General features: G+C 38.2%; 4 protein-coding genes across 5 annotated transcripts; 2 read left to right on the forward strand and 2 right to left on the reverse strand.

The window, feature by feature from the left end:
- Window positions 1-313: 313 nt before the first annotated feature.
- On the reverse strand, window positions 314-50,196 carry TMEM200A (transmembrane protein 200A). Of its 2 annotated transcripts, none has more exons than XM_050316469.1 (2): window positions 49,906-50,196; window positions 314-3,836 (listed from the first exon to the last, which is right to left on the reverse strand). In XM_050316469.1, exon 2 carries the CDS (start codon window positions 3,818-3,820, stop codon window positions 2,345-2,347), a length of 1,476 nt encoding a protein of 491 aa, XP_050172426.1. In that variant the 5' UTR covers window positions 3,821-3,836; window positions 49,906-50,196; the 3' UTR covers window positions 314-2,344. The 2 variants fall into 2 exon arrangements, with proteins under 2 accessions (XP_050172426.1, XP_050172427.1); XM_050316470.1 differs by lacking the exon at window positions 49,906-50,196 and adding an exon at window positions 48,122-48,188.
- A 34,921-nt stretch (window positions 50,197-85,117) lies between these two features.
- SAMD3 (sterile alpha motif domain containing 3) lies at window positions 85,118-123,278 on the forward strand. Its single transcript, XM_050314735.1, has 11 exons — window positions 85,118-85,166; window positions 85,646-85,751; window positions 86,469-86,658; window positions 90,550-90,660; window positions 100,227-100,412; window positions 100,716-100,800; window positions 107,776-107,943; window positions 120,075-120,278; window positions 120,659-120,830; window positions 122,522-122,604; window positions 122,848-123,278. Exons 2-11 carry the CDS (start codon window positions 85,673-85,675, stop codon window positions 123,163-123,165), a joined length of 1,596 nt encoding a protein of 531 aa, XP_050170692.1. The 5' UTR covers window positions 85,118-85,166; window positions 85,646-85,672; the 3' UTR covers window positions 123,166-123,278.
- A 1,807-nt stretch (window positions 123,279-125,085) lies between these two features.
- Window positions 125,086-201,836, reverse strand: L3MBTL3 (L3MBTL histone methyl-lysine binding protein 3). The gene is given in 23 exon segments (XM_050314731.1): window positions 125,086-126,973; window positions 129,522-129,584; window positions 130,452-130,615; window positions 135,473-135,564; window positions 139,903-139,967; window positions 139,969-140,068; window positions 141,470-141,616; window positions 148,969-149,071; window positions 152,306-152,420; window positions 154,047-154,157; window positions 157,845-157,930; window positions 159,300-159,376; window positions 168,118-168,269; window positions 168,805-168,896; window positions 170,372-170,507; window positions 172,040-172,144; window positions 175,725-175,816; window positions 177,976-178,060; window positions 179,382-179,523; window positions 180,504-180,663; window positions 182,861-182,972; window positions 193,948-194,059; window positions 201,681-201,836. Coding segments are annotated over 23 exon segments (2,574 nt in total). The 5' UTR covers window positions 201,800-201,836; the 3' UTR covers window positions 125,086-126,829.
- A 26,928-nt stretch (window positions 201,837-228,764) lies between these two features.
- Window positions 228,765-239,588, forward strand: TMEM244 (transmembrane protein 244). Its single transcript, XM_050314736.1, has 6 exons — window positions 228,765-228,797; window positions 232,614-232,699; window positions 233,243-233,316; window positions 236,699-236,824; window positions 238,590-238,634; window positions 239,494-239,588. Exons 1-6 carry the CDS (start codon window positions 228,765-228,767, stop codon window positions 239,586-239,588), a joined length of 459 nt encoding a protein of 152 aa, XP_050170693.1.
- Window positions 239,589-243,012: the final 3,424 nt, after the last annotated feature.

A 243,012-nucleotide genomic window follows, 5' to 3' on the forward strand; every position in this document is an offset into this window, starting at 1 on the left:
CTTAAGCAGGAGGGTTGGACAAGACGACCTCCAGAGGTCCTTTTCAACCTCAACAGTCCTGTGATTTTCTGAATGAAAACCTACATTTTAGGGTAATTTGGGAATATTTTTGTACTTGGTCTGTCAACCACAGAGTTTCTTTGCATGCTGCTATTTTGACTCCCTGTTTAAGTTGGTAGCTTTACCTTGGTAAATTTTTTAATTTTAAATTTTTTAATTGGTACATTTTTCACTGTTATCTATGTTACAATTAACAGCTCATGCCCTGCAACATTCCAAAGGGACCACCATTCTCACATATGATAGTATGTGAAAAAAAGTATTTTAAGCTATCATTTAATGTAGCTATTAAGGAAATAAAAAGCTTGCGTCATTAATGTCTTTGATAGTGTTTTCCATTTTTAGATGAATACTTGCTGCCAAACTAAAAAGAATAGGATGTTCTTTTTATACAAAAATTCCCTTTATCAAAACCACTTTGAATATATTTCACATTACATGGGTAAAGAAACCATTCAGCCTTTACATGTGTAGGCATGTTCCTGAAATTAGTCATGACAAAATAAGAAGTGGCAGACTAATAAATTAAGCACAACGGTATATACAATGTTATGATACCTCATTATACTTTGATATGTAAGATTTGAGATCATAGAGGAAAAAATAGGTCTTAGAACAGATATGTGTAGATAGACATTTTATTGCAAAAAATAGCAAATGTCTTAAGAACACAAACCAGAAAGTTATTAAAAGCTTCATAGCAAAATATTTAGCCAACTCTCTTACAATATATAGGCTTGAGTTTCTAACAGTTAACACTATGCCTCAACTCACTGAGAAAGTAATGCTCCTGATACACAAACATTGCACAGTTGAAATATGGAGCGGAATATTTAAAAAAAAAAAAGAGAGGGCATTTTTGTCTTTGATCTTTTATAACCAAAGTAATTGAGGAACAACGACATTTTAAAAAGCTTGATTCTTTTTGGGAAAAGCCATTAAAAATAATTCCTGAGTATTTAGGTTAAGTGAACATATCAAATTCAACCAAGTAAGACCAACATCCTGTTAGGTGAGCCTAGCAGCTTGAAGTGACATTCTCTAGTGTGGTGTCGTGGCAGGGTCATGGCCTAAATACCTTAATGAAATACATGAAAACCTTCTGATATTGCACATTCAAATTCTCCTTCTCTTTAGCAATAGCCTACAACTGTCAACTGTGAAGCTTGCTTTGCTGAGAAAAACACTGTTTTAAATGTCACTTCCTTTTGGAAAATCTTGTAATGCAAATTGCCACAGCAAAGCCTTCAGTGAACCATTACACCAACATTTATGTGAAATATATAAATCAAAATTTAGGCAAGGGGCTTTCTTACTATATTACTACATGAATTGTATGCTTTGTGTCAGTATTTTGAACATGGAGATCTAGTTACTTAGCTTCTTGCTACTGTAATGAAAGGCAATACATTAATTTTCCATTATTGTCTTCAGATGCATGCCTCATCTTATTATACATCATGTTTCTAAAATCCAGTTAGTCTTCATCATGTTCCTATGATTTTAATTGAATCTTTCTATTCTGATTTTAAAACTGCTGCCAATCAAAGTGATGTAGAGAACTGAATTTTCAGATTTCTTACTTTATATATGCTTTTCCAGAATAACATGATTAAGTTACAATGGATGTAGAAAGATTATTGTATGAAGCATAGTTAATAATTCACAACACCGGTATTCAGCTTGATCAAGTACAATGAATTCACAAAAAATTGTTTTAATTATACCCACTCTTTTCTATCCACCCACCCCAATATGTAAACAACTTTCTCACAATGACAATGGCAAGACTGCAGTTCAAGATGTACTGCATATGAAAGACAACACCTAGGAATAAAGGCCTGGATTTGACAATTCCAGTATGTGCTCCTGGTCACTTCCCATTCTAGACCGCAAGCTCTGTTTTCAGACTCTTGAAGCCTTTAAATAAAGACAACTTGCAAGTAAATTGAACTTTTTTTCCTAATGCAGTCTCCTGGAGTCAAAGTGATAAAAAGTAACATGCTTATATAGAACAAAAGAAATAATGACTTGGGGATAATTGGAATCAGTGGTAACAAAAGTGTCTGAGCAATGATAATGTACAGTATTGCAGCTGTGTGTTACTACAACAAGAAACCCGGCATTACAAAGGTGAAGATTTCTGTTTGAGCAAGCCAATTTTAATGGGCTATTAAGCATTTGGTTAAAAACAGGCTGGTACAGTCTCACTGAAAAGGAAACACTTGTCAAAATGCTTTTTTAAAAAATACTGTATGACATCTTCTAAATTGCAATTTAAATATTAAAATCTTGTTTCAGAAGTTCCTCGCTTCAGGTTGTTACTCAAAAACTCATCATGTTCAAAACTCAAATTATTATGAGATCTTGATATCATAAGAAGCTTTTCCTTATTAGTAAAGTCTTTCTTGACTGCTGCTTGTGGCACAAGTAACCTATCCATTGGATCCTCTTTGTTTTCTAGTTTCATATATCCTTTACTGTTGCTCCGATCCAGTCTGGGCCAGCTGGGGTGTTTCCTTTGTTCAGCTTGGACAGTGAGCATAGACGGACCCCTGTCCAAGTCCAAGGACTTAGAATGTGAAGATAGAAGATGCAAAGATGTGTTGGAACCGAACTGTTTCCTGGCAGCACCTGGAGATAAAAGCTTTCCTGTGCTTGGTCCAAGAGTCATAGAAGATTTGAACTGATCAGATGGAGTGTCCACAAATGAATTGTGTCGTGGCAGCATGGCAACGGCTGGTCTGTAGGATTCATTGGTATCAGTCAGTGGAATTGCCAGAGAATCCATTGACAAATTTCTAGACTGATTCCTAGTGATCTCTGAGTCCTCAGTTATGTTGTCTATACTGGGCTCATCGATAACACAGTTATTCAGTTTAATTACTGGCAGCGTGAAAGCACTAATAGAAGATGATACAATGGATTTTGTTTCACACTTTATAGAATTAGTGTTTTTGTCATCTGAAGCCTTGCTAGAGTGAGGGTAAAGTCCAAAGATTGAACTGGATTGTTCAGTCAGCAGAGGTGGCAGGAGGCTACTAGTGGTTCTATCTTCATTTAGGGTAATCTCATCTTCTTCAGCAGAACTATCCATTCTAAGATTACTCTTGAAGCCAGAGAAAGGTGCAACTGTGTTCGCAGCCAGATGTGATGCACATGAGCTCCCACTGTGCCTGAGTTCTCCTTCCCCCAACAAGCCAGTGAAGGCACCACTCAGCTGCTTTTGTTCCCTGATCCTCAGGGTGTGGATGTCTATGACAGTGGAGTATATGTCTCTCATGTGTATTATTTTTGTTTCCTTGTCACGGTTTTCATGCAGAATGGCATTTGCACAAATAAAAATAAAGATTCCAATGCCCATAGTAAAAGGCCCCAGCATTTTCATCTTATCTGAATGCACGTGCTGTTCAAAGAAGCGAAGTAAAATGCTTCCTTGGCTTCTCAGGATCTGGGTTTCATTTACAGACAGATTATCTTCAGACCCTAAAAGCTGTTCCTTTTGGGGCCAGTATCCAAGGATGGCCATTGCAATTCCAAAGAATGCAATAAGCACTCCCAAAACAAGAAAAAACCCCGACGGAGAATAGAGACGGATTTTGCCCCTGACAATCACCACATCTGTCCTGGGCCGGCGTCTAACTGGTTTTTTCTCCTCAGAAGCTGGTGCTGTGGCAAGATTTACATGTTGCTGAGATCTGGCAGAGTCTTGCCTTTTTAAGGCAGCCAGTCCTGTTATGACTCCTCCGGTTGCTATCATACTTCTATATTGTGCCCTGGAGGAAAAAAGAAAAAAAGCAGAAATAGTGAGGCAAACAAAGGTTGTCTCTGCAAATATAAATAGCATTTTTTTAATATGCAAATATTCTTTGATAATTAAAATATTCCTGACTTTTAAAAAGCTACCACTATAGCTTAATCTGGTTGTGACATAGTAGAAGCTTTGAGATTCATATGGCATCTTAAAAAAAATTCCAGAAGCCTTTTTTCACTGTAAATACAGGTAACAAAGCTTCCATCAGTGATACAGACAGTAACATAAATCTAGTGCTCTTAGTGGTGATACATCAGGACTGAAGATGAAAATATTCATAAGTCTTAATAGATAATTTATCTCTAGACTGGTCTGCAGCAAAGTCAATAATATATTATGACCTTGTTGATAATTTTTGCCCTTTAGCTAGTTCTTTTTAAAACTTCTGATGCACAGTGACTGTGAATACAGTTCATTCTACATATTCCCTTTATGAGATCTTTCCTGATAGATTTTGGCATATAATCATACATATTTATTCCAGCATTTAAATAAGCTTTTATTAAGTCTATTCAGATTGCCTGAATCTCAACTACAGAATCATTTTTGCCTTTACTAATAAAGCTGATTCTCTCATATCTAGATCTTTTTACTCCCCTTGTTTGTTCCTCTTAGACTAAAAATCAAAAAGCTCAGTTTAGTTTATCAGACAAGAAATCTTCAAATTAATTCAAATTTTCTTATTTTTATGAGGAAATTATATTTCATTCAAGACTTACTTTCATATCTGGTTGTCTATCACATAAGAAAGATTAACAAGCAAGGATTTAAAAGAGAAAGTCCTGTTTGGTAATTTTTTATGAGCAAGAGTAACAAATAAAACAACACAGTTCAAGACAATTGTATTTTATTTTACAAGGCATCTTAGACTTAAAAATACTTTCTGCGCTTAATATTAAAAGTAATGAGAGATAATGTTGTAGAGTGAAAGTAATATACTATAAGCCAGGTATGAAAAAATTATGTCCTCTTTGGTAGTGTTATTTTGCTCAAAGATAAAGAAAGGCTGACAGACTGTTGCAGAGGAAAAGGCTATGTCAAAGCCAGGGATGGTTTAAGAAGCAAAACTAAAGTGAGACTGGGTGAATAACATGAGACACTGAAAAGTGGAGGTAAAGCAAACTGACTACTTGCATTTTACAGCCAGTGGTTTTCATCACATCTCTTAGACTTTTTCTTTTGTTTTAAATGTTAGCAGTGCACCCATTAAAAATAAAATTTGGTCTCTCATGGTATGAGAAACAGACATTCCTTACTTGGATGCTCTCACAGATTTCCAACGCTGCAAGCAGGTGTCACATAAGCACATCTACAAGCAGCAATCACTCACCAAATACGAAATTGATAATGAAATTAATAGGGAATTTGAGATAGGTGGCCAACTGGAAGAACTTACCCAGAAAAACAAATATCTAGTGTTATCATCTGCTAAACAGCAATTCAGATGTCATACAGAAAGAATAACAACCTGAACTCACTCCTACCACCATCATTATTAAAGGACAGAGCACTTCCTCTTTCTCTGTAAGAAAGGTCTTTATAAAGGAAAGATTTTAAAAAATGCCTAGGATGCTACGTTTACAGCATTTTCTGAATTTCCGAAAGAGAAATTCATAGTGTTATTCCAAAAATCTCAGAAATTTCACTTGTAGTGTCAAGTTTCATGTTCATAATTTCTCTGGAAATTCACAGTCTCTGCAATTAATTTCCCTTTTTAATGCTACCTGGGCAAATTCCATAGTTCAATGAAAATTAATACCTTGAATGTTTCATGAAAAGCCTTTTTTTTTTTAAGATAACAATTTTTAAATCCCCCAGAGAAAGTTATTTGACACTGATAATCTTTAAAACTTTCTTATTTCCTTACATGTTTATGGGTTTCTCCCAGAACAAAAGATCATTATTCTGTAAAAAATGTTTTGAATGCCAGGGCAGAAATAAATAGACCTTAGCCATTATAAAAGCTGTTGTGTTTTGTCACAACTCAATTAAATGTAATTACCTTTGTCTGTGAAACGAATTAAGATAATTATGGCATATCTTTACTGAAATGAATAATCATTTAGCTATAATCTGCTTTGTTCCATTAATCTTTTCCAGTTCCCAGACCTTTGTATGGGACAAGGTGTTTCCATATTCATGTGGTATTTCACAGGCACGCATGAATCCACTCTGTTCATTCTCAGGGCCACCAAGGAACTGCATTGGTAGAGCAGTTTAGTGCTAAATTCACACTGTGCCTCTTGGCAGGATTTGTTATTTTGTGTACTATACTGTGCTTATCACAGCTACCTGAATTGCAGCAAAGGGTGAACAGAATAAGCTCACATCTTCTTGCTAAATATTTTAAACATACCTCTAGCAAGAACTCCACTCTAACTCTGAAAAGTAGAGCCAACAAAAACACACATAAAGTTACATCTTAGGGTGTCTTCCTGTGAAAGATTCTCATTGGCAAATTTTGCAAAAACTGGAAAACCACATCTCAATTACATTATTACTTGATCTCCGATAACTTGAAGGACAGAAATTGAGATCTCTGAAAGTGAGAGAGAAAGCAAGATCTCTCAAGGCACATGTCTGTCTTCCAAACCATTCTATGATTCTGTGATTTCAGGAGAACATGCTGTTCCTCCATTAATTTTACCTACATCAAAAATTAGGCACAGGGGAGGAAAAAGTCCGGCTGCAACAACATAGAAACATATATTATACATAGAAAGAGTCTCTTTCCTATTTCTTGAGTTCACATCAATATTATTAAATTTTCTTTCATGGCAAAAATCACAGCCAGGTTTGCAAATTATAATTTGCAATAAGCCAAAGTGTTGGTTAGACTTACAAGCTACTTACTAATATACTAGCAGCTGAATTTTGATCTCTTCTGCATCTAATAAAATCAAAGATGTTAACAGAAGTATTGGTGTGAGATGATTTCACTTCATGCTGATGGCTTTACAGAAACCAATTACAATGAAGTGCCTATTAAGATGGAAATCATTTTTTGGAAAGTATTGTATTTATAATAAAAAGACATTGTAGATACAGTAGATTTATTCTCCAAACCTGTTTAGTTTTGTCACATAATAGCCATAGTAAGTGCTGCTCATGAAATGCTGCTTCTCTTATTTAACTTAGCACAGGGACTACTTTTAGTTCTACCCTGAAGTCTGAATTCAAACTTCTAGTCAAGCAAAGACTTAGAGATAAATAAAGATTATGCTAAGAGCTCAGACAGTATCTCTTTGGTGACACTGTGAATGATACATGCTGGCTCTGCAAGGAAACAAATAATAGTAAAATGGAATGCATTTCCCAAAAAGAAAGAGACAGGTCTGTAACTCATTTTATAAAATATAACTGTCTCACAGATACAAAAGCACCACAGCTGCCAAGGTCCTTTTGAAGAATAAACGTTGAATGATTCTCTAACCTTGTCACTGTTCCATTTGTTTCATCTTCAGCAAGAACATCAGGTCCAAAGGCCTGGACAGCTTAGGGCTTTAGTCTTGAAAGAAGCAGTGGCCCACATTTACCTCTACATTTAGCTTCACTTTGCTTTGTGCTGTTGTTACAGAGAGGCTCTGACACCTACCCTGCCAGCCACTCAAAGATCATCCAAGGAAAGGCCAACTTGGCAGAGATCCTGTGAAGCAGCTCCTGCTTGCTCTCACTCTCTTGGCATTGTTTGCACGGAGAATAACTCTTGACACTTCAGCTGTAACCTCTTTAATGACCACTAGCAAGATGTACCTCACCTCTCATCCAGGAGACAGGCTAAGCTCAGTCCATCTGGAGATGCCTTAAAAAAAAATCCAGTAGCAGATGGATTGTTATGTGTCCCCTTAGCATGAAGAAAGGACGGACCTCTCAGCAGATACTGCTGGTAGTGAGCCACACAGCAAGGACAGAGAAATGGAGGCAAAGGGAAAGACCTGAATAACTGTGGTGGGGAATGCCAGGTGCCCATCAAAACTGCTCTGTCACTGCCCTCCTGAGCTGGATAGGGACTAAAAAATAAAAGACCTGTGGGTAGAGATCAGGACAGGAAGAGATCACTCATCCATGGCCATCATGGGGAAAACTGACTCAACTTGGGGAAATTAGTTTAAATTATTACCAATGAAATCTGTGTAGGATAATCAAAATTAAAACAGGATCTTAAAATGCACCTCCCCCCCCCTTCTGCTCAGACTCAGCTTCATTCCTGAATCCTTTACCTCCTCCCCACAGCAGTGCAGGAGGATGGGGAATGGAGGATGCAGTCACTTCAACCCACATTGTCTTTGCTGCTGCTTCCTCCTCAGGGGAGGACTCCTCACACTCTTCCCCTGCTCCAGCATGGGGACCCTCCCACAGGGTACTGTCCTGAAGGTACAGACTGCTCCAGCAGTGACCACTGTGGGGTCACAAGTCTTGTCAGTAAAGCTGCTCCAGTGTGGGCTCCTCTTTCCATGAGCTCCACAGGTCCTGCCAGGAGCCTTCACCATTACAGTCTTCCCAGAGAGTCACAGCCTCCTTCATGCAGCCACCTCCTCCAGCATGGAGTCCTCCAGGGGCAGCAGGTGGATATTTGCTCTCCCGTGGACGTCCATGGGCTGCAGGGGCGACAACCTGCCTCACCATAGTCTCCCTCAGGATGCAGAGGAATCTCTCCTCCAGTGCCTGGAGCACCTCCTCCCCCTCCTTCCTCAGTGATCTTGGGATCACTGAGGACTATTTTTATCCCTTCTTAAATCCGTTTTCTCAGAGGCACTATGACTACTGCTGATGGGCTTGGCCTTGGCCAGCGGCGGGCCCATCATGGAGACATAGGAGAAGCATCCAGAATCTTCTCACAGAAACCACCCCTGTAACCCTCCACTACTAAAACCTTGCCACATAAACCCAATATAGTAACATTTGTAAAAGTATGTGTAGGTAACGAGCCATAAGAGGGGATGCAGCCCATCTAAGAAAGAATAGCAGAGCCAGAGGAATAAATTCATGCAGGAAATTTGCAGACATGATGCAAAAATGGGTAACAGAATGACATCTGCTTTTTCCTTACATTACACTGGGTATCCAGGCCAAGGCTGACAGAGAGGCTGGAAGGGTTTCTCTTTTATCACCTCTCCATATGTGGAAAGGTTACTCGGATGCTCAAAGACAGGATATTATAAAAGAAACTTAAGAAAGAGGGTAAAACCACCTTTTACAAATCAGTCTTTTGTGAGTAACCACTAGACTTTGCTAAGCAAAGTATGAGGTATTTTCCTAACCAAGTCAGAAGGTCAAACAACTCAAATCAACAAAGAAATGGTAGATTCACCCTGTGAGAAAAAGATAAGGTCTAAGTAAATTATCACAGATAAACTGTAGTCCTTCCCTTTTACCAGTACATCAAGCTACTACTGATGACCAGACAGAAATATGATGCATTTATGCCATTACCATCACTCATATCTGACTTGACTTGACAGATATAAGACTGACATACAGACATATCTGCCAGCCTAGAGAAAGGAAGGGAGGCAGGAAGCAGTTGACCTGGGGCCTTGCTAAAGCAGCTGCAGACCACAGAGCAACTTGAACAGTCTCAACACATCCACAGAGGGGTATGGCAGATAAGAGGAGCGACTCAGAGTCCTTCTGAAGCTAGAAACTGTCTACAGAAGTAATACCCAGTTATCCTTTGGAAGCTAAGCAAATGACAAAATGGATGTGATAGGATTTCAAGGGATTTGAGCACAGCTGATTCACTGATTGATAAACCCAGATAGAAGAGATGTGTCAACTCCAAGAACCTATTACAGACTGCATATTTCTGTTTTAACAGCAACTGAGGCAAAAGCTGCTATTTGGATAATGGCTCTAATGCTAGGCAGCCTAGCCTAACTCTATGTAAAACTTTCTGAAAAGTTCAGCTCTTGTGTTTCAGTAAAGAATTAAATGTTACTGCAGTAAGAAGCAGTGTGTGACAGAACCTGATTTATATCAGTGTAACTTTTTCTATTTCACTATTTCAACTTCTTAGGAAATTTATTTCCCATCAGTACTTGACTCACTATCATTCAAGTGACTCAATTTCAAATTTTAACAAGAGGACAAATTTTAATACTGGGGAAGGTTTCCTTTCCCTTTGATAACCCTAGAGTCCTAGAAATGAAGGAGGTGTGCAACAGGCTGTTTACTCAGAAAATGTTTCTCATACTCAAGAATGCAAATGATAAAATAAAATAAGAGAACTGATGACTTAACAAATCAATGTTAAACTGTATTTAACACATCTATACTTTCTCCTGATGTACAGTATATACATAACATGTTATCTGTGCATAGAGGTTGTCATCTGGTGCAATCTGTTCTATTCCAAAGGCAAAAATACGCAACTTTATAGGCCCAAAGGGATTAGCCATTCTGATAGACAGAATACAGCAACAGCCAAACAGAGGGTAGTTCCACAAGAAATAGAAAACATCTCAATGTACATTTCTACTTAGCAGTTTAACAAGCAGCCAGCTCCAAGTGCCTAGCACACCAATGGGACTACTTTATGATGCCTCTCCCCCAAACTCATCCTATAAACTTATATTTTAATACTATTAAGCAAAGCTCTCAACTGGACAAGGAATAGACATTAGTTACAAGGATACAACTGATCAATACCCAAACTTTAAAAGTAATTCAGTTTGTGCCAGTAGTAACGCAAACCCCTTTCCTTTAGAACTCTTTTCCTCTGCTCCACTGGGAGAGAGTTCCTCCCTGTACCCAGTCTGCTCCTCTCCTGTATGTCTGTTGTCTCATGTCTCATGTTCTAACACTATCTGGCACAGTGAAGAGCTTCACTCTGGCTTCCTGATCTGAAGGTACCAGGGGACTATTGCTCAGTCCTCCTGAAGCTACCTCTTCTCCAGAGCTGACCCAGCCCTCACTCAGCTCACCCTTTTCCCAGGCAAGAGCTTCAGATCCTGGCCTCCCTGGGTGCTGCACGCTGAGCTTGCTTCAGTCTGCAAACGCCCTTCCTTCATATTTTATTAATGTGAAAGTTCTTTTTTGAAATCACCTGCGCTTTTATTTAGTTCTAAACTAACTTGAAATAATCAACTAATAACTAGAAAATTTGAACTAAAACTTGCAAACTTAGAAATAATGATAAATATAATTGTAAGGGAAGTGAGGATGCCTGCTACCCAGATTCAGGGAATGCTGTGACTGCGTACTTTAAATCACAGAGAAAAAAAATCTTTTTTGAATGTATTCATCACGTACAGTATCTACCATATACATTAATTATTTCAACTATTATGCCAAGGTCAAATTTAAGGTGAACACCCAGCAATACTGCATAAAGATGAATGCCTGAGCTGCTTTATCCTCTTTGCTATTATTTCTCTTTCAGCCTGATCCTTTCAGTGGGTCATATACTGTAATTCTGTGCAAAATCAGCAACGTTCAATATTGGCAGCATTACACAGAGCTCGTTAGCTACTCACAAAAGCACAGAGCAGACATCAAAGAGAGAAAGAAGGAACCTGAGTTTCTTTTTTTTTTTTTTCAAGACACTGCTCTATGACTTGGCCTAGATTTGGTCTGCCAACTTTTGCCTGGCCCAGTTGAACTCACTTTTAAATTTGTTCCGTCCTCAACATCTACTGGCACACTGCAGTAAATCAGATGTGAGCCTACAGAAGCTCGTGGATTTTACCAATGTAAAACTCATGCAAAATGAGGTTAGTGCCAGGTCTTGTATGTCTGGAACAGCTTCCCTATCATTATACAGTGAACCAAACATATTCTCAGGTCACAAAACACCTGATGTCCTCAGTTCCCAGCTGTCCTGCCCTCTCTCGCTGTACCATCTTAGTTAAAGCCCTAGATGATGCTCTAAAGAAACACAAGATCTCAGACACTGGAGGTATTTATTTGTGGAATGCCTACATAACCTCTGTATTTAATGTATTCATTTATTAGTAAATTTAGAGATGTAACTTGTTTTCAGAAGTGTGTACCAATACCTTCTTTACTTATGCACAGAAATGTTCACTTATGCTCAGATATGTCAAGTCTTTTTACAAAATATATTACAGAACTACAACAAAAAGAGGGAGCTAAAAAAAGAAAGGAGAAACAAAAAATGGGAAGTAGCTTTAGAAGATTTGAATAAAAGTTGTTTAAAAGGTCATTGATTAATAAAGTTTTTTTTAATTTTCTTCCTAGAAATAAAAAACACCAAACAATATGCACATCGGAAAATAATAGCTGGATATATGAAGCTTTACTGCTGGTTTTATTTGCTTGCGTTCTCCAGTTTGTTTGAGCTTTTCTACTAAAAAACAGCTAGAGGTTTTTTTTAGTCTCAACTGAGCAAGGTGATAACTGTCCTTCATAACTGAAGTGACAAAATCTGTTTCTAAGTTATTTTAGCACTTTAGTTTGTGTAAACCCAATTTCTAGTGAAAATCAGTACTACAAATGGAAGCAGATATTGACTGTTTAGCCGAAAATTCATAATTATTTTAGATACATTTGTCCATTTGCATTATTAGTGTTCATATTCTGTAAACAGAAAAGATCCTGGGTTATATATAGCTACAGGTGAAACAACTAGACTATTTTAAACCTCCTGTGCCATGCAATCTGTCTGCTTTCAGTATAAACAGAAAGTGAAGTATTTTATTGAAAATAATCACTTTATGAGCACAATCTAATTTAAAATGTGTAAAAGAAACATGTAGATCTTTATGCATTTATTCTAGTTTAGTTTTTTCAGTTTTTATTTTTTAGACTTTACCAAAATTAAAAAGGAACTTCTTTTAAAAGTAAGAAACTGAGTATTTTGATATAATACTATAGCCCAGCAACCTAGAACTGAAATCCAGAATGCAGAGAACTAATGTGAATTCTGAAGCAGGTTCACACAATGCAGATCAGAGTACTGACCACTTATCAACCACAAGTCATGAAACAAATTTTATAAAGGTCTCTAGATGCTTCTGAAAGACTGAATGTGTAAAAGCAGAGTAAAAGACATGTTATCTGTCATTTCCCGCAAAGGAAAGGCATGACTAAACACTCCAGGGCCCAGTGTGCCAGATAAACTCAGTTTCCTAATGAAAAACAAACATGAAACAAGAACAAAAATGTAAGGAAATATCTTAATTTTCAAGCACTAGTATTGCTGGTTCTGTACACCTGAAATTTTGAATAAAACAGTGACAGACACTTGGTGCTGAGATATAAGCACAAGCAATACTGGAGTGATCTGGCTACCATTTACACTCGCATCATTTAGCTGAACTAGCAACATGTTACTTGATTTGATCAGAGGCAAAATCTCCAGCTTGGACATACACTTAATATAGGCAGTGACCAGTTCTCATGAGACCAAATAAATGTCCATATCTGCACTACATGCTCAGTTAACCAAGTTAATTAGCAGGTTCTAACAACTGTAATTTCCTGCTGTATAAAAGTCCAATTACTGTAAAATCAAATAGCACCAGGAACAAAATTAAGTAGGTAATTCAAAGAAGGCTTAAGTAATACACATCTTAGGTATGAAATCAAATCTACTTGCTCCACAACTAAGAAGTCTGAGCAGCACTTTCCCCCTGACCTAGAAAATACTTCTTGTTCTATAAAACATGCAAACTCAAAGCAGCAGGATAGCATGCTCTACTGTCAAGAGACCTAGGATCAATTTTTTCAAACACAAATAACGCAAGAGTCTAACTCTGAATAGTACTTAAGTATCTACATTGTGTAGTTGTATTTGAAAATCTCAGTGCATGACAGATGTATAAAAATAACATTAAGTATCCAGTTTAGCAGAACTTAAGGATCTAGGACCAAAAAGTAAATGTTAAAGCCACAAACTTAACCCTGCTACCTGTTCATCAAGCCTGGCAGCATAGTTTTAATTTAGTGGTCAATGCACTTGTCTAGGAATTGAGGTGCCTTGTGTGCCAGGCCTCTCTACCAGCAGGAGACTTTTGCCTGTGTCATTAGTAAAGTCCATACAAGGGGTCTTTCGAAGAAGAACTAGAATCTGCATTTCCCAAGCTCCCCAGCCACAAGGTGAGAGTGTTTGTATGGCCAAGAGGAACAGCTGGGGCCCTCTGCTATCATTATGCTCATCTGATCTGTGATTACATTCCAAAATCTCCTTTGATGACTATGATCTAAGGAATACTGAAAACATGGGTCAGCATTAGGATGTCTTTTAAACTAAAGGCCTAAATTAAGTTAACCTACCCAGCCAAGAAGCAAGACAAATCACACTCTCCTAAGGTCTCTGTTGTTATAACTAGTAAGGTCACAGTACCTAAGCTGTCACATTTGAAGACAGTTCCAGCATCTTAATAATAATTTTTTGTGATTCAGGGGTACAGGTGGACTGTCAGTTACAATATCATTATATTCATCCACAAGGGGAGAAAAAACAGTGTATGATGTTTAGGTTATTCTATGTGAGCAAACTAATTAGGTCATCGTTATATCACAGCTATTAGGACAGTTCTTGGGTCTCAAGAATCCCACAAAAATAAGCAAACTGGTTAGTGTGATGCTATTTCTAATACGTCAACAAAGTTTCAAATGCTTAATACAAAAAAGGGATAGTCAAGCAGTATTTCTTAGAGAATGGAAAGCATAGTTCAAAAATAGTTTTGGTAACCCACACAGTCGCACTTTTTTGCCTACTAAGGGATGACACAGAAATAAATTATTATTAAATTAACAGTAAACCTCAGCTATGTCTTCAGCAGACTAGAATAATCTATCCAGACATCCACATGGGGGCATCAGTAGAACCTGTAAGCATCCACACTGCTACTCAGCTTTTTACAAAGTACCCAGAAGAGCCGCAGTTTCAAGACATAAATTAATATTTCACATGTATAAAACAATAGAAATGTTAATATTAAGGCTTAATATCATTACTGTTATGTAAGTTATCCCTCACAAAGAATTTCTTATGTACTTTTAATTAATTCCTTTATCACTTGCATTACAATAACCACTCTCTTTGTGCTGTAACACCAAATCTAAGGATACTACCAACAGGAAGAATTGACTGGCAGCCAAGTAACCTATGAGTAGTAAGATGCTAAGAGAAAGACATGCTGAAATACTGTGGGCCACATTTATGGAATTGTATCTTAAGCTACATGACTTGCATAGTAAATCCCTTTTTTACCATGAACCATTTGTGAACAGCATTGGGGGTTAAAGCCAAACAATTCCTTTGCAGTACATGAAGTTAAATAGAGCAGAATAACTGCTACCTCCTTGCTTCTACTTGCTTACAGAATGTCCAGATGTTGGTCACACAGGGGACTTCACATACAGCACAAAACTTGTGACCCTTAAAAGGTCTGCCTCCCTCAACTCAGACACTTACATTCCAGTGTTGCCTTACATTTCAAATATAAACAGCTCTTCCATAGGACCAAGTTCTCTGAAATATGGCAGAGTTGCTCTTACTTCACTTTGCATCTAGAAATCAGCATATGCCTGACCTGCTATTTTGCAGAAAACCATCTCCACTCAGTTTTTGCAATTAGACTGGGTTCCTAAGAAACCTTGTGGAACAGTTGACTAACACACCGCAGGAAAATTAGAATATTCCTAGCACATGAGAAATGATAAATAGTGCCCCAGTTAAAGACCTATTAATGAATGCATTGCTGATAGCATGCTAGCTTATCTAGTGGGTTGTGAATTTTCAACCTCCATTTGTAAAGTCTATACATCTGTGTTTTAACATATTTGAACTACCCTGCAACTGCCCATGTATTTTAAAACATGACTTCAGTTGACTCGTGTGATCATGACAGATGTCAACACTGACTATTTTAATTGTAGGGGATGTAAATTGTTATTAACCTGTATTATAGGTTGCAATTCATTCACAAATGACTTGTAGTAATTTTTTTTGCTCCTCGAGGTCCTCACTTTCATTATTGCTATATCACCTTATGATATTAAGATTTTACTTACTTTGCTTTAGCTTGGATATAGTCATTGTTAATTAAAGAGATAAATATCAGTTTATTTTAATGAATATCCTCCTGACTTACACAAAGCCAGCGTAATGTTCAAAATCAAGCACTTCCAAATTAGGCACAATTAAACTAAAATGAATGCATAACCACGATTATTTGGCACCTTGTTAAAAGTCTTGATCTGTGATGCAAATATAGATAGCATAAACAACTAAGAAATTATTTCGATAAGAAGTTCAACGTTAAGAAGACAAAAATATATAGTCACTGTTTTTCCAGTTCATGTAAAATTTACATTTATGGCTTTAGAGTCTTCTCAGCTAATCACAGAGCATTTGTAGGTATCAGTCAGTTTGGGATGTCTAAACTTTTAGCCCAGTTTCTGACACATTGCTGAGGAGAAAAGAAAGTAAGGGTCAGTAAAACTCATCAGGCTACCAAGTGACAACAGATACAATATGGGTTGGGTTTTTTTTTCTTTTAAGAAATTGCTGCTAAACTATCAGTTCTGTGTAAGAAAAGTAGGACAAAGAAATGGGGAGAGGGAGATTAAATTGAAAATGTTGACCAGCAGGAAGCTGTCAGTAGTTCACTTTAGTTTTCAGTTCAGAGTGTAGGGGAAAGAGTGAAATACAATGTCACCAGTTAATTACCTTTTCAGTAGAAGGCTAGCAATGTGTTACCAAATTACTTCCAATAGATTTATTTAGACAGTTAAACCAACAAGCAAAAACAAAACTAAAATTATCCACATATATTTGAAGGCATTCACTAAAATTCCTCTTTTCTCACAGTTCTGTTTAAAGGTCTCAATTCAATGCTTGTTCCCCCTAGAGGAAATATGGCAGCAATGTCAATGTAAGTATGGAGTTAAGAGGCAGCCTTAAAATACAACAGAAACCATGGAACAGTTGGGACTATCCAGATTAGTGAAGTTAATGCCAACCAGAGCATGCCTGAACTGTAACCAGTTTCCGGTTGTGTGTGATACGTGTCAATTCTGAAGGCAGGTACTAAACCCTTTCCCTTTCTTGCGAAAGCCTCAAGGGTTTTGATTCTGCAGAAAAGGTGCTTCCAAGAAAACCATGGGTAAAGTAAATGGGTTAGACAGCTGGATTAGTGGGTGTATATATATATTTATACATGAGCTGAAGTTCATTATGGGACTAAAATGTGAATAAAGTAATTATTACTAGTTCACAGCAGTGAAAGAAGCGCAGTAACACCATATTAAGCCAGATATCTGAGAAAGTAAAAGCATAACTGTTATATTTTTCTAAAACTGTGCCCTACAATTAGCAAAGCAAATATCAAAAGGGAAGAGTTCTGTACAACATGAACTGAGCTTGACATTTGAAATAGTGGCTGATAGAGCTGCACAGACTGAGGACCACCCAAAGTGAATAAAGAGGTAGAGGAGCACGCAGAAAGATGAACCAGATCACGTAACTATGTGCAAACAGCTTGATATGTCAGAGACAGAATGTAATTTAACCAATGCAAATACAAAAAAAATTAAGATAATAAATGCAAACAGACTATAAAGCAAGGAAGAATCAAACTGAAAAAGATACCTAGGCAAGCAATGAAAAAACATGACAGATGAGAAAGAAATCAAAAGGGAAGGTAAAAAAAGCATCTGGTTTATGAGATAGGAAATATGTAAGGTCCGTGGGAGTTAAGTAGTCAGATACACTTGCAGCTTCTGGCAGATTTGGCAGCTGATCACATCCTCCAGGTTCAGCTGGAGGACAAGATTTTACAGAACAAGATTCTCCTTTTTCTTTCACATCACACTGTTCTTCTTCCACTATAGAAAGGATCAACCATCACCTGCCCAGAGGTCAAAATGATACACAGGCGCTTTGTTTAGGCTTCTCATTTAGGCTTCCCACTTACTATTCAGTCTTTGTCATCCTAGAGCATCTCTAAGACACCATCCAGAAACAAGAAGGCTTGCTGCAGTCCTCACAGAAGTCACGGGCTGCTCTACGCTCATTCAGTATAGCCAACTAGCACAGCCACCACTGAACAGAGAAGTACACACTACTGAGTGTTCATAAGCCACTCAGCCTTATACACATATGCCAGCTGACTCCAAAGGAAATGTGCCTGCATTGCCCTGGTACACATGCATGAGGCTTCTCAGGCTGCCTCGACATTCCAGGGTGTGGTTGTAAGCGAGGCACATCCTAACCAAGAGCGTTCTGGATTCCAGACAACTCTGATGCTTCTGCCTTTCAAATAGCTGTGAGTTTGAGAAAAGGTTCAACACAAGCCTTTGGCAATTTTTCACAACTGAGTTGCTGAGTGGGTGAAAGAACAGAGGGCACTCACAACATCTCTGCTGTAGTCCTCGAAAGCTAAATTCAGAAGAGAGAGATCTAAAAATAAAATGCCTAGTACATAATTTGAACTATAATTTCTGTACTGTCAAAAACCAGGATACATCATGTTAGTATTTTTGTTGTTGTGCTTAGTGGCAAATTTCTATATGTTGCAATGTTTTATTCAGGATCTTTGAAGGATCCTGTTGCAAATTGCAACCATGAACACCCCCGCACTTCAGACTGGCTGGAAGCTGCGCTTAGATTTTACAAGAAATTTGTGTGTGCACATTATATGGAGCCAGGGAAGAAGTTTAGAAGACAAACCTGATATGTTAAACCAAGATGCACCTTGTTTTGGGACTAGCGGGACATATTCCTAAATAATCCCTAAATTAGCCTGGAAGGAATTGTTTCTCCAGCTCACAGGTTTTACCGAAGAAGACTCCCTTGAATTCAGAACCTTTCTTGGTGAAATATTCTCACTTATTCTGAAATAATTGCAGAAATGTGATTAAAGAGTGTTCATGTTATCATCATAGAAGGGTTTGGGTTGGCAGGGACCTTTAAGATCTTCTAGTTACAACCTCCCTGCCATGGACAAGGACACATTTCAGTAGATCAGGTTGCTCAAAGCCCCACCCAACCTAGCCTTGAACACTTCCAGGGAGGGGCATCTGCAACTTCTACAACTTCTCTGACCAACCTGAAGGTGCCTCACCACCCTCAGTGAATAATTTCTTCCAATCTAAACCTACCCTCTTTCATTTTAAAGCCATTTCACCTTGTCCTAGCACTACATGACCGAGTAAAAAGTGCCTCTCCAGTTCTCTTGTAGGCCCTGTTTAGGCACTGGAATGTGCTATAAAGTCTGCCTGGAACTTTCTCTTCTCCTGGATGAACAACTCCAGCTCTCTCAGCCTGTCTTCATAGGATAGGTGCTCCAGCCCTCTGATCATCTCTGTGGCTCCTCTGGACTTGCTCCAACTGGTCATTAATCATTAACAGATGTTAATGACATCATCATCATCCCCTGGTGCCATAAATATCCAGTGTGATCCTGCTCACAGAGGATCAGCATCTGTAAGAAGATTCTAATTTTCTTTCCATCTGAGGTATGATATAGATCATGCAATTCCATGGTGTCACCTAAACTGCTTTCATAACTGCTAGGACATTCAAGTCACTTTAAAAGCTTCAAGTCGTGGAAGCTCTGAGAGGTGGCCAAAAGATGAGATACTGATGTGCCATTTATTTCTAGCTTGGAAACTTGCAATCCATGCATGATACTGCAACTCATGCATGATGCAGCATCCTACTCCTTCCCTGTTCCATTCTGTTGTTGTTACACTCACGAATAAGCATAGTGACAAATAGTTCTAATTGCATTACACCACCATGTAGTACTAGTTCTGAAAAAGCATTACAGAAGAACATTGATGAAGTGCAGTACAGCCCACAGAATATTTCTATGAAACATTCAATTTTCCAGCACTTCCTGATTATCTTCTGATTTGAGCTGTGTGACCCAGCTGAGCATTAACATTGATTTTTTAATTTAATTACAGACACTCTGGCTTGGAGAGCTGAGACATGCTGAAATTCAATTGAACTGGGCTTGCCCTGGCCTCCTCCTAATACACACTGTGCTGATTAATCCAATCCTGTTCTGATTTTCTGAAGTGCAGGCTACATTTATCTGTTCCCATTCCTTCACAATGAGCACTGCACACCATTTGCATCCCTGATTCACCACTGATTAACCATATGCCCCACATCAGCTTTGATTATTTCACTGAAACTGTTATCACAGAAACCTATTGCTTTAAAAAGAACAGGGGCAGTAAGAACAAGACAAAGGAAGGGCGGACAGGAACTCAACATGTGTTTTGGGGACAGATTTACAGGTTTAGATTTGTATAGGCTGCAATAGGCATATATTATTCACAACATCTTTATTCATCTACATCTTTATTCTTATCCTTTTCTTTCGAACACGTTCAGTTCAGCTGATCATTCAGTTCATCACAGTTCAGCTGTTAAGAACCTTCATTTCATGGATAATATAAGTAGATTACATCTACCAAGTGCCAATTCCCAAGGACCAATGTTAGTCATGGGAAAATGGCAAATACTTGTTTACTCTACGGACTCATGGAAGGGGTAAGAAGGAGATGGTGTTCTGAGCTAAAACGTACTGGCTCATGTTTCTTACCTGCAAAATCGTAACCAGATCCCAGCATACCAGAACCTACTTAGTCAATATCACAATACAGTAATGTTCCAGGAATATAGCTATAAAAATTACATCATCAGGTTATCACCACTAGAATTTAAAACACTTTTAAAGGTTGAATACTCATTTCCTTTTTATGGAGCAATTAATGCATAAAAAATCTCAGGGCAAAATTTTGAAAAGTGATTCAGAACCGTCTTTGAGAAGCTCCCTGCATATCTTCATTCGTAATGGAAATTGAGTTCCCAAATTACTTAGAAGTTTTTGACACTTTTACCCTTCGGGTGTGAACCTGCAATTACAAAAAGGTTCATCTTTAAGCATTTGAGCATTAGAATTTCCCAGATTCCATTTCTTAACTGGGCCATGGCTCTTTATCTCATGATAAAGACCCTACATGACCCTACAACACCCTCTTCAAATTCCTATTTACTAATCACCAAGTAATTAAGTTATAACTGTTTCCCTAGGCAGATGTTCCTTCCTTGTTTTCTGCTTTATTCTCCATGTACGTCAACCTCATAAAGAATTGGGTTTTAAGATTTTCAGACAAGCTTTTAACTGATGAATTCACATCTTTGTTGTCTGTGGATCTATAGGGCTTTACTGCCTAACAGTCTTTTTTGATGGGAAAAGAAGGAAAATCATTTCAAATAAGAATATGAAGGTCATATTGTTCACTTCCCTAATGTGTCTATAGGGATCATCCTGTCATTATTTTGGGACAAAATTTTTGCATTTTCCACTCTTTATTTTAGCAGTCCAGTCTGCTTGGGGTTTTGGCTTGTACCTGAAAAGCAGATTTAAAATATGTTAAATGCCCAAATTCAGTAGTTCCTCCTTTAAATCACGGTAGGCTTTATATAGCAACCAAATATAGGATGTGTGTTATGTGTAAAAAACCTAAGCCTATCAATTCAGAAATTGCTTTTTTAGCAATTGCTTTGTTAGCAAAGTTACTATCAAAGCTTTACTAGTCTTTAGCTGAAAGGATCTTTCTTTCAAAAGCTCTCTCTGTCAGCTGCATATTCAATTTGTGGACTTAGAATCAAATGATCATCAAATGATTACACAAGTGCTACATTACTGAATATACCACACATTCAAAACTGATTTGCTTACATAAACAGAAAATAAACATATTAACAAAATAAGTAAATTATATAAAACCTTTTTCCCTAAATAGTCCGCCTGGCTGAAACATTGAAGCTGGCCCTAGACACAGTCTTATTCAAAGGAGTCACTTCACATTTTAAATTTTATATTCAACTGCTCAGTAAACATTGTGTTCTTTCTCTACACAAAATTAAAACGAAACCCATGCTTTGTACCGTGTCCTAGAGCGCTTTAACATACAGAATAAATTCTACAAATGCAGAATCATAGAATATCCTGAGTTGGAAGGGACCACAAGGATCATTGAGTCCAACTCTTGGCTCTGCACAGGACCACCTCAAGAATCACACCATGCACCTGAGCGTGTTGTCCAAACACTTCTTGAGCTCAGACAGGCTTGGTGCTGTGACCACATCCCTGGGGAGACTGTTCCAGTGCTTGACCAGCCTCTGGATGAAGCACTTTTTCCTGATGTCCAATCTAAACCTCCCCAACTCCACTTCCTGCTGTTTCCTCTAGTCCTGTCACTGGTCACAAGAGTAAAGAGAGTACTTGCCCCTCTGCTTCCCCTTATGAGGATATTGGAGACTGTAATGAGGTCTCCTCTCAGACTCCTCCAGGCTGAACAAACCAAGTGTCCTCAGCCGCTCCTCATACAGCTTCCCAAATTAAGTGAAAATGTTTGATTATTTTTTAAATATTCTCTCTTCAAATCTGTTCTTAAAGCCAATCTAAAATCTAGGGATAAATCCAGTTCTTATGAAATTCTCCTACTACTACTCTAAATTCTGTTTCTTGTAGTCTTCTACTCCCAGCTGCCATCAGTCAGCACAAATGGAGTCCTGAAGCACAAGTCTTATGCAAAGCAGCTGAGGGACCTGGGGATTTAAGCCTGGAGAAAAGCAGGCTCAGTGCTCTCTACAACTACCTGAAAGGAGGCTGTAGCAAGGTAGGTCTCTTCTCCCAGGTAGCAAGTGACAGGATGAGAGGAAAAGGCCTCAAGTTGCACCAGGGGAGGTTTAGATTGGATATTATGAAAAATTTCATCACCAAGCAAGTTGTCGAGCATTAGAACAGACTATCCAGGGAGGTGGTTGAGTCACCAACCCTGGAGGTATGCAAAAGGCGTTAAGATGTGGCACTTAAGGACATGGTTTACTGGTGGTCTTGGCAGTGTTAGGTTACTAGCTGGACTCTTGGCTGGATGACCTTAGAGGTCATTTCCAATCTAAACAATTCTGTGACTGCATGACTGAAGAGTAGCTGAAGATGTACATGTAAGACTGTAAGGTCTATGGGGCAAACACACTGACCATGATTCTTTGTTGTTTTCCAAGCTATGCAGGAGTTCACCTCTTGCACAGCAGATTGTGTACATCATTACCACTCATCTACTTTGCATTCTCTGAATTCAATAGCAAAAACCTAAATCAAAAAAATTTAATTAGCAGGTGATCTTTAAGTATTTTCTGTTAGTAGGTACATTTCAGAAATTAAAGCAAATGCTCAGTCAATTGACAATAATTAATGAAACCCCTTGAAAATATACAAAGCAAAACTTTGGCTTCAGTTCTAGTCATTGGACAAAAGTGGTCTTATTCAAACCATCCTGATGGATAGTCACAAAATTGTGGGATCAGATTGCACACTATACTCCTCAGAGGAACATTGTTAAAACAAAAGATAAACTCGCAGCCAGTGAGATTTAGATGGACTCTGTGTACTAAGCATAAACACAGATGTCTTCCTGAGTCACTGCCTGAATCCAGGCACCCCAGATTAAGAAAAATAAAATTCTCCTATCATCATAGACAAAATACAGACAAAGAACCTACTGTGTACTCTTGTAAGCCAAAGACCATATACGTAAGAGAATATCTGTTGTATGACAGTGAATTTAATTAGTTTGCTTCCATAGTGAATTCAATTATATTGTTTATCTGTGAACACTTATGCAAAGATATATATCTTCCCATTTGCATCTTGACATGACTAATGGAAGTACAGTGTTTTGTCTGCAGCTAATTCGTTTTCACTTAATACAGCAATGACTGGTTAATTTTATTTTCTGGTGTGGAGGACATCCTGTAACACAGTCAATGTTGCTTCAGAAGCCCTGAACTTAATTATCTCCAAATAGGAGGTGGAGAAATGGATACAATTTTTTCTCTCTCATTTTCTCTTTACCTCTGAAATTACCTGCTGTGTATCAGAAGATTTTTCAAAGATTTATGGCTAAGCAAATGCTACTCTTATTGGTGCTCAATGCTCAACAGAAACTTTGCATTAGTAAGGCAAGTAAAATTTGTTTGGGAAATATCTCTTAGGATTATGCTTAGCATAATTTATTTAAACTAAATTAGAAAAAAAAAAGTCACCTACATTTATAGTCCTGGTCCTACTTTTTAAACTGCATATAAAATTATGATTGGCTTCTATGGAAGTTTTAAATGTGCAAGGAATACAAAATGATATTAAAGGATATTAAGCTGCTTCTCTCGTATTATAAATACCAAATAACTACACTGTAATCAGAAGACACTGGTGATAAGAGTTCTTGAATTTTGAGAACACAAACTTACAGATCTGTCCTCTCAGTGTAGAGTAAAGGTAGATATTTTAGTTCAGTTTTTAATTGTTGTAAACAGAATTCAGAGACTTCTCACATCATTGCTGAAGTGTTTTTCCATTCCACATTTGTGGAATGGAATCTTGAATTCGGATACATTACTGAAAAATAATAAATCAGGTATGGTGGCTGAGTCACAAAAATCGAGATGATTCTCACACTCCTGCATGAAATTCTAATTATTGATATGAGTCGCAAAATTTACATTGAATTCTACAAAGATAGACCTTGACTTGTGATTTAGATTATTGTGTGGATATTCTGAAGCATTCCTTTCACACACACTATCATAATTTGGAAGCTACACAAATATGGTCAACACCACACAGAAAATGAAAGAAATTAACAAGTAAGGAGCTAATTTTTCTAACAGTCCTAGATTTTCAGAAATAAAATATAATTATTTCTAGAGGATATCCAGTAACATATGTGCCAACTCAGCATTCTGAATTTTCAGTTGCCCCTATGCTGGGCAATCCTAGGCCCAGTACCCCTGCAGGGAACGTAAAAATGGAATGATATGGAGAGTTGTTTGGATGGGAACATAAATAGCTTTTAGCTTTCTTAGCAAAATCTTAACCAAGCAAAAACTAGTTCTTGGTAAAACAACATTTTTTTTCCTTTGTGTCATTACCAATTTAAAAAGTTTTTAAAGTTATTTTTAGAGTGAATTTTGACCAAACACATCCTTTTGAGAGGGGGGAAAAAAAAGGTTTCACTTTCCAAACACTCAAAAAATATTTTCATTGTTTCAACTTTTGTTTTTAATTTTAATTACTTTAGCCAAGCCCACCTGCTGAAAGTAGTATGGATGCCCATACAGGGCTTGTGGTTTTTTTAATATATACTTCATTTTCTGCAAACAGATTTATTTAGCAAAACTGCTGTTCTGATATAGATTAAGTATATCCTCAATTTAAGCTCCATCTGATTTCAAATTTCTGACAATGATTAAATAAAAAAGATGATGAAAAGAAACTTTACAGCAACTCTTCTTTCATATTATTATCAACACTGAGTTGGAATGAAATGTTTCACATGTAAAAGTGATTTCTTTAACCAAAATATTTCATGTACAGAATGAGTCATATTATAAATCACACAACTTCTGTCAAAAGAAACATTTTGCACAGAACTGACTGGTTAAAAAAATTATCTGTTTTTATAAAATTCTGATCTCCACAAATCATGCTGCTCGTAAGAAACTTATACAATACGCACACCATTTTTAGATTCATACATCACCAGTTGTCACAGACTGCAGCCAGGCTTGCCCCCTGAGGTTTTCCAGATTCTTGTCTTTGCTACAGAACATCCTACAAGCTTGCCAAGAGCTAAAAAGCTGCTGCCCAAATAGAGTAGATTTATTAGAAAAGCTGAAGATGTTTATTGTGAAGACCAGTTATTTTCCCTCAATGTATCCCATTGTTCTCTTACTGAAATCTACCCTTGGTTGCCAAAATTTTTATGTATTCCTGCTTGCTGGGTTTTATGAAGAATGGACTTTTAAACAGTAGCTGCAAAGCTACTTTAAATCAGGAAGCTCCACCAAATGGATATTCTCTACGGGTGATTGAGTTTCTGAATTTTATTTTCACTGTAGTTTTTGGTCAGACAACATACTATTTTTCCTGGATATAGACTCAGTCAGGAAAACTTCCTTGCAGGAGATTAATCACATTTGTAGTATCCTGTTGCATCTTCCTCTTTGCCAGGCAAAAGACCACATGTATCCTTCCGATTGCTGCCTGGGGACTTCTAAGCAGCATTCATCATACTTTCACTAAAGTGACCCCTCTGTCTCCTTTTTAGGGCTCCCAGTCTGGTATCATACATGGGAAGATAAGCAGAGAAACAGAACAGATGGTGGCAACAGATGCCATCTCGACACAGGTGAAAGGCCATGCTAAATTCACAGTCCCACTATTCCCATCTTTCCCTCATCCCCTCCACCTCACATATTGTCACAAGTATATTATCAGGAGAGGAAGTTGGTTACAACACTTCCTCAGATCCACACATGAATCTTCCAACTCACAGCAGGGCCAACACCTTGATGAGATTTTCAATCCATGCTTAAAATTTAAACACAGCTAATTAAAACAAAACCAAACTTTTAAATATTTTCTGCTTCTTATTTCACTTGTTGCAGGAACAACTGAGAGCAACTAGAAAAAGGACACATTTTAGCTTTTCTTAATTTTGTGTATTTGCCAACAGCAAGTTTCTCAATTAATATGGTCATTTAGGCTGTTATTTGTAAGAGGTTTATTATAGAACAATATAGAAAACAAATAAATGTGTTAACATATTCGGGAGCACTCGGAAGTCTAGCATTTGAAGCTTACATTACGTACTAATTTCTAATGCACGTTGTCTCCTTTAATACTCTTTAATACACAAATAACACATATTTAAGCTAAAAGCGCTTTAGAGCTATTTGCACTGTCCTAACAGCCAGCCATAAAAGTGGCAATGAAAAATAAAATGCGTACATCTTCCAGGAAAAACCTTCAATATTCCTGCATGATTCCACCAGCCAAAAGTCAAATTCCAAATTCCAGTTTCCAGTCAAAATACCTAGGAAGGACTAAGAGCAAAGAAGAGGGAGAGCCTTGTAATTCAGATAGCAAAATATTAGAGCAAAATTCTAGAGCAGTGATTTTCAAACTTCTAATGTTTGTAGATACTTAAAAAAATTCCAGTGCAACCTCCTGTAGAATTAATATGTGTGAACTTTTTTCCTCAGTCATCTTCCGTAAGTGTCTTAGAAGTTGTTCAGACCCGCCCCCTTCCATTCTTCATGCAGTCCAAAGAACACACGCTGAAAGCCACAATTAGAAATTCAGCAGCCAAATGAACCATCTTTTAAAACTGAAAATAATTATAGTTTTAGAAGACAGGTTTGTGAGGGAAAAAATACAGGGAAAAAAAAGAAACCAAAATAAAAAAACACATACATGAAATTTCCTTATTGTATGTTAGAAAGTTTTATAGAGGTTGCTGGATATTGCAGCAAACTTCTTAAATTTTCAAGGCCAAATCCAATTGTCCTCATCCCACAGTAATTTCAGATCTCCAAATCTCTTATAGCCTTAATGGACTTAAATAGGTTCACTTGTGCTATAAAGCACATCTTCCACACAGATGGGTCCAAGTCCTCCATGCTGACTCTGACTGAATAGTGCACTCCCTACCACTCCTTGTTAGGAAATCCTTGGCAGTTTCCAGGATAGCTGATTTCCTTCAGCCAGAAGCTGTTTGTTTCATGCCCATGTAACTATGGGAAGTGCTATGACAAATTTAGTAAGATCTCTGCAATGTAAGAGTAAGTACACCTGATCAGGAAAAAAAAATTAAATTAAATCAGAACAACAAAAAGCTTAGTATGAAGCTTTTACACATAGGAAGAAAGCATCCATACATTAACCTTGGATTAGCCCTAAAAAACTAGAATAAAAATGAGATAATGTCTGTCTCTGAAAAGATTAATTTTGCTGGTGTTCATTGAGTTTTTGAAATATATAGTTACTTTTGCACAAATATTCATATTGGTCAGTTATTATTCAATTCATCTGTTTTAGTGATAAAGCCATACCTGACTTATCATTGTCAATAGACTGAGAATTCAACATTTCACTCCATAAATGCCAAATTGAAAAATGCATAGGCAACAAAGTAAAAAGTCCCTGAATGCTGTTTATCAAAGTAGTAGCATCTGAAAATGAATTCAAATACAGAACATCTGCTGCCCTGTTGATATAAAAATTCACAGCTGCATTACAGACCACATGCATTCTCTCAGGATATCTGCTGAGATGGGGAAAAAGAATCCTAAGCCAATAAAGGAAGAAGGGCTAAAAAAATTTCCCCGTAAAAAAGATATTAAACCAGACATGACATCAACATAGAGCTGAAATGCAGTTACATTCTTGAACACAGGACAGAGATTTGCTGCCTGTAGCTCCAGTCACTCTTGCCACAATCAGTACTTTGCTGGCTCGTACTAGATGCTGTTGCTGTGACTCATCTGGGACATCACCATGCCACAGGAGAAATCCTGCTGTGAACTACAGTCTGTTCAATGTAGGAGTATTACAGTAGCTCACAGAAATTGTTCTGGGGACCTTACAGATGCCAAGATGCCTTACTTGTTCTGTTACAAACAGATCAAGTGGAACATTCTGGAGCTCCTCAATTGAGTAAGATTTTATTTACTGTTGGTAGACATTTGAGAGTTGGGTATTTACACTTCTTAAGAAAAATGCATTTTCTAACACACAGTATACTGCTCATTTCAAGATCCTTGAGGAGGCTTATGAACAGGTCATGCATATAGTACACTTCCAGTGCTTCCTTTGGAATTCTTTGGTGCTTCTCTAGAAAGCGGCATCTTCTTACTCCACTCTCAGTCCTAAACTTTCTGATGTGCTGTGTTCTCATTAGGACTTGTCAACACCTTCCTCCTTCCTCAGGCAGGATCTCTCTCATTTGATCACCAAGGATCCCTCAAATCATATTGCCAGGCTTCTTTGCTGTCCCCTGCAGAAGAGCAGAAACATCTCCCCTTTTCCCATAACTCTGTCTGTACTTGGGTCTGTGTGCCTCTAGCCCTTCTGCCACTTATCTGCACTATATGCTTTCTTCATTCACTTTTTTCAGCCTTCCTTTTTTTTTTTCCTGTTTAGGAGTTGAACCATCCAGGATGTCAGTTTTACTGGAAGGATTGTAAGATGTGAGATAGAGATCTGTTATGCCAAAAGTTCTAGGAGCTGGCACCAACCAGCTCTGTCATCTACTGTAATGTTTCCCCCACTCTGATCTGTGCACAGTAGAGAAGTGGAAATCCAGGAAACAGAAAAAAAAAAAAAAAGAAAAAACACAGCAACATTTAGCAAGATAAAACTCTAATGAAAATTAAGAAACATACAGATAGGTTATGCTCACAAGGCTACTAAAACAATGACTGGAGATCTTATCAATTAAGCTGGTCCAGCTTCAGCTCAGCAGGGTTGCGTGTTGCTACCAGGGGAAGGGTGCTTTGCCGTGCTGCATCCAACTCCAGAAGTTCACAGTTCAGTCTTGCAGTGTCCTTGTGGAACACCAGAATCAGATGTGCTGGGGCCAAAGTTACTGCAAGTTGCAATGGAATATGAGAACACTTTGTTCATCTTCATTTATGACTTATGCTTAAGATATGAACTGTAGCAACTGAAGAGTTGTCAGGTGTTCACACCTACTGTTCAGCAACAGAGGGAAGCCTTTGATAAGCACAGGGATGGACAGCTGCAGGAGTAATATCTTAGACCACCACAGCTAAACGTATCTCTGAACTGAGGTCAGAGACCAGGAGCACTATCTGATTAGCGAGATGCTTGCACAGCCTTTGGGTAGATTGAGTACAGAGTACTGAGCTCAAGCTGATTCCCTTATCAATGCCAAGGCTTGTTTCTGTAAGGGCTTCCTTAGATTTATCCAATCAAGGACCTTTTCAATGCAAAAGGCAATAGTAAGCAAGGAGGGGAAGTGATAAGCAAAAGCACACAGATACAAACTGATAGCCCAGGGATAAACAATGTCCCAACTGATGGGCCATTAAGAAACTAACCGGGTATGCATGGTGTGCCTGTATATTCACCCACAATTCCTAACTAGCTAGTGAATGGCTCTGGGATCTGGTAGGGGTATCAGGTAAGCAGAGGGTTCATGTTGGTATTTGAGGGGATCCATGAGTGTGGGGTACCTGTGGAACGAGTGTGTGAGCATGTGTTTGTTTGCAACAAGCACCAAGCTGAACCAGCTGGCTAGTAGAAGACCCATGGGGTAGATGAGGGGATCCAGGCAGGAGTGTAGGGTGGACAGAAGGGCCACACCAGTGCTTGAGGAATCCACAAAAGTGCTTGCACTTTCACTAGTGAATGTCAATCCTTTGCAGTCAAAGAGTAGGAAGAGGACACGGCTGTAACATCACTCCTGAAAGCCTTGTGTGTGGATGCTGTTGAAGGAGGCACCCTGCCTCTGGCAGTCTGTGTAGCCAGCTGTGCACATCTTCTGTGTGTGTGTGTCACACACAGATGTTTAGCCAGCAAGGTTAGGTCAAACTGGTTGAACCTATAAAGGGGAAAGCAGCAGCTGTGTCCACCTCTGGGAGGGAGACCTCTAGGTTTCAGGGTACCCCAGGCTGGGCTCTGGCAGCCACACAGGAGGAATTGCCAGGCTCAAGAGCTGCTGTAGGCAATGGCTGCTTAAAACATGCCACAACTGCTTAAAGCTGATGTACAGATGGCCTGCAATCCTGATCCATACTACAGCCTCCCATTAAAAAAAAGAATTTAGTCCATGCTGATAGGTCTTAGCTCAGTACTCCTGGAAGATTGCTGAGGATTTTGGAATAGAATACAAAAGCAACCCATCTTATTCCTCATAGCAGAAAGAGAGTAGTGAGTAAAAGTATGCCATAAAAATAAAGATAAGCCCATGTTTTGTTTAGCCATTCAGTTATTAAAGTGTTATATGCACTCACCTTTAGATGTGAAAAAGTTTGGAAAGGAAGACGTATGGAAGCCAGCAAATTCTCAAGTTAACTTTCTTCTCCAGGTTTTCTGCCTATCCTTCACCTATATTTCCCCATGCTCTGAATAATTTTCAAGTCATTTGTCTTATCAGTTAGACATCTGAATGCTCACATATGTGCTTTGACAGCACATAACAAGACAAAAGCTTATAATCTTAAGTTCAAGCAACAGGAGTTTGCCATCAGTTTAAATGAGATCCGAATGTCATATGGAATTCAGAATTATTTTTTTCTTCTCAGTAATTCTTGATATGCACCTTGTTGCTTTTCAGAATAATTGCTACTATGGTTTATTATTTATATGCTTAGTCTTTGGAGGTGTTCTCAAATCTTAAGAGATCAGATCTTGTTTTTAATTCTTAAACATTCATGCCTCAGCATTAAATTGGCTTATTAAACAATATAATGATCATTACTGTAGAACTTGAAAACACTGGGTTTTTTTATAACTTTAAAATGTAAAAGACTTTTTAATGTACCAACAGAAACTATGTGAGCTTAAATTGTTATTTATATATCGACAAAAGTATGTTTTATGTTTATAAATTTAGCATATACTTCTACAGAGAGTCTGATTTGTAGGCATGTGCTTATCTGCACTTTCTTCTTAATTTTAGGGTCACAAAACTTTCATGCAATTCTTCTGAGCTATTGCATTTTGTATGCAAAATAACATTATAATCTTACAAGTTGGATGCAGAATTTGTTCAGAAATAAAATGCCTTTAATGCGTCTAAGTCCTGGAATTCCCTCCATTAAAATCAGTGTGATTTTTCATGTGACTAACAGCTGCTAGAACTGGCAAGAATTTGCAGAGTTGAGGCCAGAGTACTATAGCTTTTCATTTTGCTGCTTGGCAGGTGGGGAAAAATTCTGTCATTCCACAGAAACTGGTAGATCTAATCATACATGTAATTTCATATGGTTTTGCTTATCAAAGAAACACATGAGCTGTATGATTTTTCTAAGCTTGTATTTTAGTATAGTTACGGGATTGACACTTTGACTAGCCATAAGGAATTAAAATGAGACGTGGCCAAAAAGTTGAAAATTATTTTAAAGAGCAGTCCTGCTGTGTAGAATTTCTTCCATTTTGAGCTTATGAAAATAGTTCAACTCTTAAGTTATTAGCAGCAGTAACACACACAGTAAAAACAGCACCTATGAGCTCCTTCACAAACCAGGATCTTTCAGCATTACAGATTATAAAAATAAAATACAATAGTCCACATCTCAAAGAGAGTTATAGAATCATAGAACATCCTGAGTTGAAAGGGACCCACAAGGATCATTGAGTCCAACTCCTGGCCCTACACAAGACCAACCCAAGAAACACACCATGTTGCCCAAACACTTCTTGAGCTCTGATAGGCTAGGTGCTGTGACCACTTCCCTGGGGAGCCTGTTCCAGTGCCCAAACACTCTTTGATGAAGAACCTTTTCCTAATACCCAGGCTAAACCTCCCCTGATACTGCTTCATGCCATTCCCTTAGGTCCTATTCCCAGTCAACAGAGAGAAGAGATCAGTGCTTCCCCTCTTATACCTTTAGTGCAATAATTTTCCTTTCCTCTTGATACTTTTTATTTTCCTAAGTTTAATAAAAGAAATTGTCTTTACCTCACCTAACTGGTGACTGCAGAGAACAAGCTTCTTCTTTGCTGCAGGCACATCTGTATATATGCTTCCACCAAATATAACATAATATTACTGTAGCTCCCCTGAACTTCCCCTGGATTTTCATTTTTTATTACAGTGCATCAATTATCCTGAGTTCTTCTTCATATTAAAATTAATTGAAAGTGCATTCAGCAGTATATTTTCAGGCTCAGCAAGCTGGCTGCAGTTAAGTATGGTATAACCACAGAGAAAAATATTTTCTCTGAATATCTTTTTAATCTAGGCCTGTCATATGCTTCTGCACTCTAAAAGCCTTATTTTGGCTTGCTCCCAGTGTTGTCACTTCTGTAGAAGAACCAGGAAAACTCATGTGCTGCTTTTTATCAAAGTAACTCTAAAATATTAACTATCAGAATGATATTCTGACATTTATAAATAATGCCTACCACTAGACCACCACGGGCTCCAGTACATGTATTAATGGTCACGTAAATTAGTACAGAGTACTAATATTCAGTTAATATGAATCTTTCAGTAAATAAAAATAGTGACTAAATTATTACTTTCAGATAAAACAAGAAGCTTTATCGATAACTCTAACATAGAGTATGAAATATTTGCTCTTACAACATTAATAGCACTTTTACAACAATCATTGGATACTCTTTGTTGTCCAGCCCTTGAGCAGACAGGTTGGATCTTTTGTTCAGACCATAAAGAGTCTTTTCCACTTTTATGATCAGCCAAAATTGCAGCTACAGGGTATACTAACACAATGCAACGAAGTGCAGTAAACTGAACTCTGAGCTACAGCCAACAAAATCCAAAACAAAGCACCACGCAACAGTGCTTGCTTGGGCCTTGAAAGCAGAGAAGCACGTCCTGCTGCCTTGGATGCAACATCATTTTTCCATTTCATTTTGCAGAGGTGCCATTCTCCCCACACGGCATGGTGCTGGTCAAGCAGGTAACAAAATTTCTGATGCTGCAATGTGTAGATACAAACAACTTTGTTTTCAACAGCTATTTATTAGCTCAAGGGTTCTCATGAAAATAATAGCCCTGCCCTTCACATACTGGTATCAAGGTTTGCCATTTGTGTGAAGAAGCTGTGTCCTAATGAAAGTGCAAGAGGAAATTAGTCCTTATGTCTGTCCTCGCATTTTGAGAGCCAGTGCTTCTTTTTCTCCACATTCATCCAAACTGATTTATCTTTTAGCATAACTGTGTGGGATTGACAGAACCCAAAGGCCAATTCCTTATAAACATATATGATTAACTGGAATATGAGATGCACAGTTCTAGGGGAAGATCTTTATGAAAGGTGCACTGAAGGCCACTTACTATTTTGTAATGATTTGACACCAACTTTGATTTTGGGAAAGTGTTTCAAGTCAGAGTGTCTCTGACTGCAAAGCCTTGTCATTCACTAACAGATAAATAAAGGACTAGAGTCTACAATTGTCAAAATATTTAAATTATGTGCAATAAACATAAATTCTGATATTTTCAGAAAACCTACATAAAAGTAGACCATGAATGTATATTTTTAAATTATTACGAAAAAATTGTGTGCCTCCATATTGAGGCTTGACGTCCTTTCTGTAAGATCTCCTGCTTCCTCTGCTATCAGCATCTCAGTTTAAAATGCAATCATTGTTAATGATTACTACAGTTAGATATACTCCAGATGAAGAGCTTTAAAGTATGACCCCTTTCTTTCCCTAAGCAATATAATGAAGAAACAGTTATGAAAATCTGTCATTCTTTGGCAATTCTTGTATTTCCCCTACTGATATTTTTCAAGATTATCCATCAAAAATACCCTGCTTCCTCAGTATTCTTGTACCTCACTGTGCACTTAGACCTTTGGTTTGTAGGAAAGATGAAATTTAAAGATAAATAGGTAGCTGTAGATCTAAATTATTATTAAAGTGTTTTGCTTTGAAAGACAATCTGAGCCTGCAATTTACAATGCTTAAAACTGAGTACAGGAATGAAACATGACAGCTTGACAGTATGTGGTTCAGCAGTTCCAGCTGATTCTGTCATGGACCACAAGCAATTATAACTGGCCCTTCCTGTCTTATTTCCTGTGATACATTATATTTTGTATCATTTCAAAGGAATAGTTTCCTTTTCCAAAGTCCACTTAAAATGCCAAGTTAATCAGTTATCAGTTTTTGAAATTCTTGTCTGTACTTTTGCCAGAATTTAATAGCTTAGGCCTTTTACAGAACTGCATCTGATGTTTTTATGAAAACTTCACCAAAAACTGGTGGCTTGACTTCTGACTGAGACTTGGGGAAAAGACATAGCAATTTTGACATTCATATTTTTAACTGCTTATTTGAAAACCTGAAATTCCTTACATACACATAAATTCCATGCTGATTGTTAGTATAATATAATTGGGACATCAGTTCTGTGATCTGTTCAGACTCTACAACAACAGGAAAGAATAGGATATACACACACACACACACACAAAGGAATAAATCTGTTCTGTGCAAAACTATAAAATATCATTTAAAGAAAAATAGATCACAAAACCTTTCTTTACACGAAACAGATTTTGCAGACTAACACCTAAGTTCTCCATATAATAACCCACCTATACAAAAGTGGGGATAATTTTGAATGTTTCACATAATATTCTGTCAACCTTTCTCAAATAAATGATTTTTCTTCTAAAAAAAGGTATGTCAGAAAGAACTGCTCAGTCATATTGACTGTTCCTACATGGAGACATCCGGACCAGCTCATCTGAAGCCCACATGCAATAGACATCCCATGTCCAGTCCCATATTAGCTCAGGTATCACCATAAGGTACTGAATTTTGTTAGACAGGCTTACCAATACCAACCCTACTTTTGCCACACACAAAATGCATTAAAAGCATGTTGGGTCTGCAGGATTTTACTCCTACTTAGACACGTCTGTTTCATTCACTATGTTGAGCACGTGCAATCTAAACTTTATCCAAGAAGCCCATACAGCTGGAGAGAGTTGCCTAAAATAAACATCTGGGCTATTATGTTTGTCTACATAATGAGCTTACATTATACATTTCAAAGTAATATCTTTGATGGAATTTAAATCCCTCTAGAGAAAAACACTATTTAGCCACAAACTTATCACTGTTCAACCAAAAAAAAATGTATATGTGTGGATATTTTAGGCCAGAAAAGATCATTTTCGTCTGCATACATAAGCAAAGAAGTTCAGTTCTGATTTCTGTATCAAGCCTATAACTCCTCTAAGAATTACTTATTTCAGAAAGATAGTCTTGATTTTAAGAGAGACACCTCGGCTCTTAGAATATACTTTAATTCATTCTTCTCACTGTTTCCAAATGTTTCCAATTTCAATTTTTATTTTATTTGCAGTTTCAGTATTTTAATTTCCTACATATTTTGGTGCATTATGATGTCTTCTATCACTAATGATTCTGCCCAGGTACCAACATTCACAGGGCTCTTTTCACTCATGGTACATAATACTGATTTGATTTTGCATAGTACCTTTCATTCAAACGTCTCAAAAAATCCTCATGAGTATGTAAGAGTGGCAAACTTCCTACAGAAATATCCCCGTTTCACAGACAGGCAAACTGAATGAAAAGACACTAAAGATCATATTCTTCAAAGGGATGAAAATAACATGGGAACAAGGTGTCTATGCATTTCTGGGAAGACAGGGCTCTCCAAAGTCGCAGACCACCTCTGGCAAAGCCAGAAACAAACCCCTCATCATCAGATTCTTCCACAAGACTATTACAAATTTGAATGTATTATTTCTAGATACTGTTGTACGTTCAGGTGTACAACTGCAGGTGTACAGCTCAGAAATACACTACAGATTTAATACTAATGTTTCAATTACATTATTGGTACAAATTGTACAACACGGGAATTCAACAGGTTTTACACCGCTTAAGCAAGTGGTGGCTGTTTTTACCTCATTTCATACAACAAGACACTTTGAGCCTAATGAATCACAAACACCAATATTCACAGCAAGCCCAAATTTGCCTTGGCAACTGCTGAAACTCTGACCTACGGCAAAGAAAATGAAGACCTCAGCCTGGCAGTTCAGTCCCCAGGGACTCTGTGTCAATGGAAGTGTGCACATTCAGTCACTTCTCTTCACATCTGAACCTGGGAGGAAGGGTGTTTTTCTGGATCAACGAACTCTGCTGAGTAGATGAAAGAACTCAAAAGGTTTTCTAACAAAATGCAGCCAATAGCTATCAGAGTGTATTCTGAGAGGAGCCTTATTAGGCACAGGCCTCTTACTCTCATAGCCCTATGTCACACCAAGCAGCAGGTCGGACCATAGTAAGAGGCAGAAAATTAGTGTTTCCCATTCACAGCAAATGGGGTTGCAGAACCTGCAGAAAGAAAGTAAATTCTCAACACAGTTATATAACCTTTGCTACAACTCCAGCCTTACTATTTGAGCACACTGGGAAGGTGTAAAGGTTACTGAAATTTGAGTCCTATTTTTGAAGTGAGGGCTATGGGCTTTCATGAATGGTCTTTTTTTTTTTAGAATGAACATCTGACCTCCTGAAATTTACTGGCCTCAGAAAGTATTTTGTACCTGTGCTAAGGCATTTCTAAAAGTTCTGTAAAAAGTGTTTCTCCTGGACTGCAAGAGACATCTTCTCCATTATGTTTCCATGAAGAGTTTGAATATCAATAATACAAAAACTAAACACCATCTCAATATCTCAATTAACTTAATTAACCTATCATATGCTTTCATAATATTCTATATAATATTTTATATAATAAAAGAAATTAGATGGAAAAAAATCTCTCCACTTCCATTCTACTCAGGTACGTTAAACATATCATTTAGAAATTTAGAAGACAGACATTTTAAAATCCAGCTGATAAAAGCATATATTCAGGGACATTAAAACAACAACAACAACAACAAAAACAATCAAAATAAACTAGAGTGTCTTCTTTGCAGAAAGCACATTCTGGAAGGCTTTGGGGGTTTCCAGGATGGCAGCTTATTAGCTGAAACTGGTTGTCATGGCTTTGAACTACAACCCTTCTAGCTGCTGAGAGCTGTTTAGGCTCGCTTGTGTAATAAAGGTATGATTTACAGAAAACATCTTTGACATTTTTGGGCCATGTCAGAACCAGCACTAAGCCCATGACTACCTAACGTACTAAATGAAATCTAACCTTGCTGAAATACATAGGAATTCTGCCTTTGATTTCACACAGTCAGGCTTTCATGACACTACCAGTGCAACAGTAAGCAAACAAGAATAATTCAATCTTTTTACTGTGTTCCTGAGCTCATAGCAGGAAAAGACAATTTTTGACTTGTATCTAACTCTCCATCAGTTTTGTGACATATATTAAAACTCCCATTAAAATTGAGTTTATACTGATGTAAAATGTGAGGAAACAATAGCAGAGAATCCAAATTCTTCTCTTTGCTGGCTTGTTTAACTTATACAACTCAAAATTAACTTTTTAGGAGTCATTCAGTGGTCTAGTATGCAGTTCCTGGCTGTGTGCACCCTAGATATAAGCAAATCGAAATCCTATTTGATTCCTGAAGCATTTGCTGCTCTGATGTAGGAAAAGCAAAAAGGGAAAAGTGAAGCAAAGGAGAGGATGGATCTCCTACACCACAAAGAGAGCAGGGAGCATGGCATGAACACAAAAACTGAGGGATTTAAAGGACTGTTTCATAGAGAGATGGAGTAAGTCAGTAATTATTAAACATCTCATATAATATCATGTCCACGGGATTCTTACATGTTATACTACACTCTGGTATCTTGTCTGTATCTATACAATAACTGGGGTGGATTGGGTTCATATCATAAGTAGGGCTACAGCATTAAGGTGCTTCTTGAAGCACACAACAAAACTAGTGCATAAAAGCCTCCATATGAAGCAAATCCACTATTTGATTTTTTTTTTTTACAAAAACAGTGGTAGTAGTTCCATAAACTCCCTACTTTCCTCCCAAGATTTATATATACTATATATATACGTGTGTGTGTGCGTGTATATATATGTAATATATACACTCATATATGGAAAAGGCAGGTTTGTTTCAGAAAAACAGAAATTACTGTCATAACAGCCAGAAGAGCCATAGTAGATTCAGATAATAATGCAATACTAGCTTGAGTACATAGCCATGCTTTTTTCATGCTCCTTCTTCAAGAGCTATCCAGACAGAATGTGGAGAATTGCTGTGCTATAAATATGCAGTCTGTCTCTGTAAAAACAAACAAAACCCATACCGAGAATGAGCAATAAAAAAGTTTTACAATAAAGTATCCTGAAAAATAAAAAACAAGCCAAATATAAAATTATTAACACAAGTCATTCATCAACTTCAATTTTATCATTCTCACAAAGCCATAACATGAAGTTGTATAATCTTTTGGGTTTTGATGAAATCCAGGATGGTTTCTCTGGCTGTTTTCCAGATCTCTGCTGTGGCTCATATTTTCTGGTTTTATAGTTTGATCATGATGACTGATAATCATTCTGAAAAATCTGTTTAAAGCAAGTTGTGCTCAGCAATAGTCATCCTCTAGCTTTTGCACACAATGAGCTTGTTTAATCACAGCCACATGGTTTTACATGTGATGTATGTGAAAGTGATTTTAAATGCTTTTCCAACCATTTCTATTGTTTTGACCAAATCTCAACCTCATCACATCTAAGACAGTAAGAAATGTATAAAGTAGGATCTGCAGACATTTTCTGCATCATCCGTCTCATTGTTGTTTCTGTCTGAGACAGTAATTTCCTATCAAGATGGGATTTTAGGCACAGAAATCATGGAAACCTGCCTTGCACCTTAACTTCAAGGTCCATGTGATTACATTCTCAAAATCTCAGCATTCGAAAACAAACTGCCTCAAGATCTTGATGGAAAATCTTGAGAACTTGAACTTCATGCTCATGTTAGCAACCTCTGTGAATACCTGTCCCCTCTCTGTCTACCTTTCATATTGTGAACCAGTATATGTGGGCTGGAGCGTGGCTAGAATATACCACCAGGACACACTACCACAGCACATCACTCGGTACATCACAGTCTAAAAGACAAAAATATGATCAAAAAGCAGACAAGAAGCAGTACAAACATGCATATGACCATGCTAAGGACAATCTTTTAGAGCAACGCAGTTGTTGCCATAGAAGATTTTGAGTGTTTGCAGAGTTCAAAAGGCACAAACCTCTGGAGAATAGCTGACACAACAGCAGATCCAGGGCCCTTTTACTTCTCTATGTCAGAGCCTCTGCTGTCACTGCTGAAGACCTGAGTGTTATCCCTACCGTGTTTTTTCTCTTCTGAATTGTTAACCTTGGCAAATGCCAACACCTGGCCTCATCATTTCTTGTGGATTTACTGAAAGACAAGAAGGAAAACAGCATTATGATATTAATGCCACATGTACTTCTACTCACACTACCTAATAAGACCCACTTCTTCCAGTTACTCAGATAAGAGCCTCCCTACAACTTAACTAAGAAATTATTTGCAAAAATATAGTCTTGCCTCTGTAGAATATTTGATGTTTGTGGTTGTTGCTGTATTACTGACCTATCTTTCTATCTACATTCTGCTTTCATAGTATCATTATGTTCACAGTCTGGCAATTGTCAAGGAGTGAGCTGTCATAACCTACAGTTTTTACAGAAGTATAATAAACTGTGTCAGAGTTTGTATGAGTTTTCTGTGCAGCAAAGAGCTACTGAATGTGCGTAACTGAATCAAATTCAGGTGATTAGCACAATGAGACTATTAATATAAGCAATAGAAGAATCCACATAATAAACATTACTCAGATCTCCAAGCATCAGGTTAACCTGAGAAGCCACAAGCCTCTGAGTCCTATAAGAGTTTCAGCCACATAATTTTGGAAATATGGGTACTTCCAGTCTCACTGATGAGTCTCAACTAATTCAGAGTGCATGACTCATCAAAAAAATCTTCCAATCCAAATTTCCATAACATCACCACCCTCTCCAAGGACCATGTCTTTTCCAGAATGGTTTAACCAGCCTCTCTCACTTCCCCATCTAAATTCATAGTCTGCTGTAGCAGACCTTCCTTCTCTTCCTTTTTCTTCCCCATTTCCACAGTATGCTTCTTCAACTGTAAAGTGAGAATAGCTAGATTAGGAAAGAAAACTCAGAAATGAATTCTGAAGTCCACCATTTCAGTCACAGGGCTTAACAAAAGCGTATTTAACCTGAGAGTGATAATGATATTGGATTCTTAAGGAGTTTTAAGTAATATGTTAGGTCTATTTCCGAATCAGTCAATATTCTGGGCTGAAAATTACCTCCTAAGTGCAAACCTGAAAACCACAAATGACAAGGCTTATTCAAAGTGAAATCATGTCTAGTAACAATTAGAATATTCTGTGTAAGAGATAAACAGTTTTCCCTGAGACTAGGTTTAAACTCTGGAAAGAAGGACTGCAGAAACTAAGGATCACACAGACCATTTTTTGCTCCATGTTCTCCCTTTGGACTTTGCCTTCTTTAATACAGGAAAATACCTAGTAATGTGCACACTGACAAAAATGGTTGTAAAAGCAAATATTTGATACTCTGAAAATTCTTTGGAGAAAGTATGATAAACCACAACTGTCACATGTCATGAAGCCACAGAATCATTTAGACTGGAAAACACCTCCAAGATCATGAGTCCAACCATTATCTTAGCACTGTCAAGTCCACCACTAAACCATGCCCCTATGTGCCACATCTACATGTCTTTTAAAAACCTCCAGGGATGGTGACTCAACCATTTCCCTTAGCAGCCTGTTACAATGCTCGAAAACCCTTTTGGGGTTGAATTAAAAATTTCACAAGATTAAGAACTAAAATAAAAAATAATTACAGTCTCAGCTACAACCTATTTTCATTACCATGTCAACTGTACAGCCAGTTAACAATAAAAAAATTACAAACTGCCATTCTGCAAAACATGACATTGCTAGTCCTTTACCAGTAAATGCTTCTGTGTGTAATTTAATTGGTATGCACATTGGCTGCAAGCTTGGATTGGAAAACAGTGACTTGAGTCTTTCTAATACAATATAGTCCATTGAACTGCATTCCAGCAATGTATGCAGGACTTTGCAGATATTCCACCCTGGGCACCAATTAATGAGGCCATGTCCTCGGAGAATAAAATTGAATTAGTAAAAGAATGGCAATAAATTCAGAATAGGCATCTGCAAAGTAATTTGAGAAGAAATGTCTTCCTGGCGAAGAGCAAAGCAAACACTTTGTAGGGGTCATAGGAAGGATTTGGGGAAAGAACCTTGGCACTGAATTAATGCAAAGTGATTCTACTGCTCTAGAGTCCATAAACTGTATTAATAGGCAAGCCAGTACTTCCCAAGAGGAGTCTGTTGAGCCTCTTGATGTTTATTATTAATATTTGCTGGCCATTTTTGTACCAGGCTATTATTACCAGGACAATAACTGTGACATTAAGGAACTGCCAGCTAGAAGTTTATTTTGTGTGCAAGCTTTGTGCTTGTTTGGTAAATCTCTTGTAATCCATTTGGGAGTATTGTCACAGAATCAGTCAGATTGGAAGGGACCACAGTGGGTCATCAGGTCCAACCTCCCTATTCAAGCAGGGTCATCCTAGAGCACATGGCATAGGATTGCACCCAGATAGTTCTTGAATATCTCTGGTGAGGGAGACTCCACAACCCCTCTGGGCAATCTGTTCCAGTGCACAGTCACCCACACATTAAAGAAGTTCTTCCTCATGTTCAGGTGGAACTTTCTGTGCATCACTTTCTGCCTATTGCCTCTTGTCCTAGTGGTTTGCACCACCAAGAAGAGGCTGGCTCCATCTTCCTGGCACAACTTTTTAAATATTTATACATGTTAATAAGGTCTCCTCTCAGTCATCTCTTCTTGAGGCTAAACAGGCCCACCACCCTCAGCCTTTCCTCATCAGCAAGATGCTCCAGTCCCCCAGTCATCCTCATTGCCCGCTGCTGGACCCACTGCAGGAGTTCCATGTCTCTTTTGTCCTGAGGAGCCCAGAAATGGACACAGTATTCCACATGTGGCCTTACCAGGGCTGAGTACAGGGGCAGGATCACCTCCCTCAACCTGCTGGCAATGCTCTTCCTAAGGCACTCCAGGATTCCATTGGTCTTCTTGGCCAAAAGGTGGTCATTTTCTTGGTGTTCCAGTATGTTTCACCAACTCCACATAATTTGTGTATCCAAACACAGTGTTCCAAATTCCGGTTTCCATAATACTGAAGTTACTACTGTGATAGTAAACTGACATCAGATTTCTTCTAATGTAATTAGAACAGACAATGGTCTCCAAATACAGCTTTTAATATACTACTTCTATTTCAAATCTGTGTATATTAGGATCACTGTAATAAGATTGTTTGGGGTGAGATGAAAAAACATTCTGACAAGTCACGGACCTCATGCTTAGTACTGGCTGGTGTGCCCAGGCACAGGCCCAGGGAGTGGGATTCCACCATGTCCCTTTCATGCTACAAAAAGGATACCAGGGACATTTGTGGTCAAGGTCAGCTAGCACCCTTTCAGGAATTTAGCTTGTTCAGTCCAGAAGCTCATTCCAACCAGTTAGTATGCATTTGACCATCTCAAAGGCATTTTAACACCCACACAAAGCCAGCCCGCTCTGAGGGGCCAAGAAACAGGTCTTAGCCTCATTAGTTTTTTAACACAGATACAGCAAAAATATATCAGAAAGAAAAATCCGTCTAAGTGTGGTAGCTAAGTAGTCATGATAAATACCACTTAATTATCCACTATTTGAAGGAAGTCCCCGTTTGCTTATTGTGCTCACTAGTCTTCTGTGAGACAATGACAAATTACACTCAACTGCGTGGTGATAACTTCTGGGTTCAGAATATTAGTCTGTTTGCAAATGGAAACAACAGTTCACCTAACTTTCAATACTTCAAAATGCAGTTTCTATCTCTGTAAGCAAAGTGTACTTCATAGCTCGCTTTCCTTTCATATGTCTGTTTGAACTGATCTATTTACAGTGTACCTTCTGTAAGAAGTGTTTAACATCATTTTTGCAGAGCATTGTACTTTGGTATACAATGAAGACAAATCTTTTAAAATGCATCTCGGGGAAACAAGAATTAATCTTTTCATTTCCCAGAGTCAAAGGATGTGAATGCTTCAAAAAGGAAATACCACCATATCTTTTGGTCTTACTACTCTCTTCCTTATTTCAGTTTATTTCCATTTACAACACTGAATCTTGAACATCATTCATCTTTAGAAATGCAACTTATTATATTTCATTTTTTTCTGACTTCATTTTTTCTGTCTTCAATATTTCCCCTTTGTCTTTTGCTCTTTTTTCCACTTTCTCTTCACTTCTGCTTTCTTCCTTGTTCTTTTTTTGTCTGTTATCTGTCATCTAACTTCTTCCTACAAAAATATAGTCATACCTCAGGTGAAACAAGCCAACTGTTAAATAAACAATAATTTATAGCAAGAAATACACATCTGCCAAGTCTCAGACACTGTATCAGGTTTATTCAGTTGACCTCCAACAACCCTATCATGACATCCATATTTCTAGAAAGTATAGTTCCACAGTGCATCTCTTTTTCTGAGTCCAGCAGGCTGCCTCATACCTTACACACCATGTTTGTCTAGCACAAGATCATGCAAAAGACAAAAGCAGCTGTTATTTACACTCTGTGTGGTCCACGAAACACTTCCTTGGGAAAGCTTGTTCACTGCAGTAAAATGCTGCCCCAATAGATGAGGCTGCTTTCATCCCTCATCATGAAGGAATATGTTAATTGTACATCTCATTACAATGTCAATATATGCCAAATTTCATATCTGAGTAAGAGAAAGAGATTGTGCTTGTGCACAGAGAGGATCTGAAAATATGGGTTATGGGATCAAGTTGATTGCTAGGCTAGAATACACTTCCTTGACAATCCTGCCAACTTGTATAAGGAAAGACAAGCACTACCAATACAATGTAATTCTTGATTTAAGAGTTCTCCAGTATACAGGAAGATGGTTTAATATCCTAATAGCTCTTTATTCATTTGTCTGTAGTTTCTCATGCACCTAATCCTAACAAATCCATAAGTGGAAGATTTTCAGTAACGGTAAACAAAAATTGAGTAAATGGAATGTTTTTTAATCACAACATACCTTTTTATATATTTCCTTTAAGCTTTGTATATTTCCAATATGCCTTTGTCGCTTTGACTTACACAAAGGAGAGAGAAAACTCCAGTGCACTGAGCAGCAGTTTTACACAGTCAACTAGATGGTTGGACAAGTAATAGTACTTTTTTTTTTTTCATTTAATACATAGCAAAATGAAAGTGACAAAATTCATTAGATACAAACTTGTTCTTCAACAACGTGCTACTGATTACAGATAAGCAGAGCAATTTATTCAGACACATTCAGATGGAGAAGGTGAAAAAAGTATTATATTACTGTTACCACTATCACACCAACTTCAATATAATAAATGACATTTTTAACAGCCTTCTATTTAATATGCTTTGATGGTGGTTTAAACTGACAAAAATTAAAATTACTTTTGGAATTCCACCCTTTATTGGAAAAAAATAGTGTGACTACTGTTGGAAAGCTCTAAAGACCTTGTTTTGATTTCATACCTTCTCTTCGAGCTAATGCTACAGATTCACAGGTATCAAAGCACAAACCTCTACTACTTAAAGAATTAAGTGTCACTAACCACTTGTCAGAACTCACAGGCTATTAGTGCCCAACTTGATGAACTCTTTGGTGATAGTGTCCTTCCTCACAGCCAGAGTGAATACAGAAATAAGCAGTTTCAACAGATTAAAATTTTAGAATTTTTTAGTGATGGGTTTTAAAACCATAGTGCTGAGATGCTCAGCCCAACTGTATTTGTGAAACTGCAACTAGGAAAAACAAATTCATATAAAAAGGGATTTTTCCTCTTCCATTCTAGTTGTCTTTAAACTAATTTCTATGAAAAGTAACCTATGCTATATTTTACATCTCTTGTGATTTTTAAAATTTGTTTTATTATTGTATCTAAATGTATCTGTATGTATTTAAGGCATATGCCACCGAAGTGACAAAATCCTGGTTCCTCTGATTCAGTTAAGAGTTTCATCATTGAGCTTAGTGATGAAAAATTAAAAGACAATGTAGAGAAACATCTCCTTTGTTTCTGCTTATTTTAATTGGAGGAAAATGGTCACATTTCCAACAAAAGGAACAATTGGCTAAAATTCCAGTGGTATATAAATATTAACAAGATGTTGATATAAACATGCACAAAAGAGTAGAGTGACAACTATTCACAGTTCTCATAAGACTTTTCAGAGCCTTTATACAGAAAAGGTAGCATATTCCTTTATTTTCTACAAGTCTGTTTTTCCTGAAAATCTCTGCTACATCATTACATCTCGTTTGCAATGCTTCTCAGATGCCCAGTTTTGATTAGGCAGCCCTGCACCTCCCTGTCACACGTTTTTAGGTACTAAAACACAGAGAAAAAAAGAACAACTTTCCCCAGCTAGAAATAGAGATGAACAGAGGAAATGACTGAAGAAAAACATCCTTCTTTATCAGGTCTTCTGGACATAGAACTATTTTCAAAAAACATCAAGTGCTCTTTGTAATATTTGTCAGCAAAAGACCAAAATAAGAAAACTGAGTGATACAAACAGGTTCTGCTACTGCTGCAGATAAAAGGCTTCAAGTAGCTCTGTACTACAGGTTACCCATCTCATTTGGCTAGCTGTGCAAAAAGGAGAAAATCTGGATTTTTAAGAAAAGGCATCCAGGCAAAATTATGAAGTTTAAAATCACTGACTCTTAAGAAAGTTTGGGAAGGAAAATGTAATTTAATTTATACTAAGACACCAGGTATAATGTGAGTATTTCAGTACTAAGTTCTGTGATCAGGTCACTTAAGACACTTCTGGCTAGATTCACCTATCTGAAAAAGTTACATATATACACCTGGTAGTGAATTATCTTTTGTGGAAATGGTTAATGATGGAAAAGAGTAATAACATCTTGCTCTCCAGTTAGACTGAAGTCCCAGCATGGATGTTGAGAACAGTGCTTATTCTAATGCACTCCACAAATGGTGGACAATCAGAAGCTAGTAAAATTAGTGGAAAGAATAACAGCTGTGTAAAACACCTATCCAGTAGTTTAATTCACTGATGTTGCCAGCATGTCACCTTTCCATGCAATCAAGAGTCCACTTAACCCACACAAACTCTGGCTAATTAGGTTCTTACATGTTATCCAGCAAAGAATTAAAACAGAAACTTTTTCCTTACAGTATTTTTATTGTAAAACTAAACCACCAACTAAAACCAAAGCACTCTGCAATTTCCATTTACTTCTAGTGGATTCGGAGAGTGTACACAACTCTGTGGTTTAAAATATATAAACTTCTCTAAGAAGATTTTTAACTTCTAAACTACTCATTAGTATCTTTGGGTTACTCAAGACAATCACCAGTTAGCAGCACAGGAAGTAATACAGAGATTCAGCTGATAAATGGGCATTGAGAATAGACCTCCCTAAGTCCTGATAGTAAGGAATTTCTTCCCACATTCATCATACTGCAGCATCAGAATTCTTAAGAACAAGGTTTCAGAGAATAAAATGAAGTCTTCTTAAAGGCTCTTATGCAGAACTGTAGTGCAAACATTATCTAGTAGGATATCCCATCTGGTCTTCAGGTGCCTTTCCAGAAGTGTTCTACTTAGACTCTGTTTTCCAGCCTCACACAGAGGTCTGAAACACCTTAACGTGTTCAAACTGGCCCAAGACACCTATGTTTACACAAGTTAATCATACTTTTACTCTGTAATGTTGCACACTAGAAAATGATTTGCAATTGCCCCTTCGTTCCAGTATCACGAGGCCAAACATAGATTAAAAGTAACTGATCTGTTTATAAAGCATAATGGCACCAAATCAAATGGAGGCATCATCACTAGCTAGGACACAAAGTTCCTCTTCTGATACGTTCTCTACCACTATCAGCAGACAAAATCAACAGGATCCTTCTGTTTAACAAAAAAAAAAAAAAACAAAAAAAACCCAACAAAACAAAACAAACAAAAAAAACAAACAAAAAACCCCCAAAAAACAAACAAAAAAACAACACCAAAAACCCACAAAAAAACCCTCAAAACAAACAAACAAAAAACCCACAAAAACAACAACAAAACAAAAAACTATCATGACAACAACCTTTACATTTCATATTTTTTTATATCATAACTTTGTCTGCTTTCAGTAATTTTAATGGAAGCTTTACTAATTTGCAGCATTTCAGATTTCTGGCTCCTAAAATATACTGATCGAAGCACAAGAAGTTGCAGTCTCTTTCTGTTGTTCCACTGATGTAATTTACTCCTTAGCAAATTTTCACTTTTCATTTTCCCCTTCTGAGAGGTATGAGTCAAGAGAGAATATACAACCCAGGAGACATGGCTGAGGTGAGCACCTGTGCACAGCACAGGTATGGGGTTTTTCTGTATGCCCAGCATTCAAGGAAGTGGAAGCAGAGCACACTGAAAGACAGCTTGGTCCAGGAAACGTTCAGCAGTGCAGTTAGGGCAGGGAACAGTTTCACTGATGTTACCAGGACCTATTGCCATGTGCAATGAACTTGCACCTTAGGTGATCATTAGGGATGGAAGTTGCAACTACTTACCTGCTTAAGAGGAAGCATACATTTCAGTGTTTGTCAGAGTAGAGCTTGCTTAGCCCATACTTCACAGAATTAGATTCAAACAGCCCACCTTTTATAATCTGATTGCAGAGCTTCAATAAAAATGAAGGACTCTGTTCCAATTCCAGCAAGATTGTATTGGGCAAAACCGTTTCTGTACATAGAATAAAATAATCCTAGTATGTTGAACTCTTCCATCAGCAGTCCTTTTCCAACTTTCATTTGGATCATAGTTGCAAGCCATCAAAGGAGCAACAAATAAAACATGTTTATATGCCAACAAAATATTAATTATATATGCTTTTATTTTCCAAATTACTATTTAAGTACCACACATCTTTTTCCATGAGGGTGTTTTTCTGTTCTCAGGACAAAAATCTAATTGTAACTCATGTTTTGAATTACTAAAAGTTATCTTACAATTATCTTCTAACAACTATTTAGCTAGAAGTTCATTTCCTGGCAACACAAGAAGTACATTAAATTGTTCCAAACTTGAAAGATCCTTTGGCTTCATTATCAAGGAATTTAAGTTATGTTCAGTGGAAATATAATTTTCTGGTTTAAATGTTGGGTTTTCCCACCCACACACTTTATAGAAAGCAACACTAAAATAACGAAAACAAAGAAAATGCACTGTTTCTTTCTATCTGGACACTTGTTTTCCATCACAGGGATTGGAAGTACCAAAGAAAAGCACTTTAAGAAAAATAACAGAATAGTTGCTAGTGTATTGATCTAGCATTAGGATAAGCCAGAAAAGAAAATCTTCGCTGACAGAATTTTATAAACAATATAGTCCTCACGACCTAAAAGCATTATGAACTGCAAATCCGCTACATCGCTACAGGTTATTTTGTAGTTCACGTTACACAGAATGCTACATTAAAGGAATACTTTTGTGTGGATACTTTTGCCTTTGAACAGTAAAACCCGTTTTATATTTCATAACCACTGCATTCAATAAGACTATTAAGACTGTCAAGTAAATACAGCTACTGCAATTCCAGATCTGCAGAACAGCTGCACACGTATTGAATTCAAGCTCAAACACTAACAATGGTTATGTTAATAGGATATAAGCAGTATCTGTCATGCACCCGAGCTGTTTGCAGTACTTTTGTTTCAAAGTCTGTCTCACTAGTAAGCTTATGTCTAGCCAGTGAGCGATTTATTTAGCAGTGAGTTATGTTCGCACGCAAGGGAATAGCAAGGGAATAGGGCAACCCCCTTTGTCGTCCCCATCTGTCTCTCATCCTTCCAGATAACCAGCACACCACCATTTTCCCCGCAAACAAACGTTAAGCAAAGCCCAACTCTGGTGAAAATAAAGGCAAAGGGGCAACTCTCGCCGGTGCAGGAGCAGCGCGGGGGGCAAAGCCCGGGGGCAGCCCCTCGCCGGGGTCGGACGGGGCTCCCGACCGGCGGGGCAGGCGGTGGCAGCACCTAAAGTATTCCGGAACCGAGTGCAGACAAAAGAGGGTGTGTAGCAGCTGCGCGGAGCGCGGCAGCCGCCGGCACGCCAGCCCGCTCCGCTCGGGAGGCAGAAAGTCCATTCCCGGCACGGAAAAACCCACCCACCCGTACCCGCTCTCTCCCTGCCCCTGGCTGCCGAGGGCAGGGCACGTCTCCCGGTACCCCACGGCAGGATCAGGCACGGCGCGGCCCCTCCGCCCCCGAGGAGGGGTGACGGCTGCGGGCGGGTTGAAGTTTGGGGGCGAAGGGTAGATCCCCGCCACACGCACCCCTCCCAACCCGCCGCTTACCTATGGGGAGGTGCGCGGTGCCCGCAGCCCTCCCGGCGCAGCGACCTGCGGGGCTGCGCCGCGCCCGTCACACTCGGGGCTCCTCCGGCGAGGCGACGGCTGGCTCAGGGAGTGACAGGGCGGCGGCTCCCCTCGCCCTTCCCCGGCACCGTGCTCGGCGCAAGGCGGGCGGGGGCAGGCATGGCGAGCAGGCAAGGGAGCGGGGCTGGGGCGGTCACTGCCGGCCGGAGGAGGACGCCCGCCGATCGGGGGCTGCGCGCCCCCGCCGCCGCCACCGCACGACCAGCCGGAGGCGGCCACCCCCTGCTCGCCCCGCGGCGACGGGCGGGTGCCATAGCAGCGCTCCGCGGGAGCTGCGGGGGGGAATCGGCCGCCAGGCAGCCGCCCAGGGGGGCGTGGGCGGGCGGCGGCTCCGCGGCGCAAAAGTTTCCCGGCTCCTCAGCGAGGTGCCCGGGAGCCGCTCGTCCCCGGCACCGCCGCGGGGGAGAGTGGCGGGACGGAGCCCGCTCCCGCAGCCGCCCCGCCGGCCGGACCCGCTTCGCTCAGCGCCGCCGGGGCTCGGTCCCCGCCGCCCGCCCGCGGCAAAGTTTCACTCCGCAACCTCTCGGCTGCGGCCTCATCTCCATGGGAACGACACCCCCCGCTCCATTTCCCGCTGCTCCCCACGGGACGCGGTGGAGGCGGGCGGAGCTGGGGTAGCCCCCTCGCCAGTCGGGGCGATGCGGGGAGGCTGGGACGAGCTCGGCGGGCGCTGGGCAGGTCTGGCAGCGGACAGCGGACGGGACGGCGGATGGGGAAAAGGGCAGGCTGAGCCCCAGGGCGGGGACGCGGCTCTTTCTCTACCTCCCGCCTGCCGGGGAAGTTTTCCGGTCCCCCGGGGAGAGCGCGATGAGCCGCCGGGAGCTGCGCCCCGCTCCCGCCGGGACCAGCCGGTTTTAGAGCCTCCTCTCCCCACGCAGCTCTGTCCCAGCCCCGCCGGAGCGGTGGCTTTGTAAGGCGGCCGCTTCCGTCCCGGCGGGCTGACAGACCGCGGCCGCGGGGGAGGAGTCACCGGCGGGGGCGGCTGGGAGGTGGTGCCGGAGGGGGGTGCAGGTGTGTCGGTCGTGGGTGTGCCGGTCACGGGTGTGTCGGTCACGGGTGTGCCGGTCGCGGTGCCGCGGACGCGGCGGGGACCCCGGTATATGGGGCCGCGTGCCCGCCTTCCCTGTTCCCCTGTGAGAGCCGGACGGGAACTGCGGGAGCGCAGAGTGATTCACCGTAATGTGGGGTTTTTACCTCAGATGCAATTACATTTTATGATTCAGCTTTTAATTTTTTGTGGTTTGGTTTGGTTTGGTTTCTTGGGGGTTTTTTTTGCGGCCGCACGCCCACCCATCGTGTCCAGCCAGGGACGGCAAAGTTCAGCTGTGTGGTGCTCGCACCTTCCAGTCAGACGGGGTAATCCAGCAGATGGGCTTGGGAGACGGGATGACTCCAGTCTGCATGGGAACTCTCCGCATTTTTAAATCAAGCATCTTTTTGGGGAGAAATAAAAGCAATCCTGCACTTGGCTTGCATTGGTAGCAGGTTTTATTTCATTTTTTAAAACGGATTGTACTTATGTGTTGCCATTGCATTTTATCTCACCATAATTCTACCTAATGCATCTCCCCAAAAAAAGAAGGATACTGAACTTGGTATAAACATACCTAAATTTTTCTTGGAAAGTGCTTTCCTCAAGACAGGGAGGAGCTATCATCCATCCAGCAATAGTACTTCAAATCCTAAGTAGATACAGTTTCTTGATGGTTGTACAGTGTTTTGTCAGTTCTCAGTGTATACTTTATAATGATTGTACTCCTGATGGCTCCAGTGGCTTCTGCATTAAATACATCCTCCATTATCATCTTATTCTAGCAAGGAGACCACATGCTAGCAATTCTGGACTAACAAAGAGAAAGGTAACATTCCTCAGAAGTTTGAAACATTGCATGTCCAGCTGTTCAGCTTGTTTTGCTTCAAGGAATGAAGAATCACTTTCAAGTGACAGATTTCTGACTGTTCATTCAGGTATTACTGGAGCTGTAATTTGGTTTGTGTATGATGTAATGTGTATTTCATGTCAACTAGTGAGAGGACAGGTCTGCAGACAGGCAGACCTTCGAAATTGTCAAAATCTGCGAGATGCAGCTGTGTATCACAGAGGCAGTGGATGAAAGGATTATATATGCCCACCAAATCCCAAGCAGATGCAATGTCTCTACAAGTAGAAAATCCAAAATTTTCTTAATAATTTATGGAAAGTGTTGCTGTGGAAGAGATATGGAAACTTCATTTGCCTGTCCTGTAGTAGATGATGAAATGTGGACCAGGGGTGTGACATGAACCAGCGCTGGTTTCACCGCCACTCTTGTACTGTCTCTGGAAAGGCTAGGGCTTGTAAATCTGCAAGGAAAAATATTTGTTCAGTTCTTGCTAGTGAACTCTGTTTCCTCTCCAACAGCTAAGTAGGTAGAATATCACCATACCTTTCTTCTTGTCATGGTTTAACACCAGCTGTTAACTAAACACCACACAGCCATTCGCTTACTCTTCCCCTGTGAGATGTTGGAGAGAATCTGAAAAGTGAGAAAAATCATGAGTTGAGATGAAAACCATTTAACAGGTAAAGGAAAAGCCACATACTCAAGCACAGCAAAACAGGGAATTCATTCACCCCTTTCCGTGGTTCAGGTATCTCCAGGAAAGAAGGGCTCCATCATGCCTAACTGTGACTTGGAAAGACAAATACCATCACTCCAAACATCCCCCACTTCCTTCTTCTCCCAGTTCTATATGCTGAGGATGATACCATATGGTATGGAATACCCCTGTGGTCAGTTGGGGTCAGCTGTCCTGGCTGTGTCCACCCCCAGCTTCTTGTGTACTCCCAGCCTCCTCACTGGTGGATTGGAGAGAGAAGCAGAAAAGACCTTGACTCTTTGCAAGTCCTGCTTAGCAGTAACTAAAACATTGCTGAATTATCAACATTGTTTCCAGCACAAATCCCAAACTTAACTGCATACTAGCTGCTATGAAAAAAAACATCCTCATAAATCCTCAGATCATTTATGCTCTCAAACATCCCTCCCCAGAAAAAACTGGGCAGGTGACAGTAAGAACCAGCATGGTTTTGGGGACAGAGTGAATAGGTTGGAGGACTAATTTCAGTAGTGTTACTAGGCGAGAAGTATCTCTAGGATAGACTTCCTCTTGCATTTGCTGTATGAGCAAAACCCACACTGACACTGAACCACAGGATTGTTGTTTTTACACATGATCCATAAGCTATATGTAGAAAAATATGATAATTAATTTAAATTATTGTGGGCAACACTTTTTGTTGGAGATTGCTGTGGATTATAGTACAAGAGCTGCCTATCCTAGCGACAGACATTTTGGAGACATGTCTTGGAACTAGATGGCATTTAGCTTTGCTACTTACCTGTGTTGCCTGGAGTCTTCTAAAACTCTATGGATGCATTTTAAAAGAGAGGTAGAGCCCCTGGTGGTCTAGTGGTTAAGGGCGCGGTGCTGTCACCGCCGAGGCCTGGGTTCGATTCCCAGTCAGGGACACTCCCGGGCAGATGGAGCTCGTTAGCCCTTAAAGGCAACCCATCTACGTCCTAAGGGCCTCGCTGCCACCGTCCAAGCTCGCTTGGCCCCGGCAGATGAACCTTAGGATTAAAGGGTGGGCTCAGTTCCGTGCACACTGTGTCTCACCTAAAAAAAAAAAATCCAATGCGCAGGCTGGAAGGTGTAAAGACCTTCCCCGGATCTTCGCTCGCGAAGACTGGCCATTATTTATTAAAAGAGAGGTATCTACTCTTTTTCCTACTTCAAACAGTTTTATACTGACCTTAACACCATTGATTTAAGGAATTTGTTACCTATCTCCAGAAGAAAAGAAAGAAGAGAATAAGGCTCTGAGGCTCTTCAGATGTGTCATCTGTACATCTCTGGAGTGTTAAACAACGTCAAGACCAATATTTCAGGCTTTAAATGTCAACACTGATACTGCTAATGCTCAAAAAGCCCAAACGTTTTAATGCATTAATTATAAAGGTGGATGCTTCTAAGGTTATAGCAAGAATCAGTAGTTTAGCCTCATGAGTGAGACTCTTCCATTCCTTAAAGGCATGGAATACTTCTCTTTGAAATCTGGAATGTTAGCAATATTATACTAGTTTCCCTTTCAACCTACACCTTTCAGTTCATAGTATGAAAAGTCATTCATTTACTGTAATAAGCAAGGCAGTGGGTGGATTAAACTTTAGGTGTATCTTCTTAATTTTAATCCAATTAAAGAGAAAGCTGGCATTCTTTTAGTTCTCGCCTTTGGACAGAATCTTTTTCTAAGATCCAGGCTCATTTCTACTTCAACTTTGGATAAAATTTGTGATGCTTAACTTCCCTATGTGATAATGAGGTAAATGTGAAATATCCTGAATTTGGAACACAAATGAAATTGAAGGTTGAAAGAATCCCCATTAGAGGTGAAAAGCTGTAGTAAAGTCTGAACCATTACAGTGAGAATAAATGACACTAAAAGTTTGGAGTTTTTGCTAAGACTTGCTGTGAATTGTACTGTGAATCTGTTGTCTTACATAACTTATTTCTCACATTGTAGTAAACAAAAAAACTTAGCCTATATTTGTTATCCCTTAATCAGAAATAACTGTTTAAGACAGAAAAATAAATCTTCAGTCTGTCATTTGTTCATATTGATTTGTTCATATTGAATTTTTTTTATAGTGTAATTGGTGAGAATCTGTAAGCAGTGAATAAGGGTATCAAGTTCTTTGGTTAGTCAATAAATAATAAACACATAACTGAAAAATATGTCTAGATCTCTGCCTTAATGACTGGTTTCTGCCTGCAAAATCTGAGATCTTTAATCTGTGCATGAGAAAATGCTTAAGCAATCAAAGATCTAAGTAGTGTCTTAGTATTAAATCACAAGGCTGTTATATGTAATCAAGAGGTACAAGCTAGTAACCAAACTTCAGTCATAAACAATCTGAAAAATCCCAATGTTTTCCAGTGAGAAATGGAGTTAATGGTGTAAGTATTTCTGTCGTGTAATTCTAGAGCACACAAAATGGCCTTATATGCTTTGCTGTATTTTCCCTCTAACTGAGACAGTGGAAGTATTATTAGAAGAGAGGAATGATGCCACAAAGACTGTTGTTTTAACTTCTGACTCTATCACTGCCTCCTACAGTCTCTCTTCAAACAAAAGCCATGTTTCAAACAAAAGCCACCAGAGGTTTAGAAAAGGTGTCTTTACCTCTTTTTCTTATCCCGTGCTATACCAAGTTATCTCCTACCTTCTTACACTAGTGTCTATGACCAAATGACAAGATGTTTAACAGGTAATTAATTCTCTTTTTTTTTCAGGAATTCCACATAAATATGAACAGAGCTACTTCACTGATGTCTTTCTAACACCTTTGTGAAATTCATTTTTATGTTGCCTAGAAAAATCTTGAAAAACAACTAGGCTACTGCAATATCAAAGCCACTGATTCTCAAGCTGACCACTCACTTCCTGGTACTTATCTGTTACACACTGATTTTACTCAGCTGGAGGCTCTTCATGGCAAATAGCATCTCTGCTTTGCAGCTGTAAGTCACTGAAAGAAATCAGTGAGATCCTGTTTAGCAGAATTATGGTGCAAATATTTGGTAACAGCAATGAAAACCAAGAGAACACAGGACTAAGAAAATGTCAGAATCATACAAAAGAACCTTAGCATGTGTCACTATTTATCTTAACAATAGTTACACAGCATGGAATACAATGTAATTTACCATTTATTGGGTTGAGCTTTACCTCCAACAGTTTCTGAAACTAGTGAGAATACAAATAGAAATATCTGCTTCCAAATGATTTGTGAGCTGTCAACAATACTTAAAATGCTGATTTAACTTCCTTTCATACTTTCCTACAGTCTAACTTTTAAAAAAGGAATAGACACTCAGCTCACCAAGTATGGTGAAAATGTATATATATTAAAAATAAACCTTTGAAAATCATGTGTTGGTAGTTTCCATAAATAGAAAGTCAACTTTTTCTCTCTGCCAGCATTGAGAGTATATATGGCTTTTTGGATGTAATAAAGAATTTGCTGGAATATCTATTCTCTTGTTAACAACCAAGGTATGAAACAAGTGTTTGAGTTGAGTAGGTTTTAATCTGTCTTGAAATGGTTTAAGAAATCAGGTTTTCTTAAATGTGTTCCACTGGCGTAATAATTTATTTTGCCTTTATATGAAATTATCATCTAAAGAATGTGTTATTATATATTAGGAATAATATGGATATGTTAGAATGTATTACGTTAGTATCTAATAAAACCAAAGAAATTGAACCGTTATTTATTATGCATATGTAAGTGAAGAGATTGAACAATACACTGAATAAAAGAAGTTAAATACCTATGAACTGGAACTTTTGTTTAGTACATAGGATAGTGTAGAAAAAAAAAATTTCCCAAAAGATGTTTCTTTCTTTTCAGTTTATTACTAAAGTCAGTGCAGTTTAAGAGCTTTGGCCTATGCCTGGGAGACTTTCTTGAGATGCTGTCTTTAAATAGCAGCACCATCCTGAAAGGAAGATGTAAGGTAGTATGTAGGTTTTACGTCCATTATAGCAGAAGTCCTCAATAAATAAAGTGGTCGTGGAATAATTTTTTTTTAATGAACAAATACACAGAAAATATATCTTTTCTTGGATTACTGAATTGTTTGCAGATGGTTTCTCTTCTCTGGATGTAATGTTTCCTGATACTGCATCGTGAATCAAAACTACAGCTCTTTTTGTTTGGGGTGGTTCAAGGCAGATAGATGGGATCCTGGGACCAGAGGCAGAGTATTTGCTTGTTTGCATAAGGATTTGTCTCTGCATTTTAGATGCCAGCAGTAGTACCAGCAAAAGATAAGATGGCTTACAGAATTGCCATCTTTTCATCATATATTTCTAGGAAGATAACAAAAAGCAACTTACTGTGCAACTTAACTTACTGGTTTCATAACAAGCTCCCCATGCAAGTGCAGTTGTGAGCAGCAGGCATACTGTCTCCAGATAAAATTCCACAGGGGACTTACAGGAATTCGGAAGCAAGTGAAGAAGGACCATCTTTGAGGAAAGTATTGCTCTTCTGAATGAAAATCTAAATAATGGAGAAAATAAACTTGCTTCACAATTTTGAATGATGTCACTGAAGTATTTTATATGTCATGTAGTAATTATCTGTGATCATTTCATTTGTGGTGATAGTGAGTTCAATCTTCATGCCTTTCATGCCATCTCGATTTTTTTCTGAGTATCATTGTGGGGGGAAAAGCTATGAAGCACTAAGAAAAATGAATTGGTGACTCTCATTTGAAAATGTGTATCCGTATCAAAATGCATCATTAAGGGAATTACCAATTATTCCTCTGTTAAGAGGATAGATAGAAAAAAAGCCATATATATGTAATAAATTACTTAAATAAATGTAAACATTTCAAGACATCTTAACTTTAAACATGAATAAACATGTTTAAACAATTGAAAAATGCATGCTGTTGGACAGTGTTCTCAGTGTCTTGCTAGACTGACTCAGTCGTGACTTTTGGGTCTTTGTGCTATAAAAATAATAAGGTTGGAGTCTTAGTTATTATTAGAGTTCTACTAAAATATAAGTATTAGATAAAAATTAACAATTTGTAATTTTCAGACTTTAGTTATTCTCAGCAGTGAGATCTTCAGATATTCTGCTCGTCCCCCTCAGGAAGTGATCTGAAGCAGTGGAGAATTATTCTAAGCCCTGAAGGAAAGAAGTATGTTCTTCAAGGCATGTTCATGCCTAGTTCATTTGGGTCTGCATGAGAGATGTTTCTGCACTCATATGGCCCATCAACATGTGCATGATAATATGTTGCAATAACTTATGTTTTTTTCCCATCTCCTTAGAAAACAGTTTGAGGGTTTTTTCCTAGTATGGAACTTGTGCTTCTAAATAGTGGATTTTTAATACATACATATATACATGCATGCATACATACATATAAAAATATTTTCATTATTTCTCTAAAATATGCAGGTTTCCCTTCTTCCTCAGAAATATTGCAGTGCTTAGGGGTTTAAGTTTTCCCACAAGAATCAAATAAGACATGCTTGATTGTATGCTAAAGCAAATCAAACTGAAAGATATGTCCTAGGCAAGAAAAAAAATAAATGGAAAGAAATTCTTGAGATTTTTAGCCCAGTTTAAACCTGCTTTCCACTGTCTATCATTTTTGTAGTCATGAGTGAGAAGCCTGTAAACAGCACTTTCATTTCTGAACCAGTAAACCAGAATGTAGCGGATTCTCAGCATAGTTTATATCAGGAGACTGTCTCAGAAGAAACTGTGTAAGCAGCTACTATGCTAAAACATAAAATGGAAAATTGAGGAATAGGGAAAACCTCTGTACAAAGATACCATTGAAGGAAGTTATTTATGTGTTTAATGTTCTCTGTTCTGCTTAAAGAATTATAAATGCCTGTAAGGGATGATTTAGATATGAACATGTAATCTGTTGCCTGTTTCCAGTAAATTATCAACATAAAATGCTTAAGAGGGCAAGAAAAATAACAGTGAAGCCATTCATTAGTGTTTTGAAATTTCCATTATTAATTATTCTAGGACAATCATATATACCATTCAGCGTGTCTTATCACAATATTGTCTCAAATCTCATTTATGAATGGGTTATAACTGAATAGTTATTTGTGAAAATTAGACTTGCTTAAATGGTAATTAATGCAGAAGCTTGATAAAGAGGAAGCTGTTACTCATTATTTCATATGTCTCCCAGGATTTATTGTACCAAAATTCTGAGTACAGAGCAATTCTCTTCAGAGGAGTATTGACACCTTCACTGAAGTGCAAAAGATGGAAAGGGATCATGTCAAAACATATTAACCTGATTACAGGGGGAAAATACATCAGAAGAACTATCTTTTAAAGATATTTTTAAGCAATTTTCCCAAACATACTTAAATTAAAAGAGATACTCTGGAACAAAATGCTGTACTTGACTACCTGAGCATATTGCTAATTGTTTCAGCACATCTGCAGATGAGCACATAGCAGGCTGGCTGGAGCCTCTGTTGATGAAGTTTTCCAAAATAACAATTAATTCTTTATGTTGAAATGAAGCACAAGGAACTTTGTCATTGTCTGTTTGTTTATTTTACTGTCTCTTCTGAAAACATCTATTTCCTTCACATTTTGACCAAAGCTGGATAATGTCTTCCTCAGGAGAGCAGTTCTGTTACAGTTATTTACACATAACTAGACAGTTTGTTATGTACCCACCTGCACTCAAATTATCATTGACTTTAATGTGAATATAATATAATCCTCTGCCCAGGATGCCAGAGGAAGGTACTGCCTAGTACTTACTTCCATTTAATCTGTTAATGAAAGCCATCATGTAGATGACAGGGTAATGGTGTTAACTTTGGTGTCTCAATTACATACCAGCATGAATATTTACTTTTTTTTTTTTAAAGTTAAATTCCCTTTACAGTTTCCGATTGTCACAGCACTCCTGTTCTCAGGAGAGCTATTAAATAACATGTCTGTACACTACTGACTGAAACATGAGAGCTTCCATTTTTCATTTACTCATCAGCTGTATTTTGACTCTATAGTTTTTTTACCATGGGATCTGAAGCATCTAAATATTTCCATCGAGGGAACCTTAAATCCATATCTTTAGGGGAAAAATACTTCTGATTTGCAATAAATTTTAAAATATATTTTTACTAATTTTGCTGGTAACCAGTTTAATTCAGCCAAACTCCCCTTAGCTGTGATGTGAAGTCATTAAAAGCAATTGACAATGCTGAGATCAACGCCAGGCACACTGACCAGGCATGTTTCATATTGTTTCCTAATACGGTGTTTTTCCCTCCGGAGACAGGGACTGTCAAGGATGGAAGAAAATGACAGAGTGTGATTTCAGGAGCATACTTTCATGTTTATTTCCAGAGTCTTTGTTTCCCTACCTTAGCACATGCAGTCTCATGACAGAAAAAGGGTTCAAGCATGATAGTTCAGGACCATGTGTAGTAATGAACTTTCATTATCAAAGTGTAGGAGTTTGCTAGTCCAGGTGTAAGTTCTTCATGCATACTATTAATTAGATGGGTTTGGGTTGAAAATGAGCTTTACGGAAAAGATATAATGAAAAGGCAATGCTCAAAAATGCAGGTACAAAGCATAAAAACATTACAATTGCAATGGCACCAGGTGCAGCTGAATGACATTTGCCCTCACTTGTACAGAGTAGCCATCAGCTGCACAAGAGAGAACAACAAGGGTTGTTATAAATTTGCCGGCATCCCAATTTTATGAAGTGTTTTGAAAGTGCATTGGAGTAAAAAATTACTATGTAAATTTAGGAACTCATTTATTTCAGGGCAATAAGCCTCCTGTGACATTCTCAGTGCAAATTTTAGATAAGAAATGGCTGTGCAATACAGAAAAGGGATTCATGGGAGCACAAGCTCCATAGAAGAATAGCTCAGCAGTCTATGCAGCATAATGTCACATGCAATAGAAGTTTGATGCACTGTGACCCTCAGCTTTATTCTCTAACAGCTGTGCCATTCCAGTTTGACCCTGCTCTTATAATCAATGTTTCTGATTAAAAAAAAAAAATTTAGAGAAAATGACAAACCTTTTCTTTACAGGTGTCTTTTTCAGGCCATGATGAGTCAAAAGGGGGTGTTAGAAATACTGGCAAAGTACCTACCTTTAGTCCTGTGATGATGCCTATGAAGTCTACAGTTATGTAAATTCTGGAAATAGGAAAGCCATTCAGTGAAAAACATTCTGAAAGACTTTTAAAACACTGGATTCCTTTCAAACAGCTCTGGCTTGTTGGCCCTTGGAGAAATATGAAATCTTATCTCCATAACATAAGTCTCCAAGAATCCAGTCTCAGAGTACATGTGGGTAGAAGAGCTGTTGAGAAACAAGGTGGGACATAAATTTAAACATTAGCTGTTTTACACCATCTCCACATAGATACATTTATTTGGATTTAGGACCTCTATAGCATACAGCTTAGTCCTCTTCTAAAGAAAGGATATTTTGACTTTGCTGTAGTGTGTCAACATGTAGAGCTATTTCAAAATATATGTTGATTGCAGTGTCCCTTACTAATTGTATCTTTTATTGATATTGTCCCATATATTGATTTCAGTGGTGCCCAGTGAGAGGACAGGAGGCCAGGGGCACAAAATGAAACACAAGGAGGGTCCCTCTGAACATCAGGAAACACTGTTTTACTATAAGCACTGGCACAGGTTTCCTGGGCAAGTTGTGGAGTCTCCATCCTTGGAGAAACTCAAAAGCTCATTTGTCTTGGGCAAATGGCTCTAGGTAGCCCTGCTTGAGCAAGGAGGTTGGACCGGATGATCTCTGGAGATCACTTCCAACCTCAACAATTCTGTAATGCTATAGCTATGACTTTTAGAAAATTTTAGTTTGCTCATTGCAGGAGGATTTATATCAGATGGGGGAAGATAGAACTAAATTTTGTCCACGTTACAGAACAAGTCTGATGCTTTTCTTATCTTAGATATTAGCTAACATCTTTCGTCTCTAGTTATCAGGCCAGAGTTTTATCCTTTGCAATAGCTACAGAAAAACATTGAAGGTAAATTGAACTTGATCTTGATCTGTTCTCAAACAGTTTGGCCTACACACATTTTTATATCAATTGAAGTTAGTTGCAAGTACTCAGCATAGGTCACATTTTGAGTTTGACTACTTTCCAAGGAACCTCAAAGTTTCATGTATTTAACAATAAAGAAGAAGAATACATTTTCCAGCTTTCAATACTTGAGAGCAGGCTGTTGTTGGTTTCCAGTTTGTTTGTATTTTAAAGCTCAGTGATCGTATGTAGAATTATTTGAAAAACCTTCAGCTTATAGGCCAAAAAGAGAAGGCAAAGAAGGAAATAATATTATTATTTATGGCTATTGTGCAGTGGTATTTAGTGATGTCTATTTCAAATAATAGGGTGATAAATGGGTAAACGTGATAGGAAAGTTAATAGCACAAAAATAAGTTTATAATTTCCAAGCAGATGTTTACTGAAAGAAAAAAAACCTCCTTCAAACAGATGACGTTTTTCAGAGCTCCAGATTCAGAGCTTGAAAGCAGGTGTGAATGTGTTTAATGTCACTTAGTCCAAATTGTTTATGCAGTTTTAGAGCTGTACATTTTGCAAGCCTTTTGCGAGGTGGAGTGCATCTGATTATTCTGCTTTCACAAGGGCTGATAGAGGAATCACGTTTCCTTACCTCTCCCTCTTCCAAGGCCAAAGACCTAGCCATCAGCTTGTGAGATGCAGAAGACAAGGTTGTGTCTGAGTCCTGATGACTGAGAAGAGACTCAAAGAATCACAGAATTGAAGGGACCCACAAGGATCATCAAGTCCAACTCTTAAGTGAATGGCCCATACAGGTTGTACCCACAACCTGGGTGTTATTAGCACCATGTTATCAGCATCAGCTGAGCTAAACTCAGTGTCCCTCAAAGAAGCCAGAGAAACCTCATGCTAGTCCAGAAGCAGCAGCAGCAAGACTTTCAGGCTCTTCAGTAAGAGTGCCATCAAGGCTTGAAATTTTGACAGCTGATCCACTAGCCAATTCTCAGGAAAAAAACATTGAAGGTAGTATCAGTTTTCCTCAAGAAAATGGATTAGAACAAATGAACAGGTTTATATATCACACACCAACATGTACAGTTTCTAAAAATAAATACACATATTTAAGTGTTATCTTTGTTCTATTGGTCTTCAGAAATAATGATTCTAGTTAGTTTTCTGTGTTATGTTTAATTTGAATTAAAGTTACTAGAGTTTCTCTAAATACACTTTCTTTTCTGTTACTCCAATCCTCTGAAATATATACAAGCACTATCAAAATACAAAATCTGTTCCATTTTGTTATGAACAACAATATCTACAACATATTACATGTAATTTCTGAGACACTGGTCTTCTGCTTGCCAAAAGTCTAAAAGCATGCCTCAGTCCTGATTGGACAAAACTGTAATTTCATCAGGAGATAATGCTGGGATCCTAAACCGCAAGTGTACAGCTCAAGCAGTTTGTGAATAGCAGCCAATCCTTGTGATTGAATACCAGGACTGGGATTTAGCTCGGGACTGTGTCACTGTCATCCACCACTCTTGTCCCTTTTGTAGGGGAAAATAAGTTGTCAAAAGCACAAGAAGCAGCCCCAAACTACACTGCAAAGCTACCTTGGAGAAACTAGTAAGAAAAGACATTCAATTTAGCAGGACAGGGTCTAGTCCTAAAGGCTGGGCTATAATGTAACCAATCTCACAGTCATTAATGAGGGGAAATTAGACAGACAAAGAAAAGGTTGCCTGAGTACTCATGGCTGGGTTCTCCATGAGCTAGCAGCAGTAGTGTTGCAATCACACATTAAGCATTACTGGCTGAGAGCAGCATTGCAGAACAGAGTTTATTGGACAATTAGATTTGATCTGTATCAGGAAAGAGCTTGCTTACAGAAGGTTTCAGTAAATTATTGTTATTCATTCTGATTTTGTGAATGTTGATTGTACGATGTGTACAGAGGCAAGAAAGGTCAATTGCTTCATCTGAATCTTTGAAGTTAAAAAGACTGAATTATTTCAGTTCATTTAAAAATGTATTTTAGTATCCATTTTCCCTGCTGAGAAGGTTTTTAACCTGTTTTTTAACTCTAAAGTGAAAGGAGAAAAGCTGTCATTTACAGCATAACCATGAAATCAGAGAGAATCTTTCAACCAAACCAGGCAACTTTGGCTAAAAGTTCACAGCATCAGCGTAGCTTGGAAAATGGCCAGACACAGAGGTAAGCTTCTTTCTCTGCTCACTTTGTTCTGCTGTTTGGCACCACGCTGCTTGCCCTATACCTGTTGGTTCTGGAGAGCACAGGCGGTGGTTATACCTCCTGAGATGCAATTTTTACTAAATTTGTCCCTTGTTCAGGGCCAACTCAAATTACTTCTAATACCTTTTAACGGCTGCATATTATCTTTTGGGTTTTTTTTCTTTTAAGCAGTCTGAAGCTGCAATTTATACTTCGTCTTCTATAGACTTGATTAAAAGCTACGGCTGAACCCTCTTTAAGGAATTTTAGTTTCTTCTGTTTTATTTTGGATGTTTATCACACCATAATACTTGTATGTCATTTATCTCAGATACAGAGTGTGGCCTTAATATATGTTCTGAAAGAATGAATAATTACAATAGTTTTATTTGATTAATATTGTCTTTCTAATAGGTGATTTTTCTATCGGGTTTCATATTCAGCTTGGCCAAAAAATGTCTAAAACATACTTGGAACATGAGGTGGATTTTTCAGAAAGTTGCTAGCTATGCTGCCACCTAGTGAATCTGTACTCTCTCTGATAATACTTTTGTTTATAAAGAGATTTAACTCCTTTTTTTTGAATGCAGAAAAAGCTGTTTTAAGAACTGTTTCAATAATATAACAGGTTAGAAATGTATAAAATGCATTACAATTTTCTTTAAAATTTTGTTTAAAAGAGCCAGATAAATCTACTGTCTGTAAAGTGCTAGTGCTTTGAGCTTGGGCTCTGTTGTTAATCATTAAATGCCCTTGTCCTGCAGGATCATGCTACAGAAATAAAAGAAATCATAATCCTGAAGTCTAAGGCCACTGTACATGTAAGCATGTGTTTTCAATGTCTGTGTTCTCTCTAACAGTTAAAACATCATTTTACCAACCATCCTGGGTTTGATCCTACTTGACTGAAACCAACACACTTGCTATTTTCTTTAATCGAACTGCAAGACTAGATCCATATGTTTGCCAAACTGTTTTATATAGCAATCACCTGCCCAATAAGCATATCAACCCCTGTTTGCAAACGCTTTTTTAAGGAAAAAAGACTGCTTGAATTTTGTCTAAGAAAATTACAAAGTCAGTGAGCTTGATTGTTTTTTTTTTTTGTCTGCTGTACATCTTAGTGCAGGAAAATGCTGAGTAAAATGATTATTACTAGGAAACAACAACAGCTGATCCACAAGGAAATCAATTCTTTCTAACAGTAATTAGCCTTTCATATAGAAATCCATGACATAACCCTTTGCCATCTAGCATTTAGGGTCTTTTCCATCTAAGTGAATAATTATATAGCACTTGTTCTTATCTTAATGTCCTATTCAGGTCCTAGAAACATGTTTTGAAAATCCTCATCTTAAACACTTACAAGCCCAATATCACAATAAGCCCAGAGAAATAAAGACAATTAAACATAGCACTTTATAGTATATATTTTTTTCAGGGGCAATTTTCTTGTTTCCAGCCTGCAGTTATGGCTGCCTCTTGTTTTCTCTTTGTCTCCATAAAATTGTGGTCTACTTTTGCAAAGGGGAGTCTGCTGTGACTACTGAAACTGGAGCTGACATGTCCTGAAAGAGTCTCACATCAGGCTGTTTCACAGTCTGGTAGTCCTACCATCCTCAGATTAAAGATGGTCTAAATCCAGGTAATCTATTTTGTAGATGAGTCACTGTGCACTGTCAGTCTGTATTTTCCATTCAGTAAAGGACAATCAGAATGAACAAGGAATAGGCTGAGCATGTTTAGAATGCTGGGAGTTCTAGAATTTTAGAATGCTGTGAGGAGTGTAACCTAGCCTGAGATTTAACAGTCTGAATTCTGAGTGAGATTAGAGTTTGTATGAAACTTAGACTGACAGAAGCTGATCCAATACTTTTCAACCTTTCTATTTTACTTCCTAAATAAATTATCACAATACTAATCTAAGTGCTTCTATATAATCAGAGAAGTTTGTTTACTCTTTAGTCTGCATTATACACAGATAGCCATACTGGCCCCAACTCTGAGTGCTTAAAACTTTCATTAGGGCCAGATTTTTAGGGAAGCAGAGCATTTTGAGTGCTGAAATTTCTGAACATTTTGTTGGCAGCAGTGATAGCAGGAGTTAAGCTAAAGGGTCAGCCTTGCTTTGTGTTGAATGTAGCAGTCCTGCAGCTCAGTGGTGTCATCAGCTGCAAAAGCAACATGTTCACAGTTACCAAATCCAACAGCCCAGCAGCAGTGAGGCTGCTGCAGCTCCGTGCCCCCAGGGCTGACCATCAGCAGACATCCCCAGTAGGCCCAGGCATACACGTGTCCTCAGTAGGTGAATACACGCATGTACACGGCACAGATATACATACATATGCTGCCAGCCACACAGATCAACACAGAAACCACAACACTCATGTCCTGTTCCCTCTCTAGCTCATCTGTATGTAGTTCTGCTAGTGAGAAATGCATATGTATGTATGCAGTGGGAATCCCTCTGGCTGCTGGACTTGGGTGCAGTTCACACCTTGGATTCTCAGTCTCCCCAGTTGCTGGCACCTGTGCATGGGACCCCCTTTAACACAGACCAGTGTGCACAGCCCCCAGCACATGCACACACCCACCAGCACATACACATATTGTGGATGCCTCCAATGACTGAGTTTAGCTGGTGAGTCATGCACCCAGATCATTGCTCTTTCCCTGTTTATCTCACAGATACGGACACCCACATCGCCTCCTCGGCTACCAAGGCGCTTGCTCTGCTGACACACAGATACACAGCCCTGTCCTGCTCCAGCTGCTGGCACTTGAACCCATTCACCCACCCACCCACACATATACCCACACACAGAGAATCAAAAATAATTAGAAATGGAGTAGAATGAGAAGCCAGTTCAGGCAGCATTGATGAGGCACAGGGCATGGCCAGACAATGCATCTCTATCTCACTTTGAAGAGCATTTGATTTTCCAGATCAGATGTAAAATGGAGGTCTTGAGCACTTGTAGTCCTTAAAGTACTTTGCAGTTCATTTTTATAAGAGTTGTTACTAATCATTATATTCTAGAATTTACCCTAACAAAGGTATCAACTGGTAGAGTTATTTTTCATCTTTTCTCTGTTAAAAAGTATTTGCGGTATTAAGAAAGACTGAAGAAAGGCTCTTGTGAGCAAAGGCTGCTCTTTTCTATTCAAGGTAGCTAAAAGTAGAAATAGGGGAATGAGAAATTCTTACATATTTTGTCAAACATTTGGGAACCTTCAATACATAATGCTCTCCTAGTATTAGCTTTTCTAGGCCTGACACTTTCCAGTAGGCAATTATCTGCTTTTATTTCTGGCAAATCAGTACAGAATGAGGGATGGAATCCTAAATGCAGGATTATGGGACATCCTGTGAACCAAAGTCATGGTTTATAATAATCCCATAGAGTATGGCATTCATTTCCCACTTCAGAGAGACTTTATAACTACTTTTCTTTCTACTTTGAAAAGCTATTAACTAGCAGCAATAGCCAAGCAGAAAGCCTCAGATACACAACATCCACTGATACCTCAAATGACTACTATTTACTTCATAATGCATCCACAATAATGCTGTAAGGTCTTACACTTATATTAATCCTGAATTGCAGTTCTACAGGTACATAGCTCCCAAGGTTAGTGTGCACCTGGCCACATTATCACTGTTTCCTTTAAATATGTTATATATATTGATGTTGTTCTAACACTATCAAGCCACACTGCTGCATAAAGCTGGTGTCTTTTTTAATCTTTCAGAAGTAGGATCAAGAGCATTTCCAGAATCAACAACATTTGGGCAACATTTAGCAGCCCAACAGCAGGAGCAGGTGATTCTTTTCTGAGTGGGATGTCTGAGTCTTGTCTGGGTGAGACGTCTGGTTTGGCAGTGATAAAGTTTCACTGAGGACTGAATGGAGATTCTTGTACAGTACAGAGATATGCTTGTCACCCTGCAGGTGCCAGTCTTATAATTACCAAATTATGGACTTTAGGTGATATTTCTGCAGATAATTCTAAAGGAATGAAAAGGGACAACAGTCAATCACGTGAGATCACAGAATCAGTTAGACCTCACACAGTCCCCTCTATACTGAAAATGCACAGAGGAAGCTGAAGGGCAGGTAAACTGAGGCAGAAAAAAGGCTTCTACTTTGCTGGTGAAAGCATTTAATCTGAATCCAAACCATAATACTGTTACTAATAGTTCTGCCAAGGTTCCTAAAAACAACCTTGATTGGGAATGCCTGGTAATATAGGTCCAATGCCACTATTCTGAGAGAAGGAGAAGGTCTTTGGGCCATACTGCTCAGGGAGTTATTATTGCAAGTTTGATTACACTTGAGAGATGGCAAGACATGGCAGAAATCAGTGTTGGTGTAGCAGCTCAGATGTGGCATTATCTAAGTGAAAATTCTGGGTAGGAGGATCTGTGGTTAGCAAAACTTACATGAGTAAGAGGTGTTCAGAGCTACATCAGATGGAGCCACATAAGGCAGGGGAGCAATTTTAGAGAAAAAAAATGGGGGAGCGTTACATGCTTTTCAGAAGGTTCCCAGAATATCCATACTTTCCACAACTCAAATTTCTTAATTCCCTAACTGTGAACCTTGCTGTCCAATCTCCTTGAACATTGCACACTGCCAGCAACATGGTCATGGTTCCTCTATGCTCTTCTCCTCCTTAGCCTTAAGAATTCTCAACCACTTCTGTGCTATCTGATCTTCTAGCAGGTTACCAAATATTCATTCCTCTTTTTACACTCCATTCCTTTAATTTGCCAGATGCTGAATGCCTGATAATAGTCGTGTTATCATCACAAAGGATAGGCAGTAAGGTGGGAGGGAGAAGCATTTGGCAGACACATTTTTATACCTTGTGTCAAAAGAGACATCACTGATGAACAAATGCCTCTTTCAGAAATTCTAAATGGTGCACAGCAAGGTACACACTGACATCACTCATCAGAATGGTCCCACTTGACATCCTTCAAGTTTGAAAGGCCAGAGTTGCCTATATTGAAGTCAAAACCATAGTGACTCTCCTTCTTATCCTGGAGCTGCAACAAGTGATTCCATGCACAACAGTTGCATTCTGTACCCTCTGCAGACATGCCCAAAGTTTGCAGTGACATGAACGGAGTTACAACAGCTTTTGAAATTATTAGAGGGTGAGATGACCTGAGCCTGTCACCTTTTCAGTGCTTTATTTTTTATGCATGCTTGGGCATTCAATAAGCAGAACACTGAAATGGGTGGATTTTGTATGAGACACCATCCCCACACAGGTCACACAAAGCCATCCAGTTGTCCTGCTGAAACACTAAGCTTTCGTGCTATGAAATTGGAAAGGCCTCTCACCATGTTATTCCACAGAGCTTTACAATATATTATATAAACTTCTATGCAGTTTTAAAAGAGCATTGATCAAGTTTTCAGGTTTAAAAAAATTATTATCATAATTCAAAGCCGGCACTCTACACAGGGCCAGAAGGAAGAAGAGGTCACTGTTGTGAGTACAGAACAAAAATACATCCAGCTCCCTTTAATCAGGACTTAGTGCAGAACAAGACAAATATGGTTTCTGTCTAGTGTCCTACTTAGGTACAGAAAATCTTTAAATTTTCAGGCATGGATGATCCCTCCCTGACATAAGCAATATTCTAGTTATGAGTGAAAAAGACTCAGTGTCTATCAGAGGAAGTTAAACAAAATATTATAACAAAATCCAAACCTGAACAGATTCCCAACCCAAAAAGGAGTCCCATCTAGAAATCTGACAAACAAAAGAGTCTTGTCTGTATTATTCTCAGAAAGCTTTGTATAACAGGCAGACTCTGGTTTTTAAGTGACTGTTACTAGGCTCCACGCTGATCCTGGCATCATCTCCATACTGCAGCATCTCAGTACTCTTTTCCAAGCCACAGGCAGAAGTGTCACACAAAGAAAGCCTTGTCCAATCCCATATAATAATAAACAAAGACATGGAGGGCTGGTTTTTTATTTTTATTCTTGGGAGACTGTGTTGCATTTTTTCCAGTGATCCCACATTTCAGGGCAGGCATGACTTTGCTAAGCAAACACTGCAGTGACAGCTTTGTAAAGACCACTGCTATGAATTTTGCTCAAAAGAACAAGTCATCACCTCTTCCCAAACGAGAAGGTCATTGGTGGCACATTTTGAGGGTGATGTACTCTCAAATTTAGAATTCTTTCAACTGCAGCGAAAACTTTGCAGAAGGAGAGGGTATCTAGTCAGGCCCAGAACAGCAGAGGCCACGTGGATAAACTACCAGCCAGTCATGTCGGGATGTAAGGCTGCCAAAACAGGAGGCACTGCAAATGAACATAAGTGCATATGAACTTAATGTGCTGTTTGCTTTGTATTCCTTCAGACAAAACTCACAACAGTCTGTATTTTCTTACCAGGTGCTCAGAAATGGGTCATAAGCATGAGCAGGACCAGCATTCAGTGCAAGAAAGGAGACTGTTCCAGATCCATTTAAACTGATCTAATCACAAACTACCATGGTTCTCCCTTCCCTGCATCTGTGTTATCAGCAGGGACAATGGGTAGAAAAGCATCCACCCAATGATCAGTTTAGGTTACCATAGATCCCATAGCTTGAAGAGTATCATGTGATCATGTCTTGCAAAGGACGTTGTGGGTTCTATTTAGTGATTTTCTTTTTCATTGTAATGTATTATTTTGGACAGATTTATTTCATGCAAGTGATGGTACAGTGTAGTTAAGACAGGATTACAATCATTGCTGTTAGTCCTCATAAATTGGTCAAGATCAAGTTCAAGTTGGAAAAGCAAACCTTAAACATCATAAACACAATTTAAAAGCCATTTAAACTAAACAGTGCCACAGAAATAGAGGTTTCAAAATGTAACATGGCTTTTTAAGGGCCTACAGATCAGAAAGCCTATAAGCACAGGATCTAGTAGCTTGGATTTTGTTTTTTAACAAAAAGATTTTCATCTTGGTATCTGCTATGATTTTCACTGACAAGAGTCATATCCAATGGCAAAGCTGATCATACACTACAAGATCAAAAGTATACATCACTATCTTCTTCTATGCCCAGAGGAATTTAACTTCATGGTTAAAGCACATTTAAATCATGAAAACAGATTTAAAAGAAAAAAACCCCAAACAACAAAGCCTCAAGACTCTTATGATCTTTCCTCATCTATTTTGCTAAATCAGATGTCATAGGTGCTATGTCAAATTGCTTCTGTGATGCGAGATCAGAGGATATCTTCACTTAATATTTTGTAACCATTTTTGAGAGTTTGAACAAGAGTTTCAGTCAGCAAAACCTGATCATAAAGCTTGGAAGACTAGTGCTAAATTTAGAAACTTCTTTGTAATAAGATAGCTGTAAAAGTGACATAGTTATGGTTGAAACCAGCAAAATAAACTGGTTTACAAAGACAAAGGAAAGAAGGTAGATGCTTTTCAATAACCAACCCTTGTAGTGTCTTCATATCAGCTGGGTTTGGATTGAAGGAGTACACTGTGTGCAAGCTGAAATATCAAGGCTTGAAACAACTTATCGTCTGACCACTTTAAATTTAGTAATCAATTAATATTTTTTTTAAAAAGGCAGATATTTTTAGGCAATCCATAACTTTGCAGGCATTTTATTATTGAGATAGAAAAGGCACATCTTAAATACCAAGGCTACCACTCTGCCAAATTTCAGATCATCTTATTTTCATTTCTACCTCTTTGCAAGAAACAAGCCTCCCAGGGAAACTATTGTGGCCCTAAGCTTTCCATGTCCAAGAAAAATTTGTATAACACTGCCAGAGATATGGCTTAACATTTAGGTTACCCTCTTTGGAGTCAGGTTTTGGACTTGATGATCCTTGTGGTTTCCTTGAAACTCAGAATGATCTCTGACTCTATGATTCAAGTCTATTTTCTGAAATAGCCATCAGGGTTTTACAAAGTTGGGTTGTTCTTTTTAATTTGAAATAAATTTAATTCTTCATCTGATTTTAACATAAGGAATATTTGGGAGTAGACATTATATGTGTATGGGTTTTTTCCAGATATAGAATTACTGGAAAAGTTTTGTGAAAAGTTAATTAAATATGATATCACATTTTCTGGTAAAACTAGCTACTCAAAGCTGAAAAAATCCAGGAGCATTAGGAAGTCTGAGCTAATAATAAATAATTTTGACTGCAGTTGATGTCTTAGTATGCAAATAAATAAATTAATGAGAGCCCACTGAGATTATAGCAAAAACAGTTAATGCATAATTTTGCATGTAATCAGGAAAATGTCAGTCAGCAAAAACATAACTGGCAAGTGTCCTGCATCAAAGCTTTAGCAAGCTGACAGATGGCTAATTAACATTTTCTTTTACCAGTCTACTGGACCAGTTCCCATGACCCCCATATATGTTAAGAGTAAGTATAACTAAAACTGTAGCTTAAACTATCACTACTGATAAAACTATAGAACGAATCTCCATTCTTTCAAGGAACACATTATATTCCTTTTATTGGAGAAGCATAACTTAAAAGAAAGCTCTTCTCTGGGAATATTTAAAGCATCTATGCTTTAGAAGTTAGATCTTTCTTTCTTTCTTTACTCATAATGTAATTGTCAGGGCACCAGATACTGTTTATGCCACTGAAATATTAGATTTGTTCTGATGCAGATTATTTTAACAAAAGTAAGGGAGAAAATCTATCCCCACTGGAATGTTATTATCAACTGCCACGATTTCTCACTGAGATAAATCAATGCACCACCACTTCAAGGTGTTACACACTAAACTCCTGGACAAGTTATTGTAGCATAAACTCCTAGTTTTGAGAGACATACCCAGGTTCCCTATACATGTTGGGTATAAAATGAGGATATCTCCAGATCAACAACATTTAAAATCAACAACATCCAAATGTATTTTTTTGAGGTATTTTGGGGTCCTAGGCAAATGTCTGCAAGGCAGAAACCATTGATTTTGCTTAGCAACTACCACTATCAGAGCCACAGACAAGATGCCTTGACACCAAGTTTGCATGTATAGGCAAGATTGATGCCATTTTGTTCCTCATCAGCTCCAATGTTCAATCACTACTGGCTCAGACCGAGAGGCAGAAACCAACCTGGAACTTTCTGAGCAGGCACAGAGCCTGCAGTCAGGCTGCAGGAAGGAGCCCATAGTCCAGGAAAGGTGAGGAGCCACACCAGAGCCATGAGAATACAGAGCTGTTCCACACGGTGCATGAGGCAAGGTTGTATGGACAGTGACAGGCATTTGCTTAACACAACAATGAAGACATAATCTTTATCTGTGCTACGCAGACTACACAGTTTTACTTCAGTCTTGCCATACTAGAGTCCAAAGTCTCAGATCTATTAAAACATAGCTTCCGGTTGTAGTGTTTTTTTTAAGTACAATCAATCAATTACATGCAATACAGAGACAAGCATGATGCTTCCAACCCTTTGCTCCCTTCCCTAACACAGCTTTGTCTGAAACTAGCACAGCAGAGCATGGCTTCATTGCTTGCTTCAACAATGTGAAACATTTTTGCTAATTGATAGTGGCAGTGACATAGTAAATTTCACCAGAGCAATTACACATTGTATTTTAAACAATATTTATAAAATAAGGCCTGGTTTTCAGCCAGGAGAGGATCCAGCAGACAGGTACAAGAATATAGTTTATTTTTTTGCTTGAAGATGGGATCCAGCAGTTTATTATTGCTGGCTCTTTCAAAAGACATAAGGGTGCCCTTCAACAATACAATATCAGAACTGGAGGAAAATGGCTAGGAAGAATTCACTGTCAATAAAAAGCACAGTAACCCCCTGTTTTGTTACCACTTGCTTATGTTGAATATAGTTGTTAGCTCCAACAGTGTTCTATGATACTTTTTATTGTGCTAGAATTCTATAAAATTTGATCAGTCTTTCATTTGATCAAAACCAACAATACAATTTTTACTTTATCCTTCCAAATAGGGAACAATAGCCAGTTATTTTCAAAAACTCCTACTGTATATAAGGTTGTGTAACAACATTACAGACACTCACAAACATGGGCAGCTGAAGGAACATTGAGGGTCTCTATTCTGAAATTTGCTATCTGAACAATAAAGAAGAATGAGGTGGTTGTGAAACAGTTTTTAAACTAACCCAGTTTATAGCTCAGTACATTAAAGTAATCCAGAATTAGCTGTGGCTTCCTTTCCTAATTCACTACTCTAGCAGGGACATGTGTTACAGAAATAGTGGTGAAAAGCTGTTAATCCCTTTGGAGCATTTTGGTGTAATTCTTTAATGTCAAGAGATCCTAAGAGTTAAAACTGGGAATATAGCTAATTATTTTCTCTCAGTAAAACAGGATTTGCAGACAGCTTTGTGAAACACAATTGATAATATAATTGATAAAATGTATCTTTACTTATAAACATTTTTTTAAAATTACTTATAAAAAATTACATCCTGTGATACAAGTATTGTTGTATGGTAGCTTTTGGAACTTCATTTAGTAGTCACAGTGCTACCCTTTGATTGCCTTGATTACATTTTTAATTATATAAGTAGTAACAGTCTCTATTGATTATTTTTAGCCCTTTAAGATATAGCTGAGTTATAAACACGTCATAAACTTTAAGACTGTAAAGATGCATTCAAGCATCTAATCTTAATATTTCTGTATCACTGGCTATTAAGATCACAGACAACCCTTACCTCACATAGGACAAAGCAATTGCTTTGAAGGGCAAAGCAATCCTGAGGTGGTCAGATTTTTCAACGAAAAAAAAAGGGGGGGGGCACTAAAAATTTTCAGGATTCGTTTTGAGGCTGCTTGTGCAGCTGTGCTTTCCCCACCATCTCCTGGCTTTGCACCAGGCAGCAGGATGAAAGCACTGCAGAGCTCTCCTCAGGTTCACCTAAAAACCCCAGGGCACGGGCTGGAGGGTGAACTGTGATTGTACTGAATGAAAAGCAACCCACCTCCAAAGCACATCCTTTCTACAGCCATGGAGAACCTGCCTGGGATGTGCTGTGCTCTAGACACAGCTTTACATGGTGCTGGACTGGCACAAGCTCTGACAGCACATCTGAGCTCCAGCCCTGCAGCACTCCAAACCTCATGGCAGGAGGAGGACTAGAGATTTGGAAGATGTTATTAAACATTCTAAACTCCCAACTATACTTAGGCAAAAAGTTATGAAGAAAAAGAAACATCTGTCTGCACTTATAAGGAAGACAAGATTTGCAAGTGTAATGTGAGAAATTCCAAATGCCAGAAGTCTTAAATAATTCAAATGGCCTAGTAATGCTCATTTCCCCCTTCACCCCTTATCTCTTGCTGAAGTTTACCTCATCCACATCAAAATGGTAATGAAACCTGTCTGCCCACCAGAGTCCAATAACTTAAGGTAAAATCCCAAGGAGGATTTAAGCCCTGACTTTATATTAAAGTGACCATGAATGCATTCTCTTCTATCGACCATTAGAGACCAGGGAGTAGCAAGCTGCCAAGCAGCAGTAAGATGCAGTCAAAGCAATGATTTCCTAAGTGACTGCCCCAGCCAATTCCACTGCAAACATGTAAATGGAGCCCCAAAGGATTCACATCAAGTCTAAAGACTGAATCTATTCTGCTCTAAATTTGGATCTGATGAACCCTCATTTTTCAGAAGACTGAGCCTGAGTGAAAAGCAGCGGCAATATCACCCTCAGAAGAACAAAGAAACCACAGCACCATTCACTGCCCAGGACTCTGACAGCAATAAGACATGGATGAGATAAAACATCTGGAGGATCCCAGAGACAAGCCTAACCCACAGGAAATCCTACTTTCCCTCATTCAGCTCCTACCAGACATTCCTTCCGATATGATTTGTAAGAACTGCTGCAAATACAGAGATCAGTGTGACTCTAATGATGATGAAGACTCACCCACTCAGATCTGAAGTTTGAGTCAGGCTCATCATGAAAAACTGCTGTAGTGATTTAAGGTATCATGCCTGTGGTGCCAATGATTACGTACTGCACAGCTAAACTGGTGTACAAGAGTACCCAAACAGCTGGGGTTTAACAGCTTTCCAGCTGAGAAACAATAAGCAGCTGGAGGTAATGCTTCACATCAGAACAGCTCTTTCCAAAATGACTGTTTGTCTACATCCTTATTTAAGTTGGACACTAGTTCAATAGATATTTTAAGCCAAACTGTTACCAAAGTTAATAAGTCTTCCCCCGTAGACCCCTGGTAGGCCATTGCCATCTGGCCAACACCTCCTGTTCATCAGCACAAGTATTTGTATGACTGTTCAATGAACCAGACGGTGGACCAGCTGTGACAGAAAACTCAGCATTGTCTCAGTTTTCAGTGCTGTGATTCCCTGATATGGCTTGTATGGCCAGAGAGAATTTGAGCTGGCAGAAGGGAAGGGGGCAGAGTGGGCAGGAAAATAAGACAGAAGAGGGGACAGGGACAGCTTCTTTCAGTGGCAGTGACTTGTTTCTCCACAGCATCCCCAGTGCTTACATCAGCTAAGCAACAAGAGCATCCAAAAGTGAGCTGTCAGGCAAATGGACTGGGAAGGATTTTTTCTTTAATCAAACTGAAAAAAAGAAAGAAGATTATTTTTTGATGACATGAATGAGGATAATTTTTGGACTAAACTTTCATCTCTGAAAGTTTATTGCTTCTGTACTAAGCATGGTTTCCACATTACAGTATTTCTCATAAATGCCCAGTTCTAAGTATTCACCCAGGCTGTATTTGAAGCTTCATTGGTAACATCTTCCAATATACCCCTGAATAGTAATAAACCTAGTAACAGATACAGTGAAAAAGAAGAGTAACAAATCCCAAGCAGTTTACTTACTGACATAAAGTTAATACAGTATTTTTGATTAGATCTTGAGTGTTTGGGGAAGTGATTTTTCTGCTCTTTCATTCAAAAAAGGAAAACAAAGTAATTTTAATATGTTTTCTTGCATCCTGATCTCAAATGCTATGATTTTTATGGTGTCCATAAATGCCTATTTGAATGTACATGCCTATTGAATCCATAAAAGCTTACTAATACATCTGTGTGTGAGTATATATATACTGGCTCTGTGTGAGTGAGCTGTCTATGATTTTTTTTTTTGTATGATCCCAAGGATAACGCAAATAAAAAAACCAATGACTGGAAATACCAATACAACAATATTGTTACATATTTATGGAACAGGAAAAGTCTTTCCAAATAGATTTTTTTTCTGCTATTTGTCAGAGAGAGATGAAATGCAGAAAAAGGCAACCTTGACTGTCACAGAAACACCCCTGTGCCATTTTCTGAGTAGAAAAGTGCCTTCATTCCTGGTTTTGTTAAAGCCAGCCACTTTGACTGGAGGAGAAAAAAAAAATCTTGGTATATACTGCTTATTCCTGGGTGATAACAAGGAAAGATAGTTGGGTCTTGGCATGTGTCGTACACACACCCCCACACACACACAGTCCCCCTCCCCCTTGCTGCATCTGATGGGCAAATGATTTGTCCTACAATAAGAATACCAGGTGGGTCTGGGTGCTCGCATAATGAATGCGTTTCAGAAATGGGGGAGTTGTGATGATTGTGCTGCATTGGTGCTTTCTTGCTTTGCAATTGTGCATTGTGTAAGGCCAAAGCCTGTGACCCTGTATGTTTTTAGCTGAACCTGCGTATATTATAATGTTTTAGACCTGATTGCATTATATGCTACACAGGCAATATTTAGATACTGTGTTAGTAATCGTCTGTCATAATCATCCATATGTGTCATAACTGTCACACCTGACTGAGAGTCTTCTCTCTACTACTCTGCCACACCCTGACTGATGAACCATGTATACCAAATTTTTATTGTATTTGGCCAGTCTACATAACTAAATGCAAATAACTTAAAACGTGTGTAGTTTTTTGGGGTATGCATTTACTTAAAATTATTAGCATTTTAACAGTGAAATGATGTTTTGACATTAGCGCTCTACTTTAGACACACAGAGAAGAATTTCTCACCTCTTTTGGTGTTGTGTTGCTTCAGTCTGCCTGCAACGCAAACAAGACCTACAGTCAGAAAAGATTTATTTATAAAATGCGTAGGTTTAGGAGCCACAGAATGAGTGAAACAAAGCCAAATTGCTGAACCCTTACATTTTCCCCTCTACATTGTGACTGCTTGAGACAGAATCACAAAGCTGATTTCTTTTAGCTATTTTGGAAAAGAAGTTTAACTTTATTAATGCATCATACAAGCATAACATGAACGTGATGTGGCTGATTTCAGTGCACAATATCCACCTATATTCAGCCTGGAGAAAGGTATTTACTTGCCCTTGAGATCCTCATTCCAGCCGCTCTCCTGGCGAAGGCATTTAAGCTGAGACCTTTACTGACATATCCTCCCCGCAAAACAACAGCCCCACTCCATTCTGTAATGGCTGGCAGTCTGAAAGTTTAAGGCACAGCTCCAAATCTCTGCTCTGCTGAATCTGAAGCTGGGATTTAAGGGCAGTTTTCATTTTTCCTATGTACTAACCAAGAGGCTCTTGGCTCCACAGTGAAACTGCAAGGTTCCTCTTTACACAAATAATTCAGAAGTCCTGAAAAGCACAGATTACAGCAATCAACTAGAATGTGGGCCCACTAATTGAAACACTGTTTGAGGATACAATCTCAGTAGATTGCTAGACCAGAAAACTTGCACCCTTGTCACTAGAACAAACGGTTATATAAATCCTTTTGTGTTTGGATTGGTGGTTTCTCCATGGCATCATAAATTAACACAGCTGGAAAAGTGGCAAAAAGCAGAATGAAGCAATCCTCTGAAGTGGACTTGTGAATCCTTTTACTTATGTCATGATTATAGTATCCCAACAAAATATGAATTTACACATTTTCAGACTTTCCAGTTCCCTCTATCTCCATCATGTGGGTAGAGATTATTGGTGGTTTCAACTAACATTCTGTATCAAATATGGAGTGCTTACATGACTTCTTCATCTGGATATGTTGAGGAGACAACAGCACACAGTAAGTGGGCAGAAATGACTGGTTACCGTGGTACTATTGTAAGAAATGGGCTGTGTATGCCCTCAATATCATTGAACTAAATAAATGCATTCACACTGTGGGGACATCTATTTTGAATTAATACCACATTACTTAATTCACCCTTTAGAACATCTTGTACATAAAGAGTTTGCAGCAATGGATGCCAAATCAGTTAAACTGTTGCTTCTAGTGTATAAAATAGGCCTGTGAGACAGTCTGTTTTGTTTTTACCATCTAGCTCAATTACACCCACCTCACCTGGTTTCATACACCAACATAATTCGTTAACACCATTGCTGACTGGATCCATCTTTATTTAACTAATAGTACAAACCAAAAAATGTGCATTGTGAAATGTGTTAAAACTTAATTGTTGATAATCATCTTCATATTTGTGTGACGCATAAACTGGAGGAGTGCTGTAAGTGGTTAGTAACCATATGATTCAGCAACTCTCAGTCATGCTAAAACAGCAATCCAGAAGCACTGGGCAGCAGCATGCACTGCTTAGCAGCAGTGTTCCACTCCACAACTCAGTGATTCCTAAAAGAATTCAGGATCTCTTACCGAGGAAATGCATGACTCCTCCTGAACAGGGGTGTCTTGCCCAGCTGGCTACAGTAGAAAGGAAGGAAGAGCTAGTGTAGCACAGAATGGCAGTGCCCCCAGTCAGCCCACAGCTATTTGTCTTCAGCACGAGCCAAACAAAACCCAAAGATGTCTTCGCTTGAGCTAGTCAGACCTCCTTCCTGTGCTTCAAACACTTTCACTTGCTTTATTCTTTCAAAATACTGATGTGTTACCAGCAGCCTACTAACTATTCCTACGGCGTGGCAAACTCTAGTTTTCCCAGGTACACAGTGACCATACGGGAAGGGGCCTCTGGGTAGGTTCTTACTGTCTGGCCAAAATCAGTGTTATGCAGGCAGCTGTGTTTACTGACAAGGGCAGTTTATTCGCTTTCAGGGTTTCTTTTTATGTCTTCCTAGTAACTTTCACTCCTCTACCTTGCTGATTCATCCTACTCCTTAAATGCCAGGAGAATTCAAACACTTCGCTGTGGTTCTTGTTTCTTTGCTACCTGTTAAATGTTTCTAGGTGTGGCTTGTAGCAATTTTGAGGTCAGGCTCTCTCAGTCATGTGGCCGTGCCTGATGATGGTATTTTTCTCAGAGATTAGCCAAGACCCTTCTCAGCAAGAGAAGGCACTGGAATTGGCTGCCCAGGGAGGTGGTGGATTCTCTGTCCCTGGAGGTATTTAAGAAGAGACTGGATGTGGCACTTAGTGCCATAGTCTAGTAACTGTGGTGGCAGTGGATCAAGGGTTGGACTTGATGATCTCAGAGGTCATTTCCAACCCCTCTGATTCTGATTCTATGATTCTAGGAGGTACAATCCTGACTTTGGGCACGATTGAGTCACTGCTTGACAAAATCTTGCATTGACAAAACATGGATTAAAAAAATCTTACTTTGAATGCAGATTGCATTACAGAATAAGAGCAATTAAAGCATATGAACAAAATTCAAGTGATATTTTATAACAACTTTCATGTGCTGAAGGTATAAGAGCTGTGTAGATGACTTACTCACTGGGAAAAACATGTACATGCCATGTATCTATGTGGTTCCACATGGGAGCTGCAACTTATGTTAGTGGGATCCCCAACTTAAGTCGTAGTTCAGCTATGTAGACTCACTTAAGGATATGCCTCACTTTCTAGATGTTACCCAGGCTAAAAAGGTTTCTGCATACACCCCTTGGGAACAACAGAAAGCCACTTTGTCAAACATTAGCACCTTTGAGGATCTGCCAACTGATCCACTTACAAATTGCCACCACCCCTTTTTCATCAGAATAGATTTGGTAAGCTGTTGTTTTCAATTTGCCTTAACCATTTTCTGTAACATCACTATGACTGACTGCTTGTTTAGCTCTCTGAACTGTGGAGTGGAGCAAGTAAGTAACAGGACCCTGAACCCATCCTTCTCAGCAATTAATGGATCAGCCTGATTATTAGTCTTATTCACCAGACAAGCTTGAAGAGTAACCTTGCAAGAAGCAGAGACAGTATAATTTGAGCAGAATGGTTTGAGGGAAAGGAGATGGGTACGTCTTAATTTTGTTTGAAGGTGGAATAGTTACTGCTCACAGTTTGGGTTTCTGGCCTTACTTTATAAACCAATACTCCATTAAGATAGAAATATTCCCTGATATAATGTATTGAAACAAGAATGAATCTACACTTTGATTAATCTAGAGATATGATTCCATGATCTATTTTCACCCAATTGATCAGGGAGTTGGTTAAAGGCACTGATCCATCCGAAGTCCACCATACGAAAAATCGATGTTTTCAGCTTAGCCTGCACCATTGGTTGCATGATCACATGGATGGCTGCAAAGAAGAGGGCTGGATTATGAGTGCTGTGACTTAGGCTACTGTGGAATTGCACTGCAGGGCTACGGTGTGTGAGGTCTCTGCACTGCCCAGTGACAGGACCTAGAGCCCTCTTCTAAACCAGCAGTGACATGATCAGCAGTACCAATAGTCCTGGTGAGAAATTTGTACTTTGAGGAGAAAAGTCAGTGTGGTATCACTTACAAGACAAAATGACTTTTTTTATAGTCTTCTGAAGCAGTCCCTGTGTTGTACTGAACATCCTCAGTCTGATTGCTTTCTTTGTGCTATATGAGATTTCATTTTTGTGATTCATGAATTTTTAATCTTTACTTAATTCTTTTCCTGTTTTCGCTATCCAGTAACATTGTGTTTTTCATTTGATACCATTTTCTTAAAGATAATATAAAAGGATTTGATTTTAGAGGGATTAATTTCCAGAAGGTTTTCTTAGAAAAAAAAAGACAATTTCTTCTACAGCTAAGTGTATTATTTCATGGCTTGTGCACTGTTGCCAGGGATAGCAAGAATGGAGTCTCACCTGTGTTACTATTAAATCACCTTAAAACACAGTCAAATTAACTTTCTTTTCTTCCTTTCAAATTGCCAAATAACTTGCACATCTCTAACAGAGAGAAGTTGGTACTTGTGTTGAATCTTGCTGTTGAAGCAGAACAGCTCATTTTTCCAGTACAGATGAAAATATTTGAAGTTCATACAGTAAAAACTTAAATATTAGAAATTTAATCAGAAGTACATGTATTAAAGAAAGAATTGATTTTTTATAATATTCTTCAGAGTTAATTCCTGCAGCAGAGGAGTTGGTCTGCTTGAAAAGCTCAATAAATGGGCACGTTCAGAACCCTTGAAACTTCCCTTAATCTTGATCAAACTTTAGAAGGTTTGTCTGGCTTGCTACCCTTTATTTACAGCTGACTAATGGTTGTGCAGGTTTCTTTCCTAGATCTTCTTATTGCCTTACTTCTAGGCAATATAGGTTTTCTGTTGCATCTGCTGTACATTTACATGGCTCCTGATCTTGCAGCTGCATGTGTCTTACTCTACAATAGCATAGAAATGAGAACTGATATGTTGACTTTAAGATTTGCTCCTGCTTTGGTATTGGAATATTTTTCCCTTTCTTCCAGGCATCTCTTTGAGCATTCAGTGCAGTCGTTCATGCTAGCATGTGCCTGACAAATGCCAGCAATAATTTGTTGGCATTTTCTTCAGGGGATGGGGAGGTTGATAGAAGTGCTGTCTTGGACTTCTTCCCTATATGTTATTGAAAAGGTTTGTGGACAGCTGACGTTGTTTTCATGATAACTCAGCATTGGATCCAAGATGACATATTCTGGCTGCAATAAAGTTGCTTGAACATATTTTTAATTGTTTTAAAAATAGTTTGGTGGTAAGTGGAGAGAAAATAATAAAGTCTCCGCAGCGCATACAAAGATGCGGAGCATAAAAAGATGCATATGGGATACTTTGCTTATATCTTTGGTATGCACTGATTCCTACTCATCACGGAACTTTGAGACCTGGCGCCGTGCAAAATGTGCCACACAGCTGTGATATATAGATGTGCACGTATCACATTCCTTAATCTTGTACTAAAATGTACAAAAATTAACCATAATTCTGACCTTCGTGACATCCACATAGAGACCTGTCTAAGGTTGTGCTATTTGTAGTCTGTGATGCCATAGGCCCTCTCGGGAGTCAACATGTGAAGTAAATACAATAATTCACTCTTCATGTCTAATATGTTTTGATGTATAGGTTTATTAAATTAGAAGATTATAAACAGATTAATTTAGAATTCAAGACTATGGGTCCTTACTATATTTTCTTGTAAAGCAAGCTGTGGGTTAAATTAGTGCACGTGCAGTATGGATGTGCCAGCACAAGCGTGCTGGTCAGGAACCCCATCTCTTGCTATCTGCAGAAATCTGTACCATAGCTAGGTCTTCAGTTTGATATGATTAAACCCCAAGATTTTTATCCTTTGGTCTTCAAGGATTTTACAGGAAATAGAAGTGTTGTCCTGTCACATCCTAGGGAAATTAAATTTTCACTGACTTCATTACTCAGTTTCGTTAACCAGGGCTCGTTAAGTCCTAATGATAGATATTCATCCTAGGTGTATGAAGAAACGGGTCTCAGTGATTGGCTGTATTTATTAACAAGCAGAGATCACTCACACTTAGAACTGCTCTGAATAAGTTATGCTGTAAGTCGTTCTCTTTAAAATGTTGCTGCTCTTGGTTTTTTTGTTGTTGTTCTGACTTATTTTAAGAGTTGATTGAAGAATATAAATATTCACAAATTTCACCACACTGAGCATAGGCAACCCTTCACTGGACAGTATTTTGATACTAATGTAATAAATAAGATCATTAATGAAAAAAAATCAGCATCTGTGCTCAGTCTTTCTTGCTGTCTCCAAAATGCTGCTAGAAGATTGGTGTGCTCTTTTCCTGACTCCGTTATCTATAGCATATGCAAGTAAGTGAAATCACTTTTGAGAAGCATTTCAAAGTATTTGTTTCTTGACCCTTAATGCACATAATCGGATTTAAAACAAAACAAAACCAAACTCTGAAGTCTAATCACTTCCCTCAATAGTGTGCAGCCTGCATTTCCAAGTGCAAGGGGCCATTTTGCTGTAGAATTAGCCACCCAGAGCTACATGTGCATATTGCTGTGCATGGCTATAGTTCACTTCACACTTTTTCAAGTCTTGGTATCTGCCTGTATGCTTTAGAATTGCTCTAGGATGTTAGTCTTTTTATGCAACGAATAAGTGACCTTTCCAACATTTTAATGTATCTCTCTCCTTTTACACTGCTTGTTAGATAAGGGAAGTATCTTTCTGCTTTGCATCTGGTTTTATCTTTCAAGTTTTTGGAGACTTTTTTTTCTGCCCTACTCTTTGCAAGGAAGTAAGAAGTGTGACAGAAAGGTGTGATTTTTAATTTACAGCAGAGTTCTCAACAAATAATGACTTTTCACACCCTGTTCTTGCTGCTTAGCCTGGGGGAGGAGTTGTATGGCTACTGTTGTCATATCAAATTAAATCCACTCATGTAATGCAGAAAGGCATTCCTCTTAAACTTAACCCTTTTAAGTTGCTGAACTTAAAAGACCATAAGAACATAAGCATGAAGTATAGGTCTTTCGGAGAGTCTCTGCTGCTGAAGAAAGAAAATGGAAATGCATTTATTCAAGGATTTTTCTTCTCTCTCTCTTTTTTTTTTTTTTTTTTTTGAGTTCAGAAGCTAATGAGGTTTATGTGTGGGTGAAAGCCTAGAGTTAAGGAAGTGTTTGACCAACGATGCCAGACACATGTATTCTCATCTGAAAAACTGACTCGAATAATGTCCTGTAGTGTTGTTTGCTATGGATTGCAAGCATGGTTGTAAAGCACTTGGTGCTTCTTTATGTAGTAGAGCTAAAACATATTAGTAAGAAAATCCTCCTCGGAGAGAGTTTGCTGCTGCTGAGGAGTTTGCTGCTGCCTAGAAGTTTGCAGCGTGGACCAAGCTGTCTTTATCAGCAATCTTCCTCTGGGGAGTTTGCTGTTGTTTTTGGTATGCGATGCACCCCTCTCGTTATTCAAGTCAGTCCTTCGGACAGGGGGCACGTAGCATGTGCAGGACGGATTCACCCGGAGGGTCGGTGTACGTACCCCGGCTCTCCCACAGACTCCCTGCCCACGCTCTACCTTCAAAAGGTGCCCGCTGCATCTTCCCAGGTAGCACTGCAGGCTGAGGAACAGAACTAGCAAACAGGAGTAGAAGCAGTCCCCTCCCCTCCATCTTTATTGTCCCTAACTGTTGGTAATTGAGGGTTAAGTATTTGCTGGGTACCTGCCCTGGGTGGTGGTGCAGAGAGGGTTAAGGTGCTTGATTGACTATGAACGTATATGTGACAGACTCTTATCTGATGGTGGGGTGGTTTGCTTTTTCCTTCTGTAAAATGTCAGCCATTTCCTGATGAGCCTGATGGTGGTGGTGAATTTCACACCTTTTTTCTTCTCAGTGAGGAAATCTGGGTGTTAATGGTACTGGAGCAGGTCGTGTTTTATAAGGAATGAGGCTGTCTCAGAGCAGAGGAAAAGCAGGGAAGGGAGAGGAGGTGAGGAAGGGGATCCAAGGAAACTGCCACTTATAACAGGCATTAGCTGGATTATTTTGCACTATTTTCATTCAGAACATGTAGATGTATCTTTATTTCCTAAGTTCATTTCTTTCCTATGAAACGTTGGAGTTCAATTTAGAGTTCAGCATAAAAATAATCTTCTCTTTTAATTTCACAGGGAAATTTAGCATTGCAACAGCTGAAGATGGAAAATTGGTCGGTTGAGCAAGTCTGCAACTGGTTGAAACAGAGAAATTTAGGAGAACTGATTCCTAAGTTCCGTGGTAAGCATTTTTGTTGTTTGGAGGGGGGGGCTTGTTTAGTTATTTTTGCTATGCCTTTAATTGGCACTGCCTACCTTGTTTTGGGGCATGTGTGTATATGCTAACATCATACTTTTATAAAAATTTATTAGGGTGAGAACTGACATAGATCTGATAAATTAACATAAGTGTACAGATTTATTATGAAGTCTCAGAGAAATGCTGGGGGATGAGTTAAGCCTGTATATAAATAGAGACACTTCAAATCAGAACTGGCAGTTTAAAAGTCTTGACAGGGCCTATTTTATGTTGTATAAATCCTTTGAAATAATGCAACTGTAGTGTGTAAACATTTTATGTCTGAGTATATAAACACTCTACAAAAGAGTACACAGGAAACTGTTATGTGAACAGCCTATTTGTTGTGTGTTCTCTTAAAAACCTTGCCTTCCTTCATTAATAAGTGACCGTCTCCTGTGGTTTAAGCAAGGCCTGATTTAAAGCATTAAAATAGTCACCTCTCTGTATATTTCAGAGTTGGCTTTCTGTTAGGGGAAGGTGTCTGACCAGTGATTCCTGGCACTGCTTAAGAAAGACAGCAGCAGTTGAAAATGACTGCTGGCAGTAGAAAGCATCTTTACCTTTGACCTGTCTTCCATCATGTTTTTAGGCATATAGAATGTAACTGTAACTGCAAAGTTATTTTACAGTATTTCTTTTATCCCCTTCAATCTGCAGAAGAAGAAGTAAGTGGTGCAGCTCTTCTGGCACTTAATGATCGTATGGTGCAACAGCTGGTGAAAAAGATTGGGCACCAGGCAGTGCTGATGGACCTGATTAAAAAATACCATCAACAAAAAAGTGGGCTGGATTCCCTTTCAGGCTGTTGTGAAACAGCTTCTCAAAAATTTGCAGAAGTAACCAGTGGGTGAGTTTGTACATGGCACAGAAGATATCAGTCTGGGTATAGCTGTGTTCTTTTCATGGCATTTTAAAACTGGCATTTACTAGCTCTTCAGCTGTGACTTTTTAAAATTTTAAGTATCTGTAACAATATGTGAAATGCAAAATTAGAGTACTACCTTGTGGTTTTAAACAGGGCATCAACATTCCAGAACAACACCATTAATTAACTTAAACTTTTCTTCATACCCGGTTCTAGGACCTAGTTTTCATTTGGACGAAGCACTATCAAACTTTCACTATTGCTAAAATTTTCACTATTTACAATATTAAGCTTTTGAAGAACTTACTTTTAAATGCTTGCAAGTCTTGGAGTAAAATAATGATTTAGCCCGAGATAGTATTTGTGCCACAGGTGTATTGAAATTCAGTTTCTCAAAGGAAACTCTGAATTTGATCTAGATATAAGCATTTAATAATCCCACTGTGTGAAACTAGATAGATTTTTAGAAAAAAGATTCCAGGAAGATTGCCTTCAGTGATTGTACTCTGGCTCTTGGCTCTTGAGCAGGTTTTCTTTGTTTGCTTGGGGTTTTTGAGGGTTGGGGAAAGGGGCAGACTTTGTGGTTTTTAGTTGAGGGGTGTTGGATGAGGGAGTTGGTTGGTTTAGTTCCCCCATTGCTTCCCTCTGTTTTGATCTGTTGTAAGTCTTGCACGATTACTTTTTTCTCAATATCTTGGGTGAGGATAGGTATCCCGATCTCTGAGTGGTCCCTTCTAAACCCAAGTAGAGAATGGTTTGCCATGGATGCAGAATGCTCTTTTGCAAAGGAAAGGACTCTAGCAATAAGACTGAAGTAGTCACAGTAGCAGCCTATTAGGATTAGAACTGTAGAGCATTCTCTATAGCCTTTGCCTTCATCTGGAAGGAGTCCAGGTTGTGCACTCTGAGGTGATTCCATAGTGCAAACTAAAGCATGATAAACAGTAATGACTGGCTTATTTCCAAACAACTTGCACTCATGAGCAATACTAAGCTGTAGTTTAGTATAGTTAGTAGTGTAGTACAAATAGATGTAGATACATCCACTTTACCTTGTGGAAGTATTTACGAAACTCCTTGGGTAAACAGTTCTGCACCAATGGAGGGAAGGGGTTTGCAGAAAGGTGACAGTGTCACCACATATACAATTTATCATAGGCCTGAAGTATGCAATCACAGCCAGTCCTGGTTCTCTGCACCAGGGTCGTACCTCACTTGATTTATAAGAAGCTCCTTCTTTGGAGGTAGAGTAGGTGTCTGCTGTGAAGTAGACTACTGCGTTTAGGTTCTGTACTGCATCCAAAGTATGGTAGGTACAAGATGACTTCAGCAGGGTCATTCAGAAGAAAACTTGTCCATATGCTTAGGACAGTTTGAATGCTGCTTTGGATATTTAGCTTTCATCCTTGACTTTGTCAGAGATGTTTGGTTACGCTGCATCTCAGATGTGACTGTTTCTCATGTTCTTCTCCACTCCTGCAGGTAAGGCCTTGCTGTCTCACAAAGAGCATGCAGTTACAGTAGTATGAGGGCACAGCTTTGCTGTGCTGTTCTGTAGATTCCCAAAAATTTAAACGCTTAGAATATCAAATGTTAGTAAATATAATTTACATTAAAATCTTTCCCTACCTAATCTCCTTCCTGGAAAATAAGATGCTGGCATCCTTCTATTTACAGGGAACTTGAGTAAATAAGCTGCTGTTTCTGAAACATTTTCTGTGTCACCAAGAATGACAGACTAAAGCCCAAGCATGTTCAAGATACATTCAGTCATATATTTTAGGATGAGTAAAAAGTCAATATATTCTGTCCAGTTTGGGATATAAAATGATGAAAAAGCTCCTATAGTAAAAGTAGTATTTTGTCATAAAACTAAAAGATGTATCCTCATAAGCAGGTAGCTGCAACTCTCTTTTCTTACCTCTACAGTACTTGTCTTACTGATGTAGTTTAAAATCATTTTGTCTACTCGGTAAATTTCAAACAAAGTCCTGTAGGAATAATTGCTTTTTATCTAAGTCAAGGACTCCAGACTAAACTGCATGAGACACTGTTTTGAACAAATTCAAAATTCATAGTTCCACAATATATGTGAATTCACATTTACTCCATCACTTAGTAATGTTATACTGAATTGCACTGAGTAAAGTCACCATGCCAGTGATTGCAGTTAGTAGCACCCATAGCTGAATGTGTGGTCCCACAGTGGCTGGGAGACAATGGTGAAAACTGAGTTTGTTGTGTTCCTAGCCCTTCTCCTGTGATGCTTGAGCCCAGGTGAAAACCAATCACCTTTTCTGTTTTGCAGAATTATTTCTCAGTCAGGCAAGTTCCCAGAACCAGCTCACCCTGCTAGGACCAGTGACAGGGCTGAGAAGGCATTGCTCAGGGCAGGGGAGAAAGCAGCATCATCACAGTGTCCTTCTGGGTCAGCTGAAGTCACCGTGGAGCTTCCAAGAGCTCTCAGTAGTGTTTCCCTGTTGTATACCCTGTTGTATTTCTCAGGTGCATGCTATCCCCAGTGCTTGTTGATGCACTCCTGGCTGCTGCCTCTTTATGCTGGTGTCCTATGTGTGAATTGTGCTGAATTCACCTCTCTGCTAGAAACAGAAATGAAGTCGTTGGTTGGACATGGAGTTTTGAGTATGATAGGTGACCATGTTCTGTGTGGAAGTAATAAATTTGTGAAAGGTCACTGAACGTGACTTAAATCTCCAGCAGTTTGGATTGGGACATGGAAATAGCATCTTGTGTCTGTCAGTGGTAAGGTGGAAATGTTCTCAATCATGGAGTAGAAACTGTTACTTATGTGTGTGTAAGAAGCTCAAAAAGTAAATTTCACAAATTGAATATTAAGACTCTTTTCAGCTTCACAATCAGATGTTTCTAGGAGCCACACAGAAAACACAACAGGGTTTTTTTTTGTTTGTTTGCTTTAATTGCATAGCTGAAAAATATTGATTCATGGAAAGGAAAAACTGCCCTTAAAATTTGGCAAACTAATGTCATTTCCAATAACAGCCTTTCATGTGTTGAGTGCAGTTGAGGCTGGAACAGTTGCTAAAGCATCTTTAGAGTTTGGATGTTCTGAAAAAATAAATAAGTAGTTAATGACTGCCATGAATTCTTGGCAGAATAACAGTATCCCCTATCTAAGCTCTGCCTATTCCCCAGTACAGGGTAAAACTGTTGATGTTGGCTTCTATCCACAAAACAAGGAATATGAGGAGGAAGAGAAGTGGACACAAATGTTAAGTGGAAAGCAATAGTTTGGTCTGGCACATAGCAAAGTGTGTATCTGGAGTTTTTAGTGTTAGTGACGAGCTAGAGTTAAAGCAAATAACGAAGAACAGTGGCCTGTGAGACCAGCTGGCATTCAGAGATCTTCTAGAGTGGCTGGAGTAATGCAAAGCCAACTTGAAGCTTTAGACTTAACCTCTAGAAAAAAACTTTTCAAGGTTTTGGTTAAATAGAAACTGCCTTGCAATATTGTGTGAATATTTGTTTCAGCCCTCACTTGCAAGTTGTAATGGTTAGTTATTCCCAGAGATTCGGAGATGCCAGGTATGAGGATGGCGGTTATCCTGCAACTCTGAGAAGGTTGATTTTCTTGAGTTTCGTAACTGTGTAATAATTAGAATATCACTAGGCAGTACTATATGTATTTTTTCTTTTAATTTGTCAGAATTTGATAATTGAACTGGGAGATTGATTAAGAGACATTAGCATCATGTAAAATCATGACTATTCAATATGTTCATTTTTCTCCCTTTCTGTTTGTGCCACTGGTACTTTAGAACCCTAAAGATCCTCTTTTCTGTAAGCTGCGCAAGACCTGACAGTAATTTTGTTTGTTTGGTTTTTTTCTTTCAGGGCTACTGACAGACAGATGTTAAATTCTTCTGGTCCTGTGGAGCAGAAAAAATATCTGTGCTCAAGTGAAAATGAAAAAGGACTAATTGATCACAGAGTGCTGAAGCAGAAGTGAGTTTATAATATATTCATTAAATTTTCCTTACCTTTTGAAAATGATGTAAACACTTCTTTTTGCTTCATTTATACTTGACAAAAAGTGATCTTAATTATTGGAGGCCAGGTTCAGCTATATCCAGCTGTATTTAGAAAACAGCAGTAACAGAAATTTATTAGGATTTGGCTGAATGAAATAGCCTGATGGTATGTTTTCTGCCCTCCATCCTCCATCCTTGCTCACTGTCTCATGTTACCTCATGCAGAGGGCAAGATACAGGTTTGTCTTTATTATCTAATTTTTAAAAATCACCTTTTCCAGATGTGTTTTCAACAGCAATCTGACAAATTAGTCATTACAACTGGAGTATGGCTATTAAAAAAATTGTGTGCTTGAGGCATCTTAAATATAGCATTTGTGAAGGTAGGCATGCTGATTCCATTTGCATGCTCATTTTCCTTAGGTATCCAAATGATCCTCCCTTCGAAACTGGAGGCGAGACAAGGTGTAGGGTTTTTTCTTTCTGGTTTTTTTTTTTTTTCCCTCCTACGCATGCTTTTCTCCTTTGAGATGGGCAGTTAGTGTTGGAAGAGAGTCCTATTCCTCTTACAAGGCAATTATTTTCTTGTTTGCAAAACTTAGTCTGCTTATTGTTGTCCCCCTTTCTTTCCACCCCTGCCATAGATGTGACGGATGGCCTCACAATTCTGAGACAAGGGGACATGTTCCTGCAAAAATGTCTATTTTATCACTTAAAAAAAAATAACAAGGAGTTAGTGATAAGACTGACTGGGAACAGAGGAAGAGTTTAGTGAATCACATAGTTAATGCTTTTAAAATAAAGTCCTGCTACTTCTGTTCTTTAAAAGAACAAACCAAAAACTCCAAACCCAAAGATCCTGTCAGCATTGTTATGGAAGAAACAAAGCCATATCACTTAAACCCTCAGAGTAAACTACTACTATGATCTTGCAATGAAGGGTTTTAGCCTGTGCTTCCAAAGGATGCTTATTTTTAATTAGTTATGACTAATTTGCCTTGTGGTGTATAAAGACTTTTAAATGGGTTGTGTGAATCAGTGTAACCAGGAACAGGAATAGACTGACTTTAGGAAATGTTCTGAGCAAATATTGTCATTACAAAGCATTCAAAGGCCCATAATGGTCTATTGAGGGGAAGGGACTGCTAAAGAGCCGTGCCACTTCGGCTCGGGGCAGAGAAGAAGAGGGAGGAAGTCTGCTGCTGTAAATGAGATGCCCCTTCTCAGTGAAGTAGGAGATGTCGTAGAAGTCAGTGGAGCTGTGATGATTTGTAGACCTGAGTAAATTTGATGAGGGCTCTGTCTAAAGGTCAAATGAAAATCTGGCAAACATCTTTCACAGAAACAGCTGTTCTAACTAAGACTGAGGATGGAGTTGAACAGCCATTGCATACACTAACTGCTGTACTAGGTTCCTCCAAAGCTAAATACAATTTTTAGAGGTGATGCTGTTTAGATGTGTCTGTGACTTGACTTACGTTGATAAATGTCTTATGATAGAATTTAGGTTTGCTTTTTTGTTGTTGTTGTTGTTCCTTTTCTTTTCCTTTCCCTGCAGTATTCACTCAGTGCATTTTCAACAACCGATGGAAAATTTTAATGTTTCATATGCTTGAGGGGATTATGCAAGCTATAAGCGGGTTGTGAAGGGTTGAACAAGATGTTTGTTTTAGAAAAGCTGTTACAAGAACAGAAAAAGTTTCTTTGACTATAATATAATGACAGATTCTTAGCCAAGAGCATAAAAGTAACCCCCCTACTAATAAACTTAGTTTGAAAGCTGGGTGAGCTGGTTGGTTTGTTTGTTTTTCACTAAAGTTCCAGTCTATGGATTTAGGTGCCCTGGTGAAAAAGGGTTTTTCGCATCACTTTAATTAATGCTGGCTATTTTTTGTATTTTGGCATAATGTCAGTAAATATTTCTGATAGATCAACTGGTGTGGTGTTTCTGCTCCTTTTAAGTCTGTGCATTTGTTTCTTTCCCATAGTCTCTTGTCTTAACTAACAGGGAAAGGAAGGCTGTAGTAATATATGGAGGTTGTTCTGCAAATAAAACACTCTGGACTGTCCTATTCTGAGTAGGGAGGGTAGGGACAGGACCCATTTCTCATCAGCTAGGCCGGATTTGGAAGAGCAGCTAAGAACAAGGATGACATCCACTTTTACTTAGTGGGTGTTCCCACATCACCCACTGTAGAGCAGTTAATATTAGCACTTCTAGAGTCCGTTTCAGCCAGGGGGTTAGTTTAATGTGATGGGATTGGTTTCAATGTACAGTTTAAAGTATTGATTTTTGGCCAGGATTATGCTTATAGCCTGTGTCTCCTCACTAATTTCGTTCAATCTGAAAAAGAAGAACTTAAAATTTGTGGTTTGTTTTTGTTTCTGTTTTCCCAAAAGATCCATGGAACTACAGCTTCAATAACTGCATGGTTTTGCTTGAAGTGAATTCATGGGTGCTTTTATAGATTATTAATGCTGTGAATTGGCTCAAAGTTTTCTCTATGTTTCCTAACATAGTCCTAACAATTGTGTTAAATACACTCTTCTATATTAATAAATCTTACCAAGATATCAAACAAGATTGTTTAAACATAAAGAGTAAGTGGTTGAAGCAGTTGTATAATTTTATTTGTCTTGTATTGCAATTGTGCATACATATAATGAAATGAGGTTTTGCAAGCTACTCCAGTGAAATAACTTCTTGCTAGAAATGACAGAAGTAAAAACAGTCAGTTTTTTTGATAACCTACCAAGAAGATTAATCTTGAAACAGCGCTTGTCTGTAAAGACAATAAGATAGCTACAGAGGACAATTCAATAAATACATTTCCCATATTCCTGCTTTTCTGTATTGGAGTACTAGCAGTTTTATGGCTCCTGGAAGCCTGGTGTTTATCTTGTTGCTAAGACAGAGCCTTGCACTACTTGTAAATACCTGATACTGCTGTGAAAAAGCAACCTTTTATTGGTTGGTTTATATGTTCTGTCTGCCTTTCCTCAACGTTTGCTTAGCAAATGACATCCCTAATGTATCTCTTTTTTACTGTTTCCAATACGATGGCCCAGCTGTTTTCCTTCAAGAGGGGTGTCCTGGTACATGTTTATTTGTACATTTATTTCTTCTGTAAAAACATGTTCTGTAACTCTTGATTGCTGTGTAACATATTTACTGTCTGAACGCCTTGGAGTAATTTTCTCAGAGCACAAGCAGGATAATGGATCTTCCAACCAGCCTTAACAGCTTTGAACTTTTCTATTTGCTGTGAATTTGGAAGATGTGGTCAGTGCTCAACTGAACCTGGGCCTGCTAAGTGCTCATACGCCAATAAAGCTCTTGCCAGCAGTGACAGAATATTGGTGCTGGTGCCTACATACATTTGAGCTGGTAGCAAGGACAATGAATTGGAAGATTCATCTGAAAACAAATTTGGCATCCATCTTCAAGATGACCCTGCAAGGGTCATTCATTGTCTCAGTGGAGGAATTGTACTAACTAGGGCAGCCTCTCATCTGTTTCAGTCAGGCTACAGGCAACTGTGCTGACTGCTGGGTAGCTGCATCTGAATTGTCTTTTAGTTTTGATATGTCATTCTGCTAATGATCTTTATAGAGCTCCTTCCTTTGCTTCCCCATTACCCATACATAAGTATTGTTGGTCTGTTTGATGTGTTTTATCAGAAACACACTTATGCTTGTGCTTTAAGAAGAAAAGAAAATTTTAAAAGGAAAAGAGAGAAAGAGCAGCTAGCCTGAAAAATTGTCACTTAGTCAACTACTTTGGATGATTTTGTTCCATTTATACAAGAGAACAAATATTACTTTTATATGCATACATATACACACTGTAGTCCTACAATGAAATCTCAGCAGGACTGTGCTTTTTTATGTATAGCTTAAGAGTTTCCTGGTTTCTATGAAAAGACCTCATTCTGTCTATCATCAAAATTATTTCTAGTAAATAATGTGATGTCTAGTAAAAAAAGTGATGATCGTTTTTTCAGTTAGCTCATAAGGACATGAGAAGCAGACATAAAAAAAACCCCAACATGTTAAGTCATTGATAATGGTCAATAATAGAAGAAAAGAAGTACTGCCTGTCTATTTTCAGACATCAGATGTTTCACTTGATTAGTCCTTTGGGTATTCCAAAATCATAAATTGCATCTAGCCCATTAATTTTAACAGTGATTGATTGGTTGAATCTTTCTGCTATGAATTTGTCTCAGTACTTCCGAAGCTATTTATTGTTTCAATAGTAGATTCTCCTGGTGAATGCCATATAATAACAGAAAAATAATTTCATTTAATGATTTCTGATAATTTCAATTCAATTGTTATTACATCTTCAGCAAAGCTGTTCTGTCTGTGGATTTGATTTGTGTAGGGTTTGGGGGAGATTCTTTTATTTTACATTTTCAATTTATGTGGATGCAAGAATTTGTGCCACTTTTTCTTTATGTCAGAATTTCATGTCTCTGTCATTGCAGCTAGATGCTTAAGAATACTAAATTAAAATTTAAAAAACCTAGAAGAGTCATAATAATAAATTCTCTGTGCTTGTTGCCTCAGTGTTTTGGAAGTCCTGGACTCATGGTTTTGGAGCACTTCAGGTCAGCAGAGCTGAATTTATTGACGTGGTGCTGTGAGTCTTCCACAGAAGTTTGCAGGGAAAAAAAAAAATTGCTAAATCTCCTTTATTCCAAACCAGAAATGAACCAAGTCTTTCAAATGAGAGTGACACAAACTACATTGCCTTGTTAAGGTCTAGCAAAGTCATAAAGCAACAACAACAACAAACCCTCAAATCCATAAAATTCTTTGGATGAAGTATAGCACATCTTACACAGGTGAACATGAATAAACTCAGGGGTTTTTTTAAATGGCCCGACTTAGCTGGCAATTCTGTCAGTCAGATTCCCCAAGGAGCATTTTTACTTCCCCTGTCTGTAACCCACAGCTGCTGCCCTCGCATAAGGTAGAAGTGCAGAGCTTTTCCTTATGTTATGCAGCTGCTCAGAATGGGAACTGTCAAAAACCCTGGACTCCTTCTAGAAGAAGGTTATGTCTGCATCTCTCAAACTTATTTGGAAGTGGATTAATTTTGTCTGTAACTTTGTTCTCATACTGAATGTGATGATTTCTGTAGCAAGGATACTGCAGGAAAAGCTGAAGTGGGAGCTGCTCTGGGAAATGGGCAGCTTTGGTGTCTGTTGGCTCCCACATCCTAGCCTTGCTGAAGTTAACACTGCTGCAGGTAACTTCGTGTTCAGTCTAAAGGATGCTTGCCCTTATGTATAGTGGGAAGTGAAAAAAAAAAAGTGATCATCAAGCACTAGGCAGACTGCAAATCCCAGGCTTTAGGAAATAACTGTGAAACTCTTCATTGTGTTCAAAAGTTGGAAATAACAGTGAAGCACCTGAGGATAATGGCATGAGGATCTTTCAGGCACAGATCTCATAACTGTGAATAGAAAAGGAGAGCCCTTTTTTATCAACTATTGAAAGAGAAAAAAATTTCTTTTGATATTTCATCTTCTGTCATAATTTCTTCCTTTTGATAGAAATAGCCTTTACAATCTTAAATGTTGTCATAAAGTTGAAAGCATATTATACATGTGTTAGGAAATGGAATATTTTCTACAGCTGCAGACTTTCCTTAACATCTGCCACTTCCATGTTTTCTCCTCTGTTTCTTCTCTGACTTTGTAGACACGGATTTTTTTCCAGCTTACAAATCTTCAGATTGCAGTCTTGCTGATGTGTGATGTAGACACGTGAAAGATTAGACCTTTCTCTGTGAAAGATGGAAATCTATTGAGACCCCACCCATGTGCTGAATTTTATGTGAATGTACTGAAAATGTGAACCCACTGATGACAGCAAATTTCTGCTCAACTGCCATGCACTCTGACTAACTGGGATCTCAGCTGATACAGCAATGGGTGCTGTAGACTCATGGACTTTAGCAGACAACAAGAAAAGCTTGTGGCACACAGTCTGTTTATCTGCTCACTTGACCTTTAAATCACATTTTTTTCCTAAATAAACCAAATAGATGCAGGAAACTGATCCTTCTTACCGGTATGCTCAAGAAGCTTAAAAATAACAAAGTCTTATCATGATCTAGTATTTGATCTTGTTTTGAGGTCTCTACACCACTTTGCATGGCTGTCTTGATTGAGCTGTCTATATTGATGCCAAGATTATTTTTTCTGACTTGTTAGAGCTAATTCAGGTAGCTCTGTGGAATGTTGCACAGGACAATGAACTTTGAGACCATGATGCTGTGTTTAGTCACCGCTTTTCAGTGAAGTCTAAAACCTTCACCAAAAGGTCTGAGTGACACTGCAAGTGGGTAACTGCCTTTTTTGCACTAAACAAGGTATTCCCTGGTATTTGGAATGCAAGGGGTTATATAATTCAAATAGATGGGGATTTGGGGGTTGTTAGTTGGGTTTTTTTGGTGATTGCTTTTTTTCTTTAGTTGGTTGGTTTGCTGTGGGTTTTTTTTCCCATCTGAAGACAAATGGCTTCTCCCCAGATGATGCTATTTTATAACTTCATGTCTCAGTAAATATGCTGTGCATGAGCAGTGTAAGGTTACAATGGAGCCAAAGAAAGAAATAGCTGTGTAATACAGGACTGTGACTTAGTACAGTAAAGTGGTCGTCTACAAAAGCTGAGTGGTCAAAAGCTCTGTGACTAGTTGTTTCCTTGCTGAGGAGATCCTTCTTAGGATGCAGGCCCATATTGCAACCAAGCATAAAGAGACCAGCTTGCTTCATCCGAACTGGTACTTTTCTCACCTCATAGGAAGCCATTCTGGGGACCTAAACTGTAAAAAAACTAAACCAAAATGAAAAATTTTGTCACTGTAGCTCCTTGTAACTTGCTGCAGGATTAGAGGTTTCCCAGTATCAGTAAGAAAGGGATGTAAGTAAGTCAGACATGTGACAGTGGAGAAAGAGAGGGACTGAACTTTTGCCAGAGCTAGCCATTGGACTGATTTAGCTGTAGAATCAAAAGTCTCAAGAACTGACAGACAAGAAAAGATGTAGTAGCTTGCGTTTTGAGATTTTGATCTAATTTCTGTCTCAGGTTAGCTAGAAGACCAGAGAGGGATGGCTAGAAAAGGGCTATATGTGTTTGTACCTACATCTCAAACTGTACATTGCACTGGGATTTATGCATATAGCCAAGGCCTTACTTGACTGGGGAGAACAGCTTTACAGCTGAACTGAACTGTTCTTTTAATTAAACAAGTTTGCATGTGAGCATTTCTGAGGATAAAGTTTATTGTGGAATTGTGTCTCGTTTCAAACAAGCTTGTATTTCACTGTAAAATATTACTGTACATGTTTAATATGACTGCCCAACAGTGATGAGTCCAGCAAGAGCTAGTAAAATATTTAATCTTGAACAAGGATATATTTTGTGTTCAGTGAGGCTGAAGATAAATGAAATTTGGAGTATTTCTGTTGTTGTGGCAAAGGTGAAAGGACTGGTGGAGGGGAGACTTACCATGCCTCCCTGGCTATTAGCCATCCCAACTGCAAGAAAATTTTATTTTCTCAAGTAACTGAGTATAATTCAATTTGCCTGAATTAAACCTTGCCACTTTTTGAAGTGGCTTTTCAGCTTCACTGGTGTTACCATCAAAAGGAATTTCAGTGCTGCTAAGATACAAAGTACTGTAAGTTTTAAACTTCTGTCCATTTTTTGAGCTAGTTTAAATGATAGCATGTTGAAAATAGCCAGTCTGGTATGTCACTTTCATCAGTAAAATTGGCAAAAATACAGGATGCAGACTTACAGGCTGCAGAGTGGCTCACTAATGATACATTGAACATCTGCACTTTATTTGCATAGGAGGGGTTTCCAAGTGATTCCAGAATCTGAGTTGGGTTTTATTTTCCCATGTGTGTATTAATTTGTCACCAAAAAAGGGCATGAATGTGTCTATGTGGATATGTTGTCACTTCTTGAACAACTTTTCCTTCTTTTGAGACTGTGAAGTACTAACAGAAGTTCACTGCCCTTTGCATCTACTGTTAACCATTTGTGTCCCATGAAATCTGATGAGCTTAGAAAGACATCAGCCCTTACCATTTTGTCCCTCTTTTACTTATGGGGAAATGGTAGTGCTGTGAGTACTGCTACTACTGTTAAGATCAGATGATACCCAAATGGTACATTTTTTTTTCTCAGCACTATATTGCCATTTGTGGTAGTGCTGGGGTTGGTGCAGTTATATCGTGGCATTTGATAGCCTGCAAGCTATGTTAAAAGATGCCAAGATGGTGTGGCAGCATAAAGAGGTCAGCAAGGTTGAGACTTACAGGCTAATCTATTCAAGAAGGTGTTGAGGCTGTAACTGTCTACAGGGACCCAAATGAGCTGTCGTGCAGGTATATAATAGTCTTTCAAAGCAGTGTAAACTAAGGCATTTCAAATGCTCATCCATTGGTATTGCACTTGATTTTGCCAGCCTAAAGACATTGGCTCACATGGAGTCAGTTATTTATTTTTTTGCATCCACATCTGAAAAAGACTGGATAGAAAAACCTCCCAATTAAGACCATGCTAGAATTATTCACAAGTCTTGTTTATATACCTAGCTCTTGTTTATCGGCTACCACAGAGACTGAAGTCTAACAATATTTCCTTCTGTAACTTTCATAGACTCAAAATGTAGTGCAGTTTGGGAGGGACACAGGAACATGCCTCATCCAGCCACAAGTCTTTGTGGGGGAACTTTTATCTGCATCCCTCAAGTGGGGAATTCTTAACTTGAAATCTGTACTGTATATGTCTCAACAGCTGTAGTAGCTATCTTAATTTTCTTCATAGTTAGTGGAAAGAAATAGATGAGGGGGATAATCCAATCTGATTTAGATGTTCTGGTTGTTCTGTCATACATCAGTGGTGTTTATGTCTCCTCAGTGAAAATAAAGAGACTGAAAGTGATTAATTTAGGTATCTGTATCTGTATTTTTATACCATTTAAGCATCTACATATGTCATCTATAATGATAGCGTTTTATTTTAGAAATTATTTTTAAAGTCTGCTAGTTGTTTTCAGTTTGCTCTCTGTAATTTAAATTAAAGCAAACATAAACTGCAGTGATACCAGTATTTTATACTGCAGTATTTTATTCAATTAAGCTGTTTGTCTTACTCTAGTTTTAGTTAGCAGAACTGGTAGGAAACACATTAGGAATGAAGACAGATAAAGTTATTTTGCAACAGTACAAGTCCCCAGACCTCTGCTCTGCCTTCTGCTTTCATTTAGAAACCACCTTCTAACATCTGCTGGTTATAACATTTCACATTTGACCTCTAGTTTAACTCTACGTGTATTGATTGCTGCTTTTGTTGGTGTTCTTTATAAAAAACAAGGACAGCAAGCCTTGAATTTCTATAGCTATAGCTTTCCTCAACTTGTGTTGAGTTTTTCCATGTGTTTTTCTTCCCATCCTGCGTGCATTTCTATAAAAGAAGGACGTGATTGTGATGATATAATCTTTTCTTTTACAGGAAAAATCTGAAATCATTTTTTGCAAGACACAAGATGTTGCAGTGGACAAGTTCTTACGCTTTGCCAGACTTTCCTTATGATGTCAAGTGTATATTAGCAGAAAAAAAATGCCCTGATCACAGTATGAGAATAAGGATTATTGAATTTTTACAAGCAGACATGACAAAATACCTGGAAGGATCACTGTGAGTAAACACCATTAGATTTATTTGGGGCCATTACCTATTGGGTGCAGAGGTAAATTTTCAAATGGATATAAAGCTGTTCTTTTTAATACACTTGTTTAAACAGAGGAGGCTAAGGGTCTGCAATCTGTTGAAGCCAACAGGAAGATTTCATGTAAGCGTTAAAACTGTGCCCTTTGTTCTTTGAAGAGGAATTGATTGCCTGAGAAATAGTCAGTGTAATGTAGATCAGTATAAACTCTAGTGTTTAATAATATCTAGAATAACAACTGTTTCTTTTATGTCTTCATCTTGTTTGCACAGGTATCCAAACAGTCAGCAATATAACGTTGTTGTCAATGCTCTACTGCAGGCATACCCATTCCTTGATGAAGATGGGAATGGCTTTGTAAGTATTGTGGGTTTTTCCCCACATAATCAATCACAAGAAAATAACCTAGTTCAGAAGAAATCAATATCAATTTCTTATATACTGGCTTTATTCAGAGCTGTAAGCTTCACTTGGCTGCTTTTGGCAAATCACATTCTTATTTCATTATATTAATTAAAGATTAGTCCAGCTATCGCCATACCTCAAAGCCGCTGTGAGATCATGCAGACCTGTACACGAAGTCCTTGGTTGGTTGTTGGGTATGTTTTCTTTCTGGACTTGTTATGCCAAAAGACAAATCTAAACGTGACCTATTTTTGTTTTTAAAAACAAAAAAGCAAACTCTTTAGAAAATTGTCTGTATGAGGACTGACATCTAACTGATGCTCTTGCAATGCATTATGATCATTTATGTGTTAGATATCGAACTACAGCATTCATTAATACTAGTGGTTAGTCCAGGCCTAATTTAAAAAAAATATTATCCAAAAACACTTGTTGTAATCCCAGAACATCTATCTATCTATCTATCTATCTATCTATCTATCTATCTATCTATCTATCTATGGTCTCTGAGGACAGTGGTCACCTTTTGACTTCACATTGTTGCACTGCCACGTGATGCTTTTATACCTTGTAAAAGCTTGTGAGCCTCAATGGGGACTGTTAGCTTTAAACATGTATAAATATATATCTCATGTGCCATTACTGTAGAAAGCAAAATAATTTTGAAAACAAAACAAAACAAAAAAGATGAGTTTTAAGTGGTGGCTATTCTAATTCTCCCCTGAGCCCAGGCACTGTAGAAGGGAAGGGTCTAAGGACAGCAAGCACATGTCAAAGAGGAGAGAGAGAGCAAGAGGATCAGATAGCAACAGTCTATCATTTTTTAATCAAGATACCTCTCTGAATACCCCAGTGTTGGTCGTCGGGTGGGGTTCTGAGTAATGCTGTGACTTATCTGGCTGCCTTTATGTGGGGGAGCTGGAATGATATTCAGGTCAGGTCTAAAAGCCATTTTAGAGCCTTTAACTTTTAAAAATTGTTTTTAAACAGAAGTTCTTAAGTTAGGTTTTCGGAGGCCTTTAGTTGCAGCAGGGCCATAGATTGGGTGAAATTACTTATAACTCTGTTCTTTAGGAAATGGTTCATTACTTTCCAGGTTGATCGCAGAATTGGTGCTGGCAGAAATTATGTGATGGCACAGAAACTTCTGAGAAGTTGTTCTTTATTTTTTGATCTTTCCCTCATGCTTACTAGAAAGCATGTCTGGCAATAACCACCGCAAGTAAGCAAGGAAGTTGGAATTAGCAGTTTGCAATATTGCTAGTCTAACACTTTCCGAGCCAGCCCTTCTCCACTGCCTGGGTTGAGACAGGAAAAAATGCACTAAAGGTGTATGCCTGTATACTTAAGTTTGGAGGAGGACGTGAGAATGAATTACTATTTTTATTGGCCTTAGTGTTAGACATTATGTTCTTCCTTCACGATCATAAAGGCTATAAATACTTATTTTTTCTTGATCTGAGATAGTTGTGTGTTACAACAGCAGTGGCTTAAAACAAACCCTGCAACATATGTACAGCTATTTACCACAAGGTTTGCAGTAAAATTAAATACGTATACCTTTAAGAAACAAATGAACAGCAAAAAAAAAATTGGCAACTGCCATTCTTTCTTTCTTTTTTTCTCAGAAAGGATCTTCAGCAGCTCAAAAAAGCAAAATTTTTGTAGGCTTTTCTTTTAAAATTGCCTGTGGCTAGCAAGGGACTATAATTGCTGCTTGCTGTTCCTGATAATAGTATTAAAATGTAAGATGTAAAATATTAATTACTGAGAGGCTTTGTATACCTTAAACTTGTTGTCATTATTACAATTTTTTAAATAGTACATTGGAAGTATTTAAGAAAAGTATTTAAGAAATCTGTCATCAATAAAATTAAGAGGTAAAGCAGAAAAGTCTGTTTGGGGACTGACAGGTAAACGGAGAAAAGGAAAACTGGCATAGAGCAGTATTTTAAGCAAAAATCCTAGTTAAATTCCTTATCAAATAACATTTACATATAAACTTCTGGAGATACAGCTCATGTAATATGGTTTTGTTGTTAACATTGGGAAGAGAGGAATAGCACTATGTAAGTTCTTGCTTCTCTCTGGACTCCAAAGAGCCTTGGGTGACGAGCTGAGCACAGCTGTTTGTGTCTGACAGATAACTCGTTCCTTTCATTGTGTTGTAAGGCTGGAGGATGGGACACAGCAAACATGGTAATTTAACTGGGCCAGCCTCTGAAAACAGTGATTTTCAGCACTGGTAGATTAATAAAGTTATTCAGGTTTATTTAGAATACCAACAAGCCTATTTACGTTATTTGGACTTTTAATTTCTTGACAAAGTTGCAGGAAAAATTAATTGTTGCATGCATTTTAAAAACCAAAAGGGCTCAGCACAGTTCTGCATACCAAGTTTTGCGTTCCCTCTGGTGTGCTGGATCTCATTTCTGCAGTTGAGTATTTTCCTTTCTGCCATGCAAAATGCTCTATCCCACTGTAACCGTTAATGACATTAATTTACTACTCTCCATTTATTGCTGTGCCATGTCTCAGTTCCTAGATTCAGTTTAACTCTAAATTTTCACTTAAAAGGTTTTCTTACCCTTTGGGGTGGAGGAGCAGCCACAGCATCTGCTGGGCTCTGCAGAAGGCTGCAGTAGTTCTTAAGGAGATGTCCTGAGAAGGTCTGTTGGTGGTGTGATTTTAATTTTAACTTATGAGTCTTGCAGTTTTGAGCCCTTCACCAGAATTGGATGTGTCTTGGCTGCTGGAAGGATGCAGCACAAACTGTTCTGGGCTCTTCCCTAGCCAGTGTGCGTGGTGTGGGTGGGCAGGGGCAAGCAGTTGGGCTTCCTGGATGAGAAAAGGGAAGGCTCATCACGTGAAAGGTCTAGACATTCCAGAATCTTCTGACCAAGAACAGAAAATTAATATGTAAAGAACTTGATGTTCTTGATGTACATGGATGGAGAAACTTTGAACTCTAAATGTCAGCACTTTTTTACAACATTTTTGTTAAAATGAAATTACTTGAACAACTGAAAAAGGGGAAGGATATGCTGAAAAACATAGAAGAACAAAACCAAAAAAAAACAAACCTAAGAGCACCTAAATTCACATGAATATTTTCATGACAGGAAAAAGATTACTTGCAAAACTTTGAACATTCCATTTCTTCAGTTTCTTTGTGAGGTTTGCTTGTTTGGGTTTTTTTTTCCCAAATACTGAATGCTTCCTATTTACAACTTCAAATTATTTTAAACAAATAATTTAAACAATGTGTGTGTTCTGTAGAAACATAGTCTAATATTTTCAATCTCATACTGTTGCCCTGAGAGGCCATTAAAGGTTTGTTGTTTCAGGATTTATTAGTAGATTATCAATAATTCTATTTTCTTGGTTAAAAGGTTTCCCATTTAATTTTGCAGTATGGAAAAAAATATGCTGCTGTGCCATCAGCCCTTTTTTGAAGGCTATCCAATGCAATATAGTCAGGACAATGATTGTGATCCTAAATTGATTAATTTACAAATAAAGTCACGAATAAGCTGCTCATGTACCATGAATTTAAAAAGAATGTTATTTATGAGGTCACCGTAGAAGCAGGAATTAAGGAAGAATTATCTGAAATTCTAAATAATATTAAAAATAATCATTTTATAATAATGACAAAACTCACTTAAGAGGTCTATAGAGTACTTGGAATGAAATTAATTCCAAGCCTAGTGTTTGGTAAAAAGTGTTTTCAAGTGATTATCTAAGGAACTTTTCCCGTGATGTTTCCTTCCACTTACAGAATAATGCAATCCTAAACTAACATAGAACATTTAAAAATTAAAGATCTTAATTTAATCATGAAATAGCTTGTTAGATTTCTAATGTATATTGTAACCAATGCAGCATTTGTAAGTTCCAGATGAATAGTTTGTATAGAAAAAGCCAACATCATAGGCACAGCAGTCACAAGAAGATTGGCATGACACTGTTTCTTGACAACTTGCAGGATATTCTATCTGTATTGTATTCCATCTGTATTGGTCACTTTTTCAAGGCTTAAACCCAACAATTTGGAGAGAATTACTTCCCTCATTTAATTTTAGCATGCTGAAAATTATATGGTTTCAAGACAACCATGACATGAGAAAGGAAAAGAGAGGGCTCTTTCATTTGCACCACTTGCCAGTCGGCTTTGCATCAGCGGCTCCCTTGAGCTCGTGGCTGCCGAGCAGTGCCGGAGTGCTGGTGAAAACCAGCATCTCAGTGCTGACATGCCTGATTTATGTAACTGCTGCACACAAAATGATTATTTGCTGGGAAATTACTGCTTTTAATCTGCATGTAATCCTTTCCCTCCAATGTCAGATAGACACAGACTAATCCTTCTACTCCCTTACAAGCATAGTAAACCTTCCTGGGATTTTTTTTGTTGTTTTGAGGGGTGTGAAGGCAGGGAAATAAATAGAAAAAAGTTATCCATTCGAAAATGGTAAGGAAAGCATCCTTTTTAGAAGATGCATTACCCGCTAGGGAAACCACATAAATGTATATGCTTGCAGTCTCAAAATAGGTACATGAGAAGGGACTTGGCTAAGTTTATAAGAATTCTATTACAGAAATAGATTTGGTTAAAACTTTTAATTTATTGGGGAACTGGAAGATGAAACAGCTGAATGTTTTGAACTTTGAGGGATATTTAAAGCTTTGTATAGGTGTCAACATATTCTTTCATGTGAAATAATAAGATAAATGTTTTTTAACCAAATAAAACTTTCAAAAGAAAGAAACTGTGCAGAGCTCAACTAAGGGGATGTTTAAATTGTCAGCTGCTAATATATTCTGTGATGATCATGTTTTAAAATATTATAACATCTGTTGAACACTTCAGAGAAGCATTAGGCTAAAGTTTTTGTTTGCTTCTTTCTTAACAGCTTTAAAATAGCAAACTTCCAAATAAATTTTGCTAGGCATGTAATGATGGGGTATTTGCATCAAAATGCATAGGGCCAGAACTGTAAATGTATTTAGCAACCTTAAAGGTTCAGGTGGACAGGGGGGATTTTCAAGGCATGTAGTCACACTACTTCTTTTGAAAATGGTGCTGATGTGTAATACTGAAATTGAGGCTGTGAATACGCCTTGTGAGAAGACTGGGTGAGCAGTTGTACTCTATTTCTAATCTTTATGTTTGGGTTGGTCATGATGTGACTCCTGGCAGAATCCTAAGTCTGAGGTCTACATACTAGAAATGCAGATGGGTTTGTTTTTTTTTCTAGTTCTTGGATGTTGAAGTGTGACTGGCAGTGAGAGGATACTTCAGTGAAGGGCGCATGTGCCCCTAGGAAGGGCATACCTGCCCTAGCTGGCCCAGATGTGCTCAAGAACAGCTGAAGTAGATACCACAGGGATTATATTCTCATAGCTCTTCCACCATTAATAGAGGCCTTGCTTTTAGGATTGAGGTCCTGTAAGTCAGCTAGTACCCTAGGGAGGTGGGAACAGTAATTTCAGCAGGAGAAATGCAAGGTCACAGTGCCTTCACTACCCCGTCTTAAGAGATCCTGTCATTTGTATCCTGTGAGTGAAAAGGGCAGGCATGTCAGACTCACTGCAAAGAAAGATACGGTACTACTTGGTCTACCTCTACTGAATTCAGGTTTACACCAAAGTTAACCTTTCAAATCATGTGACCTTGACTAATAAATGACATGATTTTGGTAAGAAATTTAGGATAATCATACTTCTGTTTATATTTCGTTTTAGCATGTCAGTGAGTACAGGCTTGAATATAGTCTTATGTGAATATAGTATTGGAGTAAATTTTAGAAATGAAGCCACAGCTATTTGAATCTCTCTTGCCACATTCTGTCATTTACAGTCACTTTTCTGACCAATTTTTGTTCCCTCTGACTGTCGAATACCTCTCAATAACTGGAATAAGCTTTTGAGGATGGACAAAACTATTCAAAACTGCAGGTTTTGCCTGCAGATGTGTTTAACAGCCTTTACTTAGTAATTTGTTCCCCATGTGTCAGTAGTTGGCATGTCTGTGTCCTGCCATGGGCCATCCAGCTGGGGGCTGCATGGAAATAGCCATCAGTCCATAGGGATGCACAAGGAAGTCGCTGCCCATCCAGTTTTCAGAAGTGACTTTTCAATACCTGAGTAAAGATAGACACAAGTGTGACAGAAGCTGTGGGACCACCTAAACTCTGCCTTTGGTTGCCAAGAAGTCATGAATGGCTCCATTAAACAGGGACGGCATCTGCTTACAGTGCAGAAATGCCTTTAACTTGCAATTTACATAACTTATACAAACACTAGAACCTACTTAATTGATCCTCTTAATTCAGCGATTTTTGAGTTCAGTTTAAAAATACAGGTGATCAGGTATAACCATAGGCTCCCACAAAAAGGTCTTTCCCTCTCCCTTCTACTAGATACAATCATTATACAACTGGAAACCAGTTAGATGCTGCCAGAGGCAGAGGAAAAATAATGCACTAAATTAAAAAAAAAAACAAACACCAAAAACTCCAAACCCAAAAAACCCACAGCACAATTTCTTTGGCACCCATGAGCTGATCTGCCTCACTGTGTAGTTGCATGACCTGATGTCATGAATGGAGCATCCCAGAGTAAGAGCTGAGAACAGGAAAGCACACTGTAGTTTCACTGACAGCCCTGGTTATACAGGAGAGATCTAAACCCTAAGGTTCAATAACTGTTATCCATAGCAAGTCACAGTAGGGCCATTAGCCCAGCTATTAGTTGCCATAGAGTCACAGACCACAGGTGCTTGTGTTTCCTTCTGTCCTGAAGTCACCAATATGCTGATGCCACCCTATGAGTCTTTTTCTGCTTAATGGCAAACACTTTTTTGTAGAGTTAGATATAACAAAGTGACTTGCTTTAGGTAATTACAGATATTTTTCCCCAATGCAGTTGCTATGGAAACGGGCACTTAAAGATCGTTTCAAATATGTGCGGAGACCCATTGAAGATGATGAGCAAGTCCTGAGGAACAAATGCAAGTTTGGTCACAGGAGAGGACAGACCAGAAAATCTTCATTTGCTGAAAACAAACCTAATGATGTCCAGGTGCAGGTAGAGGTAAGATTTCTTGGTGCTTGAGTGAGTTGTGTGTCTTTCAGCTCCTCTGTTGACAGTAAGGCCACCAGCCAATAAAGGGGAGAGCCGAAGTGATCTCATCCTGTTTAAACTCATTTTGTATAAAGCTTGTCCTGTAATCAGACCCTTGACTTTTTTTCCCATTTCTGGAAAACTGAATATCAACAGCAGAGCCAAACCTCTTACTGGATGCCTTGCACATGTGTTCTCATTTAGAGTTATTGCCAATTGGACAGAAAGTTCTGGGATTTTTTAAATGCAATATTCGTATGATGCTTTAGGTTATATACCTCCAATTAGAGTGAAAAACAATAGAGACCTATGTCTAAGAGGTGAAACCTCTGTACTAATAAAAATGCAAAGAGGTATTTGAGCTGGTAGCAGATGGCCATATTCTACTGTCACATTGCACTTTGGTATATAAAATGTGTTTGTGTTGATGGGTGGTATACATAGGGATGCTTACACATCTATGAATGCAGTTGCTTTGTATTCCTTTAGTTAGAGAATTCAGAGAACTATTACTGTGTAGTAAGTGTTTGAAGCACACTAATTAATTTATACACTTTCATAAATACATTAAGGTTCCGGCCATGCTTTGTCAATGCTCTACACACTTCCTTGTGCTGCAATTAAAACATTTAACTTACATTCCTACAATTTAAACAATTGTAGGAATGCGAGAAAGAATATTTGTAAGCAGATATTTGACTTTACCCATGTCTATCTAGTTTACCCATGTCTGTCTTGCTGTTTACCAGACCCTGTATTTAAGGGAGCAAGAGTGGTTTATCGGACGCATTTCTGAATACATTGTGTTTGAAGGTAGCTGTAGTTTCCTACTCAAGATGCAGATACATGTTTGGTTTGGGGTTTTTTAGAAGTTTCAGTAATTTCTGGTTATCCCCTTTGGGCTAATGTGTGCAGGAATAAACATTTCCCTCTTTGTCTGCTTCAGTTGAAGGGTTTGCAGAATGTGTGAAGTAAGAAATCTGTAACTTGGGTGCAAAACAATAAACAGTCTTGCTCGCAGTAAAGAAGAAATTATAGGCTCCTGGTTTTGTGTGTGCAGTAAGAGTTACCCATCCTTTATCTGCTAAAGCTTGGAAAGGGCAAATGTGGATCTTTCCTGTCTTATGAGCTAGTTGAGAAGGGCTTTAGAGAGATCCTGTAGAGACTGCATGCTCAGCTTTATTTTTCTACAGAGAAGGTGTAACTGCCTGCGCTGTGTGTCTGTAGACTAGAAATAACCACTCTTTTTAACTGCATTGCCCGAGGCCACCACTGATCATCCCTTGCTTGTTTTAGATATTGAAGAAGAATGTTACATCTCTTTTAAAGGCCTATGCATTTTTTTGCTAGCCTTAATGTTGTAAGCAAATTAAGGTTAAAAAGAAAGAAGGTGAGAGGATGCTGAGTATCCCTAAACAACTTTTCCTTTCTTTCTCGGATTTTCCACGTCTCATGAACATATATATATATATAAATAAAATACAAATATAAATGAAAGAATAACACTTATGGAGCCTCTTAAGGCTTAAGAATGAGTTCCACAAAGCTGAGGGAATCATAAAATTTTTAGCTATGTTTGGCTTTGAGATCCTAAATTATGTCACTACATATGTGCAAAACTGAAAAAAATTTTAAACAAATGCAGCATGGGTTTTTTTCATTCTGTATATTTAAGAACACACATAAAGGCACCTTTCTGCCAATCCTTGGCACTAATTACTCTACGAAAAATACAAACTGTTAAACGAAGTGTCTTAGCCTCAAAAAATAAGTATTTGATCTAGAAGCCAATACCACTGGCAAAGCCAAATGATATTCAAATTATCATTAGACAGATCTCCTTGCCTTCATCCCTTTTCCAAGTCTGGAAGAATGAATCAGCCTTGTGTGAGCTGGAAGCCAACACATCAGGAAAAAGGGTGGGAAATGAATTCCAGGTTAAGGAGACCTCTGGAAAATAATCCCGTTGGGTCACTCCACTCACTTTAAATAGGCAGAGTAGGACATTTAGGGCATTATAGGTCAAAGCTGGCAAAGCAATGCAGATGAGAGAGCACATCTGTTCCCAACAGATGACCTACTTACCAATCACACAGCTGACTTCTATATTGAGCTTTAGATTCTGAACAGTCAAATGTTGTAACTCTGTCAAGTGTACTTTGTGTCAGCATAATCTTGGATTGCTAACGCGAAACGTCACACTGTTACACCTGGCATTTGTTTTTATATAAAAAGAAAAATAAGGTTATTATTACTAATAAAAGCCTTAACCAATCTTTTTATTTCATAATTTGAAAATCCAGTTGCTTGCCAGAACAAGCTTCCTGTGATTTTTGAGGCAGATGATGTCTGCCCCTCAGTCTGTGCAAGCTCATTACCTTCCAGCAGGCATTCTTCCTCTAAAAGCAGCTCAAGCGTTACTCATCCTCCCATGCAGGGCATTGCTTCCAGGTGCAGCATCTGTCTTTCTCCTCCAGTTTCTTTAAAACATCTGCTGACGTATTCCTCATTACAGATCATTATATTCAAGCTAGATTGAAGAGTAGCTACTCTTTTTAGAGTGACTAGCATCACATGAAAGATCTTGAGCAAGTGCAGGGCAATAAGGTGATGATAAGTAAACACATAAATCCATGCTGGAGGTGCCTGTCACCGAAGAATATTTTGGTTTAAATTATGCTCCCTACAAAGGTTCATCAGGTTGCACCACCATGGAAAGAAGGGATATTGTCTGAGGGATATTCAAAATTGTATCAGGAAAGCCTCCATACGTAACAAATTTTATGACTATGGTGTGAGAATCCTCCTCAGTCACTTTCCAGAGGAGCTGCAGTAATCCTTTATTTGCTGTAAATGGAAGGTACTTTCCATGAGAAGGGTGATCACACCATGAAAATACCTAAGAAAACCCAGCCAGTCTCCCTACTGTAGCCAGAGTGGGATTACTGCTAAACCAGCCTCCAGTGGCTTGTTCTGATTGATCTCCTTGTTCTTTTTTAAGCACCAAACCCCCCTTCCTCTGTCCTAAGGCATTATTTGGCTTATGGTGCTTCAGGCTATGAGGGAAACCACCTCCTGCCAGTTGAAATAGAAGGGGCCCTAGACTTTGGGGGAGCCAGGAGGGGTAGAAAGATAGGACTTGGTGTGCATCTTTGTCCAGAGTATTGTTAAAAGGCAAGAGGTGATGGAGAGAGAAATATGGTTAGAGATGATGATTGGCTTCCATATCATGAAAGCTTGTAGATCAGATATTATCTTGGTCATCACACGAGCAGTGACCAAAGAGCAAATTGTTTCTTTCAGAATTTTAAGCTTGGAAATCTTGTCAGTCTTGAACAGTGCTGTTCATGAAAAGTGTGACTACACAACCAATTCGGTTAGCTAAATACAGACATGAAAAAGCCCACAGATATCCTGCATGGCTCCACCTGCCAACTCAAAGAGGCATGTGTCATATTCTGATACTTCCAGAGGTTTGATATCTCAAATATCATGATCATTAAATAACTATATCTATGCAATTGGATTAAGCTACTTCAATCCATCCCAGACATTAAATGGGAAAATACCTCAGCAAAGGGACTATTGAAGGTTATCATAAGTTACCTGAACTGTAAGGGAATATAACAGGCTAGAAGACTGTTAGTAGTCCATGATCTTAAACAGAAATTGAGAGAGTACAGTCCCTCTTTTAATGCCTCCAATTTCTTACATCCTACAGCCTGTTTGTGAGGTCATCAGGGTTTCTCTGAAGCTGTCAAAGAAATAAATTTGGAGGTAGGTGTGAAAAGGAAAAATAGGCTCTGACAAGACTTCAGTTAAGATAGTGGTAGATGTTTGCAGATAACTGGGCGTATTTGCCACACTCAGCAGAGCTGAGAATAACATAATGAAAACAAATTTATAAAGAGGGCATCAGCAGGCCATCTTCTTTCTGTGTCTATGGGACAGAGATGAGAAATGTTTTGGTGACTACTTAGACTGGGAGAGGTGGAAGGATTCTGCTGAAACTTAAACTCATGAAGTTGGACATCTGCTGATATTATTTGTGCACAGGAAGATAAGCAGGGATGTTGAAAATGGTGAATGTGAAAATCCTCTGCCAAGAGGACCAGATGAGACGCAGAGAAGACCTCTGACCCATGAAGCAACCATGTAGAAGCTGAGCACCATATGTGCTAGCTTTGGTGGTATCGTGCAGTCCAAGAGTGGTGAAATTTACCCTGTTGGCTCTGTACTCATCATGATCGGGAAATTATCTTTTCTGATGAAAGAAGGAATCGGGATTGAGTGATATATACACTGTGAGCTGGAGTTTCTTTTACCTTGGATTAGGTAAATTAGGCAAGTTAGACATTTGCTAGGAATATGCCTTTCTTTGAAGTGGTAAGTAACATCATGATTGTCAATGATCTTATGCCACTGCAGGAGTTAGAAACTTGAAACAAGATTTCAAGGAGTCTGGAGAGAATAGGATTTGGAAAGAGATGGCTGGAGAAAAAGGGAGGACTGAGGAGAGAGCAAGGCAAGGGAGAAAGGAAACCAAATGTCTGGAATAAATTCTCAAAATATAAACAGCTTGTGCATGAGATGCAGAAACTCTCTTGGTTCAGTGTTGTGGCTGAGACACTATTGGCAGGTACAGCATTAGGTGCCATCTATACTGTGTATGCCATACACAGATGACACAGGGTGATAGCACCTTTTCCTTTAACATCTCCAAGTGTTTGAATGTTTGCACAGCTAGAATATGAGCATGCATATACAAATAATCATTCAGTGGCTGTACTGTACTGCTGTAATGTGTTTTTTCCAGTAAAACTTTGATGTGCATACACAGTCTGTAGTGTTACTTAGTTAATATTTTAAAACGCTTTTAAGTCAAAGCAAAAGCTTTAAACACAAATTCCTGGTATACATCTTGCGCTTCACCTTCTTATTTATGTCATTCAGTATCTTCATTGTTCTGTGAGTTAAATTGTCAAATACAGGTTGTGCCTTGGCAGAAGAAAACCCATTTTACTCATTTTGTTTATGCAGCTTAAAAATCAGAAAGTAGTTGTGATCAGAAATAGACTGACTTATGTGGCTTTGAAAGGTTTTGGTTAGCATGTAAGTCTAGTTATGAAATTGCCTGCCTGGCTCAAAAGGGCAATTATGTGTAATTAAAGCAAAGCCTGCTTTAATTAAACATCTCATTTGAGTATAAGTCAGTGTGGATCCTGCTGTAGGTTACATGCTCATTTTGCATAAAAGCAGCCTGTCCATGCTGTTTCACCTGTCTATGCATTCAACATTTCAACATGAGAGGTGGGGCCCAGTTTTGATGCCTTCTCAATTCTCTCCCATCATCTGGGGCAAAGAGATGGGCCTTGCTCAGTGTCCAGCTTACTGTCCTGCCTTTCAGATTTGTACCTGTTCCAGATCAGGCTGGGGTGTTTTGGGGTTTTTATTTGAGCAATTCTTCACTTTCTAATTGTCATAACTTCTTTTGGGCATTCCTCCTGACATAAAACACCCCAATGTTCAGCATAGTAATGTCATTCTGATGAACCTGAATGTCACCACGGAAGAAGGGCCATCCCTTCCAATAGCAGTATTAAAAACTGTTCTACACACTGTACTTTTATGATTCCTTGTGTCTGTATGTGTTCCAAAGTAGCAAAACCCACTTTTCAGTATTCAAAAATCAAGACACAAGATTCGGATTATGCTCACTTAACTAACCATGAAAGCTGTTTCTCACCCTGAAGAAGTTAAAAAAGCCAATTAATGGAAAAGATTATTCCAAACAAGGATCCAAACTCCCCAGGTGAGCATTCAAGCATCGTATCCTTTGTTTAGGCATAGAGAAGACACTGAAACTGCTACTGTCAGGCTTTCTTGTGTAAGTACCTTAAGTTAGCGTTGATGCTAACTCTGATGCACGTAGACTCAGCAATCAAGAAGTGTTAGCAGCATCAATGCTCTTAGCAATAACATGACTTGGAGGGTGCACTGGCACCTAACAAGGAAAATTTGAATTTTTTTTTTTCAAAGGGAACATTATTAGCAGCTGCAGGGAGCTAACAAGAGCAGTAGTAATGAAAGACAACAGCTGTGCCAACACTACTACTCATCAGTGTCCTAGTCTCAAAGTATAGTGTAAAAGGAGCTCCCATTCAGTGCTGACACCACTGAACCTGTCTGCATGGCACTGCTGTTCCAAGACATGGTTCTCATTACCATCACATTGTTTTTACCCTTTCCAGAAGCAGACTAGTCTCCATTCAAAGGAGTTCCCTCAAAGAAATATTCCCAGAGCACGCCAGGAACCTGGATCCATGATTGGCAGTGAAGAGACCAACAGTGTGTTGTACAGTGTCCTCATATCTGCTGCTTTAACTCCACTGCTCCCATTTGAATCCACTCTCTCAAACTGAGGAGTCAGTAGGTCCTGTTGGCATTCTTCAAAAAGAGATTTTGATCTTTGCCATTAGCAACAGTTAGGCTGCATTTACCATTCAGGAATTGGTGTGCACCCTTGAAAAGAGCAAGAGGTGCCTGCTGTCCTCACCAAAGGAGCTTTCATCACTCTGTGATTATGCAGTCATGTTACTTTGGTGTTGACATTAATGATTTTCATGATTTATGATGCTATCTTTCAACAGTAACTGAAAGTTTAGACTTTGGAGATCACATTATGCATAAGAATTGCTCCCTTGCTCCCCACAAAGTGATGTAGCAGTTTCACTTCCTTGGCTGTGGCACTGACTCATAAAGTGCCCTGCTTGCTGGGGCTTTTTTACAGGAATGTGGTAATACAATCTTGTATCTTGGGAAGAATCTAGATCCATCACAAGGACATTAAGGAATCAGGTCTTTAGTTAGAAATCCATCTCCAACCAAATGATTAACTATTCTCTTGCTTCAGTAGATGGGAAAAATGAGTCTAGTTGTTTTATGTATGTGTGTGTGTTTATGTTTTATGTGTGTTTTCTTGCTTTAATGAGAGCATCTTAACACAATCCTCTTGTATATGGTTCCAAGTAGAACTATGACTATTGAGTGGGAGTCACTGAAAAAAGCACCTGGAGCAACAGGCAAAGTGCCTTACAACCTGTGTGGCTCCCAGATCAAGTGTCTTTAGTCACAGATGCCTGAGATGCCAAGAAGTCAAGGGTGGCTGTGGGCATGGGCACTCAGGGATGGGCTCCCCATTGCTGTCACCCTTTGCACATGAATCCAACAGAATGACCAGGAGCTTTTGCAGTACCATCCCACAGGCAAGGGCTAGGTCACACTGACATACCAGAAATCCTCTGCTTACCTCAATAACTTCCTTTCTGCATCGTTTTGATCTTTTTCTCTGGTGTGCTGTATTTCTCAGAAGCTTGTGACAAAAAGGCAGCTTCTTATTTAAAGATATTGAAGTAAATTCTCATTTGTTCCAGAAAGATTTTTTTAATAAATCAATATTTTATTGTTTAAAAGGAAATTCTTTATATTATAAGCTATGTACATCACTAAATTAAATTCTGTACAAAAAATAATTAAACATCACCAATTAACATTGTTGCAAGTGAAATGGATGTTATTGGTGACACAACTGAAAATCTGGCCAGAGGACATTGGGTGACCTCAAAAATTAGGAAGTCCTCATTTAATTAGGCTATTTTTTTTAGTTCTTTCCTGCATATATGCTGAACAGTTAGCTGTGGCTTCTTCAGACATTGGGACAAGAGATCCTGGCTTTGGTTTGCTAGGATTGCTTTTCCACAGTATCAAAATATCTGAGCTTTAACCTTATTGTCAAATAAGGTCAAGCAGCTGAGCTGTAACTAGCTTTCTCACTTTGATGGTAGAGAGGATCTAGAGTCCTCCCTAAACAAGCATGTGTTAGGCTGATAGATCAGCTCAGTATCCAGCTTTCCAAACCCAGATTCTTCCTGTTCATACTGCAATGTTAACTATAAAAAATTTTAGATCACACTTGGAATCCTTCTCCAATCAAATTTCAAATACTTATAAAATGGTGTCCCACTGAGATAATTTATTTCCCCCAAAGGAAGCCACCTCTCACGTTTCCGCTCACCTTCAAAACCAACTTGTTTACGAACTAAGAAGTTGGACAGATTACAAGAAAACCAGTTCTAACACTGACTTCTGCTTATGTTACTCAGAGGCAACAGATGATTTGCACTACAAAACCTGGCCTTCCATCTCTTTTTTATTCCTCTAGTAGATAGGTATGACAGCAATTCTTCTTTACGCTACTGCCGTATTTCTATTGGGAACTTGCTACTGATGTTTATGAAAATGTCAAATGGTCTCCTTTAGCTAATTAATAATGTCATTAGCTAAACTAGCTCTCAAGGACTGAGATGACTACATAGAAAGTCCCTCAACTCGAGTGGTATTTGCCTTGACAAGGGGGATGCAGATAAGGCAGAGTAAAGGTCACAACTTTTTCTCCTCGGTGTTCGTTTCCAAGCAACCCAGTCAGTCAGCCTGTGGTTACAGCACACTGGGTCGACTCTGTTTTGCTTTCTTGTCTCCAAATGTAAGGCACTGAAGGTGATAGGCCCTCTGGGAATGAGCCACCATACTCTGCATCAGCTGGCTGAAGAAGCTTCTGCTCTATGGGCAGGAGGCTTGGAAGTAGACCAACAGGAGAAACCACTAATAAAAGAGTTGTTTGGAGTCAGAGACTTCAAGCTAGCTCTTGCAGAGAGTAAAAACTAAATGTAATTAAAAGAACCCCAACAACTGTCCAAGTTTGCATGTGGGCACGTGTGAGAGTGAGCATCTTGAGACTGACAAGAATGGACCAACCCCTGGTTCTGTGCAGTGCTCATGCTGAAGCAAAACATAGTCCATCTGACTTAGGACAAGTTAGCAAGTTAAGGAACAGCTGAACAGCCCAGTTGGGGATGTGTGAATACTAGGATGGTTTTCACAGTCAGTAACCAATATAAATTACATACCAGAACTTACCAAATGCTGATGCAGGGAGCTTGCAGAGATGACACATCAGCAGCAAAACAAGACTAATGACTGTGAGTGATCTGATGGAGATTTACACAAAATTCTTACTGTGGATCTCTGCCTTTTCTATACCGGTTATAAAGGCTTTTTCAACCAGGTGAGAAACAAGAAACCTGATGCAGCTAAGGGGCAGGAGTACTCAAGATGCACTCTGTAGGCACAGGAGGCACAGAATACAAACCCATACCAGAAAAACTAAGATTTTGCAAGGATTCTCAGGAGTTCAGACAAACACATTACTGGGATCATTCTTCACAGGCAGCATCAGGGCATCTGTTTCAGACCGGCACATCAGTAAACAGGTTACAGAATATTACACTAAAATGAGCAGTAACACAAAGCCAGGAACAAGTATTTGTGCACAATTTTCAGCTGTGTCCAAGGATAAAATAGTTTTATTGTGATGTACAATTTCTCTTATGAAACATGACTATATAATTGGAGGTAGCTGATTTCTTGTCCAGTTCAGGAGAGAGCTGGGTAACACACTGACCAAGAAACTTGCTGTCTTTAATGGTCAAATTGGCAAGAACTGTAATGCAGACCCAAGAGATGAACACACTGGGAAGGAATCAACAAAGTTTCAGTAAACAGAAGTAATTCTTCATAAATTCATTAGTTTTTTGAAGTACTCAACAACCCTGAGGACACAGGAAATCCAGCTGATATAATAGCTTAGTTTAACTTCAGAAGAAATTTTGCCACATGCCTTTGAAAGGCTCTTAGAGGATATAATCTAAAGGGAAGGTCCTTGCATGGATAAGCAATTAAAAGACAGACCAAACAAGGTAAGGCAGAAATAGTTGTTTTTTATAATGGAAAAGATTATTAAAGTTTAAGCAGTTCAATATATTTCTAAATTATGTGGCAGGCTACATTTTGTGATGCTACCAAGGATACTAAAAAGACTGAAGACTTGCAGAAGGACCCCATACCATTGAGTTCCAGGGCAAAAAAACCCCAGCAGATAAAATTCAATAGTGATAAATGAAAAATAAGGCACAAGGAGAAAACCCAGTCCTAACAACATTTATAATGATGGGCTCTGAGCTTATTGGTACCATTCACAAATGATATTTTTATACTAGGCCAAAGAATATTTGGCACAATGCTAAGCATCAGTCTAAAAAATCACATTGAATAGTTAGAATTACTTAAGAAAGAAAGAAAAGGGAATGCATTATTCCACTGTATGCCCCTGTGGTGTGCCAGTATCTCAGCAAGTACTTTAAGCTACACTGTGTTATCCTGTGCCCATTTCATAAAGGTTACCGTGAAATTAGAAAATATGCAAAGCTATTAACAAGGATAATTGAAAGTATGGACCAGTGTGGAATGATTAAATAGTTTAGGACAGTCTTGGCCGAAAAAAGAATGGCTGAGGACAGAATATGACTTATCTATAAAACTACAGTGGCAAGGAGAGGGTGAATTGGTTTTGAATCCAGTATGATAATTGACGGCAGAAGCAGCAAGAGAAAACAAACAAGAGAATTTGCTTGACATTCCAAACAATGCATCTCCTTTGACAGTGCATAGCTAAACTGCCAAATTTAATGCAGGATTTTGTGGGAGGTATGATTTTATGATAGTTTGAAAAGTGACCAGGAGAAGTAATTGAAAGAGAAAAATATACTGAAGGCTATTAAATATAAAGTCCACATAACTATTAAATATAAAGTCCCTGGGAGTCCACAAACCCCAGTGTAGTGGAGTCTTGGCAGAACTCAGGGGAAGGACCACTACACACCCATCCTTCTTTATACTTCCCCCTAACAAACTAAATTGTCTGACTTCCCACCTGTGTTCTGTGCACTGAGGAAGGGGACAGAAAGGCCTACTCAAACTGGTCACAAACAAACATTACTGTTGTAATGCAATGAAGACTAAAATGCTCTATTAGAAAGAGTGCAGACTGTGCTAACACAGCATCTTAGCAAGAGCCAGGGTGACCTGCTGGGGTCACATTAGGTATCTGAACTGCATGCAGGGCTTATTTTCTTCTGTGATGCCAGTGGCTATTGAAATCTATGAACATATACTAGGAGGGAGACAATTTCTTCACTGCATACCTTGTGCAACCATTCTTGAAATACCACATGCACAATTTAAAAAACTTATGTTAATTAAACTGGAAAGTTTTAATTGCACCTACAGAGAACCACAAAGCGGTTTGAGATGTTGTATGTTTCACAGTTCTGTGTCTTAATTGTTCTGGGGAACAGTATGAAGTGTCTCAACTCCCTCTGGCACTGACCCACAGGCCACCCATATGTATTGTCACAGCTGCAACAGTGACAATACAGATGGGAAAAGTCAGTGTCAATGCAGCCTGAGAATGGTAACTGTACTAACTGTGTATCTACATGTTCTTGGCTTGTTTCAATAAGCAAATTCACTGCATCCTCTGACAGATAAACTAATCAGACCCAGGCCACTGCTGTACTGCTGTCCATAGTCACTCTTCCTCGTAGTAATTACTGGCTTTGAAATTCCATCAGGGACAATAATAACAACTTTGAGGAAGGTTGTTAACTATCCTCAAGTACAAAACCACTTTTTGAAAACAGTAACAGTCAAACTGCTCAAATAAGGATTTCCAATAAGTTTTCTTAGTTCAGTTGGTCTCCTTGGGGGTAAATGATTCAGTTGTATAAATGTGAAAATTACTCGTCCTGCTTTTAGGACCTGTATGCGTTAAGAGGAAAATACTATTTATCTTGGTAATACAGAGTTAAGACTGCTAAACACTAAGTCATCATTAGAACTGACTACTCATTTCTAATAAACCATGATGAGGCAAACCAGACACAGGCAAAGGAACTTCACGAGTACCCTCAAATATGTAATTTGAGCTTGGGAGACTTGGCTGATATATACTCTTATATGAAAACAGACTTTATCTAACTATTAGAATATGAGGATGAGCTCACAAAGCTGGTACTGAGACCACACTACACATACTTTCTCCTGAGCTTGACTACACTTAAATCACAGAGGTCACATCAAATGACACAAGGCCCATCAGATAAAAGAGCTGGTTTATTACAATTCTGTCCTTCATTTCTTCATAGGAAGAACCTGCTTATCTCAAAGACAGTACAATGGATTTACATATTAAGTGGCTTAAGCAAGAATATATGAAAACTCAGAGGAACTGGAAAGAAGTGGATAACAAAATGAATGTGACAATAGAAATACGGAGAAAGATGATCAGCAATAAGGCACCTTTAAAAGATATTCTTAGGGTATTTCCTTTCTTAAGGTGCCCTTATCAGGTAAAAGAGCTATTTTTATTAATGACATAGAATTCTGTCTTATAGATGTGATAGAACTGTAGGCATGTTATTTTACTGGATGCTTCCAGCGAAGTATCCATTGGCATTATTCTTTTTAATCTAACTCAAATTTTTACAGCTAATCCCTCTTTGAAAGGTTCACCAGTGTTAAATGTGCCACACACACCACCACTGGGTTACTTGAAGTATTTTGGTGTTACTTGATGTATTTCTTCCCTGCTTTGAAAAGAAATGAAAACCATCCTCCAGTTTATAACCTTTTTAAAATGAGCTGGTTTTATCCTGTCATTCAAAGTGCATGCATTGTTTACAGTTTTGGTTTTCAGTTTTGCAATACCACATATTTGTTTTTCTTTTAGCTTTTTAGGGAGTTCCAGCTTCTCACACACATGGACATTTATAAGAAAACAGTTGGGATTTTGGAGATTTATTCAGAAAATATATTGTCTTTGTATGTTGTGAGGAATAATCCAATTAACATTATGCTACAAGAAAACCTGAAGCAGCACACAGAGGAAGATGTTCTGAAATGTCAGTACAAATCTCCTATGCTCTGAATACCAGAGTTTTGTTGTAGCTAATTGTTCTTACTTATGCAACTAAACTACTTTCAATTTTACTGCAAAATCATTTTAAAAATGTTACGGTTTCTTTGAAAATATATAGCGATGGGGAAGCATTAACAATAAAAACTAGTAAATTAGTAAAAAAATTAAGTCAGTCAAGTACTGAAATGTTTTTTTTTCTATTGAATAAACGACTATAGGCTTGATAAAGTTAGTAACTCCCTTAAAGCAAGTATTGCTAGATGAGCAGATATGTATTTCTAGATATGTAAGAGTGCTTATTATTTTCTAAAAAAACCCACAGAAAACTAATTTTCTGCTCTAGAAATAGTCCCATAAAAAAGGACACAATTTCCTTTAGAAAGCAAGGTATTGTTTCTATGGTTAAAACCTTTATTCCAGTGAAATTAAAGTAGTAGTTCCCACTAGCAATTTCAGGTACCTCATCTCTGCAGAGACACATTGCAGGAAAAGGAGCATAGACTGGTACCTCTGGTGAGCAGGTACCAGAATCATCCATGGAGGTTTCTGTACCTCAAAGTGTTTGGCTCCCTGGCTGCGGGGGAGCAAGTGCCTGCTGTCACTCAACTTCCTTCAGTCTGAGAAGTCTGGAAAGCTGCAAGGACAAAACCTTTGAAGAATTTACTCAGAATGGTTATTCTTTTCCAGCTGTTGCTGCCTATGCCCAAGCTTAGCTCTTTTGATAAGTGCTCCTTAGACTCATTTTCTATTGAACAGGTCTAATGCCACAATGTCAAATCAAAGGTCACACGATATGACATATATTTCCTATACCAGTTTCACTCCATTTATTGCCATGTCATTTCTTAAGGAAGCAAGCAGCATAGGTTGAAATACTGGGGCTTTCTTTTGTTAAGCTTAAAAACACAAATACTCGATAGCTCATTATAGATTAAGAAGTATCAAGGAATAGATTAATCCAGAAAGCCTTTATGGACTTTTTACTCATAGCTTTGGCCTTAGAAAATGATGGAAATTGTAAATAATTTCCCCCTTTCTTATACAGTATGTGCACAGAGACTTTAACTCATACCTTATTAAAGTCCCAATGCCTTCACTTTTCTGCTTTTCCTCTCACAACCAGCTTGACCTGGCACCTAGATAATAAATGCTGGACAAAGTAAGTTCAGTGAAAGACACAACACCAGAAGCTTGAGCTGCAAAAAAGATGTTACAGTCAATAACAGCTGAACCAGAGGGATAGCAGGTCCCAGGTGGTTCTGCAGCACCAGCTTGTACTGCAGCCTTCAAAGCGGAGTCCTTTGGCAACAGGACTCCCCAGAGACATCCATTTTCATGAAGGGAGAGGTGTTTCGGGACGGGTGGTGGGGGCAGGAGGACTGCTCAGCTCACAGACTCCACTGGAAGCAAACCAAAGGTCAACTTACTGTGAGAAACTGAATTGTAATATTGAGCAGCAGAGTTCCACGAGTGATTTGAACACTAATGTCCATTACCAGCTGAGGCACCCAGATATTCACTGTGGTACAAACTACTCTTCCAAATGGATTGAACAACAGCTCTGCTGCTGAGCTGTTAACTATTACATAGGCTGCAATCTGTTTTACCAGGATGATACTGCAGTGCCAGAATGTTTTCATTTGTAATTTAGTAGAAATCCTTGCCTTTTGACAGATATGAAAATGACTGCTGCATGTTTGCTCCTGCCAGATGTCTTTGGAGATGATTCCAGTCTGTTTGCTGCAGTAAATGAGGAGGTAGGACACAGAGCACCAGCAGTCTTGGTCTCTTTCCTTTCTATCAGCTCCCTGGGCTCATCACCTAGCCTTTTGATGGCTCAACTTAGTTCCTGGAAAAAGGTGCCATTAGCCTGTTTCTTGAGTAGAAGACAAATAGTCATAGAAATACTAGCTAAATTCAAAGCAGGTTTATTTAATTCTCTGACCTGTTCATTTTAGCGATGCTGAGGCATCACTTGAAATGCCCTTTTTTGAATTTAGGTAAAGGCAGTGACACCAGTGTTGGAAGTAAAGAATCCCTTCAATGTGAATTCATGCGAGTTTGCACTGTATGTGGAAAGACAAGAGCTGGCCCAGCTCGATGACTGCACTATGGCCCTGGCGGCGCTGGTAGCTGCATTCCATGTATTCAACATCCCATGCCCAAAGAGGATCCACAGGACGCTGAAATTCCTGGAGTCCCTGGTCTTTGAGGTGAGGAACCCAGCATCCCTGCCCATCCAGATAAAGACAGGGCTGGAGGCGTGCAAGTATCCACTATCTGATGGTGTACACAGCAGTCCTCTCGGGAACATATGATATTTTGTCAAAGTAAATGCCTTTGGTGTGAAGATAAATCAGTGCCATTATTTCTAGTGGAAGTGTATGTAAATTTAAAACAGTTATGTTTAACAATGTCCTTTTTTTTATTGTACTGGCTACTTTAAAAATATAAAAACTTAAGCAGTTTTGTTATTTAAAATGTAGATTTTAGAGAAGTCTAGAGATAATAAAATTTTCTAGATTACTTCATGTGTCATGTATTATTTTTCTATATGGAGCATTTGACAAATTCAGATAATATTTTGACTGTCAAGAAATAAATTATACATATTGTGAGCCTTTGTGAGCACATCACTGCTTCAGATGCTAATACAGTTAATGTTTTGAGTGGCACAAATTAAAGACTACCATCACTTCATAATACTATGATCAGTGAGAGCCTAATATAATAATTTTTGTGATTTAAAATGGTTGGCCTGACTTGTAATTTGCAGAATGAATTTTCACTACTTTGTCCTTGCGTGAAACATTATTTTCTTTTGTTTTAACATTAATCCTGAATTTACTAAACAGGTTTCTTAGATGAGCTCTTAAAGTAGCAAGAATGACTTATCTGGGATGCTGCCATGTGCATTTGTAGCCACAGCTTTGGTGCTGGAGAGAGAATGCCTCATTTTCTTTCTGAATTTGTTCCCCAGAACACATCAGTCTTCTCCATATGATGACTCTTCTCTCTGCCCACACAGAGCAGAGGCCCTCTCCTCTCTTCTTTCACAGCCTCCTCTTTTTCCTAACACGCTCCTCTTGTGCATGTCTGGAAATCCCAGGGGATAGCTGTGCCTGGCAGTGCACAGCTTTGGACAAGCGCCTAGCTTGACAGTAGCAGCAGCCAGCAGACATGACCCACTGCATTAATTAGAAATAAAAAATGGCTTTTTATTAAAAGCACACATTCTATTAGAGACCAATCTCCAACCAGTTCTAAAAATGTCAGTGCAGGCAAAGCAGCACTAGTCAGAACAATTCTTTAAACACTCAAATACAGCTTGGAAGACTACAGAAGCTTTGTTAAAGCTTGGTTGTGCAGGGGCGACTTCGAGATAGAGATAACAGTGGGAGATCTTCCACTATGAGAGGAGATGGCTCCATTTAATTGCCAAACTCTCTTGCTAAAGTCTCAGCATTTTTCACATGGCTCCCATGGAAATCAGGGGACAACTTTTAGCAGTGTAATGGCTGGGCTACCTCCAATCCAACACACAAAACAATATCAACTGCCATTTTAAAGATTTAGTAAGTCTCCTGAGTGTTTTTGGTTTTTAAGTGAATTTGTTGGATGCAGTTTTTGTAACAGAGGTGGCTACACCCAGCTACCTCATCACATAGGAAGGATACAAAAGTAAGGATTATATATGCCCTCACTCTTGTACATGACAGCTGTATGAATAAAAAATTGGGCTCTGTATCATTTAAGTGAGCTTTAGTCTACATCTTGTAAACACTGTTAATTCAAACCCATTTCTTAAACCACAGTACTTTGTAAGTAGGTGTATATAAAAATTCAGGGAGCTGCTAACATCCCTGAGTAATCTCTGCTGAGCTGCAAATCTCCTCATTGGTTATCACTGCAGGCTACACAGAAGGTATAGGCAAATAATCTACATGAAAGCACAGAATGAAAGAAAACAGAAGAATTTGACATTTTAGTGATCTGCTTGCGCAACTTCAACTGCTGCCGGTGACAAAGTCCAGGTCTATAAATGGCATTCTGACTGTGATGGCAAGGGGCCTGTAAGCCTTTGGAGTAAATGCCAAGGGAGAGGTCAAACAGCAGTAGCCAAGCTGCTCTTTAAAACTCAGGGCCACATTGAGCTACAGTGAGGAATTACTCCACAACACCCTCAGGAACTGCTGGGGTTCATCATCTGGCAATCCTGGGCACACACAAAGGTAACAGACGGCTCCAGTTCAGGTTTTATTGGTATTGTAGTACAATAAGAGTGCAATTTGAATGTACAAATATTCAACAAAATGTAAAAATATTATTTATGCAATGCTATGGAAGGAAATTAACAGAGCAATGCAACTTACTTCATACTGACCCTGTTTCACCTCGTATTATGGCAGGTACCAGTCACCTACACGATCTGGAAGAGGCACAGAGAGTTCTTGAAAACTTAAGAATTCCAGCCAAAGAACAGCCTAGCAAAATCTGTGGGAAGATGTAAAATTCTCCCAGCTCTGTGCAACGGAAATGCTCTGTTTGTTCCCAGCTCTAAAGGCTGAGCAACTGCCCACTGCAGTGCTAAAAAGAGGGCTGCCAAAAAGCTTGATCCAACTCTTCTGTATTTTCTTGCAAAAGCAACATTCTGGAACAATCCTCAGTATACAGGTAGCTAGGCTTTCTCCCATATAAAGTGCATCTGGTTTACATCTTATGTATATATACCAAGTGCAACGACTTTCCCTGACATATATAATAATCCTCCAAGAAAGGAGCTTGCCTCACCCAAGTACCTGCTGGTGACATCTGCAGCCTGCTGATGACCCAGTGAAATGCATGTATTTTACACCCAGGATGTGCTGGCGTACTAAAGGCATTTAAGCATCCTTTTCCTTGAGCTTTGTCTTTCCCCATTTGTCTTATTCATTTACAAATCAGACTTTTCAGCTAGGAAGTGGTGAGTGAAAAAATTCACCCACCACTGGGAAAACAAACTTACGTTGAATATGAAGCCCAAGTAGCATGGTTTTTCTCCTCTATTGTGGTAACTATACTGGAGACTGAGAAGTGTAGACAAGATTAAATGTAATTTCTGTTTTGCTGATCTCCTTGTCTCAAAATCCACCTATTTTCACTCATGTGCTGAAGGTCTGTAGCAGGCTCCCATGTAAAAGGCTGGGACTCTACTGTGCAGCATAAACAAAAAGTCTTCTGTGAAGTCAAACTTTATTTTTCAGTTGCAGCCTTCTCTATACTGGTCTTTTGATAAAATACATTAAAGATGCTGGTGGCAAAACTCACATAACATTTTTGTAATCGTGCAAAAGTAAAAACATTCAGTTATTAAAAAAGCATTGTAATTTCAACCCCAACAAGGTTTGTTTTGTTACAAGCGAAAAGACAGTTTTATAATCTGTAAAGTTATATGCTGTAGCATAAAGTGTCACATATGTAACATTAAGTGTTTCATTTTTAAGCTATGGCACAAATACATATTAGCCATAACAGTCTCGTCTGGCTACCTGTAGCCTAATTTTTGGCTAATCAGTTTTTCTTTTGATAGAATGAAGTAAAAGCTTCTGAAAAGTAAAATGGATACATGAAGTAGTATTCAAGAATCCTTAGAAAATATTAACGTTCCCTTATATAATACAGCATAAATAATTATTGAAGGTTTTCTTGATGTCCAGAGAAAGTTAGGGATCCTAACCATCCATGGAGAATTAGCGCCATTAATTTGGTAAATAAGACCAGCTGACTCATTTGTTACACAGTACCTTCTCAAAAGCTTGAACACTTCCCAGAAGGATTCAGATATGTACTGGCTCTAGGAGAATATAAACAGTCCACCAGTGCTGAAGTTATGTTTCTTCCTTTCTGAGAGTCCTTACTCAACAGTTCTAGTGAGTCTTTGTGCTTTGAATAAAACATGAGCTCCAGTGGAGAAAGCTGGCTTGTGCACATTTTCCATTATCTTCAAAGTTCATTGTGTGAGTTTTTCTCTGCAGCTTTGAACATCAGAATGGAATTAAAGATTTTTAGGGCTGGTCCCAGTTTAATGCTCATTATTTTCACTATGTCTGATTGGGTCATTAGCAGAAATGCTTCTCCATCAATTTGCTTTAAAAGAAAAACACAAAGCTATTAATAGGTCTGACAGTGCAGCAGTATAGATGTTTCAGAAAACATGAAAGGTCCCAGCAATTTCAGACAATGTAAAGGACTGGCTGAATACAAACACTTTCAAATGCTTTGAAGAGAGCTTTGACTTCAACCTTTTAGGCAGATCAGCTAGTCCAAAAGAACAGGATGATCTTCTTTCTGCTTGAAAACAACCGTCTGGCTAATTTTTAGCTAAACAGTTCTTATTTTCATACTGACAGTACAAAAGCTATTGGAAAGTAAAGTGGGTAAATGAAGTATAATTCAACTGAACCGAAGCACAGCACTGCTTTTTAACCTCTTAGCTATTCCTTTTATGCAAGCCTCCATAGAGAAAGCTTCTGGATTTCACTCTCAGCTCCAGAGCAGGAACCCCCTTAAGGCCACCACTTTCTGTTCATTAAACAGTAAGTTAAAATGAATTTTGATCCCACATGAAAACAGGGGCCAGGCTACATAAAACTGCCTCTTTGACACAAACACAATAGAACTTTTCAAAACGTGGAATATTTTTTTTCTGCCAGCTTTGTAGTGTTGCTATTTTAGTAAACATTAAAAGTGAACATTCTCCTGTAAGCAAATCACTCTGTCAGCAGGAGTGATAAATCTGAGCATGAAGAACCCCAAGGTTCTCCCTTCCAAGGGCTTCAATGGGGCCAACATTTTCCGTGTAAACTTCAGGTCACTTAGGTACCTACAGGTAAATTTTCAGTAGAACCTAAGCTGGATAGCTATACATAAAAGGCAACTGTGGTTAAACCAGATGTACTGCTTCGGCTTAAAAATGTCAATCTGAGATAAAAACAGTGTAAGTTTCTGTAGGACTAGAAACCAAACTTTCTGAATGAGACACACTGCAAAGGAAACCTGCAAGGTACACCACAGCACTGTAAGTTGGGGAACACTGCAGTCAGAACAGCATCACGTGGTCACTACAATTACTTTCTACTCATTTTGTACACAAAGCCAGACTTGGTGGGCTGAGAACCTGACGTGTGTGAACCTGGAGATGCTGATAAAAAGATGCAGCATCTTAAAATAAGCAGGACGAGGGTTCATTTCCATAGCAGAAGTTTGAGCCAGCATCTTCTACCTCCTGAAACACCTACTGATGTCAGCCAGTCCATGCCAGTTGATCTCAGTGGGGGAGGTTTAATTTACTAATCACAGAGGAAGCCCGAGAGGCCAAATTCTGAAGAGGGGAAGCATTTTCTTACATCTCTGAGAACATAAGTGTTAAGGATTCATCCATCTCCATGGCACTTGCCACTTGCTGGCTTGATTAGTAATATGCCAGCTTTTATTCTTAAACTCATTGATGAGACACCCTAAGTGACACAGGGGATGATCTAGCCTTGCATACCTGATGCAACCGTAAAATGCCCAACATCTGAGCAAATGCAAAATGCCCAGAGATTCAGCTTGTCCTTTGATATGCAGCCGTGTTACTCATTACAATCTACAGCACAGCCCGAAAACTTGTTGCAGGAGATTAGCAGGGCCATCTGTGTGCATTTTTCTCAGGAGGCACCTTCTCAAATCTAAATACCACAATTATTCTTCACTTGAAAGGCTGGCTGACTCTGTCTATTCAGGTGGCCTGGCTGGGATAAGCACCTGAACTATTCACTGTGGCATCTGTGATGAAACTACCTTCTTGAAACTAAGCATTAACAGGAATAACAAACCTCTGAGCAGAAAAGAAAAAGCCAACCTAGTTTAAAATGGCCTATTGTACCTAAAACCCATATCCATTCCTAATGACAACTTTGGAACAACAATCTTCTCAGATACTCGAAATGCAAACCTGGTGTGCTCAGAAAATGAATTAATGCTCCTTTGAACCTCATCAGAACCTTCAGATCTTCTCACTTCCTGCTCACTCAAATCACATTCATAAACTAACTATATCAGGAGGAAGAGCATCAAGAGCCAAGTGTGATCAGACAAGCTGCAAGGAGTTTTAAGATGCAGTTATGTTGAACCACTGTTCTGCTTTATTTTACTTATTAACATCCTGCAGAACTAAACATACCTGCTTATAAATTTCCTCAAACCAGATTAAGAGACAACAGTAGTCAATCAGAAAGTTCCTAAGTAATTTCAATCGGCAAGAACAAAGCTAGAAAAGCACAAGAAACCTGGCTGACACTTAGCTAGTTTTATCTTCTCTTTCCTCCCACTTCATGACCTACAAACCAACCTAATCTTCCATACATTTGCATCTGACTTTAAACAATGTGGCACTGGAATTGGTTGCCCAGGAAGGTGGTGGAGTCACCATCCCTGGAGGTTTTTAAGGAGGTGTCTGAATTTACAGGGTTAGGGTGATAGTGCTGGGTTCAGGGTTGGACTTGATGATTTATAGGTCTCTTCCAGCTGCGACAATTCTGTGATTCTATGCACTTCATCCTACTTCTTTATATGTATTTTTAATTATTACATAAAATTAGCACTTTCACCAAGCTTTGTACTCTTGTGTCTTTTCGAAACAAAATTCACTCACCTCATCTTTAAACACCTTGCCATGTTCTTCACATCCTGGTAAACTCCGTATAAACTCAGAGACCTATTACCAAAGTATACAACAGAAGATTTATTAAGACCTGTGTTTTCTCAAAATAGTGGTTGACAATCATTAAAGTCTTTTAGCTGTTGTTTTTACAGCCTCATATTTGGTGTTCCTCCTTCTTCTGTAATTGCATGGAGTCATGCAGATGGGTGTTTAAGGGCAGGATTCACAAAATCAGCAAACTAAAGGAATACATCCAACTCCAGTCCATAGGACTTTTTTCAAAGTTCATGCTTCTTTTTTTCTCTGATTAGAGGAGATCTGACTGCCTCAGGTGCAGAAAACTCCCTTAGTCATAGGTTCTTCTGAAAGTAAAGCAGTGACAAGACTGTCCAAGCATTATCACATACTTTTACAGAGGCAGGGCTCTAATCTTAAAATCAGGTGTTATGGTCTGACCATACCCATACCATTCCTCTTTGGACTATATTCTCACCATCCAAAGCAGTGTGCCACATCCAAACTATGAACCAGGAATAGCTTCTTGATTCTTGCTGACCCCTAAACCATTCTTCAGAACGTTTGTATGGGTACTAGCTATTTAGTAGTGTAGACTGTGAACACCTGATGTGCGGGGCTGTACATTTAGCACTTTTCTTTCCCTTATTAATGCCAGTTAATATGTTTTTATATACATAAACATATTTATCTGTATCTATACACATATGAATTAACACTTCTGCTTCCAGGCTGGAAGGCAGCAGAACAGGCATTTTGGGGATCAGTTACATGGTTGATCAAGTCTGGCCGAGTCTAATCCTCTGAGTACTAATATATTATTGTTAATATATGGGAATAATCTAAACCTCTGAATCAATCTTCAAGGGCAGTGGTAGTAAGGTAGAAGATAAAGGATGAACCTACCTCATCAGTACTCCACTTAGAAACTTTACTGGCTGGGATTCCAGCTACACTTGGAAGGAGCTTGCTCTGCTGTTCCCAGCGCAAGGGTAGGCCAGGGATTTGCAACTTGGAAGACACAATAACTGGTTGAGAAAAAAGCCTCTGTGCGCTGGGTTCTTCAACATCTTCAACAACAGGAAGCAATAAACAAGCATTAAATCCTTCAGTCAATGACGAGATCAGTCACAGTAAAAGCATGTTCATTTCTGTTGATACATATGGGCCTCCCTACACAAGCTGTACAGTTCTGACTACCCCAAAATTAGAGCACCATGACTGTTCTTCTACTAGTATGACTATCATATTGGCTCTATATAAATATAACTACTCTTACACGGAAAAAGTCTCTTGCAACAAAACACAATTCTATGACAATACAACTGTTAGCATACTACACCCTAGGTCAAATAATTTTAAATATTTTAGAACAATAAATTACACCCACATTTAATAGTTGTACAGCAGTACAAGAATTAACTTAATTCCAGGGTTGAGCTGCTCCAAATTCATCAAGAGCAGAAATGCACTGCTACAAAATTCCAAGTGAATCAGTTATACAGTTCCAGCCCACACAGCATTTATGACTTATTCACAAAACAAAACGTTTTTCAGTTCTTCTGAGGAAAAAGTCACAAATGTCGGAAAATTCTCTGCTTCCACTTTAACTGAATGTTTTATTTGGAAAATAACATTTAACTCCTTCATGCTGCTTTTTATCTTACTACTCATCCATAATGGAAGGGATGATTTCCCATCCCCCTGGCCTCAAAGGTAATGTACTGGATGGGAGGGTGTCTTCAGCCCCATGCTGCTGTTGCTGCTGTTGTCTGGATAAAAGCAGCAGTCGCAGATGTGAGTAGGAGGAAAGAGTGAAGAGGCATGCCTCGAATGATGTCAAACTGCATAAGACACCTATGTTCATTTAGATCTCTTGGAAATACAGTGGGGCTGCTCTAGAATACATAATATAGCCAATATAGGATGTTATTACACTTGTGTGGGCTGTTCTGCTCCTCTGGCTTAATTCTTTGTTACTTTCAAGACTTATCCTCATTTTACATCGATGTCCATTATTCAGAAGTTGGCTGATAAGCCATTTAGTCAGCACTGTCAGCCTACTCATCAATTTTTTTAAATAGACTCCTTGAATTTTTACTATCATCATACTCTCACTCTTGGAAGTGAGTTCCCTAAATGTCTGTTTACATTTCACTGTTGTTCTTCAAATGCTCCTTAGAGCCTCTAATACCAGTAAAAATCTCAGTGAGAAAGGAACGAGTCTTGTAAGGCAGCAAGCATGCTGAATGTAAAGCCTAATTTACTGAACAGTATCTTCTTAATTGGTCCCTTGAATCTCATTCCCACACTTATCCTCTGATTTTTTTCATTCTAAAAGAGATCTCTTAATAGTTGAACATGTAAGTATTTCACTATTTTTCTGTCTTTCATTCACAAAACTTGTAATACATTGATACTGCCACATAAATATCAGACTACCATACTTGTGAAGATAATAACATACAAATAATACCCCATATTCACACAAATAAACAAATTGTACATAACAGCATATAGGTACATGCATAGCAGCAATGACAGCTGAGGTTACTTATGTCTCTATTTTCAATACTTTACAGCTCTGTCAAACCCTAACAGTATCAGATGACAAATCTATGCTGGGCATCTGTCCATGCTGTGGGTTTTAAATTTCAAGCAAACACAGGTCAGCTTTTTATGAATGAGGTTAGCAGGAAATAAGTTAGCTAAGGTGACACTGCAAAATGCCAAACCTTGTACTTCATCTACTCACATTCAAGAGCTCTATTTACTGACATGGAAAGGAGTGCAATGCCTAATGCCTTTGAGGATTTGGTCATAAATAAATACCTCTGCTCCTCAGCCTGTGTAGTATCTGCCTCACAGATAAGATGAAGAGCACGAAAGGACCATGCAAAGTGCCAATATACCCAACTAGATGGAAGGAAAGAAAAACTAAAAGTCCCTAACCCTGCAGCAGGTATAACCCCATCACTGACAAAAGGAAGTTTAGGCTTAGTGTGGGTAATCTTTTTGTAACAGAAAGTCCAAACCACAGCATTTTGGCTACAATCTATGTCTGTTAACACTAGACATCTGAAAATTCTCCCCACTCTCATTCTCTTGTATTCCTTGCTCTACAAGTCCTGCTTCCCACTGAGAGGTAATCTGTGTTTCTAGGCCAGTGAAAACAGGAGATTTACTCAAATTTATGTTTCACTTGGGACTTTTAGGAGAGGAGTAACTTGAGGTGCACCAAAGGTTAGCCAGTTTCATCACAGAGCCACAAACAGCTTCTTGAACCATTTAAGTTACTGAAGAAACAAGATTTGCTTGCCAGCTCCACACAAGACAGCAGTTAGAGGCAGTAAGTTCACACTTTTAAACTTGACCCGTTATCTGCTGACATTTTGCTTCAGCATCAGCCCACCTGCCTTTACATTCTTCTTCATACTTTCTGTCACCTTGTTATCCTTCTCTCTGAACCATATCTTTCTTAATCCATCTCTATCTTCTTATCTTTGAGAACAAAACATAACCTTACGTTTCAAAGAAGCTAAATGGCAAATACTTTCCAGCATTAACGAGAGACCATTAACAATGCTCTCCTGCATGGTTCTAGTCCTTATCATGTATAAGGTTTTTAAGCACAAGATTTATGTCCATAAAAAAAAGTTAGGATGAATGGACCATGATTTCAGTGTTGTTCTTCATCTCCAAATAATCTTTCTCCAAAAAAGGAAGATAGCAGTACACATTTATAAAGTTACCAGTAGAGAACATGGCAAAAGTAGGCTGAAGAATAATAATCTAAGTGACATGCAGAAAAAATAAGGCAACAAGCACAGGTACCCGTCACAGTTCACAATACCACAACTATTTTATCTTGAGCTTTCCATGAGTATGATAGAAGAACTCAATGACCCATTTTCATACCACAGAATAAGTATTATGGCACATTTAAATACATAACAACACAACACTACGTTTATAAAAAGGACAACTTTTCTAGACAGTAATGTAAGAAAGTGTTCTATTTTCATAAATCTAGTTATGCAAGAAGCTAACAAGCAGAGGTTGCTGGTGAAACTTTATCCAAATAGTCAAACTCAAAATGTTTCACAAAATCAGGTCAGTTTTCTTTGAATTAAAAAAGAATTTAAATTTAAAACGTTCCCAACTATTTGAATTTTTTTTCTCTTTTGTATAATGCAAAGTCAAACAAAAACTGCGTGCTTCCTTTCTGCTGAAACAAAATACTTAAATTGACCAAAACCTCTCTTTATTTGCTTTAGAGACTTTCTTTTTTTAATGCTTCTTTTTCTCTAGAATTCTGAACTACATCATATTTCAAAACACCATAACACCTTTTTCACAGCTCTTAAAACAGATGGAATCTCTCATACTTTATACAATCTTTAGAATGCTTCTTAGATCTATCTGAAAAGTGCTGGTAGACAAATGATATTTTAAGATTAAAAAAAAATGCATCAGAGGTTAATAATTAAAATAAACTACTACCTAGTTTTATTTTTATGCAATACTCTACTATACTAGTCTCAAAGAATTTCCTGGATTTTACAAAGACGAGATCACTTAGAAGGTAAGATACATAGCCCTTAAAGAACCACAGTTACTCAAGACCTATGAATTTTGACGAAAGCGTTATAAACTTTGTGTTGTTGCACACAAATTGCTGAATAAAATAATCTAAAAACTTAAGGAAGACATCTAGGTTTGTATTGACCTTGCACGAGTTAATAAAATACTGCAGCAAAAGCTGCACTGACTCAATCCAATAACTAGCCTGACATATTAAGTTTCACACACACAAAATAATTATCAAATTTAAGACTGTGATGTTCGGGATTTGTGCTGTATTCTTTCTGAACAATGAGGATAAAAATAAATAATGAACAGCAACCTAAATTTGGCCAACTGGATCTGTGAACAGACAAGAGTTTTGATACAGCAGTACACAGAACCACACAGAATCACTGAATGAAAGAAAAATTCATGTTGGACGGGGCCTCTGGAGACCATAGGATGTAACCTTCTGTTAGAGCAGGGCATTAGACTAAGTTATACAGGGATCTGTCAAGCCAAGTCCTAAAAATTTTCAGCAAGGAAGATTTCACCTCTTTTCTGAGCAGTGCATTCCAACTGTTCTCAAGGTGAATAGTTTCTTCCTTATATTCACACAGAACTTTCCTGAAGCAACTTCTGTCCATTCCCTTTTTCCCACCACTCAGTATCCTGGAAGACAGCATACCTCCATTTTTTCTGTAACTACCTTTTAGTTACTGGAGGACCGAGACTGGATTCCTCCAAGACTTCCTGTCTCAAATTCTTTCAACCTTTCTTCACATGGCAAGTCCTTCAGTCATCTTGGTTGTCCTCTACAGGACTGTCTCCAGTTTTTCAGTGAGGTAAAAATCTTAGCCATTCTTCTTTAACAACCATGAATAATAAAGAGCCTGCTCTGCTTATGGGCTGCTGGAAAGTATCAGACTGCACAGGAGACTGTTAAAAAAAACTTTCCTGTCTGACCAACCAGGATCCACTCTGGTAGTCACCCTCAACAAGACTGAGGCTGGGCTGAATAAGTAAATGTTATACTTCTACAACTTGGACTGGTTTAATTACCTATTTTTAAAAGTCAGTGGAAAAACATTCTTAAATTGAAATTTTTTACATCAGTATTCATTTTGCACTCATCTTTACAACTGTGATAAAATTCTTGGCAAAGCCTTTGATGATTATAAGATAAAGAAACAGTGCTGAAAGTGTTGCTGTCAAGAAATTTTTGGACACAAGTAGTGAATGTGGAAAATAAATTGTAATGAGAATTCTCATGAATAAGTTTAATGAGAATTTCAAGGAACATCACACTTTTTCAGTTCTGCAAATTCTAACATGAAACAAATGAAGTACTGACAATTTACCTTTAATTTCATTTGAAATTAGCAGGTTATTTTCTGTCTCCTCATCTTCACATTCTTTGTTCTTTATGGTGTCCTTTGTTTGTAATACACCACTGAGAAAAATAAGATGTTCAATTTTTATTAATACATCACAAAAATCACTAAGCATGATGACATCTCTTGCTAACAATGCTATTAACACACCAGGATTCCCATATAAAGGATGTTGTATCATCATAAAATAAAAAAACAGAGAGGATGAAATTTCTGACTTGATTTCTGGTATGGCTACTGGTGTGAATTTTGAAAATCTCAAGAATACTGTAAATGAAGATTATGTAAATCACATCAACACATTTGACTTCATAATCGAAACTGGAAAATATATAAATGAAGGCAGTGGATGTGTACACAGCAGAAGACGGAAAGAGTAAACCCACATATATAGCTGCATGCCCTAAAAAGCCTTACTGGTTATCTAGGCCATTTTCAGGAGCTGTCTGAAATAACATCTACTATTTCTCTGCCCAACGTTCATCTCCACCCAACATCAACTCCTTTGCTATACTGACACCCGATTGTGCAGCAGTTAATGATCCTACTGAAAATATCTGTATTCCTTTGTATCTGTTTTTGCATTACTTCTTATTTAGCTAGAAAAGTCACTCTTTGCCTGTTGCCTGTGGCTGCTCCCTCAGCTTTGCCAGCCCAGAGGCAATGTCTTCCCCCTGTTGAGAAAAATGAGGCAAGAGAAGTGGAAATAAGAGAGTTTCTCAAGGTGAGTGTGAGTGCATTTGCATCAAGTCAGCTCCCAGGAAACCCTTTTCAAACTCTGTCTTGAGAAGGTATTCCCAGCCTGGTTTCTTACAGACATGAAGCTGATATGAACTTGCTGACATGATGTGCGTATTTCCTTGTGCTTTTACGAACCTGAGAACACTTTGGCCCAATCTTACTAAATCATCACAGATGCAGAGCTCTCAGCAATACTAAGTACATAATGAGCATTTTCTAAAAATAGGCACCAGACAGAATGATCTTAGAGTCAAGACTACAAGAAAGCCTATTACTATATGAGTGGATGCTTCACCTACGTACCAGAGAAGCAGTCAACAAGAAACCCTTTACAAACGTCACAAACACAGATAAAAAGCCAATCTAGACCTAACATCATGTTAGACATCAAGATCAGCTAACCTCAAAACACAAATCCACAGAAGAAACAGACCTGTCTAATTCCACTGTTTACATTTATATTATTGAATACCATTTATATATTATACACAAGAAAGCATTTGTCACTAAATCAACTAGGAGCTTCAAGTTCACTAACATTAATAATAATATAATTAACACACCATTAATATTGAAAAAAATGAACACAGCAAATCAGAAAAACCAGTCTTTGTAGTATGATAAAAAACACCAGTGGAATGCATAGAGCAGGCAAGTTTTCTTGTGCCACAAAGGTCTCTTCACAGTATCTTCATCAGAAACGTTACCTTGACTTATCTACTTAAAAATTATTTTCCTAACTCCACAAACACAGACAACTTCTAAAGTAATATGCTACAAAGTAGCGCAATTAATCCAGAGGCAAAGGAAATGACAACTGTAATTCAACATAAAGAAGAGAGATCACCAAAACCTGTGAGGAAACAGGTACCTCCAAATTTTCCTGAGGACAATTTTCATAGCAACATGCATACTGAAATTTTACCTCACTAGTTAAATACAAGATAGTAGCATGAATTGAAGCTTTTGGTGAAAGGGTTGGAAGATGAACAGAATTTCCTTTTAAGAAGCAGTATAATTTGATTCCCAAGCAGGAATGTTCACCTTCCTTCACTGTAAAGATTTCCAGAGTGGAATTCCTATTACAGGGAAATTCTTCTGCTACTTGGAAGATACTTTAAAATTAAACTTGAATATGCTATAGGCATGTAATTTTTATATTGAATTTTCATCTCAGGAACATTCCAGGGAGATAGACAGCAAGCAGTAATTACATACATAATTCCACAAACCAAAATATTCTAGTATAATTGTTTGATACTTAGAAAGCTGAAAAAAGAAAGCTGAAAAGAGGAAAAAGAAAGCTGAAAAGAGGAAAAAGAAAGCTGAAAAGAGGAAAAAGAAAGGTGAAAAGAGGAAAAAGAAAGGTGAAAAGAGGAAAAAGAAAGCTGAAAAGAGGAAAAAGAAAGGTGAAAAGAGGAAAAAGAAAGCTGAAAAGAGGAAAAAGAAAAAAGAAAGCTGAAAAAAGAAAAAAAAGAAGCTGAAAAAAAGGAAAAAAAGAAAAGCATAAGAAAAAAGAAAAAAGAAAGCTGAAAAAAAGAAAAAAGAAAGCTGAAAAAAGAAAAAAGAAAGCTGAAAAAAGAAAAAGAAAGCTGAAAAGAGGAAAAAGAAAGCTGAAAAGAGGAAAAAGAAAGCTGAAAAAAGAAAAAAGAAAGCTGAAAAAAGAAAAAAGAAAGCTGAAAAAAGAAAAAAGAAAAAAGAAAGCTGAAAAAAGAAAAAAGAAGTAAGTGGAACTGGAGATTAGCTGAGTACCACAGAGATTAACACAACAAAACAAAACTCATGTTTGGGTTTGTATGTGGTTGGTTCCTCAATCAAGGACTTCTTTGAAACAAGAGATTACCTGGAATATGAAGGTATACACAACTGAACTGAAGTCAAACATAATTAAATCCACACTATGAACTCAGCAGCTAAAGAGCACACAAGTGTATGTATCTATGTCGTCAATTATGCATGTGTACTTTGAATACACATCTAAAAAGATCCACTGGGTACTGCAATAACCAGATGATCAATATTTTATAACCCCAGCAGTTCATATATACCTAGTGCTGTGAACATTGTTTTTTATACCTCTTCCAAAGGAAGACTGATTATCTGCAAGTCTTCTACGACTATGCTGGATACACAATGAATACGGAAAGCTATATGATAAAATGCAGACAGTCATCAGCGTATTCAAACAGTTCAAATACAAACTGAGAAGTCTCTGGGTAGTTCAAAGTTGGCACAGGACTGCTAATTCTCTTAATGAAAATGACTCAGTACATATATTGGTTATCTCAGGTCTTCCAAAGGTAACACCCTCTACAAAAATCAAAGACAACAAAAAAAATTTCTTGAATTAATTGTAAGAGACAGACTGTAAAGCCAAAGTATATTTCAAAAAAAAAAAAAAAAAAAAAAGGTGAATTTACTACAACTATGGCAACTATGGTTAAAATGATGAATGACAACTATTTTCTAACACAGTTTATTTCAAAATTACACTTGAAACTTTTCTGTTTAAATTCACTTGAGTATGACTAGTTTATGCTGCTTATTTGTAGTATAAAAATTATACCAACACTACTTGATGCTCCTACTAGAACTTTTCCAATATAACTTGAACACTATAATCTGATTGAAATAACATGAAAGAATGCTTTAAAGAAAAGCTGGTCAAATCTAAAAAGATGCAAAAAGCTACACAGTAAATTTAGCATAGGTTTTTGCAATAAAGAAAACAATCATTAATAGTCCAGTAAATAAAACAATCTAGTGGAAAAAGGAAGGGAAATCATAAAACATTGCCAGATCTGGTTAACCCAATTTGAAAAACAAGTTTAAAAAAAAAAATCTTGCAGTATTTTCAGAGGATTTAATTCATGGAATATCCTGAGTTGGAAGGGACCCATAAGGATCACTGAAGTCCAATCCTTAACAAAACAGGTTTCAATCATCAGCTTTACTGTGGGGTATTTATCATATAATACCAACTCTCCAACGTTCTTCTCTCAAGACACTATTATTGCTAACACAGTTCATATATTACGAGCACAAAATAACACCACATGTAAATATATAACAAATAAACTTCTTGTTCCACGGTGTCTACTTCTGTATGAAAATAGCCAATAAAATAAAGCAGAGATACTGTAACCAATTAAAAATTTAGGGAATCCTATTGCCTCACATATTTACCCCATGAAAATACTGAACTGCACTTTTTTAGCTTCAAAAATAGCTTTTTTATACCATAAATATTATTTTCCAGAGTAAGCTTGGAAACTATCTCATGTCATTTTCTGTCAAAAATGTACTCCAGATGCTGAAAATAAAGGAATGACTTTTAATTTTCCCACATTTGTACATGGTTTTTCATACACAATAACCTATCTGTACACAGACCAAGGAAGAAGGATCTCAACTTCCAATAACTGATCTGTATTGCAGTATTTTTCCTCCTGTCTGATACATGTTTCTTATTTATTATGTATGTTGTGATACTCCCTTCCCCCCTATTACTAATATAAAGACAGATTAAGAACTTCCATCTCCCTCCCCACTGCTCTGAAGAATTCCAGACAAACTACTGGACTGCACTGCCAGGTAAGTTGCATTTTAAACTAAATGACTCCAAACAACCAATACTTTGAAAGGAGATGAGTTACCCAGGTGCCTTCTTTTCTTTCACATTGCATAAGAGGGGCTTCTTGCAAGGAGATTTACTTTCTGCTATCTTCCAGCTTAGTTGTTTCTGGTCCAGTTTTCCCAGATGGTCGATTGTGAGCCGAAGATTTCATACCTACGTGACCAGGGCTGGGGCATTTTCTGTCACTGTTTAAAACAAATTAACAGAATGTTTAAAAATTGAAGCAGCTAAGCTGTTGTTTAAGTTATTTTCTCTATGGACAAAGAGTCATGAGTATAACAGAGGACATACAAGTTGGGGTTTTTTTATTTTAAGAAATATATGGTTTACTTGCCACCAACAAAATTGTATACCTGAGATTTTCAGAAATCACAATACAGAACTCTCCTCCATTAAATCAATGGTAAAATGATTAGGCAATTCAATAGGAACAGAATTTGTCCAGTGGTATTTTTGATAATAAGCTGTCCATTTCCAATACTTCTAACACAAGAACACTTTGAAGTATCATTTTCCTCCTATACTTTCTCTCCCATGATATATCACTATGCAACCTTTAAAATGTCATATGTAGCCTCTTAACTGGGACAATGAAAAAAGTAGCACTTGACACAGCTCCCACCACAGAGGACACTCTTCAAAGTGCTACTGGATTCACTGGGATGGTACCCGGGCTACCTGGCAGCAAGTAATTAAGTCACTTCAGATTTCTAAAATCCTACATTTTATAAGAACAACTGAATCAAGCATTGCTCTTTGACAGTGTAGTATTTTGGTTTTTAAAGTATGAAGCTGAAACTGTCTCCAAGAATGCAATTTAAAATACCTTCTATTGAAAATATGCGGTCATTACACTGGGGACCAGAAATATTCACTACGAACATCCCCACTTTTACATTTATATTAATGCAGCCCTTAAAAACAATGGAAAGCCTCTCTTCTTCTCCTTTCTTTCCTAAAGTCTCTATATATTCCCACAGCCCAAAAAAAGCACAGGAATCAGTATCCACAATTTCTGAGATAAAATCATCATCAGAAAATAATTATCTTGGTATTGCAATCCTTTGTGTTTTCCCAGTGCTCCTGCTTAAAAGCTTCAGCTACAGACTTTAGCGTTGTTCTCGAAAAACTCAGTCTCGCTAGTTTGACTCCTCACTCCCACCACAATGACAGAATAGTGGCTGTTCATTACAGAGCAACATTAATTTAGTCATGTCTATAAGGCCACTCCAGCAACAAAAGAAATACAAATAAATAATTTTCTTAAGTGAAACAAACTGGTAAACATTCAATTTTAAATTCCAATTAACCAACTAGTGGTCTAGATAGTTACACTGAAGATGAAACCAAAGACTTGTTAAATCCTAAATCCAAGACAGTAAAATCAGTATCAGCCTTTGACAGTTTGGTGACCTTTTCCATAAGCACAAATAAAACCATTTTCCCTCCCTGTAAATGAAAATGTACATAAATAGGCAGGTCCTTCTCAAACTATTCAGCCACTGCACAACTATAAATTGCACTGCAGAACACAGAAATAAAGTAGCACTGCTGTTAGTCATGGACATCGCTTCAATCATAATTACTTGATTACAGGAGAGGTGGATCTTTCACTTGCTTCTGCTTTTCTGTTTCTGGGTACAGGACAGGCCGCAGGCATCTCCCCACTCAACCGGTCAGGTAAGAGGCTTTCTTTGTTCAAGTTCAACTCTGAATATGGGCAGCTGACTGCACTAGAAGTTGAAGAAGAAAAATGACTCCTTATTCTCAGATACTTTACAGATTTATTTCAAACAAAATGACATCTGAGTTTTCTAGAAACAGATGCAATAAGTTAATACAAAGATTAGAAAAACACGCAGTAAGTAGTCATACTTCAAGATGTTAGGAATTCCACCAATTAAAAATCCCAGCCTGAATGACTTTTGCATTTCCTTTCGACAGCAACTTATGTAACGCAAACTGTATTAACTTGTATTACAACATCCATTGCAGAAAACTGCTTGATGAATATTTAGCCAGCTCTCTCCTAATTTTAATGGTATTTATACATAAAATACAGGGTGTCTTGAACTAAACCCATCTCTCTCCAAATGAAGTCATATTACCATGGCTATTTTTATTGTGAAGGAGGGTATTTCTACCATGAAATGTCTACACAGAAGCTGCATTGCAAGGCCACAATATGAGGAATGGTGCACATCCTCTTACTGCAGCCAGTGCTCCATCTTTGCAAATGCCCTTTTGCGATATTCCATTAAGAGACTGTGATATTTTCCCAGTCTTTCTTAACATTCAACACTCCCTATTTCCCGGCACTCCAGCTAAGGAAAGAATTTGACACTGTGCATTGATATAACAACTTGTAAATATTACTCTAACAAATGTGAAAGCTGTACTACTCAGAGTAAGAAAAAACTATGTTTGCATAAGAAGTAAGGGAGGGAAAAACAGCAACACAAAGCAAAACACATGGGGCTGAACTAGGATTTTTTCTTTAGAAGAATGCCGTGCAGTGTTCAGCTGATTAGTCAGCCAGGCTACATGCTAAACACATCAATGATAACATCCTAAATTCTGAGTAGTATATACATGCCACAACAGTGAATAACATCATGCCCAAGTTTTCAAAAATTTATGTCAGATACAGAAGAGGCTGTACTAAACACAATACTCTATTTGTGGCTCATGAGCTATGACAATAACTGAAATTATGCTTTCCTACTCACCGGCATTATTACAAGTGCCTCTATAATGTTAACATGTAAAAACCCCATGTTTTGAGATTTCACTTATTTTCTTTTCAAGAATGTAACTACTTGCCTTTCCATAAACCACTGCAATGTCTTATTTGTGTCACTGATAGTTACTTGCATGATTTCCAAACAGAACGGTCTACCTTGACAGCCATATGCCCTGCCACCTCCAAATTACAAAAATAAAGAGAAAACCAACAGCTTTCATTATCATGTCCTGTTTACACAGTACAGCTTTTAAAAAAGCGACTTTTTATTCAAAATATGCTGTACACTCTCCTTTTCCTTTACCAAGGAGGTTCTGGACTCAGGAGTATGTAACAACTCCTATAAGTGGGCTGGGCAGCATCAGTGATCTAATTTTGCTCTCATGAACATAAACAAGAATTTGGTGGAAATTTACATTCCTCTCAGCACTAGCATAAAAAGAAGAAAATGCCTTAAGGCTACACAGGTCAAGTCAGTCAGTCCTTGCTGGGGTTACCAAGACAGGAGTCCAACAGCATGTCTGATTTTTTCAGTTGGTTCATTTGAAAACAAGAAAGGACCTTTTTTTTTTGGTATTATTTTTAAATCCTTGAATAGCTATGCTGAGCTTGAATTAAAAAAAAAACCAAACAAAAAACCAAAACAGTTTCTGCTTTTCTAATCAGAAAAGAAATGAGATCCCTGTTAAAGGCCACTCTAAGCATATGTTCCGCAATAGTCTGTACAGTGTTTTCAAGGGTCATGCAGTCATATCCCCAGGTGATCTAATGAAGCACAGAACAGTCACCTTTGCCTTCTTCTAAGGAATTTTTAGTTTACACAGCCAAGTAAGATGTAATCAAATGGGTAGCTGGACTCTAAAACACTACACTTGAAATAGTGTATTTTTTTTAATGAATTTTTTAAAGACATGGAACAAAATATACAAATACAAATTAACTTTTATTTCTGATTTCTCTTTAGCAGAATCAGGCATTTTATTTTAAATCTATTTATATATCTCTACTTACATTTATTTTTCAACCCACTTGTTTTGTCTGTGTTAGGACTAGCCTTTGCCAAATGTCTTTAGAGCACAAAAAAAATTAACTGAAACATGGGGAAGAAAAGGAACATTAGGAAAGAAGGGAAGTTTCTTTATACTTTTAATTCCTTATGTTGCTGCATTTATCACAATGATGTCCTTTTTCCCTTTCAAACGAACTACAAGATGAAAGATACAGGCTTCCACTCAGAGGTTTTAAAGCACCAATGCTACTGTGATCTAAGTTCTTGCTGTGACAAACACATACCACTGTGATGAAATACAGTTATCAGAAACTCATGGATATACTGGTTAATCTCAGTTCTGCCACTGCTATAAGGCAAAGGATGTAATCATCTTTTGGCTTCCTATGCTCACAGGGGTATTTTGAGACAGTGTTTTTGAGCAGTTAAAGGGCTGTCACAAGGAAACACTGAACACAAGCAATGTGGTGTTTAACTTCAGTTGTGTACTATTAAGCAAGCCTTACACCACAATGAAATTTTCAATAGGATTCATACTCCAGCAGGTTTTCTGTTTATCAACACCAATAATATATTTTAAATTAAAAGAAGAAAAAGAAAAGAAAGAGCCTCAATATTCAGTCCTTCATTATAACTTGCCTGCTTATATACTGCCTTTTCCTTTAGTATTTTCTGGTAAAACAGAAGCTGAATGACCATTTCAGTCAACAATAGTTATAATATTAACAATGTTTTAGAACACTAGATTCATATGAGTTTTTCTTTGTAATTAATCATTCAAGTAGCTGTATCATTTTTAAAAACTCATTTATAGCCCTTAGATGTTACTGTTACTTGAGGCAACAAAAAGAGTTCTTGTGGTTTCTCCACTGTTACCTTTGGTACAACAAAATGCAGCATGAATGAACCTGTATACAAGTTACATGGCTTCCAATCAATCAGTAAATCCTCCTGAATCTCAATGCCTCCAGCCTTCAGTTCAGTTTGAGAGCTTGTTCCTTAGGAATCAAAATTCTTGTCTACTACAAAGAAGAAAGAAATTAATCTTTCTATTCCTTCATAATAGAAGTATTTGATTTATATAGGACTAAGTTTTTAAGACAACTCATCTCAAGGGCTCAAAAATCTTGATGTTTACATTATTTAATATTAAATCAGGACTTTAAATTCTTCTGTCACCTTAAACCTAGATTTTTGCTCCAGCTTACAGTTTGCTTTAGCACACCATTTTTAAAACAGCAGAAGGTCAGAATGAAGATTCCAAACTGATCAGATGTCCTTGGCTTTGGGGTACACCAAGGTCTGCCAGAGGCTCAGGAAAAATAGTAAGAAGCAAAAGCAGCAGGTACTTAAGGTGAAACTTCTGCTCTTCATCTGACAGGGCTGTACACCCTCCAGCACTGCTCCACAGCTTCAAAACCAGTCCAGCACAGACATCTCAATTATCATCTGAGCCGTTTCAGTAAACAAACATTCACATTCATACTACCTGACATGCACACACATTGCACAGGAAAGTAATCAGCCATCTCTAAATGTTGAAGGACCATAGCACAGCAATTAGCTGTATACAGTGCACTTCTAAAATGTCAGCAGATTAGTTGGCAATATGTGAATCCATGACATGGTTTTCCGAGGAAAGGGAGCCACTGTTTCCAGAGTCCTGCATACAATGAGTAAAAACTACACATCAAAAAAAGTTTCTGTTCTTACTGAATCATGAAAAATGAATTAAGGAAAAAGCCAATGCATGGATTACTTCTTGTATATACAATTCTGATCACAGGCCTGGGATTTTCAAGTCAACAGAAGTTTGACATAACCAGCCCTTTCCAGAACTGTCCAATGGAACACGAGTGCTGAGGTAGCATATTCCACTTGTGTTTATTTGCAATTGCTCTTCTATCATACTCAAGATCTACGTCTAGGTAGAGCTACACACATTTCTCTTTTCTGTAAAGTTCAACAGTAGGAGGATAAAACTGGGCTACTAATAGGTAGGCATGGACCTTAGTCTTTTCCAGACATTTGAAGATGCTCCTATATTGTAGTAGTATATGAATTTTCCGATGCACAGAGCTTAGGTGGATTACTCAGCCTCAGCTACACCTAACATCAGAAGAGAACATAAACCAGAACATAAACATTCTCTCCTAAAGTGAAGAAAAGTAAGGTAGCACTCTGTTCTGCCTAAGAACTTCAATAATGAAGTACTTTTAAATATAGATTATTAGTCTTTCTGACCACTTGGACTATTTTGCAAACCTGTATCAAGCCATAGACAGGTCAAACCCGTATCAAGCCACAGTACAGGTTTAGTAGTACTGGTAAAATTGAGACACTTGAGTCTGACACTTGAGACTGGCATCAAAATCAGACAAGTTACTTTAGCAGACACTGAACAAACAGGTGTGACATCCTGCTGAACTGAGGTTTCCTGTGTTTCTGTCCTGTGGTTCTCCTACAACACAGCCTCCACCACGGCACATTCAGTTCACTTCAACTTACACAACTAATACATGTGAAGTTTCTGGCAAAAATCTTTATTTATGGAGACTCAAACCACTAATGAAGTATTTACAACTGACCTCTTTGCATTATTACTTGAACTGGAGAATTACTGCATGCATTAAACACCAGAGTATACAATTCACAATCATAAATATGCAGGTGATCTGCATAATGCTAACAACCTGCACACCAGGCTGTTTCAATGCACAGCACATAACCCAAGATCAACTGTTGATAGATACCGAGTCCTTATTAACATCAACTTTTCCAAAAAGTGCTTCAGCCCCGCTACATAATTAATCACCAAGGCTTTCATCTGATTCCTAAGGAACAAGCTCTCAAAATTATTTCAGAACTACTTAGCATTTTAAATTATCATCTTTTCTGCACACAGGCATTTATGCTGTAGACAGACGTTGTACCTCATCATGAAAAAAAAAGATAAGCATGGTTAAATACACTTCAAGGTTGCCAAGATCAAAAAGCCAAGGGAATGGTACCTGATGTGGATAATTACACCAATTTCAAAATCTCTTTGTTAATTCAGGAAAAAAGTGACTGTACAATGTCAGAATTTTTAGGGTGACCTGGACCCTCAAGTTTGTATGCTCCAGATGAATAACAAATCTCTTTATTTTCCTCAAAAATGCTCAAGAACAAAACCAGAATATCAGCATAGAGAGCAAACCAACACAGCTAGTGAATAAGATACTTACTACTAGTGTTAATTTTTTTTGCTATGAAACAGTAAATAGCTGTCTTATAAACAACAAAGTCTCTTTGGTTATATTTTTATACCCTAGAACTACCAGTTAATAAGCAAATAACAGGATTGCTAAGGTTGCAGTAAAGCTAAAACACAGTAGATTGTCATGAGTTTATTTCTTTTCTTAATATTGAGGATGAGTAAGTATAACAACTTTAAATAGCATGGAAAATGGAGCTATAAAAGAAAGGCTACAAAAAGTAAATAGACAAAGCTCTTACTCATCCCTTCCCTCTAAAACATTTGAACTTTTAATGCCAATGTTTATTTATAGAGATCATAAATTACTAACTTTTCAGACATTCATTTTCTTTTATTTTAAGTTTCAGCCTTAGGCTGAAGCCCACAGCTATGTCTACCTGATTCTAAGTAATCGAGATAGCACATGTAAGGAATCAGAATTTAATGCCCTACAGATCAGGTATATTAATAAATCATACAAGACTCAAGTGTACTAGACTGTGAAATTAAATGGCTTTCAGACAAGCAAGCAGGAAGCTTTTCAGGCACGTCTAGTTTACTTCACATTTGCAATGGACTAAGAACATGAATGCAGTAGGTTACCATATGACAATTGAAAGATGGTACCCTCTTAAGGACTGACTTTGCTGTTTAAGGAGTTATTCTGGTTATTGTGTGAAATGAAGGAAAGGTATTAAAACTGGGGAAAAAAATAAAGAAAAATAGCATGGACAGAAAAATACAACCAGAACAGGTTGAGAATCACCTGAAAGACAACAATGATGTGGCAGACTGTGTCATGCCAACTCCACCACGTTCATAGTGAGAGAAGTTTGTCGCTGGAGCTAACCTAGTTTTGTCCCTTCCTGGGGATAAAGCTTGTCCTAGCGTCAGGAGGTCTTTTGTCACCTAACAGCACAAATACAATGCTTCTGCTGTAGATAGGGAAGAACTCGCAACAGAAAATGCCTTTTGCACACCAAGCATGTAAGAATACAGGGGGTTTTGCTGGCTAGGTACCTTTGTTAGGGATTAATCAGGACTTCAGCCAGTGCTGGTATACCAGCAAAACCTTGTAGCATAATTCTAGACAACAGGACATAATTCTCTCATGAAAAACAGGAAAAGATTGCAAAGTTAACTTATGGATCACAGTAGTTTAAAAAGATACTTTAAAAACACAAATAGACAAAAAACCAAAGAGTAATCCCCTAAACATATGAGAGCAGAAAGAACAAAGTGGTACAACATCTGAGAATCCTATGACTGTGTAATGGAAACATTACAAGAAAAATTCTGGAAGCTCTAATTTGCAAAAAGGTAATAAGATGACACTTAATTCTCAACTTAACATACAGTATTATCTGTGTATCCTTTACTGACATATTCAGGAATAACCTCACACTAAATATTTTTAAAATAGTAAGTTTCACTCGGGAAATATTTCCCATTTACTCTGTTGTTGTCTCTCTGTCCCCCCCATTCCATTCTCCTATGCTACTGCTTTTCCTATGTCAACTTCCCCTAGGATGGGATGTCCACATGTCTGTGTTATACTTCAGAAGGTGTTCAACAAAGCATCTTTAGAAACACTAGGTACAAGCAGCAAGGTGTTATTCGGGAATATATCAATTAAAATTTCCTTTCTAGCATTTTTCCAAGCCAACAAGCAAATCCTTACCTCTACAAACCAAGCAGAACAAATATACCCAAGCCATAATAAAATCAGTGGCCTCTTACTTAAAAAAGTTCAAAAGTTATTGCTTTAAACATATCTGTGTAATATTTGCAATCTGGACAGCAAGACAAAGAATCCTCATAGGAACAAAATACAGAGTAACTGCATCTACCAATTGTGAAAAAAAGTAACGTACGACAAATCTCATCTCAGCATACCCTGGTGAAATGAAGTTACAGATTGCTAATGTTTATTTCAGCATGCTCACCATGGCAACTGAAATCATGGCATATTTAGGTTTACAAGATTTCCTTCTTCTTTCCAGTTTGGATCTGTTTTCTTGAGAACAACAATTTAAAAAAACCATCTGCACACATCCCTCAACTGAAAGAATAAAATTAGTTTTGCAGAACATACCTATGATGGCCAATATGTCTTGCTCTTTTAATGTGTCCAACTCCCTTGCATCCTGCTGTGGGACATCCTCCATGCTCTAAAGCTTCCACCAATTCCAAGGGACCTGTATGTCAGGTGAAATTACAAATGAGATTTTTAAAAAATTATTTAATATTTAAAAGCTATATAAATATGCAGGAAAACTAGCCCATGGTAGTAAACATCAAGAAGTAAGTAAACAGAAGTACTTTAATAATGCATTCTGCAAAAGCATGATGGAGATTTAAACAACCTAATTCACTGGAAGAATGATTTTATTCTGTGTGAGTAAATCTCTGTGAGAGAACTACACCTATAAAAAGAACACAAATCTTGAAGGAACTGCATGACATCAAATTCCTCTTCTACTAACTACATTTAGTTGGAACTTGGTTGTTTTTCAAGAGCACAGAAGTACTAAGTGACTCTATCCTTGTTCCTGAAGCCAGGGATGTGTTTGTAATGGGTACTGACCTCATATATTTTTTAGCTAAAGTTTTCCAGTGAACAAGATGTGAAAACAAAGACTGAAAATGCCACTTAAAAGAATGGAGCCATCAAGAGATTTCTGACATTTTCGCTCATCTGAATTTATGTGTCTATCTGATTTTCATCAACCTGTAACAACTGTGCCTGCAGAAACATTAAAGCATGTACCTGTCAAAACTGTCTTTGACACTCAAGTAAGTGTAGTATACAATCCATAGCTTCATAGCAAGTGAGAGACAGACGTACTCCAGTATATGAAACTGAGAACATATGCTGCACATCTGCAAGCATGCACTGTCCCTCTCCAGTACTGGTTTTACTCAAAAAGTACATGAACCTTTATCTCCCTCTACAGACAACAATACAGATATGAAAAGGTCTATTTACATATACTTTTCTAGATGAAAGACAGATTCTTGCTCGCAAATGGATAATGAAAGGAAGAATTATTACGTATAATTAGAACAGTCCAAAAGGGTTTTTTAACGAAGGTTCAAGCTACGCAAATGTTGCAACACTATGACTACACTGAAGTCCAATGACTGCTATACCTTTAAATAGTGTAATGGATGAGAGAAAAGAGATTTTAGATCTTCTACTTTATGAAAAAATTGATGTTTAAAATGTAACAAGTAAGCAGACTCAGAGAAAGAATTATCTGAACAGAGATGCTTTCCTAAGGGAAGTCCTGCCTCACTGATGTTCTGGTTTTGCAAAAACTAGCTCCCTATAAATGTTCTTTCTTCACTTAAAAAATTCAAACTTTTTAAAAATGTAATTTAAAAGAACTGCAACTGGTTGTCCATGTTTACACAAGAAGCTGCTCTTTGCATCACTGCAAAACAATATTAAAATCACCAATACATGGCTCTTAAGTTCCTAGCTGTTATCAAAAGGTCATAATCCATCATGACAACATTACATCTGAAAAGACTATAAATATGTAAATACTGGTAACTGCTCTAGAATAATATTGTTAATATTGCACAGAGTTCACACAAAGCTTCTACTGTTACAAACGATCCAGACCTCAGTGGTAAAAGGACTATCATACTGACTGAGGCAAAAATACTATCTTGCAAAATATTTTCTCCCCTCCTTATGAAACTCTTTCACAAGTCTGGTAATGCACTTTAACTTACTTGGAAAAAATATTAGTATTTTTATAATATTCTATATGGTAATAATACAAAGTCATATAGTTGGAAGACCATATTATTCAGCAATCATCCTATTTTATTAGTATTTGTGTAGCTTATTTTTTCTATTTAATATGCAGTCAACTTTGTCTCCTGCCACATTATCCATTTTCATTTTTGTAGCCTAGCAAAAAGTCAATTCTACCAGTCACATCCTAAAAGAGATGAAGGGTGCCTCCTAAGCCACAACTTAGAGCAGATGACATGTTGTATGTGATGGACATCTGTACCTTGTTTCTTTTAATGTCTCAAAAAAAAATCAATTTATATATTTTATATTCCCATGTAGGCTACGATTTTGACTTTTATTTTTGCAGTCTTCAGTAATAGAAATGTTGCAACCTTATTCAGCTCTTTTGCCATATGATACAATTTTTATTTATGTGCCATAGACTACTTTTCCTGTTGGGCTGCTCATTCAACACACAGGACAAACATCTCAGATTAAGAAGTAGATATGCAGCACCCTATCTCCTTGTCATTACTCACTTTGTGCTCTGGCATTTACAGCACTCTATTTAGGCTCTGAAGGCAGAATGATTAACTTCCTAACAGGCAGTCATCACTGTACTGTTGGAGTGCTCAGAAAAATAATGAATATACTCTGATCACACTCTGGATAGGAATTATTTCTTCTTGACATTTTAGAGGCACTGAATTGAGGTACTATGATTTTCAGGTAATACATTCACACAGTCTGTGCGTGACTTATCCCAGTTATTTTACATTTAATTTTTTCAGAGTACTTGGCATTGCTCAGCATTTCTTATTTTCCAAGTAGAGTTCTTTCTGATCTCGATACAGCTGTGAATGCTCAGCACTTTTGCAAACTTTACCTTAGAGTCACTACATAAAACAACCTCAGAGAAGAGCACTCACTTAAAAAAAAATCACCTTTTCAAAGTCTGTCTAAAGTGATTTCACTGTTGTTACCTAGAAACACAGTGGCATAGGCAGGGATATATTTACTACAAAAGTCTCCTCTTCCTTTAACCTTCAGTCTCATTTATCATATATCTCTCACTTCTTCAACAAGTAAAACAAAATCCTCACAGAGGGCAAGGTGGTAAATACAGTGTTATTATTCCTACCAAGCTTCTGTTACAATTTATTTTTAACACAGGCACCATTAATCCTTCCTTGCTCTGATGAAGAAGAAAAGGAAGTTAGCTGGTTTTGAGGATTTACCACAGCATTTGAAAGGAGTGCCTTCTCAATGCAGTTTGCACTCCTGGAGCCAGAAGTCCACTAACCATTAAGAGGATATGAACAAAGGAAACAAAGGATCTTAAGAGTGATACCCTATCTATCCCTACTGAGTACCACAGAAGTTTCATCACTAGCTGTGAGAGGGCCAGGATTTTACAAAACAGATCTTTAATATTACTTCAGGTTTTGACTGTGGTTCTTAGGCATACCAAGAAACACTTTATTTCCATTACAGTAAGGGTCAATAGAGCTGTCTATTAAAAAGTGATTAATTACTGACTGTTGATTTTGAACTAAATGTCACATTTACATTATTTTGCATATCCTAGTTGCTTCTCTTCCTTGGATGGCACTGGCAGGGAAAAAGACAGCACAGTACACATGCCTTTTACCATCATTACATTATAGTGTGTTTCTCTTACTAAGTGGGGGCTGAAGAGGGTGTCCAGTTTTTGCACACCAGCCTGCAGGATGAATATCAGGGCTATCTACATCAGTCCAATAATCATAAATATTATCCCAGCCATCAAAATGAACCTAAAATACAAAAAGGAGAATAATACATTTTAGATCATGAATATTCTTCATAAAATCAGTTCATCTAATTAATCTCTAGAAATGACATGTCCATTAGAGAAATTACTTTCAGAGAACTATTTAAGTTACAGAGAAAATACGTGTACATTACATTCTGGATCCAGGCATATTCTCACTAAAGTAAAGGGAGTAAACAACCATATGTCATATGGTTGTTTACTATGTTATCAAGCTCAAATCCCTGGAATAAAGCAGTTCTCACATTAGTTCTTACATTAATACTTAAATTAAACATGAATTTCTGCCCTTTTCATCTCTCAAAAAAAAGTCAAACAAAAATCCAAACGTTTTTTAATCTCCTGTTTGAATAGGATTTAAGAACAGCAGAGCAGTAAGCGAAGGACTAAAACAATGGCATTTATCTATAAAAACCAAATAACCCTCCCATCATACAAGTAACAATTTTACTAAAATCAGACTATACATGAAAGAGTTGAAACTGAAGAGAAAACGAAGGTTGTGACTTCCCAGGAAAACACCAGTATGGGTTATACGCCAATTTTGTTCATGCAAAAGCTAAATCTTCAAATCTTACATGATCTCTGTAGTAGTAAACAGCTCAGATCTCTCATGCACACATGTGTGGATGCACGTACACACAGATACACACAGAGCTCTTTCAACATATGCTACACAGTCAAATTACTACCCTAGAAGTTACAAATCCTGTCAGGTAATAAATTAGATTGGAGAGTGGGGCTTTTTGTTTGCTTTGGTGGGGTTGTTTTGGGGCTTTCTTCCATCACCACCTTGTAGTTAATGTAGAAAATGTGTAGGTGTGAGCATATTAGTTCTGATGACTCTCTACCACGAGTTAATTCAAATGATTCAAAATGAAATGTCAGCTGCATTTCCTACTTGAAATAACAGGTATGCCTAATAAATCTATACAAACTGCAAACATATATCCTTCATTCCTTTCTAATATGTGGTATATACTAGCCTTCCCAAAAGTTAAGGGCTTCAGAGTGTAAACTGGTTTTGTACAACAAAAGAAAACTAATTCAAGTATACAACTTCTGCAAAATACATTAAAAACACATTAATTTATCCAATCTAAAGTCCATAATTAATAAAAACATCAGAATTTCAGAAATCACTGATGAAGCACAAGAGATCAGGGCTATTTCCATCATATCTCACACATATATCTCTCTTCTCCCTTTGGAATTTTACAGGTATAGATTCAATTAACCTACACCAAATATTTTATATTTTACATAATACAATTATATTTTATATAATATAAATATTCAAGTAGCCCTTTGACACTAGATATTAAATAATCTCATTTCTTGATAAAATAGACAATTGTCTTCTATCAACTATTCCCAACGCAATTTTCCAACATACTCAACTCTGCTCTCTAATTACTTAACACAAGTAACTAAGAGGACAATAAAAAAAACCCTTCTGAAGGAATATTAATCAGTGAAACGCATGAGCAAAGATTAGCAGGAGGGAGCAATGTGACTCATTTCTTCCCATGGTTAATTTTACAACTATAGGATTTGAATTTTACAAAGTCAGTTAATCAGGAAAGTACAATAAGTCAGAGAAACTTACTTTTATTCTGTAGTCATCAGTATCTACAATGGTTGCTACTCTGATAAATACTGGATTTCTCTTGTCGACCACTTCAAGTTTCATGTTTTTCTGAAAGCTATGAGAAGGTTTCTAGAAAAAAACAATATTATGTGAAACAGAACAAAACCTCAAAAATCTCATGTAGCTGTAAAATACATAAAATACATCAAAAACTTTCTACCCTCATTTTCTCAAAACTGCCCTCCCTTTACAAAAAATTCAAGCATAAAAACATAATTCAAACCAGTGTTATTAAACTAGCAAAGTAAAGTAATTACTTTGGATTCCAGGTTCTCCTGGAATGGACTGGATTCAAGTCATCCAAGCAAGCAAGTGGGAATCTTTACTTTCAATCAATTTTTTTCCTAAATTCTCTAGAAATGTTTTCCTAGAGATTTTGGCCAACAGTTTCAATGCAGTATTTAATGAAGTATTACATACCAGCAGCCTGAAACATTTATGAAATTATCCACAGGAAACATAGTTGTGCTCTTTAGTATGTGTTTTTGTTTCATTAATCAAACTATTTTTCAGACTCATACTATGAATTAATTATGTTTTCAGTATAACAGTAAATAATCAGAACAAACAAGACCAAATACCTGTTTTTTAAATACTATTTTGGTAAAAATGGTCTCTTTGGTAGGAGTATCAGATTTTATCTTTCTCATCTACGGCTCTGAAAGCTAAAGCAAAATTATTTCCATTTTAAAGAAACATGCAGAAGACGTTAAGGTTTTTATTCCAGTTTTCTACTAAAATAATGTCTTTGTCCCTCTAGGACTTTCCAGACCATTGGTGTTTTTATTTCATCTGCAGCTTAAGAACTTAATTTTCTTCCATAATACAATATGTAGTCTTCTGGAGCTTGTAGACAGGGATAGGAAGCTGAATAGCCCCCTGTAATCAAGGAGGAAACAGCAACTGCTGAGCCACTTGGATCCTCACAAGTCTATGGGATCAGATGGGGTCCACCCAAGGGTGATGAGGGAGCTGGCAGAAGAGCTCACCAAGCCACTCTCCGTCATTTACCAACAGTCCTGGCTCACTGGGGAGGTCCCAGACGATTGGAAGTTGGCAAATGTCACACTGATACACCAAAAAGGCCGGATGGAGGACCCAGGAAACTACAGGCCTGTCAGCCTGACCTCAGTGCCTGGCAGAGTTATGGAGCAGATCATCCTGAGTGCAATCACACAGCACCTACAAGATGAACAAGGGATCAGACCCAGCCAGCACGGGTTTAGGAGGGCAGGTCCTGTCTGACCAACCTGATCTCCTTTTACGATCAGGTGACTCACCTGGTGGATGAGGGGAAGGCTGTGGATGTGGTCTATCTGGACTTCAGCAAAGCCTTTGACACTGTCTCCCATAATATACTCCTGGAAAAGCTGGCAGCCCATGGCTTGGACAGGGGCACTCTGTGCTGGGTTAAGAACTGGCTGGAGGGCTGGGCACAGAGAGTGCTGGTGAACGGTCACCAGTGGTGTCCCCCAGGGATCAGTGCTGGGCCCAGTCCTGTTTAACATCTTTATCGATGATTTAGATGAGGGGATTGAGTCCATCATCAGCAAATTTGCAGATGACACTAAGTTGGGGGGGAGTGTTGACTTGCTGGAAGGCAGGAGGGCTCTGCAGAGGGACATGGATAGGCTGGAGAGTTGGGCTGATTCCAACAGGATGAGGTTCAACAAGGCCAAGTGCTGCATCCTGCACTTTGGCCACAACAACCCCCTGCAGCCCTACAGGCTGGGGACAGAGTGGCTGGAGAGCAGCCAGGCAGAAAGAGATCTGGGAGTTTGGATCGACAGGAAGCTGAACATGAGCCAGCAGCGTGCCCAGGCATGGCAATGCCATCCTGGCCTGTATCAGGAACAGTGTGGCCAGCAGGAGCAGGGAAGTGATCCTTCCCCTGTACTCAGTGCTGGTGAGGCCACACCTGGAGTGCTGTGTCCAATTCTGGGCCCCTCAGTTCAGGAAGGGGAGCTGGGGTTGTTTAGCCTGGAGAAGAGGAGGCTCAAGGGTGACCTCATCACTCTCTACAACTCCCTGAAAGGAGGTTGTAGCCAGGTGGGGATTGGTCTCTTCTCCCAGGCATCTATCAGTAAGACAAGAGGGCAGGGTCTTAAGCATTTCCAGTGGAGGTTTAGGTTAGATATTAGGAAGAAATTCTTTACAGAGAGGGTAATCAGGCATTGGAATGGGCTGCCCAGGGAGGTAGTGGATTCTCTGTCCCTGGAGGTATTTAAGAAGAGACTGGATGTGGCACTGAGTGCCATGGTCTAGTAACTGTGGTGGTAGTGTATCAACGGTTGGACTTGATCTCAGAGGTCCTTTCCAACCCATCTGATTCTATGATTCTATTCTATATAAAAGTGTTACCATCTCAGATATAGCTAAATACCTTCCTAGTCCTTGCTCAGGATATTCTTGCTGAGAATATAAGATTAAGAAATGTTATTAGATGCACCTTGGAGTGACAAACTGCAGGTCATTAATAAACTTGGTCATTAATAACCTGCTGACCCCAGGAACTGCTATAAACACCAGTTTTGCTTTTGTAAATCCAACTGCTCTTAGCAAAGTGTTATGCAGCATTAGTGTCCCTCATCTGAAAAGCTGAGGCAAATGTGCTTTAGTGTGCTGTGAGGCAAGGGGCTGGGAGCTACCAGCCATGTGACACTGGCTCTCAACATCAATCCAAGATGATTAGAGGGATGGAACATTTCTCTCTCCTATGAGGAAAGGCTGAGAGAACTGGGTTTGTTCTGCCTGGAAAAGACACAGTGTAGGGGTGACCTAATTGCAACCTTCCAGTACCTGAAGGGAACCTACAAGAAAGATGGAGGGATTTTTTTACAAGAGCATGTAGTGACAGGGCAAGGGGGAATGTATTCAAACTACTGAGAGCAGCTTTAGATTAGATATTAGGAAGAAATTCTTAATGGTGAGGCACTTGAACAGGTTGCCCCGAGAAGCTGTGGATGTCTGATTCCTGAAGGTGTTCATGGTCAAGTTGGATGCAGTTCTGAGAAACCCAGTCTAGTGAAAGGTGTCCCTGCCCACAGCAGGAGCTTGGAACTAGATGATCTTTAAAGTTCCTTCCACACTAAGCCATTCTATGATTTTATGATTCCTTTCTGCATTGATGACCATCACTGAAATCTTAAGAGCTCAGAAAAGATAGTTTTCACCAAAAGAAACCAGCAAGTACAAACATAAAAGAAAAGGATGTTGCCCACAAACACCCTAGTTAAGCTGGGGAAGCTGCTTGTGGATGCTGCCCATGGGCCCTAGCTGCAAGATTACAGAAGAAGTAGTCTACTAAATGGTGTTAGATACAAGTTCTCTCTTGGTTACTGCCCGAGGCAATGGACTAGATGGACAGACTAATCTCTTAAAATCATTTTTACACTGTATTTATTGCACTATATAAAATGTACAGATAAAAATATGTATCTTCAAAACATGTTATCATGGCTCAGTAGCTATCTCATTATTTCTAATAAGTAGGCAGTAATTTTCCATAGCAAATTACATTCATTAGTAATATATTTGTAGCATTTAATCTCATTTACAATAATTAAAGTAATAAAGTAATAGTGATTTATAATAATCTGACTTCTAACAGTGAGCTGCAAACTTGCATAAAAATAAACCACCTATTATGCAAGTAATTAACTGGACACATTTGGAAACATAGGAATACCATATATATATATTTTCTTCTTAAACTACTTAATTACATGAACTTAAAAAATATAACCATTTTCTCACCACTTTAAAAGCCCTTGCAGGTGCAGGTAATGAACTGGTTTCTTCCAAATACTTCTCCCAAGAAAAATGCTTAGCATGTGGATAATCTGGCACAGAAGAAATGTGATCAAAATTAAACACAGCAGTGGAAAAAAATAAAGTGTAATTTACAGAGTGCCTAGCACTTTTATAATACTGTTGTGATTTATGCTTTGGACTTTTAAAATAATTACAAGAAAGGTGCTTCTAAATTGTCTTGGACACATCCACCAGACAGGTCAAAAAAAGTCAACAGCCTTCTCACGCACAATACTGAGAAGTTATTGTACTCAATTGCTGTGGATAGGGGAATATTCTCTGATTCTCTCTGTAATATAAATAATGTGGACTCAAAAACTCTGTCCATTTAATTAAACAAATTCATTCAAGTAATAAACAGTAATTCACTGGAAAGCACAGTCTAATGAGTGATAAGTTTGTACTACAGCTGAGCACACCTGACTACTTCTTACTCTTTTAGTGAGTTCTTTTTAACTAAATTTGTAACAAAATATCCTGGATCTCTATAGTAAGACTAATCTACAGAAGATGTTGCCTTTCTCTGCAAGTGTCATGTTATAAACACTTTATGCAAGAAACACAAAGGTATCTTGGTAGGGCCCGTCCTTCACCTTTAGTCTGCATCAAGTTTAATTTGAAGTTTAAACATTATGATTTGTAATCTAGAAGAGAACAAAACCTATTCTAATTTGTTTTACAAAGGATTTAGCTGAATAATAGGCTGCAATTAACCTCCTGACAGACAGGTTGCTTTTAACTTTTCAAGATTGCTGGCTATTAGAATTTCTGTCAAAGTTGGTTTTAACCAATTAAAATTTTCCATGTTCTCAGACCACAGATGCCGATTAAGGGTTATTTAGATCATCCAGCTGGACACAACAGTCCTGAAAAACAGCAGTGGTCTCTCATCCTAACGAATACACTTCCATTCTTCTGTATGGTCTCTCTCATAGTATTTTCCTCCCTTCCAAAGACCCTTACAAGTTTGATGCCTTGATCATGTAGGACAATTTCTCATCAAACGGTTACCTGTTATTCAGTTTGCATGAACATGTTTTTCTTATGCAATGATCTCACACATCTTGAATTTGCTTTATCAGCATTTTTAGAATGTGAGTCTTACGATAAGTGGATACAGTCAGCCAAAAACTTATTCAGATTTCAAGGGATATCTTCTGTGGATAGACATCTCTACTAAAGCAGTATACATTTGCATACTTAACACCTAACATCTGTTATACTTCTACTTTCAATACATTATGTCCTGCAAAAAAAAATTTAACAACTCCACAAATATTAATTCTTAATCGCAGAAAGAAAAAACACATGAGAGGTAACAGTAAGATTATTATAAGTTTTAACGATGTTAGCTGATTATAACCTCCTTAAACCTTTCAGACGTAATAAGATACAAACCTGGTGGGGTGATGAGAGTTCTTTTATGTTCTTTACACCATCCAACAGGATGAATATGTGGGCTAGCTGCCTCACACCTGGAGGAGGGGGAGAAGAACAGGGCCTGATAATGCAGTTCTTCAGATATCTTATTATGCTTTCAAAACAAGACATACAAGAGATACTTAAATTCCAAACAACCCATGACACCTTCAATTTACACTTAAAACTGCAAACATAAATTCTTAAACTGCAAACATAACCTGAAGATATGAACACATTTAACACAGACTTGTCACCACTTATACAAGAGTAAGGATTTATTTACAATTTCACTGGAAGATCAAAAAATCAAGTCCTTTAAGTCTGTGGTAGATTTCCATTGAGAAGCTATAATGCTGGACCTAAAAAATTCACACGTAGAGACTGCTGGTAGAAATCATGTTGGCTAGTTGCAAGAACACAGTAATCTCCATCAAAGACAGATGGAGTCTTACAACACTAAGACCAAAACTTTAAACCAAAAGCTTAAATATCTTGATTAATGATCCAAGTTGTACCTGAAGACAGAGGAGAAAATCACGCATAACTGAAATGCATGTCAATAACCAGCAAAAATTCAAAACTGTATTCTGAGTGGTTTAAATGGAGCTATAAATAAGTACTGTAACCCAGCAGCACAAAAGCAAAGTCTGAAAAAAACTGTCAAGAAAAAACAAAAACAAAAAAAAAACATTTTAGGTCCCAAACCGCATGAAAGAATCCAGAACTAATCCACGATCCAAGACTGCAAACTGCCGTAAAAAAACTGACCAAACTCCTACTTAAGAGGTTAACAATGTCCCATATTTTCTGTCAAAAGCATCATAGTTGGTATTAGTGCTGTTGCCTGTGGCATGCCACAAGAACCACAGAATACTAACAGGGGCAGGGGGAGCTACACTTCACATGCTGGCATCTGTTTGAAGCAAGGAGAGATCGCTCTCACTGTGCTCACTGGGTCAGTTACACTGTGCATAGAAAAAAGTGGCAGTGGGTGTTGGCTATAAAGTTCTCTTACAAAAACAAAAAAGACACACGTTGGAAAAAACCAATGTATATAAAAGTAGATGAGAGTAAATGTGTTTAAGCCTTCTGTAATATTATTATATAGAGAATTATATATTCATACTACATATTATATTATTTCATAATGTAATACATTTTGCACAATAGAACACACAGTGTATATAATATATACTGTATATACTATAATTATTATATTACTACTCAGTATTATTAGGAAAGGCAAAAAGACAGACTGATCTACAAGAAAAGTAAAAAGCTATCAGACTCTGCTGTGAAACATGCATCACCCCTATGTCTGCACTGATACTTAATGATTGTTTTTGAGTTGGCCAAACAATTAACCATGTTTTTTTAAAGAAGTACACAGTACTTACATAGTCAGACTAAGAAACATGATGCTGACACAACAGGCTGGCATTATTCTGCATGGCACTGTACTACGCTGTGCAAACACACTGCCTCTGCAGATCTGTCCTTAAGGACCTCACTTCTCTTAGGAGCCTGCCCCACCTAACTTCTTTAGTTAGATAAATTCCATATTACAGAGCACTATCTCTCTCTTCCACTATTTCCTAAGCCTAAAGGTGTTTCAGTAGCTGACCTTAAATATTTCCATCTACACCTCCTCTCTCTTTTCTGGAGAATCCCATCAGCATTTTCACCTCTCCAGTGACCACAAGCTCAGTGTCCCACTCACTTCAAGGACCCACCGAGATCAACAAACTGAAGTCTGAGTATGCTGAAGTAGCTACGGCTACTTCAGTCCTAGTTCCCCAGGGAAGGATCAAGAAACCAACCTGAAGTAGCCAAGCAGTGGTCTAGACTGAAATACCATCTCCCATCCTGCTGTTTTCCAAACACTGCTCAAGTATTTAATGAGAAAAGAGGACAAGCAGATAGCATCCATGCATGAAGACATTACTTCATATGAAATAATAATTGCATAAAATACCTAAACACTCACGATCCAGTTTCTATTTAATCCCTCTCTGAAGTCAATGTCTCCATCATTAGGCTGGAGAATAACAGGTATTCTCTCCATTTTCCCTCAACCTAAGACTTACTAATGCAAAATGTCTGAACAGTGTGGATCTACCCTCTCTGAGTGTTACACGCATTTACCTGTATCTACCCAGAAAGTATTAGCATGCTGGAAGTTTAAATTAAGTTTCCTTAATTAGCAATACTAATTTATATGTTTTTAAAATATCATATGCTGATAATCTGCAACACCTAAGAGGATGTAATGAACTGTGCATGACAGAAAAAGAAGTTAAAGGTAAATTAGGAGGCACTCTATCATCTTAAGGCTCAGAACAAAATGTGAGGTCTGTAGATCTTGAACACAAACATAGTATAAGAACTGCAAAAGGAAACACAGCACAGAAAAGACCGTAGACTGAACCCCGGGCTACTACCACATTAGAGATTTAAACCTCTGCTGCATAAAAGAAAAATGAAGGAGAAATCCATGGAATAACACTTTTTTTTTGGTTGGTTGTTTTTTGTGTGTGTTTTTTTGTTGTTGTTGTTTTTTTGTTTTGTTTGTTTGTTTGGGGGTTTTTTGTTTTGATTTTGTGGGGGTTTTTTGTTTGTTTGTTTTGGGTTTTTTTGGTTTTTTTTGTTTTGCATTGTTTTGTTTTTTAAATCTGAAAAGTACTTTTACATGATGCCTAAAATTCAGTATGGATATATTTCAACAATAGAAATGCAGGTTGGGTGTCTCAGAACGTTGTCTCACAACAAGCACTTCTCGAGCCTTCTACATAAACAGAGTCAAACACTAATGATGAAAAATACTGGCCAATGTAATACAATTATCTTGTGGCTATATATATGAAACAGTTCCACTAGTATTTCTTTGTAATGATGCCAAACAGAAAATTCCTAGCAGTTGACACCTTGAAATCTACCTTTGATACTTTCTAGAATGGTTCTGATAATAGTTAAGGATTCAGCTTAGTTCAAGAATACCAACATTTTTTCCTACTACACCTCATAAAGTTATGCTGTATTTATAGTATCACACCAAGTACTCTCTAGTAGCAAAGGAAGCAAAAGAGCTTTTGTGATAATCTTGCACTGTTAAAACTCAACACCTGACTCCTAGAAATGGTTTGCCCAAATAAGAGGAAAAAGGTGAGTGCTTCATTCTCCCTCTGGTGTCTTCTAGTCTCTTTACAGTAGCTAAAAAGAGAAGCTAACAAGCCTGTGGGGCAGCACTTCTCTCTTCAATCCCCCTCAAGTCAGAGTTCTACATGGATAAGGTATGCTTCTGCACTGAGAAGGCATATGCTCTTATTACCTAAAATGTTTTGGAGTAAAGTCCACAAATTCTTTCGAAAAGTTCCCTGAGTTAAATTTGGGAACAAGACCCATGCTCATGAGTCACTATGGTATTATCAGAATTATACTTAAAATAACCAGGTAGAAATGTAAAAACACTTACCAGGACAAACCTTCTAAATGCATTTGTTTTGGTTTGCTTTTTCAAGTATAGCTTCAATATACATTTTAATAAAATTCCGAAAAGTGAATGCCAGTGCACACACTTCTTGCCTTGAAGATTCCAGAAGAAGAAAATGACCAAGCTATGTAGAAATGAAAGATGCACTCCTGGAAGATGCTATGACATTACAGCAATGGGTGTAAACATGGCATATAAAGCAACACGTGCTACAATAGCATTGACCAATACCACTATAAAACATCCACTAATTTTAATTTGCTTTAAAAGAAAACCCGAGTCATTGTAGATAAGCCTATATGAAGTTGTCTGTAATCACAGTGGCCTCAGGGGAAAAAAAACAAAACAAAACTGTTCCAGCAAAAACAGATCATGCAGTCCATTCTCACCTACCGATTTAATATAGTCTTTAAGCTTCTAACAGTTCATTTAACTGTATAAAGTAGAGATCAGTAAAAGTCACACACAATTTAAAGTAGAACTATTAAGCTTTAATGTGTGTTATTTAACAAACATAACATCTAGTTGTGAAGAAAAACAACAGTCTATCAGACTAAGCCCAAGCCTTGTCAACTGGAACGCTAAGGGCTACACTGACCTTTCACAATCAATTTGTAATATCCCACAGTTTTTTATTTCCTTTGTTCCAAAACAGAAGGCAGATCACCCAACTCACACGCTTCATAAAACACAATGATCCACAAATTGTGAGAATGCTTGCTAGGCCAAAAAAGGTTACCAACACTAGCAGAAGCTGAAGGATTTTGCACCTCCAAATCTACCTAACCCTGGACCACAGCAGAGCACCACCACCACCTTCTGTCAAGCAGTGGACAGGTGACAAACGCACGCTCAACTAATAAAACAAGATTACAACGTCCGCACCATTCGTGTCTCTTGTGAATCATTCTTTCTGTTGTGTGAGAACATGCAGACAGAAAAAGGTATCTATTATCCATATGGGAAACTGAAGCTAATCCAGGAAGCTGAAGTGGAGCCAAAAGCAGCAGAGTGCGCCAGATGAATCTGTAAGAGAGCTATGCAGAGGGACAGAACAAGTGACAGCTTGCTGAGTTATGGACATCTTAACTGCAGAAAAAAACCTCAAAGCAGGGAATAGCTACATGATGTAAAAGGCCGGGAAGCAGTTCCACAATTAAGGAAAACTGAGGGCAGCTGACAACATGACCCCCTGGTGCATGCACTACTTTGCGTGAAAGGAACATGTGTGCAGTTCAACAGTCCTTAACTCACGGCAGGAGAGCACATCCCAATGGCAGACTCACACATGGGAAAAGACTTAGTATTTTTCTGTTGATCATTTTCAGCTCTGTTAATTTTTCCCAAAAATCTGTTCTATATAAACAGCTCATTATGACTAGATCAAGAGAGATGGATAATAATGCTAGCTGTTGAAAAAGTTAATAGGCAATTATTTTAGAAAAATATTTTCCGAAATAGGTCTCCACATGAAGCTCTGGACAGACTTTTTTAATAAATAGTCAGCATTTCCTTTAAAATAAGCTGTATGTGTTATACTCATTTTCTGTTTTGAAATAATTTCTGATTTTCCCTTTTGGGGAAAGAAACCTTTTAATATTTTGATTTTCACTTTGTTAAATGTAGATACAATTTGTAATGCAAATGTTAACTATAAAAAAATGACTCAGACACATGCCCCATACACCCATAAGTAACAATATACCCTCAAGAATCACATTTATACAAGTTCTTGATTGTGAGATGTCAGTAATCAAACTGTGCATAAAAAAAAAAAAGAAAAATACAAAACCCATCCTGCAGCCCCATCTAGTGCATAATTGAGAATACTTCATCACTGGCAAGTATAAAACTGGTATTATTTTACATAACGACCTCCCAAAACATGGTCCACGTGATTATGGCACACATCCAGAACTGGTACAGCAACATTACCATATTTTCTATTTAATGTCTGATAAGACAGCTGCACTGTGATTTGTATAAAATTTTAGAGCTTCAGGGTCAGATAATGGTTCATTATCTATTTAAATCATTAAAAATATGCACCATGACTCATGGTTCTATAAGATTGTTTTATCTCCTTTTTGACATAATATGACCCCTTGAAAAAGACTGTTCTTTTCAAAGACAGAGTGGAGCAAAGTCAATTATCTAAAAAATGAAACAAGTAGAGCACAACTTGTAAGGATTTAGCTGTTAGCAAAGTAGTAAATACTGGTGAAAAACAAGGCTGGCATCTTAGTCTCACACCAAAATCCAGTATGTTCCAAAACTCAGACTGATCAGAAAATGGTTCAGAAAATCAAAAGTTGATTTGTTTCCATGAGACACTTTAGAAATCAATTTTTTATGCAAAGACAGAGAGGAACAGAGCAATGAGTGAGTGACACATGGCCCATCATATTTTATCACACTCCTGGTAAGCTGATCCCAAAAGCTCACTGTACCACCTTCTCTGCAGGGGAAGTTCAAAGCAAGACAAGGATGATTGAGGGCAGCCAAAGCTCTGTGATGCAGCAGGTTTGGCTGCAGCATGTCCAGCAGTGGCCACTGCTCCACTTCTTCTGTGGGTAAGCAGCAACAAGCTGGCGCAGCTTGACCTCTTTCATAAGCTCTGGCTGCATTTGGATTTGGTCACAAAAAAAAATTAGGACACTGAGGCAACAAAGATCTGTGTGTAAGCGAAACTGATGTAAGAGAATGGAGGAATATAGGATGGATCTGTAGTTGATTCACGGTCCTGATATACTCAAAGATTCCCAACACTATTTCCAGATTCACACACCAATAAGAAAATTCAGAAGTTCCATTCAGAAGAAATGCCTTTGGCTTTTGAAGAAGTATTACTTGTTTCATCAAAAGAGATGGGACAGACAGAAATAGCCTGAAGGCATGTGTCGTATAGGTCAAAATTCTCCTTCGAGAAGTCTTAAATTTGACAATTTTGTTCATTTTTCTTCCATCTAAAAGCCACTATCAAAGGAAAACTTAATAGGATTTATAATACACTGGAAGTATCATGATAATGCATTAAAGAGTTGTTGTAATGACTAACTCTAGCCAGACTACTTATTTTGAACCAATAATGTCTTTTTTAACACTCAGAAAAAAAGAAAGAGTATATTCAAGCTGAATGCCTGAAGCCTAAAAAAGCTTAGGTGATGGTTTTTTACTGAAGTCCAGTAGAATCAGTCTGTGAACAGGAAGTGTTTTTTTAACCTCAATGAGAAAGTTCAATCTACTCTAAGTAAATCACAAAAGGTATAAGGAAAAAGGTGTTTGTTTGAAAATCACTAACATACACTAAATACATTTTTTCACCTTCATTATAATTCTGAGGTTGAAACTTACATGCAGGTGGAGGTTCTGCTATTAGGTAATCTCAAAAAATCTTGTTGGTTTTAGTTACAGACAGGAGTTGGTAGACATGACATTTATGCACCTAAGATATCTTAAGGTCCCAACAAACCTGGTATCTAAAATTAAAAATGTAAGTGAGATGCATTCAGGTTGCATTTTCAGGCTCTCTTTTGGTTGCTGTTCTTTTTTCTGATTTTTTTTCCTTCTTCCTCTATTCACTCTTGTCCTCAAGCCCAGCAATGCAGAGATGTGGGTCACACTACTCAGAATTTCCATGTACAGTACTTCCAGTAGCATCTTCTTGCTACTTCTTGTATTTTATAATTTCACCAAAAGATCAAAACTTAAGTTTGACTTCAGTGTAAATACAGCTCCAATGATTTCTCAAAACCTACAGGAAAACCTACAGATTTTCCACTTAAATTTTCCCTCATCCTTTAAGAGGGTATTATTTCACGTATTCTACATATGAAATTCTGAAAACCCAGTTCAGAATACTGTAATTGCAAAAATGTAAAGCCTGGTTATGTACTTAAAAACTGCTTATCCCTCTCCTGAGAAGATTAGCGGACAAAATTCCTGCTGACACTGGAATATTAACAAGCCTGAAATTCAGTGTATGTCTGCTATATATTGTGCAGTATTTTAGAAAGATACCTATGCCACCTCTGAACACTACAGTTATACTGCATCGTGTTTCCCCTAAAAGCCTTGCCAAACTGCCATTTTAATTATTAATTAATGTCATAACTGTTTTTATTAAACCTGCAAATATGATGAAATTCAGAATAACTTTTCCCAGTCCTCTGTTTCCTGATGCTTTGTAGAGGAAATGTATGTTCTGGGTTACTTCTTCATGGAAATAATTACTAATCTTTCTTGGTCTTTGACTCATATGGCTTATTACCTCGATATTCAGTTCTTGACTTCACCAAAATGCCTGTTCACCACTGCTTCAATAATGCAGTCATACTACAGTTTGTTTGTCACGCAGGCCATGCAATTATTATGTCAAGAGATGGACTCACAAGGTTTTGAAGTTATGTGATAGCTTTATGTAATTTTCACTGACACAGTGCCTAAGCAGTCATCAAATACAGATGAAGAAAACTTCCTTAATTTCTTTTTATAGGCTCAGCTATACAATCAAGTTGCCACTGATGAATCCCAGACACAGGCATACAGTGCTCTACCTGTTCTACAGTAAGTTACTCTTCAAAGACTAATATATACTACATTGCTCTGAATGATCAGCTAAATGAAGATCTAAGTGCAAATACAAACTTGCACTGTGACAGCCTAAATCTACTCCATTATCTTTACGCTCCTGGTATGTCCTTCTCCATCCACTGACTTTTCTGTATAGATACACAAAGCCCCTCTACCATCCAAAATGCAGAAAGGTCATCCCTAACACAAGTCAGGACAGCAGGATCCCAGTTTTCAGTGGAATGTAGAACATGGAATACTAAAACCAGGTTTTGCCACTATTCTGATGCCTTATAGAAGATGACTAAGGTTCAATTTCAACAACATAAGTGAATCAAGAACCTTACGAATAAATGCAGCCTTTCTTTCAATTTACAGTTATATGTAAAACTAATTCCAAGTACAATTACGTTATCATAGTGCATATTCTGCACTGAAAATATCAGCCTCAGAGATAATATGTAACTGAAATAAGAAATCAATCCACAACTCCAGATGCAGCAGCACACATCAAGATTCATTTAACACAATCTCAGCATTTTTTACATGCAACTTGACGCAGGAAATTTAATTCCTTCAGTCTGCCACTAAGACATACTTTGGTGGTCATAATTACAAATCTAGCAAAAGTTGGTATGGTAACTGTTTTGACAGTCTGGAAAGTATCACAGTGCTCAAAGCTAACGCATTTCTGATAGGTCTCACTAGGATACAAAACAAAAAACATCATACCAGTAGTCATAACTCTCATCCCAGTTGTCAAAATGAACCAGAAAACGATTGTCCACCATGTCTGTTACCGTAGCAACACAAATGAAAGTCGGGTTCTTCTTGTCTACAGCTTCCAGCTTCATCCCCACTCGAAATCCCGATGGGATCACTGTCTACACAGAGAAAGACATTTAATTGAAGATAAATACTAGAAATCCAGAAATCTCCCCAGTGTCCACAATCAATATATTCACGTCATTTCTAAGTTTCCCAATTAGCTGTTCCAACAGTGGCAGCAGCCTAATTAGTTGACATGAGAGACGCTCAAACACAGAGACCTGTAGTTTATAAAAATGAAAGTCCTGAATGTGCTGCTAAAATTAAATGCATTAGTTTAAAATCTGTCTTAGATACTCTCTCTGAAAGACCATGGTTGTTGCACAACATTACGGTGCAAGACCCATCTTAAATTTAATTTAAGATATCATTTTTGAATGTATTGGAAGTTTAAACAGATTAGTCAAAATGTAATGAATCGGAATTGCAGAGGTCAGCTGTAGCAGAGATTGTTATTGAATTTGCTGTAAATGTTTTTGTCTTAAATTTCAGGTCTCAAGTCTGCTGTCACTGAAACATGCTATGAGTCTCTACTACATACGTGAACAAACTAGGAACTTTTCACACCATTAGTACCAAGTGAGTACTTACTGCATTCTGGTTTTCAAACAGTGATTTAGGAGCAGCTTGAGCTTTGCATGCCTTCAGGTAGGAGGGCCAGCTGAATTCTTCTTCCTTATATCCTATGTGAAGGTCATAAAAGAAGGACAAGAAATGACAGGTATGAGACACCAGGTGCATGTATCAGTAAGACACCATTTTTTTACTACCTTCTTACTATCAATTTTTATTTACAATTTTTACTATCTTCTTCCCTTTGAACAAACATCTCCAAGCAGCACAGGCTACAAGCCACCTCTCTGTCTCTCCCCAAGAAAACTGCACCTTACCACTTACCTGCCTTGCAGGCACCAACTAACTTCCCTTTGGTGGTGTGACTGACACACACACAGGCACTCCCTAGCTTCTTTTCAGTCTGTCGCTTCTACTTCAGAAAGAGCAAAAGACCTACAGATCCCAAACACCTCTCCTCTACGTCAGTCAGTACAATAAAAAAAATCACCTCCTCCTCCAGACTTCACCCTACTAAATCCTCAGGCTATCAGCAATACAGCATGATCACTACTAGCTTTAAAACAAACCCCCTAGGTTATAGAAAAACAGTTGCTTACACAATCAATGCTCCTTATATATTCACAGCGTAAACTGTCCCCTGCATGGACTTTATGCATTTTTTATTCTGTGTATACAGCACTTGGAAAGAAATCTAAGTTTTTGTTGATGAAATGCTCTTTTAGTTTCTTGGGGGAAAAAAACACAAGAAATTCATAATATATTGAACTGCATAAAATAATCTACAAGAAACCATTTGCAATTCTAATCCACAAAACAATGCCAAGAGTTGGAAGCAAACAGACTCCCTTCTTCATTCTTCTGTTATGTAAAAGTTATAGAAACACCTATTTTAGTCAGTATGTTACAATCCAGCAAAGCGAGATCAAAACCACAACAAATTTCAGTGAGTGACTGCCTTTACCAAAATGTGTCACCTCTTGACTATTTAAAGTATTACTCAAATATGCCAGAGACAACTGCTCTGTTAACCTGAGAATCTCGTATTATCTGAGGAACTGCCTGCCACTCTTACCTTTTTTTCTCACTACTGATCTATTGATTCCTCCTTTTGTCTTTATTTCAAACTTGCTCTTTGTAGAAAGAGTAGTCTTTTATTAGTCTGTGCCAACATGTGTACAGTAATGGTGATCAATAATCAATAACAAAAATGTGCTAAGACCTTCCACTACAGGATTCTCAGCTGCCTATGAGACCTCAGTTTAAGTGTATGTGTCACCAGTATCCTACCATCTTACTTGCAATAAGCACTCATTTAGGGTCTAGGTTTGTTGCTCAATTTTCTTTCCTAATGCTTTATGAATGATTCTTATGGTCCATTTTGTTTTCTTGGTTTCTCTGAATTTCCACTGAACAAAAAAGGTAGGATTTTGACCTTGAAATTTTAGGCAAGACTTAGTGTTTAATTTGCCATTTTCAAATACTCTTGACTAAATGAACTATAACATTTCTGCCCCCTCCCCCCCAAAATTACAGCACTGCACAGGTAGTCTCAATCTCAGAACTATGTAAAACTAAACAATACCTTTAGGTGGATGAAGCTTGTGACCTGTTTTTTCACACCATCCAACAGGATGAATATCTGCAGAATCTGCGTTCACCCAGAAATCATAACAGTCTGGGTATCCATCAAAATGGAGTCGTATTCTGTAGCCGCAAACCTAAAAGCAAGAATTTTTACATTTGCTCAATCCAGCACTGGATTTGAATAAATTCATTTGATAAAATGGAAAGAATGAAAAGACAAAGCTATTCTCAGTCTGAGTGCGTCCTCTTCTGGTCAAAAGAATTAACTAAAAGCTGGCTATTGCCATTAGTGTTCAAAATTTGAAAATAGTTCAACCCAGCATCAGCATAAAAAGATAAACCCCACAAAAGAGCATGAATACATCTGATACAGCCATGGACAAAGTGCAGATAATTATATTCTCAAGCTATTCTGATTAACTGATATAGAAGGGAGCACTGAACATTAACAATGTTTGAGAGGCTCTCCAGAGAGATACTGAAAACTATAACTAAAGATGAGAAGTCAGTCCCTCAGAACTTCATTATTCCATGAAGTAGTAAGTTAACTACTGAGAGGAAAACAGGAACAATACTCTCTCTGTACAAAAGTTCTCCCCATCTACCCGAGTGCCAAATGCCATAAATTTACTGCAGTCATCAGTGAAAATCCCTTAACATCGAGGTCATCCTATTTATATATTTAATTTGTACTCTGACATAACTTTCAGTTTGTCATCTCATAATTCTGTGGAATTCAAGTGGAATTCAGGTAATTCTGCTGTAAAACATGACCCATCACCTAGTGCCAAGCACAGAGTATATAGGAAATACTCAACCACTGACACATCATCCATAAGAAAATGAAAGAGACATCCACAGAAATGGGATATGACTACAGGCCACAAAGAGATCCAGAAATGGGAACACAAAAGCCTAGACTATTAAAATATAAACTGCAAAATTACAGCTGCCTAGAACAACAGTGATATAGAGCAAAGAACCTACCTGTTTCCTGTTTCCCCATTTTAATTCACAAAACAAATCCAGAAACTTGGTAAAACTATGTAAAAACTAAAGTAAGGTATGTTTGAAAGATATACAAAATGTATCTGAGAAACAGGTTCTCTATTAAAAGTAAAGAAGCTATTTATTAGAAAAACTATTTCATAAACCACAGCAAAAAGAAAAACTGAGTTTACATTTTATGTTAACTTGCACACGTTACAAATATAGGCAATTTTTGAAGCCATCAGACTGAAAAAGTGGTAGCACAACAGCAACACAAGAAACTGTTTATTTCTATCAGTAAATGAAGCAACCGTAAATACTATCAAACTTGTATAAAACTGCTATATATCAGCTGTCATACCTATGGGGGTTTTTTATTTATTTTCCCTTTTAAATATAGATTTAAACTACGGAATTACAGATAAACCCACACACCATCCAACTAGTCTAATACTGTTTTCTCTAGCTGTCTATGTTAAATATATGTAAACAGTCACTGCTTCACTGGATTCTGCATATTCTTTATATGTCTGTCAGGCAGAATTATTACAGCCTTATTAATTTAAAAGCCATCTTCCTACATACAGTTTTTGTCTGCCTGTTAGGTAAGAGAAAGCGTTCTCATTTCAGTCTCTTCTGTAACCCTGCTCCATGGCAGTCTGCAACCTCTACTTACCTCAGCCACTGTGAGAACACAGTATATCGACTGGTGCTCGGGATCCACGCCCTCCAGCTTCATCCCTACTTTGAATCCATTTTTGTTGTATGGGAATGACTGATACTGCAATGGAAAAGAATAGTTTCAGTACTTCTGAAAGTACCAGAGAAAGAATATCTTCATAAGGAATAGAACAATGATTATTTATTATTCATGTTTCTGAGTGAACTAATAAATCACTTTAAAATAAGTTTCACATCTTCAAAACCACAGAGCGGGAAGGAGAAATTGATGACTCTGAAAAACACATTGATACGAGAATGACTTGAAACTGAAGAATATGTAAGAAAATTAGAATCAGCAAAAGAGCCAGTCAAGAGAAAGAAGATGACATGATTTGTCTTCAAATTTTTTCACTAATTGTCAATAAAACCTTTTAATGATTTAATTATTTATTTTTCAGATTGCACAGTGACACTGACCCCTTCCTGGTAGACATCATTCCTATAATAATCACAACAATGATGCTCTATTTTGCCTTTTCCACATCTCAGGCCATGAAAGATGAACTGAAAGGCAGAAATATGAAACACTGCATACAGAGAAGGCCTATTTGATGTCCTTTATATGTTGAATTCAGAGTAGTTTTCCAGGAGTATTTCTGCCTCATAGGAACATGACTACCCTTACATCATATTACAGAGAACCCAGAAGAACATCTTTAAAAAACAGAAAGCGAAAACAAGGCTAAGCGAAATGGATGTTTTCAATCAGAAGGCATTAGCATCCCTCTGCTAAAGATGAAGGAAGGTAGTAAATATTAAGGGTAATTGGAGGGAATAACTGAAAAAAAAGTGACCGAAACTGAGGACAGTTTTTCACAGGTTTGCAAATTCACAGCCCAACAGTTTTTATGTTCCAAATGGTTACAGAAAAAAACACAGGAAAAAAACACAGGAAAAGCATCCTAAATGTTCCCCCTTCCTTCTGTTCCTGCCTAAAAGCTACACATTCTCCCCAGTCAACTGCAGTATCTCTTCAGTTAATGGGAAGAGAAGGATACCAAGGGAGGTACTCAGACAGGTATCACCTACTTGGAAGGAAGGGAAATCTCTGTTTGGCAACTGATACAACTGAATAATAAACCCGGTAGAAAAAAAATGCAGTGCACGGTATAAGAGTGGGAACATGCAATCAAGCGGTAGGGAAGTGGAGAACCAAACCAGTTTAAATCGGTCTGCGGTGGCCACCTAATAGATGTCTAATCACAGCTTTAAGTCCCTATCTAAAAATAGCTTGGAACATTTGCTAGACCTCAGTTAAGGGATCAGAGTACCTGACTGCAGTACGTGCATTTGAAAAAGTTATTTCATCCCAACATCACCACACTTAATATTTTTATTATCAATGAAAGTTTAATGGAGTTACACTATGCATAATTCTAGATACTTCTTCAAAAGGAATGCATCAAGGGGAGAATTTTTCTTGAAAACAATAAACTGACACAATAAATTAAATACAGTCCATATTGTTGCACAGTCTTGCAGGTAATGACATCTACATAATAAACAGCTTACAGACAAAAAAAAACTCAGTGAAAAACTGAAATTCTAGAAATATTGACACGCTGAGGAATAATGGTGAAAAATATAATGGAAATTTTTCAAAAGCAAGCACAAGTAAAATTACAGAGAGAGGGAACAAAAAGTCACACATCTATTATTTCACTTATTATAATAAACATTACTGTAGAAACTGTACAAAATTCTACACACAATACACTAAAAATTAAGCAATTATCGCACATGTATTTCCTGAAATTTAAGACATGAATTATTTATTATTCTTCCCATTGTCAAATCTAGAACTTCTAGTTTGGTTTCTGTTTACAGTCAAATTAACAGGCAAATTTTAGAAGACTAATAACCTTAATACTATTTAACAGATTTCAATTTTGTGCACAATTCTCAATACATCACCAAAAGTAAAGCTATGATAAACTTAATAATCACACATTATTTTTACAACAAACATTTAAAGATATTTTGTTAAGGAGGGATACAAAGAGCAAGTAAGAGGAAAGGTTAAAGTCAACAAATGAGCAGACAGCACACTGAGGAATAGAAGGGTCAATAACTTTGTTTTAATGGCACAACAGCTTGTCAGACACAGCTTAGAAATTACTCGAAGTACCAGGAAGTGGCAGGGACTCTCCATCATCCTGACCATTTCTAACTAAGGATACAAAAAACACAGTGAAAAGTACTGCTTCTGAACTGGAAAAACAAAAAGAGAAAAAGAGTAATTCTCACAATGAACACAGAAATAAAAGGATTCAAAATCGTTTGGGTTCGGCTGGGTTTTTTTTAACATTTCTGTACCTGTGGCTTGCTTGTTCATCTGTAAAATGAAGAAATATTACCAGGCCAATTCTGGGTGCTGTTAACAACTCTCTTTCTGCTACAGGCTTTAAATACTGCACACTAAATTAAATCCTTGCATTACTCAGGGGTTAAAGACTTTGAAAGAAACTACTAAGTAAGATGCACTGAATGAGAAAGGTACATGGTGGAGAAAAGTACAGGAAACATCGTGTAACTCCAGACCCAAAAGGCTGATATATGCCTGTGTGCTGCTATAGCATTTCATGGAACTTCAGACAGGCAGAGCAATGCTTTATGAATGTACCTTCCCACTAAGACACTCATTATACAGTTTGTTCTCTTGTTAATTTTTGAACCAGTATACAGGACAAGGGGATACAACTAAGGATGGTCAGGGAACTGCTGCTCTTGCATCTACAAATCTATGGATTCTGTACAATGCACTCCTAGTTCTTCACTTTTCTAACTCAGTAATATCTAAAAGTGCCAGTTACAGGTCAGCATCATACGCATGTGTAAGCTGAAAAGCTAATTCCCAAACAAAAGATTTAATAGTTGAAATATGAAGCCTACAAAAAGAAATCGATGCAAGGAACAGACTACAAGTAAGAACAGAACTACCAAAAAAATAACATAGAGCAGAAGTACAGTAGTTGAGACACATTCACGTGTCCCAGGTTTTGCAAGAGAAGATAACAGCATGGAAACTTTGTGGATTTGCATATGGAGCTCTCTTCCAAGTAAGAGAGACAGCACTAGCAAAAGTACTGAAATGACAGATGACAAAGACTATCATAGCAGGTAAAGGACAAGCAAGATATGGTGATGTGACATCCAATCAGATGGCAGGCAAAAGGGGAACAAGACAAACTAACATCTGATGTAGTAACAAAACATAATGTCAGCAGGAGCTGCAAAAAAGACAGGTAATATAATTGAAGCAACAAGCCAAAAGATGATCTTTATACCAGCTTTCTAAACATATTTAAAGAAAATTACATGGCATGAAAAAGTGTGGGTACGTATCAGATTTTTAGTTTTAGAGATCAGAAAGGCTAGAACTTGTAGATTTTGGAAAAGCATCTGCTTTCTATAGTCTGATTTGACAGCACTCACCTACAACAACAGAATTCTCTGAAAAAGAAGAGCAAGGTAACTCATATTTCCCACTCTTGATGATTGCTGATGGACAGAATTATTTTATCATGTGGGTTTTCCTCCAGAGAAATGTAAAATCTTCAAATTATTTTTGTTTATTGATTTCCTATAAATTTTACAATTTTAGTTGGTTGACTGACTTAAACTTCAGAAGGTCATACCTCTTTAAAAAGCTTAGTAGGTACTGCAATGGCCCTTTCTTCCTCCAGATAGGATGCCCAACACCATGCTTGCCTTCCTTTAGAAGGTACAGCTGTAAAGAAGCACACAACAGTGAAATAATTCTGTAACTATTAATGTCTCCAGAAAAAAAACCAAACAACCCACAACCCTTTGAAGTATCAAATCTACATTTTATTAAATGGACTAATGGTGTTGCTCAGGACTTCTTTCAGAAAAAGAAGTAGCTCTGTAAGTTGAAAGGCATTAGGAACACGAAGGTTCCTGGTTTGTCCAAAAATACTTCCAGCAGTTCAAATCTTGATTAGTAACAAGAAAAAGCATGTTCAGGTGAAAAGAAAAGCTTACAAAGTCTGGTCCCAACCCTTTTCATTACTGATTCTAAGAAGCACTAATGTATACAATTTACAATCAGTTCAAATCATAAAATATCTCAATATTTTATTTTTTTTCCCCTCAAGAATTTCTTTTACTGGAAAGCATTCAACTGGATAGCACTCCTAACATGTTTTTTTAATCACAGTTGAAATACACTGTTCTTTAACAGTACTTACAATGTTTCTAACCTACTCCATCACTTTGTACTTTGATGGTTTTGGGTGGAGAGGCATTTCCATGCCATCAGAACTGTTACCACTGCTTTTTCCCCCCCATCATGTCATTAGCAGATGACAGAAACCTCCAGTTTCAGGTTTGCTCATATAATGTGAACACTTGCATACCCTTGCATAGTAATTGCAATATTGCCTACAGTCCAGCTTAACACTGACTACAGTCACATCAGTGAGTAACAGTTTTCAGGCCTTGAAAATAAGGCACTAACTGCACTAGCAATAGCCAGGAACTTCAAAAACAGATGGCCTGTGAGGTTGGCCATGTATGTATTTACTTTTGTACACTTCCACTCTGCTTTACTGATCTTCACCTAAAATGCCTCCTCTGCATATGCAGCTTAGCATTTCAGACCATAAGCTCATGCTGCCACTAGGATTCATCACCAGTTCACACTATGGTTCTGGCTTGATCCAGACTGTAGGCTACTCATGAGAGAAATAAATCCCTTAAGTAACAGTCTGGCTAAGCATTTTTATTATTAAAACATGAACCATAACAATAGTGATGCCAAACTCTCCAGATGAAAGTTCATAATGTAACCAAAAGATAAATTTCAGAACTACAGCAATCGCTCAACACTATTAGAGCACACTCATCTTATTTGGGATTTACCTAGTTTTTATCTGTTCCATGTAAGAGATTAGTGGGTCAGCACAATAACACAGTTTCATGCTTGGTTCTGAATACAAATTGGTCTTTTCTACTATATCTCTTGTGTTGAACTGGTATTTTCCCAAATAAAAATTAAAAAACCCCAATACAACAGAAGAAATCTGTACAGATCATTCTGTCAGTGGACAGCAGTGATTTCCACAGAGCATCAGCTTTGTGCTTGTGTCTCACACACTTCTTATCTCTTCAGCTTTGAAAACAACTGTAGAAATAATGTTTCAAGAGTGAAGGAGGGGCATCTTCCATCACTTTGTATTGCTGCATCTTCAATCAGTATTTCATCTGCCTAGTGTGCATCAGAGCTACCTGGAGTTCTGTTGACTAGTGGCCTGGCAACTGCTGTATCTCCTCCCTACCATAAGAAACACTCTGGAGGGCAAGATGTAGGTCTGTGGTTAGTGCATCACTGAGGTATCATAGCAGTTGATTCTCCAATTCTTCCTAAAACTATCTGTCATACAATTAGCTTGAAAAAACAGCACTCATTGAAAATATGTTTTATTATGCTGCTTGATGCAGTGTATGTCCCTTTGGACTGATTACAGCAATTATTCCTAAACAGTTCCATAAATGTGTCTATTTCCATCATATACTGAAGATGCAAAATTGATCCCCAAGGAAACAAAAGTAAACTTCCACTTCTGTTTGATACATGTCTTTCAACATCTGGGAACTCAATGGGTCTGACTTCCTTTAATACTGGCACTCTCTAGAGGGATGAAAAAAACAAACCTAAAACGTACATCAACTGCATTTACACTTACTATATCCTTCTCAATGCTGTCTTAAAATTTACTTGCTATAAATAACACACTGGCACTCTCTTTTTACAGAACTGAAAAAAAAACATTCAATAGGGAATACAAATTCAGTGAAACAGTGCTGGTAATACAAGACAGATATTACCTAAAGAACTGGTAATTTTTGTTTTGTAATCTAACTTACTTTGTTTCAAAACTGTTATTTCCCCTTTTCTTTTTCTCCTGGCTCTCTGCGAGACTCTCAAGATCCTTCCTTCAGGTTTGTCCTCCTAAATTAGAAAAAAGAAACAAACACACAAACAAAAAAAAAACCCCAACAGTACAGTAAACTCATTAGTTTAGAAGGCTGGGTACAATAAAACTTGCAACACCAAAGGTTAAACTGTGACTTCATTTAAATGGCTACTGACCTAGCTCTCCCCTATCTTAAACAAACCTGTAGATGTCTAAGCAAAGCTAGTGAGCCATCAGTGACAAACCACAGCAAACACAGTGAACATGACAGACAGAAGGTCTCTCCTGACCCAGTACTCAGCCTTGCCTGACCCAGGGACAGATCACGAAGCCTTCAGCAGGCCTCACTGAGACACTGATAAATGAACAGTATCTTTGATATGTTCATGCTTCCCAAATAATTGAAAGGAAAACCTCTCACAGCTTCAGTCTATTTTTCTTCAAATGTACAATTGCTTTATTAAATGTAAAAAGGATCAATCCATTTTATTTACTTCACTATTTGTGTATTAACAGTTTTGTGAGCACCCAAACAGATGAATGCAGTAAATACTCATTTGGGAAGGCAGATGGATGAAGGTAAAGGTGTCCCCTGACTTTTGCCTAATACACTGCTATACAGAGAGCTGCAAATTCCCTTCTGACAATTCTAGTGTCTTCAGCCTTTTGACCATTTGGTGGTTCCAGAACTCTCCCCTTCTCCCTCAAAACTGTGCTCCCTCCAGTAGTGTTACAGCTATTGGGAAGAAAACAAACAATGCAGGGAAAAAAAAAACATTATGGGAAGGTACTGTGGTAAGTTTTTTCTAAAACGAAGAACATATTCCAAAGGGGAAAAAAAAACATAAAAAGATGCCCCAGAGCACATTACACTGCAACACAACAGAAAACTAAATCTCTGGCTGTGATTTTCTAAGGCAAATTACAGTAAGAATATCCAAAGTATTCCCTTCTTAACTGTAATGTAGCTTTCTTTGCAAAATAAATTATTAGTCTATAGTTATTTATTCATGTGCAGAGTGACAAAGTAACAAGTGTTGAGAAATATGTACTCCTGTTTTTCCGTGCTGAAGACATGGTAAGTCTAGGTTAGCATCATTTTTCCTTTAAATTCTTCTTGTTCTGTTCTTAAAAAAGCACAGAGAAGAGATAACAGCTCTTATCAGTTCATTGTCAATAATTACAATTTACTAGTGAGGCATAATTAAATTGGTAAATGAACCAACTACTTATCGTGGCTCTGAAATAGTGATGCAGTCACTTCTCTTTGTAGATTGATGAAGTTACTGACGTTGCAATATAAGGCAAAACTCCAACCAAAATACTTGCAGGAATGGGTTTATTATGCATACTAACAATTTCATCGGAATTCTCTTTCTTCTCTCCATTATCCCGGGACTCTTCTTTGAGAGGTAACTTTGCTTTTCTTTTCCGAATGCCTTTAGAATCATCTTCCCCATTGCATTCCATGCTGGGATTTTCCTCCTTTGGTTCTCTACTACAATAGTAACACAATGACACAAAGCCAATATTATTCAACTGCTAATATTTATAAAACAAGTAAAAAGCAAGTAAATTTAAAGGTCAAGTACTTGTGGGTCCAATAGTATTATACCAAATATACTCTTAGAAATACTACCGAAAATTACATCTGTCAAAAGAATTAATCTGAAAGACACACAACAGCAATTGCAAAAAGAAAGCTGTCAGCTTATGTTGAACAAGTTCTGCATGTTTTAAACAGTGTGTCTTTTCCCATGTATCATCATATCTCCTGGAGAAGCAAACTGTGAAATGTTTAGGACTGCAGGGCAGTTTACAGAGAGGAAAGAAAAGGTAATTGTTAAGACTGACAAATCCAATTGGAGAAAGCTGGTATGTGACTGTACAAATTGCTAAACAAGAAATCAGAACAGAAAACTTTGAAGCAATTAGCTAAAAATGAAGGAAAACACAGAAAATCATAGATGTTAAAACCTGCCATAATGTAGCAATATGCAATACAGAATGGAAAAACTAACACAAACATGCCTTTATGATGAGATGAACTACACTAGCTGAAAAAAAAAAAAAAGAACTGAGAAACTACAGTATGCTCATGTTTTCACTCACTGTCATCTATAACACAGCTCTTACACTTAATTATTATAGTTAACTTACCACCCCAACCATCTCATTACTGATTATCTTAATTCCAATGACTATGAAACAAGGTGGGAGTCTGACACTGATTCATGCATCCGATAGACTGTTTTACTGCTTGCATCTCACAGTAGAACATAGCACACTGAGCAAAAAAGACTGCCTTCAACATCAGTGTTAGACATACCAAATGTTAAGGTATTTACATGAAAAACAGTGAAAGAACATTCTGAACTAGTTAAGACACCAAAACATGGGTAATTAATATCTCCCTTTGCCCACCACTTTTATATTTTGTCAAATTCTTTTTTTTCTACGCTTTATTATAGCACCTACTTGTTTTTTACTTGCTGGGCACATTTCTGGCTGCAAAATTTCCCTTCAGGAACAAATTCTTCTAAGGTACCATAGCGGTAACAGTTTTCACAGAAAACAAGTCCATCCACTTTTGCAGTTTCCTTCAACCTTGTGGGGATCCCTGTCTTTTCTGAAAAGGCTGCACAATGACAAAAGTTAACTTCGCTTAGGTAAAGGTGATACATTTCCAACCATCCTCTGCAGGCCATGCCAAGCAAACAGAAAAACGTTAGCCACACCACTTGTCAGAATGAAGAACTAGGAGTTAGTGTTTGTATGGAGTCCGCATTACTGACAAGCAAGTTGGGTTTTCATATTGCACCATGAGAGAGGAATCCACTGAGTATATGATTCTGTCACAGTGGCACACTGACACTGCTTGATGGGGCTACTTGCAGAAGGACTGATTTTTGTGACAGGCACTGTGCTGACTGCCGACAGTCATCACTGCTCAGAGTCCATGACCTCATCTCCTGCTGATGTGCCTCATTTTTGACCTATATTTCGGAAAAAAAGGGTTGGGGGGAGTTATCTTTCATTAGATGAACTTATTTCTGGAAGCAAATCGCTGACTACATTCTACAGTCTCTCGTAGCAGTAGCTATTGCTCAACCTGCCTGAGGCCTACCAGAAGTGAAAAATCACTAAACTTGTAACAAAGCAATCTTCAAATACTAAGTTACTCACTCATCCAAAGCTACAATTTCCCCATAACAGAAATGTAGCCTAGGAAAGGATGCAGTTTATTTCCCTCACAAGCAAGTATGAAGCACTGTCAAGTACTCCAGTTTCTAGAGCAGGTCATTGTCTTTGCACCTCCCCAAAAGACAAATTTCAATCACAAACTATTTATTTTGCTTAAGCACTTTACTGTGTTTGAAAGCAGAGTCAAATGAACTCTTGAATGCAGAATATCTCCCCTAGAAGGATATATAATACAAGTGTTATATTTACACACCAGCATCATTAGTGGTTCAAAACAACTATTTCCTCCCACAACGAAAAATTTTAGCAATATTTTTATTTTGGGGGAGCACTAAATTAATCAATGTAAGGTAGTAGCAGAATGCTTATTTGGTATACTTACATGTCCATAAACACACCTTAACTTAGTAGAAACACTATTTTTTTAGGTTTCTAGGGGATGCAGTTGTCCGCTTTATTGCAGGTTAACTGTGATCTCTCAGTCTAAAGAGAGAATCTGTTGTGCTACTACACTACCACAATGTTGCTACTCTCATTGCAGATTTGAAACCTGAGTAACTATCATTGCCTTGGATACAGACCTACAGAATACATCTGTATACATAAAGATTCAGACCTCACAGAGAGGGTCCAAACTACTTTCCCACTGGTGTAAATGATTCACCTATTCACAAAAGTCACATGACAATTATGATTTAATAGTGAGGGAGTAGTAAAGGAAAGCTCACTGACTTCACTTCTCATGCTTATAGTGATGATTATTAAACAAAAATTGTGAAGTCTGCTTTTCAAAGAACTTACAGAATGTGTATTTTAAAAGAAAATTGTTAAAGTGTAGTAGCAACAAGGAAAAAAAACCTAGGTAGCTGTAAGTAATCGCAAAACCAATTATGATATTTTCATTCATGCTGGTCCATAATTAGTGGAGTTAGTGTAACAAATTGCTGTAATTTATGATCATGTAAACCAACTTTCCTTGAAAAGAACAAGTGTTTCCTTCACCAGGATTTTAAATCCAGGAAACACCTTATTTGGTAGACGGATATTAAAATTATTAGAATTTTACCATTCAAGATAAAACACAAACTGTTACTACATGCTTTTACTACTGCAAAATAGCACAGTCAGCAGCAGCAAGGCAACTGCAAAACTGCACATCTAACACTGACATAGGTAGTAGCAGCTGAGCAGCAGCCAATATCACGTGAAGGCAGTTTGCAGTGCACAGTACTTCGGTCACAAATGAACTCTAAGCAGTTAGTAAAGTCTGTGGGCAGTCTGGAGAACCAGCTCAACAAAAATTACCTCTAAAAACTTCTCAGTAATTTAAAGAAATTTACTATTTTGCAAATTTAATAGAGCAAAAATATCAATTTTAAATTTAGAAAAAATTACCATTAGGAAGAAATTGTGGCTGTAATTGAACTTCAGATGTTTAACAGTGGAATTATTTCCTTTTAACTTCAAATGCATTCACATGCCAAGCAACAGGTAACATCACCAGAGATACTCTGTCCATTAAAGCAAGTTGTTTTTTTTTTTTTATTTGGAGGGGGAAAGTTTTAAGAAAAGCTGATATATTAAAGAAAATACAATCTACTATAGAAAATGTTTACCGCCTCTTAACTGACCTTCTTGAGCAGTTGGAACCATCCAGGTTGTGGTAGCAGTTGCCTTTTTAACACTTTCCATTTCAGTTTCATCTGTAATCACTTCCAGGGCCCCAAATTCATTGACTCTAAACTGTAAGATAAAACAAATGGCATAGACCACAGCAAAAATTTACTAAAAGTCTCTTGGAGTGCCTGCTTCCATTCACCAATATAGTTATTACATGGTGTCCTCACCATATTGCGTATTTTCTATGTGTTTCTACTTATTCCCATGGAATTTGAAACAAGCCATTCTTGCTTCTATCAAACATAATGCAATTTCGATATCTAAAAATATTTATTTGCAACAGATGCTGATAGAGATGCCTCCACATAGAGATAGATATCTAACTTACACACAAGAATCAAAAAATCAGCAGCATAAATTCATGGGAACATCCCCTAACTGTATGCTTTTTATTGCCAGCAAAATAATGCACTCCAGACACTGAGTATTTTTTCTGAGGAAAAGGGAGCTGAACATCACATACCAAATGCTTCCGAGTGCAGAAATTTCAGCATCCTCCAAAAACACAGTACTTCTCCACTATAAACTGCAGATAAACAAACATCTCAAGGCAGTTTATGAGCTGTTTAATTACATGCTGAATGTGATATTACTGTCAGCCGGAAGCAAGGCTCAACAATACCCCTCATGCTGTGCTTACATTGGAGCACCAGGAGTTATAGCCATCCTGCTGCCAGAAGAAGTTTCTTCCCAATGTAGTAGTGATTACAGCACTACCACAGGAAAATCACTTCAGCTTCCTAATCACTATGTGGTTTGCAGGCCCAGCTGGTTACACGGGTTCATCTCAAGGCAGTGTTATATCCCTGATCCTTTGCTCTGAACAGCAAAGGGGGGTCTTTGCCACAGTGTCTGTACAGAACGTGTCTGTATCAGTGAGGTACTCTCACCAACAGCTTTCAACAGGGAAAATTATGTCTAAGAGCATCTTCCAAAGCTCCACAGCACCCACTGAAGAGAATACTCCTTCAAGGCAGTGGCATGAAGCCTATTTTTTTCCCCAGTCAAGCAACTTTACCTTGGGAAAATGAGAAGGGGAACAATTGCCTGGCTCAACACTAACTCTCTCCATGCCTCCAGAGGCTGTCAAATTAATCACTTCCACTCACTTTGGACCCCACTACAGTTCAGTACTGAGAACAAGCTGTTCTGGCTGAAAGCAAAGGTGAGCCCCGTAATGTACATACCACAGCAGTGTGCTTTCAGTAATACAGTCCTTCCAGCCTCAGCTTTTACAAAGAGCCAACAGGTTCTAAGGAATGTGAACAGCTAAGAAATAATAAGTTGAGGGAAGGGAGAGAAAGAAGAGGTCCTCACACAGTCATATGACACTTGAAGCCAAGATTTTTATTTGTGATCAGCTATGCTGTTGATAAATCCCTATGGACTGAAAGACCATGAGTTCAACTTTGAAAGGTGACCAAATGCAGCAAACATCATGTGCTCATACTCCAGTTTGTTTACAGACATTCATGCATGTTTCACTCAAAGAAACACAGTAGAGTTACCATTCAGAAGAGGATCCCTGTGTCTTACAGCTGACTTACACGTCCCAGTCTTGCTCCTATTTTGGTTAAATTCCTTTTTGCTATTGGTGCTTTGCTGCCTCTGCAACAAGTGGATGCCCTTCTGGCTTTGGAGGGCTGACTGACAGGCACTAAGCAATGAAAGACAAGTGATCACAGGGAAGGCTGCTCCCAGCTACTCTTTCACTGGAGGCTGTTAATGGCAGCAAGAGCCAAATTATTATGGAAGAAGCTCTTCAACAGTCAGGCCACCACACTAAGTTGGTCTCACTGACAAAGAGAGTAACACCTTGCTACTGCCTTAGTGGGCACGAGGGCACGACAGTCCTACTGGGCCACTCCTTGACAACTGTAATTCCTGGTTTTGCCTTCAGCCTCCCCTATATCAGTCAGAGGACTCCAGCCCCTGTTTGGATGCAAACTTGAATTCATGCCTGCTTTTGCTCCCTACTTCCCCAGCTACAGCACCAGCATGAAGGTGCACACCAAGCTTTTCATGGCTAACCAGAACAATGCCTCAGACCTGGGTAGTCATACTTGTTTTACCTGGGGAGGGAAGGCAACAAACAACTTACGATAAAGGTTAATTGCTTAAAAACAGGATAAATAGATGTACAAAGCAGCATGCTGCACAAAGCCATCACGGGATAAGAATTGTCAGAGTAACATGCCAACTAGTGTCTACTGTAGGAAGCAAGTAAAAGAAAAGATCTAGGCTAATGGTAGTTTATATGCCTATGAAAAAATTCAACACACTACTCTACAGTCTATACTGCAAGTCCATTCCTACATTTCATGTTTTACTTTCCAAGTATTCATACTAATTTTATACCCATTTTTTCTTAAGCCAACATTACCCTATGGATTACACAGCTCTAGTACCCTAACACTTACTTACTCTTTTGGTATATGATAAAGCAAGGAATTATGTACCCCCTCAAACCTGATTTTACTGGGCTAAGCACAAGGTTGTTCTGTTCTTATGACAATGGTGCTCCATTTCTTCTTGTTCAGCCTGTCATTTTTTGCCCACCATGTGCTGTGCTGAACCATGGAAATCCATTCTCCCAGGGAATATGACTAAGCATAACACCAAAGGTGGACTGCTGCTGTCTCTCCTCCAGCGGGTTTAGAACATTTCCATTTCTAATGGAAGTTCTTTGCCTTATCATGCTGACTGGAAGCCACTCTGTAGTTTTATGTAGGGGTAATTAAATGTTAAAAGGACTTTCATAAAGGATTTCATAAAAACACTCGAGTATTTGTCTCTATGTGGGATTAAAAAAAATTTTAAAACAATGCAAAATGTCTATCATATTGTAGATTAATAATAAACTCAAACCTGTTGGGAACAAATATATACAACCTAGTTTCAAATTAAGTCCTCACTGTTGAATGTGTCTAATTCAGAGCAACAAAGACCAGACTATCAATGTTTGCTGTTACCTGTGCCCTCTTAAGAGTATAGAGCATCTCATCAGCTCCCACAGATTTCAAATCAGAATAAGAGTTGCTATCATTTTATAAAAGATAAAATTATTATTTGGGAGAACAGACAAAAGGAGAAACAACCAAAGTGCAAAGGATCAAAAAAAGAAGAAAAAACCAACATATGTTAATGCACAGCTTTAAAATAAATTAGAAAAATCAGCCAACACTACCATCTACTGGGCAAGATAAGGACAAAGAGTTCACTGCAGTAAAGACAATTGTTGCTGCATTCTGACATTAACTTCAGTAACAAAACATATCTTGACCCCACAACAGCATGATTGTGCATTAGCTTAGAAGAAACCTGCAAAAATGTTATTATCCATAAAGTAAATTGAGTACATGCTCTTTATGCCTATGAAGTAGTTAAGCTTAAAGTAGCAGAATTATAAAGTAGTTTGTCCAGAGGGCTGACATCTGAGACTCCAGTGATATAAGCCAAAGAACTACACTCTGATCTCTGGTTAGCAAACAGTTATCATCATTCTTGATGTTAATCACCATTTAATCACAGTGGTTTCAGTGGGACTGTTCAGATAAAACAGAGCTTTTCTAGCATTTTACAGTTCCTCCCCTCTTTAAAGCGAAGGAGTCATCTACAGACACTGTATTGTCCAAACACATCCCACTACACCTCAAACTACTTTTCACACACTACTTAAGTTGAATAAGTTATTAAATGCCAGAGGTTGTTGATTCAACCACTCCCCTATTCTCTGGCTGTGTGATACAGTCTTTACCTGCACAATCACATACTATTTTCTCCACAGAACCCCTGCCCCAGGCAGGGGTGGACAGCATTCAGAAAAATGAGGCAGCTGTTGGTATTTTTATACTTTCTTCAAGCGGTAAAGCCAGTCTTATTTACTCTACATGGTTTGAAAGCAGAATGACTGTTTATTTAAAAAAAAAACCAAACCAAACAACAAAAAGAATGTACCTAAAAAAGCTTTAGGCACTCTAGCAATTACTGTTACAATGCAGTGCAAAGTAATTCTTGAAACAAAATTTCTGTTCTCAGCCACTTACAAAAAAAACCCCAAAAAACCAACCAAACCTCTTCCTAGCTCTTCATCCTTCTGAGTAGTCTGCGATTAGCGAAATGTGTTCCTGCACCTGACTATTCCCTTTCTTTAATGACGAGAAGGGATCCTGCCTGCACGTTACTACTGTGCAAGTATGGAAAAAGACAAACAACTAAAGTAGGATCCCAGGGTATCTAGGGCTCCCTAAAACAAAATCACCAGGGATTAAATTCCTCACCACAACCAATGGGCAGGGCCAGACCCACTCACTGGAATGATGTTGTCAGCAAGAAAGTCAAGCACTTCCACCAATATCAGATTGATTTTAAGATGCTTCAGTAACACTGTGATAAGCTAATCTTGAAGTAATGAAGGAGAACAATTTGCAGACAGAAGGAAAGTTTTTTTCCTGTCTGGGCAGACACAAGCAGGAAGGGATTACTACCAAATTATATCCCTCCAAAAATAAAAATAATAGGAACATTCTCTCATCACTTCTGAACTGAAAGCTTAGGTATACCATCAGAAAATACATACCTCTAGTAAGAGAGACTGACATTTCCCCTGCAAACCGCCAATACCTCGTCTTGTCTGCAGTAATGTTTATCTACTTTATTCTTAGACACTCCTCAGGCTCTTCTATCTCCCCCCATCCCACTCCAAATGCTCAAGAATTATCTTAGTACCAGAGGGCTTCTCAATGACTTCTCTACACTGCAAACTCAGTCTGCCTTATTATCTCCACTTGAGTAGGAAACTGCAGCTAAACAGACTTTCTTAAGGTGACACATAAATCAGCTACAGAGCCAGAAGTCAAGGTCTGCCAAGATGATGCTTATTGATCCAGAAGTTGACCCACAAAGCAACTCTGGCTCTGAATTATTTTGGCCGGAATATTTCTAAATACAAAACACTGATATCTCATGGGGAACTCAAGCAAGCAACAAATAAAAAGTGAATGGCTAACTGCCAAAGTTTTGGTTCCAGCGAGGTGTTCAGCACTGCACAGAAAGGCTTTGGTAGAAGCAAGTGCAGGGCTAAGCTTTCTTGTGTGGGATTTACCTGCACTCATCACAAAACTATCCCTTTTCCACCTCAAAACTCTCTGCCTGGTTATTTACAGGTTTAACAGCATCGACAGCAAATGATTCAGCAGATTTAGTGGTAAAATAACATGTGATCACTTAAGGGAAGACTACCATGACTACACACGAGGAAACTCAATAAAGATCCAAAGGTAAACCTAAATGCAGCATTTCTTGGCTTTGGAGTATTAATAATTTTAATAGTCAAATTTCCTTTCTGGTCTTTCTTTTCTTAAATAAGGTAGACTCTTCTTATGACAATGCTAAGTTTTAACTGAGAATGTATGGCAATGAAGCACAGCATGAGCTGATTAATTACACTAGGTTGCAACACTATAAAGTTAATTTCATGTGAAAAAGACCAGGCCTCTAGCTACATCTGCTGTGGCTCACACTTGGTCAGACAAAGTCCTGTCTACTTTGCCTTCTGCTCTCTGCACTACCCCTTACCACCTTCCCTGAAGCAAATTTACCTTCTCTCTGAAACAGAACCTTCCCACTGTAGGCAGTGATTTAACCAGCTCCCAGCAGCTGATGTTTCCTGTGGACACTTTCAGGGACTCTCCCTGAGAGAGAAATGTCTCCCCAGATTCAAAGTACAGCACGTGCCACTGTGTGAGAAGAGAAATAGCTTTGCACTGAAAAAGCACTGTACTTAGTTATCACCTGAGACCCTACTGGTATTTTTATAATAATATGAGAAAAGAAATAAGTTGTTCTCATAATCGTAACTATCTCAAGAAAGCTTGAACACAATTTCATAAAAGGCAGGTGGAAGGACGTACTTCACTGCCTTGAGTCACTGCACCCCTGCATCCAGGAACACAGCACTCTGAATCACTGTCCTTCTTTACAGCACAGTTGGAAATACCAAAAACCACTGACCATTATTCCACTATTCATGTTCCACTATTATAGTTGGTTTCCTACAATATCTGCTGCCCAACTTTATTTACAGGTTAATTTCTTCATCATCAAATTTTAATTTTTTTCTTTATGATCAAACACAATTTGCAAGCTGGAAATAATGACCAAAATTCAGTCCAGGCAGTATATAACTGCTCACTTTCCAAACACAGCACTAGAAAATGCATTAAGAAGTACTTCATAAGCTTCTGTCACTGCAGTAGGAAGTGACTGTAAATTATTACAGCTTTTCCAATTTAATGAGTACATTAAAATCTTGAAGCCATGGTGTTACTGTGTGCACTCAGCACATAGATCTATAAAAAAAGGAAAGAGAAAAAAAAAGAAGAGTATTCACATTTACATTCACACCATGCAGAGTAACTGGTAAGCACTGATGTTTTTCAGATGAGCATACATTACTTAGCCTGACACATGAAGGCATTCTGTAAATTGAAAACTATTTTAAATTCTACTGGAATTCAAGTTTTCTGTTTTATTTAAACATCTTGAAAGAACCAATATACAGTGCTAACATTTTTGTTCTCAGTCTTCGGTCCATCATAATGCACAATTTTTAATTCTCCCTATTCCCTGTGTAATTTGAAATTCTAGCATTTTCCACAACTACTCACTATTTATCTCTCACACAGCATGCTCAAAAGCAGTGTTCAAGAAGTGTTAGCTATTTGCTAAAAAATTGTAACAAAATCTGTATGACAATATATTTCCACAGCCTTCTCCAACTACAGGTGACAAAAACCTAACAATTAACAGTGTCCGAAATCATTTTCAGTATTTTACCAATGTAGAAACAAATGCAGGCATAAGAGACTGTGGTGTGGCCGAGAAGAGAGGTTTAGTATCTGATTTGGCTCCCTGGTTTTGATTAGACTGGGAAGTGAGTGCCCCCTGGTGCAGCCCATCAGTGAAGTCTGGTAGGCATGAAACTGCCCATAGGACTTCATAACAAAAAGAAATAACGCAAGTTTTTATTTCTGATTTAGCTGTTCTTCTGTTAGATTTAAGCAATGATAAGAAAATACTGAGAAAAGTTATTATTAAATGTTTCAAGAAACATTTTACACTATTACAACAGGTTTTTACTGACTTCATTCAGGAACTTATATTCACAAAAATGAAGTGGTTCTTCAAAAGAATGGTTATTCGTATATACTTGTCTGATAATCTCAGGGTGTTTACTAATATAGCACACAAGAAAAGAGATTTCTTAAAACATGGATATGTTAAAATAAGCATGAAACTTTATCACGCAAGCAGTAAAGAAAAGCAAATGCCATATGACTTACACTACTAAAAATAAGGACTTCAAGTAGGTAACTCCCCAAAATGTCTACATTAAAAAGCAACATTTCAACATCTTGGCATAGGTTTAACTTAAAACATGCTCTTACAATGCAGTTTACCAAATCGGAGTGTTCACAGACAATTTCCCCTAACGTTTTAGGAAGAGAGAACACTAAATGTAAGAATTTGAGCAATACATTGTCTGCAATGGATAGTTCAACGATTGCTTATTATTTATTATAAAACCTCTCAGATGTTGTATTACCAAGCTGTAAAAATAGAATATTTGGATTTCTGTATTTTGCTATTACATTTTTTCACAGAGTTTTCAACTGCATTTCAGTGGTTTGATACCTTTAGTATTAAGACTATTACAGGCTAGAAAAAGTCTGCTACGATTTTTGAAAGACATATGCAAGCTTACAAGAAGTAACTGCTATGTGAGGCCGTTCACTTTAGGTTCAGGACAAAGCAGTAAAATAATCTGTGATCAGGACAGTTCAGGTAAATCATCCACATAAACCCTATTCTGAGAACTCAACAAAGAGCCTAACATATCTTCTATGACCACATTTACAGTTCCAAGTGCTTAGTCACCCTTTTAACCACCAATATTTAGAAGCAGCCCTGAAATATGAGTTGTTACAATTATCATAAAAGCTTAAAAATCCTTACTATTCTAACAGCTCAAATTATTTTGGTATCTATGTAAACATCTAGTCTTTCACTGACTCTTGATGCTCTCTGGTCCAGCTACCTCCTCAGGCTAATTTGGTATTGCTGGAAAACATTCTTCCTTCAGTCAGTCTTAAAGTGGCTCCATTTCAATTTCATCCATTTCATTTCATACACATTGCTTCTGTATTTAAAAAAACACAAACAAAAAAATGCCGAACAATAACCCAAAGAGAAGAAGTTGCCTGGCCTCTGTATCTCTCATTATTCTGAGTAGACTACTATTGCAGCTCTGACTGTGCCTTCCCTAATACATGGAGCAAAGAATCTGTCTAAAAATCAAATGTATGGTTGTTTCCAAATTTAAATAAATAAATAAATACATAAACAGAAGAGCAGCCTTAAAATTAAGTGCATGCTTTCCTGAACAGGACATTGTTAAGAATCTTCTTATGTGATTTCTTGAAGTTACCCTGAGCTACACTTCCCAGTCCCTTTCCTCATCTTACATGGAAACTCTCCCATTCCTCTACTAATTAATTACTCAACCTTTGCTTCTGCTTTGTTTCTTTTGACTTAGGGTAACCACAACTGAACAAAGTACAAACCTGTGATTTATATGAGACTAATATACTTTCCTGCTTTGTTGCCTTTTGTATTGTTTAAACATTTCAATATTACGATTGCCTTTCACACAATGTTGCTTATTAAATTAGAAAGAAATTTGTAAAGTCTTGACATTTTTTTTAAAAAATACAGCAGTGTTCAGGGTTGTGGAGGTTGGTAATAGTCTTGGCTATCTCTATAAGATGGCGAAGTCTGAAATTCTTAAAGCAGTCAGCAAAACACTGAAACAGCAGCACTGGACTTCAGAAAAGGCATATTTTGGTTTGTTCAGAGATCTGCTGGGCAGGATCATGCAGGAGACTGCTTTAAATAGTAAACAGGCCCAGGAAATTTGTCTCCCTCTCCAGGGACTTCACACCAGGAGAATGATGCATGTCAATGTGCAAGAAGTTAAGTAAATGTGGATGAAGGCCAACATGAATGAACTAGGGACTCCTGGCTTACTTTAAAAGAAAAAGAAGGTAAGCAGAATGTGGAACAAGTAACTTTATATAGACAAGGTATATAATGATATTGCTGTAGAGTAAAATGATGGAATGAGGAAATGCAGAGCTCAGCCAAAGCATAAACTAGCAAAGGCAACAAGAAAGGCTTCTCTGTGTGCAGAAACAGCAAGATCAAACTACCACATTGAACGGAATGGTTGATAAACTGAAGGGCAGGGTTGCTGTTCAGACAGACCCCAACACGCTGAAGAAAGTGGGCTAACAAGATGAAGGTCTATGAAAGCAAATACAAGACCTTGCACCTGGAACAGAGCATCTGTGTGCACTCGTACAGCCCAGGGGCCGACTGTATGAGAGCAGCTCTGCAGAAAACCTATAAGTTGAACATGAGTCAGCAATGTGCCCTGGTAGCAAAGGTGGCCACAAGCAGCCAGGGCTGCCTGCAGCAAGAGGGCAGCCAGCAGGATGAGGGAACAGTTTAGTCCTCTCTGTTTAACACTGATGAGACCACATGCAGGCTACTGCATCCAATACAAGAAAGACACTGACATACTGGAGCAAGTCCACCAAAACAAGTAGGGACTGTGGCAGATGACGTGCAAGGAGAAGCTGAGTGAACCCATTTGCTCAGTCTTAAGAAGACAAGGAGAGATTTTACTGCTGTTTTCCAGTAGTAAATAGGAGGATATAGAGGAGATAAAGCCAGGTTCTTCTCAGATGCACACAGTAAAAGGACAAGAGGCAAGAGACACAAGCTACAAAAGTGGAAATTCCAAAAAAGTATCCCTAAAAGAAAAAAACTACTATAAGCATATAAAAATGCTTGAACAAGTTGCTCAGAAAGATTGTGGTATCTCAAACTCTGGAGATAACCAGACTGAGCAACCTGATCTAACTTGCCCTGAGGTCTGGGTTACTTAGTCTGGGTGGTGTCCTGAAGTCCCCTGTAAAGGAAATTATTCTGTGAATTTATTCTGTTGTTCTGAGATTAAAAAAAAAAAATCAAATTAACAAAAAAACAAACATACAAAAAAAACCAAACAAAAACAACCTACAAAACACCTACACAAAAACACATTTACAACATGTATGTCCTGAATTTCAAACATTTTTTGACTCTTCACTTCAACAATAGAAATTCTATGCAGCACCAAACGATATAAAGTTCTTTTAAATGCCTCATATTTTCTTATGAGATTCCTTTTAAAAAATAAACTATGAGAAAACCTCATTAGTGTTAGACTAAATGGAATCATATGAAAATATTGACTTTAATCAACAGGAAATAGGTACAAGACAGTCTCTAATATTAAAATTGCAAAGACGGCAAAGGACACCTTCTGAGGATACACTAAAAAGTAAGAGAGAAATAAAAAGAATCTGAAAACAAAACAAAATTGTTATAATTACTTCAGCAAATGCAAACAGTGTGAAAAATATAATTAAAAGAACTATTTCAATACAATTCAAATTTCTAAGCTGTAACGAGCTCAGAAGCACTTAATTCATTTGTTCTAGACACCCACATGACAAAAGCACAGTAAAAATAAACTATTTTTAGAAATAAAAAGAACTAAGTATGAGACCATCAGAGTCAATGACAGTATGAAGATTCTTAGTGATGCAGTAATATAATGCTTTAAGTAGACTGAATTTTCACACTTGAGATTTCTTTGGGATTTTGTGCACTTGATTACTTCTGTCTATATAGTGAGGCAGTGCTAATTTATGCCTTCCTACGGGGATGTCGGCTGTCTGTGCCAGCACCACAAACTGAATCAAGGAACTCTATAGAGCTAAAACCTAACAGTCTCTTAACTCAGAACTGCAGATTCATGTTTTATTCATAAAAGCAGATACCTACACACCAGCTTTTGAAATGCATTCTTTTGTCATATAACATTTTTATTTTGCTTATGAAAAAAAAAAACAAAAATCACAGATCTTACCTTTAGGTCACTTCCTGGTAAAGTACCTATGCCATCCTTCCAGTCCATTGCACTAAATACATCAAACTCTTGACCATTTCCACTAGCGGCAGATTCATTCATGATGCATGTACTAAGAAAAAAAAAAATTATCTGAAAATTCTGTAAGTGGTTTAATGCTTATATCACCAGATATTTCTTCTAACTCATTTCACAGATTAGTATCAAATGCTTCCAGCTGCACACTGGCAATGTGGAAAAGAGATGACAAGGTTGATAATATCCACTGATACAATAAAAGCAAGGGAAAATCTTTTAAAAACTTTGAAAACAATACCTGTTTCACACACTAGGAGGCAATGAGGCTGTACTGGAAAGAAAAATTTCAAACTGCAAATAAATTGACACGAAGAAAACATACTTCAAGTACACCTAAGAAAAACATCTGTTCTGGGAATGGCAAGATATGAGTGCATGCCTATAAGAAATAAATTAAGCACTGATTAACAGAACTACATTTCCCTAATACTGGATAACATGATGACGTGAATGCTTTACTCAAGTTCAAATTAGAATCTCAAAATGAATTTCAAACCGTCATTTTCCCCATCTGACTCAGGACACTCAAATATTCTTTATCTGTTTCCATGCAGTTTCACTAGACTTCAAATTTCATTTGTACAAATTTATTTTCACGTAGGAAAAAAATTATTTTCACATATATTCTCACATATACACCAGAGAAAACTACTGCTCTGCAAGACTTGACCGTATTGGATCCCTCTGTTTCAGAACAGGGAAGGGAGAGAAAATAAATACTGTCTTCAAAACTAGTGGATCTGAACATCCATTTCTGTGGTAAAAAATCTGCACAAGCAAAAGAAGTATACTACACTTGTTTCTGGCCCCTGGCTTTGGCCCACTGCTTGTCACTGCCACAAAGATGGCATCAGTGGCACTGAACTGCAGGTGTTTCTAGCAGCCAGCTGTGACTACCATCAGCTTCTTCCTTTCCACTTCTCACAAACCCAGCAATCTTTAAATCTGTGGCCTGGCACCTAATTTACCATTTGTTCAATGTAGAATCTGACTCATTAATTTAGTTTCTGAAGAACTTCTGCACTACGCCTAGCAGATGAAATAACTTGTGGTAAAATTAGCTCTGTCACTGGTTTGTGAACTCTTCGCCAAAGTTCACCCTTTCTGAAATTTACACTTTCCGAATCTTCTGAAATTCAAACTTTCTGAACTTTCAAATAGATAGTGAGCTTCCTCAGTGCTTAACCTTGTTTTCTAAAATCTAATTTCTAAGTTCGGTCCAACCGCCCAAATCTACAAATATCTATCTGAAAATCTTGAATTTTAAAAAAAAAAAAAAAAAAAAAAAAGTGGTATGCTTAGTTAACTTTGTTGCATGAAAAACAATAAAATTTACATTGTATTTATCAGACAAATTGTACCAATCACTGTAACACTACCACTACAGACAGATACTACTCTGGTTTGAGGTATACAATGTGAACTCCCTTGTATTTCTCCTTGATTTTCTCCTAATTTCTAGTAGAATTCTTTAAAATCCTGAGCAACACCTTACTCCATGGGTAATTTCGTAACACTACACTAACTACACAATATCAGCAAAAGGAGCTGGACCTCAGTCAGTATCCACTGCAAAGAGCGAAAATTTCTGCATTCCCTTTCATTTCATATGACAGGCAGGGTTCACAGAAGGTTCTTTGAAAAGGCTTCACGTATTTCACATGACAAGCTTTAAGTAGGAAGAACCACATGATTCAAGGTGTCTTCTCCACCTTTCAGTAATTCTCCATGAGAAAACCATACCATCAATGCACAAAAATTAACTTTAAAAAACTTCAATAAATCTAAACAAATTCAGTGCAAACTGAGAAATTCCCCAAAGCCAAAGACCTTATCTTTTAAAATCACTCCTACAAGAAATCTACCACACGACCTCAGGGCAGTTCCTGCAATAAAACTTGGGATATCTGCTTGATCTGAGAGCACAGTACACTGCAAAGCTCCAGCCCACCAAGCACTGCAGCAGATCAGCTCAAGCAGGCTTCCACCAAATTGAACTGCAGCAAGATGGCAGAGGTGCAGGCCTTCCCTCCTCGAGAATACAAGACCCAAGCCACTAAGGAGTAGCTGAAAAATTGGATCTCTCCAGACACCCGTGAAGTTTTAAGGACATGAAACATGCTGGTTTAAGAATGTTGGTATAACAAGCTCCCAAGATTACCCTGGATAGGCAAACACAAAGTTGTGTTCAGTATTTACTGAAGTAATCTTAAATTACTATCCTATTTAGAGGACACTTCACTCAACTCTCCTGTGTTTACTTATTACAGAAAACATGTCACGATTTCTGCAGAAGGCATGGCAGAAGATGGGAAAAGACTCAGGAAGCTGTGCAGAAATGTTTCCTCGCAGCAGCCGCTGTTCCATGGAGTGAGGAGCACAAGACAGGACAGTTGCTCCATCAGATGCTGACATCTCTGATTGTGCCACTCTTGTTATTGACATGAAACTTACATGGAGGGAAAAAAGACTTAGAGCCTAGCCTACTTAAGCAGGGTGTAAAGCGTGAAAGTAAATAAAAAAAGGTAACAGAAATGTTCAAGGCATATTTGTCTCAAAAAAACATACAAATTCTAACCTAATTACACCTAAGAAACTTTCCTCAGGTAATAAACAGCAATAATTATATATTCTTTTGTTTAATAAGGTATTCATTATTGCTTTCCTTTCAAAATTAACTCAAAGTCAAAGGTACAATCTGTACTTTTCACATTCTGCAGCCTTCAGAAGTGTTCTTGGTGGGGATGAAAAGGTCACAGGGCAATGCAGATAGAAATTAATTTACCAAAAGGAATTACTCTTAATAAAATATCTGTTTCCAGGTTTTCTGAGTTTAAACAGATGAAAGATAGGGTTATATCACTCTGCTAATGATAATAAGGAAGGAGAAACAGACCAATAAAATTGTTACAGCAATGATGTATTAAAAAAGGATGAAATCATTGCAATATACACATCTAAATCTCAGTACAAAGAAAACTAAAGAATGTCTTATCTACTCATTTTAATTTTTGTTTTTAAAGCTCTGATGCAGTTCTTTGAACTAGTATAACTCCTTCCATAATGATTTCATCTGCTATCATTTCTGTTGCTGCACTGCCAAAAAAGTAGTAAAAATGCTAGATGAATATGGGGCAAAGTAACTACAATACTGTCCTTATGCCTGTCGCTGCCATCTGATGTGATGGAAAGGACATAATAGGAAGAACTTGGAATCATTATCATTATCCAAAAGCATCTCCAAAATCCATTATTAGGGATATAACTGTATCTCAGTCTTCACAGACACAAGAGAAGTGTGCTGCATATCAACATTTCAACATGTTGGTTTACACTTAGTAATAAATTAATTTAAATAAACAAGCATATAAAATAAGATTAGACACATCCTTTGAAAAACCTTCATTTTTACCAAGTGGTTCAACAATTAATGAGTACCTCATAGAAAAAATACTTACTGAGAGTAACACCACTAGAAATGAGACAGTTTCATCAAGTGAAAGACTATCTAAAGCTATAAAGCAAAGAAACGGGATAGAATATGCCAATTAAACTTACAAGTAGTTTTTGAAATAATTATAGGGTTATATGCTGAATACATCAGCAAGTAGTAATAGGACTCTTTCCTGCAGTCAGTGCTTTAGAAAAACTACCTGACACCTATCCAAACTTACAAAGTCAAAGATGCCAACAACTGTGATATGTCCATATGATTTCTAACCAGCAGGGCCAATTCAATACCGGTCACTGGGCAACAGAGAGAGATTTCAGCAGTAAAGCCACTAGTCATCTGGTTATGCCAGATTAGCATAACCTGTCTGCAATGATTTGTCTTTTTTTTTTTTTAATGCATCTCTGTATATTTTTATTTCTACATCAAGGATTTGTGTAGCTACTATGACAGGAGAACCTAGCAGGTTTGTCCCATACTGATCCTTTCCCCAGCTGACAGCTCCTGTGAGAAGCAAAACTGGGCATGTAGAGCCAGGGGAGGTCTCAGCAAATCACACCAAGAGTGAGGTCCAAGAGAAAAAGAGGTCCCAAGGGAGGCAATGTCCTTATGGAGTTGAGCCATGGATCCTGGGGCTGAGTGACACCAGCATTGATGAATGTTCAGAAACAAAGGCAACAGGTGAGGTATTTCGTCCTAATATTGTATTCAGTTATTTTGGACATCTCCAAGGCTGCCTGGCATAGCACCCATGAACTAAAGGGACACATTTTCCCTACCCAGTAAATTAGGAAAACAAAGTGGATCTACAGGGAACAACTCAGTGTACCAGAGCTGCAGACACACCAACTTCTAGACAACCCAGGACAAGTGGATACTCAGCTTAGCTTTATTTAACATGTAAGAATGTGAATAACACCAGCACCGACTTGTTACACTGCTGAAGCCACATGAAGCAGAATTACCCCTTGCAGTGTAAGCTCCCTCTATTTGCCGACAGTAGTAAGCTTGCTCCATAATGACAGCAAAAGCAAAGCCAATTGACTGTAAACCCACCGGGGTGAGCCCTGCTTTTCTGTTCGCAATCCCCTCTTTGAGCTGGGCACGCTCCACGCTTGCCTCTTTCTCACCCTTCATATTTTTGCACCAAATTCTTCACTTGAAGAAAAACAACCACAACACGAACAGTGCAGGAAATAGTAAAATTCTTTGATGCTACCCACCGCATTTTAATATGTGCTTTTTTCTTGTATCTGTTTAAAGGTGCAATTATCTTAATGTTTCATTAAAAGAAGTATTTGCAGATTCCACATTTTCCTAAAAATCTCATTTTTCATTGCTTAGGAACTACTTTACTAGTCCTGCCATGTTTCTATTCTGCATGTTGAGAAGCTGTTTGAGTGAATTCCACTATTTTGCCTGTTGTTCATGAAGTTTATTACAAGTAACTTATTTTAAAGATACATAGCATTTATATGTATTCACAAAGGGAAAGCTTAAAATTCTTTGCCGTTCTTAACACTTAGAACAGAAAATGGACCAGAGCTCCTATTGATGTCTCCATAATATTATTTCCTCTTATTTCATCTGTTGCTACATTTCTGACTGCTAGATTCTCCAGGGGTACCATGGAGCTTGCTCCTGCTCCCCAATACTTGGTTTTAAACCTTTTTTCCCGTCAAAGAAAGAATCTGGCCACAAATGCATTACAAAATGCTGTGAAGCCTGAGTCTACATCAGTGCTTGACCAGGTTCTTGTCTTCTCTCAAGTCTAGTCTCTGTACTATTGCTAGAGACTAAGTAATAGTTACAGCCTTCCTCTACTACTTACTTCATTGGCAAATACCCACAAAACACTATAACAACAATAGTTACCCAATAGGAAAGCTATTCCATCATCTAATGAAACTTACCAGTCATAACCTTTTCTAGTTTATAAACAGCCTGTACCTCACAACAGATAAGTATTTTCTCTGCAACCTTTACTCCTTTATTTCTGTTCTTGTCTGTGCAAGCCTGAGTGGAGATTTAACCTACTCAGATAATAGGAATTGCGTACAACAACTCTGAAATATTATGTCTTCAATTCTTTTAACTGCCTGAACTAGGCACAGAAAGTTACTGAAAACTTCTTTGTTTTTTTGTGCCTACTTCATTCCCCTGTGGAAACATCTTCTTGAGGAGAACTGTGATGCACTGAATCTTCACACCAAGTATCACCTGACTTATTTCAAATTGTTAATTTCTACTCCAATTCAATATGCATCTGAATGTCTCTTTTGTCTGACTCATACCCTCCTCTTCCTCATCTAACAGTTCCTACCAGCTTCCATGAGCTCTCCTGTTCTTAAACAGTTAACTCACCTTCTCTAGCTCCTAAATACAATTCTGCATTTATAGACTTTCCCTTCTCTCCAATTCATAAAGAGCTGATATCTCCCATTGTAATGAGCAGTCCTACGACTGGAGCACTAAGAAGCTATGACTACACACATGCTATCACTTTCTTCAGTAAGCCTCATGCCAGCTCATCACTGACTCCTCACACCCATCAGTGTTAATACTCACCAGCAGTATTAAAAAACACAGCAAACTGAACAGCCCACAAAAAAATCAACTATTTCTCTTCACAGAATAGGTGACGCCAAATAAAACTCAACAAGTCAGAGGAAAAGGAGTCATCGCAATCATTTTCTAAAGTTATTGTAACTTAAAAGCATCACTATAGCTAATCTGAGAGTGAAACATACACCACAATAGCAAACAAAACCTAAGTTCACTGCAATTGCCCAGCTGACAACAAACACCATCCAAGACCATTGCTTCAGCCACCTTTACTAGAGCACCATTCACAAGAAGACCAACTCGACCACAGTCAAAGTTGCTGAAGTAACACCAGGAAAAAAAGTACACCTAGCACTGCCCGGATTAGCTTTACTGCCTTCAGCCACTATTTTCAGGGAGTTTCTCTCTTACCGATGTTCATCATATAAACTTCTGGGAACATGAAAACTTCCTTGGTGAAAAGCACCAGTTTCCTCAACACCTTTAAAATTTGCATTAAGAAGAACTATGTTACAATCCTGAACATAGAATACTTCCTAAAACTGCATATGCTAAACTTTTTGCATCATGAGCGTTATGCTCACCACCACCTGATTTTTAGCATCGACGACTTAGCATTCATTCATGAGTAGAGACAGCAAAAATGATCAGTGCAATGCCACTCAGCCTATACAAAGGAAATTAGAAAGAAAACAGAACAAAACGGACAATGTAACTCTTGCTACCTTTTGCTGTGAAGCTTACGCACCACGCTGCTAAGCACAGGTAATTAAAAAGACCTAGAAGAAGCCATGACCCTATCCCCCCCGGGGAAGGCTGCCGCATCTCCGGGGGCCTCCTTTCCAAGCAGCGTTACTCAAACCTAAAAACCCGGACGGCTCAAACCACGCTCCCGAGTGGGACAAGTGGCACGGCCGCGGGGCGCGCCACCCCCCCCACCATCCCCATCCCCTTCGCTCTTCGCGCAGGCCGTGCCCGCGGGCGGCAGGAGCGCCGGGCTCCGGCAGCGGCCGCCCTGGGGCCGCCCGGACCGCCCGCTCTCCCGCCCGGCGGAGCGGCGCGGCAGCCGGAACGCTGCGGCGAGGCCCGGCGGGCGCGGCCGCCGCTCCCCGGCGCCGGCAGCCCGCGGCCTACCAGCAGAGGTCCCTCCTTGGCCAGTTTTGCGGCGTGTTTTTGCTGCACTTGAAACTTTCTGGAGAAAACCCGGGCTCAGGTCCGCGTCTTCCCCAGGCTCGGGCAGAACCGCCGAGACAAAAGCGGGCGGCCGCCCGCCCGGTTCCTCGGGAGCAGCGCTCGGAGAGCGGTTCCCGAGTCGCTCCGTTTCCCTCCAGAATTTGCCTTTTTTCCTTCGCCCCCGCCCCGGGCAATTAAATGGAGCGGGGGAAGAGTGCCCCCCTGCCCCGGCGTGGGGGCGGCAGTGGGGGCGAGCGCGGTGCGGGCGGGGGTGGGAGAGGAACTGGGTGTTAAGTGTTCCTGAGGAAGTTGCACAACGAGAGAGGGACTCTGCTTGTTTACCGGGTCCTCCGCTTTTTTTTTTTTTCCCTTCCACACCCCCCAACCCCCCGCCTCGACCGACCGGGATCCGGGAAAAGGAGGTTGCCTCCGAGTGGAAAGAAAAAAAAAATTAAAAAAATGTTACCTTCTCCTCCCTCCTCCCCTCCCCCCGCGCGGAGGAGAAGGAGGGGGACGAGCTCTCTTTTTTTCTAGGGGACTGCTGGAGGCTCGCTCCCTGGCCGCTCGCAGCCGATCTCCGGGCATCCCTCGTCGGAGAAGTCTCCCCTTCCCGCGGGAGGGGCCGGCACACGCCGCCTCCCCGGAGGGCTCGCCCCCTCCCGGCCCCGCAGCCGCCAGCGCCCGGCCCCGCGCTGCAACTTTTTCTCTCACGCTCTCGCGTGCGCCCGCTCCGACGGAGAGGGGGAAAAAAACATGGGGGTGGGGAGCGGGCGCCGCTGCAGCCCCGACGCGGCGCCCCCCGCCCCAGGCGCTGCAGCCCCGGCGGCGTCTCCCCAGCCCCGGCCGGGGGTGGGCGGCTGCTCCGCAGGAGCGCCTTCCCGTCGGCCGCCGCTGCCCCCCTCCCCCTGAAAAAAAAATCGCTTTCCTCCTCCCTCCCCCGAGAAAACACCGCCCCACACGCGTTAACGAGAACAAGTGTGCCTATATCCTGTTGTTATATGCACCGGCAGCGGAGACCAGGAGCGAGAGACGGGCGTGTGCGCGGGGGGCCGCTCCCCCACCCCGGCCGCACTTCAGGCGAGAGCGCGCAACTTAACAGAAAAGCCGCGTCCTATTCCCTGCCCCCCCCCCCTCGCCACCCCCGTCGTCGGCGAAATACGCACTCACGTGGATGTGCGCTCGCACACACGGCCGGCACCCCGGGGCCAGCCCCCGGCACCCCCCGAGGCCAGCCCGTGGAGCCGGCGGCGGTGACAGGCGCCGGCCCCCGCCGCCGCACGCAGCCCGGAGCGGGCAGGGGCCGTTCCCCCGCCGCCTCACATGTCTGCCGCAGCGAGCGCGGCGCACGCACCGCACAGAGGCAGGAACTGAGCACTCGAGCAAAAGACTTTTTTTTTTTTTTTTCGTCTCTTAAAAAAAAAAAATTGCTAGAAGCTTGCGCTTTTTTTTTTTTTTTTGGTATGTGTATGTGTGTGCAAACTTTCCCCAAAATGGCGGAAATTGGGAGATGATTATATTTTAAATATCTCTCGCACACAATCACACAAAGTGCAGGAGCGACGGAAAATACAAACTCTCCGCTGCGCGCTGGAGAGGCCTTCGCACACGGGGACCCACGGCACATTCAACCGGTATATCCCGGCAGCCGCCACCTCTCGCCGCTTCCGACCAAAAAACCTGGGGCTTTTTCGCACCCCTCTCCGCTGCGCATTGCCCCCTTGCAGCTCGCACTTCTCCCCGTCCTTCAGCCTGTGCGAACAAAGAGCCGGGGCTGGGAAGGGGGGGCTCGGGTAGCAGCGAGCCCCCTCCGCTCCGCTCCGCTCCTTCCCCGCCCGGCGCTCACACGCACACGCACACCCGTGCCCCCCCTGTCGCCCCCCCACCCGCCGCCCGGCCGCGGCACCCGCATCACATTGTTCCCAACAGCGCGGCGGTGCCCCGTAAGTGTCATTAAATGGAGCCAACTGACAAGCTCATTGGTGGGGCAAGTCTGCAAAATGTCTCTCCCCTTCCCTTCCCCCTCCCTTCGGAACCCACTCCCCCCAAAAAAAGGCCCCCAAACACATTTCCACAGCTCCCTCCCCCGTATATATATATATGTACATACACATACGTGCGTGCGTGCCTGTGTATGTATATAAATATATAGCGCATATATATACATATACATGTACTCCCTTCATGTGTTTGGGAAGAGAAAAAGAAATACCAGGCACCTCTCTCTTTCTTTTGTTCCTCTTTCACACTCGTACACTTATGATTTAGTGAGATCCCCGGTGCCTCGGCCGCTCCCCAGCCACTTGCGAGTCACTTGCCCACTTTCCCCGGCATTAACTTCCATCCTTTCTGCTCGAGGTGGTGGGGGAGAAGCCCCCCTCCCCTTCCCCAGATACGTTTCGTAAGGGAGGGAGAGGAGGTGCGTCTCTCCCTTTATCTCTCGCGCTCTCGCTAACTTTCATCCTCACCTAGGGGGGAAAATTAAAACCCGTCACCAGCCTTTGCCATCGCGGCTCCCTACACGGCTTGCGGATCAGATCGGAACCCGCCGCTCCTTACCCCCCCAAATTCTCTCTTTCTCCGTCTCTCGAGTAGTCCTGACAAATATGGTCCAGGGCTGCGGGCACAGTGAGCATGCGCCCGCGGAGCCAGGGCTGGGGAAAGGGGAAACTGCCGCCGCCGCCGCCGCCGCCGCGGCTCCTCTTCCTCCCTCGCCTGCGCTGCCGCTGCGCCCCGGCCGCCCGCACCCCGCACCCGCCGACCGGCGGCGGGCACGGCCCTCGCCCAAAACGCGGCCGCCGGCAAGGGCTCCGACGGAGGTGCATCCTCCCCCTGATTCACTGCCGACGCTGGAGGAATAATAAGGAGACTTGTGCAGCAGACGCGCGCTATTTTGGGCGCTTTCAAAAATAATGCCTTCTTGCACTTTTCGGGGGGGGATATGGGGGGAGGTGCGGCCCTCGGGAGTCCCCGCCAGGTGCTGCTGAGGTTAGGTGGTGGGCACCGGGCGACCGGGGTGAGCCTGTCTGTGGCTCTTGGCCCCATCCTCTGCACGGAAGAGACGTGGGGCAGAGGCAGGACAGCTGGGCTCCTGTAAGGAAAGTGCGGTTCCTGCGGGAGAGGGGCTGCCCCGCGGTGCGGCCGGCGAGGGGACGCCCGGGATGGAGGTCTGAGGCCGGGCAGCTCGGAGCCAGGCTCCTCCTGCGCTCCCGAAATATAGCGTCCGTTCAGTACGGACGCGGTCCTTGTGATGGGCCTCGTCTCATTTGCAATCTAGACAGCTTACAAAATAAAACTAGTTTCAAATGTGCCACCTGCCTTAATACTCTCCATCGGGGCCCTATATTCCCAAAGAAAAAACCATCTTCAGCATTTATTTTCTGTTACTGGTTCAGAAAACAGTAAAAACTCAAGGCCTTTACTATTTCATGGAATTATCCTGGATGGACTTCCTTCACTTACAAGGAGGTCTGTTAGCAAAAGAACATTACACAAGATAGACCTACATGGGGCCTAACTGGGGAGGAGGGAAGATGGAGGACTGCAATCAGATGTATATATGATACTTTTAAAACTCTGTGTTTGTGTATATATACATATATATATATATGTAATTTGGGGCAAAGCATAAAACAACACAGAACACCATTGTACCAATCCTAAATATTTTTTCAGACTATTTGCTATCTCCCTAAGATCACTCTGTCCTAAAGGCAAAAACTGGAAAAGTGAATTTTGAATTTTTAATGGTTTGGCATATTATCATATATCTCTTAAAACCACTCTAAAATCTCAATATATCTTTTGTTAATCCCAGTAGTGATCAATGACCAAACTTTGTCTTGATTTTATATATCTTCCCTTCTACAATTATGCTGGCCCAAATTACTAGAACAAAATAATAATAAGTACTAATAGCCAGGAATAAATGTAAGTTAGATATCAATACTAGTAAATACAAATAACAAGACTAAAGAAAACCTTTGTCCTATTATGGATATAGACTGTATTAGCAAATGATCCCCATGATGGGGACAACATTGGACTGCACACAGGATAGAGATGGGCCATTCTCTGACAGGACTTCCTAGTCTCAGCATCTATTTAGTAGAGTACTTACTTCAGAATGTGTGTTAAAATATTTAAGAATCAAGCTTGACAACTCTGCTCCCTTAAACTATGCCCGTGCTCAAACAATTTAGACAACTAGGCTTTTGCCAAACTGTCTTGACAGTTTCTATTTATTTAAATTAATTTTTTTCACAGCAGTAAAATGGGGTTCATGCCTAAGTGTTTGCAGGATTGGTGCCTAAGCAAAATACATTGTAGTTATGAGGAGCTATGATGAGACTTCTCCCACCCCTTCAGCTGAAATGGCATTGCATATAGGCTGCATCAATAAACATATGTTCATTAGAAACTAATTACAGAAAACAGTATTAACCTAATTGTAATAATTAGTGATAACATATACTTTAACTCTTCTAAAACACAGATGCAAAAAATAGTGAAGGATGAGAAAATTCCTACTTTCCACCAGTGAACTCTTAGTTGAGGAAATTTATCTGTTAGAAACAAAGAATAAACTGTAACTGAAGTAATTCAGTGCTTTTTGGAAAATGATTTCCCAATGTTGGGAAATGTTTTAAGTCAGATATTTGCCAAATAACTAGATTGTTCTATTGTAACATTAAGTTGGCTGGTATTTAAAACTCTTTAGGATGCTCAACCTGTACTGATTATTCTCCAGACGATATTGATGTTTTGGGGGAGGGTGCAACATACGCTGTTACGAAAATACATTTCTAAGAATACAACTGATGAGTTATCTGCTGTTATTTTATTTATGCTTGAAAAATTTTGTCCCTTTCCTCTGAAAATCTTAAAGGGAAACATAGTCATAGGAGTGTAGCCCCTTACAGAAAATGATGACACAGGTGGAAAACGATGTATATTGAAAAAGTGTATATTGGTAAATGAAACCAAGGATTTGAAACAGCACAAGCTCCTTTATTGGTTCAGTAAGTTTCAAATGGATGCTCTTTGGTTAAAATAAAAGGACCTGTGTAAAGGTTGTTCTCTGTCTCTTCTTTGATCTTTACCCTAACCATTGTGTTAGATCGTGATGTATAATAAACCCATTATTTTGTCAATAGAAATTTATTGAATAAAAATAGATTAAACATTATTCAAATACGTTCTTTAAACATTAGTCCTGTTGCCATTTTATTTAATACTAGACTTCCATCTGTATTCCAAAGGCAGAGAATTTTGAACACTTGTTTTCTATATGTAAGTATGGCATTTAATATGATTTTGGCAGTATGTTTAATGACAGATTTTGGAGCATCTAAATTTGGTCTCTCTCTGAGTATTCTTGTAACTCACTGAATAGGTGTTTGTGCTGTAGCCAAATACTGATTATTTTTCTAAGAGCATGTGCATGAACATCCATATACATGGCTTCCAAATTCCAAATCTTGAATACCATTTAAGGGGATGAGAGCAAAGAAATATATGTTATGCATTCAGTTGGGTTCATACCGTCGTGTGATCTAATGGTTCCTCAGCAATTATCTACAGAAACTGAGAAAAAGAGGATCAGTACTTATGTTTTATCAAATTCCTTGACATTTTGGCGGTCTTGATTTCTGCAATACAGATGAAGATGCCTTAAAGATGGCTTTATTCATAAAAAATAGCCGGCACGGGATGTTTTATCACTCTTCTTGTATCAATGTGTGCAGCTGGTTGTGTGGCCTTTCTCACCACTGACAGTCATCTGTCTACCATGTGATTCTTCCCCAACCTGGAGGACAGGAATGAGGGCTTGAGGGCAATCACTAGGAAAAATGTTGTGTACATTATTATGTAGAACTCTAAGCCAAGAAAATTGAAGTGTGAAAGCTTTAAGAAACTGAGGATAAGGAAAGATTGTGTATGTGCTCATCTAGAAATAAAGGCAAGCAAATTGCAGACCATGGTGATTCCAGTTTTCCTCAGCAGTGCTGTCTCCCTCTCCAGAGAACCTGATATCCACACTGATGTGAAGAAATAATGACTCACTTATTATCAATAGAATTGATTGGTTTTGCCACTAATCCCAGAATAATTATCCAAGTTGATTCAGATGTCACACTAAACTGGTGAACCAGTAATACTTCCTTGCTTTCAAATATGTGTGCCTGCCCTGGCCCACATCCTAGCTTCCTACCAGAGTGAGGCTTGGGTGCACAATGGTCTTTTTTTCCTGGGAAGGAAACTGGAGCATGAATACTTTAAGGAAACTGCAGCATTTTCCAGACAGACTTCAGCCCAGTGTGTACCTGGATGCAGTCTAGATGCAGCTTTGGGTAGCTTGTTTCTCCAAAACTAGGTGTTTTGAGGCATTATAAAAGTAGGAGTTTCAAAGATTTCTAAGTTGCAAAACTACAAAGATTTCGATACGGTCTTCATCCTGAAGAAATTCAAGGCAGATAGGACAGTTATGGGATTGTCAGTGCATAACTGAATCCAAAGCAATATTGCCTATGGAAAGTTTAGGAAGCATTGAGCTATCATAATGAATAGTAAAAACAGAAAAGTAATTTATAAGATTGGGTCAAGTGCAAATTAGTAATATTGATGAGGACTCTAGAACCAGGAGAGGGATGAAGTTAGAAGCTTGGATATATGAGTTGGACATTAGGGAAGGGCTTGGAGTGCTGGCAAATCTTCAATCAGTTGGAGGAAGCAGAAGAGGGCACCGTTTCGAGTGCAAGAGAGGAGAGGTATAAAGGTACGGCAGAGATTGTGTGATCTGGAATGGATGATACGTCAAAAGAAATGGGCAAGAATAAAGGTCCTGTGGGAGGGGAAAGGTGAGGGGAGTAGTAAAAGAGAGACTTAGCACAGAGGAGAAGTGGTGTGGAAAGGAGCAAACAGGGTGTAAGGGAGCAAGGAAGGAAAGGGGGAAGAAGGGAGGGAGCCTATGTCAGGCAAAGCTGGAAGCAGCAGGTGATTTGCAGTCTTTAAAAATGGAGTTTACTAGATGAAGTTTGAAGGGATAGTAATGAGAAATATCTTCATTATGAGTGGGAAAGAGGGAAACGGAAACCACCACAGGGCTCTTTTTGATATAGAGTTATATTCCTGCATGCTCTTTTCTAAGGTATATGGGCACACTCTACATATAGGGGCCATTATCATTTCCCTTAGTAAAAGGCTTTGACTCCAACTGTGCTTAAGATTACAACAGCCTTGCAGCAGAGCATTACATTGGACATCCTGTTCAGGCTGGATACTCCAGACCTGTCATCCAAAAGCTAGTAGTTGCTCTGAGAGCTAAGGCTGTATTTTTAATAAGCACGAAGAAGGCAACTTGATGAGGCAGCACAGGAACAAACATCTCTCTCGGGAATAGGAGTTGAATGAGAAACTGTTGCAGTCTGCACTCCTTAGGTGGAAAACAATTCCATTGAAATAGGCAACAAAATCAGGGGTTATTTTGATAATTGTTTGTGGAATTTCGGGATCTATAATTGCTTCTGAAAAATGTCTGGAAGTGAATAAATAACTCATGCTGTGGGTCTTCTTGGACAGCAAAGCCTGGCAGCATAGGGAAAAGAGGAGGAAGTCCCATCCAAGGTCCTTAAGACACAATGGCAGGGTGAGAACTTGCTCTAACTTGCTCTCCCTGGAGAGCAATAGAAGAGTTTTTAGAGCAACATGTGTCAGACTTAGTGACTCACAACCACATGTGGACATTCCTAGTAAAATATAAATTGGTACAGCAGTAGATGAAGAGGAAAGAATCCCAAATATTGCTTGTATTAGACGTAAGAGCAGATGACTCAAAGTATTCATGCAGACTCTTCTTTCTTTATTTTCAATCCTTTTTGTCTAATAGTGTGTTCCAACAAGTAAATAACCCCCTTTTTGAAAAAAAGATACTGATGATGTAAGACAGATTGCATGTAACAGGCAATACATGCTTGATGTATGTGGGATAATGCACAGGTTTACACCGAGCAAAGAGATTTTTCCTTTTGCCCTGGCTAATGCAAAAGCCTGATGCCAACACTTAAAGGCAGTAGAAGGAAACCAGAAATCAGCTAGGCTGTAGGAAACATTGAACAAAGCTTTTTTTGGACATTGGGAAGAGGTTTTCCTCACCTGAGAATTCAGAGTTAGGATTGCAGGAGAATAGGTATCCACTAGGCCTACCAAATGTGACTGCAATTGAAGCAACGAAGTATCTCCTTTTTGCTTATAGGTCCAACATCCCTTGTAGAACAACAAGATGAGTCTTTTATGATATTATTCCAGTGATATTGTGTCATGTGGGTATGCAGCAACAGCATTCCCCTCTTTGACAAGCAACAGAGAATATTAGTGGGGCCTGTTTTGGAGACTGACAACGAATGGATTATTCAGAATCTGAGAAATTTATATTCCATTGCCAATGATCCTGAGTCATCAGGCTTTGCGGAGTCAACTCATATAACTCCTGGGCTGGAATAGTGGGCATCGTGCTATGAATATATCCATATATGTAAATAGTAAATGTAATGTAAGTGTAAATGTAAATGTAGTGGCTTCAGTAAGTAAAAAGGAGTTTTTGTGCTGGACTTTTAAGCTATGTGCTAACACCTCATTCTAGGAAATCAATCTGCCAAAATCTCATTTATTATCTAGAAAATAATGATGAGTGTGAACTACTATTCTTAGTAAAATAATTACACACAATAGTAAGAGGGAGTACCTGTTTGCTGTAGAATTCAAGGTTCGACAAACACGTTTCAATGGAGAACTCAGTCTCCTGGCTACCACAACAAAGCAGGCAGGATATTCTTTTGCTCTGAGTACAGAACTGTATATGTTAGTAGTCTGTGCAGGCTGATGCCTATTTGTGGAAGAACCACCTCATGTTGGTTTATATTTACAGTTTCCCACAACATGATTTGATTTCAATATCCACTGATAATAAAACTGATGTGTGCTCTTAAGCTTTCAAGAGGAACAGAACTTCAAAAAGGATACTTTTGCTGAAACTAGTTCATTTTCACATGTTCCAAGATAAGCTTCACATAACACTTTGTATCAAGCCCTCCTAGCTTCTTACCCCCTGGGAATTCTTTGCAAATCGAAATCCTCTGTGGTTTAAATTTCAGAAAGAAGATGATGTAGCATGGAAACATCAAGTGTGTAAACATTAATATTATTATAGTACTTTACTGAGAAGCATGTCTACTCTTTTCTACCTAACCTCCAAATATTTAAATTGGAAAAATTAATCTAAGACTGAAGGACTTTTAGATTTGCAGTGCACAAATACTGCATTTAGGGGTGTTGGCAAGTTCCCAGGGAACAATTAAAAGTTGTAAGTGTCCAAAAAATCACAGAAGAAATTTTTCGATCATTGGCTAAAAACCAACAATGGACTTCTCTGGCTCCAAAGAGAAAGTCTCTTCCCCTCTCACCAGTCCTCTGAGTAAGCACAGATATAGTAATTTCATAAGTATTTGATCATCCTGAAAACACCATGCATATTTTTCACTTTATTCACAGAAATAATGAGAATGATGATGATGTGTAAGTGTACTGCTAGTACACAAACCTCACCTAGGGGCTGTTCTCAAGGACTAACTTACAGTGCCTCTCTTACGTACTGAGTTTGGAGCTAAGGCTTCATAGAAAGTCAGTGGGTGCATATTCCTCAGAGTGGGATTCAAACAGGTACATGAAAAGTTTTGTGTTTTTATTAAATATGCAGTGAATTCAGATATGCACCTTACATTACAGACTATATGAATATCTGAATTGCCATTCTTAGTTCAGGAACTTTTGCTAAAAACTGTCTGCTACATGATGATGATCTCTTTCCATTCATATTTCCAACTTCATGTGTTTTGGATGAGATAGTTCTGAGCATCAATCCAATGAAAAAGAGATATTACCCAAATGTATCTTAATGAGCAAGAAGAGTATATATTCTCTCTATATATTTGTATATTTATTTATATTGAACTACTCAATCTTTTGGTAAGTTACAGAGTTGCTCTTCTCTATGGAATGTAAGCCAAGTTTCAGCTGGGAACAAATAATTGAGTTATATAAGGACACATAAAAATAGACGGAGCCACATCTATAACAACAGGATCATATTATAATAAAATGCTATTTTTTGTATAATTTACTTACTGAAGGCAGAAAGCACCTATATAAATGAACTTCTATAAAGAAAACCATGTTATAGTTGGCCTATATTAGGTATCTGTGGAGCTCTGCAATATGTTGTGTTACAATCATGTGAGCCAAAACATGAACAGTTTTTCTTCCTGGTGCAACACCATTCCATAGGGAAGTTGGATATCCAGTTCTGAGTAAAAAGATTTGCATTAATATCGGAAGATTGATATAAGATGACATGGTCTAAGAAAAAGAAGAAGCTGGATACAAAAATAATATGAAAAATTAAGATTTTTTTCATTTCTGGAATAGACCACGGTTTTGTTTAGGTTCCTACAACCCACCAGAATAGGTCTCTAATGAGCACAGCTCTGCACAAATCAGGGAATCTGCAGCTTCAGATTTAAATAGGGTAGGAAACATTATATAAACTTACTGTACATGGTGCTTCACCTGCTGTAATAGCTAATATGTCAAGACATACTTATAGAAACAGACACATGCATATGTGCATGGCAGACAAGGTAGATGCTTGTCTGGAATTCAAACCAGTGTGTATTTACAACTGCTGTTGCCACCCCTCTCTTGCACAGTTTGAAAATTCACGAGCTGACATGGTATATTGCAAATATTTTAAGTTGTAGTTCTCTTCAAAGCTAAAAAAAAATGGAAGTATAATATGGTAATTGTGAATATTTAATACTTCTCAATACATACAGACTATTTTATCGAGAAATATATGTTCCTAAATCAACAACAAGAACACCTTTCTTAAACTACAGCTGGCATTACTGGTGCTCAAAGCCAATGTGTGAATGCTTAACACTTAGTTAACTCAGAATTAGTTTTCTTCACAGTAAGAGCATGATGTACTTCAAAGTAATGAATATTTCCGTGCCGATTTCTATTTCAAATTCTTAATTTTATTGTCTATAGCATTTATTTATTTACAATGTCACAAAAATCCTTTCATAACAGGGAAACGTTCCCTACTGTTCTTTCATAACTATTCCCTAGTACTCTAATAGGTGAAAAATGAATGTTGGTAGAAGCTAAGCATGAAAAATTTCAGCCTAAAATATTTCTTGAAGTAATGAGTGACTGAAAATAGGAAATTAGAATGAAAACAATTTCTAACTTCGTTACATCTCCTTGTACCTCTAATGTAGTGTTCATAATATGAGGCAGAAGGGGGCAGGAGCAGGTATTTTTGCAGCCTAGATCTGGTTGCTTCACCAATAACACATAAATCTAAAAAATCAAGTACAGAACAGAAAGGGCAAAACCTGGGCTTCTTTTACACTGGTTAGCCTCTCTGCATTAACACAGATGTAGAAGTAGCCACTTGAGGCAAACTAAGGCTCCAGTTGCCACCTGAGCTTAGCTGAGAGAGAGCTTCATTTCAGCATGCGTTGACTCAGATGTATTTCAGTTGACTGTTAATGAGAGCCAAAACCAAGCATTCTCCATGATATAGAGCCCAGTTCTCTTAAAACTAATCTAAACCGCAAGGTCACCTTGCACTGGTTATTGAAGAACCGTCCAAATAATTTTTTTCTTGCTTCTGTATCTGAGTAGACTGAATTAAAAAAGAATTCTACATCAGAATTTTGCAGTAATTCAGGATCAGTCAGATATGTGATAAATCAGTTCTGCATAATAACTGATGATTTCTCCAGCTAGCACGTATGATCAGATAGACTCAGAAATCATGCCAATATTTCAGGTACTTCGTGGATTGGATAGCAATGCTGATGTTTTAAACTAAATGCAACACTATAGTTAAGAGGACCCTGATCCCTCAAACAATGTGACTACCTTATTCTCTATGTGTCTGTGTGAGATTGCAACAGTGTGGTCATTATATATTTTTTTTTGAAATTAGGCAAAATAAAAAATTAGAAGATAAAATGAAATTGTAAACCCACTCAGTGACTGGTCAGCCAAAAGCCCAGAAAGATCAATAGGATATTAATTCCCATTGGAAACTGGGCTCAAAAACCTTTATACCATTTTGAAAATTTTGCTCAAGTCTAAAAACGATCGAGTATTTCTGGAGCCGAAACCTCATGGGTTTAGTGGATCATGTGTTTATACACTGGAACTTTAGGATGTAGAAATACCTCTGACATTGTGAATGTTAAGAAAAATAAAAATCATTCTGTTTTATATATGCTTGGCATCAGGAAGAAGTGATCTATGAAACTAGATATAAGTTATGTGAATTAAAACAACTAAAGAAAGTTACAATTGTATTTATATGAAACTGCAGTGTGTAACCCTCTCTACAGACTGCAGTGAGCAGTACAGATTCATCTGATCTTATATATCTGATCTTTCCTATTGGACTCAATGGCTTTGTGAAACCTTAATTAACAACTTTCCAAAAGGAAACAACTGAACAATTGATCTGTAAGCAAAGTTAGAATTCTCTGGGCAGATTTGGGTGTATACCATTTGCTGAATTGATTTAAAATTTACCTGCTATAATCCCATACCTGGCAACTGGAAAGCATAGGAAATCTAGTTTAAGAGCATGGTTTTAAAACTGCAGAAGAGAGGAATTCAATTGTTCAAACCTGAATCAAAGTCTCAATAGGTGTTTGCAAATTATTTTTTTTTGTGTAAGGATGGCCATTTCACAGCAGGGGTATTAAGTTGCAGATCACATAATAAAAATTTAATTTCCTTTCATTAATCTGTTCTCAGCTTCCAAATGTTGTGGGGCTCCATGTCAGCTTAAATGTTCCTGGGATGGTCATCCCTAAAAACTCACCCAGCGTGATGCAGTATTATGTCAGCCCTGGCAACTTTCAGTGACTTTGCACAACTGTGCAGCCTTTGAAAGAGCAGCTGAGGTTCACCCAGGTCTGGAATGCACAGCTGGGAGATTTCCCCAGCTCCAGTAATAGCTCCCATCCCCACTCATCCACCCCTGTCACTCCAATCCAATGTAACTGAAGAGATCCTGTAGACTCAGATGGCAAATTTAAAATGTTTCTGTCATCCACATATTAAAACCTCTGTGGGCCACAAATAACTCATTGGGGATGGGTAAATAAGTAGCTCATTCAAAGATTTCCCTTTTTGACTTCTGAACCTAGCTTTTGACAGCAGTTTGTCTGCTAAGTAATTATTCCCAGCAAGCAGCGCCACAAAGAAGAAAGTAGTTCTTGATAAACAAATTGAGAAGAATCTCTGCTTCCTGACAAAACCAAACATCTCCCATGCCCCTCTGGCAGCATGGGACAGCAAAGACATGCTGTCATGACTGTGTGGATATGAATCACTTGGTCTTTTACAAGCAAGAAAAAAAGTGTAAAATCTTAATGTCCACAGATCCGAGGTGCAGGAAGTATTGGTGCTCTTGGACTCAGTAGAGTCTGAGCAGTGATCTTTTCCTTTGAGCCTCTAGCCAGCTCTTCACTGCTGCCATAGGAAAAAACATCAAAGGAATCACGTAAGACATTTTGCAGTAACATCCACTCGATGGGGATTCATTAGATTCTTTGAAAATTTGGATTATATCATTCAGATGTCTTGAGTTAAAAAAGTCATAGTGAGTCTTAACAAGTAGCTTAAAAATCAGCAATTCTGATCTTCAAGATGAGAAAACATTTCACTTTTTCAATATGCTAATTGTTCATTCCTGTGTATAGAAGTTGAATTAAAAAAAAACTCTCAAGTTTGACCTGTCTGGAATAATTACTAAGGAACATGGAGCTAGGTGAGTGATGAGCAGTCTAAATTAAAACAGATAGGAATATAACCTTATCATTGCCCTGTGCAGGGCCAGGAGTTGGATGCAATGATCCTTGTGGGTCCTTTCCAACTCCGCACATTCTGTGATTCTGTGGTAAGTATTATATATATGAGAATATGTAACAGTTTTCATATATATCATATACACCATAATTTTTGCAAACTGTTGGAAAGGTGACCCTTAGCCTTGAGTAAGTCTGTGAGGATGGTATAAAGCATCTGGAAGAAACTTTTTATGCATTCATTTTTGTTTGAATACTCTTCATCTTTTTAAACACGAAGCTTGAAGTTGCTTTGAGGTTTGGCACCTTGGAAGTTATTCCACTGGAGCCAATTAATACACAATGTTTGTAACTATATATAGTGTGATTGGATCTGATAGCACAGTCTGAAGACTTCCCAACATTTCTTACTTCAGGACACCTCTTACTGTTACTTTGTCAAAGGATTTTGACTGAAAAATTTCTTTACCAGATGCTTTTCCTTAGCATTATTTTCTTATTTGTTTCTCCATTTGCAGATAAAATACTGTAAGCTTTTATGAGGACAGGGCTAGATAAAAAATGTGTTATGTTGCCAGAGCTGAAAATGCTGTAGGTTTTTACATTGAAAGTTTTACTCCATCCAGTTATTGAAGTAAAAATATTAAATATTAGAGGAGTGGAGGTAACTTACATTAAGGAATTATTCAAGGCCTCTCCTCTTAAAAACCTATCCACATTTGAAATATTCCATTATGTAAGGGCTCATAAAAGAGTAGCTAGATATTTAGCTGAAAATTCCAAAGAGCCTGTCTCAGCTGTGGACCTACTCAGGGCTCCAGAGGCTTAATTCTTCCTGTGATTTTAGCCAACGTCCACAAAAGGTGTGCCTTTCAGGGACCTTTCTATTGACAGAGTGCAGAAGAGAAGACAAATTAATTTGAGTGCAGTGTAGACAAAAGTGAAATTTAGGAGTTAGCGGATGTATACATGGAGAAAGAAAGGGAAGGAGTGTGATGAGTGAGAGGGTAGGACCATGAGTAGCCATGTGTATATACAGGAGACTGGGACTGTGAGCTTGTGTGGAAGATGAGGTTTAAAGGATGACAAACAACCAAGAAGAACAAAGGAAGAATACTGAGGTTACCTGAGCAAAGTGACCAGGACAAATATGTGAAGAGAATTAGATGAAAATTTCAAGGAACAGGGACAAAACACCAGCTATACCAGGGGTTAGATAGTGCAAGAGTGCTTTCTGGTTGTTTGGGAGCTGGTCAGTGTTTAAGCTGAACTATTGGGGTAGGTAAGAAGACAGAAATGTAAAAGGCATGAAGACGACTGTGAATGAGAGTCAAAAAACATCCTAAAGGTGCAGTGCAAGGTTAAATGCAAACTTTTAACACATAGGAAATGCCGGCATTGACACTGCTTTTGAAACTTTAATTTGAACCCTTGAGCACAAGCACAACGATACACTCTTGTGGCATGATGATAGACTATTTCTTCTACTGAAATCCAGCCTTACTCAGGGAACCCCATTATAAGAAATCTCCTTTGCGAGATTTCCACAAGGTTATATATTGAAGGTTACAAAACTCCTACTTCATTGACTCTGGCAGTCAGAAGGTGTGAAATGCATTAAGCAGTGGATTGCTAGAAGGGAAGCCACCTGCATGGAGATGCTGAAAATTAGGTTCCTTCTTTTCCTCTGACAGTTCTCATATAGTACTAAACAAGTAATTTCCAGATGGCCACTAATTTCCCATTTTCAGAGAGCTAGCCATGGATCTGAGATCTAGTTTGAAATAGCATTGGCTAGTCATAGCTGAATTCTGCTGGAATAAGGCTTCAGACACAAGAATTTGGAAAATTGGGTCCTTGGCACGCTGGACAGTGAATATTACAGAATAGTTTTGGCTTTCCCATTCTATGGCAGTTAATGCTTCTCACCTCAAACGGTTCTTCGGGTCCAGATGTTCCTCCAAATAGAGAAACAGAATTAATTTTTTTGTTCCAAAATTGATTTCAACTTGAATATTTCACTAAACAACTCTCTTATTTGTGCAAAACTACATGGCTTTGTTTGTTTCAACTTGAACATTTAGTTCAGTCCTACAGGGCTTTTGGCACTCTTTTGGTTAGCCTGTGATTCATCTCATGCAAGGGGTCAACTATGTCCTTGAATTAAATACATAAGGAGAAAAAAAATTAGTTTTGGAATGAGAAAGCCACTGTAGCTTGCATTTACTGAATAAAAACCTATGTGGTTAAGTTTGTAACTAAAATAGAACTTCCACTTCTGAAGAGAAACTAGACCACAATTTGGAGTTACAGTAGAATATCATGTCAAAAAATTAATTTTAATGGAACGATAGTCTGAAGTATTGTATTAATTTTATTTTCAAACTCAGGAAACACAGACTGTGATTCTTTCATACAAGTAGAGTTCATTAAATGACAGCTAATGTAGGAAGATACAGAGCCAAAAATGTGGGGTAGAAAAGGAATATTTTTTTGTAGTAGTATGGGAGGATGAAACTCAGAGTAGTGTTTTATATCCTTTAGAGAGTCAGGTATCACATGAGTGCCTAACAGCAGAACAGTTTGCTATGTAACTTCTCAGGCTAGAGGACTGAAAGCAAAGGGTTACATGAGGGAAACCATAAGCATGCTTGGTTCAGCTGAAATCAAACTCAGGGCATTCCTAGTCCCGGGGAGGTGTTTACAGCTCATGATGTTGTAATTACAAAAAGTAAAAACAAAAAACCAAAACAAACCAAAAAGAAATTCAGACACAAAAAACTACATCAGAACTGCAGATAGAACATACAAATTTAAATTTATTACTCACTAAGAGTATGAAATAATGGAAACTTTAGATAGAATCTGTCATTTGCTAAATGTGTATAACATTTTTTTTCTTTTTTCTTTTTTTCCCATTGTGGACGTGTGCACTGTGGCACCTCGCATTAACAGGTCTCATATCACCTTCCCCCAGTCCAAACGTCTGGATAACTTTATAGTACAGAAAATATTATTCTCCCAGATAACTGTAGATTGATGGCAGATACACAGGAAATCTCAGGGCTACTAAATTCCTCAAAGAAAGTTTAAGGGAGAAATAAAAAACCTCCTGAGACCCTGTTCTCTTTCCTAACACAACTGTTCCCATAGCAGAGACAATCCTTTCTCTTCTAAACAGGTCACTCAAAAAGAAGGAATATTTTTTGCTATTTTAGATGTGTATGAGGATGTATGTGCACAGTCTCAAAAAAAAAATCCCTTTTTCATAGGAAAAGTTAACAATCTGTTACAGAAAAATGACTTCAACCTTCTAGGTTGTGAGAATGTTACTGAGTTTGGATTACAGATTTAAAATATTGCAGGAGCTTTCTCTGAGCAATTTTCCTTCAAGGAAGACAACGTCTTGTACTGAAAACAAGTTCATGGGATTAATCAGAGACACTAAATAGTTTTTTAAACATTCATTTATTTTTATTTAAAAGAGCCCCTTTAAACCATAAAAGAGATGATTTAAGGTAAGAACTGTATTCCCTTACCTTCTATATGAGAAAAAAAAGAGCTGATGGTGGGGCTAAATTTTTTATTAATTTGTAATTAATTTGCAAGGGAAAACTCATAACTGTATATTCAGATCAATGGTCCAGCATTTTGGCTAAAAAAATTGAGAACATTGTTTTCAGTGTTGCACTAAGGTGACCTTGCAAGTTCCAGCACTTATGATCTTTTGTTTTCACAGCCCATGGCCAGAAGGAGCCATTAGACCCTGTAGTTTTACATCCTGTAGGATACAATTAGGTTTCAGCCAGACGTGTTACTGTATTACATTCAAAATTAAGCTATTAAGTTAGATGAATAAGGTTCCAATGCCCCAAAAAAGTAAGAGATATGTTAACCACAGTCAGAGAACAGGATACAGAAGGTAACACTTGTGCCCAAGGCCATGGCAAGAGTTGACAGCCCAGTAGGTGATGTGATCTCAGAAGATGAACCACACTTTACAAATCAGAGGAAGAAAAAGTCCTCTCCAGTACTTGCCAAATCTATTGTGGTTATTTCTTTTCACCTATGAAATGAGTGGAAATCTGTGTATATAGGGAGGACACACTGAGCAGGACAATAGAAGCAGAGATCTTCAGCACAGCCTTAAAGCATGAATTTCTTCTGCCTGAGGTCCCATATCCAGGTGTGGTTGATCTCTGGTACTTAAGAGGAATATCAAAAGACTTAGGGTGACTTGCTTACAGGTTGCTAATTGTTCATGAGGCAGAAAAATGCCGTGCTGATTCCTGCTGGTGAATAACTAAAGGCCCTATGCATGAGATCCCATTGCAATGATTTCTTTACTACACAGTTGAAATTTAACAAGCATGCCGAGGGTGATGCCTACACTATCCCTGAGGCCTGTGGAGGGTGGCAATAAACACCACTTCACTGGACACAGACTTAGTGAAACTGGAGGGAACTGCACACCTATTCAATCAGCTCAGTGGACCTACTATACTTTTTCTCAGGAACTGGATTAAAGCAAATCTTTTTAGCCTGAACCTTGCTTGAGGTTCTGACGTGTCCTAAACCCTCTGCCTATTTTTAAAAACTGTCAATTTGCCACACCAATAGAAATTAAATCAGAACTCCGATTTTATTTTTGATAGCATAGCACCAGTAAACTAGCGTTAAAAAGAAATCACAAGTCTGAATTGCCAGCCTATTTCCATAAGAAAACGACAGTACAACTGCCAATCCTTTGTCTTTAAGAACTGTTGAATCTCAAACAAGATAATTCACAAAATATCATAGGTGAAGACTCAGATTTCAAATAAAAACTAATCAAGATGGGTACCAACATCAGTTAATGACACAGCAAGGGCGTAACGTTTAGGTATACATTTATATATATGTACATCTGAAATGTGAGAAAGTAAAATAAAGCAATAAAGATAGTCTTTGGCTAACTCTTGGTTTTAAAAGGGATCTCTGTTTCTGGCAGTTGATGTCAGACCAATGAACAATAGAGAAGTATACTAACAGACACAAGGCCTATGCCAACTGTTTTTAATGTAGGATCACAAAATATTTTCTTGCATTATGATAACAACAATGAAGCGATACTGGTGTGAAACTGATCAAAATAAGATCTTAAATATGTTGATGTGTTAATGAGTTTTTATAAGTCACCACAAATAGCACTTGTGAATGGAAATGTGCAGCATCTACTTAGAAAAGTCAGCCGCTATTACAATATTGTGAGGGAAAAAGAAAGGATAATACTATAACAGGTCCTGCCCCTAGCTGAGGCTCTGTGTGAACTGATGGATGCAAAATTCTCAAAACTGAAGATTTGTAGCACATGAAGGATTGGGCATTGTAAAATGTACTCATTCACACAGGTCCTGTACAACTGGGCACAGATAAAAAGGGATTTTTATTTTCAAGTCTCCTTTGTCTCTGTCAGTATGTGCCAATCACCATCTCTTGAGTCCCATGGAACATACCTGGTACCTAAAACTGAATAATGGGCCTAAACTCTTGCATTTTGCCTGTGTGATGTGAAGTTAAAAGGCTTAGTACAACACACTTGATTTAAACAATCAAACAGAAACAAATATGATATTTACTTACTGTAGGCGCTTTCAGTACCTAAGGTTAAAGAGCCATCTGTTTCTCTGGTGTAATTCCACTGGTTTCAACGGAATCAGGGCAGGATAAATTTGATGCAATACGTTCACCTGGTCACCTAGCACACAGCAGAGATGTTCCCTTTGTGTGGAAGGCTGCACACAATCAGTTTGCCATCTAGTGGCAACTATTTTGAACACAGACAACAATTTAAACCAGTATGTGATTATTTTGAGATAACCGGGTATATTAAATCAGCTAAGGTGTATGAAAACACACACTGTCAGGGAAAAACTAGTTTGAAGCCTCAAAGGATAACTGCATGTATACCCAGCATTGTGCATTCAGACAGGAAAAATGTCATGACTCAAGCTGTCTAACAAAAACATTTCCAGTTAAGCTAATACTTTCTGTACAGCATGACTGGATATGTATCACCTGTAGCGTTTTAGATAAAAGAAGATGTAACAACATACCGATGATTAGACACCTTCTAATTCACCCATCTCCTGCTCCTGTCAGTCTCTCTCTGGGATAAAAAGAAACGCTATTACTGAAAATTTTACATAGCCAAACTGTGGCCCTACCTGAGTAATCTCAGTGACTGGAACTGCAACTGTTCATGTGGAAAAGCAGTGACATGGCCAAGTCAGATTGTTTGTGTTAAGGTTATGAGTTACTAATAGAAAGGCTAGTCACAGCTAGAGATCATAAGCCATACCTACCTAAATCATCTACGAGAGTCTGTTCAGGAAATGCAAAAAAGGTGTACTTTTTGTTGCTGGGTGGCCTGGTAATACTTATGCACTTATGTGAGTGGGTTTATTTTCCCTATTTTTCATGTTCATTTGGCTGTTCTTAAAAGTAACTGGACATTTATCTGCTTGTAATACTTAAATGATCTTTTTTACTATACTATTCCTGGCTTGACTAATATTACCATATTTATCATGACACAGGAAATGTACCTGACACAGAAAAATGCTATTAGCATTTTATAATTGATTCAAACTTGAACTGGCAAAGACTTCTGCCCTTCCTTCTGCACAAGGATTTCCATAAATTTTATAAGAACCTCAAAACCCCATCAAAACCAGTGTCAGATTACAATGTCCCTAGACCTGATTTTAAGATAGCAAAAAAAGTATGAGTCCTGCATGTTTAAATTCTACTGGGAGCCATTTCCATAATGATGGACATGAAATACTTGAGAGCCAACTGATGTCAGTCTAGAAGACATGCCAGTAACTAGCAGTAGCTAACACCAGTGAATGACAGGAACCAGAGAATGACAAAAGCTCGGCTCTGAACACAGGTCCTTCAGTTTTAGAGTATCCTGAATTGGAAAGGGAATCCTCCAAATGCTGGAAACTTCAGCAATGGGATGAGAAAAATTGGATTTAGAGAAGATTTTAGGCTGTTGAAATTCATATTAGGATGTCATTAGCTATCATCCTGCAGAAAAGCATTTAATAATGAAATCTATTAAACTGGAGCTGTACTAAAGAGCTGTTGAAATGCATTTTGGAGATGTCATAAATACAATTTTGTTAGTTTGTTTTCTGGCAAATGTCAGCTGGATCTAATGTCAGAGGAGCAGTAAAATTGAGTGAAAATTCTTTAGATGACAAAATTTATCAGATTTTAGAGCTTAATGATATGTCTTCTTACACTGTAGTAGTCAAAAATATAAATATACATAGACTTTTCACTGAGTTACTGAATGCATGTGTACTCATCCTCCTATTCAGTGATCACAGACAATTGCTCAATTTATTGAAAATATACTTTACCTCCCTTTGTGAACCTAGTTGTGATAAAGTGACTTGCATTCTGTTCTGGGCCATGAATCATAGTCACAAGAGTTAATTAAAGTTCTAATGGTAGGGTCAACAAGGTCAAGTGAATGAGTTTGTCTATATATAATTAGGGCAGAATGGAAGATAATGAAGTTCAACAGGTGTAACTGAGAGAAGAGGCTGTCTATTGTATTACAGTGCTTGACTTGAAGATTCAAAATTGTTTTTGAGTAAAAGGTTGGGAAAAATATCTTTTTACCTGTAAATAGAAGAAATTTTTCTCTAGAAATGACAGGTCTGAAAACAGACAATGTCCCAGTGCCATCTTTATTCTCATTTTCAAACCTGCTGAACAAAAGCATGTGAATAACACAGCTGTTTCAGCACCACACATTTTTATTTTCTAGGCAAATGCAGTGTACCTATGACTGCAGAAAAATCAAAATAAATGATAAAATTTTGTAGATGGAAATTCACCCGGGATGTGGTTTATTCCATATGAGAATAGTTTAAGAATTCTTGTATTTTCTGTATTAGAAGGATGAGTTCAAACTAAAGATGGCAAATAGCTAAAATCATGAATTTGTGTGCTTTTCAATCTAATAAGAAAATACATAATTTATCCTGGCTCCTCTATGCAGGCATCTCTTGCTGACAAGCTTGCTCTTTCTAAAACAATCACTTTCCTCAAGTGCAGATAAACAGAAAAAGCATACTCCATGAACAGGACAAAATGCATGCAGAATAATTTACTGCATAATCCTAAGGACCCAGTGAAAAAGCACTGAAGCAGGTTTATTTAAACTCCCTCTTTAGATAGCAAAGAGAAACGTGTGAACATCTAAGTGTCCCAATAGTCGTTTCCCAGCAATCCCCCAGCTGTATATTAACACATTTATGATAGCTATTGGCAGTGCAAATTTCTTTCTGCTACTTTGCCCATGCTGGAATCAGCCCTTCAATCAGAAGGGCCACTTCTGCAAATGAAAAAGGAGTTTAGTTTCCACGCCCAATCAATCCTGGTATCTCTCCTAAGAGCACCAGAAAGAGATGGTTAATTAGTGCCATGTATGACTGTGCTGGGGACACCTGCCTGCAATGAACAAAACTGAGAGCATTAGGTCATTTTGTAGAGGCTTTACAGTTACATCTATCCCAGTAAATTAAAACAGTGACTGGGAACATTCCTGGGAAGAGAAATGGGGTTGCACATTGAATTAAATGGTGTCAGGAAAGGTTCTTGCCTGTGCTGGCTTGCACAGCTGGGGAGGGTGGCACAGGCCTTGGTCATGCTCCTCAGGCAGCTTGTGGGCTGTCTGGTGGAGTGAGGACACATCAGCCATGCCACGTCACGTGGCCCAGGAGCATCCAGGGCACTTGTGTGTTACCAGCATACACATAGTGTATGATTACTTGTTAAAGCTTTCACATAACGTATAATACTTATAGTTGAATCAATTATAAAATAGATAATCCCAGACCCATCAAGGAAAATCACTGATCCATCTCTGCAAGACCAGAGGAGCACTGACATACAATCACAGGCAGAAACACAAATTACAGCCTTCTGAAAAGCAAACACCTTCCAGGTTTTTATCAGGAAAGCCTCAGCTCCTTTGCTCCTTTGTGAAACCCATCAAGATGAATCACTGCAAGCTTCTCTCTGGATCACCCTTTAGGCTGAGGGGGTGGGTATGGGATGCAGAGAAGGAGCATTTTTTGGGATTTCCCAGTATTTTTTATGAGATGTTTAGAGGCAGAACCAAAGAAGGGATTTAGGTGACTGGTGAAGGAACAAGTGTGGAAAAGTGAGTTTGTGTGTGACAGTCAGGCCTCTCCAGTCTGTGTGGAGTGGGTTTGCAGCATGTCCTGGCCTCAGCAGCTGGGACCCAGAGGCCAGCTACTGGGCAGACTGAGTGCTGACCCAGCTGCCAGGCTTGGGTCACAGCTACCTTGTCCATGTGCATAGATGTATCTTCTCACTATTGGGCCTTCAACCCACTCAGCCAATGAGGGGGGCAGAGCGAGACCATTGGTGTTGTCTGTGTTTGTGTAAGTGGTTTGTGGCCCTGTCTGTGATCTGTGTGGCATATATGTATATATGTACATATATATGCATATATGTGATGTATATGCACATATATGTGTGCTATGTGTGTGTGTGCTTACTGGGAATACATTTCAACATTGCTACAGTCTCGTCCTGGGGGCATGGAGCTACAGCAGCCTTTCCTATCTCCAGCTGTTTGATCCAGCATGATATATTTTCCTCTAAATGTAGCAGCGATTTTTACAGCCCACTCCTCAGTTTTTGTGGGCCTAGTCGTAAAACATTTTTCAGTGCTTCACTGCACTTACCAAAAATTCCCACTAACAGTAGTGGAAATGTCAGAATATCTTCAAAATGTAGGCTTGTGCTAATCAGCACATTAAGCTTCTCAGCAGAAAGGCCAAATATTGATTTTTTTTTTAAATACAGGCAATTAAACTTGCTTCTTAGGCATACAGTGGGGCCAAGGTGGAAAGTTTACATTGCTGCAATTGTGTTATAGCTTCTCTCTGGATAAACAGAAGACTTCATTTTCAGTTCTATCAATCCACATCATTCACAAACAATAAAATTAATTTCTGGTTTGAATAAATAAAGCCCACTAAATTGGTTTCTTTGCCAATACTTTCAAGCTTTATGTTGAACTTGTTCACAAAGCCAACAGTGTCAGTTAACAACACAAAAGATGTTGTTTACTATTTTTGCTATTAATTAAGCCAGCTCCTTAGATACAAGTAGCTCATTGGGGTTAATTATCTCTAGAAAGAATCCAATTCATTTGCAGTTTGCTAATCAGAAAGAATTATACCAATTTTTGAGTTGAATTCTTTTAGTGCTATGAACATTTTAGATTTGTGAGCTTTTACACAGAAATTCAAGGAGACAACTTTTCAGGAGCTGAAAGTCCCTAAAATTCACTCTTCTTTAATCAAGTATATTGAAAGTTCTGTTACAGTATAATATCAGGAATAAGGACATTGTTAAAAGCAATTCAACAAAATTTGGAACTAAGAATAGACTGATACATTCAAAGCGCATTTCTGCTTCCACTGATTCTCTGATTTCCCATCCCTCAACATTTATCCGTCACAAGAGAGGTTAAAGAAGGAAATAACCTAATTTCTTTAATCCACATGGAGGTAGAGACTAGACCTCACGTAATTCTGGCTCCTCTCATATGGGAGCCAAGCTGTCATATTAAGGCTGTATAATGCATATGTGACCAATACCAAACTGTACAGGCCGTCTTTCCTAGGATACAACGAATCTGTACTTGCTGAAGTTGTAACACTTTGTAAGTCAACTTAGTTACCTTCACTGCACTGATTGATTCATCCAGTCACTGCAGTATAACAAATAATGGCCACCATTTATTTTTCTAAGTTCTTCCACCCTTGTACACAACGTAAATGTAGTTCCTCCCTATCAGCAGATGGAGACAGAGTACACATGTTTTGATGTCATCATCCAGTTAATTAAAAATTTCTCACCATACAACCCAGTCAGCATCCATTTGGTTATCTTTGTATTTTTTTTAAAGATTGCAGGATAATGAATGTAAGCTTGGGGTTAAGTAATTTCTCTGATTTAAAAGCTAGTTTTCAGGTTTTGAAATTACCTAAGAAATATGATTCTAGGTCTAGCCAAGTTTTAAGGCACAGAGTTCTAATGCAAACAATCAGCATAATGAGCAACACAAATTCTGTGTTCTCTTCCATGAGAGATATTCCTGTAATTTTGTCATATGATATAGTTCTTCAAATTGTTGTTAATTATTTCTACATTGCTATTTGACAGCATGATAAATTGTGGGTGTAAATGGTAATATTCTAAAAAAAACCCAGATCCAAAAAACAAACCCGAAATAATAAGCTTAGGCAGTAAACTTAGCTGTAAGATTTATAAAAATTTCCTCACAGTTAATTATTACATTTGACTTTTTGTTTTGGCCCAGGTAGCAGATAGGAACTAGGTATTGCCTTGGTGCTATTAGATGCCATGATCACATTCTTTAAAAGAGTTACTACCCTAGAGAAGTATCCTTAATTTTACTTTTAAAGGATGTTCTCCATTCTGCAATTTTCTGCAGTTAAGGTTTTTTGAATATCTCTTACATCTTATCCATTACATATCACTACAAAAGAAGTATATGTGTACAGCCAAATGTCAAATAACAGTTTTTATTAACTGTTCTCAAATATGTGAGCTTCAGATATTGATATCCTACCAACATAACTGTTTCCTGTGTGTTTCTGTAAAGCAAATTAGCACAAACTCCTGGGGTTCAAAAGTAATGGACTACTACTTTTCCTAATAACCCTAATAAAATTCTATAGTGTAATGCTTCAAAAATTAGTGTGTATTTAAAAGTAGGGATTGTTGACACCAAATTACATAATTTATTATAACTTTTATTAAAACTTGTCTTCTGTCTCTCCACTGGATAGAAGTTGTCATTTTTCTTATAGCTGGCTCAGTAAATTTTAAGAAAATAAAAAAAAATACAAAAAGTGATTATTCCATTATCTCAAGATGTTGCTAACAGCAATACAACATCTTTATAGTTAACATTCACTATTGAGTGATTCAGTCAGTATTCTGGGTCACACACAGCTTCTGCCACTTCCAAGTTTGATTTGCTCCTATTCACTGGGTTATCAGGTGTTTTCAATCTTGAATTGGAATTCAGATGTTTCCAATCTTGAAGCAAGGATGCAACAGAAATATTATTCATTCTGTCAGAGTATTTAAAGTTTTCAACTGTGCAATAGAAATGGAAGGAATTTCTTAGTCTTCCCAACAAATCTGTGCCTACAGTTTCCATTACATTTCAGTCAAAGTTGGTGACTGTTACAATCATCAGCCTGGCTAAATTGACTCTTTGTGAAGAAGTAAGTCAGTGAATGTAAACTCTTATCAGGTTTAAAAATTATTTTAGATTAATGTAATCCATTAGTTTTTCAATTATCTTACTACTTATAACTACTGCAAAAGTTTCTGTGGATTAATTTTAGGTCAACTGTTTTCAGATGATACTTTGGGGTAGATAGTATGCTCTTTGAATGAACCCTTTTGCTCCTTTTCAAATAGTTTTTAATCATTCAAGCAAATATTTCTTCATTAATTTGCTACTTGTGATTATTTCAACCATTTATGCAAATTATTTTGCAGGGGTTTATTTTTTTCTGTCTATTTCTTTGTCATCACTTCAGCTCTTAAAATAGAACTTAACTGATGTACAGGTTTTCATGCTAGTATTTGCACAGGAAGGAATTTCACACAATACTATTAGTAATTTCCCTGACAGTATTCACAATCTGGAGCTATCAAATCTATGACTGAAAGCTCTTGTTTGCTGAGCACAAACTGCATTTTAGAGCAGATAGCATTTATTTTGTATGACTAAAAAGGCATAAAAAATTCTAATGAAACTCACACATATTATGTTAGTGTCAGCAGAAAAAGAAGTTTTTCCTTGGTTCAGTTTCAGAAGTGTCTCCTTTTTCCAAATAACACAGCATTCTGAATCATAATGTGCCTGTAAAAAGTCAAATTTGAATCCATTAAGGAACTGCTCAGTAGAAGTTGGATGTGCTCTAAAGCACACTAAACTTCCTTCTACTTCCTTAAACTAATTATACCTAATTCAATGTGAATTATACTTGATGTGATAAAGTGATAGTCAGAAGAAAAATATTAGCAAAGAACATTGTGAAGAATGTACCACTCCACATCTATAGTCAATAGAATTAATGCTAGAAAATGTAAAGCTAATTAAAAGCAGGAAGTTATAATAACCCCAAGGAACTGTGATCACATGAATGCTGAAAAAAAAGCAATTAAAAGGTAGAAAATAATAATAATGTCTGTCTAAATAGCTAAGTTATATTACAGATATGCTTTGCCTGACTGTACCTACAAAAGTATGAGCATTAAACAAGCTAGTAGGATTTTCTCTTTGCTCTTCAGCAGCTTATAATTAACTCACAGATGTCTTCTGTCTGAATTCAGTTTAATCCAATCAACTTACCGCACTCTGCCCTATACTTACCTATAAGAATGTTTTTTGGGGTGAAAACCAGCTGCTTCTTCCTGCACATGCAGGCATACAGAATATAGCAACAGCACTTCCTTTCACTCATCATGTGTCCATGGCTCTCAAGGTCAAAACTGCTGAAACCAAGGTAAAGGGAATTAAGTTTATTTAGTATTGTATGTCACCAGATAGTATTTAGAGAATTAGAAAACTACTGCGGGGCTTGAACAAGCTGTTACTTTCATTCTTACAAATTGTTCTTTACTGTTCTCTTCCTAAAAAAACCAAATTAAAAGGACACTTTGTACTATAGTGCTGGTAGTAATTACTGCAAAGTGCTTTTTATAAAAAGAATTTCAAAATATGTGATATTGTTCCATTTATGAGATATGATTCTTGGAAGTGACTAATAAAATTCCACATTTGATGTCACTAGTGATTTCCTAATATTCTTCCTTTAAGTTGTTTTGATATATAATAAATAACCCTGTAGTTTTTAACTTGTGGGTTTTTTGCTTTGAAATACCAGAAGATCTAGAAAGGGGGAAATAGCTGAAAATAGGAAGTATTCTGAGATTTTAAAAATGTACGTTTACATTTCTGAGGCAAGGTCAAATAATAAAATGAAGTAGAATATAATACAACTAGAATATTTTCAAAGTGTTTTCATTTTCATGTTGGTTGCATCTCCTTAGCTTACTCAACTGAGCAAAGCATACTATACCTAATACCTCACTACCTCCCTAAGACAGGGACTCAGAATATTCTGGGTACAAAGAGAAAACTCCTGTGCCTTTGATGCCAATGAAAGTTTGTCGCTGACTTCAAGGCTAGAAATTCACCTACTGTAATTAGAGGTCAACAGTTCATCGACTGACAGCCATCCTTCAGTCCTGTGATTCTTCCCTTCTGTCCTGTCTCCCCACTTTTATTACAGTAGGAATCTACATCTAGAGCAGATAAGGCTTCACAGAGGCAGTTGCAAGAGGAGGGGCAGTGGGTAAAGGAGAATTACATGAAAAGTGCAACTGCTCAGAGCAGTGGAATGAAAATAATTCCCATCAAATATGTGCCAAAGATTAAACTTCCAGTGCTTAAAGTTACCTTCAGGGGAGTAAGAGAGAGCATGGCTGCCAAACTTGCAACTAGCATGTGACAGTGTAGTCAGTTAACATTACTGCAGTGATGGTGTGCACTGTGGAAAAGGAAGGATCAAAAGGGTTATTTGGACAATTTTCATTTAGAATAAGACTACAGACAGTGAATAGGAGCTGAATTTAGCCCTCAGACCAACCTGGCTGAAGAGATTAATCATTCTCAGTTTTTGCTTGGCTTTCTTTTGATGAATGGAAAAAAGAAAAGAGTAAGTCTGTCCCGGACATTTTCTTATTGACAAATATCTGTTTGTACAGGCATGATGGCTTTCTCTCCTGTATCATTAGAAAATAAAGCTCTTTACTCTCTCTTCTTGTGGGACATACATACGGTATTCAATATTTAGCACTTTACAACATTTAGCAATATAAAAGTGATTAGTTTGCTAAATTCACAGTATCCCCACTTCTGTCAGTGTTGGATGCTTCATTAACTACCACACAACCACTCAACAACTAAGGCCACAAGTGAGCGTTAGAGTTGGACCTTCATCCACAGAGGCATTTTCTTTTGCTTTGTAAGATCTCTTATTTCCAAAGGTGGTTTGTTCATTTGGCTAATAGCCTTTACTGTTCAACATTTCCTTCATGCATCTTTTGAATTTGTCTAGCTAAAACTTGTAGCTGTTTACTTCTTGTGGCTTTTCTGATAGATTAAGGAGCCCTTAAGTACCTGGTATTTTCTGCCTGTGAAGGTACTTATCCATCATAATCAAATCATCCCTCAGAGATAAACAGATTGACCTCTTTAGGGCTGTAGTCCTACTAAAGAAGAAAGCCAAACATTTCTAGCCATCAGCTCCCTTTTGTTTCTCTTTTGTGTAGCTTCTTCATTTTTAAAACCACTTTAAAAATTGCTGACAGAAAACAAAAACAAACAAAAAAAAACCCCACAAAAAACCAAACAACCCAAGAAACAAAAATAAACAAAAACCAACCACAAACAAACAAAACAAACAAAATAAAAAAAACCAAACCCACAATCACCTTAAACACCAAAGCCTTAAGGACTTTTTTTGTGTCTCAATATTGCAAGAGAAACTCATAAATATGAGCTAGTATGAGCTAATGCTCCTCTGCAGCCCTTCTCAGAGTCTCTACCTCATTAAATAAGGGCTCCACTTACCAGCATAGAACAAACTAAATCAAAATGGAAATTGCACTTTAGAGCTGGCTTATGTTTTACATTTTTCACTGCAATCTCACCTGGCAACTGTGTTTTATTTAAAACTGAAGACTCAAAAATATTTTATACCTTTAATTTTCTTTAAAAAAAATTATTAATTTTGACTAATGTGTCAAGAATATCACCCAACTTTATCATCAAAAATCCACAGCAATAAAGACACTCAATAACCAGTTTTGAAAAAAAAAACTTGAATAAAAGTAAATAAATAAAAAGAGCGAGCCTCTTTCAAGTGTTGCAAAGTGGAAATTATTTGTGAAACTTCACAGTATCTTATACATTTCTTTTTTGGTTTCATTCCTTTAGTCATAGTTGTTCTCCAAATACTCCTTCTTGCTTTTACTATGACTATGCAATTCTTGTTTCCCCTGCTTCGGTCCCTAAAACCAACCTACACACATAATTCTGATCACCGTTCTTCAGAGCTGAGTTCTATTCTCTATTAGTTGTTACCTATTTTTTTCTAAAATTCATTCCTATTGTAAATATGGTGTCACCATTCAAAGGTAAGTATTGTCTTCTTTTGCATTGACCCAATGTTTCATTATCTGCAGTCCACAGTCTTTGCTTGCCATTTTGATACAGTTCCCATTATTTTACTACTTCATTTATGCACAGCCACTTTTCATAGGTTTACTTCTGAATGAATACCTGTATTTGGTGCATTTCATCATCTCAGTCTTCATTTTTCTATTTTAAATTTACTTTTGATCAACATAGAGAAGAAGTCCTGTAAAACATCAAAACTTCCAAACTCTCTTGCTGTTAGCTCAGTTCCATCGATCCCAGGGGAAATTCAGCATGGCATCTTCCAGAGCACACTAAAATGTATGGGCTTAGGGCTCATATTTATACATCCAAATGTATTAACTTAATAATGGAATCACTGTAAAAATGATGTTCTCTTTAGATCATTATTGTTTAATGGTTGATAGCTTGGAGATCTATGGAGGTATCTTACCAGATGAGTCAGGTAAACACACATTGCTAGTTTCAAATATTTGACAGCCAAACTGGAGTAAGGGCAAGAAGTCTTAACTCGTTACATGAGCTGTACCTGGGCTAAGAATTTATACAATCGTCTACTTCTAAAACAAAACCTGGAATGCTTTAATATAAAAAAGCAAAATGTAGACACCTATCCTTCCATTGTAAATCATCATGTAGCACAATATTGAAGATGGACAATATGAAATTGGTAGCAGTTCTATCTACTTACACTGTCTTTCTCATGACCTCTTTCTTTCTGTATTTTTTTAGAGGAAAGTAGATCAGAAGATGCTGGATGGAGGGAAAAGGCAGAGAAGAAAACAACCATATAGAAAGAGTGTAATAACTGTAAAGAAATGTCCTCATTTTCTGAAGACACGTAAATTCAATATATAATGAGTATACAGCAATATATGATAAAAAAAGCCGTACATTGTAACCACACATTAGGAGCTGAACTGTATCGAGGAGGTTTCAGTGCTTTTCTGTAATCAGTAACAGCAAACACTCTGCCTAAATATTTCATTTTACATTTTGTTTTCACATTATGAATGATGGAAATCTAGAATTGTTTTCTGACGATACCTGATGTAAACATGGTGTTTAGGTTTTCCTGTCTTATGTCCTCCTGCAGGTTGTTCTGGTGAACCTGTTGATATGCATAGTAGTTTTCTACACTGTGTACTATGTGGTCCTATCTGTGTGCTTCGCAGTATTCAAGTAAGATTTCCTTTTCTTTAGTCTAATATGCTGGCATACAGCAACTGGATATCATGGGTAGAGATATGCCTGTTTAAATGAAGCATCCTGACTGGAGGCACCCAATCCCTCTTATTCTGTGAACATATTTTTCAAATTCCATTAAATTTTTGTACCTGAACCTTCTTTCAAGTGCACAGATTTGCAAATAGAGACTCAAAACTAATATAAAGTGTTCGTTCTAATATACTTGCTTGCACTTGCACCATGTAAATTATTGAAGATAAGAGAAAAGATGACATAAAAAAAGGAAAAGAAAGATTTTATAGTCAATAAAGAGGCAAGTTATATTGCCTTAGGAAGTTATTGATTAGCATGTATAGTGCCAAATGTCATAAATAAAGTGGGCAAGGGCAAAACCACAACTCAGAATGGGACTTGGAGAGCTTGCAGAAACCCGGAGTATTCCATTTGAAATCGTATTTAAAAACACCATAATATGTTATATAGTCACTAAGACATTACTAAACTCTCTGGTTAAATTTATTAATTCTGTTTCCACAGGATTAAAATGTTGGATGGTTTGGCACCTTTTGATTTTAAGACAAATCCCTCATGGATTAACCCATATTATTTAGGTAACTGAAGTTTGTTTCTCTTCTTTTTCCCTCAGTCGAGAATATATATTGTATCTGGATGTAAAGCTGTCTTCCAATGGGCAGTATTTTAAAGCTGTTTTAATAATACCAATTATTTCTGTATTTTAACTACACTGCAATTCAATGTTTATGCATCTTGCCAACACTTTTCATTTCTGTACTGCTACTTAACATTCAAGTGATTTTTAGGCTTTTTGTTGAGTTCTTCTTCTGATCTCACATCATCTGAAGGAAACATTCTACTTTGCCAGGATGCTTCATTTTCATTGCAGAACAATTACCTATTCTCCATCAAGTTCCTCCACAAAATTGTTTAATTTAATTTTCTTACTGCAGCAAATTCCTTATGAATCTTTGGATCCAGATCTGAGAAACAGGTCTTGTTCAACAAATTAAAATTTTGCTTTGGTAATGCTTCAATACAGTGGGCATTAAAATATAAGGATTTGATTGTAGCTCAATCCCTAAACATATCTTTGTATATTCTAACACAAATTTCTGCAGTTTGTCTGAACTCTCAAAATATATTCTTTTTCCTAAACTGTCATTCCTAAAAAATTACATGCATACATAAAATTTTACCAGGTTTGCAATCTATTTTACAAAAGCAGACCTCATCATCCATCAGTAAAGTAGGTTAAAGCTCAAAAGTAAATTGGTTAGTTCATCAGGTTAAAAGAGTAATAAAAATGCATGGATGTTTGTACAGTGTCAATACTCATTTCAGATGAAGAAAGAACATTTCTGTTATAGCAGTGGAAAAGAAAATTAAACATATTCCATTAGAATTAATTTTCAGGGCCCTAATGTAATTACTGAATCTCAATATGATTTTTTTACCCCTAAAAATTTTATCAGTTAGTTTGATGCAACATGCTTATATGCCAGAGACAGCAGCTATGTCATGCAAACTGATTTATTCCACCCTTCTTTCTGTCCACCTTCTTTCTGTCAAATAACACGGAAACACAAAACACAACAGCATCTGTTTAATGTCTAAGGAAAGAGAATTCAGAATGAAGATCTCTGAATTATGTCGCAAACTGAGAATTAGTTTACTCAAGAGTTTCTCTCATGCTTGTTAAAAACAGAATTATGTCTTAAGATAACCTCAGAATAAAGATGGAAATCAGCTCAGAAGTGAGGTATCCTTTCTGACCCAGTTTTGTAAGAAAGTTTCCAGAGCATTTGTCTACACTAAGCATAATTTAAAGTAATACTATGTCATGAAATATAATATAGTAAAAAAACCCCACTATAGTACATTGTCAAACATTTTCAAGTGTTATTTCCCACTTTCCACATGGAGCTTTTCCAGTTAAATTTTTCTTATTTTTTTTACATTTTTTAAAACTACTGGATGAGAGATCCATAGTACAATAGGAAGTAATAGACAGTATAAATAAAAGAATAAAATTGAAAGGCCCAGAATGCTGCCAAATTAAATTTCACTGTATAAATTAAATATAGTGAAAAGAAGAAGTATGGTTTCTCTACTGTCAGCTACAGTAATCATAGGTATTATGTTGCTATAATGGTAAGAAAAATAAATAAATAATTCAAATAAAATGTTGCTTTTATATGCCTGTGTGCTTAAAAAGAATAACAAATTACATTTAGATGGACATTTAAATGGATTACAAGCTCACAATTATGTTCTGTTGTATGGGAAATCAGGACTAGAGCTAGAAGAGACATCATGCATTTTCCATTCAACCCACTACTATCCCAGCATAAAATCAAACTTTGCCCTAGAAGTGATAATTTTTGATCCTGTTACCCATAATAGCAAGTAAACAAGCTGAGAGCTAAGCACCACTCCTTTGATGTGTTGAAGAATACAGGTCACCAAATGCCATGTGAAGTTCCTCTGTGCCTTCCTGCCCACAGGGCAGGCACAGCTTGCCTGTGCCATGACTTCTACGGAGCTGCATCCCACGTCAGAGGAGGTGGTCACCACAGGCTGGTGGCATGGCATGGTTCAGCACACTCCAGAGAAAGCATCAGGGGACAGAAATGCACCATTTTGTCACCTAGAGAAGGAATTTTCTTGGTCAGATAACTTTAATAGTCCGTTTTGGCAGCGTAATTTTGTTATTATCACTTTGCTGGTAACCCCCATTCACAGTTTAACACAACACAGAGATAGCTGCTGAACGTCAGGCACAGTGACAGCATGATAGCTGTGGTAGCCTTGCTATCAGCACCAAGAAAAGCTAGGCTCCTAGTTAGAGCCTATCCTGAGCCTCTGCTTACCATCTAGGCTCTCTGCTCTATCTGCTCTTCCAGGTCTTCTCTGTAAATTGTTATGACATATATATATATTCTAGTACATATAATATATAAATATATGATGAAATGAAGGGACAAACTAGGAATTTTCTTACCAAACATAACCCCTTAAGCACATAATTCTTCTTTGGATGCGAAAAATTCTACCTATGTCAGTATCAACCAAATCTATCTGGCACCATATACAAAGAGTGTAGATGGTTCCTAAGGAAAATTTCCATGAAATTTCTCCTCTAGGCTATATAAAGTGTGCTTAATCCTGTCAATAGACATAATCCTGTTAATCCTCATGTTTTTACATAAAATAGATGACATTTTAAAGTCTATAGGTAAATCAGGATACAATCCATGTAGATGTCTGTAGCAAAATTAGAAATTATTTTTGTAATGGAAACATAAGCATAAATTTCACAGAATCATAGAATCATCAAGGCTGGAAAAGACCTTTAGGATCATCAAGTCCAACCATCAACCCAGCGCTACCACCAAGTTCACCATTAAACCATATCCTCAAGTGCCATATCCATATGCTTTTCTAAACACTTTCAGAGATGGTGATTCCACCACTTCCCCGGGCAGTTCCAACGCTTTACAGTCCTTTCTGTAAGAAAACAAAAAAAAAAAATTCCTAATATCTAACCTAAACCTCCCCTGATGCAATTTAAAGCCATTTCCTCTCATCCTGTCACTTGTTACCTGGAAGAAGAGACCAATCCCCACCTGGCTACAACCTCCTTTCAGGTACTTGTAGAGAGCAATAACATCCCCCTGAGCTTCTTTTTCTCCAGACTAAACAACCCCAGTTCCCTCAGCTGCTCCTCATAGGACTTCTGTTCCAGTCCCTTTGCCAGCTTTATTCCCCTTCTCTGGGCATGCTTCAGCACCTTAATGTCTTTCTTGTAGTGAGAGGTCCAAAACTGAACTCAGTGATCCTGTAAGAAAATTCATATAACTATCTCAGGTATTTTAATATTGTATCGCTATCGTTTTATGTTGCACGGATATCATTTATATGAGAAGAAGCCTTTCAAAACTGTGTTTGGTGAAACTATCCTATTTTCCTTTACAGTTCTTGTGATATCATTGGAAATAACTTTCTTCACTTGTGGTCTGCTGTTTGCTCTGGTTGTGGAAGAATGGGTTTGGGATTATGCTGTAACAGTTACTATTATTCATATCATCATAACTTCAGTCGGTAAGTAGGTTTACTGCTAAATATTTGCATAGTATCACAAGTTGAAGGACAAATCAACTGATTAATCTACTCTATTACTGGACTAACTTAATATTCTTTAAAGCTAAATAAATATATATCTCTATTTTCCATCCATTTGACTCATGCCTGTATATAGGTCCTCCCGTTGAAAACTCTGTTCTGGACTTGTTGCAGAATTTTAACCCACTATTTTGTTATTAAAAAAATCACAGGTTTAGTTCATAGTCTAATGCTTCATACGAAACAGATCCAGTCTAGATACAATTTCAGCATCTGGGACGTGGTTTTTTTTTCAAATCAAAAAATTAATGGTTGTTCATGTCCTGACACTTTAAAATCTACTCATTAACACTTTAGTTCAGAGTAAAAGGGAGCTTGGCTTCAGCAAAGTCAATGCAAAAGTTTTAAGTTAAATCATTTGAAATAAATCTCACTGAGGAAAATAAAGCATTTTATCATTAAAACTTTTTTCCCCCTGAAACTCTTTCCTTCAAAGGAAAGAAAAGGGAAAGAATTACCTGCTGTAAATGATACTCATCATCACTTTTTGCCAGCACCTGGTAACCTGCTCCCTCTTCTCAGCTGTTTGGCAGAATGCTTCTACGGCTAATTAGGAAATATATGTTTTAACTCTATCCTTGCCAGACCCCATTTGGTGATTCTTTTCTCTTATAACAATGAGCTTAGTATGTTTATTCTAGACTTTAGGAAAAGGAAAAATATCACTGACAAATTAGGACTCCTTTCCTACTACATAGTAATCAATCTTCCATTTTCTATTGCTTTGTCCCTTTGTCTTTTAGCATTTTAGATGGATGGGGATTCCCCAGTTCCTATGACAAATTAAGCCAGAGACCAACAGAGACTTCATCTTAAAAAATTAAGCATAATTTCCCATCTGTTGAATTTGATTTTCTGGAGTTTAAACGATTGTTATTCGTCATTAATAACTTCTGTATTTAAGTCAAGGAATTTACAAAAATGATAAAAGAATCTGCTTTGTACATAATTTATACAGGAAGATAGCTTCTGTCATTATAATAGTTGATTCATTTTGATGTCCAAACAGCTGCAGATTTGTTATTGCTTCTTTCAGATGGCCGACCAAACCTCTGCTGGCTGGCCCTGAGCAGTGTGCCTCCCAGCCCACTTTACTACCTCTACAGTCCTGTCAGGTTTTTTTTTTTTGGGGAGGCAATATTGAGACGTATAATGGCCCTGCAGCTGATCATGGAGTGGAGATGTGGGTCAGCTTGCAAGTGGCAAGGGCCAGTGCCTGGCCCAGGAGGGAGCATGCCACGCTATAGTGATAGCCTGCAGTGTGCAGCCCCAGCTGGTCTGTCACACACAGCATCACCCATTACACACAAAGTGTCAGGCTACTGCATTTATCTGGATTGTAACAGTATGTAGGCACTCCAGCAGGGAAATGGTGTCTCTGTAGTGCTAAACTGTGTACAGGTAAGTAATAAAAAGCATTTCTTCTGCAGGGTGTCTAAGAGGTTGGTATAGCACACATTAGGTTTAGACTTGCCTTCCAGTGGGATCCTTTACATGGCTAAGCTTAATGGTATGGTCAGGTATCGGAATAATCAGGGCCTAAAGCATTTGCCATTTCAATATACATAAAATATATAATCTATGAAACATAACTAAGCACACCTTTGATAACATAGTGCACTGTTTACATATCCTGATCCTTACAGTTTTAAAATTTACATTTCTACTTTTCTTCTTCTTGCAGTTATGTCTGAATTCCCCCTGATGTTACACTGGTGGCTGGCATTAGGTATAATTACATTCTTTAAAGTTTAAGTTGTTGGAGTCTGTGTACTATTTATAGTATGAATTGTTTCTATTAACTGTCTGTTGCCTCACTAATCTGAGAATTTTTGAGGAAATATAGGCTTTTCATTTATACTGCTTTTAATGACACAGGTAATTAATGCTGGACTAGCATTTGCCTCATCTTAAAAAAAAAATCTCTATTTAAAACCAGGATGTGTTCAGCTTATGCTAATCTTACAAACAAACAACAGACGCATAATTTGAAATAAGTCATGATTAAGTCCTGACTAATCAAACTATCTCAATTCAGATGTCAAAAAGACAGTTGTACAAACTAGTCTTCCTTGGTACCCCTTACAATCAACGGAAAAACCCCACACACTTTCAGAAGCAAGTTTTATAAAAACCATGTGCAGGCACCTGAGATAGATGAGACAAATTCCAGTCATCACATTTCTTCAAAGTGAATGGCAAATCTACATTTCTGAATGTTTAGTTTTCTGTAAAATTAAAAGCATAGATTTATACTTGAAAAACAGATTATCTTTAAAAATAGTTTAGGGAAAAGGACTGGCTTCTATTCTTCTTTCTTATAGGATGGATAACAAAGATTGACAGCTGCAGTAAATTCCTAAATGATGGGGAGAGGCAAATAAATGCCCTGTCCTGCAGCTGGTTTTGTATCAGCAGCTGCTGGGTCTGGTATCTTTGTAGGTAGTTAAATCCTTGAACAAAATATTTAAGTAGATGGGCCATTTTTCAAAAAATTGAAGACAAAAAGAATGCCAGTTTGAAGTTTTATCATAAAGCTTTTATTCCACTATAAAAATTAATACAAACAGCCATATCTTTTCTTTCAGGATCTGGAGTAATTTCAATGATTTGTGGAGGACAGATTTTGGCATACTACTTGTTCAAAGACAACTTCATTTACCCCATTCTAGATGATTTTTAGAAGGAAAATTAGAACTTGCTTTTATATCTGTGTGATTTCTATGGTTTCATTAACAGTGTAATAAAATGAAACTAGCAACTGTCTAATGTTTATCTTACCAGACCTCTTGTGTCTTATGTTTTTTTGCAATGTCAATGTTATCACTTTCAGCTTTTGTATGTACATTTTCCATTAATCAAATAGTTAGATACACTGTCTCTTTTTTAAAAACAAGCCATAAGGAGGATAAGAGCAATGATGCAACACTGCTGCAAAATTCTACAAGGAAAACATATATTTGAATGTTTTCAGGGTGCCTGTTATCTCTTGTGTTTTATGAAATGCTGACTATTTTAGTCTGCAGTCTGACCACTCACAAGCACTGCAAAACTTTAAAGTCACCTTATCTGGCATAAAACACTGTAGGTTTAAAGCAGTCTTTACTGGCAAACTCCTGGCAAAGAAGAATCACTGAACAGCATATACCTCTGCATCTCATTCCACCTTTAAGTTAAAGCTCTCACTTAAAAGCTGCCCAATACAACAGGAGGCAGAGGTACAATCCCTAATGTTTGGTTTGACCCTCTTCCTTCCAGGGATGCTACAGACAAATGTTTTCTACAATAGCTTCAGGCTATTTTCTCTACCGCTAAGGATCCATTTATGGTCAGGCTGTGCTGGAAGGAGGAAAAGCAAATGCTACTGAAAGGCACTTTTCTACATATCCCTTTCTCTCTCCCTCAGCTGCCAGTGGCCAATGCTAAAGTGTGAGTTTATGCGTAGTGGTAATTAAAAACAATAAACAAACCATAGTAGTGGCTTCAAGTTACTCTTTATGTCTTTAATCATAATAAAATTGTAACAGGAAAATTGCTAGAAGGCAACTTCATCTTAAATGTGAAACCAGTGATTGGATTTCAACTGAAGTTTGCTTAGGAGAGCAAGACTAGATTGCTGTTTGCACAAGAGTGCTAAATGTTGGATTTACCTTAATCTCACTCAACAGATAATGCCTCTGAAGAATCAGTCCCCTGTTGATCTAATCAAACATCTTTAAATTTATTGCAAGTTTTAAAATTTTCAATTAGGCTTCAGTACTGAAAGTATATATATAGTGAGAAGCACAATTTAGAAAACTCCCCATAAAAGGAGTTTGTTTCTCATGAATGATAGACATTTAAGTCATTTTAGAGGCAAACTAGATATGTAAATCCAATGTACTTGATAGATGTAGACTTTAGAAGTTTTTCAGCATAATATCCTGTGTAATGAACTCAGAAGGGATAACTGGAGTGTGAATTAACTGACCTTCACTGATCACTGGGCTGAACCATGGATTGTTTTTAGTCTGTGGATTTGTATCTCCAGAAACATTACTATGCAGATAACTGTCTGGTATTATATGTTTGGAGAATGTTTGCACATTTCTTCTAGTTTCATTTCAGAACTATAGAAATGGATGGGAAGGAAGTAAGGTCTAATGTAAATTCATGCCTCTGTCTTCTTCCTCACAGAGTCTGTGTGTAGGTAGTGTGCCATGTGGTAAAACATGAGTGGATTAGATATAAAGTTAATCTGCAGGTGGAACATGTTTCTATTTTTAACCTGACAGGATTTTCCTCTACACATGTCAGCCCAGCTGCAGCTTGTAGCCCAGTCTTAACATTTTTATTTTCTATTTAAAATCTTAAATCACCAGCAAGAGATACCTTCAGACTAGTATAAAGAGCGCTTCAGTCCAAGTATTTCTCCAAAGCACATACAACTAGGCCAATGCTAGAAAAACAATCACAGCAAGAATTCTATTGAGAATTAAAAGCCCAAGTCCAGTTATTAAATGGTCATTAGGTTTTTGCATTACTTTCAGATAAGGAATGGTGAGACAATTTCAACATTATTTATTTCATATTTTCCATCACTTTTACTGTTGTGCCCAATGATAAATATTACACATAATGTTAAAGTGTAGGCAAATTTCGTATTATACAAATAAATATTCATCATGCAAGCAACATGAGCTATATCTGTGTGGGCATTACCTGGTTAGAATCCTTTAGAGTTAATATCTAATACTGTGTGATTTCTAGCTGATACACAGAAATGGTACTTTTGAATAAGACAAACCTGGCTGTTTCTGGAACAACAATAAAGTGCCCACTTGACCAATCTGCATGTGACTAATTGATAACAGTCAAGACACAGGTGAGAAAGAAGAGCTGCTGGAGGAAACGAAGGACATTGTTTGTTTCACAACGGACCTGTTGAAGATAGCAAGAAAAGATTACTACAGAAGCCAAAAGGAAAACAGAGAAAACAACAGAGACACATATTTGGAAAAAAAGGCACAAGAAAACAGGAAACGAGAAGACAGAAACAGACAAGATCAGTGAAAGAAGAAAAAATCTGCAGACTGAACTTGTAGCACTGGAGTCTCATGACCTGACACTTGTATGCCTCTTGTACGCCTCTTGTACACAGTAATCTGTTTTTCTGCTGATGTATACCTGATTCTAGAACAGGTGGTCTCCACGTCCACAGTTACAACTATAATCTGTGGTGTAATGCCTTTGGCTCCTGCCCCGGGACTTTCAGAATTCTTTGCTCTCTGACTCAGCCAGTCACAGGAATATTGTCTAATTTAGTTGATGTGATTTTGGTGTTATTTAACACCTTGTGACACAGTCTAGTAGTCACAAGTTTACACAGGTATCAGTGGGGGTGTATTCAGTCTAGGAAATGTTACAAGCAGATGGAGACTTTATCTACTTCCAGGCAGAGTTTGCAGGGAAGAGGATTAGAAGTTGCAAACATCAGGAACAGAAATCAGTGGAACAGTACACAAATGATATACCTTATTAATAGCATATCTAGAGTAATTTTAAGATTTATTTTCAGAGACAAGAAACTTCCTCTCATCATATCCAACCACCTACTGAGATAGATTATAGTTCTTCTCCATTCGGCCCTCTCTCTAAAGGGCTCTGCATTCATCCTTGGTCCAAATGGTGAAGTGTCTTTCTTGTAACAAAGAAAGTGAATGAAATGAGGGGAAGTTTTTTTGAGACTTTAATGCCTAGGAAAGTGGCTAATGCCACTGACTTCAATGTAATGTCAAAGAGCAAACTAATTCAAAAAATTGCTCTGGGACCAACAAACTAAATAATGTAAAAACTGCCGAATATCAAACTATGGAGTACAGGAAACATAGTGGGTTTTAGTTGGCATTTTAGTAAAAAATATAGGTTAAAATCCTTATAATTTCCTAGTGAAGTAAAGAGCTGGTTATTACAAACTAAGCCTGTCATTTTTCCAGCTCTGCAAATTGCTTGATCAACATTTCCATCTCTTTTGTATTCAAACTTTAAAAAGCAAGCAAAACAAAACCATACAGTACTCATTATTTCTGTATTCCTAAAAATACCAACAACTGCACATCCAATAAACA

Source organism: Myiozetetes cayanensis, unplaced genomic scaffold (assembly GCF_022539395.1).
Source record: "Myiozetetes cayanensis isolate MyiCay16 unplaced genomic scaffold, myiCay2020 scf2-11, whole genome shotgun sequence".
Classification (NCBI taxonomy): domain Eukaryota; kingdom Metazoa; phylum Chordata; class Aves; order Passeriformes; family Tyrannidae; genus Myiozetetes; species Myiozetetes cayanensis.

What these genes read in the sequence shown, in the direction of transcription:
- TMEM200A (XM_050316469.1), bottom strand. Translation starts at nt 3,820, where the DNA reads ATGATAGCAACCGGAGGAGTCATAACAGGACTGGCTGCCTTAAAAAGG.
- SAMD3 (XM_050314735.1), top strand. Translation starts at nt 85,673, where the DNA reads ATGGAAAATTGGTCGGTTGAGCAAGTCTGCAACTGGTTGAAACAGAGA. An exon ending in TTTGCAGAAGTAACCAGTGG is followed by an intron (nt 86,659 to 90,549) that starts GTGAGTTTGTAC and finishes TTTTTCTTTCAG; the next exon opens with GGCTACTGACAGACAGATGT. An exon ending in ATGTCCAGGTGCAGGTAGAG is followed by an intron (nt 107,944 to 120,074) that starts GTAAGATTTCTT and finishes ATTTCTTCATAG; the next exon opens with GAAGAACCTGCTTATCTCAA.
- TMEM244 (XM_050314736.1), top strand. Translation starts at nt 228,765, where the DNA reads ATGGCTCTCAAGGTCAAAACTGCTGAAACCAAG. An exon ending in GATTAACCCATATTATTTAG is followed by an intron (nt 233,317 to 236,698) that starts GTAACTGAAGTT and finishes TTTCCTTTACAG; the next exon opens with TTCTTGTGATATCATTGGAA. An exon ending in ACACTGGTGGCTGGCATTAG is followed by an intron (nt 238,635 to 239,493) that starts GTATAATTACAT and finishes CTTTTCTTTCAG; the next exon opens with GATCTGGAGTAATTTCAATG.